Below are 288,358 nucleotides of genomic sequence, written 5' to 3'. Positions count from 1 at the left end.
GAGGATGGATACTGTGTGGCCATCACATTCAAAAGGACTGAGCGGGTAGAGCAACGAATCTGCATCAATTTTTTTGTTAAGCTTGAACATTCCTCTGCAGAAACTATTCAGATGATTTAAAAGGCCAGAGCTATGGGCAACTGGTGACTGGCAGCTTCGTCATGACGATGTACTGTCCGTCATGCAGAGATTTTTGACAAAACATCAAATCACCCAGCTGGTTCAGCCACCTACTGCCCAGATTTGGCACCCTGTGACTTCTGGCTTTTCCCCAAACTAAAATCACCTTTGAAATTGCAGACCATCGATGAGATTCAGGAATATACGACGGGGCAGCTGACGGTGATTAGAAGAACCATGTGAGGTCCCCAGGTGCCTACTTTGAAGGGGACTGAGATGTCATCCTATGTATAATGTTTCTTGTATCTCATTTTCTTCAATAAATGTCTCTTTTTCATATTACACAGCAGGATAATTTCTGGACAGACCTAGTATATAGAAGCCATAGTTATATACAAATCTACTATTTGGTTTACCAGAATTTATCCATTTTACCATTGATGGACATTAGGGTTGCTTCCAGCTTGGACCACTGTGACCCATGCCACTGGGAAGAGTTTCCATACATGTCTTTGGTGCCCATGTGTACAAATTACTGTTGGGGGTAAATTGCTAAGGCATAAAATATATGTGTTTACTTGAGTGGATACGTCAAGCTGTTTTCCAAAGGAATGGAAACAACTTACACTGTATCAGCAGGATCTGAGAGTCTCTGTTGTTCACATCCAGCCATCATTTTGATTTTCACTAAATGGTAAGTTGATCACGCCATATCCTAATAATACATGAAATTACTAATTGTATAATATTTACTTTTTGACAGTATCTATTACTCAACTGGTATGAAACTAGTTCCTATTATAATAGCCAACAGAACCACATTAATGCAAAGTTGCTGACTATCCGCCTTGCCTTCCACTACAAAGCTTTTGAATGATTTTCAAACACGCCTCATGTTTTAACTCCCAACAAATTTCAGTGTTTCTCGCAGTTGCATCAGCATCCTGGTCACAGAGAACTTTGAATCCTTTCCTCCTGTACCTCCTGCCACATTCGTTCCACATGCCTTTGGCTGTCTGTCTCTATGTTGCATTTGTCATTGCCCAGCACTCCTCATTAAAGGCGCCTCTACCACCTGTATTTCAAAGGTGGTGTCCCAAACCCCCTGAACCACAACTGATCACCTGTCACTCACATTATTCCTTTGTTCCGACCATAGTTATTTGTGTAACATTTACTGTGTGCTTTTCACTGGGCTAACACTAGGGGCAAAAGGTAAACAACACAGGGAGCTTACAGCCCAGTAGGGAAAAACCATATATAAATAAACAAGTGTGATAGGAGTTATAATAAGCATAGCCGGGAAGTAGACAACTGTATGGATATAGCACAGTCATTTTAAAAAAGGATTGGTTTGCCTGAAAAGACAATGGAGGAAACTTTGAGCAGAATCTTGAAAGCTGACTAGGACTACCCCGAGAAAATGGGTAGGGAACACGCAGTGATGGGGGGAGGGGCCAAGCGTGGAAACTGCCCACTGCCCTGGGCCAGCTTAAAGTAGATCAGCATAGCTGGGCCTTAGACAAGAGCCGGATGGTCCAAAGAGAATCACAGGCCCAACCCATAACCACAGAGCCTTCCATCTCCACTCCTACCAAGACATCCCCCTCCCCAAGCCGCCCTTCCTTCTCCAATGCCCCTTTATCCCTGCCATTGCATTTGGGACAGTCTCTTGGCTGAGTTCACGATGGCTGCCTGGTTTTGAAACTGGTTCTGTCTGGATCTTTACAACAGTCTTCCTTTCCCCCCTCCAGCTCTATTCTACTGGCAAAGGGTTAACAGTCACTAAGAGTGAATTTCCAAAAAATTTATTTAACCTTGCCTACATTTCTCTGTTCAGTCACTGCCCCAAAGCTTGAACAACTAAGTGCTCTCTTAATTCAAAAGCTTCTGAAAAATAGAAAAAGGCTTCTAGTCTCCTGAACCTTCCACATACTGAATTATTTAAAAAATTAATCCATCCATAATGCATATATTTGAGAGTCTTATGCACAGGCCTGCAGACTGCTAGGGGTGCATTTTGTGGGGTACACCTGGAGTCGTATGCAGTAGTGAGAGAATGTCACATCGTCAACCCTGCAAATGGTCCCAGATTTCACTAGCCTGCAGTCTGACTGGGGAAATGGACCTGAATCAGAGTTTCAGAAATGGACACCAAATTACAGCCAGTTTAAATGCTACAAAGGTGCTTACATATGTCATGGGGAATAACCCAGAGGGTAGAAAGAGAGCCCTTTCCAAGGGAGCCCTGACTTCCCTAAAGAAAGAGCTTCCATCTTCAACAATGGGGGGGGGAGGCGAGGAGTGGGAGGGAGCTCGCAGGTCTAGGGGTAGGATGGCAAAGAAAGCATGAATATCAAGACGGCAGAAGAAGGGTGCACCTTTGAGAAAATGGAAATAGGTGGTGCAGCTGAAATGAAGAGTGATTGGAGGAACATTTCTGGGATGAATATGGAGGCGCACATACAAGACAGGTTGTGCGGAAGCTGGGAGGCCAAATGGAGAGTTTCAGACTTGAGTTGGCCCTTCTGATCATGCCTCAGCAGCTCCTATGGGACCAACCGTCCTTCGAACTATAAAACACGCCTTTAAGCTATAGGAAAAAACTACAAATTCAGGACAGGATATAAGTGCCTGAAGGTGCTACAATAGGCAAATACTGGAGGGGGTTGATATTTGGAAAAGGGGAAGAAACTGGACGAGTCTCCTGCTTTTTCTCCTTCTCTGAGGGCAGCCCTCACCATGCAGAGATGAAATGCTGAAGTACTCGTGGATTGCAGATAGGGGTGCAGAGACAGGGCAACCCCAGCAGCTAGGAAACAAGTGGGGATATCCAGTAGGGAGAAGGAGAACCCCAGTTCTGGGCATGAGCTCTATCCACATCTCTGGCTGACCCGGTACCACATATCCAGGTGGGGAGATACCCAGCATTCCGGCTGCAGCTCAACAAACCAAACACAGTTTGAATCCCATGCTCCACCAGGGGAGCCGGGCTTCCATCTTGAGGTAAGCCACTGAGCTTACAGTTTTAAATCATTACAGTGTGAGTGTGTGGAGGGGCGGGGGATGGGAGATGTTTGTTAGGAGGTGAGATTGCCTAACCAGATTTATAGTTTTGCATTTTCAAGTGGTGATTCTGACTGTATTGTGTGGAGCACATTGGTTTGGAGCAACAGTGGATGCAAAGAGATGTCAGAGGGCAGCTGCCAAAGTCTTGCAAGAGACGGTGACAACTTGGGTGGACCTGAGTCAGGGGCGAAGCCTAGGAAGTGAATGTGGAGTCATCAAAACTGGGGTGGGGTGAGCGGATTAAACAGGGCTGAGCACACAGGAGAGCCAGCAAGGCCCCTGTGCTGACTAGAAATCTGAATGGCCAGTGGTGATGTTCATGGCCATGTACAAGACAGGAAGATGACCAGGCATGGTGGCAGGGCATGTTTCAGCTTTCAGACGAGTAGAATATAAGGTATATGTGAGATATCTCAGTACAAATGTCAGGGAAGCCATTTAATATAGGAGTCAGAGAAAAGTCAGAGCTAAAGAAAAAAATTTTGTTAGACAACTGGGTCTAAGGGGTAATGAAGCTATAGGTACAGCAGAGATCCCTTAAGGATAAAAATGTAGGGTGGGAAGGAAAAGGGACCCAGGGTCCAACTTCTAGAAATCCCACAAGTTCACAGCCAACTTGAGTCGGATGTGCCTGCAGAGGAAACAGAGATGCAAAGGTAAACACACACCAGAAGGCCTTCCCACAAAAGGCAGCTGCATGGTGGTGAAGGGCATGAGGCTCCTAATGTGCTATAACCCCCAGTTCGGGTACTTTGTCAGTGTGTTTACCCGTAACCTCAACCTTGCCTCTCAAATTCATCCTAAAACCTAATCTACTTAGCTCATAAGGAACCCTCCTCCACACCAGTATCTAAAAACCCAAGCAACTTCATCAGACCCCTACACGTTCTCACTTTTAAATCCATTCTTACCTATTACCTGCTCAGCAGTGCATCCATCCTCCTTCCCCAGCTTCCAAACCCCATTACTTGGATCATTCCAGGGCTCACGCTGCCATTCCAAAGGCGTAAAGCACATCACATGGTCTACCTAAATGCCTAATTTGAGAATCTCATCCATTCTCTTATAAGTGACATACAGAAGAAAAAAACCTTTTTAAGCAAGAACAACACAGAGCCTATTAAAAACTAACATTTTAAACGTATAAAAGAATGCTCTTTTCTTGGCCTTATATCATTGTTTTGTTTGGATCGTTTCTTGTTTTCCATTTAACAAGTCACAATTTTAAATTACTGACATGATGAAATTGCCTGGCCCTGGTTCAGAGGGCCCTGTGACCTGCTTATAGGACCACATATCAGCTTCAGCAGAGACTATGAAAACAAGAAATGTGCAGGTGAAATCATAAGCGAAATTTGATTATACAAGGTTTGCTTGAAATCCACTCTTCCAAGTGGATGTCCCCTTTCAAGGGGCTCTTTTTCTGCTGCCTCAACAATCCTCAGAGTGCCCCCTGGGGACCCCTTAGGGTCCTGTGACCATTTGTTTCAAGGGCCCACAAAGTCAAAGCTATTTCTGTAACAATATTAAGTCACTATTTGGCTTTTAAAATCTCATTCTCTCACTAGTCTATGGTGGAATTCTGATGCAATATCAAAGAAGAATATCTGCAATTATCTGGGGAAAAAAAACATTAAATCCTCCCTTTTACAGCCACATACCTGGAAGACAACAAATCTCAAGGATGAGAAGAGAAGTAGACGAGAGACTGCAGCCACCTCCCAGATACACAGAAAGGAAGGCAAAGCAATGCCAGTCTCTCACCAGACAGGTTTTGTTTTGGAAAGTATCACTATTTTTTCATAGGAACATGTTATTTACATTACCATGTAATATTTATTGCTGTCTTTAAGGAATCATTGAATATATATTAAAAATTAACTTGCAGCCCTGGCTGGGTATCCCAGTGGGTTAGAGCGTTGTCACCATCCACCCAGGCTGCCGGTTCTGGCCCCAGTCGGGGCACATACAAGAATCAGTCAATGAATGCATAATAAGTGGGACACAAATTAATGTTTCTCCCTCTCTCCCTTCCTCTTTGTTTTCTAAAATCAATAAATAAAATCACATAATTCCTAATAGAGTAAATCCTTCTCGTTACAACCCACATGAACAGAGCTCTGGGCCAGGAGCCCCTGAACACTCAGGGTCCCACCCATGAGTTCTGAGTGTGGAAGGTGGCCGGAGAGGGCTCGGCTGTGGCTCTGCCTTCACTGAGCCATGCTGAGCCACCGGGAGGACTTCACTTCGTGTGAATGTTGTGCTTCCCAGAACCAAATGGGGAGCAAAAGTCCCGAGCCCGCCGCGTCCCTCTGGATCATCTAGTATGCCAGCACGCACCCCTTTCTCAGCAGATAGAAGCCCAGGGAACAGCTACTAGACCAGGGCTTACATGTCAGCCAGCACGCACCAGGCCAGTGGGACCAGTTGTTAGAATATTAGAGAATGTGTGGACCCTGAGCTTCCAGTAACAGGGGTAAAGCTTGGTGGTCTGACCCCAGAGCATTTCGCCTCACCCCTTCCAGCTCCCCCAGGACCCTGTGGGCTGCCTACCCTCACCGTTCACTCCAGGTTCTGCACTGGCTGTTACATATCGGGAGTGCCACCCCCCCCACCCCCACCCCCGCCCAGAATCCACACAGGATTAATGCCTCTCCCTACAATCCCTCTCTTAATCCCTCTCCCTACAATCTTCTGACCCAGAAGGGTCAGACTTCAGAATATTTCTTCTTTCATTTCATTTTTTTCTTCCTACTCCTGGGCAGCCAGCCCCTTGGCCTAGATTTCAAAGCAGAAGAGCCAGGCTTACACGCAGGCATGAGAAACATCCTGACCTGAGTGCACCCGCTCCATCTCTGAAACACTAAATGACTCTGAATGTGCTGCAGGTGCTAATGGACTCTTCACACACCGTGGCCCGACAACCTTCGTACTTGTTTCTCAGGCTTTAGAGAACTCTTCCCTGTGACGGGTCCCAGACATTGTCGTATTTTTCTTCCCGTTCCTTCCTCTCCAGTTGCATCATTGGTAAGTCAGCGGTTCCTACACTTTGCCACATATGGGAATATCTCAGGGGAACTTCAGAAAATACTGGTGGGCAGCATGAGCCCTGTGTTATACATGCCAACCTCGAGGAGACCCCCAGTATCAGTTGTGTTTAAAGCTTCCCAAAACCCAAATGAGACTGAGGACCAGTGATGTTCACTGCATGTCTCCTCCTTGATGCCCTGCCCTTGCACCCAACCACTCAGTCTAGAACTGTCTGGGAAAAGGGACTTCTCTACCCATTCTCTCCATTAGAACCTCCTCCTGGCTCCCTGAGCTGTGGAAGCAGCTTTGGTTACAAGAGTTTACACTCAAGAAGACAGCCTTTCTCCAGAAGACGCTATTTGCCCACGCTATTTGCTTATCTCTTCGCTGATAAAGAATGACCTGGTCGAGGAGCCCTGCATTCATTCGTCCTGTGGTCATTCCCAGCAGTGTGCAGGACAGACCTGACCACTGACTGTGTACCAGCCAAGGCCATGTGCCCTGCATCAGAGTCACTTGGGCAGCTTTTATAAACTGCTGAAGCCTGCATCTCTACTGGAACAAGGCCATCGGGATCCCTGGAAAAGGGAGCAGCATTGTTAATGTTCCCCAGATAATTCTCATGTGCAGCCACGTCAAGGACCACCACGTCTAGTGGCTCAAGAAATCTTGGCAGGTCCTGCCTCCTCCCTTCCTCTACAAATACAGGGTGGAGCAAAAGTAGGTTTACAGTTGTTCCTATGGAAAATAATACAATAGTTAATAAATCACAATGTAAGAATAAACTGTGCTTTATGTACTCACACTGTAAACCTACTTTTGCCCCACACCGTATCCTGGGTGATGCCTTGGCTGGCCCGGATTTCCATTTCATGCTCCCCCATCCATCACCTCATAGGCCACTTGAACCACCTGTGCTTCTCTCTGGGACTCTGTCCGTATCATCTGCATCACCCCGGAGCCGAGCCGAGACCCCATCGCCAAGTCCCTTAGCTCAGGTGGGTGTTGGTCTTAAACTATAAGCTCCTCTAGCTCAGAGTTCTTCAACCTTAGTTTTTCCATTGAAATGGTCAAGAGATCCACCAGAGAAAATGTTTTTATTTTTAATTTAATAAATACTAAAAATCATGCACATAATAAATCCAAACAGTTTCGAAGTCTCCACCCACTGTAGTTCCCCAGTCCCCTTCCCAGATGGAAAGACCCATTTGCATACACCCATCCCCTGAGGGGTTTTCTGTTTTTGTAAAACCAATATGGACTCCTAAGACTGTCTACTGCGCAGGACCCTGGACGGGAGGGGAAGGAGGGTCCCATGTGTACCTGTAAGAACTGCCCCGAGGCCAAAGACCAGCTGGGTTTAAGACCTACCCTGACACATAGCACCTAACAGCCTATAGGAGCTCCGGGAAGTTTGAAGTGTGACGACTCCTGACAGGTGGGAGGGAGTGGGGTTCGTCATTATTAATATCGGTACTAAAGTAAGTATTAGGGACTGAACTGTGTTCTCCAAACATTCCTACGTTGAAGTCCTAACCTCTAATACCTCAGAATGTGACGGTATTTGGAGATTAGGTCTTTAAAGAGGTAACTAAGATAAAACGAGACTTTAGCATGGGCCCTAATACAATCTGATTGGTGTTCTAAGAAGAGGAGAAACTACGGTCCTGGCTGGGTGGCTCTGTTGGTTGGAACATTGTCCTGTACACCGAATGGGTTGTGGGTTCTCTCCCCAGTCAGGGCACGTATCTAGGCTGCATGTTCCTTACCTGGCTGGACTCATACAGGAGGCAACCGATTAATGTTTCCTTCTCCCCCTCTCCTCTTTCTCTAAAATCATATCCTCGGGTAAGGATTAAAAAAAGAAGAGGAAATATAACACAAAGAGACACCAGGGATATACACACAGAGAAAGGGCCACATGACACTACAGGGACAAAGCAGGCATCTGCATTCCAAGGAGAGGGGCCTCAGAGGAAAATAAACCTGCACCTTGATCTTGGACTCCAGCCTCCAGAACTGTGAAGAAATAAGTTGCTATTGTTTAAGCCACCTCATCTGTGATACCTTGTTACAGCAGCCCTAGCAAACTATATAAATTAACTTAATCCCACTTTGGTCACCTAGAGCATTAAGGCAGGTTAGAAACAGAGTTACTAGACACTGGAGACTCCTAAGCAATGCCGTCAGCCTCTGTGCCAGGAGGCCCCCTTGTAAACGAAGCCACAGCACAGCAGGTTTCTGTGTGGGTTCAGTTAGTAAATTTCTGGCCAAGATCCAAAGCAAAATTGTCTTACACTAACTTCCACCCAAAAGCATGAGAATGAGGCTTTCAGGCTTGCTGTGCTTAAGATTCAACATTTTTCTAAAATTTAAAACATGACTGCCAAAAAGTGGTCCACATAAGCAGCTACTATAATTAGAGAAAACCACATAATGATAGGTTATTTCTCGATGAGCAGAAGTATGACTAAGATTGACAAAGAGCATTCTGAGTTGCCCAGGGCAAGGAATTCGGCTCCCCCTGTCCCTTTAGACCAAAGCCCTTTGCTCTCTTGTGTCTAAGCGTGATTGAGTGTGTGTGTGCGGGGCGGGGGAGCAGGCAAGGGGGCAGGCATACGTGCACAATGGCTCATGCGGTAGAGCTGGGTCAGCCACACAGTGCCTTCCGATGAAAAACACACAAGGAAGAGGCACATGGTTCCCTCCCTGCTTTGAAAGTGGACCTGGCTTTGATCAATAAGCTATTACAAATATGATGCACAGTCGTGAGGGAAAATAACTTCTGTTTCAGAGGAAATGGCACAGATGAAGGCGTCGCCATAGCCTTTGAAAGTCAATACCCCCTGCAGTGCTTCATCGCGGGTGAGCAGGACAGCGCGCAGTCTGGCTGATCACTGGAACAGGGCTGCCTCGAAGAGCCGGTAGAGAAGGCAAGATTTTCTTCAGAATCAGTGCACTAGTCAACTTGACTGCTTTTTCCCCAAAGTTTTGGAGGCAAGCAATAACTGTTACAGATCTATTCCCTCGAAAATCCAATATATGCAGTCTGCCCTTCTGGGCACTCCGTAACAAATCTGCCCCAGCCCACCAACCTTTATTACACTGTCTGGAATGCTCCTAAAATCATTTCATCAGAGACTGAGTGATACTGTGTATGTGCCTGTTCATTTCAGCAACAACGGTAGAGGTGTCAGCCACCCTAATGAAAAATGGAGCGGTGTCCAGCGGTGGTCTGATGGCCCGAGAAGCCAGCACTCCAGCAGGACGGCTAGGCGAGGGCCTGTTCCCTGGACCTCAGCCACCGGCCTGCGCCGTGCATATCAGCAAACTCAGAGTCCAGGGTGGCTCTTTATTGGTAAAAAAAAAAAGTGGCCTCTAAAACCTCCATGACAAATGTCAGAAATCAGTTCTGTCAAAACTAAAGGTCTTCAACACACCTGCACTGGCAAAAATATTCAGAAATACCGCCACTCCTGTACAGGGAATATGAATCCAGAGAAGTCCGTGGTCACCACCTCGGGACAGAGTGAGGGCCAGGTCCCTCGCATCCTGGGGCTAAGCAGAGGCTATTGCAAAGATGGGGCCTGCCTCGAAAAGGCTGTTATAGCTTTACCAAGTTACACGGGAACGCCTACAGCACGAAGAACTGGGACTTCATCAGTGTTACAGGTTGGATCTCCCGTGTCTTTTGTGAATAGGCATTTGTTTGGTAGATAACACACAAAAGATATATATATGTGTGTGTGTGTGTGTATGTGTGTGTGTATATGTATGTATGTATATATACGTATATATATTGTAATATATGTATAAAAAACCTGGCCTGAGATCTGCATTCATTAGAAACTGGCATTAAGGTTATGAGAGAAAAACTAACCTTTAGCCACCTCGGTTATCTACCCCAAAAAGAACCTAATTGGCTGAGGTCGGTTTATACAACTTTCGCTCCAACACTCTGCAAGCCGGTTCGACCTCTGCAGGCCGGTTCGACCTCTGCAGGCCCTGTCCTTGTTACTTGCCCTCCCTTCTCTCACCAGCGGTTCAGATCTGGCCGTCCTTTCAGCAGCCTCCTCCTTCTACAGAAAGTCCTCCGCACATAAGGTCTTACTTTGTACCCAGAACACAAGGGCTAAAAAAATTATGTGACTCTGTTCGTCTTACCACAACCTTTTTAACAATGTTTTCTGGGTCTACGTACTTTAAGCCAATACTCTAAGCACCTTACTCTTAGTGACCACCTCGCTTTCTACATTCGCTGGTTATTGTGTGTCTCCTCAAGCAGTGAGCGCAATCCTGGGAACACAGAAGTGCTTGCTAACGCCTCCACCATCCTGTGCCTGTGTGCGTGATCACTCCGAGGCTCGGGAGAGAGACTGTAGCAGGGCTCTGATCCCCGAGAAATGCTCTGGGAAAGGAGCGTGGACACTGATGATTCAAGAGGCAGGTCTCCTGACAGTCCTGCGCTTTACAGCGAACACGCCGGCACGGTTGAAGGTTTGGAACAGTGGGAACGGCGGCTGCTTCCCCCAAGGCTAAGCACGGTCTCAGTTTTTTCCTTCAGCTAATTATTCTTCACAGGGAGGTAGCGTGGTGCTTTCCAAAGAAAACTGGAGTTGTAATTGGTGGGTTCAGGTGGATCGTCCACCACTATGTATGCAACCTTTAGGCAAATTGTTTGGTTTCTCTGAGCCTCCAGACACTCGCATACAAAGTGGAAACTCTGTTTGTCCAACAGCATCACTGTGGTGAGAATGGAGTAAGTAAAGGGCTCTGCACATTCTAAAATGCCACGCAGGTGTACGGCTTTGCTGTTTTCAGATATGCACTTCCTTTGTCACCAAGATAACCTTGAAAATATTTCAGTAAGAATGGTCTACTGAACTTTCCCAAATAACCTATTAGAACCCTTAAAGAAAAGACTTTATATTTAAAAACAAACAAAAAAAACCCTCCTTCTTGAACTCAAAATGCTGCATTTTGGAACAAGTTTTGGTTTGTTTGTTGAAACAAATAGCGAGTACAGGATTTCTCACAGGCTTGCTGTCTTCTACCTGGGACTTTTTTATTTCTAGTCTGTTCTCTGTACGGGAGTCACACATTAGAAGCCCCACGCAGTTTGTTTCGGATGGCAGGCCAGGCAATTCTGGGAGTACAGTGTGAACTTCTAAAGCAGAAGTATTGACCCCAGCTACCTTCTTCACCTTTGAGGTCCACCTGCACTCACTTCGTCAGAACGCAAACTGCACTTGAGTTCCCAGAACTCAGAGCGGCACTTGCTGTTTTTGCCTGCAATAATGTTCCATTCTTGGAATGACAAAGTGGGCATGTATTATAACTTTGCCTAAAGACAAGTTTTATGCGATCATATATTCCCATTCTTAGGAGGATTCATTTTTTACTGAAGTAACATTAGAAAGATGTCATTTGGCTTTATTAAGCATGTTTCTCCCACTTTAGTACACTAAACTGTTCAAAATGTGCCAGCAAGATGATGAAAGTAACTAAACAATTTATCTAAAGGGAAAGAAAGACAAAATTGCTAGGAGCCTGCAGATTAAGGAACACATTTTCTGTTTTAGATTGATATATAATAAACACAACACTTGGAGACAAAACATGGGCGAAGGACATATCTTCAATGTATTTCATCCAATTTTAACTTTAATTAATTCTCTGAATTTTATAACAATGTATTTTCTAATTACACAGAGGCTTGCTTCGGAATTCTAAGTAGGACTGTTACCATTCACAAGTTGTCCTTGTGTTTTTAATGACTGAGTTTGAAGCTATTAATACATATCTCCTCTCAGGTTAATTAATAAGCCAATTTTCCTTGCCTAACAATTGTTCATAATAGACTGATTATTTTTTAACTCCAAAATAACCATCTCTGAAAAAATATACATCCTCCACTTAAGTATCTGTATTAGCGTTATCCAAGGAGACAGCACCAATAACACACACAGGGTGGGGCAAAAGCGGCTCGACAGTTGTTTGTGAGGGAAATAATACAATTAAGTAATAATGCAAGAATAAACTTTGTGTTTTGTGTTTTCACTGTCAAGCTGCTTTCCCCCACCCCATATAAGAGAAGATCTGTGGTAGGAATGGGCTCATGTGCTTATGGAGACTACGTAGCCCAGCAATCTGCCATCTGCAAAATGGACAACCTGAAAGGCAGGTGGTGTGTTCAGCCTAAGAACGAGGGCCTGAAAACTGGGGAGCTCCTGGTGTTAAATCCTGGAGTCTGAAAGCCTGAGAACCAGGAAGCCCAATGTCCAAGGGCAAGAGGAGAAGGACAGCTCAGCTCAAAAACAGAGAGAGAATTCACCCTCCTTCTGCCTCTTTGTTCTGTTCAGGCTTTCAAGAGAGTGGATGGTGCCCACCAGCAGGGGTTCTTTACTAGGTCTATTCATTCAAATGCTAATCTCTTCTGATGCAGCATCACAGACACACCCAGAAATGATGTTTTACCAGCTACCCAGGCATCACAGTAACCTATTTTAACAATGGAAAAACATGACCATAAATTACTAAGAGGATTGTAACTCTCAGACAGAGGCCTGGTCCATGTCCTCAGCTCTCAGCTCTGGGATCAGAGGGAATTCTTTAAGTGGAAGGAGCAAGGTAGAAACTGTACACATGTGTGGTCTTGAGAAGCTTCCTAACCTGAGCTTGCTCTTGTCATTAGATGTGGGTGGCCTCTGGAGATGAACAAGAGCAAAAGGGTCCCATCCACATGGCCTTGCCACCACCAGATGGCACATCACCATGAAAGCAGTTTTCACACACAATTCTGCCACACAAATCAATGTTTCCTGGCAAGAAGGCATGAAACAGTCTGTTCCCAGAAGCTCTGTGGAGTGTCTCAGCCAATGAGGCCATCCTCAAGGACCTTGCATGATCCAGACACAGAATTCTCAATTAAGAGGCGGGATGAAAAATGCAGCAGATGGCCAAGGGCAATCCTCCCAAGGAGCACACACAGCCTGCCAGACACCCCTGTCCCTGGGAAGTCAGAGGAGCAGGGCTTTAACCAGCCCACACATTACGATGATCATGAGCACCACTCAGTTCCCACAGTAAGAGTTATCTCTAATCATCCTCACACTAACAAATCTCTAGTGCAGACATTTACAGACAAAGATGGTTGAAGATCTGGGACAAAGGATGCTAAACTGCAAACTCTTCCTTAGCATCCTTACGATGCTAACTAACTCTGCCTGCCTGCCCTTGGAGTATGCCTTCCTCTTCGTGACACTGTAAACATAAACTAACCACTCCTAGGACAGAGAATAAAGTGGCCCACACATATAAATATTTTGCACTGTCTATGCTAAAATATCTTAGAGGAAAATTACAGGATGCATGATCAGTGGCACTCAGGGTATACAACCAAGAGAAGAGTTCAAAGGGACAGGTGTGACCACTCTTAATTTCTCTATTTCATGCCCTTTTACACAGCCCACGTGTTCTGAACTAGGGCACCAGGAGGGAGTTTTCCCCTCCCAGTTTGAACATAAGGCAGAAAAATAGCTAGAGATGAAAATTTTAAATAAGCAGTCTCCCTCATAAAAGGTGGAAACTGGAGTCTAAGTAAATAGTTATGAAAACAATGTGTACTATAAGTGCTTTTTTCTCCTAAATGTTCTAGGAGAAAAACGCATAATTGCTTTATATTCTTAAGGGGCAGCAATAAAAGTTGAGATGAGCCCAATGAGCCCAGGGGGTCAGTACATCATGGGGAGGTGTCTCCCGCCCAGAGTCCAGTCACCCAATAGATCAGTGGTTTCCACTGTTTTACTATCAGATGCAACAGCACACGCAAGAGCACGAACACGTGACATGCCCCAGGGGAAGAATGCATTTGATTTATACAAGACTAAGATGCACTTCCATTCAGTATATGTTAACCCTCTGTATTTTAAGACACGCTTGCTCAAAGGGATTTGACTTGTGTTGGAAAGAACAGTTCTGGTTGCATTTGGTGTCGCCAGAACTGTTTGCTGGTGACAGACCTGCTGGAGGAGCAAGTCTCTGTTTGAAACTCCATTTTCCCCTTGGAGGGCACCCTGCCTTGACTCCCATTCACCACTGCTTTGCTTCGCACCATTTACTCATTCGTCAAATGTTTACCCAGCGCCCCTCACAGGCAGCATGGGACAGACCCTGGGAAGACTGCAGAGGAGGAGGGGACATGGTTCCAGCTCTCCAGGAGCTTTGATTCTGAACTTGATGGGAAATCAGAACAAATGGCTTTGAAAGGTGGTGCATGACTCGGTACAAATGAATGTCACAGTCCAGAAATGATGCAGAGGCTGGAAAACAAGCCTGAGAATAACACTCCCGAGTTTCTTCTTCACTCTAAACGACTACCACACCTCACTTCTGACACCAGACATGTGGGTTTTCCACATATCAAACAATTCTCGGATTCCAGAGAAGTGTCCTTCCACTCTCTTCAATTCTGACACTAACTGGAGTGTCATCACAGGCCCCCACAGGTGAAGGGCACAGTCCCACAAGTTAAAAAGCTGAACAAATTGCAACATTAACCATATTCGGGGCCATTACACATACCTTAACAAATTTAAAAGAGTAGAAATTATCCACTGCCTGCACTCAGATCACACAGAAGCCTGGACTTCAAAGGAAATTCACGACGGAATTAAACTAGAAATCAGTAATAGAGATACCCGGAAAATTTCCAAAGACTTCAAGATTAAACAATATACACATCTAAATATCACATGGTCTAAAGAAGAAATTCCAAAGCATTTTGAACTAAATGAAAATAAAAGTGCAATTCACCAAAGTCTGTGGGATGGCAGGTAAGCAGTGCCTAGAGGAAAATTTGTAGCATTCAAAGAACACATTAGCGCCCTGGCTGATGTGACTCAGTAAACTGAGCACCAGCCTGCAAAAGGAAAGGTCACAGGTTCAATTCCCAGTCAGGACACACGCCTGGGTTGCAAACCACGTCCCCAGTTGGAGGTGTGCAGGAGGCAACCGATCATGTGTCTCCCACACCCTGGTGTTTCTTCTGTTCTTACCCTCTAAAGGTAAATAAATACTTTTTAGAATTTTTTTAAAGAAAGACTATACTAGAAAAGAGGAGATTTAAAATCAATAGTCTAAGCTTCTGCCTTAAAGAAAAATCAGAAAAAGAGCAAACTGAATCCAAAATAAGCAAAAGAAAAAAAATAATAAAATTAGAGCAGAAGTCGATAAGATTGAGAACAGCATGTCAATAGAGAAAAATCAATGAAACCAAAAGCTACTTCTTTGGAAAGATCAATAAAATTGGTAAGCCTTTAGCCAGGATAACTAAAAATAAGTAAATAATAGGGAAGACATAAATGAATAATATCAGAAATGAACAAAGAGACATAAATACAGACATATGGACACTAAAAGGGTAATAAAGGAATACTATGAACAACTCTATGCCTATAAATTTGGTAACATATGAAATGGACCAATTTCTTGAAAGAATCTGTCAAAACTCACACAAGAAATAGACGATCTGAATAGACCTATATCTATTACAGAAATTGAATCAGTAATGAAATACATTTCAAACAGAAAGCACCAGGCCCAGATAGGTTCATTGGTGAATTCTACCAAACATTTAAGGAAGAAATTTTCTACAATCTCTAAGAAGACAACAGAGGCCCTGGCTGGCGTGGCTCAGAGGATTGAGTGCCAGCCTATGAACCAAAGGGTCACCAGTTCAATTCCCAGTCGGGACACATGCCTGGATTGTGGGCCAGGTCCCTAGAATGGGATGTGCAAGAGCCAACCACACATGATGTTTCTCTCCCTCTCCTTCTCTCCCCCTTCTCCTTTAAAATAAATAATTTTTTTAAAAAATGAGGAAATACTTCCTAACTCATTCTATGAGGGCAGCATTACCCTAATACCAAAATCAAAGACATTATAAGAAAGGAAAACAAAAGGTAATATCTCTCATGAATATAGATATAAAAATCCTCAACAAAATATTCACAAATTGAATCCAACAAAGTATAAAAAGAATTATACTCCATGACAATAGAGTATTATTTGGCACTAAAAAGTCATGAGCTAATAAGCCATGAAAAGACACAGAGAAACCTTAAATGCATATGACTAAGTGAAAAAAGCCATTGGCAAAGGCTACATACATAGTGTGTGATTCCAATTCTGTGGTGTTCTGGAAAAGGCAAAACTATGGAGAGTGTAGAAAAATCAGTGTTTTCTGGGGGTTAGAGAGGGAGAGAAGCAGAAACACAGAGGATTTTTAGGACAGTGAAAGTACTCTGTATGATACTGTAATGGTAAACACAGCTCACTATACATTTGTCAAAGCCCCTAGAACGTACATCACCAAGACTGAACTTTAATAGAAACTGGACTAGGGGTACCAGAAGGAGAAGAGGAACAGCCATGAGCAGAAAACTTATTTGAACAAATAATAAAGGAGAACTTCCCCAAGCTGGCAAAGGGAATAGACTTCCAGGAAGTCCAGGAAGCTCAGAGTCCCAAAGAAGTTGGACCCAAGAAGGAACACACCAAGGCACATCGTAATTACATTAGCCAAGATTAAAATGAAGGAGAGAATCCTAGAAGCAGCAAGAGAGAAGGGGACAGTCACCTACAAAGGAGTTCCCATCAGACTGTCAGTGGATTTCTCAAAAGAGACCTTACAGGCAAGAAGGGGCTGGAAAGAGGTATTCCAAGTCATGAAATCCAAAGACCTACATCCAAGATTGCTCTACCCAGCAAAGCTTTCATTTAGAATAAACGGGCAGATAAAGTGCTTCTCAGATAAGGTCAAATTCAAGGAGTTCATCATCACCAAGCTATTATATGAAATGTTAAAGGTACTTAACTAAGAAAAAGAAGATAAAAAAGATGAACAGTGAAAGGACAGCAAACTCACAGTTATTAACCATACCTAAAACAAAAGCAAACTGAGAGGACAGCTAGATCAGGAGCAGAACCATAGAAATGAAGATCACATGGAGGGTTAGCAATAGGGGAGTGGGAGGAGGAGAAGGGGGGAGAAGGTACAGAAAATAAGTAACATAGACGGTAGGTAGAAAATAGATGGGGGGAAGGCAAGGATAGTAGGGGAAATATAGAATGTAAAGAACTTGAGACACGTGGTCATAAACTAAAGGGGGGAATGGTGGGGGAGGGGTGTGCAGGGTGGAGGGGAATGAAGGGGGAAATAGAACTGTAATCGCATAATTAATAAAATATATTTAAAAGAAGAAAAGAAACTGGACTCTGGGTAATATGATGGGTCCATGTAAGTTCATCAGTTGTAACAAATGAACTACTCTAGTGGGGGATATTGATGGTATGGGAAGCTGTACATTTGTGGGGGTAGGGGTACAGGGGAACTCTGCTCCATTTCTGAGTCCCCAGTTTCCTCTCCAGGCTCAGCCAGTCCCAGGAGTTTTTAGTCCCTGGGTTTCATGAGATTTTTTTCCCTGAGGCTTTCAATAAAGCAAAAATCCAATGCCATTCTTTCCAACACACAAGGGTAGATTTCTGCTTCTTACGATCCGAAGATTAAATTATTAATTTTTTGGTAAAACTTGCCTGGTCTCTTTAGATTTTGACCAGTTTCTCATATGAGAGTTACCATAGACAAATGGTTTGGAAGGCACACAGACTTACTTTTGAATCCTGACGTCGCAACTTTGAAATGATGTGAACTTGAGCCCTTCTTGCAGGGTAAGTGCAGGGTGAGGGTGGGGAATGTAAAATTATTAGAATTAAATGCCTGTCTTCCAGTAGATATTTTATCAAATGATATGTGCTATAACGTTTATTTTATTCTGTTCTTTTTTCCTTCGTTTTTTTCTTACTGTCTGCCTTCCTTCCTCCCCACATAACATTGTATCAGTTTCCTAGGGCCGCCGCAACAGTACTGCAGACCCAGTGACTCACACAAGAGAAACTTACCATCTCCGTGATCTGGAGGCCGGAGTGTCCGCAGAGCTGGTTCCTCCCCAGGCCTCCTCCCTCACGTTCATGTCGCGTTCTCCCTGTATGTGTCTCAGTGTCCAAACTTCACTTTTTATAAGGACACTGGTCATATCAGATCAGGGCCCAGCCTAATGACCTCTTCTTAACCTATTACACTGTCAATGACCTAATTTCCAAATAAAGTCATGTTCTAGGGTACTGGACATTAGAAGGTCACCGTATGCATTTTCCGATTTCAGGACAATCTTGACACCATTCAGCCCATAACAAACATATCAAACACAGGCTGTGAGACCATTCTCCCAATTCATGTACTCAATTCTGCAAATATGAATGCCTTACCTCTAAGTCTAAACACGCAACTATATTAGACAGCTTCCCAGAGGTGAAGCAGGTAGTAGCTAACATGTGCTGCCGCTTGCCATGTGTCCAGCACCGTGGAAGGAATTCACTCATTTAAGCCTGGCAGCAACTCTAAATGGTATCTACTCTTAGCATCTCCATTCTCCAAGTGACACTACTAAGAAGAGAGCGCTGTAAGACACTCCCTCAAGGAAGGAAGTGTAGGAGGTCTGGAAGGCAGGCGGAACAGATACAGAAGTGTGTGGAGCTATTTACCCAGTCACTTTTGGTTTTTACCACCCAGCAGTAAATGACAGCATCTCTGACAGCGTGTCTGAGGACTCTTGTAGCTGCACATGGAAGGCTCTACAGTATCAGACACTATTCTCCCAAATACTGAGCCCCACTGGAGGGGACTTGGGGATGCTGACTGGGCGGACAAGGAACTGCTGTCTCCTGTCAGGTGATGGTCCTCCAACCCTAAATGGGCCCCGATTCTGGTTTGGGCTCAGGAGCAGGGTTGGGGCCTTCTGACGCCGCTCTCCTTGCTGTCCCATCCTCTGCTCAAAGATCAGAAACATAGCACAGGATAACAGTTAATACGGAGGGACTCAGGGACTGTGGGAAGGCCTGGAAGAAGACCATTCCTGAGGAGGAGCAACAGGGCAGAGTCAGGGTCCCCTGGGCCAAACCACAAGAGACGTATCCCCAGGACAGGGAAGGCTCATTCATGGTCTCCATCCATGACTGCTGCTACTTGTTTTGTGTTTTAGAAATTTATCCTTTAGTTTTGATGAAGTGGTCTGGGCTGAGACTGTATTGTGATTTCCCTTCTCCAGCATAATTCTGTTTCCTTATCTCAGTTGGAAAATCAAATAGCATATTAATATCATATGTTATACTAGATTTCACTTAGAGCATGCAGTAAAAGCTATTCCCCAACCTTTTCAGCCTGAGCTCAAAGTTAATCTAATTTAACATGTCATTAATAAAAGTTGGTGTATGGACCGATCATTATTTGGGGATGGGGGGGAAGTTTGAAGGATAATTTAAAGGTCAGTTTGATTTAAGACAACTTCAAGCTTAGCAAGGCAATTTCACTGCATTTATGATCCATCTCTGTGATGAATGCAGGGCAGGAAAACCAACCTTTATATTTTTATCTATAATCAATAGGTGGCTTCTTGCAGGGCTGCAGAGAGGAGAGAATTGTGATCACAGAAGACCAGCTCACTTGAGCGGTGTCCAAGCTTCCAGAGGCCAATTGAAACTAGCCCGGGTGTCACTTATGTATCATGAGGTTCTATAGTCTCTTTTCCTTTCGTAGTCATAAGGTGAAACTTTATTAGGATGGAGACAGAAGGGGCCAATAATAAGATGATCATAAGAGCCCATTGTAGGTCATGAATGCCACCACTCATGGTACCAGAGGAAGTGTTGAGTGTGGGGGATGCCCAGACCCCCACGACCTTTTCTGACCCCCAGAGCAGGACCTCCCCCAACAATCTCTGCCCAAATACCAAGTCCACCCAAATGTAACAGCCACAGTGGAAAATTCAAGGAGCTTAGCCACACTGACAGAATCTGGTCCTGCCTCCCATTAAACAAAGCTCTGTATCTGGGGGCTGCTGACTGCCAGCCCTCTCCCTCCTCCCTGATCACTTGAGAATGACCTCAAAAAGAGCTAAGGGATATATGAGTCCATCCACGCTTCATGCCAAGCTGCTTGGGAAGTGGGAGGTCACCTGTACTGCCGCGAGTCTCCCATCCCCACCCACGAAACCTTTCTTCCTGAATCCAACTAACCTGGAGACAATGCCTAGCCTCCTGGCAAAAACAGTCCTGCTGCTACCCCTCCATCCACTGACAAGGACCTCCTTTCTTGGAAAGCACAGATTGCCTGGGACCACAGCCCTACCTGACAGGACTGCCCACCACACTGACTTTGCTAACGGCCCTGCGCTGCATGCCCGAATGGATGCCACTGCCCCCTGTGACTCCCATCCCAGGGCAAAGATGTGTCCTCCCCCATTCCTGGTCTCTGCCTCACACTGGATGTCACACAGTCTGTTTAACCCCATCCTTTAATAAAAGAATCCAAACAAAACAGTTTATTTTATTAAGGATATGTTGTTTTCAGCACCTTGGTCAGTGTTTGTTAACCCTGATACACACCTGAAATTGTTTTTTAAATGCTGATGCCTGGGCCTCGCCTCCAGGAAATTATAATATAAATGGTCTTGCTGGGGCCCATGCATTGGCCCTTTTGCTATGAAGTGCAGCCAATGGTGAAAACAAGTGAGTAATGAGTTAACAAGTTCAATTCCAAACACTCTGGTCAACACACAGCTCCCACGTTGGTGCATAGCTCCCATAGCACCACAAGGGCCCCTTTCAGCACCTCTCTGGTCTGTGTTCACCAGCTCTTTGCTCTTAAATGATGAGCTTATGTGCTAACCGCGCATCCCCCCTATTCCCCACACCTGCTCCTCAAAGTGAAGCCACATGGTTGTGGGGACAAAAAGAATACAAAGAATGCAACGATGACAGTGCTACTTATTGAAATGCCTGCCCAGATTACTAGAGCAATCAAAATGGCCAAACTTAATGTTTCAGGTCATGCCTTATGCTAGGAAAATTTCAGTGAGAAATTCATGAAGCTTGAAAGGGGTCTTGAGAGGCCCTTCTGTCCATGGCCATTCTGCACAAATGAAGGGAAATTTAACTTCCAAAGAAAGGTTCCGCAAAATAAAATTGATCTAACTGGTTCTAAGCTATAGCTTTGTCACTGCTCCAACAATTCCTTTACTTGAGTCCCTCGCCAGGGAGTGTGGAGAAAAAGAGGAGCCCTAAAGTCCAGTCGCTTCACAGCTAACAGCAGTATACCTTCAGTTAGAGAAATGGGCTGGTTTCTTTACAATAATAAAAATATTTATGCATTAAAAAGTTTGTCCCACTACGATGCAGCATTTCAAAGCTTTATGTTAGAAAATGACATGGGCCAATACAATAGCTGATATTATAAGTAACATCTAGAAACAAGTAGGAAAAAATGATAGTCCAGCCCAAGATTCCAGACCTCTAACACACTGATCCTTTCTTTTCCACTAGTGACATCCATCTCAAGGCAAAGATTTGTTCACAGGATGAGGGAATAAAATGATGAAGACACAGATATGCCACCTGTAATCAATGTTATGGATATTGTATTACTGGTATAACCACTTAATGATCAATAAATTATGCATCCCTCTCTTCCTTGAATAGTCGGTAGTAAATGACTAGTAGTAATTGTACTCATCACTACTGTAGTCATTGTAGAGTAGCAATTATAGTACTAGTGGTTATAGCTGTAATAGTAACAGCAGCAGCAATAGTAGTAATTGTAGTAGAGGAAGTTGTAGAAATCAGTATGGTAGTAGTACTAACAATAGAAGTAGTAGTAGTGATTGCAGTTATCACGGTAGCAATTGTAATAGAGTTGCAATTGTAGTGGTGATTGTAGCTGTTATTACAGTAATTATAGCAGCAATGATATTTATAATACCAGTTATATAATTATATAGTAGTAATATAATACAGCAATCTAATTCTATAATGGTAATTATAATACCAGTAGTAACTGTAGAAATGGTTGTAGAAGCAATCGCAGGGCTAGACAGAGAATACTGGCATTCTACCATCACTGGGGCAGTGAACAAGAAGCCATGTTAAGGAGGAAGGGAAATACTCACTTAAAGTTGAATCTCTGTAAGACCTGTCTGTTATATTTCCTGAGAGAAGCAAGAAGCTTCCCAAAACAATTTCTTTCCAAACTACATATTTCTTACCTCATTTCTCAGGAATGCAATCTTCAATCTGAAAGCATATGAAGAGCTCAATGCATATAAAATAGTTCATTGTTCATTAAATCTACAGAATGTTTAGTAAAGAATATGGAATTTGTTTATTTAATTTACAAATTAATTCCTCAGCCTTGTATCCATTGCCTCACGCTATGTAAGGTATGTGAGTTCCTCTAGTATTTGGAAAGCCCCAGAGTTTCTGGGACTTAGCTTTCTCCTTACAGGCCCAGCTTGAAAATAAATAATTACTCTGGCAAATTCAAGCCCAAACAGAATTTAAAGTTTTTTACTTGTGAAGGGTCTCCCACTGTCCATCCAACTGAGAGATGGGGCTGGAGATGGGTATTGCTAAGACTCTGGAGGTAGGTGCTTAGGTGATAAAGCAACCACCGCACACCAGATGCCCCTCGAGGTGCAGAGGACTCAACAATGAACAAGAACACTCGTGGTCTTTTCTGTTCTCAAGAAAGAATGGCAATGAGCACAAAACTCAAGGTGTTTTCAAGCAGGGTCAAAAACAATGAAGAAAATACCAAGGGATGTGATAGTGATACAGGGTGCAGCCAGGGGGCCCCCCCCAAAAAAAAGATTTGGAATGGTGTCCAGAATTCAAAGTGTATAGGAATATTGGAGAGATATGTAAGATGTCCTCACCACCCCCAGGGGGAAGGGACCAATAGAGCCAGGCCATTGAGAGCTGTTTTGCATAGCAACAGTTCTGCAACTAACCTTTGGAATGGTTATTTAACATATCTATAACCCTTAACTGGTTTCATAGATATGTTAAATAGCTGTGGCCAAGTTTTGAGCCAGGGAGAAGGGAGGGGACTGGGACTCAGGATATAATGAGGGGCTGTGCTCCTGAGGGAGAAGCGCCTGCGAGAGAGATTGGAAAAGATGGGCTCCAGGACATGAGGGGATAACTGCCCAGGTGAGGAGAGGGCCACGCCGTGTGGGGCAGAATGGGGACCCCTGCAGCCAGATGAGGAGAGAGCCATGCAGTTTCAGCAGAGTGAGGACCCCCTCTTGGTGAGGTGAAAGAGGGAGCCATGTGGTTTTGGCAAAGTGTGGACCCCCTCTTTCCCAGGTGAAAGGGAAAAATCACGCAGCTTTGCCAGAATGGAGGTCCCTGCAGCCAGGTGAAGAAGAAAGACAACGCGCTTTTGGTGGAGTGTGAACCCCTGCAACTTTGGTAGAAGAGGCCCACGTGGCTTTGGGGTGTCCCCTTCGGCCGCATGGCCTGGAAAGCAAGAGAGACTTCGACTGGAACTGGGTACAAAGAACTCTTGCCAGTGGACCATGAGAGGGTACCACAGTACTTTGGATTAACTAGAGATCCTGCCTGACACAGCTGACAATACCAGTGGCCTGCAACACAGATGTATGCTCTTTTCCTGATTTACGGTTCCCAGAGTTGGGACAGTGGGAGAAGGGAGAGCTATGTGGGTGTAGGTATATACCCTAAAGGACTTTGCTATTTTAGTGGTGGTGTTAGGCCTGAATAGCATTAAATAAACATTTTGTTTCCTTTTCACAAATCTCTGGCATTGAGAGATGTCTTTCCAATTGGCGGCAGACAGAAGAACCTAGTAGATTTTAGTATTCCGTCCTTGGGAGGGGCCCCTGTTGTTCTGTAGCAGTTTCTGGCATCCCTAGGTGGGCCAAATATTGCCCCCTCCCTCGGACCTCTTGTTCTGTAACAATAAAGGACAGTGGTTTGCAGGGGCCCTGGGTCAGTGAAGGTTCCCATGCAAGGGGACATTGAGCTGAGACCCTAGAAACAAGCAGGGAGGGGCTACGGGGACGAGGTCCCCATGAGAGAGCAGTCAAAGACCCTAAAGTAAAAAAATTATTTTGGTCTTTTGTGCCAAAAAGATGTGTCTTGGAGGACAATAGTAGATGAACTCAGAAAGGAAGGTCAGGGTGGAAACTAATCAACAAAATAGACAAGTGAGCAAGATGGAACCAGAGACATGGAAATAAAGAACAAACTGATAGTGACCAGAGGGGTGGGGGAGGGGATAACAGGGAAAGAAGGGGAAAGGTCAAGGAAAGTGTATAAAGGACCCACAGACAAAGACGATGGGGAAGAGGGGGACTGAATGTAGGAGGTGGGTGGGTGAGCAGGGCAGGGGAGAATAATGAGGGAAAATGAGAACACCTGTGATTGAAAAACAAAAAGAAAAGGTCAGGGCCAGGTTAGTGAATCCGGATGGCTTAGGCGTGGGGGTGCAGGAAGGAGGTTGCAGTGAGAGCTGCTGGTAGATAGATTTCTACTGTGACATAAATGGAAGAGGAGACCACCCGCTGGGGCTGCGGAGGCCAGCCCTGGATCCAGTGCAGGGCCTGTGAAGTACACGGTGCTGCTGAGGCACACTTGGGAACTCTGGCTTGTGAGCCAGGGAAGTGCAGGGTCCCAACTGCCCAGTCCCCACTTTGCAGTGGCTCCCCTTCAGCCTGGCCACCTGCCCCAGGCAGGCTCCTCCACTGCCAGGGCCCATAGACCCCTCTCCAGCCACCGCTCTGCTCCTTCTCCCCAGAGCCAGGGACTCCCATGTGTGAGTCTTCGATGCTTTTCTCCGTACCTGAACCCATTCCTATTGCCGCTGTAACAAACTACCACAAACTACCACAAACACAATGGCTTAAGACAACACAAATTCATTTTTTTCATAGTTCTGCACATCGCAAGTCCAAAATGCACCACGCTGGGCTAAAATCATGGCAACGGCCGGACTGCCTTCCTTCTGAAGAACACATTTCCTTGCCTTTCCCATCTTCTAGAGGCTGCCCACGTTCCCGCTTAGTGTTGGCTCCCACTCGGTGAAAGACCAGGAGCTGGGCACCAAAACAGAGCCACTACATACCATTGTTCCCTGGGCATCTGGGCGTGGCTCCTGCCCAGGAACCACTCACTTAAGAATAAAAGTAACCGCAGGGCCTACCTGGACTGCCCCGGCCTGGTAGAACCGAGCTGCGGTGGTGGGCACACTCTCCTGGGAATTCTCAGACAGACCTGTATCATCACCTCCACCTGGGGAGCCGTGCCTTCAGCGTAGACTCTGCCTCCTCTTCTACCTCATTAGCTCCACGTACCCACCACCTTTCACACAGGTGAGCTCCCTGGGGAAAAGGAAGATGTGAGGCTAAGAGGTAAACCATTCAGTTCAGCACCGCCAGCCCAAACACACCCCCGACACTATGGGGCATGCTAACCAGCTCCCCTGCATCCCTCAATCCCCACAACCACTGTTGCTGGTCTCCCATGCTCTCTCTTCTCACACCTTCTACCCACAACACCCCCACCTATTCAGGTTATGATAAATGACTTTTTAATCATAATGCATTTCAAGCATAAGCAAAATAGCTTTAGACAATTCCCAGGGAGAGTGAGTGAATGAGGGAGAAACATATTCTTGCAATTCAGATTACCTATTTTTTTCAAGAAGGTTGTCAATGAGAAAACGGGACTTCTTTTGAACCACTTAATTGTTAACATCTGTGCCTATGTAAAAGGAGACAGATTCTTAATCTTGCTCCCCTCACATCTGTAAAGCGCTTTTGAGTCTAAAGAGTGTATTATGAGTCTGAGCACCACCCATGGGGACAGAACCAGGGCTTAACCCTAGAAGGTGCTCTGTGCAGCCACTGAGTCAGGAAGATCCTGAGTGCCTGGAACCTGGTAGGGCGGCATGCTGTCTCAGGAACGCTGTCACATGTGTCACCAAGCTTTCCTGGCAAGGTGTGCAGGAATCACCTGCAAGGACGGGCAGCTGAGTCTTTATCAGGCTATGCTGTATGAACTGCTCTTGACTGCTTTCTGTGGATGGCAAACTTGGTTTGAGACTTGCTTTCACTCCAAACTAGTAGAGGCTTTCACTCCAAACTAGTAGAGGTTCAGGGAGCATAACTAACCTTCATCCCCCTCTTACTGTTGACCAGATAGTATTAGCTGGCAAAGAACACTTCAGAGCTAATGCAGCAAGCTCAGGGCCATTTTGTGAGTGTCCACTGTGGGCCAAGCCAGAGGTACAAGGATAGACTGCAGAACCAACCTCGCCTTTCAGAGTGGTACCCCTGTCCTGTAATTCAGTGATAGCATCGCCTGCCAAACTGGGCAGGACCAGCAGCCTGGCCTAGAGAGGCACCAATGCCATTTTCCAAGAGAAGCCAGTGAAGATCTATCTGCATCAACACACCACTGAAAGCCCCGATGAGAAGCACACTGCCTCTGGAGGAGGGAGCCCTGTCTCCCAGGCCCTGGGCTATCCCACCCGGGTGAAAGCCCCAACTGAAGACCACTGTAAAAGCAGGGCCACTCCCTGCAAGCCTTGACGCCCCAACTGCCAAGGGTATAAGGCTCCAAAGTTTACAACATAAGGATGTACACAGGCCTGTAGGAGGAAAATGCCCCAAACTCACAAGAGTATATGGGCGTAAAATGAGAGAGAACATGTGAATGCACAGGGAAAGGTTGGGGCGTACCCACAAGATTACAAATGATTACAAACAAAGGCTGTAAAAAAGCTTTACCTGGAGAGACTGCACCGAGGCCAACAAGAGTGTGGATGTGGGTTCAACGTGAAGAACTGTACCTGGTTCACGTGGGGGGACGCACGGACTTATGGCGGAAAACTGCACCTGGTTCACGTGGGGGGGACGCAGAGGACTCACGTGGGGGACGCACGGACTTACGGCAGAAAACTGCACCTGGTTCACGTGGGGACTCAGAGGACTCACGTGGGGAGACGCACGGACTTACGGCAGAAAACTGCACCTGGTTCACGTGGGGACTCAGAGGACTCACGTGGGGAGACGCACGGACTTACGGCAGAAAACTGCACCTGGTTCACGTGGGGGGACACACGGACTTACGGCAGAAAACTGCACCTGGTTCACGTGGGGAGAGGCAGAGGACTCATGTGGGGAGACGCACGGACTTATGGCGGAAAACTGCACCTGGTTCACGTGGGGGGACGCAGAGGACTCACGTGGGGAGACGCACGGACTTATGGCGGAAAACTGCACCTGGTTCACGTGGGGGGACGCAGAGGACTCACGTGGGGAGATGCACGGACTTATGGCGGAAAACTGCACCTGGTTCACGTGGGGGACGCAGAGGACTCACGTGGGGAGATGCACGGGCTTACGGCGGAAAACTGCACCTGGTCCACGTGGGGGGACGCAGATAAATTCGTGGTGGAAAACTGCACCTGATTCCCATGGAGACATGCACACGGACTTACAGTGAAAATCTGCATCTGTATCAGGTGGACAGACACAAACAAACTCAGGTGGAGAAACTCATGCAACTCTTAGGAACCTAAAACCCCTCTCAGCCCACTCCTTCTTTTATAGGGAATAAAAATGGCCCAGGGAGGTTCGAGACTTGCCCCAGCCCACCCTGCCAGTTCAGGTCTCATCTGGGACTGGAAATCAGGACCCATGTGACACAATGGGATTTCTTATTTGTTCTCTTTAATTTTAAAAGCAGCTAAGACAAAATTTCCCTTAAGATGATTTCAGCTCTGTACAAGCAGAAAATGAGGAGCACTGAACTCAAATTCTATAGCTTTGGGGACATTTCTCCATGACGTGAGGGAGGAGTGGCAGTTTGTGGGTTGGCCAAAGAGTTCAGTTGGCTTTTGTCTCTAAGATGGCTCTGGTAGCACTTACTTGACTTCAATTTCATTCAAAATTATTTTGTTAGATTTTATTGCTGTCATATCAAGGTGTGTTTAAAAAACTTATCAAAACGTGAATTTTTGTGTAGCCATTTAAAATTGAAGATGGCAGAAAATATGCAATGCTTTTAGCATATCATGCTTTATTATTTCAAGAAGGGTAAAAACACAACTGAAATGCAAAAAGATGTGTGCAGTGTATGGAGAAGGTGTTAGGACTAATCGAACATGTCAAAAGTGCTTTGTGAAATTTCTTGGTACTATTAACATTTTGGCCAAATTATTCTTTGTTGTGGTGCTGTCTTACGCACTGGAAGATGTTTAGCAGCACCCCCAGCCTCTACCTGCTAGAAGCCAACAGCTAGAGATAGCCAATATACTCAACATATCCAAATCAATGAAGTTGTTGGTAAAAATTAAAAGTGTGTCTTTTATTTTATGGTAAAAACCATACAAGCTTGTTGGCCAACCCGATATTTATAACAGATGGTGATTTTAGGTTAATTCACTCAGAAGCCAAGCCTGTGCCTACCTCCAGGCCTGGGCACCTTCACTGGGTACCACCACGCAGGTCCTGCGCACAGCTTTCTTGGGGTGCCTGTCCACAGGAGGGCCCCCTCACTCTCAACTCTCTTCCCGTGGTTTTTTCCTTGGTAGGTTTGTTAAGGGTTTATTGTCTTGTTTCTTTACTGTCTGCCTCCTCTCGAGAATGTTACCTGGGCAAGGGTAGTGTCTGACTCTGTTAGTTCGAGGCTCTGTTCTCAGTGCCTGGGTCAGAGTCTCGCGCGTAGTAGACACTCAATTAACATAGCATGAATAAACTAAGGACAAACACTACGTGAAAGTACGTATCATCCTGTTTCCAAACAGCTGTGTTGGAGGATATGTGATGTTACTTTTAAAATTTTTTTCTGGGGAGTTCTCAGAAAACAAGGATCTTGTGTCCCTATAATTCACTTCAGAGGTGATGGGAAGTGACGCTACACCACAGGTTTTATAACCTGTTATAAAAGTAAATCATTAGGATGGCCTTTGAGACCACTCCAAGCTTGGATAGTTGTGTCAACACCAGAGCAATCTGGGATCTATCACTAATGTAGGTAATTCCATGGAGACTGCTTTTATTTGAATCTATGGTACCATATTCTGGGTCCTCAGTAAGTGTTCACTGGGCTGCATGCAGGGATTCGCCTAGTAGTGTCCACACAGGCCATAAACACACTAAGGACAGGTCACCACCAGTGGACCCTCAAAGAACACCCTTGACAAGCACTTCGTTCATGTCGGCCTGAGTGAAAGTCTGAAATCGGTTATCTGGGCAGGTCTCATAACCCACAATGTAAAATACATGTTTAACACAGCCCATTTTGTCAAATTGGTCACTATGGCCACCTGAAAACTGTTACCCTTGAACAGTCAGTAAGCAGTACGATCATTTTGATGAGTTTTAAAGCATGTTGCAGGATAATAGACAAATATCCAAATAGCCAACATTTATAAAAGCAGAATTTCTGTCATGTCTTCATTAGACCTAGACGTTGAAAGAGCAAGTTCTAAATCTCAGGGACTTTCTACAGTGGTCAGCTTTTGTGTCTGAGCCTGTTGTGTCCTTCTGTACCTCCTTCCCACTCCTCACCCCCCACCCCTACCCAACACACATAAAAAGCCTCTACCGACAAAGTCTCTTTAATAACGCAACGAGAAGGAGAGGGCTACTCATGATTATCTTGTTATTCTGCCCGAGCCTGAATGACAGGTGAAAGCAGTTCCCAGTCCTCACTTCCCTGAGATGCTAAAACCTGATTTGCAATTAGTTTGGTGCCGATGGAACAGCATTGTGGTAAGACCAATGATGCCACTGTCAAAACCATAAAGAGTGCACTTATTTAAGACTATTTAAATGCAGAACAAAAGGTACATTGGAATTAACTGGCCAGCCAACAAAACTACATTCCTGAGTGACTAGGCCTGAATTTAATGAGGTGATGGAAACTGTATGCTTGTTGCATCTAAAGGGTTTGGAACGTACTCCCTAATTCACTTTGGAATACTTAGGTTGGCGTTACTAATTAATACGAGTTTCCGGTGAAGTGTGTGTGGGCGGGGAGGGTGAGACGGTAACAAATGCCTACGGTGCCAGAGTGTCCAACCTTTTGGCATCTCTGGGCCTCACTGGAAGAAGAGTTGTCTTAGGCAACACGTTAAACACATAAACACATTAAAAACACAAAAATCCCCATAATGTTTCAAGTAAATTTACAATTTTGCATTGGGCCACATTTGTAGCCATCCTGGGCCACAGGTGGCCCTCAGGCCGTGGGTTGGACACCGTGGAAACATGCAATGGCAGAAACTGCATTTCTCTGGTAAGGAGTACCATTTATTTGTAGCACCCAGAATGTAGAATTTGGATGTGGGCACCTGAATTAGGAAGCTGCCTGAGAGTTAATACAGTCACAATTCTGTAATGATTACTTCCTTTCTACCTCTGCCAGCCCCTGCAAGCAGAGTTATCTAATGGGGGTCCACAGAGAGTACTCTGGAAGCCAGTGGCCACAGGGACCTTCAGCACACAAGTAAGTGCAAAAAGAAAATTTAATCACCTTTCAATGGGTTATGAAGCCAGTTAGGCATACTAAGAAAATTCATACAAACCTATCACTGGCTATCTTTGCTCATGGAATCTTAATTCCAAGTGGTATTAAAGGGCACTCTCTCCATACCCTTTAAAACACGCAGATTCCTGACACACAAGAATCACTACACCATTCTTATGTGAGGCTGGAGAAAACTTCAGAGAAGATAGAGTTAACACACTAAGAGAAATGACAGCTTAAATTTGGATTTGTAGAGCACCTTGTAAATTGTTTGCACAGATGTGACATTATTTACACGATAATTTCATGCTTCTCAGCACACAGAGGAAAATAAAACTTGTTAGATGACATAATGGGACCATTAATTCTATTAATGGATCAAAGGTTTTATCTAGAACTTTTCTGTTGCTTCATCATCTTGATATAATTGAAAATATTGTTACATTTGCATTTCATCACCTAGTAGGAAAGACAAGTCAGGGGACAAAGTTTGCTATTTCGCCTAGACAATGTTCACTAGTGTCAAAAATGTTTCAGGCTCTTAAGTTCCTTTATCTGGACTGATCCCTTAGCCAAAGTATTAAAAAATGTTTTAGGACTAAACAGTTTTCCGCTTACTTAAAAAAAAATAGAATGAAAAGCTTTGTCCACAATACTTGTTTCAGAAAGCAACCAAGAAACAAGCATGCATCAGCCACAGAGCCACTGAGCTTTTGACTCGATGCTGCTACTGTTTCCCCAAACTCAGCTGAATCAGCTCCATTTCGGTGGCAATGCACAGCTAGAAGGAAAAAAAAAAAGATAGATTACACTCGTGGCCAGCTCCATTTCGAAAGCACAGGAGGAATTCTCTTCCCTGTGCACTCCCATTTCATCACTTACTTGCAATTTGTGTAGAGTACTCTCCAAACTGGGAAAGACAAGGAGGACATGGGATAGATTCAGATCCAAGAGATTTGAGACTCACCCTTTACCCTGAAAAATATTCCATGTTGTCAGTCTGTAAATAGAATTATAGCTCCACCAACAGCAAGCCCTGATGCAAAAGTGCCTAAGTGAACTAAAATTAAATGTCTGTGAAAAATGGCTCCCTGCACATCAACCTCTATCTGTTCTGGCCTTCTTTGCCTTTCCCATTTGTCTTGATTTTCATTTCGAGCCGTGCACTATGCTGCCTTTCACTCCAGGCATACACTTCCTCACAGTCGTGGGTGGATGTGTTTCATCCTTGTTACCCATGGAGCTACATGGGGGAAAGAAATTACTTATTGATTTTCCTTTCTGTGGAATGGTGTCTTTGCGATGGTTTCTTGCACCAGGTCAGCAATGCATACAGCTCCAGCTGCAGGAACTTAGTATGCCAAGCCAGGCTGTCCTGTGCACCCATCAGCACTTCTAGGCAGCTGCACCTCCCAAGGTCACCAGCCCTTAGCTCTCTGGGTAAGACAAATTAAAAAGTATGCACTTCAGAAGGTAACACGAATGAACAAAATATGGTACTTTCCCATCTGAGCAGTTGAAATAGCATGATGTAAGTTTTGTTTTGGGGGTGGCTCATCTACAAAAGGTGGGTGCAGCTTGGCCATGCAGAGGGAGCAGAAATGGAGAAAGGGATAAAGCTGGGTCAGGATGCAGCACAGGCAGTGAGCATGCCCTGCTGCCCCAGGAGGATGTGGCACTGCGCAGGTGGTTGGGAACTAGAAGAGAGTCCTTCGTGGGGCTGAGGAATGTGTGCTTTATCTGGGGCAAGCTGGGGCCCAAATCTGGCCCACTGCCTGTTTTTTGCTAATACACTTTACATTGGATCAGAGCTCTCCACCTGAGACCAAGGTGGCCCAGGTAGTGAACCAGGTATATCTGTGTCTATAGGGATGAAAGTTCTATATCTGGGGGACACTGAGTCAGACAACAGCTCATGTGCAGCCAGTCCCAGAGGAATTGATTGGTCCATCTGTTCCCAGTCCCTCCTGGATTTTTCCATCCTGATGATTTTGTTCATGCAACACCTCCAGAATGCTTCACGCCAAAAGTCTGACCCAACTAACTATTTTGTGTACTTCAAGATTCAATTCAAAGCCCACCTGCTTCATAATATCTTCCTTTCTCTCCAAATCTCAAGCCAATTCTCCTTCGATCAGTTTGGCAAAAATGAAAAGGACATCCCTGTCTATAGTAGTTACCGCCACTTCCTTCCACTTATATAATATTGCACCATTCGCTTCCTTCATCCCGCCTATGACAAGCTGTGTTTACCTTGCCAAGCTATGTGTTTGTCTGTCTCCTGGTGTCTCTCCCAGTAGAATGGATGCCCCCTGAGGGCAGGGACCTTGCCTGTTCTGCTCACGCACTACTACATATCTAACTCCTTGAAGTGTCTAGAACGTGACAAATGCTGAATAAATATCTGAATGAATAGACATTTAGTGTCAGTCACGCTCTCCTGCACTTCCTGGTGAGATTGTACAAATTATGTAGAGCACAATCCAGTAACATGAATCAAACCTCATCACTCAAATATACATAAATATAAAGGAATAACTCAAGTGTTTGTCAAGAGAATGAAACAAAGCATGTGTATTACAATGGAAATCTATTCCACAGTAAAAAAGAAAATTTTACCTTTTGCAACAGGATGGTGGACATGGAGAATGTTATGCTAAGTGAAATAAGCCAGTCAGAGAAAGAGAAATACCATATGATTTGACATATAAATGTAATCTAATGAACAAAATTAATGAGCAAACAGACTCATAGATGGAGAACAGATGGCAGCTAGTGAGGGTGGGAGAGGTTATGGGATAGAGGGATTGAGCAAAAAGGAAAAAGGGCTCATGGACGCAGACAACAGTGAGGTGATTCCTGGGGGGAGGAGGTATAAGGGAACTAAATGGTAATGGAAAAATATAATAAAGAAAATAACTTTTAGTTAAAAATTAAAAACAAAGTATATGCATTATATAATAATATGCTATGCAGCCATTAAAAATGATACTGTTCATCCATATTTACTGACAGAAAAAATGCTCATGACATATTGAAACTAAAAAACAACAGGACTCACAGAAGCATGTATGGTGGCAATTCTATGTGTCAACATGACAGGGTCACAGGATGTCTAGATATTTGGTCAGATGTTATTCTGTGTCCCTGCAGGGGGTGTTTTGGTTTTCAGATGAGAGTAACATCTGAATCTATGGGCTGAATAAAGCAGACTGTACTCCCTAATGTGGGTGGGCCTCCAATCAGTTGAAGACCTGAACAGCACAAAAAGGCTGGTCCTCCCCTAGAATGAGAGAATTCTTTTGCCTGACTGCCTTGGAACTAAGACTTTGACTTTTTTGCAGCCTTGAGACTCAAACTGAAACATCAGCTCTTCCTGGGTCTTGAGGCTGCCAGCCTTCAGCCTGAACCTACAGCATCAGCTCTCCAGATTCTCAGGCACTTGGACTCACATCGGAACTGAACCATCAGCTCTCCTGAGTCTCCAGGAGAAATCAACTAGAGAGACCAGCTTGCCAACTCAACTTACCTTGCAGATCTTAGGATGTACCAAACTCCATAATTTCATGAGCCAATTGCTGATAATAAATCTATTGATAGCTAAATATACATCCTATTATTTCCCTTTCTCTAGAGAACACGGACTAGCACAGCATATATCACAGGATCTCACTTGGTTAAGATGTTACAAATATGTAGATTTAGTTGTGGTGGCTTGATTATAGCATGTACCCAATTTGTTCCCGCCTCCCTGCATCCATGCCCTTGGATAGTCCCCTCCACAATGACTCTAGACTTACCTACTTAACTTGATTTTTACTAGTGAGACCAAAGCAAATACGATGTATTGGAGCTTGTCTTTCTGCTGCTCTTGAAATCTGAGACCACCATGTGAATCAGCCCAAGGTAGTCTATTGGAATAAGGAGAAGCCACAGAGAAATGGCTCCAGATGTCCCACCTGTTTCAGTCAAGGGCAATCCACCAGCTGGCTGAGGAGAACAACAAGCCAAACAAGTTCCAACATTTGGCTTCACTTCATCTAACTTCCTGGAATTTAACTTTTAGACAATATGGCTTAAGAGGCCAACATTTATCCAAGTTAGTAAAGAAATATGAAGAAAGCAGGCATCATACAGTCTTCTTCAATTTTCCAAAAAGACTCCATTTAAAGTTTTAAGAGAGAGATGAGACAGAATAAAATAGTAGATGATAAAACAAGGCAAATACTAGATTAGAAACTGAAGCGAGAACACCACTGCCTTAAACTTCAAGAGGGTCAGCGGTCTACTGTGAGGAGTGCTGTCATGCTTCATAAAGTTAAGGGGCTCTGACAAGGGTTTGAACACAGGGGCCCTAAAATCTGCCAACAGCAGTAAGATGGGAATTGGAGGAAGAGTGAGGAGCTTTGTGACCAGGTTTAATGGAATTTGGATCGTTTAGGTAATTGGACCAGCAGATGGCAAATGCAGTTCATTCTGGAAGACTGTGAAATAATTAGCCCAGGAGAGAGAAGCTAATCTAGTACTAAAAATGGTCTTCTGTCTATGTAGCATTATTTTTTACCAAGGACCTTTCACCAAGAGGTTCCCATAATGCCTCTGTGCTGGTCCTGCACCGTTATGCTAAGATGTTAGCAGCACAGAAGGAACCCTCTTGGGGGAGAAGTGTAAGCCACGTGATGGGGGCCAGATGAGAAGGCAGTGCTCTGAGGAGAAGCAGGGGAACCCCCAGGCAATTCCCCAAGTAGAAATATTGTTTCAATGCTCATTTGGGAGAACTTAAACCAGCAGAATATTTGCTCAATTTGAATAATGATCCATGAAGGTTTAGAGTGTTATTTCCTTGGGTTAAGATGAAATATATAAATATACCAGATTTTGAGCTTTTTCTCAAAACAAAGGTTTAAAGAGCTTAGCTTTATCTTCCTAAAATGATGAACACACACACACACACACACACACACACACACACACACACCTTTCAATTGCCCTAATGGAGCTTTTCAAAGTTTTGTAAATAATTCCTAAGACTGAACAGGTGTTTTAGTGAGTGGTGGTCACAGGGAGATGGGGAGAATGTTGTACTTTAACTGGCCACACTCCTTTTTCTCCTTCAGAAGTTATGTCTCTAAACAAACAAACAAAAAAAAACAAGCAAAATATAACCAAAGCCACTGAAACAGAGAACAGGCTGACAGTGACCAGAGGAGAGAAGAGAGGGAATTTCAGGGGAAAGGGGGAAGGGTTTACAGGGACAAGTATAAAGGACATATGGACAACAACTACAGGGGGTGGAAATGGGAGGAAGGTGGAGTGGGCTGGGATGGGTGTAAAAGGCAGAAAACTGTACTTGAACAACCATTAAAATTTTTTAAAATGTTGTTAGAAAAGGTGAGAAAAAAAGAAATTAATGTCTCTCTTCATCTCCTGTCTTCCTAGCCCTTAATCAAGCAAAGGATGTTGGATGCAATTGTGATGGGACATGGTTAGACTTCGATGCGATAAAGAGTTGGCTATCTGTTCTCCCCCTGACCTCTCCAGCGAGCCACCTCAAGTAATCAAGCATGAGCCCCTGGAACATTTTGAGAGATTGACTTTCCTAGTCTCCTAAAACACACTGATATCACCTACAGAGCAACTGTGGATAACTCAGCATGAGTCAGGAGTGGATAGGTGCTTACATGGGATGGTCAAACAAGCAGAAGCCCAGAGAACAGAGAAGATGGTACTTGCCTTACACGGCTCTGGAGACTCTTGAATTCTAAATTCCAGCAGCTTGGCTGTTAAATGTTCAGCAGGTGTTGTTTATATAATTAGGGCAATTTTTTACACTAAGCATCTCTCCCAAGGGAGCAGGTGGGACAGAGTCCAATAGAGTCTACAAGTCATGTTAGGTATGATAGGTAGCTTATTAAGGCAGGGAGGAGAGGGACATGTCTCACCCATTGACTCAGCAGTCTTCAGCCTCGTCCCATAAGATTGCTGGGCTTTCCAAACATCACAGGCAGGGATAGTGCAGAAGGAGGGGAGTCCTTGAGACTCTGCTGGGAAAGGGAGCCTCTGTAGCAATTTCTAACTAAGACAAAAAAAAGTCTTTACTAGCTGGGAAAGAAAGCCTTTGTCCATGTACGTTATTCCCAAGGTTTAGAAGGGGAACCTAGAAGTTGACTAAGGTATCTAATCCCTAAACCCCAATGGCTGGCGCACTCAGATAAGCTGAGTGCCCACTGGTAGCCAGGTGCTCGAGTGTATAGAACAAATTTACTAATAACCTTACTAACAACTTCATCTCCTCTATATGTAGGGCATTCAGACTATCTGGTTGTCTGCCTGTAGTTTCATGCTTGTGTGTGTTTCATAAATAAACTTGCTATCTTATTTCCACTATGCATGTTGTCTCCCCCTTGAATTCACCTCAAGAGAGCAAGACAAGAACCAGGGCAGGAAGCCCCCTGACTAGGGTCTTCCCAGTAACTGTCAGATGCTGTAATAATAGAGAAAGGCCTAGGTGGTCTGGTACACGGAAGAAGATATGAGTAATGAAGGCTTGGAGGACTGTGATTCTTGCTTTCATTTATATGGGGCTTCTGAGTACTAGAGGGTCAGATCCAGCTCAAACTTGAGCCCACCTCACAGTGAAGTTACCCTAAAAAGACTGTCAACCGTTGGTGCAAGACAAGCCTATCTGTATCGTGTAAACCCAGGACCTTGTACTATCTGCTCCCCCTCAGGCTTTTCTCAACTACATTCAGGCACTGCAGCATTTCATTCCAGGCGCCATATTTCAAGGGAGACATTGACAAATGGCTGTTTGATTGGTGGGGCGACCTACTTGCTGAGCCCTCTAGAACCAGGTCACTTAAAGAGTAATTCCTGGAACTAGAGATAATTGTTTTAAAAACTGGGGAACTTAAAATGTTTTAAAGTGTAATCATACATAAGAGGTTCAACTTAATCTTTTTATAAAACTCTGGAACAGCACTGTCCAATAGAACTATAATGTAAAGCACATATATAGCTTTAAGTTTTCTACTACTTTTTTAGTTTAAAAATTAAAAGGAACTGGCAAATTAATTTTAATAACAAAATACGTTATTAACCCAATATATCTAAAATATTATCATTATAACATGTAATCAACAGTTGAAGAAATTACTGAGATAGTTAATATTCTTTTTTTAATTAAGTCTCTGCAGTCCGTGTGTATTTGCCACAGTTCACAGCAGCCACATTCCAAGTGCTTGCTGGCCACTCGTAGCCCATGGCCACCATATTGACCGGAGCAGCTTTGTCACGATGTCCTAGAAGGAAATATCAGGGGGTCTATCTTCCAAGTCTTGTGTAACCTGAAGCCCCTTCTTCTCCAAATCATTATGTTTCCTGCTGATGGTAATTTCTCAATTGGAAGAACATTTCTTTACATCTCTGGCTTCTTTTCAACTAATGCTCGCCAAGAACCACCTTTCCCCCGGTCCCTCTGTCTCTGTCGTGAGCCACACCTTCCTTCCCACTTGTGGCAAAAACCTTGCATCTCCTCCTCTGCCCTGCCATTTTCCACATCCCTCTCACATTCTGGCTGGGCACCCCGCCTCCGGGTGCATGTCACACCTAGCTCTCGCTGCTGAACACCCACACGCTGCATCCTGGCCGCACACTACTGCAAACCGCAGGCCACTTCCCCACACCACTCAACAGCTGCTTGTCTGCGGGTCCAAGCAGGGCAGTTCTCCTAAGCACAGGGTTCCCAGGACACATTCCCACCCTCTGAGTTTCTCCTGGGTCTCGCATTTGTAGTTTTAACAAACACAGCTGCTTATCTTTATCTAGTTCCAGGGGACTAAAAAATTGCCTTAGCATAAATTTTGCTTCTGAAGTGCCTCAGAGTGTGTTACCCAAGGAGTACTCTACCAGAAAGAATCCTAAACTGGTTGTGCTTGGAAAAATCAGCACCCACAGTTGACACAGATACCTTGGAGCAGTTTGGGAATGGCAGACACTTGGTTTGCTACCCCTCCACACACCTCTCAGCAATGGCAGTGTTACAGTGTTTTATGCTATAATGAGAAGCTAATAAATGAGGGCACTTACCTCTCTCCTCATCTGACACCAGAAGAAAGTAACCCAAGTCTGTTTAGTAGCATCCTCTCGCTGTTCTTGGCACCAGAGGATGCCAGCAAGTAAAAGTTGCTAAGTGTTGCTTTTAGAGACAAAATAAGGTGCATACTTAGATCTCAGCATGATTTAAGCAAAATGCCAAGTTCGGTACTTTTAAAATATACTCACTATAGGGATGGGAGGAAAGGAAGTGTCAGAATAATCTGTGAACCTAAAAGTTTTCTAATTATGATGTTGACTATAGGTTTCATCTGCTGGTTTTACTAAACCTCTACACACTAAAAAAAGAATATGCATGCTAGCAGATATGACCCCTCCTAGCAGTCTCCACAAGCCCTGGGATTCGGGGACTGAGGCGAGCAAATTCTTTTAAGACATTATTTAAGGTTCTCCTCAACTGTCCACACCGCACATTGATTTTCCGTCACAGCTTTGTGTCTGGGGGGCTGAAACTCTTCATTGATCCACAGAGAGCATTTTTAGTGCATCAAAGAGGTACAGGAGGTGAGACTCAGAGGGAATGATGAAAACCACGCTTTTAGGCTTGGCCATGCCTCAGCAGTGTAAAAGTCACATCAAATATTAAACTCAGCTTGAGGTTTTTTTTTGTAATGTTCCAAAATCTGTTGGCATATGCAACTCAATGGGACACAAAAAAAACAGTAAGGATGATTACCACTTCTAATGGAAAAGTTTTCCCTGATGGAATGGAAGCAAGCTGTAGCACCTGATAACCCGAATCCTGCATTTATCTTTCCATGGAAGACTTTAATTGTAAATCACAAGAGTCTAGGCTTTGAAGTTCAATCAGTCAAGATGTAATATTAATAGGTCAAGGTCATGAGTCAATCCAAGGACAAGCTGGTTAGCTTTGCCCCATTGTCAAAAGCTATTCCAGGAACATTAATGATGGAATCCATGTTGTTATCAGAAACAAGAAGTGGCTGACTTCGGGGATTTTATTACACCAACGGGCAAAATCCCACTGGAGACGGAGCTGTCCACCTCACAGGTCAGAATACAAGCCACTCGTGGAGATCCGACATGCACAAACAGGCCGGACTTGAGCTCTCGATATTCATCTGCCTGGGCCGCCATAACAAAATATGACAGACTGAGTACCTTACACAACAGAAATGTATTGCTCACAGTTCTGGAGGCTGGAATTCCGAGAGCAGGATGCCAGCCTGATCAGGTTCCAGTAAGAGCTCTCTTCCTGGCTTGGAGATGGCCATCTTCTCACTGAGTGTTCACTTTTCCTTGGAGTGTACACACGGAGAAGGGGGTGCAGGGGAGAGAGAAATCTAGTGTCTCTTCTTCTTCTTCTAAAACCACCACAAATCCTATCAGATTCAGACCCCACCTTTGACCTCATTTAACTTTAATTATATCCTAAAACCCCTATCTCTACTTACAGTCATGTTAGGGGTTCCAACCTACAAACTGGGTTGTGGCAGGGGTGGGGAGGACACGCAGTTCGGTCCATAGCACTTACCTGCCTCATGCAGCCAGCCTTCTTATACCTCCCTAAGAAGATGAAGTCTTCACTTAAAAAATAAAACTGAAGGAGTGAAAGAGGATAGCTTGTCTCCTTTGAGCAAGACAGTTTAGACACTCTGTACCCAAACATTTTTCTGGTTACTAAGAGTTGAACAAGTCAATAAGTAAGGAAAAGATAACCTATTTATACCCAAGTAGATAACTACTCCACTCACAAAGTCTATGAAGACATAAATAAAGCAAGGTCAAAGGAAGACATTTATGAATCTGCAAAAGCAACCTTCCATCCTGGTGACTTGCACAGTCACTGGTACCAAATAGGCCCTTGATGTTGAATGAATGAATATTTTTCTAATAATGAAAAGAGACTAATATGAATTAAAATCAAAGCCTCATTCGCAAATGCTTATTCAAGGCTAAAGTTCACCTAAAATGATTTCCCTTTTAAAAATCAGGATTTCAGAATATATAACTGTAGCATTTCAAACAGATAATTATATTTCTTATCAAATGCATTGGTTCTTATAAAATAATTCAGTTTAATATATATTCCATTTAATTAAAATTTATAAGTGGTTATGGGCTAAACCAAGTGTATCTTAATTAAATCTGAACATAGTTCACAGATGTTAAGGTCGACCCCACTTTTAATAAAGGGAAAGGAAATACAATCATTAGAGATTTGGCTGAGTAGCTTTGGTCAGGTGGAAAGCAAGATGAATGAGAAGCCAAGACAGTCCCTCCTACTCAAGGCTGGGAAGTAAATGGCCCGCTAGCCAGAACATACAGAAAGATGAGGTGATCTGCCCGGCAAACCATTGAAATGGAAATAGGGAATTAATGGATGAGCATGCCTGTCAGTCATCAAGTAACAAACTTACACCAGATAAGGAAGCCTACTCTGACAGCCCACACGTCTTGGAAGGTCCCAGTCAGTTTGGCTACTTCTCAAATGAATCATAAGTGGACATGGAGCAATCTTAGCATTGCCACCTGAATAAGGTTCCCAGATAAAATACAGAGCACCCAGTTAAAGCAAAATTTCATTCTTTGCTCTATGTCCCTATCATGAAATACACATCATGTGCATTTCTTTTTCTCAACTTGGCAACCCTCCACGTGAACAGTCTTGGGCCTGCAACAAAAGCCTTGTCGAGGAGCTTCCTATAATCACAATACAAACCGCAGTATTTGTTGAGCAGTCATCATTAAGGACTGACGGAAGTCCGAAATGGTACCTGCACACCTGAATTATGCCTGTACCAGCCCTTAGAGGGGGAGGGGAAAGACAACTTGTGTTTTAACATTGGGGTCTTTCCTATCCACCTGGCTGGTGGTCCTTTTTAATGCTTCCCCCTCAGAGTAGACCAGAACTGGAGGAATGTGTCAGTCAGAGGGAACTACGATGGCTAGAAAATCAATCTAGATACATTTATTTCAAGTCTTTTCTGTAAATAGAACTGCTCTGTGGGCCACATAGCAAAGGAGGCCCCACAGCGCCTCTGCACCCCAGGAGACACCTGCAATGATAAAGACACTAAGGCCCCACAGCGAGAAATGTCTTTCCCACGGCTCAGCTGGGTCTTACTAGCAGAGCTAAGACTAGCACTCTGCAATTGTAAATTATCTTTCCATAAGTTTTCAGTAAATATAAGAAAGTTTATAAGAGCTACTGATGCTAAAAAAAAGTTAATCTCTTCCAATTTGAAGGCTCAGGAAACATTTATATATGTCAAAACTATGCAATATGAAATATAAATGTATTCATTCATTCATTCAATAATATTTATTCATTATCAATCCTGCACTGTTGTACAGGCCAGGTCCACAGACGCAATGTCTGTGTGCCAGGAGACTGACCAGATGCCCACCACACCCCTTCTCTCCTTTTCTGGGCACAACCAGACTACCTTTCCCAGCCTGCCTTGTAGATATGTGGTCATGTGACTGAGCACTAGCCAATGGAATGTGGGGAGGAGTGCCGCTAGATGTTCCCAGCCTGGGTTCACTGAAAACCTCCATGTGAGGAATTCCATGTGAAATCCTCCATCTCTCTCTGTCTGTCTGTCTCTCTGTCTGTCTCTCTCTCTCCTCCTGCCAGCTGGAGACAAAGGATCCAGCAGGGGAGTCCCAGCAGAGGGGCCACAAAATGGGAATCTGGGAGGCTTGTGCACCAAACTTCCACATGGAACTGTCATTTAAAGAAAATAATCCTCTACTGCATGAAATCACTGCAGAGTAGAAGTCATTTGCTACAGCAGTTAGAGTACCCGATAGACAGACAGCCTTGGTGGAATTTATAAGGGAAGTCAGGTAACAGGCAAAAAAACAAACAAAGATGGCTATGATTAGAAAATTAATTACAGTGTGTACGTGTCCTACAGAAACGACCAGAGTGCAACCATCCAGAGTAACTGAGATGCAGAGGCCTCCTTTGATATGCTTGGCCTCAGTTAATAATGAGCCAATTATAGTAAGGATGGTGAGGAGAACAGCTTATAGGACAGGCCTCTTACGGTAGCCTTGAGATAAATACCTAAACTCATTTACTCTCCCAACAACCCCGAAGGTGGGGATTATCCTTATCTGCATTTTACAGGTGAAGATAAGGATGATTGGAGCTGCACATATTCTGATTAGTCAAAGCCTGCACTAAACCTGTTGTTAAGTCTTTTTCCTGCTGCCCCAGGTTGGGGGATGAGTGGTGGGGATAAATCAAGTAGAGCAGTCAGAGGTGATTTTGCCACCCCAGAGACCTTTGATGATGTCTGCGGACAGTTTTAGTTATCACAATGTGGTGTGGGTGGATGCTACTGACATCTACTCAGTAGGCGCCAGGAACATCACCGAACACTCTATAACACATAGAATAGCCCCCCACAATGGGAGTCGTCAGCCCCAAATGCCAACAGTGCTGAAGCTGAGAAACCCTGGGGGAGGAGAAAAAGTGTGTGCAGTGCCCCCAGGGTGGGAGAGCCCTGGCGCAGTCAGCAGAGAGTGTGCATCAGAATAGAGCAGGTTAGCACAGTAGGCAGGGACATATGAGAGCACCCTCGTGAGCTACAGTACCAGTTGGGATTTTACTTTACATGTAAAGGAGAATAAAATGGGCTGTTGATGACTGCTATAGAAAACAAAATCAAAGGGCTCAAGAGTTGTAAAGCTGCTACTGTGGACCAGGTAGGATGTCAAGAAGGTTGGGATAAGGAGTGATGGTGGAGGCAGAGAAAGGAAATGGATTAGAACTATACCTCGGAGCTGGAAATGGCAGGATTTATTGATGGGGGTGAGGTAAAGAAGCAGCAGGAGTCAAGGATGATGTTCAAGGCTGTGACCTGGGTAGGTGGCTAGCTAGGTGGGGGCGTCATTTGCTGATTGTGGAAAGGGGGAGAAAACTGAGAGGAGCACATGGCAAATCTGAGATGTCAGTGAGCCAGCAAACCAGATATACCAAGGAGATGGTTGCATGTGGGAGTCTCAGGATCCAATAAAATATTTTATGTGTGAAAAACTTAGAAACCAATCAGAATCCTCAGGGCTAGAGAGAGAAGGGGGACAAAAAGTAAGCCCCGGGGCCTCAACTATTTGGCAGTCAGGGAGAAGAGGTGGACCAATTAATGAAAAAGAGGAAGAGGCCTGATAAGAAGAAACCTGTAGTATGATATTCTGGAAGAGAGAATGCCTTCCAGAATAAGAGTCATCATCTGTCTTCCTAAAAGTGAGAAGGTAAAAATGAAATAGAAGGTGGTGACCTTGAACAGAGCAGTTCAAAACCAAGATGGGAATAAAACTCAGGTTAGAAGGGACTAAACACTTAAACAAATGGAGACAGGATGCACAGACAATTCTCATGAGAACTAAGAATTTCTGCTGTGAAATGGAGCAGAATGATAAGGTACTAACCAGAGCAGAGGGCATCAAGGAAGATGTAAGGGGATCAGAAAGACCACTGCCTGTTTGTATGTAAAGAAAAAATGATCTAGCAGAGAGAAATTGATGGTGGAAGAGGAAGGGGAAGCACCGTGGGGTCAAATTCTTGAGAAGACATAGGGGTGGTAGGCTCCAGACTGGCCTGGGGATGGAGGAAGAAGTGCTTTCAGTGCAGGTAGGTTTCCAGATTTGATAGGGCTAAATAAAGGTGTTTTCATCTAGTTCCTCCTATTTGCACAGTTAATATCTACCTGATGGCCTTGTCATGGAAAGGATTAAAAGGAAGAAGAGCTTGGAGATTAAAGGAGAAAAATGGAGGCATGACTTAGTTATCCCAAAGAAGGGGGAGCAAATTACCTAGGGGAAAAATCAATGTGGTGGGCAATGTTGAGAACTTTCCAGAAGTTTAAGACCATGAGTTTGAAGTGAATTGAATCAGCCAAGTTGCCCGAAATTCTACAGCAACACCTGACAGCTCAGATGCAGACAGACCTAACCAAAGCACAGGCTATATGTTTCTGAGATTGGAGTGTGCTCATCCTGGTGGGTCCTCAGGTGCACACCCAGATCCCCCCTCAGGACCAGGCTCTCACTCTCCCAGCTGACCGGAGCATTGTGCTGAGAGCTCACAGCTGAATACCCCTGGGGACCTGCCTGCGACTGAAGGGGGACACTGCACTCATGGCCACAACTGATCAACAGGGGACAAAGTCCTTCTTACCTCCATGAAGAGACACATGGGGGAACGACGTGGGTCAGGTTGTACCCATCAGTGCAAAGAGGGTCACATTTTCTCATAGAAGGGAAAGGGGACAAGTTGGCTATTGTTCATAGAAGGCTTTACTTTTTTAGAGCAGCTCTAAGCTAACAGCAAAATTGAACAGAAAATACAGAGATTTTCCATTTGCCCCCTATATCCCCCCCCCACACATCCTCCCCCACTATCAACGTCCTCCACCAGTGGGGTACATTTGTTATAACCTATATCAACACATCACTCACTCAAAGTCCATAGTTTACATTAGGGTTCACTCTGGTGTTATACAGTCTATGGTTTTTGACAATTGTACAATGATATTTATCTACCATTAAAATATCACATAGATTGATTCACTGCCCTAAAAATCTTCCATGATGTCACCATTTTGAAGGGATTGCTATATTTATTTTCTAGGCTGTCATAGCAAATTACCACAAATTTGGTGGCTTAAAACAATAGAATTTCTTCCCCCACAGTTCCAGAGGCCAGAAGTCCAAAATCAAGGTACTGGTAGGGCATTATCCCTGGGAAAGAAACTATTTCTGCTTCTTCAAGTGTCTGGTGGCTATTAGAATTTCTTAGCACACTTTTGCCTGTAGACACAACCTCTACCTGAATCTTCACATCACCCTCTCATTTGTGTGTCCCTAACAAGGACACTAGTGACTGGATTTAGGACCCGCAGAGATATCCAGATAAATTACCTGAAGATTCTTTACATCTATTCACCTGCAAAGACCCTTTTTCCAAATAAGATTATATTCACCAGACTCCAAGGATTAGAATATGGACGTAACTTTTTGGAGACCACCATTCAACCTCTACCATAAGAACTACAGTTACAGATGACTTCCTCTGAGTGGAGACAGAGCTGGACAGAAATATGTCTGGCCTTCTTCTCCAAGCAGAAAAGGGGTGAGGATACTGGACACTGAGGATGGGTGAGACTGGAGGCTCTACTGAGTTCCATCAATAGGATGGAGCTGGTGGGGTGGGCAGAGGTGGCTCAAAGGCGTCTAATTCTAAGTTAATACTCAAGAACTAAGATCAGCTCCTTCATAATCATCCTTGAATGTCATTCTCAATGACATGTGCTAACCCTCATTGCCCTAAAATAAATGAGTGACAACCAAACCCCAGGTAGATGCAGCTGTTTCAGTAATTATGTGTCTAGCAATGTGGCTGCACCAGAGCAGAGACAATGAGAGGAAAAGAAGGGATTTTCATTGTGGCATGTAAACTGTCAGCAGGCAGGACTCCTGCTATGCAGCAAAATGTCAGAATATTTTAAAACAGTGTATGTCGATATCTACTCCCACCCCAGGGCCAACATGCTCAGGTATATTTTTCTTAACTTAATAAAATGGTGAATTAATTTTCCCTTGAAAATTCTTCTCAAAAGGTTATTGCTTCTAAAAGCATGGAATTACAATCAGCTCCCACCACCCAGACAATCTTCAATCACATTCTTCTCCAAAGCACCACTGGGAATGGATTTGTGGACTCGGGGTGCCTTATCCCAGAGGCCAACACTATAAGCAGAGCTGGTTCCCCAGGTCAGCCCTCAAATCCATTATGTAAAGTCTCATTGGAAATATTTAGAGATATGGCAACTGAGCAATTAAAAAAAGGACAGAATGCAGTTCCAGTAGGGTTATTAAAGCATCAGAAGTATTGTAAGAAAAGAATGTTTTGCTGAGTCTCCTGAGTAAGACTGAAGAACGCCTGTCTTGAGGAGGCTGAGAGGGAAGGAATCTGTGAGATTCTACAGGGGATGTCCAGGCTCTCCCAAGACCCCAGCAGGAGGCCCTGCCTCTTCATTTCGTCTCCAGGTGCAACTGAGGAAAGGCTTGGGTCACCCCCAGCACAGCGTGTCAACCAACCTGCTCGACACCCTTTCTCAGCAAATAGTTCCAATGGGTTTGCTTGTCTTGTCTTTGTTGGGTTGGGGGTCTGCTTTTTGCTTTGGCTTGCCAAAAGAATAAAGTAAGAGAAAAGGAAATATTCTCGGTGATACTGGCAAAATTATAGATTAATAAATAGGAGGAAGATAAAGAAGGTAAATGTGTGGATCTGAGAGATGTGAATCTGGAAAGTGGAAATTGGTGAGGTGCCACAGGGCCACAGGGAGTTAGGAGACATGCTCTGCAGATTACCAAGCCTTCCACCTGTATTTCGGGTCACCACACTCCAATCTCCCATCCCTCCAGCCTTGGACAGGTGTCCACACCTGACAGCCACTAGGGAGAACAAGGGACTGGGTAAAGTGGCAGTCTGGTATATATAGGCAGAGGGTACCTCTGGAATTGCTGGAAAGGATCATGTATCAGGGAGGTGGCTGGTGCCATGGGTTGCTACCTGAATATGATGCAGAAACTCTCTCTACGTTTCCTAGAGCAACCATCCTCTGGGCTCCACATTCTGTTTGGAGGATGAAGGCGCTTGTGAGCATCCTGGTCCATTGAAAAGGGAGGCTGAGCACACAGGACAATGCACCCAGGATGAAGCAAATCCAGAGGCTCGGGCTGACTTCATTTTACAGCTCCCTGCAGTGTCCACATGTGGGAAAGTCGGAGTAGTCTTGTTCATCAAACACCTGGCTCTCAGTGATTCAGGAAGAACTCACTAAACTTTACTAACTCATGTCTCTCCTATCCATGTCCCTCTGACCCAGTCCCTTGCTTCCTGGACCACAGACCCCTCTTCCTGCCCCCATCCTCCCCAGTCCCCAGCCTGCACCCCAACAAAGCAGTAAATCTTTACCAGGCAGGTGACAAAGTAGTCTGGTGCTTTCTCCATTTCCTGCAAATCCATTTATATTGTATAAACATTATACATTTATGCACAGGGACTCGTTTAGCTTTTGATGCTCAAAGACAAGTCACTGAATCTCAAACACCCTTTTCTCTTGCAAAACGCCCAACCCTTGCAAATCAATAGCCCTGAATCTCAAGACTGTTGTCTCTTCATTAACTCTAAAAATCATCTAAGAAACTCTAGTACTAAGTGCGATTTCTCCATTATCTGTCCTGTTTACTGTTTAAGGCTTTTGTGAGAGAAGAACATCATGGAAGCCTGAGAGCAAAGAAAAGTGGGTGTGAAAAGCACCAACATATGTGTATCAGTTAGAAGATATATCATACTGGTTGGGAGGTCAAACTGTTTTCCCACACAGAGGTTGGATAATTACTGGAAAAAATGATCTTATATGCTCACATAAGATATATGACTGGGACTGATATATAGCAATCAGTCCCAGTTATGTATGGATGTGCATTTGCCTGGAAAACAAGGGGAGCTGCCTTTGAATAGCAGATAACTGGGTAGCAGGATTCTGATTAACTTACAGATTTCTGAATTATTGAAATCTCTTTTCCTTAGAATGTATTGTGATTATTGTTAGAAATAAGTAATGAAAGAATGAACAAGAAAATAAAATCATTAAAAGAAAGACTTCACATCTATTGGGTGCTTTTGAATTACACTTCTGTTGCAGGCAAAGAGACTGCTGCTGAGGGACTTGCCTGCAAGTGTATAGGGTCGAGGACAAGCCAGGTCTTCACCCCTCTTGTCCTGTAGTGTTCAGGGGTCAGAACATATGGCAGGGAACACCTAGTGCTTCTGGATCACTCTGGATCTTTCCAGGCAAAGAGGTGGTTCCTGAAGGCATTCACCAGCCCAGAGCTTTGCACCCTCTTCTCTTCCATGCTCCAGTTCTAGATGAAGAAAAGTTTCCAGAATCAAGACAGAGAATCCTACTGCATTGTCAGAAGCCCAGAGTTTCATCCTACATCTAGGTGTGAACAGAAGATTCCGGAAAACCTGTTTGACTCACTCACCCTCCAGAGAATATAGGGGCCACTTTCAGCCATGGTCAAGTCTTGGGGCTGAATTCATCCTGAACTCCACCCAAATGGTCTGAGAACCGCTTGGTGTGGTAGCTAAATCTCTGTGTGCCCCCAAGATGTCCATGTACCCGTCCCCAAACCATGTGAACAGGTTGCCTTATACATCAAAAGAACACTGCAGTTGTGACTGAAAATCTTGAGACTGTCTGGATCACCCAAGTGGGCCCAAGTCTGTAAGCAGATTGGACAGAGCCAACAAGTTCCAGCCTTAGAAGCTGAAAGAACTAAGGAACAGGTTCTCCACTGGAGCCCCAAGAGGAACCAGCACCAATGACACCTTAATTTTAGCCTGGTATAACCCAGTTCAGATGTCTGTAACCCCCAGTTCAGATGTCTGTAACCTCCAAATAAACTCGTGTAGTTTTAGACCACTACATTTGTAGTAATTTGCTATAGCATTCAAAGGGAACTACCTGGTTTAAAGCCAGAGGGAGGCCCCTCCCTTCCATGTCCCCTTGCCCTAATGGGCTAATGGATAGCCTTCCAGGAGCTTCTGCTTGCCACAGCCACAGCACTACAGGGCTGCCCAGGGTTTATGGCCCTGGTCATTCAAGCTGCACAGTCAGCACATGCACCCACAGGGATCAACGGAGGGGACTGAGCAAGGAGCACAGACCCCGTCTGCCTTTGATTTCACTTGCTTCTGGGACAGGAATTTCAATGCTGAAATCCTACCTTCATTATAAAGAAGTCAAGTGAGAGTTCTGTTGGCGATAAGAATTAGCAGTTCCTGGCTGCTACCTTCTGAATCAGAGGCAGCCGACCAAAATTCAAAAGGCAGCTGGGCAAAAAGGCGTCCTGGAAGCCTGGCAACTCTGGGCTTGGAGGTCACCAGCTTCAGTGCCAGCCCTGGCTGTCCTAATGACCCGTCCAGTGTCATGCAGGGTGTCCTTTAAGTTTGTGTTTTTAGTTTAGCATTTTATCTGTAAGACCAAGATTAATTATGCCTTCTCTCCAGGGATGCTGTAAAAGCTATTAAATTAAGTCTGTGCTAATTTTCACAGTTATTAGCCAAGGACTGGAGCACAGCCTGATAGATGAGGGGTTCAAGCACTTTGATCCAGGAGATAGAGCAGTACCATCATTACATATTTATTAAAATGCATGACTGGCCCTGGCTGGTGTAGCTCAGTGGATTGAGCACGGGCCTGTGAACCAAACAGTCATGGTTTGATTCCCAGTCAGGGCATATGCCTGGGTTGCAGGCCAGGTCCCAGTGGGGGACAGAGGAGAAGCAACCGTACATTGATATTTCTTTCTCCTTCCCTTCCTATCTAAAGATAAATAAATAAAATATTTAAAAAAAATAAAAATAAAATGCATGACTGGTCACATAGCCACGGGGAGGGTCAGAAGGCAGGGAAGCAAGACTGCTCTGGAGAAGAGAGAACCTATAGTCGCTGGCTAGGTAACGGACTCCCCAGAATCCCTGGGTGCAACGTGTTCAAAGTGTTCAACTAAAAGAAAATTTCTTCCCGAGCAAAATGTAGGAGAAGTCCAACACGTAAAACTGATAAGTGTAATGTTATTGGGTTGACATCAAGGAACAGATCTCAATGCCTGGCCAGGCCCCCAGAACCGTCCCAGGCTCTCCGGAAAAGCTTCGGATGGCTCAGGGGGCCCATTTCCCAGACTCCCGCTCCAATCCGTCCTCATGGATGGAAGAGTCAGTGGTCCCATCAGCTCTAGAATGTTTTTAATGAAAACTGAGACCTTTCACATGAAAAAACAGAGACCCAGAATTATTGTCTCATCGGGCAAATGTCAGAGTCGTACCAGAGCGTGAATTATGGAGCAGAGGGGAACTCCAGAGACCCTATAAATCGGCGCCTTGTTTCACCGGCCCCGTCGCCTGACACTCAGCCCTGTGCTATTTCTATTAAGCCACATGGCCTCTCACACCTCCTCGCACTGTCATGTTTTCCTCTCTCCGCATCTTTGATTCGCCCCATTAGAGATTAACCCCTTCTGGCCTCCCCTCTAGTCTTCTTTCTTAAGGAGCTTCATACAGACATATATGCCCCAAATAATCTCTCATTCCTTCCTACATATGCCTTCTTGAGTTTTCCATAATTACAGGCTAGTGGAAAATAAATGTTGGTATATTCAAATGCAACCCCAGTAAGGAAAGGCTAGAGAAAGAGAAAAAGAAGTTTAAACTATCAGGTTGACCAAAAAGTTTATTTTTTTCTGTAAGATGACTCTGGTAGCACTTAGCTGTCTTTAACTTTATTTGAAAAAATTTTGTCAGATTGTCTTGTGCCAGCTGTCATATAAGCATGCATTTTAAAAAACTTATCCAAATTGATAAACTTTGTGTAGCCATTTTAATATTGAAGATGGAAGAAAATAAGCAACATTTTCTGCATATTATGCTTTATTATTTCAAGAAAGGTAAAAATACAACTGAAACACACACACATGAAAGATTTGTTCAGTGTGTGGAGAAGGCGCTGTGACCGATCAAACATGTCAAAAGTGGTTTGTGAAGTTTCGTGCTGGAGCTTTCTCACTGGATGATGTTCCACTGCTGGTTAGACAAGTTGAAGTTGATAACAATCACATCAAGACATTAATTGAGAACAATCGATGTTATACCATGCAGGAGACAGCCAGTATAGTCAAAATATCCAAATCAACAGAGTTATGTGTGAAAATTAAAATTGTGTCTTTTATTTTATGGAGAAAACCACATGGACTTTTTGGCCAACCCAATATAACAATTTATAAGATGGCTAGGTTGAACCTAAAAATATCTTTAAATTTGTGCAGATTTCAAGAATGGGGTTTTGAATGGTGTTTGTGGTTTGTCCTGACAGCTCATCATAGGTCCTGTTATTTCTATGCCCTGGTGGCCCTGCGCCACTTGGCTGTTTGCTTATTATGCCTCCCAGTCCTGCCCTCAACAGTCACCTTGTTCTACCACTGTAACAAGGCTCCTCCTTGGCAGCAGCCAGACACTAAGGCGTGGAAGGGGATCTTAAAGACAGAATAGCCCCTAAAACAACATTTGCCTGATATAGTCAGAAGAACAGCAAAAGCATGTAGAAATAAATGAGAAAAGTAAAAACTAGCTACTCAGAACTTGCTATAGCAAAGGGAGTAGGCCACCATCACTCGTGTTTTGGCAATGACTCAAAGGAAGGCAGAGGAGTGGGGAAGCTTCAAAGGGAAGACGGGGACAATTCAGGGGTGTCCTCATAGGCAGCTGTTGGCCAAGGGAAGCTGGAAGAAGGCTAACTAGGGGGGTCCAATGTGACTGGTTAGGGGAATGCATTTGGCTCTCTCTGGTTGGCCCCAAGTTGGAAACAGGGGGAAAAAATTAGAGAAGTTGTCAGTTATTAATCAAGTCCTGGCCATTTGGGGCCAACTATTACAGAAGTTATTGTTTAGCTTCTTGGATTGTCACTAGAGATAGTGTTCTGACTTTCTACAAGTCTGACTTAGAACAGGTTGGCTTCTGGAGCTGGTTGTAGAAATAATAGTTTGGCTTCTTGGGCTGGTTGCTGCTGCTGGTGGGTTGGAGTTCTATTTTCATACATATATAGCCTGGCCATTTTCCACTTGTATATTCAGAGTGTAGAGGAAGCCTGTACACTCTCTTCACATCAGCCTACAGTGGACAGGGAAGTATAGAGGGTTGGATGGTAGACCCCAAACAGATATGCCCACATCCTATTCCCCATTACTTGTGGTGTGACCTCACCTGGAAAAACGGTCTTTGCAGGTGCGATTAAGTTAAGGATCTGAAGAAGACACGGTCATGGATTACCCAGGTGTGCTCTTAATTTAATGACGGTGTCTATAGAGGAGACAGAAGAGGATACCAGGGGAGCAGGAAAAGGCCGTGAAGACGGAGGTAGATACTGCAGTGATGCAGCCACAGCCGAGGGACGTGTGCAGCCACCAGAAGCTGGAAGAGGCAGGAAGGATCCCACCCCAGAGCCTTCAGAGGGCACCGCCCCTACTGACGTTGATTTTGGACTTCTTGCCTCCAGGACTGTGAGAGAATACATTTATATTGTTTTAAGCTACCAAGTTGGCGGTAACTTGTTACAGCAGCCTACCACAGGGGTTCTGTATGTACCTCTTCCTCCAGTACTGCTTTGCCTAAGGGAGACACATAGGAAAAAAATTGTGTCTTGTACATGGTTCAAATAATAAAAATATGTAGAAGAAAACTGGAAAATTCAAAATGTAAATACTCCGAAGTAACTTTCCATTCTGTAACATGAAGATAAATATACAGATTTATTTCCATTTCCTTCCAGGTATTTGGCCGTTATAGATTTTTTTTGTATGTAATCAACAGTCTCTTGAGGGTGTATCTGTGGCTATTCAAGTAAATATGCACAGCAGCTAATATCGCTGATGTGTAGGTGATTAATTTAGAGAAGGACTTGTTCAGAGCACCAGGATAATAAGCATGATGACCACACATAGGCTTCTTACCTGAGGAATGGCAGCTGATTTTAGCACATTTAGGGTTTGGCAAATTATCATCTTCACATATTCTCCCACCCCTGGAGTTTCCCTTTCTGCTCCTCCTTATTTCTTGTCCTCTTTAACAAAGTGGGTTCTAATAAATACTGAGTTAACCCTATTTATAAATATTTTAGGAGCAAAGACAGGTGTCTATAATGCATTTCTTTCTAAATTAAAACACTCAGCTGTTCAAATTTTAATTTATTACCAACCACTTTGCCCAATGCAATTTTCTTGTCATATCCTTTGTCCCTGATTAACCTAGTAGTGTCATTATTTTCAAATAATAGACTCTAGAGATATAATTAATATGCATAACAAATGCCCTTGGAAGTTCACACAGAGCTTTCCCAACCTTACCAACAACTGTCATCACTGTGTACCCATAGCAGAGCACAGAGTCCCAAACATATCCCCAGCCACAGGTGGGCAAATTCCGGTCCACATAGAGGCAAATGTTTTCATTTATTTATGTGTGGGTGACTCCTGGGTTCAATTTTGTTCACAGGGCTTCGTCACAGGATTTTGGCTTCTGCTGCCTAGGAGGCCTTCTCCAGACAAGAGTCTGCCTGCTGGCTGTCCATCAGGCCCCTCCCTGCTCTATTGCAGTATCTCCCTTTTTACTCTTCTTTATAGATAGAGGACAGAAGGAAGAAGAAAGGACTGGGCCGAAGCATGAAGGGATGTCCGCTTTCAGCAAATCTAGCTTCCTAAATAGAAGTGCGGGGCTGATGAAGTCACCTGGTCAACAACACATTTACATGGAAAGTCTTCACCTCCCAAAATCAAATGTCAGATGTGTGTCACAAACCTTTAAAATGTGTATTTCCTGGAACTGCAATCAATCCCAAGGAAATATCAGAAAAGTGCAAAAGGACATATGTCAGGGATATTAATCGTGGTGGTGTTTACTACAGCAAAAAGAAAAAAAGATCTGAAAACAACCTAAATGTCCAGCCATAGGAGATCAGTAAATAAATTATGATACAGCTTTATATTGGAAAGCCATTGGCACCATTAAAAACAAGGCTAAAGGAGTACATCTATGGACAGGGAAAATATTATTACATGTTTTAAGTGAAAGTTTGTTTTAGCTTTCTATTCCTGCTGTAACAAGTTACTGCAGACTTAGTGGCTTAAAACAGCACAAATGCATTAGCTTGTAGTTCTGGAGGTCAGAAGTTAAAATGAGTCTCCCTGGGCTCAAATCAACGTAGTAGCAGGGCTTTCTTCCTTCTGGAAGCTCTAGGGTAGTCTGTTCATTTTGCCACCTTGCCCAGCTTAGAACTCACCAGCATTCCTTGGCTCATGGTCCTTTTCTCCATCTTCAAAGCCAGGAGAGTAGCATCTTCAAATATCTCTGTGACTTTGACCCCTTATCATCACCTCTCCTCTGACTCTGACCTTTCTGCCTCCCTCTTATAAGGCCCCTTGGGGTAACATTGGGCCCACCTGGATAATCCAGACTCATCTTCCATGTCAAGATCCTTAACCTAATCATGACTGTGAAGTCTCTTTCACCATATAAGCTAACATATTCACACGTTCCAGGGATCAGGGTGTGGACATCTTTAGAAGACCATTATTTGGCCTGCCATAAAAAATCAAATTATAAGATAATAATACATAGGTAAGTATGGTTTCATTTTTCTGGTTTTTTTATAACAAAAATTACATAAATATTAGCCATTGAGGAATTTTAACAAAAGAATGATGAGATTTAGGGTTTGTGTCTGTATATGTACACACACAACCAAACACAGGAGCACACCACTTAGCTGTTACATTGCAAGTTCCCTGGAGCCCACCTGCCCCTTCCAATTGCCTGAAGCCCTTCTGATCCAACCAGTCACCTCCCTTGCACCCTGGCTCTTCCTGCCTCCTCTGTGCCCTTTCGGCAGCTCCATTTTCCCAGGCTGCCTCTGCCCACACCAAAACCTGAGAAACTCCATCAGAGCCCCAGGGAACAGCGGCTCTTCTCCGGGGTCTTGCTATCTGAGACACAGGCTGCTCTCCCCTCATATCCCACAAAACCATCTGAGGCTTCTTTCAATGGCACCTGCCTTTGGAGGGCCAAGACCTGGCTTCCCTTCTCAGGGGACCACCAGCATGTGTGCACCCACAGCTTCCCCAGGGCAGTTGTTCTGGCCTTAAAGGAAGGGAACTCTAGTGGGATTTGGTTGGTGCCCTGAATCTTCTCCCTCATTATCCTGATACCAACTCTCTGACAGGTGTCCCGTGATTCCATTCATTTCTGACACCTGCTCCCCAGTGTGGAGACAGACCCCATAGGTTAAAGTCCAAGTCCTTCACAAGACCACTTCCACTTCAGAAAGCAGCAGCAAGTCTTGGAGGGGCCAACAGCACTTCTGACAAATTGGCTATAAATTTGGAGGTTCCTAGGAACCCCTCAAGTTTGATACTTCGCTAGAATTAATCAAGGAACTCACTGAAAACTGCACTTTCTTTACAGTTTTGTTATACAGGATGTAACTCAGGAACAGCCAAATGTCAGGGATGTGCAGGACTGGCTCTAAGAGAACCCCAGACCCAGAGCTCCCACCCCCTCTCCCCATGGAATCAGGGCACATCACCTCACTGTGTTCACCAAACAGGAAGCTCTTCCAACTTGGAATCTTCAGGGTTTTATTGGAGTTTCATGACTTCACTGTTTTATCTTCAGACCATCTCCCGTCCCAGACCCCTAGTCTTTCTGGCACGGCCAGCCCCTCTCTGACGTCTCAACGCCAACCTGGAGTCACCACATTAGCATAAACTCAGGTGTGGTTGAAAAGGGCTCATTATAAAGAACAAAAGACATTCCTACCACTTAGGGAATCCCAGGGGTTTTGAAGTCCTGTGCTAAGAACTGAAAGCAAGCACCAAGTATTTTCTTTGTTATTCCACATTCAGTTTTTACAGCTCACAAGTCGGACACCCACCCGCCTTCCTCTCTCTACTCAGTGCTCTCAGCACGCACTTTGAAGGCAACGACTACAAGGTAGCATAGATGTTCCAAAGGAGGATGGATAATGGAGGAGAAGAAACACATATGGTTCATATTTACTCACATTATGCTCCCACCCAAGCATAAACTACCTACACATTCTTGGTTCCTGACCAGTCAAGGTCATAATGAAAGCTACCCCTGACATGGTGACCACACATCTCAGACTTTTATTTATTTTTCTATTTGACAAATAAGCAGTGAGTTCCTGCAATATGGTAGGGTAGGCACTCGGCGAGCCTCACGTATAGAGGACAGAGCAGACGCAGTGCCTGGACCTGGGGAGTTTACAGTTTACCAGGTGAGAATGACACCAAGCAACTAAACAGTTACTTATGTGAACTCGGTCAGCAGTGCAAGAAAAGAGGACTGGATGTTGTGTGAGCAGATGGCTGGGAGACCCCACCCAGACTGAGGGTCGAGAAAGGCTGGCCCAGACAGCTAACTATAGTCATCTCCCACATCCCTCTCACTTTCAGAACAGGCACTCCAGCCCAGAGCAATTCTCACACCTAAGATTTTACTACTGAACGAATTGTGGTGGCAATGACTGCAAACCACAGGCAGCTTTACAGCATCACTCAACAGCTGCACGTCTGCCAATCCCAGCAGGGGAATTCTCACAGTGAGAGCTGAAGCATGAGTAGGTGTCAGCGAGGTAAGAGTTTGAGTCACAGGGGTGTCTCACCCAGGGCCCCTGGGCTGCACAGGGCCCAGGACGGCTATCAGCGCAGCCCAACCCCAAATCAGAAATTTACTGAAAACTTTTTTGCTCATCAGTTTTTGTTAGTGTTTGTGTATTTAATGTGTGGCCCAAGACAACTCTTCTTCCAGTGTGGCCCAGAGATGCCAAAAGGTTAGACACCCCTAAGTAGGAGGTAAAATGGTAGGAGCAGGATCCAAGCAGAGGAAATATTCCATAAACTCTGATTAATCTTGGTTCAAGGAACAGAATGAGGGATTGTATGGAGCACAGTGAATGAGAAAGGAGGAGGAAGCTACAGGAGGAAACTGGGACCAGTAATGGGGACCCTGTGGGTCAAGATTTTGGAGTTTATGTTAAAAAAAAATTGGGGGTTGGGGCATTAAGGGATTTAATCATGGGGACCACGTGATACAATTTATGTTTTAAAAACATAACTCTGTTGCAGTTGAGAATGGATTGAATGGGGCTAAGAGGAATTTGGGGAGGCAAATTTGATTTCTGTTTTGTGACTATGGCTTCCCCCAAGATAGTCACGTAAAAGTGGAGAGAGGTGAATTCCTACTAGGAAGTATAATCAATAGGTCTAAGTAGATGATTGGACAGAAAAACTCTGCCTGATTTTCTGGCTTGAGCTACTGATGGTACTTTGAACTAGTAGATAATAGTGGAGGATCCAATTAGGGGGCAAGAGGGTTGGAGAAACCTCAGGGTAGAGCATGAATTTACTTTCCCTAATATAGCCCTAATTTCAGGTATTCTAGTCTCTTGTCTTCATAAACTCTCACCATCTCTCAGAAAATCTGCCATCTTGCTAAAGCAAACCACATTTCCAGATTTCCTTTGATACAAAAGTATCCCCAAGTTTTCTTTTAACAAACCAAGGACCTTTGGGATCCAAAAATATGGTTACCAAATCTGTAAGATACTCCCCTTCTGTTTGAGAAGTGATGTTAACTAACAAATTTCCCAAAGTTTACATCCATTGTAAAACTTAGCACAGTGGCCATAATAAACACAAATAAGCTGTTTTATTTTAGGGAGGAAAAAGTTGGAAATCTGAACCTGGAGACTTAATTCCATCCTGGCAAAGACTAGATCCCTGGGAGACAATTATTACCACCCCTATCCCATTCTATTTTCCGTGTGCAGCCTTGATTATATAATGGGAAACACTTGGCTATAATGAGTCTCCTGCAATTGTCAACAGCCAAAGAACTCTACCCCTAGGTCCCTCCTGCAACATGGCGGTTTGCCCTGGTACACAGTGATTAATTCAGGGATACAGAGTTAATCTACAATCAAGTTCCAACGGACACATTTTAGTACTGCTTGTCATAACCAGAAAAGGATGGAGCATACTGAAATAGTTACTAAACAATTTTCATAATCAGAAAGCAGAATACTATATTGGCCAAAACATTAGTCATGGGATTAGAATCCACCCTCCCTTGAATAGTCTAATCCTCTTAAAATAGTTCAAAGTAAGCTGGTTAGACTCACTGTAAATTTTCCTAAGCCCATCACTCTTATAAAGGAGTTTCAGAAAAGGAAAGATCAAACAGTTTCTAAAGTCCTTGATGCTGATGAAACATGGGACAAAATAAATGTCTTACAAAGTACTGACATAATTGATTTAAGCTAAAATATCCTAATAGAGATACATTTGCCATCACAAATGGATTTGTACTCGAAAGCCTTCCACTGTGAAAACAAATTCTGGGTGCTGGTTGTCTACATAATGTGACAGTAACACAAAAGAGCATGGGGAAATCTCCAAGAACCTTACCTTCTAGCAATTTAAAATGGAAGCTCTTTTAGCGATGCTATTTAAATAAATGATGACTAAAGAGAGGGGCTGGTTGTTTTGAGACTTTTCAGTGAGCATAGGACCCTCTCTCAGTAGATAATGACGTCTTCATGAGAAAACTCAGCTCAAGGTTTTCAATGCATCCCATTTGTTTTGGTAAATTCATCAAACCCACTCTTTCCTCCAGTCTCCTATGTCTCTTTTTGTGCAAAGCACATTACCAAGGCCCAACACCACCTTGCTGTTGTGTGCAGAAGTGCTTAAAAGGCAAACATAAGGTTACAAAGGCACACCTATTTCACTTAAATTTAGTGTTTTTTTTAATCTTTCTACATCATCCTGGAGCCTTAGTTTATGACCTTACTAGCCACAATCCAATCCAGATTCATAACATCAAAAAATTATAATAATCACCCCTGACTATCTTTATTCAGGTCACTGGTAAAAATGTTGAAGGTATACTTTCTGGAACAATGTCCTTTTTCAAGTTCAAATTGACATACAGTGGCATTGTTACCCAACTGGTTATTCTTCAATACGTGTCCTTGTATCAAACCCAGTTTCGTAAAGTCTTACTTATGAAACTGAACATATACACAAATACAACAATGTATGGCTCATGAACTTATACTGGATGCAGGTGCTCTCAGAGTTCTAAGATTCAAAATCCTCCACTGGCTACCAGCTCCCCCAATTCCACCCCACCCAAACATGGGTTCCTATGACTGCCCCTTCTTTGCTGTGCATGCAGAAGTCAGTCATCCTCTCAAAAGTGAAAGCTACTTCCAACATAATCCCAATCAAAACTCTTTCACACTTTTTTCACAGAGTATTGGTGGGATGGTTAGTCTTATGTCAACTTGGCTGGGCTATGGTACTCGAATATGTGGTTAAATATCATTCTGAATATTTCTGTGATGGCATTTTTTAGATGAGATTTACATTTAAATTGGTAAACTTTAAATAAAGTAGATTGCCCTCTGTAATGTGGGTAGCCCTCATCACACCAGTTGAAGATCTTAACAGAATAAAAAATTGACCTCCCAGAACAAGACAAATTCTGCCGTAGATGGCCTTCAGACTTGAACTGAAATAACAGCTCTTCCCCAGCAGCATGAAAGTTTTTGGACTTGAACTGCAATGTTGGCTCTTTCCTGGGTCTCCAGCCTAATGGTCTTCAGACCCAAACTATAGATTTTAGACTTGCCAGTACAAGTGCACACACACATACATATCCTGTAGAAACCTCATATAATCAAAAGTATTTTAATATAAGCATAAACATTTCCTGATACATTGCACAAAACAAACTTATACCCATAGTTCTTCAGATTGATCATAAATGATATCCTAACAGCTTTTTTATTCTCTTTAAGTGGCTCACCTCTACTCTTCTTTGGACTTCTCCTTTCAGGATCTATTCACCTTCCTATACATCCTTGAAATCTTGGGTGAAGAAAATTATATAAATATTTCACCTCAGCAATCCCAGTTTTCCATTTTTCAGAAGATATGGGCAAAATCATGATGCATGCACTGGCCTGCAGTGTCCATGGCGTTATGGATGGAGAATCAAGACAAATTCACACGGACTACCAAGTCCTGTGGAGGAAAAGGGACTGCACGGCTACTCCCTAAAGGGGGGAGTGCCTCAGAACGGCCTGGCAACTCTCTCAAGGGGAGAGCACGCTGACCCTTGCCTAGATAGGCTTTTATTGGGGTTTTTTGCGCAGGAGTTCAGGTACAACTTATTAATCATTGTCAGGCAGTAAAGAGTAGATAGCATACAAAGAACTATTAGGGCTTCTCCTAAGTCAGGGTCTATCAGCTAAAAGGCTACAAAACTTTGGGAAAACAAACTCATTTTCTGCCTCGGCCTTCATTATTTAGCTAAGAGCATCCTTGGCAAAGCAGGCTTCACAGGATTTTACATATCCTTTCTCAGGCCTGATCACTGGGGGAACCCCCCATTCCCAGCACAGGGCTGCACCACCCTCAGTCATTCTTTTCAGGCTTAAGTCAGGCAGAGTAGGCAGACAGCCAAATAATCCTCAGAGACTTCTTGCAGACAGACTGAGGACTCAGGCTTCATCAAAGCTGGGGAGTGAGGGTCCATCACCCCCTTTCTTCATAGCCCCCCAAGTCCTTCCCTGGGGCCTCCATATGATCATGCCTGTCTTAGGTGGTTCCCACCTTGGGGAATCTTACCCATCAATGGCTAACTGATCAAGCACTGGGGGCCAGTTATGGAAAAAGGAGCAGAAGCAACGCTCCTGCCAGGGAGATAAGCTTTGTCTCCTTAGTGGCTTAAGGTCCAAAGGTTACTCACTCAGCCTTAGCCATGGAGGGTTTACAGCTCCTGAAACCAGGCAGGGTGTTTCCCAGAAAAATCATAGGTCAGACATACAGCCACCCTCTAGTGCAGAAGTCTTAAGAATATTACTAACTCATAGTAGATTTATGAATCAGGCTTATTGAACAAAAAAATATATATCAGGCACAAAAGAAAGGGAAGCTTGATTGAGAGTGATAGGAACTGGACTTGTTCAGGGCAAAAGACTCCTGTGCTCGACATCGTGGGGGAGGGACCATGCTGCACGCAGACACTTTCAGCAAAAGCCACTCTCCACTCACACACTGCGGCTATAACAGTGGTTTTTCCTTATGACAAATGATTTCTTAGGAAAGGCCTTGGTCTAATGAGATGCCACCATAAAGTAGCAAAACCACAAAAGATCAGTGAAATACAGAATGATAGATAATGCTACATAACACTGCCAGGTTGTCTCACATTTCAATTACTTGGGGCAATAGGAGACAGACAGAATACAGGTAATAAAAAGCCAACGGCAATCCAGAAATCTAATTTTAGCAAATAGTTCAAAGTATTCCCACAATAGCCTTTATGAGAAGGATTGACAAGCGTTGCATTTGCAGTGAAGAGAGCTGCAGAAGCTGCCTGAGAAAACCAGTTTGAACCCAGGCTCCCAGGAGAGTAGGGCCAGGGAATTGACTTGGTCCTCAGCTGTGCCAGCTCCCCAGAGGTCTCCCAGGGACTGGCTCCATCTGTCCTTGAGAGGCTGACATATAAATGAGCACGATGGTTTCTTAATTCACAACAGAACATCCTTTACTCATTGTGATACTTGCCTCTCTGGTCAGCACATTCTCTCCTCTTTGAAAACTTCAACGTGGACAGTCAACCATGAACAGCAGGTGGTTTGGTGAGCATATAGCGAAGACAGGAGAAGATTACAGGGAAAGTTAATAGATAGTGTCATCAAATAGTAAGGATAGAGAGAAACCTTTCAAAGAGACCAAAACACGTGTCTGCTACTCAGGGCATCTCGTCTCACAAACAGTGAAGCTCACACAGCACAATCATCCTGCTCTCCAACTCCCCTTTTCTGGCTTCATGTGAATAATCTCCACACCCTGAAAGACAAAGCACACTGCCTGTACAATAAGCCCCAACTCCTTGACAGAGCATGCAAAACCCCTCACAAACTGACCCTAGTTTATCGTTCCAGCCTCAACTCCATTTTCTCTCTACTTTCGAATCTCCTCATAGCAGTCAAACAGTTTCTTCTCATATACTTCCAGGTCTTTGCTTGCAGTCTTCATGTTTAGAAAGTCTTTCTCTCCCCATCTGCCCCCTCATTTTGAAAATGAAAGAAAATGTGACTTCAATTTGCACCTGCAAGCTGATAAGAACTGGACCCCTATAACCATCTGAAAGCAGCTCTCTTTTTATGAAGATGCTTTGTTCTTTTCCACTCAAGAGGACGAACTCCAGACACCAGGCTACAGAAAAGCATAGTCATGATTTCTTAGTTCCAAGTTCTCTGGGTTGTGCAACACATTCTTCTTCTCAGGAGGAGGATCTGGGGAGTGTGGTGCACACTGAACTTGAGCCAATTGCGCAGACTGTAATTGTCTCTTGGCTTTCCCCAACCTTCCCATTCAGGAGCGTAAAGTGTGTGTTCGCAGTGTATACTGAAAGGCATGCTAGGGTAAAAATGTATTGTGTTAGAGAACCACAACGTTTTGTTGGCAGTTTCATATAGCCAATGAAAAGTTACTTCTTTAAAAATTTTAAAGCCTTAATTTAATTGACAAAAATTAACAAACACATGTGAGAACAGCACAAACACTTGGAATTATTACCCAGGACAACCTGTACTTACTGATTTGTGCAGAAAGACCAGTTCCCTCAGAAATGCTCATTAAAGTTGAGAACTGGACCTTTGGCCATAATTATCTCTGGAAGACCAATGCTAGATGTTACTGACTAATTGGGCTAATTGGAAGAGAAAAATTGTACAAAGTGTTCCTTCAACATATACATTAATTTGCTTTTATTTTCGGCTAAGGCTTCTTCACCTAATTGTATTGATTTGTAGTTCCAAACAAATGAAAAATCACAAGGGAAAAACATTTATACAGGGAAACTCTAAAAGAAAATAAAGATAATGAAGAACCAGAAGGTCAAAAGTGCCATAAAACCTAAAATATTATTCTTTGGAAAAACCTGTTTTAAGATACCATAATCACGCTAAACTCACTACAAATGTCATCTTGAACACTCTTTGGAACTGACAACTGTGTGTCCCAAGTAATTGTCAACATGACACAGAGCTTTAGCTTTGCTGGAAGATACTTCCCAACTGACAAATGGATTTTGCTCAGAAAGTTCTTTTGAAGCTAATTGTTCAGAACTCAGGCAGCTCACAAAAGGAAGTTAACCCCGAATCTTCCTGTTTTCATTTCTTTGGGCTACCCTACTGCGAGACAATAAATATAAAAATTTATCATCTCCTACTTCAGGAGGCTGGGAGCCCAAGGTCAAGGTGTTGGCAGGGTTAGTTCTATTGAGGGTTGGGAGGGAGCATTTGTCCAGACCTTTCTCCTCATTTCTGGCAGTTTGCTGGCGATCTTTGGCATTCACCCTGGGTGTCCAAATTTCCCTTTTTATAGAACAGTCATACTGGATGAGGGGCCCACCCTGATGCAGTGTGACCTCCTCTTAACTAATTACATTTTCCACCTCATCTCCAGATAAGGTCAGGGTCTGAGGTACTAGTTGACCCTGTGCATTTGGAAGGGTCACAGTTCACCCCACCACACTCCCCAAGTGCCATTTGAGTAGCATTGCCATTAGCACTGCTTCTTTCTGAGTTCAAAGCACCCATGTCCCCCTCAGTGGGTGTCCACAGAAGTCAGGTGGTGGTCAGAAAAGTCTTGCCCACTGAGGTTCTCCAACACTTTGTTGCACCTGACCTTTCTCTCTTGCTCTGGTTCAGACAAGCCCTGGGGAGTAAGATGAGGTGGCAATGCCCACTAGTTTTCCCACTCCATTTCCTCCAGGCAGCATGGCACACACAGGATAAATAGATGTCATAGTGGAGCTGGTTGGAGCAAACAGACTGCTGCCCTCTTTCACCCTGGGCACATTGACTGTCTTCTGCTGGCCCTCCAGTCCACATAAACAGACCTGGTGAGCCCTGACTGCAGCTGTTGGGTCTAAACTGATCTCCAGGGAAGGAGGGAAGAAAACAAGATCAAAGACCATTGTCTGACACAAACTACCTCCTGTGTAGGTCAACATTCCAAGTGAAGAATTTGCAATATAGAAGTTTCAAGAGAATGGTTTTTTCTTCTCCTCTACAACTGAGTTCTAATAGCTGTTTTGCTTGCACATGATTTTCCCGAGTAATTAAAAATTATGGCACTGTATGTAAATGGCCTAAAAGCTCAGTGACAGAGAGGGTATTTGTGTCTCCTGCTTAGTAAATGCTATCAGAGCTTCCTGGCACTGAAGAAACTCAATTTACTAAAACCAGCAGAAAGTGCTTATGTGATAAACCTACTGTACCATTTTCCTTTGGAAACATTTGTAATCTACTCTATCAGGGATGGAGAATTTCCATTAAAAATATATCAACACCCTCATAAAGGCTATTTTCCCCCTTGCAATTTATTCTGAGTATCATCTAAGCTGCAAAATTTGTTGACAATCAATTTTTGCTTCTCCTTGCAGTTCAGTTGAAGAGTATCTGTTTCTTAACAACAGAAGACCTCAAACACAAAATAACATTCCATTACCAGGTGCGACAACACTGCAGACCCTTCAGCGCCTCCTCTCATGGTGACGTATAGCCCCATATCAGCCACTAGACCTAACTGGGGCCATAGCAGGGCTCACTGTCCTAGTTGCATTACACTTACCACATGGGTTTAACTGACTTCAAATATGAGTAATATAAATATTGAACCTCATGAGAAATGTCTCCTGGGCATAAATGTGTGAAAGAGTCACTCAGATGCTGACAAGGGCACTCTCTTGACCATGTTTTATCATCAGAGAAAATACTGAAAGTCATGAGACCAGTGAGTTTGGTGGCTTGAAGTAAAGAAAGTCAATGATTTAGATACCTGAGGCTGTCTCCTGCTTCGTTCCAGAAGGTTGGTGGGGTGGGCTATTGTAATGATAGTTTTTAATCCTCCCACTTTCCCTTCCCTCCAATTTCTTCCAAGAACATAACCCCTTACAGGGAACTGTTTCCAATAGATAAATTTGAGGCTTACCCCTTCCCTTGCGATAGGGGATGAGACATGACTCAGGCTTGGTCCATCTGAGAAACACAAGCCCCTGGCCGCAGTGATTGCTTCAGGGACAGATACCCACCTAAGCCCAGGAAGGCAGGCCCCTACCCCACAGGGACTTGGCTGGAATCATGTGAAAGGAGACACTCTCCATGGATTGCTCACTTCATCGCCAGTAGGATGGCAGCCCAGGTACACCAGCAGCCATCCCTGCCACCATCTGGAGAACCTGCCTGAGAAAGAGGCGACTCAGGGAGGAAGCAGATTCAGAAGGTAAAGAATCAAGATCCTGATGTCACTACCTTTGCCCTCAAACCTACACACCTCTGGATTTCTCTAATATAGAAAATATATGTTAAATTCATTTGAGTTGCATATTTGTCACTGACAGTCAAAAAATATCCTAATATAAACTCTGGAAAAACGCATAACCTGTATCTGGGCTAAAAGAAAACTCTCGTTTCCTCTTCTCACGACACTTCTGACACCAAATATCTGAGTTTTTCATAGCAAGCAACTCTGATACTAATCACCAGGAGTTACCACAGACCCCACAGGCTGAGGGCTCAGTCCCACATGACTGTCCCCACTTCAGACAGCAATCGGGGCTTCTGGTACTTCTGACCAACTGGCTGGCTATACATAAAGGCATCCCATGACCCCTTCTGGGATTCAGTAATTTGCTAGAACAGATTACAGAACACAATAGATCACTTTACTTACAAAGGGCACAGCTCAGGAACAGCCAAATGGAAGAGATGTACAGGGGGAGGTATGAGGGGAGGGGGGAAAGAGACTCCCATATGCCCCCACCAGGTCTACCACCCTCCCAGCACCTCCACAAGTTCACCAACCCAGAAGCTTTCAGTACCTATTGTTTAGGGGGCTTCCATCACATAGGCGCAGTTGAGCAAATCATTCCATAGAGGGGAGGGCCAGGAGTCCTGACCCTCTAATCACATGGTTGGTTCTACCCTCTTGGGTCACTTCATGAGCATAGGCTCAAGAGTGGATGAAGGGCTTTATTATAAGTAATGAAAGATACTCCTCTCACCCCTATTGGGAAATCCCACAGGTTTTAAAGCTTCTGTGCCAGGAACCGAGGACAAAGACCAAATACATATCTCTTATTATGTCACAATATCACATAGGCAAATCTTGTTTTATTTTATAAAGATGTTGCCTTTTAGAGCTGTGGTTGTCAGCTAAACTTTAATGCATGTGATGAATAAAACAAAGAATATAGCCCTGGCTGGTATGGCTCAGTGGATTGAGTGCTGGCCTGCAGACCAGAGGGTCACTGGTTTGATTCACAGTCAGGACACATGCTGGGTTTACAGGCCAAGTCCCCAGTTGGGGATGCATGAGAGGCAACCGCACATCGATGTTACTCTCCCTCTTACTCCCTCCCTTCCCTTCTGTCTAGAAATAAATAAATAAAATATTTTTTAAAAAAGAATATATTGTTTTCATTTTTTGTTTACTTTTCTTTTTATCTTGTTTTACTGATGGTCTAAGAATGTTAAGATGCACTAGGGCAAGGAACAATTGAACATAAATTGTTTTAAAAGGCATTTTGTGACCAAGTGTTAAAGGAGGCAAGAGTTTCCAGGTGCTGGGTCCTCACCAGGATCTGTCCTGCCCAGACTAGGGACATGGCTGCCCAACAGAATAGCAGTTCCTGACACATGAACCGTCGCTTGTCCGTTCTCCAAGAATTATGTTTCTCTAGGCCATGCACTTAATTTCAGCTAAGGTAAGTAAAAAGAAGATAAATTTCTATTGTAAGCACCTGTAGAGCAGGGTCTCTACCAGGCCTTGCAGGACATACAACAGTATTTGTCTATTACATTTAACATAATGTGATTGTGAGGTCAAGAAGCTTTGCTAGAGTGTCTATAATTAAAGCATCTGACGTGTGCCTTACCTGATACATTTCATCGTTTTTCAAGTTAGCAGTGCGCTTTTCTCTCTGAGTGGCTTCAGATCATGTCTTTAGGATCCAATCTTTCTCCTTTAAATAATTAAGCTTCATTTCTGGGTCTCGTGGAATTCACACTGAGTATCTGAAATACATGGCAGATAGGAGTTTACTTTCTCTGGGAAATGTTGAAGAAGTCTTAATGAATGGCAGTCAACTGGAACTATTACTTGATTGATCAATTACAGTGATAAACAGGAATAAAGCCAAGAATATAACACAAAAGTCCATGCCAAGAAGAAACCTAACACTATTGACAAAACAGATAGGAAATTTAAAACATTTTCAATCAATACTGATTTGAACATATGAATAAATGTTTGGCTAATGCATTTTACCAGTTGTAATTTCATTATGAACTGCCATAACATGTCATAAGACCATGGAGAGGAAATTGGGGGGGAAAGCCTAAGTAAAAAAAATCATTTTTATGGTGTTTGCTCTGGAATTATTTCTAGAATAATGCAGTTTCACAGCTATAATTCAAACTAGGTTTTAGTCTATTGGTTTAACTGCAGCATATCTAAAATTTAGAAGTTTTTATGGCCCTCAATCCCACATAATGGTGGTTAAAAACTTTAGAGAAAATTCAATTATTGTTGAGAAGAGTTTTGTTCCTTTTTCCCCATAACATGGACTTCATATGGAGACCTGCTAAATAAATAGCAGTTTTCAGGTTTCTAAGCCAATGTCTATAAAAATGGAGTAGTTTCTAATCTAGACGCACTATAGAGGGACATACAGGTTATTAAATATGGCATAGAAATGTAAAAAAGAATTTAATTCTCCAAAAGAACAACTTTTGCTCAGGTAAAATATATCCTGATGCTGGCATGACTTAAAATATATCACATGACAAAGCAATTGCATGAATTTCTATAAATGCACATGGCATCAGAAAAAATCCAGAAAGGCCCCCATAAAGCTGAGGGGTAGAGGTCCCACATTTTATGTTAAAGAAACTAGAAAAGGGAAGATGCACTGGGTCTCCAGGATGCCAGGTGTGGCACTGTCCTTGCAAAGCAGCACCTGCTGCCCTATATGAGCAACTAGCTGCAGAGATGGTTTAGTGCCTTTTGTCTCCTCTATATCACTGACTTAGTTAGAGGCTTTCCTCCAAGCTATAACTTTCTGTTGAAGAGGGGCAGGGTAGGAAGTGGGGTTGGTGGTGAGGTAGACAGTGGGGCTCTGAGGAAGGAATTAGAGAATTGTTTAGCCTTCAAATTTAGAGAATATTTAATCCAAAGCTCTCAGTTTGGTCTGAAAATGAGGTCCAAAGAAATTAAGTGGCTTGCTCAAGATTGGAGAGTTAACTCTTGGTGACCTGTCTAGAACCAAGCCTCCTGATCCCAGCCTGTGGCACCTTCTCCTACACCAGGGACCTTCTGTCCTAGGATTGATGTCCCCTTATCACGACCTTCTCACCTTAAGGTTGTAGATGTCTTCAACTGGCCAAACTGGCAGGAGTCACAGCAGGCCTGGCCATCCTATCTGATGGGTGACCATGAGCTCCCGGACTGGATTTGCACTCATCTGTGAACATCTTTATTTGCAGGATTCTGCTGAGAAGCAAGTTCAAGTATGTTACATTTATTAATGTCTGGGGGCCTCTGCACACAGAGCTTTATCAACATATATGCATTATGCATCACACCTGGTTTGTGACCTGAAGCGTTGAGAAGAACCAAGGGCTCAGGCAGCTCAGGAGGTAGTTGCAGTCACCGCGAGTCCCCAGGCAATGACCTGCAGCCTTCAACTAGAGTTGTGTCATTCCTATAGGGAGACAGTACTAAATGGATTGTTCCAAAACCAAATATTTAAGAAAGGATATAGAAATATAAAATATACAACAGATTTGTTTAACCTATTAACAAAGTCAACTTTCCTTCTTAGAGTTAGGGTTTAGGGCAGGGTGGGGGCTCTGTATGCATAGCATTCAGGCATATAAGCAGTGCACCAAGAGCCTTGATTGGTTTCAAAACCATGAAAATTCCATTACTTTTGGCAAATTTTAGAAATTGTCTTTAAGGAAATCACTTGTTTGCTATTCTATGTAAATGATGCTGTGTATTGTGTGTGTGTTACTTCAGTTTTACAGCTTCTCATGCCCACTAACTATTTCTAATAGTTTAGTTTCATATGTTTTTAAAGAGGTTTGTAAAGTAAAATCCATTTTTTTATTTTTAAGGATGCTTTGTTTTTTTTCAGAATCAAGTGTATTCTTAAACAAATTATTAAAATTTACACAAGAAATTTTGTTACCAGGGTAAAGGGGAGAGTAATTATAACAGAAATTTGTTTGCATTCCATTAAAGTCACTGTGTGAAATGAACTATATCCCACCAACTATTTCTAGCAGGATCCTATGGGATGGCGCAGTAGGAGAGAGCTACCTGTGGTCCTGTGAGACTTCCACTGGCTTTCTCATCATCCCCATACACTGCCAGTTTCCTTTCAGATTCTAAGAGCTGCCTCATGGCATGGACATGGTGACCTCTCGAAGCAGATCCAGTTGCTATTTCAGTGGGCCTCACTTCTCTATGACAGACAGCATTCTTTCTCCTTGGTCAGAAAGTTTTGTCTGTGATGGGTCAGAGTCTCAAATGCATGGATCTGAAAAGGATAAATACGTTTTTGAGTACCTTGCTTCTTTGGTTCTGCATGTCCGACCCTCCCCTTCTTATACCTTTGATTATCTCTGAATCCTAGATACCAGGTTCAAGGAGCCGAAGAATTAACTTTATCAAATTTCTGGTGCTACAAAATGTATGGATATCTGGCAATGGTGGGAGCCCAAAGACTATCCCATCCGGCTCGTCATTCCAGGATAGAGTTTCATAGAGACAATATTATGCACCCAATTTTTTTTACTCCTAATCAGAAAAGGCTAAGACTTTGTCCAATGGACACAGTCCATGATGATTAAAGCTGTGTATTTTTTAAATTATCTGCGGAGTGCTACTCTTCTCCAGAAGCCCGACCTAGGGTTATGAAGAATAATGTACACTGCCATGAAAGAGCACTGATGTCTGCTGCGTATTTGTTTAGAACAATCTTCATCCTTTATGACGAAGGCCCATGTGTGCCTTTAGGAGTCTTTTCTAGGAAAAACATTTTCTCATTCTTAAGTGGCTGCCAGCACCCCAGCCTTTTTTCTCATCCGCCCTGTCCGCGGTTTTAGGAGGGAGAGAACAATACGTCCACATCCTTGACAAACACAGTTCTGAGTGTTCACTGAGATGGGTTGTAATCTCATACCATTGCTAAGGAGCTGCTGAGCAAATACCACAAACAGAAAGGGGAAAACATTCATTTCACCTCCAGCAAAGGGAAACAAAAAGTTAGCTCCTTGGATATGAGGAATAAAGGAAAGGGGAGAGTTATCCTCTCCATGCTTGTTTCCTAAATAGGGTTTGAGTCTCATTTGCATTTTTTTGGTTTGGTAGGTTGGGTTGGGTTAGGTTTGGCTTCTGGTGAGAAAACTGGACGTCTGGTTAAGAGGAAAAGCAAGGAGCACACCACATCCTCTCCTTTTTTTGATAATGGTTGGGGCGGCCGTGGACCCTCTCAGAGAGTGGGCGGGGGCTGTGATGTCCTGATGCTCATGCAAAACCAGCGCAAAGAACCCTCTGGGATTTTATAGTGAGGAAAAAAATCAGGGTTCTCTCCGAACAATACTACACAGTGAAAGAGTCTCCACATGTCTGAGCTCCTACCTGTGAAGACACACAGATGTAAAAGATCTGGCCCTAAACTGTAGGAATTTATCATCTACTCTGGTCCATACTTGTGATTCCCCACAGGAAGGCCAGGTAGTGACAAAGGCGAAGGTGCCAAATTTGCCATGAGGGGTTCCTATAGCAAGCAGTATGGGATGATTGTCTCCCTCATGTCCTTGGCTGTAATTTAGGTTTCCTAAATTTACCCTCATACTCTACCTCTTCAGGGAGCTCTTGATGTGTGTGTTTGACTATCTGAATGAATAGGGATATGAAACTTTTCCCCTAGACCTGCTCACCCTCCAGTCCTCCCCATCTAAGCAATGGTTCTTCCCTTTACTTAGTATCTCAAATCAAAAGCCTTAGAACCACTTCAATGTCTCCGTTTCCCTCACACCCACATCAAACCCTGCTGGTTCCACCTCCAGAACTTAACCTGCATTCGTCCGCATTTTGCCGCAGCCACCCCACCCTCTGTGGCCTCCATTACTGCCATGGCACCCACTCACTCCTGTCCCTCTGTGGTCTGTTCTTCATCACGGAGCCCAAGGTCATTTTCCCTCCCCACAAGGGCGTTTGCAGGAATACTTCCTGGCAATAAATGCACTTCTCCTAGCCCGGCCCCTGCTGGCACAATTCTGGTCCTTTCCATCCTGACCTCTTGACCTGAAGAAGTACTTGATCTCCCTTTGTTTCTATACCCAGCTTTACCACAAAACTTCATTATAATCTGCTGTTTTTATTTATTTATGAGCGACTGCCTGGCTTCCCCTCAAGAATTAAGCTCCAGAGAGGGGAAACTGTCTCTTTCTGGTTTGTTATTATGTATCCAACACCCAAAATAATGTTTGGCACACAGTAGGTACTTAATAAATGCCAATTGAATGAGTCACCAAAGATATGAATAAATGTTCCAACCCTCTGTGTTGAAGTCAACCAACACAACAGCATGGAAGAAGTGAAACCCCCAAAGGTGTCTGTAGTGAAGACATGCCTTGCCTTCTCACGAGTTTATGTCTGTTCCCTGATCATAGGCTCCATCTCTCATTTACGATCCTGCTCCGGCCCTTTGGGTTGGTATGGTCATGAGGCCCCGCTAACTCAGGCCTCCCCACTTAATTCTTGAGCAGCTGGGGAGCCCTCCCCAGGGACAACCATGGTGTGTCCTGTAGGGGGTGAGCCACTCTGGAGCCCACAGCCCACCCCACAGCCCCACACTCTAACTGCCTTCTCTAATCTCCCTCAGGGGGCCTCAGCCAAATTCAGAGGGTATCACAACAGATTGCAGAAAAAAGGAAACTTTCTAGAGAACTGTGAATGTGAGGCTGCCCTCAAAGCTTGGTGAATAAATGACCTCACTTTAAGAATATCAGTGTTTCTCAAGCTTTTTTCATCATCACCTCTCCCCTACAAGGAGCTTTATTGGCCTTTTCCTAATCATCCTCTTTTCATGGAACAAATATGCTGTGAATCTGTTTATGAACTACGGCCCTTAACAGGTCCACAAACCATTGCCTTACCAGTGCCTCCCCTCTCTGGAGCTTAATTCTTGAGGGGAAGCCAGGCAAACCAATGCTTGCCTCCTTGAGGGAAATACCACTCTGTAGAATGCAGCTCATGTGTGTTTCTTTGGTATAAAAATGATGTTCTTCTGAGCTCTTATCCTACTACCTACTGTTATTAGATACAGTTTCCCTTAAGAAACATCTTTGCCAGTGCGCGATTCATAAGAGAATGTTAAAATCCTCTCAGAGGAAAAAAAATGGACCCCTCCAAAAAATGAGCTAGGAACTGGCAGAAGAGGACACATTTCATCTTCTCTGTGATTTTGCTCTTTGGCTCTGGACTTCAAGGAGTCCAGACATCTTCATAGGGGGAGAGGTGGCCCCTGAATCAGAGGAGAAGGTAGACATTGAGAAGGTGCCATTCTTGAAGCAGACATGACCTAGAGATGAGTAACAATGGTTAGTGAGCTAGTTTATTATTTCACATCACTCTGCATTTATATATTTGCTATCTCTGTGAATTCATGAATCAGCAAGAGTAGGAAAGATTGGTGAGGAAATAAATCAGGAGAGTGGGCATTCAATGGCACATTCAGTGGGATCGGTGAGGACCACCAAACCTTTCACTGAAGGTGTAAGGACAGCTTCATAGAAGAGATGAAAATCAAATATTGCCTACGTCTAAATTTTACTTAGAACTATTGTAGCAAGTGCTTACACACTTGACCTTAACTGAACCAAACTGGCCTGTCTCCTTCCTTACTTCACTCATTCCTTCAACAAATATTTCAGGGTCAAGTATTTGTGAATTCATAAAAATGCAAATGTCAAAACAGATTTATTTTGCTCTCCAAAGAGCCTGCAGCCCACTGGGAAAACACATAGCTGATCAGGTTAGTAGAACTGGTGAGTGGAATGTGTATAAGGTTCCACCCCTCCCTATTGTGTTTCACTGAGATACACTCACTGTTGTTGTTTTTCAAGGAAGAGCTCACCTTTGAGGGAACCTAATCTCATTCGTACTTCCAAATTCATTGTTTTTAAGGAGCATAATTGAGTGGCATAATGTCATGCTGCTACCTAAATTAAGGTCTCTTGTCTCATTTCACTCTCCCCACAAAATCAGTAATTACAATCAAAGAAACAATTACCTTTGCTTAGCAAGATCTACTTTTAATTAACTTATGTTTGCTCTTCATTGATAATGCCTCTACTAAGTGCACCCTTAATGAGTCCCTCTGCTCTGGTACCTGAAGAATAGGCAGGAAACAAGTGAATGGCCTAATGGCCCCATATTTCCTTCATTCTCAAGACCTTAAGTAACAAGAAAATCAAGTCTATCCATGGGATCCCGGGACTGAGGCTTGCTCCAGGCAGCTTTCCAGGACAGGGGGCTGTCCAAAGTAAAAGAGAGGTGGACAGCCCCAAAAGATGGAAGAGGCTCTATGAGAAGGAATGAGACATTTTTCCTGGTTACTTCTTAAAGGTGTTATTATGTCAGCTTCCCAAGGTGCTGCAATGGCAATCTCTTGACCTGTTAGCCTTTTCACATCATTGGATCGACCCTGGGTCCACAGATATCCTTGAGTGCCACCCAGCCACCATGCAGGAGCCTGCTAATTCTTCTCCTGTTTAGAAGTTGCAGAGGCCAATACAGCAGCTGGCCTGCTGAACGATCCCTCAAGAAACCCAATTCTGAAAGTGTATGTCTTATCCTGCCTGAGCTTACCTGCTGAGCACTCCTCACTGTCAACTCCTCCCTCCAGCAGGAGGCCTGAGCTCTATCTTACAGGTTGTCCCAATGCTCACACTTCACAGCCTCCTCTGCATGGTCATTGCTCAGTCACAGTTCCCTCGTGTAGAATTCTCACAAAAGTCCTCATCAGTAGAATAACGGAAAGGAGTAGAGCAGGGAGGCTTTGGGCTGCAAGCTTGTTTCAGTAGTATGGTTCTCACATTTGAGATCTCTGTGCTTCCACGGTGCAGGCACTAGCTGCAGAAATTTAGCTTAAAGGTAAACCATAACTGTTGCTTATCCTTAAGTGATCTAATACTGTTTACCCAGCTGGCCTCTAACACTGGAGATCAAATTAATATCCAAGCTCAGAGAGGAAAATTCCTTTTCAGTAATCTGGGTTCTTACCTTGAGCTTCCCAGGTCAGATGCCAAGTTTCAGAAGAACTGGGGGATTTGGAGGTATTTCCAAGTCTTCAAAGCCCTTCTGGCAACTGGCCATCCCCCTGCTGGCTGCTCGATGCTTTTCTCCACCACACTCACAAACAGGACACTCCCATAGTAGACAAAACCACTAATTGAAAGGATATCTTTCATTTTCCCCTTAGGAAAGCTCCAGAAATCCATAAGACCCCCAAATTCCATTAGAGATATATATGCATATATCAACATAAATGAATCACCTCATAAAAACATCATACAGATCAATTATATTTCTCTGATAAATTTCTCCATTGTCTTATACTTTTTCAAAGGTGAGCAAAAAGCCATCATTAAGTTTCTTCCCTTGTTTTATTTAATTTGACCTCAAATTTTAGTGCCTTGGTTTCCTTAGAAACCATTGCTGCCTGAAACTTTTATGGCCAGTTTCTAGCCACGAACTTTAAGCTTATCTATGAACATAGTTTTAAAATAATATTGAAATAGAACTTAGAAACTGAGATTCTAGTGTTTTTATAATAAGGGCTTTTAAGTAAAGAAATAAAAAGGATAAGAAAATAAAGTTTCGAATGTGAAACTGAATATGCTGTTTCATATAAACCATACCTCTGAAATGGGTTATGTAAGTAGCTGAGCATGCTGGTGTCTCTTGAAATTTGCTGAGAATAAATTTGAAATCACATTTCCATGGAAATAATTGCCTATCCTCTAGAGCAATGGTTTCTAGCTTTTTCAAGGATCCCCTTTGAATACCAAGAAATTTAGCGAGAACTACATAATTGGAAAAATGCAGAATATATGCAGAGAGAGAAACTCACAGGTTCTTGTATCAATTCCACAGTCCCTCAGGAGTCGGTCCCACCAGCTGGCTTCCAGTGAGGCTGTGTCGTGAAGCCACAAAATTACCCAGAAATGATTGCCGCATGCAACCCCCCAGACATGCTTGCTGCTCACATACACACTGCAGACATCACTGTCCAGAGCAAATTTGCTTCTATCAGAGAACAAGTATCCTCCATTTTTTCTTTTAATTTTAATACGTGGTTCTATTGATGTTTTACACCTCCTAAATTTACCTTTCTAGTACTCTCTAATTAAGCCAAAAAACTGTTCACCTCATCTCAAGCATAGGGTGGGATTGTGAGAACCCAAAGAATTCATGAGAGAGCTTTCGATGTACAATAATAAATGTGATAATTTATCATTATCACCATCAAATGATTATCCACATAAATCTTAAATGTGCCATTGAGAGCTGCGTTAAATCATTCCCCTGGTCCATTGCATTGTGGGTGATAAGCCAGGACCTGACATATTTAACCCAATGCACTTTCATAGAAAACTCACACCCCATCTGTCTGCAAGAATCTCTGAGAGAAGTCCAGGCCCGAAACGAGCCACACCAAAGTTCACCTTGCTCGTGGACATACAAGCGATGTCATGCTGCTTCCCAATGTCACAAAAGTTGCCTCTGCAGCGAATGTGTGCCCTTTCGAGAGAAACTTCCTCATTTTCACACTCTCTGGGAGACCTTCCCACTGACAGATAAAGAATACCGCGGGCTCTTGTTTAGAAAGTCACCTTTCCTGGCCTCTGGCCTGCCTCACGCCTATTACATGTGTACCTTCACGTCACAGAATCTTAGACATTATTTGGGCACTATAATTAAGGGGATTCATGAACTTAGATGGGAGAAAAAATACATCTTTGTTTTCCCTAACCTCTAATGGAAATTTAGCATTTCCTTCGAATGTGAGAACAGGCAGCAAACCAGTGGTCTCGGAGACTTCATGACTAAGAGAAATCACAGGTACTTTCATCTCACAGTACAGTTGTGCAGATATCTCAAAATATTTACTCTCATCACTATTTCAAAATTCAGGGAGCTGTTAGACTGCCGTGAGAGCTTGGGCTTGCTTTTAATATGGTAATAAAAAAGCCCGCATATCACTAAATCCCCAATTTAATACATATATATATTTGGTAATTATATTTAACAAAATTGATTTTCTTTCTAATCCTATGTATTTTTTTATGAGCTAAGCAAAAAAGGAAAAAGGACTCATGGACCTGGGCCACAGTGTGGTGATTGCTGGGGGTATAAGGGAAATGGTAATGAAAAAAATACAATAAAGATTTTTTAAAATATTTTAAGACTCTAAAAAATGTTATTTGAAGAAATGGTTCTCTTTCATATACCACACACGGACAAATAACAACTAACATTTATAAGGCACTCATTACAGAAGAACCAGGCACTGTTTTAAGTGCTTTCCATAAGTTAATTAATCATCACAATGACCCTGTTAGGTAAATTCTGAATACCCTCATTTTACAGATGGGGAAACTGAGGCTGAGAGTGGGTAAGGGATTTATTAGGTAACACAACCAGTAGATGATGGAGCCAAGATTCAAATAAGGCAGGCAGACCCCTCTCAGCCCCTTGACTAACCTACCTGTCCAGCCAGCTACCACCAAGCAGTGTGGAAGCTGATGAGAAAACTCCACATCTAACTTAGCATAGATAATTTCACTAAGCTTCAGTTTCCTCATCTTGTAAAAACAAGGATAGAAAAGACCTACTTTGCAGAGCTGAAAATTAAATAAAACATATATCAAGTACTAAGTACATCCACTGCATAAATTCCTAAAAATGGTAGTTATTCTCATTTCTGCTGTTATTTTTATAAGGTACACAATCTTTTGTCCCAAAGGTTGTGGACAAAGATGAAGCAGATGGTGAAAATCAAACTTTTGGGAGTCAGGGAATGAGCACAAAACCGTGGACCACATGCAATAGAGGTCAAGCAATCCAACTAACATTTGTAGTGACTTACTGGACAACTCCAAACCCATAAGATTTAAAACTTTATTGACTCACTTTCCTCAACATTTATCCTTGCTTGTATATTCCCTTACATCCCAATATACATCCCCTTGTATATTCCCATAGCACAAGTTGCCACATTCTACTTCTTGCACCTTCTTTCTTGCCCCACTTATCTCATCCCACCAACAAACCTCACCAACCTACCCCAGAAATACTCGTATCTCCTACATTTCCAAATATGACTCAAGCACTGAACTTAATTTCTCCTCAAAATTAGCACCAGATGACAAAAGAAAATCTGTATCAATTCAGGAAAGGTTGAAAAATGACATTTAAATGATATTCAAGGATTTTTAATACACTATAGTGAAGTAAGACAGGCCAAAGAATAGGACACCCTGGCCCTCAATGGCCAAATGCAAGGGAAGACCCACCAGAGAACAAGAAGGAACAGGGGCAGGGAGGCCCAGCTAAGCTCCACCAGCGGCTCCTGGCTCAGAGAGCACGATGTATGTTTTGCCTACCTCACTCTGTTTTGGGGGGGAACTCTACCTCCCTCAGTGGAACCTCTGAACCTAGAACCTGCTAGCTACTACCTAGCCACAGAGTTGAGTGTGTCACCAAACTTGATCAAATAAACTTTCTCTCCTGAGAATTCAACCCTTAGGAGACATGCAGGAAACAAGAGTTGGAGTCGTATCTTTGAATTCCCAGTCACACCCCAGAGAGGTATTCCAGAGTCCTTATTTATAAGATCTCCTAAACTAAAACATGCCCTGTCTTGCCTTGGCTCAATGGCTCTATCTTCCTTTGATTCTATAAAATATTCGTGTTTCTTGTATTACTATGCTTCCTAACAGAACATATCCTACATATGTCTTTCTACATGGACCAATATTTCATAATCAAGGTTAATGAATAAAACAGCAAAAACAAAAGATAATCTCTTTTTAAAAGTTTGCTTCAAGGTAGTAGGATGAGACTCATTGCAGACTCAAATGAGAGGGAAGGATTATGTGCTAATTCTACTAAGGACAATGGAAACCATTAAAAATGACTAAAGAGAGCTAAAGAGATGTAAAATCTAACAAAAGAAGGAAGCACAATCTCAGTGAAGCTGAGGTTTTTGCTCAACTTGCAGTTACTTTAATAATTGGTGAGAGTTAATTTGAACCATTAGAACATGATCTGTAAGATAACCCTGTTTGAAGAATGCCATCTATAGGAGTCCCAAAAGTCCCTTAGTGGATGACTATATAGGTTTCATATGTCCATCTGAAGCACAAGAAGACCTAGGCACCAGGGCATGGATCCCATGCAAAATTTCCTCAAAGAAAAGCAACATCTTTCTGTTTTGGGTGGGGTCCCCACTATACCTGGAACGGTCTATCACTCAGCTCAGACTATCATAACAAAATTCTACAGACTGGGTAGCTTCAACAACAGAAATTCATTTCTCATAGATCTGAGGGGTGAAAGTCTAAGGTTAAGGTGCCAACAATGGTCTGATCCTGGTGAAGACACTCTTCTTGGCTTGCAGACAGTGTCTTCTCACTGTGTACTCATGTGGAAAGAAAGAGGGAGGAAGCTCTCTGCTGTCTTTTCTTATGAGGGCACTAATACCATTATCGAGCCACCACACTTGTGACCCCATCTAAACATAGTCATGTCTCAAAGACTTCACCTCCTAATACAGTCATACTTCAATAAAACTTAAGAATTTGTGGAGGTGGTGGTGGGCACAGTTCAGTCCATCAGAAAATGCTAAAACTACTTTTGGGTATCATTTACCCCTTGGAAGGTGTTAACATGTAATAATCTATATTAAATTACTTTCACATAAACATGCAATGTTATGATATGTTGGTTTAAGTGACACCTTAGGCACAGTCAGTGGCCTCATGGAGAACCCCAGCCTCGGGTCAGCATTCTCACCAGTAAACTCACACACCAAGATGGGTACAGCAAGAGCTTCAGCCACTCTAATCTCCATTGATAGCCAATGATTTTCTGATTAATATAGACAGGGTCAGAAAAAGGATTTTGTCAGTGAGCTTTGTGGTAATCAAGGTATGTAACTGAATAAAATGCATTACTAACAGTCCTTACAGCTCAAAAATGTGGAGAGAAGAGGAACCCAGTAGGTAGTGCCAACAATATTTAATATCTTATGACTCCTGTGCCCTGGTGTGGCTCAGTGGGCCGGGCATCACCCTGCAAAGCAAAAGGTCGCAGTTTTGATTACCAGTCAGGGCACATCCTGGGTTGCAGGTCAGGTCCCCAATTGTGAGAGGCAGCCAATCAAAGTTTATCTCCCACATTGATGTTTCTCTCCCTCTCTTTGTCCCTTCCCCTCTCTCTAAAAATAAATGAATTAAATCTTTAATTTTTTTCTTAAAAGAAAAGGATTCCTGCACCCAGCCACTGAGTTGGGAGAAGTCTGGCCTGTGGATAATGTCCTATCTTCCTCAATGAACCTCCTGTGCAGTGTGGTCAGATCACCCACAAGACGGAGAACTGAATGTCACTGAGCTCACGGACTCGATAATAAGAGTTTGCTTAATAACATCCATGTAGAGGGCAGAGTTTGTTTTGAGATCTGCTTTCCCTATAATGTTCTAGAGTCATCACCATCTACTAAAAGAATCTAAGAGTTTCCAACCATTGAATAGGCCAGTTCCCAGCAAAAGGTTAGAATATTGATGCTTGTATGTTACGCTGAGGAGCAACCTGTGTGTTTGGTGTTTACAATGTTTTTGGATAACTTGGTCTTTCAGAATGAGCAGATTGCCTTGGTGATTTCATTAAAATGTGAGATTTATTTTAGTCTTGAGATGTTAAGCTGAAAGGTTTAAGAGAATTTGGTTAGGTTTGTAAACAGCTTTGGGATGCTTAAGAGAACTTGAGATTTACTATATCCCATAAGTTTATTTTATTGCATTGACTACAGAGGAGAAATCAAATACATTATATTTATAAATCCAGTGAAAATGTTTAAGGAATCTAATTAACCAAGTTGTAAATGGGGCTGATTATTTCATGTAGTTTTTGTATGTTTAACTGGAACACTAACAAAAGCACCCCTGAGTTGGATTGTTAAAGTTCACTGGATTTATAAAAAGAACAATAAGATTTATAAGTGGGACTTCTAAGCTTAACAGATACAAGACTTTGTACATGTTTTAATTGAATAAATTGAGTATTAATCTAAAACCCCAAATAAAATTAAGTCATTATTTTTAGGAAGAAAAAAAAAGCCACCTTTAAAGACCAATAAGCTTAGACCAACTACTCAGAATGTATGATGCATTGTTAATTGAGATGTTGTCCATACCTTCCCACAGAGGGAATCAGTTTCCTAGGACCATTGCCCAATTCTTTGAGTACACACGCCAAATAGTAAAACAACTCCTGAGAATGTATTTTTAAAGTACACATACATACATACATACATACATACCGCCACACCACGGAGGGGACTGCAAGGCACTGCCTGGAGCCCCTTCGGTGAAGAGCAGGTTGCCCAGTAGCTCAGAGCGCTGTGGCAGTCAGCTCTCGGTGGTCGGTCTCGTCAGGGCAGACTGAGCTGTACATACACAGCTGCCTGGCTGACTGTACACCCCTCCCCAGAGCTGCGCCATCCAGTTCTGGACTACTCTCAGGGGTCACGCTAGCCCCCGAGCTCCAGCCGAGGCTGTCACCCAGCCTGTATCACAGCTCGACCTGTCCCTCTACTATATCCTGCCTCCTCTCTCAGAAGTCTATGCCCCGGACTCACCCAAATAAACGTCCTGCAGGCTCCGCTCCTCCGCAGAGCCTGCTTCTAGGAAACGCAAACTGTGTCCACAAACCTCTCAGTTGCTTTGCTAAATGTTAGCCAAATTTAATATCCTTGTGACTTTAATGCCTTCAGACTAGGAAACAGAAGTGAGGAGAACAGAATACTGGTGAGCTGTAAAGTGTGGATAATTGAAAGATTACCTGCTAGATGGTCTATAACTTACGGGGAGACACTTTGTTAGAGGGCAGAGAATATATTGTGTTTCGTTCTAAGACTTTTTTTTTTTTTTCACATATACCATCTCTGACTTTGGTCCTGACCAGGCAGCTGTCCTTTTGTCATTGTCGTTGCCTGTATATGAGCTGACATTGAAACTACTAGCATCAAAAACTACAGGGTAGACTTTTGGCTGCCAATAAGGAAATACATGTACTTTTCCCAATTCCTTCCAAGTACAATGAAAAATCCTAGACATTTATTTAAAACAAATATAAAAGACCCTGAATGGTGGGGAGACGATGGCAGACAAATTACACAAATCTCCAGAGAACTATGCCAAGCAGGGGGAAAAAAACTCACCTCAAAAAGTTACATGCTGTATGGCCCATTTATATAACATTCTGAAAATGACCAAGGTTTAGAAATGGAGAATGGATAGTGGTTGCCACGGACTAAGGAGAGATGGGATGGGAGGAGAAGTACGGCTATAAAGGGCAATGGGAGGGTCCTGATGGTGGTGGGGACTGTCTGTCCAGACTATCTCAACATCTATACCTTGTGACACAGTTGTGATCTGTAGTGTCGTTCTGGAAGGCCCCACCATCGGGGGAAACAGTGAAACATGCATGGGGTCTTTCTCTATTATTTTCTACAACAGCATGTGAATCCATAGTTATCTCAAAATAAAATGTTTAACTTGAAAAAATTTTTTCATTTCAGGTTAGATGTTAGCAATTTAGAAGAAAATCCTGCGGTGAAGTAGAATACTTTTTAATCTCTGGAAGCCAAAGGGAGGAGTTGGAGTGTGGTGAATCGGGTGTGTTTCAGAATTTTCCCATAGTTGGCATCAGAAGTTAGTTCTTACTTGGGATGGACTTACCATGAAACTAATAAAACTTAAGCTTTGGGACCCCTCACTTGGAAGGGACATACCAAGGCCCTGAGATGCCTCCCAGTGCTCCGGCCCGCGGAGCAATCAACCGGGGCTCAACCACCTACCTAGAACAAATGAGTTGGGGGGACAAGAGGCGCGAAGAATGGCAGCAAGACAAAAGATTCTGATCAAGCTGCAAACTTTATTTTTCCGAACTGGGTATATATATAGGGGGGAGGGAGAGGAAGGAGATTAGGTTGCTTGCTATTGGCTAGCTTGAGACAAAGAAGGGCCCGCTTATTGATTACTTGGGTGCAACTGGTACTCGTGGACACCTCATGTGCCTGTAGCTGATTGGCTTGGGGAGCGCGTGCACACCTCATGTGCCTGTAGCCGATTGGCTTGGGGAGCGCGTGCACACCTCATGCACCTGTAGCCGATTGGCTCTGTGGAGCGCACAGGTTCCTGTAATCAATGCAATGTTTTTAGCTAGAAGCCAGGTGTAAGGTTCCCAACATCCCAGAAATGTACTTGGATAAGTAAAACTTGCAAAGGTAAAATACTTAACCAATCCTGGTGAAGACGAGCATGTCCTTGTCCTCTGAGGTGTCCCCACCTTCTTTCTCTTCATGTCTTGTAGTGGTGAGGTGGCTGTGGCTTCTCAGAGCCCTTTTTAGGGGGAAGTTAATCAGGAGAAACAGGGCATTTTGTTGGTAGTTAAGGTTTGATGATGTTTTCATAGCTCAAAGTTGCTTAGAAGTTTAACAAAGTCATCCCTAGCCATCTCATTATGGGAATGATGTTTTCTAGGCATTCCCCAGCATGCACTGCATCACCTTATCCCAAGTGGCATTAAGGTGAAGGGCTGGAGGTCATACTCCAACCCAAACATATCTGTGGCCCCTGTAATGAACTGAATGTGTCCCATGCAAATTCCCAAGCTGAAGCCATAGCCCCCAATGCAACTATACTTAGAGACAGAGCCTTTAAGGAGGTAGTGAAGGTTAAATGAGGTCATAAGAGTGGGACCATAATCTAGAAGGACTAGTGTCCATTACAGAAAAAGGAAGAGGTGCCAACAATAAATATGCACAGAGAAAAGGCTGTGTGAGGATCAGCAAGAAGATAGTCATCTACAATCCAAGAACAGAGGCTTCAGGAGAAACCAACCCTGGTGACACTTTGACCTTGCCCATTCAAACTCAATGAATGTGAGGAATAAATCTCCTGTTTCAGTGGCCCTGTCTGTGGGGTTTTGTTATGGCAGCTGATGCAGACTCATACAGCTCCAACATCTCAAACAGAGGAGTGCTGGAGGAAAAGCAAGGCTGGAGATGTACAGAGCCAAGAGCTAGTCTATACAAATTTCCTCCAGCCAACAAAGATGCAAAATTGTTGTCATCAGTCCAAAAGCAAATGGAAGTGCTCGTCTCTGGAGAAACTCAAAAATAAAATGAAATTCTAGTTACCAACTAGAAACAAACCATACCTTTTTATGAAAATCACACACCTTATTAGAATTCCTCTGTTTTAAGAGGACAAACATGTACCAGCGCTTTAAAATACAAGTACTACAAACCTATCTGTGGGTGGAGTTTTACATATCCCAACACATAAGAGGGCTTTTTCTTATTCCAAATAATCATGATTATGCCTAATTTTGTGTTTGCAATTTTATGTTCTTTTTTTAAAGCATCCTTCCCCATTTTTAAACTTTAGGGCCCTAACGACCTGGATTCACCCCTGTGGGGTCTGCATTATGACAGAGCTGAGTAAGAGCCAGCACCAATGGCTTTTAGTTACTCTAAGAAAAGGTACAGCATCGCTGTCCTTAATGACACAAAGAACTGCACTGAGTTAAGGGGAAAATAAGACTTTTTAAGTCAAGATAGTGATTGAAAAAAGTCAAGTTTTGAATACGAAGGATTTTTGTTTGTTAGGAAAACTGGAAGCAATTCTTCACCTATATTTTTTTCTTCTTAGTCTATGAACATGCTCAACATATAGTGAAAATCTAAGTCTAATCTAAAAAGACTCTTTCGATAAGTAAAAAACAATAATTTAAAGTGATGAGCACTGTGAGTTCTACTGGAAGGACTTCTTTCTTGGGGATACATAAAACATGGTGCGTCTCACAGGTGATGGGACCTAAGATTAGGTAAAATACACACGTGTGCATGAAGCAGGCTTAATCTACAACCAGGGAGTGGGTCTCTCACATTGTAAATGCCCCGGTCGGGAATGTGCTCCCTGGGACAGTCCCTTCATATCTGAGAGACCCTTTTCAGAGGCCCGCAGTGCAGAGCCTTCAACCGTCACAGGCTGACTGTATCAGAGGGTTTAGTAATGAGCACAGATGGTGCTAGAAATAATTTTTTGTTGGCGTAGTGAACAGTTTCAAGTTCTGTGAATTGGTGAGAAATATGTCCTGGGCACCGCTCCCCAAGCATGAGCAGAGTACAGGAGTCTGGATACCATGCTTACGACCCCATTAGGTCTTGGATTCCACAAAATTGCTAAAGATTCTGATAGGTGGTCTTGGCCTTCAGAGACTGCAATGACAGACAGCTGAGCCTTCCCTGAGCTTCCAAGGACAGGTTTTGTACTCCTTGCTAAACAAAGCTTGTTCGCTGGCTGAATTCATTCTGAGTCTTGCTTTCATTGTCAACACTTGATAATGAGGTTGGAGGACAGTAACAAGAACCTTCACCCACCTTTGCTTTTAGGAGGAAACCTACATCCACAGAAAACAACAGACAACTGTGAAGGCCCCACCAACCATATGAAGCCGGGAACCCATCCAGTCCCTGACCTCCCTTCACCATCATCTTGCTCCCCAGTTAAAGCCATTTCTAGCCACCCAGCGGGCACTGATTCAAGAACCACAACCCAAGTCACAAGTCCTCATAACTGTAAAAATCTCTCTCCTTGGCACAAATATATCAATAAAATGATACCAGCACAGGTTCCACTTTTGGAAATTTGTTAAATTTGGCCCCAGGTAATCAGTTTATCTGCACTTTGAAAGTGGCCCCAAAACTTACACATTTGGAGTCTCTATTACTAACATATAATATTTGCTAAGCAACACCATGCATTGTTATTCCTTCCTCATTTAAAATTCTCAGTTAGTAGTAAAGGTCTTCAGAGAGAAGTTATTGTTCAGGGTGGACCAAATACCATTTTTCACTGTAGCCCATTCAATTTATAAAAGAAATTACAGTGTACTGTTTAATCAACATGAAATAATTTATACAAAACATTGAACATCTTCTTGCAATGTAGCTGTCTTCTTTTACTAATCAGATCTACTTAATTTATTTTAAACTTTCCCAAGAAGATTTCCTTTCTCCTTCCATCCTTGCTCCTGGTTTCATTCCCTCAACTTTCAAGACAATTTATAGATACTGTTTAGCATGTGAACTGGAGGAACTGGAAAAAAGGACTTGAACATATGAAATACACTCTTATCATCCTACAATTAGTCATGGAAATGGAGCCTCAAATAATGTCACTATTCTAATGAGTGACTTACCCAAAATTCCAACTTCATTAAAAAGGAGATACATGAAAAAAAAAGGAGATACATGTAACATAAAAGTTTTCTGATATGAATGCTGCAAAACTAGTCGATTATTTGCTCTAGTAATAGTCTGGCTTAGCTTCAAGTATTTGAGGAGAGTGCTGCTGAGGCGCCCTCCCAAAGGACAACATGCCACATTGTTTCGATTGCCCAGCCATATTTCTTGATGTTAAGATTAACTTCTTGGCAAAACTCATTGGAAAGGATGTACATTTTCACAAAACAGGTAAAGACATTTCTGCATGGTGACCCTCTTGTTGCATGTTGAGTGTATTCAAACACCAAGGGAATCAAAACGGATTACAATAAACTCTTGCTTATCACAATTGCTTAGAATCTGGAGCAATCTAGAATAAAATCTCACACATTTAGATTAATGAAAAAAAGAACCATAAAAGCAAATAAATGGGCAAAAATAGGTGAAATATTTTAAAGGAAATCTAATTTTGTTACTATAATGATATAGAGAAAATTTGATTCTCATAACAGTAAACACTTCTGGGACAGAAGAGATTGATTTTTGTTGGCTTAAAACCTTATTAAGCCTCTTGGTTTGTGTGTGCGAGTGGTGAGAGAAAACTCCCCAGAGGGTATGCTCAAATTATGAAAGAATATAGTCAATAAGTCACTAGGGTGAGGGTCAGCATATTCTTGGCTTTAGGGATTTGTTTTCATAATGGAGGTTGTGATGTTAGGGGCAAAGAATACAGGCGACCTAGCAACGCCACAGGAAAAACGTCAGAGGAAGAGTCCAGCCACCTAACGAAGGCATTTTACTACACCTGGCTGCAGGTGTGGGGTCAGCATTCTATCCCTAGAGAGAAAGTGTGGGTTCCAGTTAAGTGCCTATATTGGAAACAAGAATACCTGCATCCCAAAGTCAGCTGTGCTGCGTCTTAACCCTGTGACCTTAGACTGATCGCACTTATCCTTCTGTAAGAACCTCGGCATTCCCATCTGTAAAAAGGGGATAGTAATACCTCAAAATATTACTCTGAGCATTAAAAAGTTTATCTACAACAAGCTTCATGGGCTTGTTACCTGGGCAGTCACAAGGCCCCATGCTTAGAAGGCCCCATGCTTGGTTTAATGCACTGTGGTCATTACCTGAAATTCCTAGTCATTTTTAAACAAGGGGTGCAGGATTTTCATTTTGATTTGGGCCCCACAAATTCTATAACTTTGGCCCATCATCAGTGTCAGCTGTTATCTTTATTGCCCTTCTCCTACCATGAAATTTTGGGAGAATTCTCAGGACTCAGACATGATAGTGAAGCTGATGCTTGGGGAGGTGGGGAGAAGAAGGAATGGGGAGTTGAGAGAGGAGTCAGCCTGGTGCACAAAGTCTTAGTTTCTAAAACATCCTGCCAACAGGACAGGGTGAGAACACAGGCTGCCAAAGAGGATCTAGACTGTTTTATTTGGAGCTATTCCATTTTCAAGTTTAGATAGAAACTATTCAAGCTGATATATCATGTTCAGCAAAATAAGCCAGACAGAAAATTTAAGAACCATATGATTTCACTGACATGTGGGCTATAAAACTGAAAGCAACAAGTAAACAAACAAGAAAAACAAACAAAAACTCATAGACACAGACAACAACATGGTGGTTACCAGAGGGAAGGGGGTAAAGGGGTAGTAAAGGGTAAAGGGGGTCAAATATATGGTGCAGAAGATAATTGAACTTTAATTAGTGTGCATACAATGTAATATACATATGATGAATTATAGAATTATACACTTGAAACTTATATAATCTTATTAACCAATGTCACCCCAATAAATTTTAAGAAGAAACTACCAGGAAAAAGTCCAAACATTGTTAATATCACGAGAATGGTTTGCATGACATTGATGTAACCTGGCAGCCAAGGAGAGTGCACTGGAATGCTCATGTGTGAACAATGATGACCTCACTGTACTATTCAGTGAGGTGGTAGATGCTATTGAGTGAGCAAGTACACTGCATGACCATTGCATTCAAAATGACTAAGTGAGCAGAGCAACAAACCTGCATTAAGTTTTGCATGAAGCCGGAACATTCCTCCATGGAAACTATTCAGATGATTCAGGAGACCATAGCTACGGGCAGCTGGTCATTGGCAGCTTCCTCACCACAATGCACCTGCTCATGTGTCATGTCTCATGCAATTTTTTGGCAAAACATCAAATCAGCCAGGTGACTCAGCCTCCCTAGACCCCAGATTTGCTACCCTATGACTTCTGACTTTTCCCAAAACCAAAATCACCTTTGAAAGGGAAGAGATTTCAGACTGTCTATGAGATTCAGGAAGATACCATGGCAGCTGGTAGTGATTGGGAGAACTGTGTGAAGTCCCAAGGTGCCTAGTTTGAAGGGGACTGAGGTGTCATTGTCCTGTGTACAATGTGCCTTGTATCTTGGAGCTTCAATAAATGTCTCTATTTTCCATAGTAGATGGCTGGATTCTTTCTGGACAGACCTCGTATAGGCTGAAAAACATACATTGATAGAGAGGACTTTAAGAATCAAATTTAGTCACTAGCTGACAATACATGTGATAAATGCATCAACTATTTACATGCAAAGAAGTACTTAAAGAGTGTAAGAGGTCATCTGAAGCGCCTTTACCTCTTTAAGCATTTTGAATCAGAGGCCCACCCCCATCATTCTCAGGGCCCAAGACAAGAGTACAGTGGAGGCTCGAGAGCTTTGTGTCTAAATAGATACAAGTTATTCATCAAACCAACAAATTTTTAATAAATTATTTTCTATTCTACTACCATCTCAATTTCACCTTCAAATAACCTGAAAGGCCAACTTGAACTTTAAAATTTCTTTAATTTCTCAAAGTTGCTCATGTATATGTTTGGATATCCCCGCTCTCACATCTACGCTCCAACTACACCTTATTCTTTTAACCAGAAAAACCTCAGCCACCATGGGGCCTGGTGACAAATGCCCCAGTGGGGTGGGTCACTCTCCAAGGGACAAACCTAAGGAAGACAGACACCAGTACAGGCCTGGAAAGCTGGATCAGGGCTGTTTGGACAAGGAATTCTAGGGCCTTGATACCCAGTACAAGGTCTACAAAGTAAGCTAAGGGCTAAAGGTGGTCACTGCTTTTTTGCCCACATACTCCCCCCTTGGTGGGGAGGAAAATTGCTGGAAAGGGGTTCAAGTAGGGTCTCCCTAAGCATGGGTTAAATATCACCGCTAAAATCTTAGTTACCCTTTGAGTCTGTGCTCTCAAGAGCCAACTCAAATAAAATTGCAGTATATATTCCTCTCACCACCCAGTCACAGTCTGAATTATTACGGCCTTCTGTACAGAGAAATCCAAATCAAACTCATACTCCCAGTGCCCTTCTCTAATGCAGTCCCAGTCCCAACTGCCCCGGCCAACAATCTCCAACCTTCCCCCAACCTTGCCCACCAACTGTTTCCCTCAGACTCCCCCAGATAATTCAGATGAGCTGGGCACTTACTCCCCATGATAAAATCTTGGCATCTTGTCTGGGAAAAAAATGAGTGAGTTCATATTGTTGTGCTACTAAGATAAAAATATTGGAAACATATCTATTATAAATATAAAGGTCACCATATGAGAGAGAGAGAGAGAGAGAGAGAGATGCCATCGTAGCAAATGGAGCCCATGAGTATTCTAAATATAGCCTTCATCAGGACTTGTACTGAGAGTCCAGGGACCTTTTGGAAAATTATTTTTCTCATGTTGCCCTTTATACCTGACAAATATTGATTTGAGTTGTGTTTTGAATAACAATGAAATTAACGCCTCAGTTAGAAGTCAAGTCTTTAAAAGTTAAACTAGTTAACCCCTTAGAATGTTGCAAGCACACTGAATTTACAATTCTGAGGTGGGGGCCTACTTTTTTAGTAGCTTGTAAGTCTGGGGCAAACTCCCCAACCTCTCTTTCTCTTTCCCACATTGTAAAGAATCACAGAAACTTGGAAATAAGAGGTTTGGACACTTCTTAGGTAATCAAGACCAACCCCCAAATTTCACACTTTGGAAAGCTGAAACCCTGCGGCTGTCACACACCATACTCACAGTCATACAGATCACTGCAGAGGTTTGGTGCAAACCCTGTGAGCGGTGTGGGTGGGGTCACCTCTGGGGCCCTTCTTGAATATCAAGTCATTTTGCACAATCATAGTTCTCACTAACCAAATTTTTCCCTTACCAAAAAAAAATGTTCTGTGGGAAAAAAATCATCTTTTCCATTAATTGGAAAGTTAACAGAATAATAATTAGAATAATAATAAGAAAAATACTGAGAGACAACCAAAGAGGGAGTATGGAGAATTGGGTTCCAAGCTTTGTTCTGGAAAACTTCATGTGGGCCGGTTCTCCTACAAGGACATGAGTCCAGGGAGTGGGACTGACAGGGGACTCTGTCTCATAAAAGCACTTAGGCTTTCTGGTGTGTGGTACTGAGAATCGGAAACTTGGATCTGCCTAGCAGGTGCCCAGACCCACAGCTAATGACAGCCTCTGTGTCATCCAGTTATAATTATGACAAAGAGCATGTGATTGGGGTATTGGGTCACTGAATTAAAAAATTTTTTAAAGACCACCTAGGCACAGGTGGAGGGAAGTTTCTGTGGAGGGAAGTTTCCAGACAAGGTACCATGGGCTCATTTGGTACTCCAAACATGTCTGGCAAATACATATCCAAAACTGGGTAGTTCCCTGGGCAGGGTTCTCTGGCAAACCAGTGATACTGTGGAAAACTAGTCAGAACTGCAGTGAGGAGGGAGGGTTCCTTAAACACTAAACAGTGCCGAAATGTAAGGATCACTGATACTCTCTCTACACCAGTCCCTGGTGGACATTACTAACCATCACAATATCCCATTCTCCTCCCACTCTGGCCAATGGAAGACTGCACATCTCAGGCCCTTGCATTTGAGGGCCAAAGAACCATGAGACTAGCTTCTGGCCAATGAGTTGACTAAGGTAGCAAAGAGCCTCAGCCTCTCTTCCCCTGCTGACCACCTATAAGGCCATGTGGCATCACCAAAAGATGGTGTAGCCTATATCATCCTGCACCCCTGATGACTGTGTGGGTGCAGCATCTACTTACCATGTTGGATATGAAGTATGAGTAAGAGAGAATAAGTCTGCAGTTAAGTCACTTAGATGCGAAGGTTATTTCTTACTGCAGCAAAACCCAGCCTATCCCAACAAATACACTGAGTTTTAATTAAGTTCTGGGTGCATCAAACTCAGACCTAAAGCCAACAAAAAAGGCTGCAGACAGCCTTCGATAGATAGAGCCACCTTTCAGAATTAACAAGATTTCTGGTTCTTTCCTAAGTGGGAAGGAGAAAGTACCATGAATTTAAGGATTATGGAAACTTAATTCAAAGAGAGCTGAATGTACAAAACACTTGAGACTCTGCCAATTAATTTGGGACTGAAGGAACAAACCATGACCAATCGACCCAGAGCGTGCAAGACCACTGCCTTGAATCTTCGTGAGAAATATCATTGCAGATCAATAATCCGTGCAGCCCAGTAATTTGTCTCAGACAATGACATAAAATCGTGCCCCCACTTTTCTGCCCTAAACTGCATATTGTTGTAACTAATTTCCTACAATTTTGTTTCCTGTCACTTTTTACCCTCAAACAACCTTATAATTATGATAATTAAGAGCATTAGAGCAGACAGAAGTTTGTAAGGGGAAATTAGATCTGTTCAGGGTATTGCCCTACCCATTTAAAGTAATTATCTTGAAATTCAAATGCTACAACCAGAATTCAGGGCAGCCTACTCACAGCCAAGTCGTTGTCCATTGTGTTACCCATTACTAATAATTGTCACTACAGAAACAAACAAGCTGCCTCACCAGGCAAAACAGGACAAAAAGGACAGGCTCTTTAATCCAAGTCCACACGTACCTTAGAACAGTTTCACTGCTATCCTTGACTTTGGAGACTCTCCTTGAAATGCTCTATCCCCTTGTCCCAGTAACAGCACTGGTTCATGGTTTTCCTCCCACCCCTTCTTGGTATGCTTAGTGGACCCAGACTCCTCTATTATCTCCTTAATTGTTGACATTCCTTGAGGGTCCACTATCAGCCCACCACTTTTCTTGTTATACATGCTGTCCTTGAACGATCGTACCTACCCTCAGCTACCAAACATGGTCAATGATACCCAAATCCCCTTCTCTGAGCTCCCAACTCATAGACCGTTTGCACTCTCCATCTGGATATTCCACAGACACTGCTGCATTTGCTAATTAAGCTTGTCACATCCTCCTGGACTCCTTCCTCATTGGTATTCTCTATTTTGTTCAGATAATGCAATGGTTGAATGGTATAACCCCAAATATATGTCCATCTAGAACATCAGAAGGTAACATTATTTGGAATAAGGTCTTGACAGAAGTAGTTAAATTAAAGACCTCAAGATGACATCATCCTGATTTCCCAGATAACCCCCATCCTCTCCCCAACACTGACAAGCAACCTCAATTCCACCTGTAACTATCATTCCCCTTTTCCATGTAGCCTGACATGTGTACAGGTTTCGGGGATTAGGACATGGGCATCTTGGGGGAAAATAGTATTATTTTGCCCACCACATGTGATCTGGAGAAGGCAATAATGGCAGGTTGGAGGGGGAAATCAGGCAGAGCCAGGGAAGAGGGGCTATTGGTAGCAAATCTTCAAATACCAAGGGGGAGTTTAAGAATCTAGAAAAGTATTCCAAAGACAAAGCAGGGAGGCAGGCTGGGAGACCTGGATTAACAGGTGCACTGTCGTAGCAAAAATGAAAGCCCAGCGACAAAACAGAGGTCTCATCAGTGAGACTGGGTACGAGTGGGAACTTGGCCTGAAGAACAATGTAAAAGGACATTTCCAGTGACTGGGGCAGGATCAGAGCAGGACTGCCAACAAAGATGACAAAATGTGTTGGCCCTCAAGGCCCCCAACTTTGTAGCAAGGCAGATCACATCCTAAAGTTGGAAGATGAGAGTTTTTTAGGAAGCAGCCAAGGCATTCTGGTTATAAGCCCCATATCCAAAAAGGCAGAATACAGTTGGAGTGTGAAACCCAACCAGCAAGACGACAAGAGGAGTGCAATTCAGGACACAGACTGAGCCAGATGAGAAGAACCAGCCAGTACCCAAGGGGTGCAGGGAGGAGCCGTGAACAGATGGGAGCCGTTCAGCTGCCTGCTGCAGCTTTGCTGAGTGAGCCTGTTACCGAACAACAAGAGGTCCGAGGGAGGGGCAATACAATATTTGGCCCACCTAGGGATGCCCAAAACTGCTATACAACAGGGGCCCCTCCCAAAAACAAAATACTAAAATCTACTGGGCCCTTCTGTCCGCCGCCAATTGGAAAGACATCTCTTAATGCCAGAGATTTGTGAAAAGGAAACAAAATGTTTATTTAATGTTATTCAGGCCTAATGCCACCACTAAAATATCAAAGTCCTTTAGGGTATACACCTACACCCACACAGCGCTCCCTTCTCCCACTGTCCCAACTTCGGGTACCGTAAATCAGGAAAAGAGCACACGTCTGTGTTGCAGGCCGCTGGCACCGTCAGCTATGTCACCGTGCAGGCAGGATCTCGAGTTAATCCAAAGTACTGTGGTACCCTCTCATGGTCCACTGGCAAGAGTTCTTTGTACCCAGTTCCAGTCAAAGTCTCTCTTGCTTTTCAGGCTCCGTGGCCAAAGGGGGCACCCCAAAGCTGCGTGGGCCTCTTCTACCAAAGCTGCAGGAGTCCGCACTCCACCAAAAGCATGTGGCTTTCTTCTTCACCTGGCTGCAGGGATCTCCATTCTGGAAAAGCTGCCTGGTTTTCCCTTTCACCTGGGCAGTTATCCCCTCATGTCCTGGAGCCCATCTTTTCCAAGCTCTCACCTAGGCGCTCTCACTCTGGAGCGGAGCCCCTCATTACCTCCTGAGTCCAAGCCCTTCTCACTCAGGAGTCCAGACCTTAGTTACATCCTCCTGAGTCCCAGTCTTTCTCACTCAGGAGAGCAGCCCTTAGTTACATTCTGAGTCCAAGCTCTTCTCACTCAGGAGAGCAGCCCCTAGTTCCCATCTTGAGTCCCTGCCACAACCTTCTCCCTCGCTCCAAACCTGGCCACAGCTATTTAACATATCTATGAAACCAGTTAAAGGTTATAGATATGTTAAATAATCATTCCAGAGGTTAGCTGCAAAACTGTTGCTATGCAAAACAGCTCTCAATGGCCTGGCTCCATTCATCCCTTCCCCCCGGGGGGGGGGGGGCGGTGAGGACATCTTATATGTCTCTCCAATATTTCTATACACTTTGAATTCTGGACACCTTTCTAAATCTTTTTTTTGGGGGGCCCCCTGGCTGCACCCTGTATCAAGCCTGCAGGCTGCTAGCCAAATCAGAGGGGTTCCAGAAAATAGAGGGAAACTGCAGAGGGCATGTTGGGAGCAGCTTGCAGAGAAGAACATGGACAGGGACCACAGTGTCCAATGGGGATCTAATTGCATTTCTGCTGTGTACACAGTGAGATGGATGTTCTCCACTATCTCCTCAAGAAAACCTGCAGCCAAATATGCCTTTCTAGTTAATGCATGCTCAAACCAATCTGTAAGGAGGGAACCCCAAGAAACATCAAGTCCTGCTTCAGGGTGGGCTTAAGCAAGAACTCAATCACCCCACAAGTCCCATGTCTTTGAGAAAGCCAATAGTAAGGAAAACATCGGTCTTGGCATCATCAGAAGTCTCACCTGCAGAAGTGAGATCAGCCTGGGACCAGAAAAGGAGCTCTTCCCAGGTTGAGTCTTTGTTCTTAGATTCTATTTGATTTCCTAGGAGACCCAAGGCATTGCTTTGTTTAAGATGCTGAAAGCCCAGCAAGCCTGTGTTGTAATTACTTTTAGCCATCAGCAGAAAAGCACCTTTGTCTTGTTTCTCAAAAGTCAAAGACAATCAATACACCCTACACTTTTCGACCTCCCCTGGCTGATCAAGTCAACTGGCAAGAAACTCACCACCCTGGGGATGGTGGAAATCCTCCGGACTACAAAAAGAGCAAATCCCATGCTGCCTCCCCTGCCTTCCTCTGAGAAGTTATGAAAGGTGAACCCAAGGGCACTGCCCAAGCCTGGCATCAATGTTCCAGGTTAACCTGGAAGCGCAGGAGGTAGGACCCAGACGGACCCACACACACCTTTCTGAGTTAATGCTTTTTTCCTAGCCTGGGGCCCCACTATTAAAAGTGAATATATTAATTGGATCACAGCCAGACCTTTTAACCAAGAGTTTCCTATTTGCACTTTAATAAACTCCTGCCGCGGTGACTAGTTAATGAAAACTAGAGCATTAAGACCCCTCTCTAACACCCCCTGCCAGCCTCCCAGGGCTGGTTATTGACGGCCAATTTTACCCGTCAGTCAAGACTTTCATTTCAGAAAGCACATGGTTTGCCACACAAGAATTACTACTGCAAAATGATTTTAAGTCTGCTTAAAAGTTATGGCCCTCATGAAGTCCAAAATGGAATACTATTTTCATATGACTGCTTCCAGAGGGAAGTCACAGCGTCCAGGAATACCCATCAACTACAATAGTGGCCCAGCACGGAGTGATTGGAAGTGAAGCAGGTCATTGAGTGGCTTTCAGGAATTTGTGAAGAAACTCTTTCTGTCATTTTTGGGCAATCGCCAAGTTTCTTTTTTTCTAATGGTAGATGAGGGAGCAGAAGCAGGTCACACCTGGGCATTAATTTGGAGAAATCGAACACAGTCTTTAGTCTCGACTCAGTTGCCAGCCATCCTAGTTGGAGGGAAAAACATCAAGGTCAGGAATAACCAGGAGCCCACAGTGTTCCCAGGCAAGTCCTCAAGGCTCAGGGCTGTTTGCTGGGAAATACACCCCTGTGGGACCCCTACCCACCTGATATTGCCTGGGCAGTATCGTCTTCATCTCCAGCCCTTACTCCCCAACAAGGATAAAGCAAGATGGACACACCTCCTACAGTGTGCTTGGGATCGCAGTAAATTTAGGCCGACAGACTCAGCCCGCAGGAATCTGTGCTAAAAGTTTTCAGGTGACTGACTATGGTAAGGCTGACGCAGCTTAATAGGGCTGATAAATTACTGCCTTCCACCTTGACCAAAAGACCTTCACCTGACTGCATGCTCTGGCTCAGGCCTCCCTAGCTAGCTTTATTTTTAGTAAACACCGATCTTGTAGCTGTCCTCCCACAAACCTCCTCTCCTTCCACCCACCCCTGCCCTCTGCTCCCCTTTTCTAGAAGCCCATCCCTCATCATTCACATGGTCAAGGTCAAACTGTCTCAGCTTCGCCCACCACGGGTCTCAGGGTTCCCAGGACTGAGGCCTGGGAGCTGTGTTTCACAGGCTCTTCATCAGGAGACAGACCTCAAGGCTCCAAATCAACTACCCTCCTGCAAGCAGGCCCCTCACTGTCCACATCCGAGTGTCCCCAGCTACACGATGTGGCCCATGAGGGCAAGGGTCAAAACCAACTTAAGGAGTCAAGAGTGAGAAGAGTATTTTTAATCACTTAGAATGGAAAGCAGCAGAAATCATTGCAGGATCCCTGGCAAACACCTTTTCTTCAAGCTTTTACCCCCACCAGTGTGGGTGGATACAACAGCCACCCACACACTTGCAGGATCACATTGTAAAATACAGACCTTTGGGCTGGTTGCTGTTACAAAGAATTGAAATACAATGATCTAACCCAATAGTCTCCTATAACTTTTCATCTCATGCTCCACTCTTTTTAAGAATTATTAAAAATGGAGTTCTCAATATACGGAGTATATGTACAAATATATAACTACACTTATATATTTATTAACTATATACATGTACTACCACACTGTATATGACATACCTTATAAGCATACCCAGAAATAGTAATATAAGGTTTCTGGGAAAAATAAACAAGGGTTATTTCTCATGCTTTCTGCCTGTGTCCATTTCGATAGCCCCGGGTGAAAAGAACCTGCCCCCTTGGGCAGACGTGAGGGGGCCTCACCACGCCCTCACCTCTCAGAATTCCTCTTGTTCTCCACTGTCACCAAATCCAGCACTTAGAAGACACTGTTCCTGCCTACACCTCCCTCGAAACCTGGTGAGGAAAGTGACCAGGTGCTACAGAGGTGTGACACAGGATGAAAGAGCTGGCATCAGAGGAGACAGCCAAGGAAGACCAGCAAGGCAACCATGAGTGGGCTGGCGGGAAGGCAGCGCAGGGAACGCCAGGCTTCAAGGAGGCAGAATGACTCTCTTCCACAGGTGGCAAACACAAGGCCCAGAGGGCCAAATCCAGCCCTCCACCTTGTTTTATCCGGCCTGGCACCTTGTTTCTACCCTGCGGCAGTGCCCAGCTCCTTGCCCCTAGTTAAGGAGTAGTTGCATTTATACAGACCTAAAACTGCATTTGGCCCTTTCAAGGCAGCCATGAGGCTGATGCGGCCCCAGTCAAAATGAGTTTGACACCCCTGTAGACAATAGAAGATAACCTTAGTGGATCTTCCCACCCTTCACCATCACCTGGCATTTCTTTTAAACTCCCTGAATCCTCCTCCCGGAATCTGACTCAAAAAACCTGGGGCTGGGAGGACCCATCTTTTACACAACATCCCCAACCCCTTCCTTCTGCACCCCTGCAACAGGAGGGCAACAGAGCAGGGAGAGCCTTCCGTGGAGCTGCAGCACCAGTTACAAGTGGATTTCAAACTCTATGCTCTTCAGTGCACGGAATAGCATAAGTACAGGAGCCAGCAAGTCAGTCATGCAAAAAAAAAAAACCTTTTTACACTGATACAGTTCAGCCTTTCACTGCTTACACTCCAGTGGGAAAAGGCTTCATAACCCAGAAGGCACTCAGCAGGATACCCTGTGTAGAAAATGTTTGTTAATTGTTTCTCCGTCTACCAAACATGCCTCCTTTTTCCTCCTTTTGGGAAAACTCTCACACCTTCTGGGGTTCTCACACTGGCTCCAGGGTGGAGGATGGGATCCAAGTCTATGGTAATCTTCAGCCTATTACAGCCCTCAAGTGGCAGCAATGCTGTGGGTGGGAATCTGCACAGAACATCAGAGCTAGGGTGAACAAGGTCACTCCAACTGGAATGGCTCATGGGGGAGGGCCATCTGTTTCCTTCCCCATCCCCTGCCCCATCCTGGGATGAGGGGAGACTCAGTCTGGGAAGCTTCCCACCCCCCGGGGTGGGGGAGGGGCCTTTCTGGGACAGAAGTCACAACAGGAGGGAAAGTGGAGAGAGCAGCCAGGCCAGTGTAACAATGTGGGACTCGGGGAGCTCAGTCCACTTTTTCTGTTATACAAACAAAGAGCCTCCAATTTAGGCAGTTAGCGTAGCACATTTTGTTACTTGCAACTACAAGGTTCCAACCCACAACCTCTTCTACACCCTAGACTCACTGTAAGGTAATTGCAGGCTCCTAATGTAAGAGCGTACAGCCGACAGGGGGGCGCCAAATAGGGATTTGGAATGGGGTCCAGGATTCAGGGTATCTAGGAAATATTAGAAAGACATACAAGATGTCCTCACCCCTTCACCCGCCCCCAACAGGAGTGAGTTGGGAGAAGGGACAAATGGAGCAGGGCCATTGAGAGCTGTTTTGTACAGCCACAGCTTTGCACAGCCACAGCTTTACAGCTAACCTCTGGCATGGTCATTTAAAATATCTGTAACCTTTAACTGGTTGCATAGAAATGTTAAATAGCTGTGGCCATGCTTTGAGCCAGGAAGTTGGAAAGGGACTTCTCCCCCCTCCCCCTGACCAAGATGTAACTGGGGGCAGGTCCCCCAGGTGACAGCACCTGCATGAGAGCTTGGAGAAGACTCCACAACATGGGGCCACACCTGCCCAGACTCACCACGGCAGCCCAGTAAAGCTGGAAGGATACAGGAATGCTGGCAGGTGTAACGGATTGTGGGAAGAGTGGGAAATGGGGCTGTAGGGGAAGACTGACACAGGGATTTAAACCCAGACTGCAGCCATTGAGGAGAGAGCCATGTGCTTTTGGCCAGAGTGGGGACCTCCACAGGTTGGGTGGAGAGAATCACCGCACAGCTTTAGCAGAGAACCACCACTCGGCTTTGGCAGAGTAGTGACCCCCGGCCTTCCTGCAGCTTTGGTGGAGAGAAGAGGACCACACGGCTTTGGGGTGCTCCCTTTGGCCGTGTGGCCTGGGAAGCAGGAGAGACTTTGCCCGGAAGAAGGGTGAAAGAACTCTTTGCCAGTAAGCCGTGAGAGGGTGCCACATAGTTTTGGACTAATTAGAGATCCTGCCTGGATGGCAATACAGCTGATGGTGCCAGTGGCCTGAAACATGGACGTGTGTTTTTTTTCCAGAGTTATGGTACCCTGAATTAGGGCAGGGCGAGAAGGAAGTACTGTGGGCATCTGTGGGTATCAGAAAGGACTTTGATATTTTAATGGGGACATTGGGTCACTACTTTAAGCCTGTATAGCTTTAAATAAACCTTTCCTTTCCTTTTCACAAATCTCTGGCATTGAGAGACATCTTTCCTAAGGTGGCGGACAAACAAACCTGTGTGTGTGCGTGTGTGCGTGTGTGTGTGTGTGTGTGTGTGTGTGTGGTAACAGTTTTTGGTGTCCCTGGGTGGGCCAATAATTGCCCCCCTTGGTCCCTTGTTGGGTAACTCTAACATCTATGTGCAGGGTAGGCACCTGGACAACTTTTGTTGACTAAGTGGACAGACAGCTCTTTTCCAGAGCAGAAAGATACAAGTTATAAGAGAAAGTTTTATTTTTCCAAAGAACACCTGTGGACAGATCTTATACACCCTACACGACCCTAGGTCCAAATAAAGCCTCTTTCTTAAACACCAAAAGTAAGAATTATAAAACGTAAATGACCAACATGTATTTGCGCTATAACACAATATGCATGGTACACTGTGGTTACAAGATGGTCCCCTGCTCCTTAATCATCTGGTTATAGAATTTTCTAAGATTCTCTTCCAAAACCCAACTGTGACATTAAGACTATGGGATCATGATGATTGAGTTAAGGTCAGTTAAACACGCATCCATTCAACAGAAGTCAGTAACAGGGGCAGCGCCTCGACGGGCCACGCCCCACATCAGGCCCTCGGTCCACCAGACGTGAGAGGCCTGACAAGCCATGAAGATCCATGACCAGTGAAAGGAGTAGAAGAGTGAAGTTCAGTCCTCACCTAACATCGCTGAAAGGTTCTTGGAAACTGTGACTTTAAGCAAAGCTACATACAATGTAACCAGTTTTACCATACATTACTTAATATAAACAAAAGGTAAGTTCCTATGGCATGTTTCCGTGGTCACAAACATACCACCAAAACTTCTAAATAAAGACCCCAAATATTTCTAATATTAAACACTGAAATAAATGTGAGCTATGCATATATTTAAGTAAGATTTTTAAAGAAATATTGATAAAAAGAAGAAAGAAGATGCTTTTCCAACCTGCTGATTCCAGTTCAGAGGCGCAGGCGGCCAGAGCTCAGGGTGCGCCCCACCCTGCACAGGACGCCTCCCACAGCAGGGCCACCCACAGCCCACACTCGGTCCTTCTGGGACGACGGAGACGTGCCAGGTCACCCATGTGCGCATCTTTGGGATGCGGGGCTCCTGGAGAAACCCCCGCAGACTTGAAGGTCTTCTTCCTTCTTCAAGGAAGAACTTGAAAACTCCACACGGACAGTGGCCCTGGCCAGGAATCCTTTTTTTTTCTTATCAATTTTATAATGAAATTGCATGGAACGGAACAAAACAATGGTATTTGAGGCCCTGCTGTATACCAAACTGTTCCAGGTGTTTTGTAGAAAGGAATTCTGCCCTGTCTGTGAAAATTAGCCTTCAAGTCCTCTCACATTCTTCCTGATCTATATTTCAATTGCTATTAAAAATGCTTCTACTTCTTGTTTTGTAAGTTTTATAAAACTAAGGAAAACTATGACAAAAAAGATTAAAAGTCAGAAACTCCTGGTCTTATCTAGGGACAAATTTTAAATTGGGATTCTTTGGCTGCAATGGACAGAAACCAAATTAGAAAAGTCTGGAGGACTGAAACACCACGCCCAAAGAACCTCTGCACCCGACGTTCATAGCAGCACAATTTACAACAGCCAAGTGCTGGAGGAAACCTAAGCACCCATCAGTAAATGAGTGAATCAAAAAACTATGGTACATTTACATGATGGAATACTATGCAGCAGCAGAAAGAAGGAACTCCTACCCTTTGCAACAGCATGGATGGAACTGGAAAGTATTACATTAAGTGAAATAAACCAGGCAATGAGGGGAAAATACTGTATGATCTCACCTTTAAGTGGAGCCTAATCAACAAAACAAACAAGCAAGCAAAATATAACCAGAGACATTGAAATGAAGAACAAATTGACAGTAACCAGAGGGGAGGTAGGAGGGGATAATGAGGGGAAAAGAGAGGAGTGGTTTTCAGGAACATCTATAAAGGACACGTGGACAAAACCAAAGGGGGGTAGGATCAAGGGTGGGAAGTAGGGGTGGCTGGGGTGGGCAGGGTGGTGGGGGGAAGATGGAGATAACTGTACTTGAACAATAACAAAAAAGGGGGGGAGTAAAAATAAGTCTGGATGGAAGGGAGAGGCTCATAGGCTCACACAGCACATCGTCCTTGCCAAAGGTGGGGAGAGATGGAACCAGGAACTCAAACGATTGAGGACTCGCTTTCTCTCTTATTCTCCACAGTGGACTTTACTCTCTCAGAGGAGCTGGGCTGTGAGGTCGGAAGCAGAGCTGCCAGCTACTTTGGACTTACATCTTTACAGTTTTGTGGCAAGAAATGTTAAGACTCCATTTTCAGTCCAAATCTCCTAGGGAAGAACTCTGGCCAGCTTTGGTTAAATATTGGATGACCAAACACCCCAGTTAGCCTAGGACTGAGAAAGTTCCCTGGGATGTGGGACTTTCCATTTTGAAGCTGGAAAAGTCTGAGCAAACCAGAACAGGTGTAACCCCAGTTCAATGCCACTCCCCACCAATTACTGGAGCTAATGAGGTGAGTTACTAAAACTCATTTAACTCAAGCACCTACACTTCAATGGATCACAGTTGCAGAGAGTTGGGACCCACACTGGACTTGATGGAGAGCTGACATGAAAGAAGTGACTTCCATCAAGAAGGGATAGCTTAAAGTCAGTGAAAGACAAATACATGATCTCACTTATAAGAGGAATCTAATGAACAAAATTAAGTAACAAGCAAAATGTGGAGCAGACTAAGAAACATGGAAGACACTGACAGCTGTCAGAGGGGAGGGGAGAGTTGGGGACTGGTTAGAAGAAGATGAAGGGATTAGACAAAGAACATATATGCATGACCATGGACTTGGAGAACGGTGGGGATTGCCTGAGGGAATATGGGGGGCTTGGCACTAGGTGGAGAGGATCAAAGGGGGGAAAACTGGGACAACTGTAATAACATAAACAATAAAATATTTTTTAAAGGCATGGCTTAGAAATGAACACCACAATGTTACTCTAAGTTCAGCAGCTGCCCCAATCTGTTTCTATTACAGATATCTAATAATTTGGTTAAGTGACCCTGAAACCATTCTAGTCAAATAGACCTACCTTGGCATTTTAATTCTCTAAACCCACTAAAATGAGTCTTATTCCATTATTGCTTCAGTGTAACAAATGCTACCCTAGTGAACTGAAATAGTTAATACTCAGCTTAAACCACATCCAGATTCAAGAAATCTAATTCATTTCTTAGAAACTATCCCGGTAAGTACTACATTAATCAATTGTCATGTCTTCCAAACTACTATACTGTGTCAAAACATTTCCTACAGTTTGATGTTAAGCAGTCTGAAGCATTTATGACAATGTAATGTGTGCATGCTGTCAAATTGCATATTTCACCTTCTAGCAATTTTCTTTTCTTGAGAACTTGGTTTCCCCTCCATATGCTTTAGAATTGCTTGAATTCTTTAGCTCATTCTTTCAGGAAATGGAATTAATTTTTAAAAGCAATAATGATGTAATTTCAAGGATGTCTCATTTATAACCAGAGTTCCCAAAACATAAGTTACCCTCTTCTTGTGGTAGTCTGATTTTCTTTACAAAGTCACACAATCTAGAAGGTTGATTTATATTAAATCTCCCAAGAAGACAGGTTTGTTGAACTTAGATGCAAAGTCAACAGCTGCAAACACACATGGACATTTCTAGGTTGCCTTCCATTGCCTGTGCTTCTAAGGAAATAGATTCAGTAGCATGAGTACAAAATAGTATAGTATAAAGAAATATCCTGGGTTACGAAGGCACAACTCTTCCACCCCCCAGACTTTCTGCTCACTATCCTTGTCTCAGTTGCACAAAATACTTGCATTTTCCAGCTTGGAGGTGGTCACTTTGGGACTATGTATGGTTTCAAGGGACATCCTGAGCTCTCTAGCATGATGCAGATCTCCTTTATTCTTAATTCAGCTAATTCAAGTTTGATATTTCTCCAAAAATATTTAGCAGAAAAAATAAGAACAAATAATGCAGTAGAAAATACAAAAGAATAGACATAGATATGTTTGCAGAGCAAAGATGCTTTGTTCTGAGGTTACTGGAATACGACAGGTCATACTCCCTCCCGGGCAAAAGCAGGGCCTTCTTGTCCTCAGCCCTAGATAACTTGGAAGTGAAGAAACTCCTCAGACCCTAGGAAGAACCCCAGGTCCCTCGTGTTCCCTGACCCCATCTTATCAGGCTCTGAGTATCTTTGCAAAAATTGCACATCAGCAAGTTTAGTAGAAGCTGGAAGAGAGATTTGGGGAAAGTACATTTTGAAGCATGGACAGGAAGGTTTAGAAGACGTGTAACATCCTACAAAGGAAGGAAAAGGGAGAGATAGGTGATGCTCAGCAGAAAGGAAAGTAGAACAATGATATCTTGTCTTTCCCTTCCTCTCTCTCTCAAATCGATAAATATATCTTTGGGTGAGGCTTTAAAAAATGAAGTTCAAATTATCAATATAAGCTCATGAATTTTTAAAATAAAATATATTAAATCTAAGATTCACTTTTTTGTTACATTTTAACATCTCTAAAATCAGAATTGATCTTGTAATTAATGGCAATTCATATGTAAATTAGTTGTGGTTTATTTTTTCAGTGAAGCATAAAATGATGCATCACACAATGAACGATTACCTTAGTTTTAATAAAATGTAAAACACTCTTTCTAGTGTTGAGCTCTGGCATGCCTAGAAGACCCCAATGTCCAAACCATGACAATCTGAGCAACAAAAAAGGATACTGAACACAGTGGACTGAAACATAATGAATCAGTAAAAACAGATCAGTCCATAACAATACCACAAAAGAGAAACATTCCTTGCTTCACAATCTGCTGTAACTTACTTTGAAAATTTGTCATTAAAATGAAAGAAGTCAGCCTTTATCAAGCCTTCCCAGTAAAAATAGTATTTCAGAGAAGTCACTCATCTGGTTGATGAAGGAAAGCTTTGCTTTATAGGAGAGTGTCAGATGATATGAGAAGAAATAAAAGAATTGGAGAGTCAGCATTTGCAAGTCCCTGTGAAACTGCTGGCCCAAGGTAGGATGTTCAAATGATGTTAAACCACTGAGTATATAGTTGATGGAAATTAGCTAGTCATATAATGCCCAAGTAGCACCACACAGACTGCCTGCTAATGTCAGAGACAAACATTAGTAATTTTGCCATGGAGGAATCAAGTGGTTATATCATGACCTAGTAGCCAAACTCACTGATGGTGTTATGAGATATTATGTGTCTGAATGCAATGTGAGGTATTTAACATCACCCATGATAATTTCTAATTTCAAATATCTGTTAATTCTATAGAATAAACTTCTATTTAATAGGAAATTGAGGTGGGGGGAGAATCAAGTTAAATGACACCTTGAGAGACAAATCTGACAAATCCAAAAAGTAGACATCTTACGGGAAAGCTGGCCTGGTCAGCTCAAAATGTCTAGACCGTGAAAACAAACACAGGACTGTGCCTGAGGCTCAGGGGTTCAATAGCCAGGTTTGGTGGGTGGTCCTGAGTTGGGGTCAGACTTGAGCAAACCAACTATACTGGCCATTTGAGAGACAATCAGAGAAACTGGAAAAGGGAAAGTCCCTAACAGGGACTGTGTAGAAGATAAAATACAAATAAATGTATGGCCGTGGAAAGGTGGCGATCACTAACTGATAAAAGCACCTTACTACCAGCAGGAGTGATCATGATCTCATTTTGGCTTTAAAATGTGTCTGTAGGTATAGCATATGTCACACACACGTGGGCATGTGCACACACACAGAAATGGAACAATAAACCCTAAGGCACTGAATAAAGGGGATCATCTCTGAATGATAGGAATAACATGTTTTTATTTTCTTATATGTATTTTCTAACTTCCTAGGGTGTTTATTTACTGCATTTGTAATAAAATAAAAATTATACTTTAAATTAGAAAACAAAATCCATGCAAGGCTTTTATTTTGGCTGATATCAAAGACTAGACTACGTACCCTGGCCAACTCTCCCACGGCACAACTAAAAATGCTGGATAAACATAAAAACATCTTTTAAACATATTAATGAAATCACATAAAAAAGTAAAGCCTTCTCTAAAGGCCAAAAAAAGGGGGGGGAAAGAAAAAGAAAGAGCCAGAGAATTAACTTTAATGTGCGTGTTAAAATGTCAAAAGTACACACTAAAGGAATTAAAAACGAATGTAAACTAGTAGTGTTACCGAACAAGAGGAGGAGGTCCGAGGGAGGGGCAGACAATATTTGGCCCACTTAGGGATGCCCAAAACTGCTATACAACAGGGGCCCCTCCCGAAAACAAAATACTAAAATCTACTGGGCCCTTCTGTCCGCCGCCAATTGGAAACACATCTCTTAATGCCAGAGATTTGTGAAAAGGAAACAAAATGTTTATTTAATGCTATTCAGGCCTAACGCCACCACTAAAATATCAAAGTCCTTTAGGGTATACACCTACACCCACACAGCGCTCCCTTCCCTCTGTCCCAACTCCGGGTACCGTAAATCAGGAAAAGAGCACACGTCTGTGTTGCAGGCCGCCGGCACCGTCAGCTGTGTCGCTGTGCAGGATCTCGAGTTAATCCAAAGTACTGTGGTACCCTCTCATGGTCCACTGGCAAGAGTCCTTTGTATCCAGTTCCAGTCAAAGTCTCTGTTGCTTTTCAGGCCCCGCGGCCAAAGGGGGCACCCCAAAGCCGCGTGGGCCTCTTCTACCAAAGCTGCAGGAGTCCGCACTCCACCAAAAGCATGTGGCTTTCTTCTTCACCTGGCTGCAGGGATCTCCATTCTGGCCAAGCTGCGTGGTTTTTCCCTTTCACCTAGGAAAGAGGGGGGTCCACACTCCGCCAAAACCACGTGGCTCCCTCTTTCACCCCACCAACAGGGGGTCCTCACTCTGCTGAAACCGCGTGGCTCTCCTCATCTGGCCAAGCGGGGACCCTTCATGTCTTGGAGCCAGTCTTTTCCAAGCTCCCACACAGCAGCACCCTCCCTCAGGGGCGCAGCCCTCATTACCTCCTGAGCTCCCTTCTCACTCAGGTGTGCAGCTCCTTAGTTACATTCTGAGTTTCTGCTAGTTCCTTCTCCCTCAGGAGAACAGCTCATAGATCCCATCTTGAGTCCCAGCTACTCACTTCTCCCTTCTGCCTGGCTCCAAACTTGGCCACTGCTATTTAACATATCTATGAAACCAGTTAAAGGTTATAGATATGTTAAATAACCATTCCTCCGGAGGTTAGCTCCAAAACTGTTGCTATGCAAAATAGCTCTCAATGGCCTGGCTCCATTCTTTCTTCCCCCCTGTGGGGGGGGGGGGGGGGGGGGGTGAGGACATCTTATATGTCTCTCCAATATTCCTATACACTTTGAATTCTGGACACTTTTCTAAATCTTTTTGGGGGGCCCCTCTGTCTGCACCCTGTATCAATTCCCTCCTTTCAGATATACACGTTCTTTATAATCATATAAAGGAAAATGGACGCAGATCTCATCTTCTTGTAACTGCTTCGAGCTGAAAATGGACGCTGTCCTATGTACTCCGAGGTCAGGGGTGCCCTGAAAGGGGAGGGGAGTGCAGCACAGAGGGAGTCCTTCCTGCAAGGGGAAAGACTTTACAGGGTCCTGGTCAGTTGGCTGTCACCTGGACGTCGCAGGCTTGGTGTCCAAAGGCTGGCATTACTGGACTGTTGGCATTCTGGTCAGGTCATATTCTGGAGGTGACAGATTAGGCAAGAAATTGGAAGCACAATTAAATCATAACCATTAATTGACAAAGGCAGACACTCCAGTAAAGAATGGCTTATCCAGTGGAAGGTGTACAAGGCATGCTACACCTATCTAAAAACTCTTGCGCTCTACTATACTTCACTCAGGCTGAGGGGAATACATTAAGATTTCCCTCCTTTCAGATTTCTGCGCCCTTTCTGCCCAAGCCATCGAGACAGAAAAGGGAAAATCAGTTTCAAGTGAGGCCACAGACCGCCCCAGCCCTTCACCAACCCAACTACTTAGTTCAGCCAAACCGTTGAGTCTCAGGGGGTGATGACAAAGATGGGCTCCTTAAGTGAGGCCTATATTGCAACCAATCACTCACAGGCATAGGCAGGTCATAGGCATACACTCTATGAAAACAGAGAACACACAGGTTAATTCACACAACAATTCCCAAACCAGTCTCTGCGCTGTGAGACTGTCTTTTGGGAAAACATTCCATTGCAAGATCCTTTGCACCGGTAAATTGTACATTTTCGGTAATATCACAAACCTGGTTTCAACTTTCAAATGAAAACAAACTTTCAAGACAATTAGCTTCGCCATTCTGATGTCCAATACTGAGCATTGTGATTTTCCTTGAATTATAATTTTTCTCCTTAAGATCACCCTCACTGTTATTACAGAGACTACTTTGGTCCCGCTTTTGATTTTGACTGTTCGTTTGCATAAACACACCAAGAGCAGCCTGGATCACTGATGATCCCTAAGTCTACTTTGCTGGAACTGACACAGGGAACCTTCGGATTGACCTCTTAGTTCGCCCCTCAGGGCACAAAAGCAGAGCCACACACCTGCCATCTGGCTTTGCCTGTACCAGTTGTTTCGCTCACGTCCTTGAGCCTCCATTGTGCCTACAGGTTCCTTTTTAGCCATCTTTCAGGAAAGCAACCTTCGTTCCTTCCCTAGAAATACTGGCACGAACCGCACAATCAACTAAAGTACCAGGCTTTTCTTGTGGGCTTTCGCTAGCTTCCTAGGTCAATCCCAGTTCCTCTGAGCTTTCTGGTAACGACCAGAACACATACATGCCTCCTTCAGGCGTGACATTCCATCCAAAGTCTTGGTTAACAAAACCACTATTAAAGACTGGTCTTACTGGTTTTATGCAAAGAAACCTTATGTCATCACTCATTCCTTTAAAATGCCAAATTTCTGGAGAGATCAGGTAGGGAGAAAAATATAAATCATAATGGAAAATCCTTTTCCTTGCTCACTTTCCTACAGAGTATGAAGTTTTAATCTTTCTTGGAATCCTCAATTTCCTTTTCAGAGCAGATACAGAGCAAAATCTGAAACACAGTGTTCCGAAACAATACAGGTAGAGACATTCTCTCGCACCAATGCATCCATTGGTGCCTCACAGAGACATGCTCCTTCAGGCCCGGTCTCTTGGCGGAGACATGCTGCTTTGCCTCAGGCTGAAACACTCATCAGCCTCAATTGACCCTTCCTGGGTCCCAGGTGGCAAAAGCATTCTCCCCAACCAGCTACAGTGACCACTAGGTCTTATAATACAGGTATGGAGACGTGCTCCTTCAGGCCTGGTCTCTTGGCGGAGACATGCTCTTTGCCTCAGGCTGATACACTCATCAGCCCTAACTGACCCTTCCTGGGTCCCAGGTGGCAAAAGCACTCTCCCCAACCAGCTACAGTTGACCTTTCCTAGGTCTTACAATACACAGGGTTTCTGATCAGATGCAAAACCAATGGCAGAGACTTGCTCTCTTCCAATCCGGTCTCATGGTAGAGACATGCTCTTTGCCTCAGGCTGAAACACTCATCAGCCCCAAACGACCCTTCCTGGGTCCCGGGTGGCAAAGGCATTCTCCCCAACCGGCTACAGTGACCTTCAATAGGTCTTACAATACAGGTATGGAGACATGCTCCTTCAGGCCCGGTCTCTTGGTGGAGACATGCTACTTTGCCTCAGGCTGAAACACTCATCAGCCACAATTGACCCTTCCTGGGTCCCGGGTGGCAAAAGCATTCTCCCCAACCGGTTACAGTGACCTTGACTAGGTCTTCAGATACAGGTTTGGAGACATGCTCCTTCAGGCCCGGTCTCTTGGTGGAGACATGCTGCTTTGCCTCGGGATGAAACACTCGTCATCCCCAAATGACCCTTCCTAGGTCCCGGGTGTCAAAGGCATTCTCCCCAACCGGCTACAGGTGACCTTAAACAGGTCTTCAGGTACGGAGACATGCTCCTTCAGGCCCGGTCTCATGGTGGAGACACGCTGCTTTGCCTCAGGCTGATACACTCATCAGCCACAATTGACCCTTCCTGGGTTCCAGGTGGCAAAAGCACTCTCCCCAACCGGTTACAGTGACCTTCACTAGGTCTTCAATACAGGTTTCTGATCAGAAACAGAACCACATTTGAGAAATTTGCTTTTCCCATGAAATTAGAAAACAAGTAGTTGAGGTTTCCTTTACTCCAGGTTTAAAACTTTCATATCCTTTATACATATTTCTACCTATCTAGATTTAACCATCACTCTCTTTTAATCTTGGTCCCTTTCCCACACTGGGAAGGACTCTACTTAAACTCAGTATGTGGCAGCTAAAAGTCCCTAGCACTACAGGTACCTTCCACTAAAAGTCCTTAGATTCACAGGGACATTTTACAACTTTCTGAAGCTTAGACCTTGCAAATACCCTATAAATCAGATGCTCACTCTTGGACCTCAGTTCATGACCTTCAAAACCAGAACCATTACTATCAGAACCAGTTACGCAGAGAACCTGACTGCTGCAGTGCCCACACAGCAGCAGCACACAGCCCGTAAATCAGAAGAGAAGCCTTATCCAGGTCCAAGATGGCGGTGCCCATGCACGTGGGGTCATCCAACATGGCGGCACCCATGCATGCAGGGTCATCCAAGATGGCGATGCCCTTGCATGCTCTGTCCTCCATGGTGGGGCACTCACGTGGCTCATCCATTTTACCCAAAATGGCAGCACCCCGACTCTGGTTCCACCCACCTGGGAAGGTTCCAGGACTCCGGTTTTAGGAGCCCTGGAAGCCCCCAAGGCCCCTTCCACCAGCGGGCAAGGGGACACCACAAAGCCACTCTCTACCCAGTGGGGGTGGTACACTGAGGCTGCAGTCACCAATGCAGGTGGAGAGCAGGCTCCACCCACTTGTGAAGGTGGGGGCTCTGCAGCTCTGATTTCGGGAGCCAAAGAGGCTCCTGGCAACCCCTGCTGCAGTGGGTGAGCAGAGCCCTCTTGCAGAGGCTGCAAATCCGTGGTGGAGACTTCTCCCACTTGCAGGGCAGGAGAAGCCACAGTGGGCCTCACCTCCCCAGAAAGCAGTGTCACTACAGGAGTTACCGCTGTCTGGGGTCCCCCATTCCCTGGGTTCAGGACATTGATGAGGTTTCTTTCCTCATCATCTCTCTCCTCCTGTGATCTACTATCAGGGAGGGGTTCTAAGACCCCTTTCTCCTTCTGAACCATTACACGCTTCTCTGTAGAGCTACTCACACAGTTCCAACAAAGAAAACAAAGGCTCAGAGCAAAAAGAATACAGGTGGCGTAAAGACCAGGTATTTCCCCTGCTACCACCCACAATTCCAGCTCCATTATTGCAAAAGAGCAGTCAGAAACCAAGTTTTCAACCCAAAACACTTTCACGTCTCTGCTCCCTTCCCTCTTTGTTTCCTTTTCACCTTTCCAGGCGTGATTAGGCGGCCGATGCCCTCAAGAGTGCAGAGAAATGATCAGAGACTGGGAAAATTCCAAAGCCTCACTCTCTCGCACCTGAGGGGGTCGGTCTGCCACGGACAATTATCGTCCCACCAGAGTCGCCAAAAACTGTTACCGAACGAGAGGAGGAGGTCCGAGGGAGGGGCAGACAATATTTGGCCCACTTAGGGATGCCCAAAACTGCTATACAACAGGGGCCCCTCCCGAAAACAAAATACTAAAATCTACTGGGCCCTTCTGTCCGCCGCCAATTGGAAACACATCTCTTAATGCCAGAGATTTGTGAAAAGGAAACAAAATGTTTATTTAATGCTATTCAGGCCTAACGCCACCACTAAAATATCAAAGTCCTTTAGGGTATACACCTACACCCACACAGCGCTCCCTTCCCTCTGTCCCAACTCCGGGTACCGTAAATCAGGAAAAGAGCACACGTCTGTGTTGCAGGCCGCCGGCACCGTCAGCTGTGTCGCTGTGCAGGATCTCGAGTTAATCCAAAGTACTGTGGTACCCTCTCATGGTCCACTGGCAAGAGTCCTTTGTATCCAGTTCCAGTCAAAGTCTCTGTTGCTTTTCAGGCCCCGCGGCCAAAGGGGGCACCCCAAAGCCGCGTGGGCCTCTTCTACCAAAGCTGCAGGAGTCCGCACTCCACCAAAAGCATGTGGCTTTCTTCTTCACCTGGCTGCAGGGATCTCCATTCTGGCCAAGCTGCGTGGTTTTTCCCTTTCACCTAGGAAAGAGGGGGTCCACACTCCGCCAAAACCACGTGGCTCCCTCTTTCACCCCACCAACAGGGGGTCCTCACTCTGCTGAAACCGCGTGGCTCTCCTCATCTGGCCAAGCGGGGACCCTTCATGTCTTGGAGCCAGTCTTTTCCAAGCTCCCACACAGCAGCACCCTCCCTCAGGGGCGCAGCCCCTCATTACCTCCTGAGCTCCCTTCTCACTCAGGTGTGCAGCTCCTTAGTTACATTCTGAGTTTCTGCTAGTTCCTTCTCCCTCAGGAGAACAGCTCATAGATCCCATCTTGAGTCCCAGCTACTCACTTCTCCCTTCTGCCTGGCTCCAAACTTGGCCACTGCTATTTAACATATCTATGAAACCAGTTAAAGGTTATAGATATGTTAAATAACCATTCCTCCGGAGGTTAGCTCCAAAACTGTTGCTATGCAAAATAGCTCTCAATGGCCTGGCTCCATTCTTTCTTCCCCCCTGTGGGGGGGGGGGGGGGGGGTGAGGACATCTTATATGTCTCTCCAATATTCCTATACACTTTGAATTCTGGACACTTTTCTAAATCTTTTTGGGGGGCCCCTCTGTCTGCACCCTGTATCAGTAGTGAAGGAAAGTGGAATGAGGAGGAGAAGAGCAGGGGGAAAGGGAGAAACAAAAACCAAGAACAAAAGTATGTGGTAGATATTAACCCAAGTATACGTTATACCAATAACGTGAATGGACTGACTGACAGTTCCAGTTGAAGCACAAAGATGGTCAAATTGGATTAAAGCATCCGGCTGCATATAGTTTACAGGAGGCAACCATGTAATGAAAAGATACAGGAGGGTTCCAAGAAAAAAGATAGCACACAGAAAAATAGTAAGAAAAGATAGCTGGTGTCACTCTGTTAGGCACTTTATACAATAAATTAGGTGGAAAATATAGAAAGAGATAAATAGAATAGAATAGATAAATGAAATGATGGACAGGTAGTAGATACAGGTGTGGACACACACATATGTGAATTTATATATTAGACATGTAAAGCTTCAGGTAAAAAGCCTTGTTAAACATGGAGTTAAAATAATAGTTTTCACTTACCAGAAATATATAGTAATCTAAAACTTGTATATAACTCATAAGAGACTCAAACTAGACAAAACCAAAATGACAGGACTACAGGAGAAGAATTCACATCAGCAATTATATGCCCCTTTTAACAACTGATGGATCAAATCCATATACATAATTAACACTATAACCTATAAGATTTATTTAAGGTACCCATTTAATTTAAGGCACTGCACCCCCCAAATGGGAAATACATGTTCTTCTGAAGCATACACAAAAACATTTACAAAATGGACAATAGACTGGGTCACAAAGCAAATGTGAACATATTTTACAGGATTTGGGTTGTACAGACTGCTATGCAATTGTTAGGAATCAACAACAGAGAGAAAAAATATTTGTATAACCATAGAGTTATAATAAATTTAGTTATACCAATGTATATAAAGAAGGATTCTAACAGATGAATATGAGTGAAAGACCACCGGTCCAGTGATAAAATAAACATTTGCATCTGTGTGTAAGGGGTTAGTTGGACTTCACTGGGTCCTTTCTCTTCTGGAACATGGGAAATCATTTGCTCCTAAGCAATTCACAGGGTTTTCTGGTTCAGCCCTTGTGCTTTTCCAAGCCAAAATGTTCCTTCCCACGGTCAAGCAAGATAAAGTACTTAGGACAGCTGGATTTTAAAAACACCCTTGTGAGTTGTATTAGGACAAGCAAAAAAAAAAAAATCACTAAATTCAAGTCTTTCACATTTTATATACTCGGGATAAACTCTAAGTACTTGCACCAGAAAACACACATTGGGCACACAGGCCTTGCTTGTCCAAACTATGCTAAAGGGAGGGAATTTGTAGCCAAGCTCCAATGGAACTTACTTGTAAAGGCTAACGAACTGCTCTGTGGTGATTTTATGTTTGACATGACATTTAGTTCTTTCTGCTTTTATCTGAAAGATATTCTGGAGCTCAGAAAAATGAGTGTGAATTTAATTGGCAGTAATCAGGAAAGCACCATTGGAATCATTTACTCCTGGAACCCTGTGGTCTGAAGACCCTTCAGGTTGTAACCAGAACCATGAATCATCATTCTGGACACACTGAGGTTTTTAGGTCTGTTTCCATTGATTTATACAACAGCATAGGAAAAATCATGAACTCAGAGATCTCACCTACCTTCGCCAGTTTCATCTCCTGGTGAAAGCAGAGATCAGACTCCCAGGCAATTGTTAAAAGACTTTATGGGAGAATGTTGAAGAAAAGAAAGATACATATCAAAGAAGTGACAAGATGACAGAAAAGGAATGGAAGGGGAGAGTGAATTTCAAAGTGATTTCAAGTGAAACTATATGTGGCTCATTGCTAGAACTAGACCACAAGTTACTCAGTGAATAATTAGGACTGAAAAGTCTTTTGATTTCTGGTCTTATCTGAGCTACTTAGTTTCGTGAGCAAAAGCAAAGGTGTGGTACACAGAGGATGATCATTCTTTTTCGGCACATCCTGGGAGGCTGCTGACCACCCAGACCAGCCTGGGCCGGCCCTCCAGAGAGGCCCTGCCCCACCCCACGTACATTACGAGGAGATCAATATTGAAGCCACACATTGAGAAGTTTGACCTTAGGGCCCCAAATGTATAGCTGCTTCATTGGTGTCTTGAACTCAACATCCAAAACCCAATTCCTCATCTTCCTTCCAAGATCTGCTTCTCCTACAGATTTCCTTCTCAGTACATGGCAACTCCATTCTTTTGGTTGATGGAAACAGAAGTCTTCAATTAAACCTTAACTCATCTCATTTCCTCACACCCTATTATGGACTGAATTGCCCTTCCCCTCTCCCGCCCTCCCCCAAAAGATATGTTGAAGCACTAACCCCCGTCTCCCAGAATTCGATCTGATTTAGAAACAGGATCATTGCAGATGTAATGAGTTCAGATGAGGTCATCCCAAATGACGTGGGGTGGGCTCCAAATCCAATATGTCCCTGTAAGTGGGGAAAACTTGAACACAGGCACACAGGGAGAAAACTACATGAGGATAAAGTCATAGACCGGAGTGATGCTTTGGCCAAGGAATTCCAATGATCATCAACAAATTACAAGAATCCAGGAGAGAAGCATGGAACAAATTCTCTCTCACAGCCCTCAGAAGGAACTAACACTGCCAACACCTTGATTTTGGGCTTGTGGCCCCCAGAACTGTGAGACAATACATTAACCCACTCTGTGATTCTTTGCTACAGCTACCCTAGCAAACTAATGCACATACCTCATTCAATCCAACAGCAAATCTCCGGGTACTACCAAGCAGACTCCAGCACTTCCCACACACTCCTCGCTTTATCCTGCTCCCTGCCTCCACCACTCCTTCCCAGCATTAGTGCAGTAGCCTCCTAACCGGTCATCCTGCTTCCACCCTTGCCCTGTCTCTTCCTCCACAGTCTAATCTCAGCATAGTAGTCTAACCCATCCCTTTAAAAACAAGTGAAATCACATCACCCTTTTTGCTTATCTTCCAGTGATGTGCCACCTCACCCATGCAGTGGCCAGCAGGGTCCCCCACAGGCTGGCTCCCTGGTATCACCTGACCACACAGGCCCCTACTCCCATCACTTACTCCCTAACCCTCCCTGGCTGTGCCCTGCAGGCGCTGCACTCCGAGCTTTGGTGCCTGCTGCCCTCTCTCCCTTGAACATCCTTTCCCCAGTTATCCACATGGCTCCTCCCTCATTCCCCTCAGGTCCCATCCTCTGATGGAGACCTTCCCTGACCATTTCACATAAAGGCACAACACTCCTCCCAGCCCTGCACTGTCCCCCAAGCCTTCTCCAGAGCACACAGCCTCTTCTGACGCCTACACCTTTTGAGTTCTGTTTGCTGGGTGACTTCTCACACTGGGGGGTGACAATTATGAAGACAGGGATTTTATCTGCTTTGTTCACATGCATATTCACAGCACTTAGAATGGGGCTTGAGCAGGCAGTACCTCAGTTAACATTTCCTAAATGAGTGAAGGAATTAAGGCTTCTCAGCACCCATGAGCTCCCGCTCACAGCAAAGGAACAAGTCCAACCATATGTGATGCCTGACCCTCCCGCGTGGGGGCTCCCTGAGAGGGGAGGTACCCAGATTTGGGCCTGGGAAGAGAACTGTTGACTGTTCTGATCTGTAAAATGCCAGGATGGTGTGATTTTAGTGGGAAGTATTGAACAGTTTGACAAGATGGCGAAGAAAAAAGGAAAAGAGAATCCCTTGTGAAAGAGAAAAATAGGATTGAGGAGAAACCTGTACATAAAAGAATGAGTTGGAATAGCATGGGGCTGAGGCAACATGTTCTGGACCCAGAATTTTATAATAAGCTATGCCAATACTGTTATAACTTCCAAAAGAAGTATGATGTTTTCATCATTTATACTATTATGATATCATATTGAGGGAGATGGAGTGAATGAGGGAACTTGCAATACACATTAACAGGCAATTCAAAAAGAAACAGTAAAAAGCCAATGCAATAAGCATATAAAAATGTGTTTAACCTCATGAGGCATCAAGGAAACATATCACAAGAAGAACAAAACAATTTTCCTATATGATGGGTGGGATTATTTAAATGATAACATCCAGTGAATTTCAGAACGAGCGTGGTGGCAGTGTAAAATTGGTATAACCTTTCAGAAGAAAAGTTGACATTCTACACCCAAAGTTTTTAAAATTCATTTTCTATGGTTTGATGATAGCGCTTATTGTTTACTCCAGCTCTTCCACATGCACTTTGAATATAACGCATAATTGTTCCTGGTAAGTGCCAGAGCTGGGGTTGGAACTCAGGTCTCTCAGATGCCAAGATCAGGGACCTACCAGGCTCTCAGCCTCCCACAGAAGAAAAGTGGGTCCATAGAACCGTTGCAGACTTCAGACGTGAAACATTCAGTCTGTGAGCAAATGGGATGGAGAACACTTTCATGGTAACTAGTAAAAGTCATGCTTTATCTGCAGGCCACTTGAACCCACATCATTCCCAGCCAGTGAGGTGGTACACTGAGCATGGAATAACCCAAGCACTCATGACTTCCAACTATAGGAACTATTACTGATTAACATCACAATGGTGTACTTAGAAAAGAACCCAGATCTATTCCCCTATGTCATTTCTTTTGATGATCTTACAGAGAACAGGAATGATACCGAGGTACCGAGGACATCAGCTCCTATCAAGCTCAGAGCCTGAATCTGCCCTGCTCATTTTCAGACCTGAAGTGTGTCCTTAATTCTCTTCTCCTTCCTGGAGCACAGTTCCTCAGGATGATGCAGTGCCCACCCCAACCACAGGAACACATGGCTAATTAATGTCCCAGTGATATACGACAGTGATCAATGATCACAATGATGTACTATATTAACTTTATTTTTTATTGTATTGAATTTATTGTGGTGACATTGGTTACTAAAATTATGTAGGTTTCAGGTGTACAGTTCTATGATACATCATCTGTATATTGCATTGTGTGTTCATCACCCCAAGTCAGGTCTCCTTCCATCACCATTTATCCCTCCTTTACCCTGTTCTATCTCCCTCCACTCCCCTTTCCCTCAGGTAACTACCATACTCTTGTCTGAGTCTGTGAGGTTTTTCGTTTCTTTGTTTGCTCAATCTCTTCACCATTTCACCCATCCCCCCAACTCCCCTCCCCCAACAACTGTCAGTCTATTCTCTGTATCTGTGAGTCTGTTTCTATTCTGTCGGTTTACTTTGTTCATTAGATTTCACATATAAGTGAAATCATATGGTACTTGTCCTTCTCTGACTGGCTTATTTCCCTTAGCATAATGCTCCAGGAAGATTATCTTAACAAGAAATTTCCTGACACTCACATGAATAAATGCATGTACACAGCCAGATAGATTTTAGGATGCTCACTCTACATCTCTTTGCTAAAAAGAGCTTTAACTTGAGACACAAAACACCAATTACTTTGCAGACTCAAGCTTAAGCAATTTAGTATTATTTTGAAAGCCGTTGTCAGGAACCCAAACAAAAACCAAGCCGGGCTTTGCAGCGTCTCAGCCTCCCCCTGCAGTCGGCCCACTGCTGTGGGATTTTACAAGGTGAGTTGCAAACATGGACAAGGCAACTCCAATGCAAGCTGTTGCCTCAGAATAAATACATTTTGAAGTCAAGAGCCAGGCAAGTGGCAATGCTAATCAAGCAAGTGACAGCATTAATCTCCTTTGGCTCAGCTCAAAACAGGATATGCCACAGGTGACCCTGAGTCCTTCGCTCCCCTTCTCAAGCCATTAGCCAAACATCATATTTCTTTCTGCTGCCAACTCCGGCGCCACCAGCAGCACAATTCAAATGGGGGAGAAGAACACACATGATGAGAACAGCTTATTAACTCCCTCGGTGCTCACCTATAGCTGGTTCTAAGGCAGCCTCCTAATTTGCCAAAAGTCATGAGAACATAGCCCACACCCAATTATTCTACATACATTATAGGAGGCCAACCATTACAAACATTAGGATTTACATTTAAATTGTGTGTTACAATACCGAAGAGAGGCTTATGCCAAGGGAAGTTTCAGGAAGTGATTTAAATATGAGTGAGATGTCAGAAAAACGTAGGAGTTCCTCCTCTGTTGCAGTATCGCAACCATGACAAGGTGCCACAAGTGAACTAGAACTGAAGTGTGACAAGGTATCAGGTCTCTTGAAATGTGGACAAGCTCTGTCCTGATGAAATGATTTAAAGAACAAACCAGATATGAATGTAAAAATAATTCTCCATAAACAAGCATTCTATAGAGATCTAGCAAACCCAAATCGGTCTGTCATCCATAAAAATGGAAAAATGTTCCTCATCTCTACTGTCCATCTCTTTGAGTTTCAAGTGCCCCTTAACTTAAAGGCCAAAAGGCTAGCAATCTCCCTTTTTAAAGTTCTTCAATGTTTCATGCATCCACCCCTGTGCCCTTTGATCCACTTTATAAGATCCCATAGTTCTTTCCCTGTGGCGTTTCTTTTGATGATCTTACAGAGAACAGAAATGATGGTATGGAGGACATCAGCTCCTGTCAAGCTCAGAGCCTGAATCTGCCCTGCTCATTTTCCAGCACTGAAGAGCACCCTTAATTCTCTTCTCCTTCCTGGAGCACATGTTTTTCAGGATGATACGGTGCCTACACCTTCTGAATTGCAGATTCTAGCAAAGTCTCTTGATTGATTCCCTTTGGAGAAGGAAGTTAGGAAGGATATTACCTTAAATGTACTCTCCCACATTCTCCACTGTGAATAACTACATCAGGTCAGTGACCACCTGGCCCAAGGTCAGACAGCCAATTAGCTGGCTGGTAAGTGACCTGAGACAGAATCTCAGCCACACAAGACTTAAGCGGGATGTATAGTTCAGAAAACAAGAGTAGATGCAATTTAGAGTTGGAAGTGTGTGGCTAAGAATGCAACACCTGCCGTTTTTACAGTACTCACTATAGAATGTAATGTTTGACAAGATTCTCCAGGGCTGTGGTGATGCACAGGAGCTGTGATGTAAGATACCAAAGGATAAATGTGAAGTAACCCTCCACGTGAGAATAAGATTGGCCTAATAAGTGGAAGATGGAGAAGGACTAGCGTGCCTCCTGTCAGGGTGGGGGCGGCCTTTCCTAGGCTCCTGTGTATGTGTGTCCTTCAAGAAAACCCTAAATACTTAAAGTAACACAGTAAGTCACTCCTCTTAAAACCAATGGGCTAGCACAGGAGGATGGGGGGACTGGAAGAGATTAGCCAAAGTCCGTATATGCATATATACAAAGTCCACGGGCACAGACAACAATCAGGAGGGGAAGGGGAAGGAATGGAGGACATCTGTAATAGTATCAACAGTAAAAACAAAAACTAAAAAACCAACAGGCTGAGAACGTTAATTAAATGGCATTTAAATTAATATCTAAGAATAAAAGCAGTTTTGAAATTAATTCATGACTGAATTATCATTATATTACTTGTATATTATCAACTTAAACTACTTCCCCTTGAATTTTTTTATTTCTAAGAATTATACTATATATATATATATATATATATATATATTTCTTTAACATTATGCATTTCCAGGGATAGGACTAGCTTCACTATTAAAGAGAAAACAGATTAGGTCCTGTGTGTGAAGTTCTGTGGGTTGTATTTTACTCTAGGTATATTTAATATGGTCTGATGAGAAAAGGAAGAATAATAAGGTTTAACTGTATGTTAATAAAGTTAGTTTGCATGACTAGTGCTAATGATTACTTTTCAGAGACTGAACATATAAACGTACAATGACCAAATCATATACAAGTGGGGGGAAAAGTAGGTTTACAATTGTTAGTACACAAAACAGTTTATTCTTGTATATTATTTATTGATTATATTATTTTCCATACAAACAACTGTAAACCTGTTTGTCCCACCCTATGTATGAAACTAGAACTCTGACCCACAACCTGCAACCCATTTTCTCCATCACCAGCCCTGGAAGCCAGCCTGCTCTCTGTAAGTTAGACTTCTGGGAATTCACACCACTATCTCTAGTGACGATCCAGGAAGCTAAACAATAAGTTCTATAACAATCGAACCAACAATGTCCAGGACTGGAATGGTGGCTTGAGAGCATTCCTAGTTTTGCCCCACTTCCAACGTGGGGCCAACCAGAGAAAGATAAATGCACTCCCCTAACCAATCACACAGGAGGCCCCACTTCTACTGAGCCGCCCTCCAGCTTCCCCAGGCCAGCAGCCTGCCATCAGGACAGCACTGAGCCTTCCCTGTTCTCGGTTAGGAAGTTCCCCACTCCTCTGCCTGCTGTGAGTGTCTGCCAAACACAAGTGAGGGTGGCCGACTCCCCTTGTTATAGCAAGTAAACAGTAAACAGCCTGTGCTCATTCTCATTTGGATGCTCTTCATTTATTTGCACACTTTTATGGACACTTCTGAAAAGAATTCTTATAAAAACAAGCACAACAGTAAAGCAAGGAAGGTGAAGGTGAGGTGACATGTCACCAGAGTGCCTGGATATAAGAATCTCACGTGCTGTCTTTTCTGTCACCTTGTCTGAAAGGACTTGAGTCTAAATCCATCCTGCACATGTTCCTTTCATGCATCATTTTGTGAAGCATTATTTCCACAGTATATAGATCTCATGGTCGAAACAAGAGTGCTTTTCAGCACGCTTCCAAATGATACATGAAAGGTTCATAAAAGAAAGCTGGGCCAACATAGACCTCCTGAAGTCATCACAGAAATTAGGAAGTAGAAGAGTAGAGAAGATGTCCTTACTCTATTTAGCTTATGGATTTCTTGTAAAGAACCTATTAAGAAAAGTGAAAGCAATCATCTGGTGAAAGAGGGAAAAAGAAAAACCAGAAGCCAGATGTCAACAACTGTACTTCTACTGAATCTCAAGGCACGTGTCTTCAGGGGTTTTGATCTGTGCCCAGTGGACACTCGGAGGTGACAGCAGCCCCTAGAATGGGGCAGTCACAGAACAACAGAGCAAAAGTGCTGAAGAAACCAAAATGACTTTTCTCCCATCCAGTTTCCCCCTTACCAGTGGAAGGCAGGGTTCTATGCATTTGAGTACAGGGAAACTCGGAGTCAGAAACTAGTGAAACAAAAAGAAACCCCACAAAGGGGAAATTACGAAGAAGCGAGCGCACTGCAGACCTTTGTGTCCCGTAAATTAGTTCTCGCAAGAATGCAAATGGTTGAAAGCCAACACACTTCCTGACAATATTCTGTGGGATCCAGTTCTACTGAGAAACGTGCTTTTCACAGTGTGCTTCAGACCTGTCTGCATTGATTACCTGAGAAGCAGAAAGGTCGAATTTTAAATTTTAGTGACGTATTAATGAACAAAGTAATTCTCTGGACAGATACAGAAGAAAATTCACCACCTGAAGCCAAGACAGAGCTCCACAGATCAAAGCAGGAGCCATGTAATGGAACTAGGCAGGCCTGTCATGTGTCAGGGCTGTACCTGAGATGGCTGTATCCCTGCAGACCCTCACAGACACCGTCATGTTTACTGTCCCCAGCAGACACTTGGAAGACTTTTCATCTCAGGAGAGTCAAGCCTTTGTCTGGGAGTCCAGAGATATGAGGGTCCCTTCTTTGCAATACCAGTTATAACAAAGTCTACCTTTTTAAAGAAATGCCTCCTTCAAGCTCAGTAATTGATCTTCCAGTTTGAGATGGAATAATCTCAAAGTTCAACAACTCAAAGGACAAAGCTAGAACATGAAGGGAACTGGGTTTCCCATGTAGTGGGATATTTATGGCTGTGACCATGTCCCCAGACGTGTTCTATGGCAATCTTTGGCTGATCACCAGACTGAGAGGAGAGGTGGGTGCCAGAGCCCCTGGGTGTCTCTCCCGAGGCCCCTGCAGGCCCCTCATAGTGGGCGGGTCTCCTGCAGGCCAATGGCTTGAGCAGTAACTAAGCTCAGGGTCTTTATTAGGGGTTGAATTATGCTCCTCAAAAATGTATATGTTGAGGTCCCAGTGCCTCACGATGTGACCTTATTTGGGTCACAGTAAATAGTCAAGATGATGTCACTAGGGTAGGCCCTAATCCAATATGACTGGTGTGCTCGTCACACGGGGAAATGGACACAGAGACTTGCTCCCAGAAAGAACACATGTGAAGATGAATTCAGCAGAGAAAGACAAATTCTGAATGGAATCACTTATCTGCCAAATTTTTTTAGAAAGTCAAATTAAGAAACAGAGTAGAAAAGCAGTTGCCAGGACTGAGGTGTGGAGGCAACAGGGACAGGCTGGTTAAAAGCTGCAAACTTTCAGTTATAAGTGAATAAAGTCTGAGGATCTAATGTGTAACTGTCACTGTAGTTGGTATACTGTATTGTATAATGAAAATTTGCTAAGAACTTAAACATTCTCACACACAACAAGTGGGGTAAGTGTGTTAATGAACTCAATGGGGGGATTCTTTCACAGGGAATATCAAATCAACACATTGTACACTTTAAATATTTCACAACTTTATTAGCCAATTATACCTCAGTAAAGCTGCAAAAAGGACAGTTAAAATTTTTTAAAGAAAAAATGAAGGCAGCGGATGCTTCTAGTAGCCAAGGAACACGGAAGATTGCCAGCCACCCCCAGCAGCTGGGGGGGGGCCCTGGGACAGACTCTCCCTCACAGCCTCGGAAGGCACCGCTCTGCTTACACTGACCTTGAACTTCTAGTCTCCAGAACTGTAAGACACTAAATTCCTGTTCTGTTGTTTAAACCATTCAGTGTGCAGTACTTTGTTATAGCAGCTCCAGGAACAGGTACAGTCACCCTCTGTCATTCTTGCAAACATTACGTCAACTCCCAATAACCAGCCACATCACCAGCAGCACAAACCCTTGACCTGGAGTGAAACTGGGACTTTCCATGAATTTCCAGAACATTCTTCTTTGGTCTACTGCTCCGACCCGCGGAGCAATCAACTGGGGCTCGACCACCTACCTAGAACAAATGAGTTGGGGGGACAAGAGGCGCGAAGAATGGCAGCAAGACAAAAGATTCTGATCAAGCTGCAAACTTTATTTTTCCGAACTGGGTATATATATAGGGGGGGAGGGAGAGGAAGGAGATTAGGTTGCTTGCTATTGGCTAGCGTGAGACAAAGAAGGGCCCGCTTATTGATTACTTGGGTGCAACTGGTACTCGTGGACACCTCATGTGCCTGTAGCTGATTGGCTTGTGGAGCGCATGCACACCTCATGTACCTGTAGCCGACTGGCTTGTGGAGTGCACAGGTTCCTGTAATCAATGCAATGTTTTTAGCTAGAAGCCAGGTGTAAGGTTCCCAACAGTCTACTGTGGCAACTTATCAGCTCTTCTTATATTCTGAAATCACTCATTTCATATTCTAAAACATTAACTTATAGTTCAGCTGAAGTTCTATGTAGTCACTGGAATGTCAAAAAAACAAGTGATCCTGGACTATATTTTCTTGACTTAATGTCATAAGTTTGCAAAACATTCTAATTAAGAAATCAAAAGGAAGAGCTACAGAGAACAAGGAAGTAAAAAAAGTGTAAGAGAATTCTAACTAGTAGCTCTCTCTACCCACTGGATGCTCATTAAAATGGAAAAGTAAGCTGCCACCTATTGATGATTGCTCTAAAATCCAAGACGGTGGTTCTCAAAGGGTGGTCCCCACCCAGCGGCACCCACCTAGTAAATCAGAGGGGCTGGGGCCCAGTTTCTGTAGTGGAATAAGGCCTCCAGGTGCTTCTGGGCCCCTATAGTGTGAGAACCACTCTTATACTCAAAGTCAGGAGGTCAGTTGGTCCCACCTAAGAGCAAATTCAGTTGGGAGTGACTGTCCAAGGGCTCAGTGTTAAAAAGGGTTCCAAGGCAGACTCTGAGCTCTGATTTGAAAATAGGAAATCTCTTGGGCAAGAAAGAGAAAGGACGGTTGCTTCCAAGGCACCCAAGGGCCACCCAACAGCCACCCCATGAGTCTCAGGCTCATAAGCCATCACCACTACATCCTTCTTCACATTCATGACTCCGAATAGAAAATGTCCCAGATTTCGAAGGTGACCTGGACCCTAAATAGATGGATATAAAAATGAAAAAAAGAAATACAAGGCCTGTTTTCAGTTACATGACAAAACTCAAAACAAGTATGTGGCAGCACTGCTCTTTCTTCTACTAAACACTTACGTTCCCCTTTCCTTTCCACACCTGGCTTCTCTTCCAGGACGGCATTATTTTGGTGATGGAATAAAAAAAGTGAAGTTGTGCTTCACCTAATTCAGGGAAACAAGTGATATTCAAAATCTAAACTTCTAAGGTAATTAAATTTGAAAGTTATTGTCTGCACCGCATTTACATGGTAAAGAATTCTCTTCATTTTGAAAAGAATTTACAAAAGAGTTCTTTAGAAGATTGGATTTCTCTAAGGAATTTCATATCTGATTTGATTTATTTTAAAAACCACCTACTGCTTCCTGCTGCCTCCCAGCCTGGCCGCCTGGGGATCCAGGGCTTCAGCCTGAGTCCAACCCCCATCTAACCTCTTCCCTCCCTGCCCCCAGAGGCTCATGCCTGGGTCAGACAGAGCCACTCATCCAGCTACTGTCTCCCTGAGTGCCTTTCCTTCTTTTACCTCCTCTCCTGTTGCCATGGATACCGTGCCCTCCTCCACACCCTGGTTACATCCTGGCTTCCTTTGAGCCCCCGCTGTGCACCTTTGCCTCCCAGCAGCCTTTCCTGTCCAACCTCTTCTCTGAACATCAGCTTCCCTTGTCTGCCCTGCCCTGAAGTTGCACACTTTGTTCTATGGTTCTAGTATATTCCATCCTTCCCCAGCCACTCCCCAAGAAAAACCATTTCTATCAGCTGCCCTCCCCACAGCAGCATTACAATGTTCTGTAGATTCATTGCATGAATAGATTTCTTGCTGGGAGACTGTAAGAAGTCAGTTTCTCTGCTATTGCTTCCGGTAGCATTGCGTGCATAGCACAGCCTCCAGTTAGAGTGACTGAACTTCTTACCTCCTAAGGGTAATTCTCAGCCTCAGGGAAGCACTCAGAGTGATCTGGCTACCAGATAATCCACATGAACAGTTGGGAAAGTTGTAGGACGTGTATAGACTGGAAAAGTAGGAAATTTGGATTCTGTCACTCAGCAGCTCTTAATGAAGTGTGTGGCCTGGGGCACTGTGTTTCTGGCCTGCACTTGGCCATTGGATGTCTGTTTTCCATTCTGAAGAGTAATTCACCTAAGGATCAGATAACAGATCAGAGCATCAGCCAGCCTCAGCATCATCTGAAGAGTATTATTGATCCTTTGCCCTGTCCTCCAAAGGTGTTCCTCTGATTCTTATATTTTCTAGTACAAATGATGGGATGCATCTTTATCTTATTTATAGCTCTCAATAAATTGGCATGAGCATCAACCAAACGTATTAATTTTATTCCCCAAGAAATACACCCCCAGAAAATGTCACAGAAATGATCTTTGAAAAATGCGCATCCAAATGCAATATAAAATATTTAAGGGAATGATTATTCTACAGGCTCTTGTAAAAGTCAAGTCAGTGCTTTTAAAAGCACTGAAAAGTGGACATGAGTCAAGAACAACCTTCAAATCCCCAAGGTTCTTCCTGGTTTCTCTTTTACTTTCGGTATTGGGCCTTGAACAAATGACCTCTAATAACTTAGACATTCAAAAGTTGGTGAGCAGTACTTTGCAAAAAGTAAAACTCAGATAAAGATGGTAAGAACTAAGCCAATCACCAATGGCTTGAAAATTCATGGCTGCATTTGGGGTTTCCTGCTGAGGCATAGCTTCAGGCCAATTTCAAGGGTTCTTCCCATCCACTCACCTTCCCCAAATCCTCCACAACTTAAGGAAGAGTGCCCATATTAGCCTGTGGTGTCAAACTAGCAAATCATGTGGTCAGCAAGAAGAACTTCAGAACAGAAGAGCTCACCATCAATTCATTCTGCTGAGTCGGCTGGGAAGAAAATACACAGGTGAACTGATTTAATACCCCAACAACCCTGTGAGGCAAGTACAACAGTATCCTAAGATAAAGAAGTGGCAGCACAGAGAAGTCAAATAACTTGCTCAACAGCCACACAGCCAGAAAGTGGCCAAGAGAGAGTTGGACCATGAGCCTGGGCACTCAGCTGCCATGTTCCACTGCCCAACTAATGGGATCATGCCACATGTGCTGGCACTAGACTCATAAATGATGAGCTAAGTGAAATTTTTCAGTGAACAGAAGTTCATCGAATATATTGCTACAAATGATTATTACCCAGAGAAGAAAGGTGAAGCTCATAAAAAATGAAGACTTTCTCAGGACCTCTAAGAGTGACACAAAGAGAACAGAGTCCTTGGAGGACATGCCAAGACCACATCCTGTGATCTGGTAGGCCACAGCTGGACTTCACCTTTGAAATGAGCTCTCCATGGTGATATTAAAGATGTTCAGGGTATATGGATGGGCTAAAATATTTAAGAAATTGTCCATATCCTTGCAGGAAGAAGGTACAAGAAATCTCTGGACTCTTTCTCTGAAGGAAAATATGTGGTAACAGGCCTAGGCCCTCCTTGGAGCCTTGAACTTAGAGGATTTTGTTTGCCTGATGCTGGCTATCAGGGTGATAGCATTTGTGTCCAGAGCCTTAGCATTTGCCTTGGGGCTCTTTTTGTCTAGCAAGAGTCTGAGCACTTAAGGGAAAGGAGCTGGGACTTCATTACGGTCACAGAATAGATTGATAGGTACTTTGAGGGCTGCTGGCATATCAATGCCTCTTTATTAAGAACATTGTGTGTGGCCAAAGCTGTTTTGAGAGTTACTGTCACAAAAACCAAGCTGCAGAACGTCAAGGGACAAGTTGGTCTTCATCTGCTTCAAACTTCTTTCACTGCTAGTCAAATCAACCAAAAGAACTCAGGAGATGTGTGTGACCAAATCAGCACAGGTCCATTTACAGCAGAAAACTTTCACTGTGCCTGGGCCCATGCCTGTAAGCTTCTCAGGGAGAAATATAGGGCAAGTATCTCAGCTCTTGAGAAGCCACGCAATCTATAGACAGCAGCAGCCACCCCATGGAGTCATCAGGAGAAACCCACCAAAGCCAAGAGATCATGTTCAAGGTCATATCACAAGGAGATGGACTGGACAAGAAAACAGTTTCAGTAAGAAAGTGCTTCTCCCTGGTCATTCCTCTGTGTTAAGCAGCCAACCCCAAATACAAAGCTGTTTGACTCTCCCCAATGCTGCATCTAATCTAAAATCCCCTTTAGAGGCAAATAGGACTCTGAATTCTGGGTCTCTAAATCAGGGAAGGAGAGGTGTGGGTGGGGATAAAGTCCAGCTCCAGGATTTTCTGGACTTTCAGATGTTCACTTAAAATAAGTCCCCAGGGCAGCCTCTTTACATTGGAGAAACTGCCTTAGGCTCCATCCTGACCTGCTTTCATTAAACTGGGAAATGTGTATATAAACATAGCATTTCATGAAAAAGGCAAATGGCACAAGTAACCAAATGAGTGTCCCAGAGAGCTGGTATGTGGCCCCCAAAGAACATCAGCCTGAGCCACACTGGCCATTGTCTGCTGGAACCCTAAAATAGAGAGCTTGCAGGAGGCACAAACATCCCTCGGTTCAGCTTTGATAAAGTTCTCAGGACTGCCTCAGGCTACTGACAGCTCAACAGACTCAGAAGCCCATGCCACAGTGGGACACAGGCAAGGACGTCACCATCACACATGCAGATTTCCAAATCCCAAATTCTGAGCAGCAGTACAGACCTGAAAGTGTGTATCAGTCTATCCCTAGGAAAATGCACTTCCCCTGTGTAGATTGCTCTGAAAAAGACCTTGAAAAAGAGCTTAGTTAGAGTTAAATGCTGCTTGATGCCACACCAGAAAACCCAGAATTACCAGTGTGGCGAAGGTCTTAAAGGTTTTCCCGTTCATGGGGTCTGGTGTGGGTCAGCGGTGCTTCCCCATCTTGTACCTATATGTGCCCTCCAGAACACATCTGGCAAGGTGGCCACAGCCAGGGAAGAGAAGATGAGACACTGGCATGGGATGGTTTTATCCCATGGCCCATCTGCCTGCAAGGAAGTAATTGGGGAGCAGTCTCTGTCCTGGAGAGTAAGCAGCTCTGGATGTGACATGTGTACATGATACCGCCCAGGGACTGGGCCCAGAGCTGGTCTGCCTTGGGACCACCGGTACTGTGTGGGTTCTTCACTTTGGATGGGAAAGATTTCGCAACACGAGTCCTGGTGATTTTAAGAGTATGTTTATTAAAGCTAGGGACCGTGAAACAAAGGACTTAAAGTAAAAGAAGCAACAGGAGAGGAAATCAAAGAAAAAGGGGGCCTTGGTAACAGGTTCAGGGGGTAAGCCCAGGATGAGCTGCCACTGCCTGGTGCTCCATTGGTGGCAAATCTCATGGGACCCTTAGAGGTTAGGATGAAAAGAGCAGATACAAGGGTCAGGCATCCTCTAGCAAGAGCATGCCATGAATTCTTTGTCCTGAGGCTTTTTATCTTTCTTTGGCAGGCTGGAATCCTAGGGAAGGTCTCAAGGGATGGTCTTAACAGAATACCGTATTTTGCTGTGTATAATACGCACTTTTTGCCCAAAATTTTTAGGGAAAAATAAGGATGCACATTATATATGGGTAGTACTAATTCTGTATCTATATAAATATTTTTAAGTCTTTTATTTATGCTTATGTGTTAAAAGTATAACTCTAGAAAGCCGTAATGATATCGGTATGCTAAATCATAACCTGGAATACAACCACTGGTTTTGTTTCTAAACATAAATAATTGAATTTAAAAATTAAAAGACTTTTTTCCTGGAAGTTTGGGCCAAAAATGTATGTGTGCATTATACACAGAGGGCATTATACACGGCAAAATGTGGTATTCATTAGCTTTTCATGTGTATCCTTTATTATGTTGACTCATCAAAATGTGTGTGTAGAGGGATCAGGGTTAGTTTTATTTTTAAAGAATATTATTAAAGAGGGATCGTGACCGAGGCCAGTCTGCACCAGGATAGTCTGAAATATGTAAACCATTTGCCCCTACATGTACTTGGTTAGGGAAGAGAAAACCTTGTGATTCACTAGCTGTCTGTATGTTGCTCAGTTGTTTGACCTTGTTTAGTTATTTTGTCTCAGTTTCCCCGATTCCACTTGTCAAGGAATTTCCCTAGCTTCTTATGATCCTGACACATGTGGGCCCATCACAAAGCCCATGCCTCCAGCCCAGCCCACCCCTCCACTACCCATCCCCATATCAGACCAGAACCCCCCAGGGACCCCTTCTTTGTAAGATGTTACAGATGGTTTGGAATTTGTCGCTCCCTCTAGACTACGCACACTACCTGGAAGGGACGAAACGTGTTTTTATCATAAATACCATTTCAAGGTACTGATAGGTGAGAAGCAATTATGAAAACCTAGAAATCGTTCCTGGCCCAGGGCAGGGTTTAGGAGTCATAGGCAGATAATAAAAGCCAAGAAGAGGCAGAATGAGAACAAAAAATGAATATGAGCTCACATCAGAGTCAAGAGAGAAGGCAAGAGTCCTTACGAGTGCAGGCAGGTCCAGCCGAGGCAGGGAAGACACATGAAGGCACCACAGGCACAGGGAAGGAGGGGGTTGCCCACTCTGAGCTGAGGCCTTGGGCCTCACTACTGAGGACACAACGCAGGGAGGAGAGGGTGTTCCTCGAGTCCTTAACTAGAAATCCAAGGATCTCAGTTATGCAGGTTCAGCCGTAACCCTCACCTCCAGCGAGGTGGCTGCCAGCCAGACCCACTCTTGTGCCTGCCCAAACCTCTCTGCCTAAACTGGCCTCCATGAATTTGGCCCTTTGCAAGCCCAAAAGGAAAAAAATAATCTGCCAGAACCCTTCCTCTTAGCTGGTTCCCGGGTTCCTGGTTCTGTCCTTGTCACCCGGTTCCAGTGTCATCCACAACCTGACATGAGAGGAAGTTTATCTTTTCCTTTCTCTTTTTTTAATTGCCTAAAGTATAGTTCTTAAACTTGAGCCTTCACAAGAGTTCCTTTCTTCAGTCTGTGATCTTGAATTTTTCTTAAACCTCTTCAGGAAAGCGGTCTGCTTTCTGTTCTTCCCACCTTACTGTAGATATTGAATAAAGACCCGATTCTCAGCATGAGAACGTTTACCCCAACAGATCACTTTTGAAAAAGGTTATAGCAATTGAAAGAAACCTTTTCCTTAATATCAAAGCTATAGACTTAGAGGCTTTTTAAGCCAAAAGAAACCCACCGTATAAAAAAGAAAAAAGGCATTTCCTAAGAAGAAAAATGCCTGCTGCTTTTTGTGGCCCAGAAAATTATTGGTTCACCAGGTGAATCTTCCCATGAATAAACTCAATATGAAAGAGGAAATAAATCATTTGACTGTCTATATTTTTCCTTTGTGACAGTCATCTTGTTGAAAAAGAACATTATTTTTTGTGCTAATGGAAGAGTCTTGCTAGATAAGACTTACACATTATCCAAAATGTACAGAAAGCTTCATCTCTTCAGTGCATTTTATTCTCTTTAGCCAATAAATTTCTGCAGAAGTGCTACACAAATAGGTTACAGGAATAAATATCTGCCTTCAGAGGTGTGACTGTTGAGAAACCTTAGTTGAGTTCACCTTCAAATGAACCTGACATCATCTTGGACTTTCACTCCTTCATACACTATACCAAGTGAACCAATGAACTGCCATCTGTCCAGGAATGGGCCAGGACTTAACAACCACATGTCCCAGGTATATCATCTTTTTTTCCAGACTATATGTTCCAAACAAGATACCCTACCTTTTTATTTGGAAAATATGTCCATCAGACCTACATCCAGGTGTGGTATCAGTCGGAATGTTTCCACAAGACACCAGCCTGCAGCCATTTTGATGGATCAGTGCCCATGCCATACCAGTCGTTGGGCCCTGGCTGGTGTGGCTCAGTGGATGGAGCACCAGCCTGCAAACTGAAAGGTCACCAGTTCGATTACTGGCCAGGGCACATGCCTGTGTTGTGGGCTGGGTCCCCAGTTGGGAGTGTGTGGGAGGCAACCAATCAATGTATCTCTCACACATTGATGTTTCTCTCCCTGTCTTTCTCCTTCCCTTCCCCCTCTCTAAAAGTAAATAAGCAAAATCTTTTTTAAAACTTGCTTGAGTAATCCCCTACTATAGCTCATCTACCATCCATTTCCATAGATCCTCTCTGCTCCCCTCCTCTCTTTACTCGATTCCATTCTGATTTCCATCTGCAATGCCCCATTTGGATTACATTTTTAAGATCACCAGGACCTCCATATTCCCAAGTCTGAGTCACTATTAATGGGACAGCATACACTATTCTCTTTTTCTCCGGGTTATTCTTTCTTATTTTCTCCATCACCACACTCCTCTGGCTTGGCTTCCACCCTGTGGTTCTTCCTTTGGAAGCCTTTGCAAGCTCCTTACCTGCCACTTCTCCTTAACATTGCCATCTCGTAGCATATTTTCCCCTGTCCTCACTCTACACGGCCTCATCAATCATATGTCTCCGGGCCAATTGGCATATCTAACTAAGTCTCTCTCAGGAAGCACAAACTTTATGTATCCAAAAGTGAATTCAGGGACTTCCGCCAAGATGGAGGTTTAGCTGGATGTGCCTGCCTCCTCACACAACCAAGTTTAGGGACAACTAAATATTAGCATCAGAAAACACAACCAGAACACGGAAAACTGAACTTTTCGGAAGTCCGCTAACAACAAATTCTTCAGCCCGACCGGTAAGGGGCGAAACCGGCGTCCGGTGAGGACTTACAAAGGAGGGCTCGGTCGGACCGGGCGCGGAATCCAGACGCGCGAATCCAGTCGCGCGGGTTCCAAACCCAGGATTGGACCTAGTGAGCCACCGAGCAGCCCACCGGGGGAGCGACTACAGAGGACACAGTGGGGAGGTGGTGGCAGCGAGTTGACTGTGGTTGCCTGGTTGCGCGCGAGTGAGGGAGTGAGCGGTTGGACCGCCCGGCGGCGGCGGGCCATTTCCCGCTCTGACCACGCCCCCACATACAGCGTCACAACCCAGCGACCTGGGACTCCAAGGCGCCGCTTGTCCCACTTAAAGGGCCAGAACAGACCAAAAATGTTGCAGGCAGAACTCAAAGCCCCAGAGATAAATCTAAATGACGAAGAAATAGCAAAACTCTCAGACGCACAGTTTAAAACACTGGTCATCACCTTCCTCACAGATCTGGTGGATTACAGCCACAAATTAGAGAAACATATGGAGGCTAAATTAAGGGAAATGAATGGAATTCCACAGGAATCCCATAGAGATGAAAAGGAAACTGGGACTCAAATCAATGCAGTGGACCAGAAGAAAGCAAATAATGGACAAACAGAAAAGAGTCAAGGAGCAAGAATTCAAAGAAATGAGGAGAGTCTTAGGAACCTCCAGGACATCTTTAAACGCTCCAATATCCGAATTATAGGGGTACCAGAAGGGGGAAAGATACAACCACCAGTGGAAAAACTATTTGAACAAATAATAAAAGAAAATTTCCCCAATCTGGCAAAGGAAATAGACTTCCAAGAAATCCAAGAAGCCCAGAGAGTACCAAAAAAGTTGGACTCAAGAAGAAACACACCAAGGCATATCATAATTACATTAGCCAAAATTAAAATGAAGGAAAGAATCCTGGAAGCAGCAAGAGCTAAGGGGACAATCACCTACAAAGGAGTCCCCATCAGGCTGTCAGCAGATTTCTCAAAAGAGACCTTACAGGCAAGAAGGGGCTGGAAAGAAATATTCCAAGTCATGAAATCTAAAGACCTACAACCAAGATTGCTCTACCCAGCAAAACTTTCATTTAGAACGGAAGGACAGATAAGGTGCTTCTCAGATAAGACCAAATTCAAGGAGTTCATCATCACCAAGCCCTTATTATATGAAATGTTAAAGGGACTTATCGAAGAAAAAGAAGTTAAAGAAACATGAACAGTGAAAGGACAACAAACTCACAGTTATTAACAACCACACCTAAAACGAAAGCAAACTAAAAGGACAGCTAGAGCAGGAGTGGAAATATAGAAATGAAGATCTCAAGGAGGGTTAGCAACAGGGGAGTGGGAGGAGGAGATGGGGGGAGAAGGTACAGAAAACAAGTAGCATAGACAGTAGATAGAAAATAGATGGGGGGGGGGGCCAGAATAGTTTGGGAAATATAGAACCTAAAGGACTTGAGACACATGGACATAAACTAAAGGGGGGTAATGGTGGGGTTGGGGGGGCAGGGTGGAGGGGAATGGAGGGGGGAATAGAACAACTGTAACAGCATAATCAATTCAAAAAAATAAATAAATTTAATTAAAAAAAAGTGAATTCAACATGATTCCATGTTATAATTCACATTATTTCAGCTATTACCAAAGGGAGTGCACCCTGGAAATGTCACCCCAAATACCTGCCTGTTTTGGTCAGAAACATAGACCTCTCCCATGGTTTCTTCCTCTCACTTTCCATCAGGTGCCCTTTATTCTACCTCCTCAATGGTTCTCAAGTCTGTCTTCTTCTGTCATTCCTATTATCACCATCCTATGGTCCAACATCCCCTCTTGCCCCTCCCAGCCCATCGATCTTGATGGTGCCCTTGCACCGTGTTGTTTTCCTCCACTCTCACCTTCACACTGCAGTGGGAGAGAACTCTCCAAACCTTCAGTCTGATGCCACTGCTTTAAGGCATTAAAAGTCTTAAATGTTTTCCATTGTCTTTAAGATGAAGCCTGAACCCTGGGCTCAACCCAAGGTGCTCCTAGACACAGGTTCTGCTATGTCTCTAGCCGCACTTTCTGCTCTCCTCTTTGCATCCTCTACATGCAGGACCATTAATGTGCTACCCTCTCACTTACCTCCAAACATGTGCACAAGCTGTTCCACCTGCCTCACACAGCTCCTCCTCCCTGCTCTCCAACTCCCATACATACCTGCTCACACCTTATTCGGAGGACCAGCTCCCGCTTACCCTTTCAGTTGCATTTTAAAGGGAGAATTTTTCTGACCCCTTGGCTAAATGGATACCTTTGTGTTGTGTTTCCTTGGCAGCCTATATTCCCCATCAAAATAATCATCATAGTTTAGTTTTTCCTAATTCTTTCCCTTTAAACTCTAAGACCCATAACCACTGCACTATTTTGGTTATTCATGACTGTACCCCTAAGACAAAACTGATATTGGAGAATAGTAGGCACTAATATAAGAATGAATGAATAAGTGGAAAAGTAGATTCAATCTCACCTTGTCCATAAAGCCAACACCAGGGTTTCTCCAACTTAGCGGAGACAATTTTGAGTCAGACAATTTTGTTACAGAGATGCACTGTAGAGTGTTTAACAGCATCCTTAAATACCAGTTCATTAAACTCTCATTTTCTAAAAATTCAACAAAGTCAACTGAACCACAAGTGTCTTGCTACAGGTTCAGTGGTCACACCCTTGGAATGCTACCTTCTCTGATACCTCAGGTCTACAGGCCTCCTGGCACATTCAGCACATAATCAGAGCACAAGGAGCCAACTTGCCCTTGACCCTCAATAATGACACTTGACTTCTCTTAAATCTTACATGTCTGTATGCTCTTTAAATAAATGATGATGATAATTAATATCAGCACAAAATCGATAGTCGAAAAGTAACCATTGATATTATATATTTAGCAAAGGTTATGTACTAAGTGTAACTTTATTATTATAGCAGTTCTGCTTAAAAATGAACAAAATATGCCACTTCCTATGATTAGAAACCCACTACTCTATTAGAAAAGCCATCCCAGTTAATACGTGTACATGCAGTCAAAACAGAGAGTAAAAACTTCATCTTCCCCTTATGTGTGTGCTTGTGCTCAGACATACAGTAAATAGGTAGGTCATGCAGAAGCCTTGTCTATGTCCCAGCCACGTGGTGTGGGGGGAGGAGCACCCCATGAGCTGAGTCTAGTTCTGCCAATAGTCACTCTGTGAACTTGGTATTATTTTTCTATGCATCCCTCTGCCCCTTGGTTTACTCATCTTTAAAATGAGGAGAGAGTTCTACATGATGGTCAACATCCCTTCTAGAGCTAAAATTTCAGTTTTTAGGATATCCTAGGACATTTCTTTAATCTAAAAGTGATTTCCCTGATCCTTTTTTAATTGAAAAGTGGCTAGACTAAAATGGGCAAAGTAGCATTTATACTGCCCTGGAATGAAATGGCAAAAGAGGGAAATACATGATTTTGGCATAGCGACAATTTTATTGTAAACTGGGAAGTAAGAATGAGGAGTTTATGTAGAAGTATTCATGTGGCAGACCTCCAGATTAACTGACTTAAAAAAAATACATAGCCCTGGCTGGTGTGGCTCAGGGAATTGAGCACTGGTCTGTGGACCAGCAGGTTGCTGGTTCCATTCCTGATCTGGGCACATGCCTGGATTGCTGACTGGGTCCCAGCTGGGGGCATACAAAAGGCAACCAATTAATGTGTCTTTCACACATCAATGTTTCTCTCCCTTTGCCCATTTCCTCTCTCTCTCTAAGAATGAATAAATAAAATATTTTTTTAAAAAATATGTAGATATTTTGGAATAAAAATGGCAATAGAGAGAAGGGGAAATTTCAAGATAGAAGGAATCAGTGACCATGAGATGCAGAGAAAATACCCAAAGAAAGGACCCAGCCCAATATCTGCCATTCTCTCTGATATGTTCCTTCCAAATTCAGATCACATTGGTAAAATTTCTCTTCCTGGGTTTCGTCTGGTTCTTGCCTCTCTCCAATGAGCTTGGCAGATGACCACAGACCAATTTTAGCTATACGTAGAAGCAAAAATTATAAAATTTGCTAATCAGCCAACAAAAAATCAACTACAGATTCCTACCACTGTTAGACTGGAATACCAGGCAGGGATCATTTACAGCCAACAGAAATCATTCTGGCTATTTTAAGCAAAATGCAACTTAATATTGGTAACTAGGTACCAATAAAATTGTCAGAAGGCCTGGGAGATGGATCTGGGACTGCAGGAATCACTCTCAGAATGAGATGCCAAACTGGCCTTCACGGGAGCCACTACCCCTGCTGCAGTTAGAGATGTGGATTTGAAAATCCACCCAGCGTGCATCACTACAGAGAGTACTGTCTCCTCTTCCTCCAGCCAAGGAACATGCATGCAATGTCAAGTTGCCCCACCTTCAAAATGAGTGAAACTGGGATGCTGAGCTGGCTGCCAACCTTGCAGTGGTGTTCACACCTTCCCCTCCTGCTGCAAAGCCTCATCCTTGTCATGACCCTTCTTGACAGCAGCGACAGCCAAAGCTGCAAAAAGAGGGGCCCTCTGCACCTGGCACTTTCAGATCTCAGTGGCCAGCCTCTGAGGGCAGGAATCCAACTCATATTCACAACCAGAGCTACAAGGGAAGTGGGTGATGTGGCTTTTGGCCTTCTGGACTCTGCAGCACAGGAAGGCTAGCACATTCCAGAAAGAAGTTGGGACAGATGTTGAGTGCCAGTCCACCACATTCCCTTCGGTGGGATGGAAGACACTAGTAAAATCCTCTCTAGGACCCTAAAGACAGCAATAAAGCATACTGTCTAACAAGTCACACATGAATTATAATACATGACCCCTGCAATCTGATTTCTTATCACATGTTTATCTAGATAAAGACATAATATTTGGGGGATCAAGATTTTATAGATTTGTATAGATAAGATATTGTAAAATCTTAGGTCTTACACACTACTTGTAAACATTTTTAAACATAAGTGGAAGAAGTAACAACATAGAATGAAGTCTGTGGCTTCATTCTTTAAGTATTTAGCAGGCTGCCACTAGGTATCCGGCACTGGGCAAGCTATAAATTCGCCATGAGAAAGGGAAGCAGAAGTCAAGGTGTTAAGATCATGGCTTTAGCGTGAGGCAATTCCAGCTTGCGTCCCATCTCTGAACTTGGTCAAGCTCCTTACATTTTCTGTGACTCACTTTATTCCCTTAACAAAAGGGAATAATAACACCCACCTCAAGAGCTTGTCGTGAGGGGTTAATGAGACAATGCACATACGGTACAGTGCTTGGTCCATGTATTACACAGGCTTCTCAAGGGAAGCATAAGCAACAGTATGTGTATATAGGAGACATAGAAAGAGGGAAGCAGACAGAAATTTATTTCAAGGAATTGGCTCACAGGATTGTGGGGGTCAGGATGGAGCCCCAGAGAAGCAATGATATCACAGCCTCCGTCCCAAGGCACTCTGGAGGCACAATTCCCTCCTCCTCGGAGATGGTCAGTCTTTTTGCTCTTAATGCCTCTAACTGATTAGATGGGAGTATTACAGAGACTAACATGCTTTACTCATTTAAATGGTTTACTCATCTACTGATTTAAATTTTCATGTTATCTAAAAAATATCTCTCCAGCAACATTCAGACATGTTTAACCAACTATCTGGGGATCATATATGCATGAGCCATGGACAGGGACAATTCTGTGAGGATTGTCTGGGGAAGTGGGGTGGGGGGCGTGGGGTGGAAGGGGACAAAGGAGGAAAATTGGGACAACTGTAATAGTATAAACAATAAAACATAATTTAACAAAATCTGGGTATCCTGGACTAGCCAAGTTGATACATAAAATTAACCATCACAGTTTATTAAAAGCATTTGGTAAATAACAGCTTTAACCACTGACTTGAAGGAGATTATAACTGGTGGTAAACACACACAATTGCAATGCAGTGTGGTAAGTCCCATGGAACAGATGCTCAGGTGACCATGAGCGCAGACTATGGGGCGTGTATGCAAACAAAGATGCAAAAGAGGTTCTGTCAGCTGAGAAAAATGCTGGGGTTACAGGTCTGGACTAGAATGCTTTCTGGACACAGGAAAGATCGGAGATGTCCAATTGCCCCTCACCATACCTGAACACATTAGGGTCTAGTGAGAATATTTTCCTTGGGTCAGGAGGGTCCCCTGCTGGTCAGGTAGGTTTGGGTGCCCAAGGCAGCCAAAGGCAGCAGAGATAAGGATGAATGGTCAGAGTCATTGTCAGAAGTCAAGGTCATGGTCAGAAAATGGACCAAGCATTAAGCCCAAGAGAAATTATAGAGACAAGAAAGCTCCCTTGTCGGCCAGCAGAAGGGTAGAAGTGGAAAAGAATAAAGAATGGGGACAAGATAAGAAAAACTCAGAACTCAGGAGGCAGATGGCAAATTTGTGCTACAAAACATTCCCACCCCCATTTCCTACAATTCTATCCATGGTAAGCATTACTAGAGTAACAGTTCTGATATAAAGCCCTTGTAGAAATGAACAAATAGAATCACAGATCCCTAGAACCCAATGATGATGGTTGGCCATGGTTGAAACTAAAAACTTTGACCAGTAAAAGAACTCACAACTCCAATGTGACATGGAAGCCCACAAGTCCAGAAGCCAACAAATTCCCATTGCTGCCCAGGGATCACCCTGTGTAAAACAGCACCCCCCTCCAAGCACCTCCACCCAAAACACCTGAGTGTCACAGATGTCGTTATTCCATTCTCCCCACCTGGTCCATCCCCAATAAGGTTCACTTTTAAGTCAAAATTTTCAAATGTTTTTTTCTTATGTCTGTTAGCTATAAATGGAAAGCTTGCCTCAGGTAAGATCTTGTGTGTTCAGGATGTTCTAGTGCCAAAGATTTGACCCAAATCCCCAAAGACATTCCTCTATAGTAGAGATCCTAATAGGTTTTGAGTGAGTGAAAAACATTTGACAACAACCTGAAACTTGCCCATATCAATATCTCCATCGCTGACAGTGAGAGACACACAGAAAGACAAGCAGGATTCATCCTGAGTGACATATGGTGAAGACAGTGCATGGTCGGAAATTTCTCCTAGAGCCAGAGTGCTATATAAATTGTGAAGGGGGAAGAATGACAAGTAGCCAAAGCCCTTTGGGCTTGTTTTTCAAAACAAACAGATAAAAGACCCAATGGGCATTGATGTTAGAAAACACTGAAGATAATTAAACCTAAAAAAGAGTCTGACGCAGCCTATTTTATCTAAAATCTCCTATTTTTTTACCCTTCTATAAATTGTAGGTAGGTATGTGAATCATTTAAAGTCATGTCTGTCTTTTCTCTCTAAAATTCCAATTACACCACCCACAGCACCAAATAGAGAGGAAATTTTAATCAATTTCTTAAATAAATTCATGTAAAATAAATTTAGACCCAAAGGATCCGAACAACAAAGCCATTTCATTCAACCAAGAAACAGATTTTGACAGCCACTGCTTTTTTAAAAACTGAATCTATTTTCCAGACAATTTATCCAAGTGCTCACTGCCTCCAGGCATTGTAACAGAACTATAACGAAAGCACATTCCCACGTGGGTAATATTTGTAACTTAAGAACACATTAAACAGATGAGTGACACCAGTTTTTATCGCAGCTTGACCACCAAGGAGCTGCAGACCTTGAGGAAGTCACTTCATCTCTAAGCCCTTGTTTCCATACTTATAAAATCAGGTGGTATTCATGCACTAATGACCCCAGTTCTTCACCCCTCTTGTAGCCTCACCTTTTGCCAAGTAACTTGGTAATCCTCTCCCACTCTGACATGTGACTTTGGTCAACAGGAATAAGAGTGCATAGGTTCCAAATCTAGGCCAAGGGGCCTGGTCCACTAGCGCTTGCTTTCATGAGCTCTGCCATCACCATGGGAGGCACATGCCCGGGCAAGGCCCCAGACGAAGATGAGAAGCATGTGACCATAGCCAAGCATCCCAGTGAAGTCTCTCCAACCAAGTCAAACCAACTTCCATGCACATGAGAAAATGCAGCTGAGGTGAGCAAAGCCACCCAGCTGAACCATCTATGAGAATCAGTAACTCAGACTGGACTGGTACACAGCAAAAGCTAACTAGTACAGGTGTAACAGGGTGCAGCCAAGAGGGGGGGATCCAAAAAGGGATTTGGAATGGGGTCCAGAATTCAGGGTGTCCAGGAAATATTCGAAAGACATATAAGATATCCTCACCCCTTCCCCCACACAGGTGTGAGTTGGGGAAGTGGAGCAGGGCCATTGAGAGCTGTTTTGTACAACAAAGGCTTTGCAGCTAACCTCTGGCATGGTCATTTAACATATCTATAACCTTTAACTGGCTGCATAGATATGTTAAATATCTGTGGCCCTGCTCAGAGCCAGGGGGATGGAAGTGACTTCCACCCAAGACTTAACTGGGGGCAGGTCCCCTGAGTTACAGCGCCTGTGTGAGAGCTTGGAGTTGACTGGCTCCACGCCAGGGAGCCACGCCTGCCCAGACTCACAATGGCAGCCCAGTAAACTTGGAATAATACAGAAATGCTGGCAGGTGTAGCTGATTGTAGGAGGAGTCGGAAATGGGGCTGCAAAGGAGGACTAGCTCAATTACTTAAAACCCAGACACAGCATCCATTGGAAGAGTACCACACAGCTTTGCCAGAGTGGGGACCCCTGCAGCCAGTTGAAGAACGCTTTTGGTGGAGTGCAGACCCCTGCAGCTTTGGTAGAGGAGGCCCACTCAGCTTTGGGGTGCTCCCTTTGGCCATGTGGCCTGGGAAGCAGGAGCAACTTTGCCTGGAAAAATGGGTACAAAGAACTCTTGCCAGTGGACCGTGAGAAGGTGCCACATGACTTTGGTTTAATTAGAGATCCTGCTTGGATGGTGACATAGCTGATGGTGCCACCAGCCTGAAACACTGAAGTTTGCTTCTTTTCCTGAGTTATGGTACCCTGAATTAGGGCAGGGGGAGAAGGAAGGACTGTGGGCACCTGTGGTTATCCTAAAGGACTCTGATATTTTAATGGGGACATTGGGTCACTACTTTAAGTCTGTATAGCTTTAAATAAACCTTTCCTTTCCTTTTCACAAGTCTCTGGCATTGAGAGACATCTTTCCCCTGATAGCGGACAGACCAGCCCAGTAGATGGTCTGGATGGTATTAGTAAACTGTCCTTGGGGAGGGCCCCTGTTGTTCTGTAACACAGGGACAATATCGCCTGCCCCAGCTACATTACTAGGGTATTGGAAAGGTCAATTAAAATCATACAAATAAAAGCACTTAGACAGTAAATCTACATCCCAACCACGGGTAAGACCACATGCTCTATAAGCCATTATGTTCTCTCCCTGCATCTTGGGATGTCTGTCCAGGTGGATCCTCCATTGTGAACCTGGCTTTCCTATCCTAGTGACCTAATTTCTGGCACATGCCTCAAACCAACAAGAAGTAGGTGATATGAAAACTCTGTATAAGCTCAGAAAGAACGACACACCTTAAAATTATTCAATCATTTTGTATAGAGCAAGAGCAGACCTTTTGGACACCTTTGACAATCCAACAGGGAGTCACCATCAGCCATGATGGTGACTGATATCACTTACGTCCAGTGCTGCATTAACACTGAGCTAATAGGGTGTTATGGGAATGCTCTTAAGAAGGTCCTGGAACACCCAAAACTACAAGTCTGGGCACTTGGATAAGGACTCCATCTGGACACCAGTGTGAGTGGGACCACTGTCCTTTGTGGGCTATAAGGACTCAGAGCTCCGACCACCCCATGCTCAAGCTTGGGTGTACTGTACCATGGGTCACGCTCAGAGCCCAGTGAACTTCTGCTCCAGCAGAACTGTGCTGCCACTGCAGCTGCCTGGTTTGAAACTGACATCTGCCTCTAACCACCTGCAGATGCCACCGGTGACTGGGACTTAGTGACAGATGCTTGTTCTACTCACTTCTATCATGAAGCTCCCCATCCCTGTGTGTAGCCTGCATGTGACCCTCTTGGCTTATTGGGAGGTCTCCCCTAAAACATCTGGCATTGTAAAAAACACAAACTTGTGTGAGTGAATCCTTTCACGGACGTCCCCTAGCTCACAACACATTTCAAACTATTGCTTGAGGCTGGTTGGTAGCCTTTGTGTTATCAGAACTCTCATCCACCTCAAACAGAAAATTTCTCAAAATATATTTCTATTTTAGTAAGTTATGAACAATAGGTGAGACCTGAGCAGACTGGTGTTTTTCTGCCTTTCTATGAGTCACTGTATGCAAGTGCGAATTAAACCAAATGATACAGGTTTATAACGGATGAAGAATTGGATCCTATATAAGGAGTCAGCTTAGCTGCTGTGACAAAATACCACAGCCTGGGAGGCTTAAACAATAGAAATTCCTTTTCTCACAGTTCTGGAGGCCAGAAACCCAAGAACGAGGTGTCATCAGGGTTTCTGGTATGAGCTTTCTTCCTTGCTTGTAGACAGCCACCTTCTCACTTCATCCTCACGTGGTCTCGTCTCTACACAAGCATGGTCAGAAAGATCTCTTGTCTTCTTTTTATAAGGACACCAGCCCTATTGGATTAGGGCCCTACCCTGGCAACCCCATTTAATCTTCATTAACTCCTCAAACACCACATCTTTAAATATACTCTACTGGGGATTAAGGCTTCAAAGTATGAATTAGAAGAGTGGGGAGAAGGAACACAACTCAGTCCAAAGCAATAGTCCAAAGGAATACTCAGATAATACAACATACCCTGGCAAAGCCACATCTTCTGCTCTAGAGGAGGCAAGTCATTAGGTTTAAATGCATTTTTTTAAACATGCATTTACTCACCGAACACATACTAAGTGTGCTAAACACTGTACATGGTTCAGGGGAGTCAGTAGTGAGCAAACCAGACATAGTCTCACCCTCTTGATTTTACAGTCTGCTGGAATGGGATTCTCCTCATCACCCAGCTACTGGAGAGAAAGGAGGGAGGACTGGAAAGATGATATGATGATCATCCCAGAAAGTTAGATCTTTCAAATCCAGAATGCAGTTATCGTTTCACTCAGTCTATGCCATTTCACAGATTCCTCCCAAGTTACTCTCCAGAGCAGCTGCTCCAATCTGCACTCTCACCCATAGGACACGAGTTCCCCACATTTAAGTCAATACTGGATTCATTTCCGACTCCATAGTTTTTGACAGATGGGCAGATCTTGACTTAATGCCTTTCTCTGATTACTAATGAGATTGAGCATCTTTCCATACGCTCACAAGCATTTAGCTTTCCCCTCTGTGAATTGCACTTTGCCATATTTCTTTTAGTTTTCTGACTTTTTTCTTACTGACTTACAGGTGCCCCTTAAATAGTTAAGAATTAATCATTCATTGGTTCTTTGTCTTACAAGTACCTTCTCCCAGTCTGTTAATACTGGCTATGATGTCCATGGTATATACTTGTTGCTATCTCAAACCCCTACCCAGAGAGAGTATTGCACATGCCTGATCCATTGATAACAAGCTTGGCCACATGACTTCTTTTGGCCAATAAAATGTGAGCACACATAATGTGTGACCTTTTCAAGCAGAGTTTTAAGATTCGTTGCTGCAACCGCCATGTACATTTAGGCAACTAAGTTAGGGGCTGCCCTTTTGGCCTGGACCCTGGAATTGAAGAACCATGGACCAGACCCACAGCCAGCCCCGTCACCTCAGCAGAAATAAACCCTAGTTAGCATGAGCCACAAGCTTGGTTGTCTGATTTTGGTGTTGCTTTTCATGGCAGAAGCACTGAACAATGCAAAGATTGACACAAGAAGTGAGATCCACCGTAATAAACCACAAAATATGTGCAGGGGCCTTAGGGCAGAGTGGTACGTGGTGAGAAAACTAACATTAAATGTATTTTATGCAACGTGGAGCACTTGATAAAACTGTCACTTGTGATTACTTAGAAGGCAGAGTGTAACTAATGAAGTTCTAGTTTTAGCAAAGTGGGGGAGCAGAATGTTGGAAACATTGGGTGTTTGGTAATGGCTGTTTTTGACAAGGCACAATAAGAAAGAAATAAGCTCACAGGAAAAATGGTCATTTTGCAAACAGAATTGAAAGAGAACATGGAGAGGCCATAAATTCAGGATTTGCTGGTTAGAAAATAAAACTGTTTCTCATTGCCAACCAGTAAAAGATAAAACTGAGAAGGCCTTGCACTACAAAGCTCAGTTAAGACTCACGCTTGGGGCAAACATGAAATCAAGTAGCCTGGTCAGCCCACTGCTAAAATTCCAATGGAGTAGAAATAGGGAGAGATCAAGCATGGTAAGTGAACTCACTCTCCACCCATCAAAGAAGGAAGCAAGTAGGATGCCTAAAATCAATAATTCCACAAATGGCAACATAAGCACCTTATTTAGAAATACGGAGGCACAATTACTTTCTATTACTGTGTAACAAATACCACAGACTTAGAGCCTAAAACAACTCCCTTACTATCCCACAATCTCCAAGGGTCAGGTATGCCAGCATGGGTTAGCTAGGCGCCCTCATCATGGTCATATCAGGCTAAACCAAGGGGTCAGCCAGGACTGAGATTTCATCCGAGGCTTGGAATCTTCTTGCAAACTCACTGGTTATTGTTAGAATTCAGTTACTTGTGGTTGTAGAACTGAGACCTTCAGCTCCCAGACACAGTGTAGATTTCAAGCGCACTAATCACACACATAAAAAATGGATAACTACATGGAGATGATATGTTCATTAGTTTGACTGTAGTAAATCATTTCACCATGTGTATGAATATCAACATGCACACCTTATATAGACCCCTAAATATATCAATTTAAAGGACAAAACAGTAGGGTTAAAATGATACGTGGTAAAGTTTTTTCATTAGACAAAGAGATGTGGTTTATACTGATGAAAGGCAAAGTTGACAGAGAATATGTTGGTCTTTGAAATGTAGCCAGGCATGTAGAACTTAGTAGCCTGAAGCAACAACCATTTATCTAACTCACTATTCTATTGGGTTGGACTCAGCTGGGCAGTTCTTCTAATGGTCTCAGCTGGGCTCACTGTACATTTGGGATCAGCTGCCACGGCCTACAACTGGGGTTGGCTGACTGTCAGCAGGGCCAACAGGAAGAATCAAGCCATGCGAACCTCCTCGTCCAGCAGTCAGCCAGGCTTGTCTGTGTGGCAGTGGTGGCAGGAGCCCCCAAGAGCAGCCAAAGAACAAGCCCCAGTGAACAGGAGTTTCCAGTTCTGTTCTTCTGCCACATTTGCACTGTGGATGCTTTTAAGTAACTTAGCATCAAAATAAACCATACTAGAGCTGTAGGAAACATAAGAATAAACAAAAACCACAGTCAGCTTTATCTTGAGCTCTCAATCTTTAAACAGACCATGAGCAAATAAAGAATTAGGATTCAAATAATATAATGAATAAGATCAATAATACCAAATTGTTTTTCCATACAGAATACACATCATTCTTCAATGTCTTTGAAACATTTACAGAAACTGGTCATACATTTAGGCAGTAAAATAGAAACTCAATAAATCTTTTTTAAAAGAAAAGAAAAAGAAGTTATATAGACAAACATTCTCTAGCCAAATGCAATAAAACTGGAAATTAACAAAGCTATAAACAAAATTTAAACCACCTGGAAATTAAGATACTTTCCCAGACAACTTTTGGGAACTATAATTAGATTATTTACTGCGAGATACACAGAAGAAGAAAACCGGACACTCACGCAACCTCCCGGCCCCGCCAAAAGAACCCCGGAGAGAGCACAAAGGAGAACTCGTCCGCTCGACCCGGGCGCGGGGCGCGGATCCCAGACGAGCGACTTTTCGGAAGTCCGCAAACAGCGAATTCTCCGGCCCGGCCGGTAAGAGGCAAAACCGGCGGCGGCGGGTTGAGGAGTTACAAAGGCGGGAGAACTTGAACGACCCGGGCGCGGGCGCGGAATCCAGTCGCACGGGTTCCAAACCCAGGATTGGACCTAGTGAGCAGCCCACCGGGTGAGTGACTACGAGTTGACTGTGGGTGCCCGGTTACGCGTGGGGAGGGAGTGAGCGGGGGGACCGGCGGCGGTGCCATTTTCCCCCGCTCTGACCACGCCCCCACATACAGCGTCACAACCCAGCGACCTGGGACTCCAAGGCGCCGCTTCTCTCACTTAAAGGGCCAGAACAGACCAAAAATGTCGCAGGGGGACCTCAAAGTCCCGGAGATAAATCTAAGTGACGAAGAAATAGCAAATCTCTCAGACGCACAGTTTAAGACACTTGTCGTCAGCTTCCTCACAGATCTGGTGGACTATAGCCATAAATTAGAGAAACATATGAAGGCTAAATTAAGGGAAATGAATGGAATTCCACAGGAAACCCATAGAGATGAAAAAAAACTGGGACTCAACTCAATGGAGTAAACCAGAAGGGAAGAAAAAAATGATCAATCAGAAAGGAATGAAGAAATAAGAATTCAGAAAAAATGAGGAGAAGCTTAGGAACTTCCAGGACATCTATAAGCGCTCCAATATCCGAATTATAGGGGTACCAGAGGGGGGAAAGACACAACCACCAGTGGAAAAACTATTTGAACAAATAATAAAAGAAAATTTCCCCAATCTGGCAAAGGAAACAGACTTCCAAGAAATCCAAGAAGCCCAGAGAGTACCAAAAAGTTGGACTCAAGAAGGAACACACCAAGGCATATCATAATTACATTAGCCAAAATTAAAACGAAGGAGAGAATCCTGGAAGCAGCAAGAGCTAAGGGGACAATCACCTACAAAGGAGTCCCCATCAGGCTGTCAGCAGACTTCTCAAAAGAGACCTTACAGGCAAGAAGGGGCTGGAAAGAAATATTCCAAGTCATGAATTCTAAGGACCTACAACCAAGATTGCTTTACCCAGCAAAACTTTCATTTAGAATGGAAGGACAGATAAGGTGCTTCTCAGATAAGACCAAACTCAAGGAGTTCATCATCACCAAGCCCTTATTATATGAAATGTTAAAGGGACTTATCTAAGAAAAAGAAGATAAAGAAACATGAACAGTGAAAGGACAACAAATCCACAGTTATTAACAACCACACCTAAAACGAAAGCAAACCAAAGGACAGCTAGAGCAGGAGTGGAAACATAGAAATGAAGATCTCAAGGAGGGTTAGCAACAGGGGAATGGGAGGAGGAGATGGGGGGAGAAGGTACAGAAAACAGGTAGCATAGACAGTAGATAGAAAATAGATGGGGGGCGAGAATAGTTTGGGAAATTTAGAACCTAAAGGACTTGAGACACATGGACATAAACTAAAGGGGGTAATGGTGGCAGGGTGGGGGGGGGGAATAAGGCTTAAAGAAAAAAAAAAAAAAAAAAAATAATTAAATGAAAAAAAAAAAAAAAAAAAAAAAAAAAAAAAAAAAAAAAAAAAAAAGAATAAAATTAATGACAAAATTATATCTCAAAAGCCACAGAATGCTTTATATCAAAAGAAAGCAAACTTTTTTCTGTTAGGGGCTATATACTAAATACTTTAGGTTTTGTGGGTGATATGTCCTGTTGTGACTGAGCTCTGCCATGTGATGACAGCCATATACATATGAATGACACATAAGTGAGTGAACATAGATTGTGTTCCAGCAAAACTGTATTTATCAAAACAGGAAATAGGCTGCTTTGGCTCATAACCTTAGTTTGTTGAACCCTACTTCATATTAATCAAATGTAATGTGCTGAGAGAGAAATTTTTAACTTTACATGTTTTTATTGCTAAACAAGGAGAAATTGGCAAAATAAGCAATGCACTCTAGAAGCTAGAAAAACATCAACAATAGCCAAACAGAGAAAGCAGGAATTTAAAAAATGACACTAAAAACAAGAAAATTAATGAAATAAAAGAAAAACAACAGCATTCATAAATAAATCCAATATTTGAAAAAAACAGCAAAATAAACAAACCTCAGATAAAACTAATCGAGAAAAATTAGGAGAAAAAGCCCACAAATACACATTATAAAGAATTAGAAAGGAAATACAACCACAGACGCTTTTAAAAATCATAAACAAACACCAAAAATGATGGTATGGTATCAAGTGTTCAATTCCCAGTGAAAAGGTTAATTGTCTAGACATATTTTATTCAGTAAAATTGACTCCTGAAAAGGATGCAAATCTGAAGAGATTGAGAGTAAGCAAATGGCTAGCATTTATCCAGCATTTTCTAGTATCAGGTACTCTCAGCAACCTTATGATGCAGGCCCCCTCCCTGCTCCTGTGTGCTCACACGGTGTCTGAGAAGTTCAGAACGGCTCAGCACCTTCACCACTCCAGCACCGGGACTGGCCCACTTTGACCGAAGGCTGGCACACTGCAGAGCAGCCCCCAAGGAGATGGGGCAGCGTGAGTTCCCCAGAAAGCTACTTTGAACTCATGAGCAGCTGATAGTTTCTATCAAATTAAACTGTTTAAGAAAAGAAAGAAGAAAGTGTTCTATTTTACTCTAAGAAGCTTGAACCACCTAAAACACGACGTGATAAAGATAATTGCAAACTAATTGCACAAATACAGATGCAAAAATCCTAGTATATCAAGTCTAGAAATATATCAAAATAATAACATGTCCTAAACACATACAATTTGTAATAGGAATGTATAGGTGCCTCATTGTGAGAATTAAATTCTGAACATAAGTTCATTATATTAGCAAGTCAAGAGAGGAAAATGATTCTTCTCAATAGATGCTAAATGTAATCTCTTTTCTTATTTTTTAAAAAAAATTAGAAAAATAGGAATACACCAACTTCTTTTAACATTTTAGATGTCAGCATGATGTTTACTGTGAAAATACTAGCACGTTGTTTCTCAAACTGTGCTTTATAAAATATCAGCCTCATAAAAGAAAATTTCTTTCTCTACTATTGAAGGAATTCCATATTTCAACAAACACAGAAAATAATGCATGTCATATCCCCACTTGGGAGATTCAAAATATACCTTACTGGATTAAATTTAGAAGAATAGTAGAAATAGTAGATAAATTCTGAAAAAGTAGATATAAAAAGCAGATTATAAATATTCAGTGTTAAAATATTGTGGTAACAGCAACTGGGGAACAGAGATAATAAAGCATTCCCCCAAAAAGAGCAAATAAAAGATTGAAACATATGATAAATATGCTATTTCAAAACAAGTAACAAATAAAAAATCAGATTATTCAATGAAAGATATTGAGAAAACTAAAAAAGTATCTATCAGACCTCAACCTCATCTTTTACAAAAAAAAGTAAAGCCTGAGGGCTTTGTTTTATGTCAAAAATGAAATCATAAAGGTTGTTTAAGAAAATATAGACAGCCTTCTAGTGTGAACATGTAAGTCTACATCCCTTGTCTTCTCCTAGAAATCATAAAAGTAACAAGAAACTGCATTCTCAATGAAATTTTGAGAAAAGTGTAATCTACAGACTTTGAAATTCACCTAAGGACAGTCAAATGCAGCTAAAACTGAGCAAAAGCCACATGGTAAGAAGTTAAAAAAAAAAACAAACCACATGATGGTGGAGAGAAGATGCTGTGTTGCCAGAACTTAGAAAATGCCACCAGGATGTCCCTCCTATGCCAGGAGGGTCCCTGAGAATAGCAGTAGCTGTGAGGGGTGGGAGAGTGAGTAGCAAAGCCAGTGGCAAAAGCCTTCCTTGATGGTCTTTGGTTGAAAAAGCAGCAAAGGTTTGACATTACAAATTACACAAAGAGCCGTATTTGCAAGAAGCAGTCTGTCTCTGAAAAGCTACCTTTGCCCCAAATTACCCTTGTTCCAGACAGGAACCACCTACCAGCTGGTGAAGGAGAATGTGACCATTCAATGATGAAGAATGAAAAAGAAATTAGCACAGCATTGCTACGAAGATGACCTAAGAGACAGTGGGAGAAAAGAGGGACACCATACATCATGATGAAGAATGTTCACCAGGTAAAAAAATTTAACTAAATATTTTGCCATGAATTTCAGAATATTCAGTGTGGCCATAATCTGTATAAAGGAAGATCAGAAACACAGGAACCTAGGAAAGATATGATCTTTCAATAGGAAAAAATAACACATGAGCTGGTCTAGGAGTAAATGAATAAATATTGAAAGGAGCAGAAAATGAGTCTAGATACTCTGGAAACTCACTCAGAAATATAAAGAATAATAATGAGAAAAATAAACATTATAAAATAAAAGTAAAGAAAGTTTTTTTTTTAATTAGAAAATGATAGATCTGCCCTGGATGGTGAAGCTCAGTGGATTGATCATGGGCTTGTGAACCAGAGGATCATGGTTCAATTCCCAGTCAGGGCACATCCTGGGTTGCAGTCCAGTACCCCGAAGGGAACACACGAGAGGCAACTATACATTGATGTTTCTCTTCCTCTCTCCTTCCCTTCCCCTCTAAAGATAAATAAATAAAATATTTTTTAAAAAAAGAAAATGATAGATCTGGAAGACAGACAAAGGAGGTTCAATATATATGTAATTGGAATCCCTGAAGAAATCCAAAGCAATGTAATGAAGTAAATATTTAATGATATAACTCATAAAATTTTTCATGGAATTTAAAAAACAGAAAAAGGTAATCTGCGCAACTGAAAAGGCCCACTGTGCACCAGGGGAAAATGTTGCCCTGGAATGGTTGACATCGAGACTTGATCATAGTAAAGTCCCTGGACTTTGAAAAAAAAATTCCACACAAAGAAATCAATCTGGCTTCAAATGCATCCACCATTAAACACCAAAGATAATGGAACAGCATTTATGAAGTTCTCATGGCAAAAGTATGACCTGTCCTTCAAGTAGAAAGGGTGCATTTGTGTTCAATGGCAAGAAATTAGGGCACATTATTACCACAAGTCATTCTTGAGAAAGCTAGTAAAGGGCAAGCTTCAGCCAGCCAAAAGATAATTAGGAAAACCACATGGCAAAGAACCTAAAGGTGAGAATCAGATCCATTTAATGTAAAAGAGGACCAAGACAAATGTATGGACTAGTCACACAGCAGAAATAAATGGCATATGCCACGAGAATTCAGAAATGATATAAAAACAAAACTCAGCAGAAGAAAGGGATGAGAAGGGGAAGGCAGAGTAAGTTTGCCAATTGCCTTGATTATAGGAACCAGAAGACACCCTGGCTGGCATAGCTCAGTGGATTGAGTGCGGGCCTGAGAACCAAAGGATTGTAGTATGATTCCCAGTCAGGGCACATGCCTGGGTTGCAGGCCAGTTCCCAACAGGGGATGCATGAGAGGCAACCATACATTGATATTTCTCTCCTTCTCTCCTCCCCTTCCCCTCTAAAGATAAATAAATAAAATCTAAAAAAAAAAAAAAAAAAGAACCAGAAGACAATAAAGGTCACTGCAGCTGACAAACAGAGCAGAAGATGTGTAAACATTTCTACCTTTTAAGGACAAATACTAAGATGGTTATTATTGACTGAAACTGGGTATTGGGGAGGGGAAAAGAAGCACACACTGGCTTTATCATTACTTTATTGAGAGGGACAAATGTATAGTGTGTTATAGGGAGCCAAGGGTGTTAATTTCATAAAAGTACCCTTAGAATAAAAATACAAACTTGCCTAAACTTCAGGAAGATTTTCAAAGAAGCAGACCACCTGGTGAATGACTTAATATAAATACATAAAATTTAAAATAGATGTAAAATAATATGAAAAAGTAAGATGAAACCAATCTACCAGTAATATAAGTAAATTAGCTTAACTGATCTATGACGGAAGGAAGGAGGGGAGGAAAGGAAGAAGGAAAGGAAGGGGGGAAGGAAGGAGGGCAGGAAGGAGGGAGGGAGAGATGAGGGAGAGTTGGTTGATACCAAAGCAAAATCCAACTCTAAGCTGCACACAAGAGTCTTTGCAAAAAACAAAATATTTCATAAAGACTTTTCAGTCTTTATGAATAAAAAGTTTTAAAACTTAAGTACAATCAAAAAAGGGCAGGGGTTGTGATCTGAAAGTCACTCAAGAATACAGACTGCAAAGCATTTTTTTAAAGACAAAAATGGGCCCTTTATTAAGTTAAATGGTAAAATTTCACAATAAAGATATAATAGCTCTGAATCTCTGTGCACCTCCTTCAGTCCCTGATACATAAAGTGGGCCAAAAGTAAATTCCAGAAGACCTAAATAGCATAATTAATAAAGTAGGTCTGGTTTATATATACACAAATACACATATGCCTACATTTACACACACACCCTGAGAGAAAATGCCTTCTCTTCAAGTGCTCATGTAAGTGTCATAAAAATCGAACACTGTGAGGTCAAAAAGAAAATCTCCAGAAAGTAAAACAGGGCAGAAAACTTTCCATGATAGCACTGCAATAAAACTAGAAACTGAAAATGAAATCAAAACACAAAAAGACCTGGGAGAGGAAAAGTACCCTTAAATTATCCTTGAGTCAAGGAGAATAAACAAAGAGAAATGCATAATGTCTAGAAAACAATAATGAAATGGTCATAAGCAAGAATCCACAGGAGAAAGCTGAGCAAAGCTCAGCAGAAAATGCTTCAATCTATTGATTAAAAAGAGAAGAAAAACAAAGAATAAATGGAAATAAATGAATCAAGCACCCAACGCAAAAAAACTGAGCAAACACAAAGTAAACTCAAGGAAAGCTATATGAAGAATTATAAGAAAAAAGCCAAATTTAATAAGTTCAAACACAGAAAAACTGTGGAAAAAATAAATCTGAATGTTGGCTTTGCTTAGAGAAGGATTTCTTTTGGCTGAGTAACTTTTGATGGTAGGGGCTGGATTTAAATGTCTGCACAATTTTAAACGGCCACACAGTGCAGCAGGGGAAGAGAATTTCAAACACATGGACTTAACTTTATAAAAATAAAAGAGAATTTCCCAAGGAAGAATGAGTGTGGGCTAGGTGGGTAAAGAGAGGAATGATTTGCTTTGGATAACACAGTCAAGGGGCTTTGCAGAGACTCTGAAATAAGGGGTTAGGGTTCTGAAGAAGAAAGCAGGAAACAAGAGAAGTGGGGGGAGAGAAATGGAGACAGAAAAAGAAAGGCAGAGCCAGAACGAGACAGAGAGAAAAGACAGAGAAAGAGGCAGCATCAGGAAGACATGGCGACAAAGAGCAATAACAACGTAACACAGGACTGAGCAAGGTTAAGGCTCTGGGTGCTGCACTGCCACCTACACTTTTCATCCACTTTGTTGCCTGCTTGCTCCTTACTCTCGGAGCGCATCCTTTTTTTTAAAATTTTTTATTTAGTTATTTTTCAAGTACAGTTTTCTGTTTATTTCTCCCATCCCAGCCCACCCCTCCCCCATACACCCCACCTCTCTCCCATTTTCACCGCCATTAGTTATTTTCCCTGTGTCCTTTATACTTGTTCCTCTAAATCCCTCCCATTTTTTCCCCCTCTCCCTTCTGGTCTCTGTCACCTTGTTCTCTATTTCAGTGTATTTGTTTTTATTTTGCTTGCTTGTCTGTTTTGTTGTTTAGCTTCCTGTTAAAGGTGAGATCATATGGTATTTGTCTTTCAACCCCTGGCTTACTTCACTCAGCATAATGCTTTCCAGTTCCATCCACGTCATTGCAAAGGGTAGTAGTTCCTTCTTTCTCTCTGCTGCATAGAATTCCATATGTACCACAATTTTTGGATCCATTCATTTACTGATGGGCACCTAGGTTGCTTCCAGCTCTTGGCTATTGTAAATTGTGCTGCTATGAACATTGTGGTGCATAGGTTCTTTTAAATTGATGTTTTGGGGTTCTTAGGATATAATCCTAGCAGTGGAATTGCTGGGTCAAAAGGCAGGTCCATTTTTATTTTTCTGAGAAAATTCCATACTGTTTTCCATAATGGTTGTACCAGTCTGCAATCCCACCAACAGTGAACTAAGGTCCCCTTTTCCCCACAACCTCTCCAACATTTGTGTTGGTTGCTTTGTTTATGATAGCCATTCTGACTGGCGTAAAGTGGTATCTCATTGTGGTTTTAATTTGCATCTGATAACTAGTGATATTGAGCATTTCTTCACGTGTCTCTGGATCTTCTGTATGTCCTCCTTGGGGAAGTGTCTATTCAAGTCCTTTTCCCATTTTTTAATTGGGTTGGTTGTCTTCTTAGAGTGGAGTCGTGTAAGTTCTTTGTATATTTTGGAGATTAAACCTTTGTCTGAGGAATCATTGGCAAATATGTTTTCCCATACAGTTGGTTGTCTTTTTAATTTAATACTGTTTTCTTTAGCGATGCAGAAACTTTTTATTTTGATGAAATCCCATTTGTTTATTCTTTCCTTTATATTCCTTGCTCTAGGGGACATATCAGTAAAAATGTTGCTGCGTGGAATATCTGAGATGTTCTTGCCAATGTTCTCCTCTAGGACTTTAATGGTTTCAAGGCTTATATTTAAGTCTTTTATCCACCTTGAATTTATTTTGGTATATGGTGTAAGTTGGTGCTCAAGTTTCATTTTTTTGCACGTAGCTGTCCAGTTCTCCCAACACCATTTGTTGAAGAGGCTATCTTTACTTCATTTTATGTTATTGCCCTCTTTGTCGAATATTAATTGACTGTAGAGAGTTGGGTTTATTTCTGGGCTCTCCGTTCTGTTCCATTGGTCTATGTGCCTGTTTTTATGCCAGTACCAGGCTGTCTTGATTACAGTGGCCTTGTAATACAGTTTGATATCAGGTATTGTGGTCCCTCCTACTTTGTCCTTCTTTCTCACCCTTTAGTAACTCCCTAACATAGAAAAGTAAATTGTGTTCTTGCATGTCTGCAAATGTCTCTAAGTTTTCCTCAACCTTGATGGGTATTTTCAGCATAGAGTTCTAGTGTAATTCTTGTGTGAAGTCACTTCCCCCGCCCCCAGGATTTTCAAGGTATACTGCCCTATTTGTCTTTATAACCATGCTGAGCAGCTAAAAAAAAAAAAAAAAGCAGTGGGTCACTGTGTACTAAAATGGCTCTCCAACGCACAATGCTGAATGAAAACTACAAGTCTCAGAGTAATTTATAAGGTGTGATACCTGTTATAGCAAAAGAATCTGGAAGGGGATCTACCAGTGGCTCCCCTAGGGGCAAGGGAGGGGGGCACTGGAATTTGAGGGACCTGGCCTGTGTAGTGCCTGTGTATTTTTCAATTTTTCTTATAATTTTCTCACTAATCCAAAAAAAGTTTGAACAAAAATATTTTCCCACCAGGAACTCAGTAAGTACACACACAATTCTATTTTCCTACAGCTCACCACTTTTCTCACTTTTTCATTTAACTTTTTAATACAACTGGACTTTATTTACTTGTATCGTATGACCTGACATCCCACAATGACATTTTTTCCTATTACTGTACCAATTGTTTCCACACCATTCACTGAATATTCTATCCCTTCTCTACCAATTTAAAGTGCTTCACGGAGGCATATATCCCTTCTAGAACTATGTAGCAGAGAACTACATCATTCCAGTCTGGTGATCATTCCACTACATCATCAAGCAGTGTTTAAATTACTTTTGTTTTACACATTATCTTTTTCTCAATTTTAAAGTGTTTCACATTTCTAACATTCTATTTTGTTCTCAAATTTGACTCTAGTTAGATGGTATTCTCTGCTGTGGGAGATGTTTTCCCAGGACATGGACAAGGGGTAGAGAGGAACACTCAGGTTCATTCACCTATGTATTCAGCAAGTATTTCTTGAGCCCTCACTATGCTCCAGCTACTCTTCTTAAGACTGGGGACATTATCAGATGAGGGTAAGGAGTTTCCTCTTACTTTTAAGTTTTTATTTCAAGCTTTGTAGCCTTTCCCCAAGTGTTCATAATGTATTCACTCCATTCACCCTGTGGCTACCATTCCATTGACTAGCAGCTGACAATTCCTGCTTTTTGGTTTGGGACGATCAGCAGTGTTGATACTTAGTGATTTTTCACTGGTTCCTCCATTGCCGTGAAAAGCTACTTTCACCCAGAACTTGCAAAGACCAAAGCCTACCCTGCTCCCATAATAGCAACAGATTTCACTCTGCAGACATGGGGGTACAAGATGCTAGCACCTGAACATTCCTCCTTTTTACCTCTACCTCCACTAAAACAAAAGGGATCACCTACAAGATCTCTTGTGTAGTTTGCAAAGGAGCGTTCTCTGAAGCATCGACAACAGTCCAGGGGGCACTTTGAAACCCTTTCCAGCTAGTTCTGATTTGCTGTAAAACTCCAGGCCTCCCGTACCACGTGGTTTCACGGAACTCTCTGTGGTGTTCTGGATCTATAAACCAATGAATAGATATTGCATCTAACCACAGGGATCATCTGCTCATCAGTGGTGGGCATAACACGGGCAACATTCTTCATTTAATGAGCCATTTAGATGCAGTAAGTGGCAGAAGTAAGGAAGAGGCACCCTGCATTGTAGTTTAACTTTTGCTGAGATGAAGGAGACTTAATGGAAATTAAAGCGCTAGGGTGTGTGTGTTGGGATCCATGATGAATCTAAAATTTTAACGTGAAGAGTTGTATGTAGTCATCACACTTCTCTGTGAAGCTGCTCATCATTTTCCTTATGACTCTGACTGCATACATTACTGCCTTGCTTATCATACTTATCATACATTTTCTGCCTTATGTATCATTCTTATCATGCCTTTTCCTTACTTATCATTTTCCTGACGACTTTGACTACATACATCACTGCCTTACTAATAGATAGTGTTTGATACCGGGGTGCAGATTTTATTAGTGAAGATAATGGTTTTGAATGTAAAACAGGCCTTGAGCAGAGAGCTTCCCAAGCAGGGTGCCAGCCTAGTGGCATTTGGCGAATGGGTGACAGATGGTTGTGTGTTTCATTTCCTCAGCCCCAGAACATCCAGAGCCCAGACTCCTCACACCCCGGCTGTGGGCAGCACCTCCATTTACCTCAGTGTCTGAACCAATGCAGCCCTTTCCTGCACCTGCCAGGAGGCAGTAAAGATTCTGAAGCACTGCTACAGTGTAACTTAAGCCAAGGAAATTACTGTGTCAATTTTATAGAAAACAGAAATACCGTTATGTGCTTTGCCAAAGCTTGGGACACTCCCAACTGTGCAGTCAGCTCTGCTCCTCTCCCCCTATAGCAGTGCGCTAAGAAAACTCCCTGGCCTGTCCAGGAGACTGTCCAGGGCCTGGAGCTACAGTCAGACACACACGCCATCTGATAGATGCTCTTCCCATCACTCCTTCCTGCTCCCACTGAGAAAGTTCTTCTGTGATTCCAGAAACTGTTTGTCCCCCACTCCAACCACGTGTTTTCAAGGGGAATGTCAATTGCCTAGAGACCTCACCTCCTTTCTACGGTGAATGATGCGCAGTGGGCACCTAACCCAAGACAGGCAAATCTGACACCTCCCTGGCAAATGTCCCAGAGGGGCATGAACAGGTAAGTCAGACACATAATAAGGTGCCACACTGGGCTCCTTATTGTGTGGCATTATCGACGTGAGAGTTGGAAGTCAGGGAAGCTGAAAGAAGCAAAGAGAAAGTTAAAAAGACCATCACGCCTCGAGTCCTCGCTGCATCTGCTCTACTCACAGTGCTGTGAGGTTGCCAATGATTTGCTTTCTTGTTTTCTAGGGCTTTGCTGTTCAAAGGGTGGTCATCAAAGATACAATGGCTGCATCTCCTGGGAGCTTGTTAGAAATACAGAATCCACAGTAACCAGAGGGGAGATGGGAGGGGATAATGGCAGGGAAAGAGTGAAGGGTTTTCAGGAGCATCTATAAAGGACACATGGACAAAAACAAGGGGAGTGGGATCAGGAGACGGAGGTGGGGGTGGCTGGGGTTGGGGGGAGAGATGGGGGGAAAAGGCAGAAAACTGTACTTGAACAAGAATAAAATTTCTTGCCCTGGCTGGCGTAGCTCAGTGGATTGAGCGCGGGCCTGCAAACCAGAGTATCGCGGTTTGATTCCCAGTCAGGGCACATGCCTGGGTTGCAGGCCAGTTCCCAGCAGGGGATGCATGAGAGGCAACCATACATTGATATTTCTCTCCCACTCTTTCTCTTTCCCTTCCCCTCTCAAAAATTAAATTTAAAAAAAGAATAAAATTTCTTAAAAAAGAAATGCAGAATCTCAGCCTGACCCAATGTCTGTGTCCTTAACCTCAGGCCTTGCTCCTGCTACCAGAGACCTCACCTTGAGCAAAGGGAATACCCCTCACATGACCCAGCCCCAACAGGAAAGATAACAGGTGGCATATGCCAACACAGCCCCCAGGGGGAACGACACAGGGTCCCCCAGGGGGCCCCAATGGGACCAGCTCCATCCGCTCATGGGGTGACCTGCTCACTACCTGGCTTCCCCAATTCCCACCTCCCTTCCTTATCCCTCACTGTCTCCGGGACGACCTGCAAATGGACCGCTGCACCCAAGCCCTGGTCTGACCTTTTGCAGAAACTTCAATGATATGGGAGCCAGAGCTTGAATCAACTTCTGTGGCTCCTGCCTCCAGGAAACATGAGTATTCAAAGACCAGAGCAGCCTTCAGAGGTGGAGAGAAATTGATTCCCATGTTAGAACTGTGTAGCCAAACACTGGTATAAAGACAAAATTGCACATCTCTTTGACATGCAGAATGCGGTAGGCAGAATAATGTCCCCTGAAGATGTCCACACTCCGATTCTTGGAACCTGTGCACATATACCTCGCATGGCAAAAGGGACTTTGCTGATATGGCTAAGGTCGGAGGACTTGAAGCTGATTTCCCAGGTGGGCCCAGTCTGATCACACAGGCCCTTAAAAGCAGAGGACTTTCTTGAGTGAGAAGACAGAAGGGAGTCAGAGAGATTCGAAGTATGAGACAGACTCAACCCGCCCCTGCTGGCCTTGGAAACAGGACCAGGATCCTGGGACCGAGGGTCAGGATCAGAAAATGTGGGTGGCTTCGAGAAGTTCATGGAGACCCAGCCGAATCAAGCAGGAACCTCATCCCACATTGAGTCGGGCTAGGTGACCTTGGACCGGTCACTTACTCTGAGCTTTCATGTTTTCCATTGGAAGTAGGAAATTCTATTTTATCTCCTGGTAGGGGTTGAGAAAGATCCCCCAGTCCGAAGCCACCAAGGACACAGGTACCTCAGTCCTGCACCCTCATTGAACTAAATTCTGCCAACAACTGGAATGAGCCCAGAAGAGGGTTCATCCCAGAACCTCCAGTAGGGAAGCAGCCCTTTCGACACCTTGATTTCGGACTAACCTCCAGAACTGTGAGACAATAAATGGATGTGGTTTTAAATTGCGGAGTTTGTGGTAATCTATTATGGTGGCAAAAGAAAACAAATGACAAAATTTCTCTCCTATGCACTCTTTCTTAGAAAATTGCCCAAGGATGTGCTGTAGCAAAAGGAGAGAACAAATAAAGACAAGGAGAAGATGCAGGGACTAGGAAACAGTCTGCCACCAAGGACCATGGAGGGGCACAAGCCCTGGTGACAGCTGGGTGGCGCACCGGGAGAGTAAGCGCAGGTGGCTCGCAGGGGTCAGATGGACCACTCTGGGAGTCACAGGCACGGGGCACCCCCGCAGCTGGAGAGGGCCCACTGAAAAGGAGCCCGCCTATTCAGCAGGCCCCAAAAATATGAAGCTGGAAAGAAACCCCAGGAAATCAGAGACTGCCTGGCATCTGGCAGCCGGTGGCCCCTCCATCATAACTGTTAGCTGGAAGCGTGACAACTCAGAACAGCCCTCACAGAGGAGTCTGCGTAAACTGTTTCAATCTTCCTTTTGAATCCAGATAATGAAACATCTGTGGTGAGAAAGAGAAAGAAAGGGAGGGAGACAAAGTGTGTGGGTTTCTCCAGCTGATGTAACAAGAGCTGGATATTTAAATGTATTATTTAGAGTCCCACAGTTAAACAAAAGCAGAACTAAATGAGGGATGTAGTGAAGAGGAGGAGGGCAAGGGCGTGGATCTGAATCCTTGTCTCTCTCAGCTAGAAGCCAATAGGTGGTGTTGTGAGTTGATAAATCAAGACAGAGCCCAGCAAGTGCTTTGTTTAGGGATTCAGCCCTGAGCGTCAAAAGATTGAAACACAGAAACACCTCGAAGCAGTTTCGTTTGAAGAACTGAACTGGGGTGAGTAGGGCAGAGCAAGAGCTGTTACTTTTCACTACCTGCCCTTTGGTATTGTTTGGTTTTCTAATCTATGCATGAAATCCTTACTTAATATACAAACAGAGAGAGAGAGATGTAAGGAGGGAGGAATGAAAGAAAGGAAGGGAGGTAGGAGTGGGGGGAAAGGAGGGAGGCAGAAGAGGACATAGACCTCTTGACAGAAGAGCCTGTTTGATGGGAGATGTTACGGGGACCCATCTTTGAAAATACAGTGTGTCATGAGACCTCATCACGCATCCCATATCCTCTCCTCCATCCTCACAGATTCAGAAACCTCAAAACCCTTATGATTTGATTACACAAAGTAGTTCACTGCTCCCCTAGCCTCTCCTGGTCATGAGCTGCGAAACCTCCCCCTTCACACCAGAGCACTTTCCTTAGTAGCCAGCCCTGTTTAACAGCCTGCAGGTGCTCAAATCGAGCTATTACCGAGAAGTACCTAGTCAAAAGGGTATCGCCCGTAAGAGCAATTATGTGCCACTCCAGCACAAGTAATTTTTTTCACTGTAATTTATGAAAGCCAGACTTGCAAATCCATATTAATACTTTACCCATAGTAGGAGGGCAAAAATGTTTTGTGAGTAAATGGATAAATAAATGAATCAATCAAATACGGACTATCAGCCAAAACAGGGAAATAACCTCATTACTAAGAACTGAGTGTTTTAATGTTATTCATTAAAATAGATTCTGTCTGTATTTGTGATATATATGTGCTTAAAATTCATGCAGAAAATGAGCATTTTAATTACAAAATGCTGAAATCATTAATAATTTAAAGATCATCACTCGGCATCCCTATCTAAGTAACCAAAGTCTGCTAAGTCCTTCTAGAATAAATCAGACAAGTTCAAGGGCACAGCCAAAAGGCAGGTGCAAGGGGAAGGAGGAAGTGACTTCGGTTCAACTGACCAGAATGTATGAGGCCCAAGGACCCTGTGGGAGAAGAGGAAGCGCCAGGCGTCTCATGGGGACTATGACCCCTCAGGTGACCCCAGCCTATGCTGAAGGACCACGATCTTTCCCAACCCTGAAACCACCTCCAATCCAGACAGCCTCCTCCAGTGTCAAGGGCAGCCAAACTCCCCACCTTGATTCCTTCACAGACTCTGCCTCCACCACCAGGAAGGCACTTCTCAATTCCCATCCACTAAACCAAACCCACCCTTTAGAACCCAGTCAAATGCCACATTCCCCAAGGAGCAAAAGGGCCCCCATCACCCAGCCCAGTGTTGATTTTGCTGCCTCTGTGCTCCCCTGCTGTCTCTCCTACTGTTATTATATTCTCTTGTCTCCAAGCAATCATGAAAGCCCAGCATTCAGGATGCCTTGGGTCCTTACTGGCTCTACTTCATCTACTCAGCAGCCCCATGAGACACTGTGACAGTGACTGTCCCCATTTCACAGAACCGAGGCCAGAGAAAGTGAGTGACTTGCTCAAGGCCACACAACCAATGTCTGAAATACAGATGAATGCTGGGGAACCCACCGGTCCACGTGGTGACCAATCACTAGGTCGCCTGGAGTGAGGGGCAGTGGCCTCAATAGGGAGGTGACGGTGGTGCCCCCACGTCAGGACGGGTGGTGTACTGCAGTTACACCTGCCCAGTTACCGAGATGTGCAGATTATATTCCTTCACATAGCAGAACATGATATGAAACAAGGAGCCACAGACACCTTGTGTTACCTCACAGAGATCTGTTAGTGAAGGCAAGATACTTATAACCGCTGTCAAATATAAAGAGGTTAGTTATACTTTACTTGCCCCAAAACAATGTTTTCCAAATTGGCTTGACTTTTTTTAAGATAAGTAGTGAGTTATCACACAGATACGTTTGAAAAAAACAGGCACACTCCATCTGTCCCTTCAAAGTAAAAGTAACATTTTAATATGAGTATAAAAGAGAGTTATGTTAGGCAGAGAGCTTCTGAATACAGATATATGGAAATGTTTTCATTATTACATGACTTTGGTGCCCAAAACAAGCTAAGATGTTATCTACTAAACTCCCATATCTGTGCACTTAAAACAGAATTTTCTAATCAGTCTAAAAGATCTTTAAATGAATATTTTCAATGGATTTTTATTCCATATATTTTAAATTGTATAACTGGTAGATGAAATTTTAAAAATGAGTTATATCAAAGACATAAACTTAGTTTCTGGAATTTATCATAAAACGGGATTTTTATGAATCTTTGCTAAATCTCTATTAACATCTGAAACACAACTTTTCCTCCTTCGGATGATGAAATGATGAAAGGAGTTCTTCACCTACAGACAAAAACAGATCAACAAAGCTGGCTACATTATGGATGGGAAATAAATATGCCAAGATACAAATTTTTTAAAGTCATCGACAAATGTGCAGAAGTTAGGCTTAAGGACAGAAATTCTAATGTTAATATTTTCCACTACAAAAAAAAAACAAAACCCTAGCATGTACATATAAACTTTTTCCTAGAAATGTATTAGTGGAATTTTTAAGTACAAGTCCAGTTTTTTCATGTTTACTGTAATTTTTCATGTTTAAAAGACACCGTACTGAAATGGTTATATAGACAAATCAATAAAATGTGCACTGTCGTGCGGTAAAGGCAGTGGGGAGGGGTGAGTAGAAGTGGAAGAGGGTATAGGACGAATAAACGGTCATTAAAAAGTACGATAAGACAAAGTAGATTTTAAAAATTCACGGTAAAAAAAATGAGTTTCATGGTTTAGGAAGTGCAGCCACTTGGATGTGCGTACACGTGTGAAATCTCACTCTCAGCTAAGACCCGTGTTGAAATAAGTAACCTTAGAATCGAGATTTCAGGTAACCGTATCACAATAGAGTAATGAGATTTTTTAGTAAAACATGTCGGATCACATTGATATTATTAAGATTTCTTTATATACTTTAATGACAACAGAAATAAATGGTATAGAAAAGTTTAGTACCAGTACCATTATAAACAGAAATAAGTTATTTTTTAAATATTGAATATTTTTTATCTATAGCTCATTTTTAGTTTCTGTTTTCATACATTTTACCTATGTGTATTGTCAATGCCCCCAGCCAATGGCCACCAGAAATACCCTTGTATCTGGACAAGCTTTGTTTATTACTCTTTGTGGTAAAGGGGACCACACACAATGGCCAAGTAAAAGGGGGTGTGTCCATAAGAGGGATGTTCTGCCCATCTCTTTGTTGGAAGGCACTATTTTTACTGCACTGCACCCAAAGAGTAAGAACTCAATGACTTCGACTTAGCAAAACTACAAATATTTCTTTGTTGTCTGGGACATGCTTAATTTTTATACATTTTCTTATATGTTTAAAAAGATTGACTATATTCTGTTGGATTTAGTTACCCTCTTCAAATCTTTGATGTTTTTATTATTCTTTCACTTGATCTGTCCTTTTTGAGACCTGTATTAATTTCCTGTGGCTGTCATAACAAATCACCACAAACTTAGTGGCTTAAAACAAGTTATTCTCTCACAGTTCTGGGGGCCAACAGTCAAAATTGAAGTGTCTGCAGGTCCACACCGCTTCCCGAGACCCCAGGAGAGATGCCCCTTCTAGCTCCTGCTGGCTGCCCCTTTCCTTGGCTTGGGACCGTATCACTCCAATCTCTCTCCATCTTCCCATCACCCTCTGCTGTGTGTGTGCCTCCTCTACTTCCCTTTCATAAGGACACTTGTGATGGTATTTAGGGCCCACCTGGAGAATCCAGGATGATCTCATCCCCAGATTCCTAACTTAATTACATCTTTTTCCAGAAAGAATCGGGACGTGAACACATCCTTAGGGCCACCATTCAGCCCACTACAGCTAGTGTGTGTAAAAATCGCTCCAGTTCTGGGTTTGTCCATTTCTCCTTATAATTCAAGGAAATTCTGCTGTAAAGATTTCACAGATGTGGTATTAGGTGCACCCATTTTCAAAGCTGCATCTCCTTAGTGCATTGTCACTTTTACTAACATGAAATGTCTGTCTCTGCCCCTCTTAACACTTTCCATCTTGAGTTCTAATTTATCTGCATGAATATTGCTACATTATCTTTTTAAATTAATTTTTAAACTTTCAGAGTTATTTGGTTTCGGTCTGATTTTATTTCATTTTTATATCATCACAACTGAAACGTGTGGGCTTATCTCGGTCATCACAACGTAGTCTCTCTCTTCACCCTGCTTTCTCTGCTTTCCTCTTGACCCTACATGCCCAGAAGTTGACTTCTACTTACTCCTCTGCACAGCTGAAACCACAGCCTCAGGTGTTTTCAAGTTCAATGACAATTTCCAGGGTAGATTGAGGTTATACAAAAAATTCCATAACTCTCCCTAAAGGGCACATATCATGTTTCTCTCCAGTGTGAGTTCTGAGAGCTGTGTGAGTGACCAATTACCTTGTAATTTTGCCAGAACCACCATTACTTCTGGCCCAACAACAGAACTTCTTACTCGATAAGGTAGTTCAAGTGAACTCACTATTTTAAAATTCATCTGGGCATGCTGTTCTCTTGCTGAAGAATAATAGTAAGTTTAAAAGCAACCTGAAGACACAGCCAAAGAACATACCATGAGGGTGAACTGTGTAAGGTGCTCAGTTTTAAGGGCAGCAAATGAAAGCGGAACAAACCCTGTCATTTGAAATTGTTTTGTCATCCACTGCCTTTTTTTTAAACCAAGCTGTGGCAGAGTCGATTCTGAAAAGGACAGAGTTACATAAGGGGTCCAGTGTCCTTGGAGAGAGCAGGACCACAGAGGCAAAGCTTGCATGTTTCTTTGTTACTCAGAGCAAATATTCTTGGCTCAGTTCAGCTGCAGCTGCTGAGCTAGTAAAATCTGAGAAAAGAAGGGACACAGTGAATAAAGAAGACAGAAATGAAAGAAGAAAGCTGGGCCAAAAGGATCTCCAGATAAGGCAGGGGCATTAGAGAGAAAAGGAATTTATAACCCGGAGAATACACTTAACTGGGCTTTCTCACATGTCTACTATCTGAGTTAAGATCATCTGGGTTCAAATAAAAGAATTCTCTGTCCCAGTCATTATTCATGTTTTTTTTAAAGGCACAAATTCCAGCATAGGCAATTTCGGGGGGGAACTGAACTATTTATTTACCAGAGTTTTGCTTATGACTGTTATATCCAGGCAAGCAGAAGATCCAGCACACTCAGAAAGCAGGGCTGCCCCCTCTTTCTGCGATGACTTGAAGGGCATTCTGCCTGCCCCAAAAGGAGTGCTGGTTATAAAATCTCAGCAAGGCCAAGGGCAGAGGCGGTGCTGCTGGGTAAGGGAAGCCATAAACCAGACAGAAAGACATCCTCACCCAACTCTTTCCCAGAACATGCCCTCAGGCCTGGGGTTTAAATCACATTATAAACCAGTTTCCGTGTCTGTAAATAGGTCACTGGGTGTCCATAAATCCAGAATTGCTGGGAGGAAAAACCTGTAAGGTGATTTTTAAAAATAGTCACAAGAAGTGTCAGGATGGGATAGAGTATCCCTCACCCAGGGACTGGGCACACCCAAGCCTCTGCTGTTGGGGTATGCGAGTGATTCAGGGTGGCAGAGAAGAGGCCTCTTAGGCAACTCAGAATTTGTCAAGGTTCCCAGTTATCTGAGAATACTTAATGAACTGTCTGTGGGGTCACTCAAGAAGGCTGTCTACAAACCTACAAATGGACATTTTTACAGAAGGAACAGTAAATACCGTAGAAACAGCCTACAGTTGTGTTCTCCTGGGTCAGACTTAAGCCCCGCAGGATGAGGAATGGATACTCCCTGCACCAGCTGGCCACTGTTCTCACCCCAGCCCTGGATGGTGCTGCACCAGGGTGTGATCCGCGCGGAGAAAGTTCATAGCCTCAGAGCGTGGTGATGAGGATCTACACAGTTCAAGACGTGATTGGAAAATGTGCTTTTCTACCTGTATGCTGCAAAAGCACGACATTCGACATGACCATTCACATTTTACTGCTTTCTCTGGATCAGACTTGCATTTGTGTTCATTAATTAGGAAGCATAGTAACCACCTTTGAGAGAGACCCTGGAAACCAGTGTGGGTGGATGGATGGATGGATGGATGGTACACGGTCATGAGTAATAGTGTAACCAGTCTTCAGTAAACAGACTGGGGGACTGCAGAGGCAAGATGAGCTGTGTTGTTTCAGTACGAACAGGCTCTAAAAAGCTATGGTGTTATGAATGACAAGGTGGGAAGTGTGGAATTATTGGGGAATGGTGCCTTTGGCAACAAAGATGATGAAGAGATGGTTCCTAACCTGAACAGGAAGAGATGGTACCCGGAAAGAAAGAAGAACCTCAATTGCGTTAATTGGAGAATAAGGATATAAGTATCTTTTCAGCACCCATTATTCTAAATCTTCATTGATAAATCAGTATGCCTCAATGGGCCCACATATTTTATAACAATTTGTCAATCTAATTGTTAATATGGGTGGAGCCTCACAAAAGAATATTCACCCACAGTCCTGCACAACCTAGGGGAGGCCCTGGTAGGTATCCTCGTAAATATCGCTTGAGGAGGAAAAGAAATTGGTGTGCTAAAACATAAGAGGTGGGAGAAGCCAAGGGTGTACACCAGAAGGAAAGGGGTGAATGAAAAAATGGGAATGAGATGGTTAAAACAATAAAGAATTGATGGTATGCTTTGCATTTCAGAATAGTCATGTTGAACCTATGTCTCATATACTTGATAGGAAAGAAGAAAATAAGTTCTACCCTTGTCAGAAAATAAATACATTGAGATTCAGAAAGTACACACATGGCTGGAACATGTTCTTTTCCAATAATATACCACTAACTTAGCTAACATAACCGATAGAGACATTAATATAGTTTTAAACAAGTATATCGCCTAGGCAGATCCTTAAATTTCTTTAATTTTACATTACAATATAAAATCCCTCATTCTAATGGGTTAGTAAATGCATAGTTCTTCAGAAGCCCCATTGACAAAAATACAGCATAGGCAGAGGGAAATATACTGCTATTTCTGCTCTAGATGTTTTTCCATTTCCTAATAACAATAATGAACTTGAAGCATCATATTTGCATACAGATAGGTCTAGATTCCTGTTTTGCTGCAGCTCTACAGTTAAGCATGTCACTGATGTGCAATGCACTTCCCAACCTCCAAACAAAATTTAAAGACCACTTAATGGAGAGTCGAATTACAGTAATGTGCTTAAGCATTAAGGCTGTGGCTTTTCCAAAAACTGTTGGCAACAGGGAAAAGTTCTATGGCACATAAGTCAATCACAAAGTTCTGAGCTGTTACAGCTCATTGACTGTGCTTGTTCCTTAAGTTTCTTAATGGCTGTGTGCATGCAGTACTGCCATCCATTCGCTTTCCCAAGCCTCAACTCTGTCCCTCCTTCCATCCCACTCCTCGCTCTCATGTTCATAAATCATTGCAGGGCCGTGCGCAGGGCCGAGAACCAGTGCAAACACAGGCGTGCACAGGCTCTGCACTCCAGTAGCTCAGGTCTCTGCAGGCCGACAGGAAGACAGACAAGCACAACACAACGTGAATATTGGTGTCTTCCAATCACCATGAAAACACAGAGCCCATTCAGACAAAGCCTTTGTGAATATGAGTTCAACAAGCAAAGAAATGGCATCCTCAAAGGTATAAAGGCACAGAGGTACATTAAAAAACAAAACAAACACCCAAATGCACAACTTTCTCAGGCCTTTTAACCCAGACCTGAGCCTGGAGTTCACACTGTCTGAGATTCTGCCTTCCCAGAGCGCTTATGTAGTCTGCACTGCAGATGTTCTTTAAGCAATATCTAAAGAGTTTACATTTGTGCTTTGAGAAAACATGGATTAGAATCATGAAAGCAAGACCTTAAAATAAAACTTTATTATTATAAAAATCAGACTTTCTCCTTTCTAGTAAAGTATCTTCAGTATTGCTTTGCCTGATTTTAAAACCCTTACTTAATTTATTCTATGCCCATCTCCATGGAGGTGTAAGATCGAGTTTTTCAAACATTCTGTCATTCAGGCTGCTCCTCCCCATGTCCCCCAATTAGTCTGAATTGTGAGGTTTCACTCCGAAGCAACCTTCGGCTGCCACACAGCAGGGTATAAGAACGAAGTGTCTCCACTCCAGAGTTTGCCTTCTTCAGTGTATAGGGAGGCTCGACCGTGAAATCTCTGGGTGATTTTAGGCAAATTAACTAACCTCTCTGACCCATGTTCTGCACTTATCGAAGGTGGAGGATCCTTATGGACCAACCACCCTTGGTCAGGGAGGTTCGCAGATGACCAGAGTATGGAAGGGCACAGAGCAGACACTCAGTATCAGCCATTGTTGTCCTGTGCTTTTTCTAAAGACATCCTTAGAACATTTTATTTATATTTCAAATGGAATGTAAAGTTGCCTTTGCTCAATTTTAGTCAAGAAATTCTTGCAAAAATTGTTTAAGAGGAGTAAAGTAAAGTAAAAGCACATGTTGCTTGGACACGTGGCCCACTTTCTGTTTCCTCTTTTGCGTCTCTCTGGGAAGAAGGGGTCCATTGTGCACCCACGCCACAATCGGCAGCACCGACTCACTGCTAAAAGAGAAGAAAGCTCGGAACTCTCAATTTTGAATCCTTCCAACAGACCTACCATTTTCCAAACATTGCACCAGCATCATGAAATACTTTAAAATCAATAGAAATGGACCTGGTAGCAGAAGGCGATCATTTATATGTTACCTGAAAACAATAAGGTAAAATATACGTTCCATCCATCTTTCAGGATTCTATATATTACAGGTGAGTATTTATTTTTAGCTGACTTGCCCCCCTTCTCTCGTTTTGCTCCAGTTGTTAGTTGCAGAGGGTCAGAGAGAGTTCAGTTGTACAGAGAAGGTACTAACTGCTGAATGGCTCTGTCAGGTTCCCGTATTTAAGGAGACAGAATTGCATATTACAAGAAAATGATTGTTCAGCTACCTTTTCATTAACAATTTGTCTAAAAAGAGACAGACTTAACTGCTTCTATTGAAGTTGGGAAGCAACAAATTGAATGTGTTCCATAAGGATTATGTCATACTTCAAGCATATGGTGAGCTACAGACACCAAGATACCACATTCGGAAATGGCGGTGGGTTCCCTGTCATTTGGTGGCTGTTTAATTGAATAGCCATAAATACTACTAAAAAAAATGCAATCCATCATTATCTGAACAATAATCTCAAGTGAAATACTGCAGTGGGTTTTTATATATGTATTTGGTCCCTGACACATTAAAGAAATATTTGTTCAGGGGACCTATACCGAAGATTATCAAGAAAACATCAGCTACAAAATGCACACAGGTCAGTTCTGGTACTCGGTTTCCACATGAGAGCACTGAGAAAACATCCAAAAGCGAGGTGGGGCAACTTCGGAACGAGCCCAGGGTTAAGGCTTCACCACCGGATGCACCTCAGGACTGAGGTCCTGGGGCAAACAGGTCAACCAGGCTTGTTCGTACACCTGTCAACAGAATGTTCCATCACTTCTCCTCATCCCATAATGTTCTATCTTTTATGGCACCAAATAATGGCATTAGCTCACATTGTCATAACCCATTTGGCCAACAAGTCCACACCAGGTAAAAGCCCCCAAATTCCAACCACCTCTGCCTATATAGCCAAAGGGACTGAAAGCGGGGTCTCTAAGAGATACCTGTACACCCACGTTCATTACAGTACTATTTACAATAGCCAACAAGTGGAGACAACCCAAGTGCCCACCGACAGATAAACAAGTGCGGTCTCTACATACAGTGGAATATTATTCTACCTGAAGGGGGAGGACATGCTGTCACATGCTGCAACTTGGATAACCCTTAAAGACATTATGATAAGTGAAACAAGGCATTCACAAAAACCCAAATTCTGTTCAATTCCACTTGAATGAGATATGTAAGATGGTTGAATTCATAGAAACGAAAAGTGGGATGGTGGTGGCCAGGGACGGAGGTAAGGTAGGGACGGGGAGCTGTGGAATGGACGCAGAGTGTGAGAATGGTGAGGTGGCAAAGTTCTGGAGATCTGTTTTGCTACAGTGTGAATTGGTACTGAACGCTATTTATCGTGTACTTTCAAATGGTTAAGATGGTGAAAAGAAAAAAGATATATATGTATCTCCTAACACGAACATAATTTAAAAAACAATCCACACAATGCAATGCCCTAACTACAGTAAAAGGGGGGAAATAAATTACTAGTAAAACATGCGTATAGGAGAGCGGGACCCAAAACACTGGTATTTATAAAAAACTGTGTATCTATTCTTGCATATTTAAATTTCAGTCACCTTCAAAGTATTTTCCACTTCATGCAATACACCTACAAAGACATTTTTTCCACTGCTCAAAACAGTTTTTGAACTTGTTGATTTTGCTGCCTCTTAGTATGTCTGCTGTTTTTTGTTTCACCTCTTCCACATCAGAAAAACATTTCCCTTTGAGCACTTTTTTCATCTGGGTAAACAAAGGATAAAAGTCACTCAGGGTGAGATATGGTGAATAGGGAGGGCGGGACACAAGGGCCACGCCCTTTTTTGGTCAACTAGTGCTGAACACTCAGCACAGTGTGGGCAGGTATGTACATAAATGAGCCATCATGAAATAGGCAAACGCATTGAAAGAGTCTTCAAAAAAAATTCACTGAAGCTGACCGCAGCCTCTCACAACAACGCCAGCCAGTACACTGATACAGGTGGGTTCCTAGAACACTCACCTAGCAGGGGAAGCCTGTACTACAAGGGGCCTGCCCTCCAGAAGATAACCCCAGTTTTGAGGGGTCCCCTCATATTTCCACATAGAAATGCTCAGAGAACGCAACACTAGAGGATGTAACGCTGTAGGCTGATGCCTACTGCTGCCCCTGGGACACAACAGCCACTGCGGCAGATGAGCAGAAGTGGCCTACATGGGTAAGTCAACCACCATAAGTGGCTTTCCAATTGTTGGTAAAGTTGCAAGCAAAATGATTCACCTGGTGGTTGCCTTCCTGGAAAATTTAGGGTGCACCATATCTGTGCACATGGAAAACAGAGTATTTTCACCCATGTGAAACGTCCACTTGGGACATTTAAAAGGTTGACCGGACACAGAGCAGTTCTTCGATGGACAGCGCCACCCCAGAGAGTGCTCCTTGGCCGTGCTCATTAAATGCTAGCAGAGCCCCCAGCCATTGTCATAGCAAAACATGTTCCCTCCGGTTTCCAGTTTCCATTGTGTAGCCCCCCGGGAACACCACCCCTGGTGGAAGTAGTGAGAGTTGCCCAACTAAATCATGGGGCTCAAAGAGAACATTAAAGGGTGAGGCCTCTTATTTGGGCTTCTGTCCTTTGCCAGTCACATAGCTCAGTCCCCACCCCACCCTGCCCCCAGGCTCTTGCCTCAAGTCTACAAACAAAAAAATACACATATAGTCTTCTTGGTAAAGCCACCTTAGAACAAAATTCAGGTTTTGTATTTTTTAAGTGGATCTAAGAAAGAGAGAAACGTTGATTTATTGTTCCTGACCAGGGACAGAACCCACAGCCCTGGCACGTCAGCACAATGCTCTAACCAACTGAGCCACCAGGCCAGGGCTCAGCTGACACTCAGTTTATGCCCTCCCCACACACATCCCTGAAATGGAGTTTCATTTTACTTAGGACCTTTGAAAACAAAAGGCTTCAGCCTCAATGGAATGAAGTACTGTAAACAGATACGCTGTTGGACCAGCGAGAGAACCGCCTTTGGTCTTCCTCATGATCCCCAAATAATCCCTTGCCAGGAGCTACCCATTCTGCCAACAGTTGGTATTGATCCTGGATTAAATGCTAATGTCCATGCATTTTCACTGTGTGATTGGCATCTTTATCCTTGCTTTGCTGAATTGTGCAGCTGCCTGGAGGCTGAAGAAAAGTGCCACAGCTACAGTGGCACCACCAGCCTCCCCCAGCTCCTATGGCACATGACACTCACTGGTGTTTAGAGGAAACAAAGGGCCTAATAAGGAGTCACATCAAGGAGAAAATCATCATCAAACACCAACAGACATCAGTTAACATCTTAACCACATGCCGTACACATAAGGAGAGGAACAATGGCCCCCCTTCAGAGCTACGACCACATAAGAAGGCTCTTTAGAAGTTTCCATCTCAGCTGGTTCTCCCTGCACTCCTGCATTTAACATACATTTACTGAGCACCAATGATGTGCTGCTACTAACGCTAAACACTTATTACCAAGAGGAGAACCAGTCCCTATACCCAAGCTGTTCCAAATCAGGGTGCCGACTGCTGAAAGAGAGGTAAATGCCTCGTTGCTGAGAGTAGGACACAGAGAGGAGCTGACAGCAGACAGTGAAAACTTCCCCCAAACAAAATGCCTGAGATCCTGAAATGATTGGGCCGAACGAGTTTCATATGCCTGAATGACCAAGGACATTAAAAACTGGGCAAGTCTTGCGTCTAAACAGAGCTGACTCTAGGAACTGTCAACTGATATGCAATTTTCTACTTAGCAGAGCAGGTACACAGAATTCAATTTGGAGGTGATCTGTATTCTATTCAGTTTCCACAACAGCATTCAAATGTAGGCAGGGACAGGGGAATTTATCTTCCTGTTAATTCACTCCCTAGGGGTCCGCTGGCTCACAGCAGGTTTCAGTGCTGGCTAGTGGGCGGCAGAACAGACAACAGCAAGAAAGTACAGCCACGAATCACCCTGCATGAGCTGCTGGCTTCTGCCTGCTTCTGTAATTGCAGACCCAAAACCACTGCCGGCAAAATGATAGCCAACCTGGGGGTGGAGGGCAATGCTCTTCCAGCTGCCCAAGGAGCTGGTCTTGCTCTAGTCTAAAGCAGAAAATCGTTTGTAATATGTATCCTTCAGCTAAAGCACTTTACCATTTCATCACATTTTATCATTTCTAAAACTGGAAATGTGTGTTGCAGTTAAATTGCACATTTCAGATGGTAGGACTTTGCTTTCCTCCCCACACACAAAAATACTGTTATTAAATTGAGAATGTATTTTACAGTTAGTGATATCTTTCTATCCACGATTTAAAACATATTCTATAGGACAACCAGAAACAACACTGAGAGGCTAAGCATTGCTTCACACACACACACACACACACACACACACACACCTATATCATCAAATACCTTTTGTTCAAATCTCAGCAAACCTGCAGTTCAACTTTCAGAATCCCTGGGGCCATAGTGGTCTTGAGAGACCTACTACACACTAAGCCCCTGCAATGTAAGTCCCCTGGCCAAGCTCTCCACAGGCAAGAACAGCCAGCCTGTCATTAGTCTTGGAGAACACTCAAGACCAAGTTGAGACAGAGGGGTGGGTGGACTCGAACCTCTGAGCTCAGCCAGTGTCCAAGAAAGGCATGGCCCTAGGCTGCCTCTGACTTTTGCCTCTGATGTGGGTGGAAGGGTTGGGACTGAGTTAGATCAGTGGAGGCTAGTGTGCATCCCAGCATCCCTCCAGTGCTGCAGAAAGCTTAGCAGCCAAGGTTCATGAACATCCAGGGAAAATAGCATGTTTCTTGAAAGCAGGGACTGGCACCTGGAGGGAAGTATGATGATAGCTGGTCCTGAGACAGAGCCACGTGGTGGGGAACCACTCGTGACATGGCGACTACCTTTAACCTTTCAGCCTCTTGTTCTCTCATCCGTCATGTCTGTTTAATCTTGAGCCCCAAAGTGGGTCACTAAGAAATAAGTGATAACAGTAAATTATAGACATTTCTTTTCAAAGTCTTGACCCTAGGACTAAGTAGAATTTTTTTAACCAATCTAGGATCCCCTTGATAAGCACCTGAATGTGGAACAAGGTTCATAAAGCTTTAGAAAGTGCTAGAAATATCAGCACCACAGCTGACAAACTTGAAAAGGCCAGGGGTGACTTGAGAGCTGAATCTTGGCGAACCCATTTAAGGAACCATTAGCAGCCTGCACAGTAACAAGGGAGAGCAGAGATGCATCCAGGCTCCGCGGAAGCTGGGCTGAGCCAGGCAACTGTCAAACACCGACAGACGTGAACTCTCGAGGTGGAAACAAGAAGGGGAGTGGTGCTTAAACATAGACACTGCCGGGGAATGCCTTTGTACTGGAAAAACGCTAAAGAGAAATACAAAGCTAACAGGTGACAATCTGAAAATGCTTTGCTTCTCTGTTACTTTTTGAAGTAAAATTAAGAAACAGAGATTCCTGACATTACGTTTTACAAACTTTGCTTTCGAAATGCAGTTAATAGCATAGCACCATATCACAGTACCAAGGCAATATGAAAATATAAAAATCACCACATGTGAGCACATCTGTGCATATTCATAGGAAAAGGTGGGATTCCAGAATAACGACAAGGCATGAGCTTAGGTAGAAGCCAAGTAGTTACTCCAAGGTCCTAGAGACCAGCAGATCCACAAGATGGAAGGACCCTGGGGACACAAGTCGCCCACCACCTTGGAACCCCAAGTTGGGCTACCCCATGAGTCAGAAACTAAAGTCTGTGTTCAGCCCTGACACTTACAAGTGTACTCATTCAGCCACTAGTGTGACCCTAGCGAACACGCAGCTCTGTCTCTATTAACACACGAACTTAATGACATTTTCTGAGTTCTCTGAGCCTCCACATCTGCATCTGTAAAGTGAAACTAATAATCCCTCTTTACAGCTGTGTTGTAATTACATTGGCAAGGGGATGGAAATATAAACCCGGCACATTATACACCTTCAATAAATGTGTGTATTTATTTGTTTTTCTCCAAGGAATAGATTGGGAATGACCAGGAACTGCAATGAGGTCAATAAAATTTAATAGCATCACTAATAACAAGAAATTGCTTACTAGAAACAGATATAATAGGGAAATAAATTTTTTTAAATATGTCTGGCTGGTGTGGCTCAGTGGATTGAGCACCAGCCCGCAAACCAAAGGGTCATCAGTTTGGTTCTCAGTCACAGCTGATACCTGGGTTGCAGGCCAGGTCCCCAGTAGGGGGCAAGTGAGAGGCAACTACATACTGATGTTTCTCTCCCTCCCTCCCCCTCTGTCTAAAAATAAATAGATAAAAAATCTTGAGAAAGAAAGTTTAAATATGCTCTTTCTCCACACAACAGGAGGCATTGTGTTTCCAGCTTAGAGCTCTTTTCCCATGAGCAGTTCACAGTGTCAGGCAATTTGGAATTGTACAGTACAGGATGTGAGGCAGAAAAACTATTGCTTATGACCTATTCCTCCTCTCTGGTTCACGTGCTGATCTTTCCCAGTCTAACTGAGCGCATCCTGAGAGTGCAGACAGGAACTTTGGAAGGAAGAAAGGTAAGCAGAAGCAATGAGTGTCACTTCCAGGCCTGGCCCCTGGAACCTTGCATGCCCCTCCCATATTCATTCCCCCTTTTCCACTGTCTTGAGTGCCAAGATTAGGGTGGCTTTGAAAGCCATATGTTGGGAACTGCAGTCACTGTCAGCCCAAGTCCATGAATGACCACACAGAGCAGAGCCACTAAATAACCTGAAAAGCTTCCCTGAGAAAGAAATGAAACAAAAACTTTGACATGTGAAGCTTCTCTAGTCTGAGGTCTTTTTGTTATAGCAGCTTGTGTTACCATGACTAATACAGAGTTGCCCATATTTGTATCCCCGGTGCCTACAACAAAGTGTAGTTATGTTATTAATTGAATAACTCAAATGCAACATCTACAACTGTGAAACAGAGCTATCAGAATTCTACCAGTTCTAAGAAAAACAAAATGAAATATATACTTGTTATTGTAACTGGAAAAGACTCCGGAGTTTGGGCTGCCTGTCAGTACCAAACCCAATAAGCAGTGACAGGGATTGTATCTTTATGCGTGCTTTATTCAGATGGCCAGCAATCCGAGAATATGGCAGCTTCATACCCTAACAGACCATCTTTTCTTCTCTTTCCTGGCCAGATCTTTTATAAGGGAGGTGGGAGATGACCAACAAGGTGTGGTGAGGGCTTTGAGATTCAGAAGCTGCAACATTCCCATCCTCAGCAGTTAGCTGTTCCCAAGCAAGGGGAGGGGAAGGGGTTATTCATCTCCTCTCCCGGAACACAAAGGCCCGGATGCCTCTAACTTGTCCCCAGGCAGTAATCTCTAGCCAGTGCCCCAGGAGGCTGGCTGTTTTTCCCAGGAGCCAGGATAGGCCTTATATGTAGTTTCTGAAACAAAAGCTTTAACATACACATTACTTGCTAGACTTGTAACTTTTTACCTTAAGCTAAAAATTTTCAAGTCTTGAGTCCCCTATAATTATTACAAAGAAAAAAATCACTAACAAATGAAAACACTGAAGTCTGCAAGTATCTGGTTCAGCCATCTGTAGGTTACATACAATCTAGAAAATACCCACAAAGTAGATACCCCTGATTTCTTCCCTCAGCATTATTTCCCTATATTCAAGGTATAAAATCCCAAAAGTCTTTACAAACCTCCCCTCCACCACTCAGCTCTGCTCCATCCCCATTCAAGGTCTGTGCCTGACTGACCAAAGTCAAATAGATTATTCCATCCCCCCTAGTCATGGAGATTGATTTGGGCATGGTCTTGGGAGCTAAGCCAGACCACAAAGTCTAGTCAGTGTATTAAGACTGACTAGAATTGAAAGCATTAATTCAGTCCACTTCAGTATACTACTGAGACAGCAAACCGTGCAAAAGATATTCCTGAGATTAGGTTATATGCAGGAGAGCAAGACACCCTGTTCTTTCCTGATGTCCCATCCTACTGGGATGTCAAAGTGGGGGATAATCTGGCCCTTTTGGCGTCCTCCACCATCATCATCTTCCCTAGTGAGGTCTCCACTGAGCTGACCCATCAGAGATGGGGAAAAGATGGCTACAAGGTCCGGCAAGCTGTCTGACCCCTCCAATGAGTGCACAGTTTAAATGATGCCCTGGGGTGCAGAGTGGGTGAGGCCTTCTGCACAGTACCTCTTACAGAATGCTGCCATGATCAGACTTAACTCCCGACATGCCCTGAGCTACTCAAGCAGTGAAACTGGGGCAGGGGGAGCAGGGAGGCAGGAATGCTTATGCTGAAACACTCCGCAGGGGATTCTGACAGCAATCTACCCCTCCGTGAGCTCTAGGGAGGAAAAGCAAAATCTTACTTCCTGAATCTATACTTTATATTTTGGGTTTTTTTCTGATAATAGGAAAGATACATGTTCATTATAAATTTTAAAAATTAAATAAAATGTGGGTGAAGTAGAAAGTGAAAAGCCTCCAAAATCTGCCCCCACCAAAAAAAAAACCCTTCAAGTAATAGATGGATGTATATTTTATACAGCTTTCTGTACCTATATAAATATGTGACTTTTCTAATCAACCACTTAGCCAAGCTATCATTGTGCCTTAATGTTCCAGCAGTAATGAGGGCTTACCATCCATTGAAAATGCAAATTAATTATTACCATACATTTAAGGATGGGTCAATTTTTTAAATACTAATGTTCTGGCTTCTGTTATTTCCCTTTTTTTCCCCCTTTTCTACCTACCTCCCCCTGCAGCAAAATTCTCGCTGCTCTACACATAGTTTCCTAACTTCCCTTGGGTCCAAGTGTGCTCGGAGAATCGCCGAGGGCAGAGGGGCCGAAATGACGAAACCACGCTCCGCAGGAGGACATCCGGTCTAACGCACACACCCAACACAACAAGCTCCACCGCTCTCATCTCTCATCTGTGTGGTTGGTGTTTATTTTTCTACTTCAGGGCATTTGTCTGAATATATTTTCCTTTTCATTTCCAGTCAGCATATGAAAGATGGTTTTGGCTTCATAATTTAAAGTGTTTGAAATTTTGGTATAACTGTATTAGCCATGATATTCTTGTGTTGAATCTGTCCCATAGCAATAAATCTATTTTTTAAAAAAGTAGAATGATGCAGTACAGCATTTCTGATTCCATACTATTCCTGGTTTAACATACGACTTTTATGTCTTTAACATTTTTATCTAGCATTGTGCAAATAGATGGAAAAATATCTAATGTGGTACAAAATGAAACTGTGAAATAAAAGCTCTAGGTAAAGACATAAAGGGGAATAATCAGCGACAAAAATACCTCTCAAGTTGAATAAAATAGTTAAAGTTTTAGCTGAACTATCAATTTTGAATACAATTACAGCCCAGTAGTTAGCAGCTCCCCAGAAATGCATATTTTACTGCTCTGCTTCTCGCATTACAGTGTGGAACTCGCAGCGGTGAAGGGCAGTTTGTAGAAGTGAAAGTCACAAACGGGACGTGTGACACATCTAGCATGAACATGGGGGGCGGGGGGATGTGGAGTTTTAAGTGCGACTGCTGTCCCTGTAAAATACTAGGAATGGCAACACTGCAGAGCTGAACGTCTCAAGACAGTGAACCATAGGGAGAGCTGGATGAGTTGAGTTTTTTAAAAAAATAGAGCAAGTACTCTGAAATAAATACTGAGGAAACAATTACAGACAATGTCTGCTAAAATTAAAATCAGGACTGTTAAATGGAAATTATCAATAGCCAACTGCTTTGACAACAGCAATTTAAGAATTATTCACACTACCACAAAAAGTGATTAAATATTTAAGAAAGGTTCATAGAGTGATTATTACTTAAGTTTGGTAAACTTCTCATGTCAATGGTGATGCCTATGTTCCAAGCCAAAAAAGGCAAAGCTGGACTCAAAACATCTCCCACCACAAATGATGGAGTGGGGGGAGGGGCGCCTCAATGCACAGAGGACAGCGAAAGACCCTGAGGGAGACACGATCCTGACTCCCAGGGTGCTAAACAAACCTAAGGCCCAGAGACACCATCTCCATCAATCACCACCTCCATCACCCCTCAAGGCTCTTTGCTCTACAAACATCCTTAAAAAGACAGCCCAGAACAATGTCTATTGGTGCCTCCTTTGCAAGACATTCAGAGACATGAATGATAATTACAGTGACACAGACTCCTTTTCGACAGCATCAGATGTCAGAAGACAGAGGGATAATATCATTTGAGTGGTGAACAAAATAATAATAGCCTAGAATTTTGTCAGCTCAAATAAAAATAATCTCAGGTAAACATAACCCCTATGATGAACTAACCAAAATCTAGAATATAATCATAAAGCTAATGAAATTTATTAACTTTCATTTTCATCTCATTTTTGCTTTAAAACTGCTAGTGGACAAGTTCCTCTTCTACTACTGGATAAAGCTCAGTGCCATAAATGCCCTGGTCACAGTTAGATCTAAAAACTTACAAAGGCCTAAATCACACACAAAACAATCAATTCTGCATTTTAAATATCCATTCCCGTGGAAGCATCAAAATTCGAACCTTGATTCCAAGTTGAGGTTTCTCTAATTCCCCAGGTTGGGCTGTTGCAGGTAGATACGAGCAGTTAGGAGAGGAACTGCCATAGCTGCTTCTCTCTTCCCCAGCTTGTGCTTCTACTCCTGCTTATAAAACATAGTTTCTGACCCCTCCAGGTCCAACAGGAAGGAAGAAGAGGAAAGAAGAGCAGGAAAGCTCTTACTGACTAGTGTGGGAGGTAAGTTAGCATCTGTGCTCCTTGGGTTCAAAAGTGTTTATAACTCACGGTGTTTATGAACTGAGTGTTACCCCCCAAAATCATATGTTGACATCACAACCCCCAATGCAATAGTAGTAGAATGTGAGGCCTTGGGGAAGGGATTTGGTCATGACGGATTGGTGCCATGGGGGAACATAGTGAGAAGACACGCAGATCGCTGAAAGCAAAGTCCATCAACTCCAGTAAAAAGACAGGGGCATGCCAGGAAAAGTGCCATCACAATGGTAGCATCTGCCAACGCTGACATGTGAAGGCTCTCGGTGACATGGCCACATTCCTTCACACTCACCAATCAACAGACAAGCCCCATGGATGCAGGGCCCTGATCACTGGTTCAGTGCTCTGCCCTTAACAATGAACCACCAGTCAAGGATCTCTAGACATATAAGGAAAGCCTCTCTCATATGTATACAACCAATAACCATAAAATCTGAAGAGTGAAAATTAGGCAAGAAAAAGAAATAAAAGTCATCCAAATAAGAAAGGAAGAAGTCATCTGTCTCTGTTTGCAGATGATACAATCTTACATATAGATAATTCTAAAACTCCACCAGAATATATTTAGTATTAATGAATAAATTCAGTAAAGTTGCAAGACGCAACATCAACTTACACAAATCAGTTGTATCTCTATACATTACCAACAAAATATATGAAAAAGAATAAACAAAACAATCTCACAATAGCATCAAAAGCAATAGAATACCTAGGAATAAACTTAAGTGAAAATTGTATGCTGAAAACCATAAAATTTTCATGAAAATGAAGACATAAGTAAATTGGAAGATATCCCATGTTAATGGATTGAAAGTTAAAATATCCATACTACCCAAAGTGATCCACAAATTCAATACAATCCCTATCAAAATTCCAATGGCATTTTTTACAGAAATATAAGAAAAACAAACATAAAATTTGTCTGGAACCACAAAAGACTCAAAATAGAAAAGCAGTCTTGAGAAAGAACAAAGTCAGAGACATCACACCTCCTAATTTCAAACTTTATTACAAAGCCAGAGCTAACAAAACTGCACTGTACTGGCAAAAAATACATACACACAGATCACTGGAACAGAATCAATAGCCCAGAAATAAACCTACACATACACAGTGAACTCATGTGACAAGGAAGCCAATAATACTCAATAAGGAAAGAATAGTCTCTTCAATAAATACTGTTGAGAAAACAGGATAATCCCATGCAGAAGAATAAAATTGGGCACTTACCTTACATCACTCACAAAAATTAACTCAGAATGGATTGAAAATTTAAACCTAAGAACTGAAAATGTAAAACTCCTAGAAGAAAACATAGGAGGGAAAAAACTCTGTGATATTGGTCTTGGCAACAATTTTTCATGTGACAGGAACATCACAAGCAACAAAAGCAAAAATAAACAAGTGGGACTACATCAAACTAAAAAGCTTCTGAACAACAAAAGAAACAATTACTATAATGCAAAGCCAACCTATAGAGTGGGAGAAAAAGTTTGCAAACCATCTAGCTGGTAAGAGGTTAAATCCAAGATATATAAGGAACTCATAAAATTCCATAGCAAAAAAAATGCACAAATAATTCAATTTAAAAATGAGCTGAGGACCTGAATAGATATATTTCCAAAGAAGACATAAAAATGGCCAGCAGATACATGAAAAGATGCTCAACATCATTAATCATCAGGGAAATGAAAATCAAAACCACAATAATATCACCTCACACCTGTTAGGAATGGCTATGATCAAAAAGACAAGAGGAAAGTATTGGCGAGGCTGTGGAGAAAATGGGAAGCCTTGAGCACTGTTGGTCAGAATATAAATTGGTGTAGCCATTATGCAAAACAGTATGGATGTTCCTCGAAACATTAAAAATAGAACTCCCATATGATTCGAGGATCCCACTTCTGGGTAAACGCCCAAAGGAAGTGGAATTAGCATCTTGAAGGGAGGTCGCACTCCCGTCTTTACTGCAGCAGTGTTTACAACCGACAAAGGATGGACACAACCTACACAAACACACATTTTTACGGTTAGTAGAGGCTTCAAAGTGCTTTCCTTGCTATATTGGTTAATATAAAATATACACTTTGTATATAATGGAATGTTATTCATCCATTAAAAAAAGGAAATCCTGCCATTTCCAGCAACACGGTAGATGGGAGGATGGACAGACCTTGAAGGCATTGTGCTAAGGGAAGTAAGTCAAACAGAGAAGGATATACGATCTCACTTATATGTGGAATGTCAAGAAGCCCAAGTCACAGAAACAGAGAATACAATGGTGGCTGCCATCTGGGGGCAGGGGAACTGGGGAGATGTTGATTGAAGGACACAAAATTCCAGTTATAAGATGAATGAGTTCTGGGGATCTAATACACAGCATGGTGACTATAATCCACTGTGGCTGATATTATATACTTCAAAGTTGATAAAAGAATAAAATCTTAAATATCCTCACCCCAAAAAAGGTAATTATGTGAGGAGATGGGGGTGCTAATTAACCCTGTGCTGGTAATCATTATCCAACATGTAAGATACTGTACACCTTAAACTTATGCACTGTTTCATGTCAATCATATCTCAATAAAGGTTGGAAAAAACCTGAAAATTTTCAGTCATTTACCGAAGTGAACATCTGAGAGGTTTGACCTTGTAGAAAGTTGAAATAAAAGTTGGAAAACAAAGAACTGGTTGAGAGTTTGGAAAGGTAACGTCAGAGAGGTAAAGAAAGACAGAAAGGGGAGAAGAAAAAGTAATTTCTAACAGAAGGAACAAAAAATGCACTGAGTAGTGCCTCTGAACTGCACAATATTCTGCAGTACCTTTGTCCATACAGAATTTTTCACACTCTTGTGATTTCTGCAATTGCTCTGAGATGAAATGCTTCAGATTTAGTAAGCTTTGATTTTGACGAACCAGGAGAACCACACATGGATCTCAGCCAGTTTTTAAACTTTGCTCTATGGAACCCTGGGAGGAGGAAGGAGGATGGGGAGAAGGAAAGGCAGTACAGCAGTTGAGGCATCTCTGCTTCCACAGGTGTGAGTTTATTTTATATTTTATCTCCTGGACTTCTGCAAATGATTTAATATGAACCAAGTTCAAAACCCACACACCCAAGTGCTATGTCAGTGCCAGGCTGGCAGGAGAAACAGGATCCACTTGGGAACGCCGCCAATGTTCATGAGCAGGTGTGATACATTACAAGATACCAAGACCTCAAGGAGACAGGCTCGCAGATTCTCAGAGGAAAAGCAACTGCACGTTTAGAGCAAAGGTCCCCGTTGCAAGCTTGGCTCCTTCATTTCTCTCAATAACAGCTCTGCCACTTTAATTGCAGGTTGTGGATGGGTATAGCAAGGAAGAGAGCACAAAGGTTAGAGAGCTGCCTGTAGAGAGATGGAGGGTGGCAACCTATACAAAACCTTATCCAAATTTGTTCCTCACACCTGGGCTTCCGATATTTCATCACTGACCCTTAAGATGCAAGCACAGAACTGGAGAACAACGAAGTATTCTATCCTAAGTCTCTACAAGTATATCCCTTGCCACATTATTTCGGGCATGAACTACTTAATTTGGGGGCCCAGTGCAAAATGAAAATGCAAGTTTCCTTGTTCGAAAACTATAAAGAATTTTAAGATAGTGAGAGCAGAGCATTATTCAAGCACAGCACCCTTTGAATCACAGGACCCTGCACCACGGTCCAGGTGGTGTGGCCCTACAACCAGCCTTCACTCCAGACCACAGAAGACCACTGCTAGTGAAGGAGAGAGTACGAGTCTGCTAGGAAGGTGCCTAGAGACTGAGGTCCCTCCCTTTTGTAATAAATATGGTCAATTCTAGAACTTTGGTTTTCTTATCAAATAATTGCACAGAAATAGTGATTAATATGAAGGATAAACATTACTAAAGTAGCCACTTTTTCTCTTCCCATATTCCAGAAAAATAACCACATCTCTGCTTCGTGTGCCCTGCAGAGAATGTGCAAGGCAAAAAGGAACAAACCATAGCCCCAGCTTTAAACCTTCTCTCTCGTGAAAGCTGTTGTCTCTTTTTAAAGGAAGGCAGGCACCATGTAAGCAGTCACCTACTTAGACAGGAATGAAGGTCAGTAAACCACAATTACTTCTTTGTATATCCCAATGGCTAGGTACATTTTCAACTTAAAATGGCATAAGGTATATACGAACATAGATATTTGCCCTTTGGTCATAACCAGTAGCAGAGAAAACCTCTTGTTGGTGCTGAGTCACAGAGATATAACTTGGAAGTGGCTAATAGCTCCAGTTCTGGAGTCAGAAAGACTCTTCTTCAGCCCAGTTCTGCCGTTTTCAATACCTGTGACCTGAGTGAGCTGGTGGATTCCGTTAAGCCTCAGTTTCCTAGTCTATGAAATGGGAATGATAGCAGGTGAGTATTAAATGAGGTGGAACATTTAAAACTCACTCACAGATTGGCACATTGTAAACAACCCATAAGGATATACTTTCTGATGTCAAGTTCTCAAGGATCAATTCAGAAGCAGAAGCAAACAAACACCATGTTTCCGGGTACCCGGGGATGCTCCATCCCGGCTCCAGGGATATTACTGAGAGTCCTGCCCTGAAACTGGCCCCTGGTCCTCAGCCTCCCGCTCAGCCCTAAAATAACACTGGGCTCAGCCTGTGGCTATGACAGCCATTTCCACACAGGCTCTCCTGATCTTTCATGTGTCCTTTCCAGTCCTCTCCCAGGCCAAACTTTCCAAATCACGAAGACTGAAGATTTCTTTTCACAGGCCTGTTCCTGATTGCCTTGGTCTGGTATGGAGGGGTTTCCATAGCATGACTGCTCCCTGACCGGCCAACCTTATTTCTTCTCCCATTCTAGTCCCTGCTGTGAACACACCAAGCTCACTCTTGCCTCCAGCATTGCCCCTACTGGGAAAGTCCTACCCAGCCCTCTGCCTGCCCATCTGGACAAGGGGCTGCTACAATCCGTGGGTGGGACATTTGGAAATTGTAACTTCTAGAAATCACTGGAAAGAACGTAATTTCACCTAGAGCCCTCTGCATCTCTTTAATTCATATGGAAAATATTAAGTTGGATACCTAACACACTCAACATACAAAATAAATTACAAGTATGTCAAAGATTTAAACTTCTAAAAATCTAAAAATATTGTAGAAGAAAACATGGGCAAATTCCTTATGTTCTCAAAGTAAGGAAGGCCTTATTATGCGTGACACAAAATTCAAAAGCTATAAATAAAAAGATTTTTTTCTATCTGAGTAAAGAGTATTAAAATGTTCTGCATGGCGAAAAAGTAGCAGTACTGGTGATATACGCTTGCAGCACTATGACAAAGGGCTCCTATAAATCAGTTAGAAAAGCACAGCCACATAATATAAAATAGGCAAAGGACATAAACAGATAGGTCATGGGGGGGCGGCTTTTAAAACTATAAAAAATACGTAATCTCATCACATAAAAATATAAATTACAAACTACAATTGAATATTATTTTCCATTATTAATTTAGCAAAGATAAAACTTTTTATGTAATCCATTGTGTTGGCAAGAGTAGGAGGAAAGAGGCATCCTCACCCTTTATCCTCTTGGCTGGGAGGTGTAAATTGGTACAACCTCTTTGAATAGCGATTAGCCATCAGTCAATTAAAATTTAAAGTCCACATACCCACTGACCCAGCACTTCTCTGCATGTTGTCTGCATTGAATTGTCTGTTGTCAACTCTTCATCACCACCACCCCCTTCTAAAGTCTCTGCATCACAGAAGAAAAGCAAGTACATCCATTCCCCAGAAGCCACATCCCAACTGACTGAGTTACTCCTCCAAAGAGGAGTCCTCGCAAGCAAGGTGCAGAGAGAGGCCTCCATTATTTTCCAGACACAGGTGGAGCCAGACACACTGGAAGATGAGAGACAGGTTGATGGCCCTGGCAAGCTCTTGAGAGCCACCCACAGTGCCCTGCACATCAAGCCTTGGTGAGAGCTTTAAGAGTTCTGGAAACTACAGTGGTTTCCTAGTGAGTAGGCTGGTAAGAATCACTCACTCAGGTGCTTCTGGCTGAGACTCCATTTACTTCTTCCCTGATCTTTGCTGCCCCAGATCTGCCAAGGATGGTTAAGCCCTCACTCCCTTTATTAAACCTTTAACACCAGAACCACATAGACTGTCTTCAGTTTTCCTACCAACCTGTCTGACATCTATATCCTTAAGGAATTTATCCTATGGACACTCACATATGTATGAAATCATATATATATATCACCCCCCCCCAGAAAGCTCATTGTTTCTAATAGCAAAAATTGAAAACAATCTAAAAGTAAATCCACGGTGGACGATTAAAACCGACATGATACATTCATATGGTAGAAGTCCACTTCCCATTAAAAAAGCACAGTTCTTCACGGATTCACATGGACCAGAAAATTCAAATTGGTTTGTATTGTATGCTACCACTTGAATAATGAAGAAATGCACAGACTATCATCAGGCCTGCATATGAAACCCAGTGACGATGGGTGCTCCTGAGGAAAAATCAGTGAATTCAGAAAGGAAGATAGAGCTACATTACCCCAAGTACCCTTTTTATTCTTGAATATTCTATCATATGCATATATATTTTTTAAACTATTAGTAAAATACCACAAACAAGACACTGTGCTTTCTTTTATTCTTTCTGTTTGTTTATTTCTTCTGAAATTTAAAACAAATTAGAAATAAGGATCTTGTAATATACAATTGTACACCTGAAAGCTATATAATTGTATTAACAAATGTCACCAAAAAAATTTAACTTAAAAAAGAGAGAGGGGGAACCACTACCCTCATTTCCAGGGTGGGAACCAATAGCAACAACAAAAGATTATTATTTGGTATAGTTTATCAATTATTTGGTACTGGTTATGGATTATTTTGTCTTTTCCCCTTTATTTTGTCTCTTTGTTATTGAAAACATCCATGTTACTTGTAAAAATATTGTAAAGTATGAAAAATATAAAGAAATAGGAAAATTATTTACATTCTAAATAAATAAATAAAAAGAAATAGAGAACTTGACTTTTCTGTTAGCATATTTTAGAATAATGTCTATTTTGCCTCTTTGGAAATTAATTTCCTACATCCATCTATACCCATTTAGATTCTAAAGCTCTCTCCTTACACCCCAAAAGATGAGGTAGAAATGTATTGAGATTCAAAAGTTTCTCTGTGTTATTCTAAACACGGAGAATAGATTACTTAATTCATTACTTCTCGATTACTTAAACTTGAAAACCATGTGCTTCATATATTGAGCTGAAGTGGCTACTGTCTTTTGGTTGATAAATTCTAGAGACTGATTCCACTGTCCTCTGAACTTTGCTCTAGTTAAAAAAGAATAAATAAAAGGGGGTCCCTTGACTACTTGAGAATAAAGTCTACATTCTTTACATTTGCCACCATTCTCACCCTTGTCTAGAAATAGGAAGTGTGAGAAAGGGGTGCCCTCCGTTGAATGGTGAATACTTGAATTCCAGTAACACTACTGAAACTGGGGTTCAATATAATTAGCCCCCAAAATTCCAGCTTCAAGTCACAATTCACCAAATACAGCTGCTACTTTAACTCCTCCATGAAAACTTTACTAACTATTCCAGCAAAAATTCATTTTTCTTTCATTAGACCCCTGCAGTTCAGGGTGGGGTAAAAGTAGCTTTACTGTTGTGCGTGCATAAACAGTTTATTCTTGTATTATTGACTATTGGTTTATTTTCCGTATGAACAACTGTACACCTACTTTTGCCCCACCCTGTATTATATATAATTTCAGTGATTATTTCAGTGTCATATCAGTATAAAAATTGGCCATTCACCAATATGTTCAAATATACCCTTTTTTAAAAGGGTGCCCCTTTTTAAAATATGATTACTGCTATCATTAATTTCTAGACAATGATAAAGAGAAATTTCCTGGTACTTCCTGATAGGCCCACATAAAGACCAATGGCTGTATTTTATTCTGCTTTATATATAATGTGTCTGATCTTCCCAGTGAGACGTCAGTAATTCCACCTCTCTTTCTTTGACTTAAGCCACTTTGTGTTGGATTTCTGTGCCTTCCAAAGCTTTGCAAGAGTCCCAACAGTGCTAATCACACCTTACTGTGGAGCAAATAGTGTGGGCACCTGCACTTACCTCTCCTTTGAACCATTCTGGTAACTCAGATCCTGAACAAGTATTTCTTCTGACACTGAATAACCCTTCTATAACTCACTTCAGTGCCCCTTCCCTCCTCCTCACTCCACCTTCAGACCTTCAAGTTCTGCGTTAGGAATCTTCCCTGATTATCCAAGTGAAATTGCAAGAGAGAAATTACTTCCAAGAAGCTTAAGGAAAAAAATATAGCACAAGGTATTACAGGTTAAATTCTCTCCCTAGCACCTGTGACTGTGACCTTATTTGGAAACATGGTCTTTGCAGATGTGATCAAGTTAAGATGATGTCATTAGGGGATCCCCAAACCCCTGTGGCTGATGTCATGATAAGAGAACAGACAGAGAAGAAGAAACCCACAGCGACATGACAATGTGAAGAGGCAGGGGAGAATGCCATGTGATCCCAGAGACAGAAATCGGGAGTTATGTATCTCCAAGTCAAGGAATTGCCACCATCCCCAGAAGCAAAAAGAGGAGCATGAAACAGAGTCCCTCTCTCAGAGCCCTCAGAGGGACTCAGTCCTGACAACATCTAGACTTGATCTTGAACTTCTGTCCTCCAGAACTTTAAGGGAATAAATTTCTGTTCTTCTAGGCCACACAGACTGTGGCTCTTTGCTATGGCATCCACAGGACACTAACACACAAAGATACTGGGTTGTCTTCAGCTCCTCAAGGACAGGACCATGTGAAGCTAGGCCACTGAACACTACCAAGGCTCTTTGTTTGTGTCCATCTTTTCCCTCTACACTCTGCTTTATTCTTCCTTCTCTCACCACAGATGGACCAGAGGGACAGGACAACTCTGTCAGCAACTCTAAGCTTTGTCTCTTACAAAGAGACATTGACTTCTGACACCTAAGACTGGCTCAATTTCCTAGGCCCTCAGTCAGAAACCCTGGGGAAGGGCCCAGTTTGGGTCAAGATCCCTCTTGCATCAATCAGTTGTGGGCAGAGGTGGAAGGATCACACCACAGAAAATGACTGATTAAGAAAATGTGGCAGGAGACAGCTTCCAGAAGAAAGGGACAATGCAATTCCTTCCAAGAGTTCAAGATCTCTCTCTCTCTCTCCCCCTCTCTCTTCCTCTCTCTCTCTGACATGCGCACACACATTCGAGAATATGCTTTCTGAAGTATTGTTAGAGAACAAACACCTAACCATACAACAATCATACAACGATTCATTCTATTTTATAGGACATTTTAAGCTAGTGTGAACTTCCTTTTATAATAATGCACCCAACAACATTCTTAGAGTTTATCAATGAGTTATTGGAACTGCATGTGGTAAAAGTTCCTTGGAAATTTCATCATACACAAAGTCATACAACAGGAATTCCTCAATCCACTATGCAGCTGGCCCTTGAATAACATTGCTTCATTCAACATCATCTTGATATAACATTGATAAGATGCCATGGGAACTTAACTCTTGTTTATGGCAATTAACCTATGGTAAAACTGGTTTAATATACATTATTTCACTGCAGTTCCAACAGTCTATTGATGACATTAGGTGAGGACTTATTATATCTGGTTTATGATCTGTGGGTTGCCTGTCCCTGTCCCTGGTTTGTGGTGCATTTTTAAGCTAAACATGACCTGAAGATTCATCGATGATTCTGCCTTCTTGCAGTCAACTGTTCAGGCCTACTTGCTGCAGCACCAAGTGAACAGAACTGATGTGGGCTCGAGGCCCAGGCTTGTTCTAATCGATGAGTACGCGTAACCCTTGCCTTCCTGGAGACAGCTGAGCGGAGAGACATGCATGGTTTTAAGAGAATACATTAGCACTGCTGACAAATTTACTTAAAACATATTCTTCTCACAGTGATTCAGTAGCATCACCTTTGAATACAAAGGACAGCTCAGTGATTAATGGGCATCTTCTGATGTCGGCCCTGCTTCTTCATCTAATGAAGGACAAACTGTAATATATTGAATTGATTGATATTATACAATCAAATTCTATGAGAGTTTTGGAAGTTTTGCCTATTTTTATCACTGATTAGATCAATTGATATAAACTAGACTATGCTACAATAATAAACAGTCCCAAATATCTCAATGGCTAAAAACATTATGTCTCACCCATGCTCATGATTGGTTGGGACCCTGCTCCATGTCATTTGCATTCAGGGACACCATTTGACAGACACTCATCCCATCCGAAACATCACAGATGCTATGGCAACAGGAAGGGGAGATGGCCAACTGTGCATTAGTTCTAAGGAATTCTGCCTAAAAGAAATACCTGACACTTCCACTGACATTTCATTGGTCAAGTGAGTCACATGGCCATGCCTATCTTCAAGGGTCATAGATGTACAATCCTTCCATGCTAGAATGCTGGTGAATAGCTAAAGAGTCCTAACAATAAACGGAATCCCACTCTCCCTAGTTGCCTTAGTTACTTAAATAAGAGAGACCCAAAAGACACAAAAGTGCCATCCAGTCATAGATCAAGTACCTCTGGGTGAGGCAGAATAGTCTCTTCATCAGGAGCTGCATTAATCTGCTTGGGCTGGCACAAAAAACTGATACAGACTGAGTGGCTTAAATAACAAATTTATTTCACACAGTTCTGGAGGCTGGGCATCCAACATCAAGGTGTTGGCAAAACTGACGTCTCCTGAGGCCTCTCTGCTTGGCTTATAGATGCCACCTCCTCGTGATAGTCTCACGTGGACTTTTCTCTGTGCATTCCTGGTGTCTCTTCCTCTCCCTATAAGACCAGTCCTGTTGACAGGGCCCCACCCTTTTGACCTCATTTAGCCTTAACTACCTTTTTAAAGGCCCTATCTCCAAATATAGTCTCATTGGAAGTTAAGGCTTCAACATTTGAATTTGGGGGAACACAATTTGTCCATAATGGTAGGTGACACATAGTGACTAAATGGGGTTTGGATGTTGCTACTCTTACTCTGGAAATTTATAAACTAATAAGAAAAGTTATCTACCCCACAAATACCCAGTTTACAAGGATGAAGGAAAATGGGAGATATACAGGGCACAATGGTCTTTGCAATTCTGAAATCCCCTGGACAAAAACCATGAGGTTTATCCTGGGTGTGGGGGACATTATTTCCTAAATATGCTCCATAGTCTTCCAAGGCCCCTGGCTTCTTTTTACATTATGCTCTTTGACATTCTGATGTAAGGAATATGCTTTGCTTGTAGGGCTGCCTAGCTTCCTGCCCCAAATCTTTGGGGACCAAGGATCATTTTATGTCCTTAATAGTTACAGTCTCTTTTAGTTCAGCCTACTGATTCTTTTGGATGTGCATCTCTCGCAACAGCTTAACCTCTTATCTATTTGATTCTACCTGCCACAGTCACACACACCTTCAAGACATCTCATTTGGAACTTTACTCTGATACACCTTAGTTCTTGCAGAGGGTAGTAAGGGTGTGAGAGCCAAGGAAATATAATCAGTTGAATGGTTTTTAACAGTAGTCAGAGAGGTCCTGTCCTTCACTGCAAGACTCAGATTTAACATTTTTTATTACCCGAAGGCTCTCTTGAACTTATTTTCTGTTGTTTAGAACCTAAAGTCAGTCAGCCTTTCCAAAATTTCAAAGCCTCAAATCTCCCCTCAGCTCCTACTTGGAGTCCAGCTAATTCCTTCTGATTTTGTCTCATATAAACCTCATCAAATGTGGCCAGCAGAAATCAACATACATTACTAAGATTTTGTTCTCCTGTCTCTTTCACTAGAGGTAAAAATTCATTAGGCCTTCTAAGTTACTGTGGGCAACAGTTTAACCAAATTTGTTGCCACTGCCTAACGTGAGTTGTCAGCTTGCCAGACTTTATATCAATTTTTTCACTGCCTACAACTTGTTCTTCATGCCAATAACAAATTATAATTTTCTTGCTATGTTAGTACCCTGCTCCTGGTAGCAAATTCTCTATCAGTCAAAATAAGCTCAATTACACCACAGTAATAAACAACCCCACGATTTCATGATTAGACAAAAATAAATAACTGTTTCTCTCTTCTGTGTATGTCCATTATGCATCACCTGGTGCTCCGCAAAGGAGCTCTGTTCCATGACACCGTCACTGCAGAAGAGTCTGACAAAGACTCTACCAGCTGAACTGTTAAGGCAGGAAGAAGTGAACAGAGTAACTGATGCACTAGATTTCGGGGACATCTGCCCACATTTTATCGACCAAATCAACTCACATGGCCAACCTAACTTCAAGGGTTTAGGGAAGTCTAATCCTACCTTGTGCCTGGAGAGAAGAACACCAAAATAATAGTAAACAGTCCTTATGATCATCACACTCACTCATTTTTTTTAGATCAAGATACCTAAGAATAAGCTCCAATAAACTTTCCAAAATACCACACCCTAAAAGAAGACACCAATTTTTGTGTGCTTCTATATATATATGAGGGAACACCTTAGGAACTCTCCCAGAGTGATCTTCTAAACGCAAGTTCCACTGGATTTTTTTCTTTCATCCTCACTCAAGAACGTTTTTTCTCATTGCTTTTATTTTATTTTTTAATTTTAAATTTATTTATTTTAATTGTTGTTCAAAAAGCATTTGATAAGGTACAGCACCCATTTATGATTAAAAAAAACACTCAGCAAAGTGGGAATAGAGGGAGCATTATTCTCATTGCTTTTAAAAAGAGAGGAAGGGAAAGAGAGAAAAACATCCAGTGAGAGAGAAGTATCAAGGCGTTGCCTCCCGCACATACCTGGACAGGGGATCAGCACCTGGACTGGAGATCGTATGTGTCCCAACCCAGGGTTGCCAGTGCTTGCACCCAGACGGGGGATCAAACCTGCATCCTAGGTATGTGCCCTGACTGGAGACTGATTCCACAAACTTTCAGTTACAGGACGGTGCTCCAACCAACTGAGCCACACCAGCCACGGCTCCACTGTATCTTAAGAGATACTATATGGAGAAAAAAAAAAAACTGTGTGCTCCAATAAAGTTGAAAAAAGATAGATAAAAAGGTTAACAGGTTTCTTCACTGAAGAACTTCTCAGGAGTATCTCATGGAACTCATGTAGCTTGATAGACACTTTAAGGGTAAGTAAGTTTTATTTCTAAAAGTATATTGGGTTGGCCAAAAAGTTCATTTAGTTTTTTTCATACGATGGCTTAGTTGTTTTTAACTTCATTCAAAACAATTATATTAGATTGCATTGTGAGAGCTGTCATACCAGTGTGCATTTTTTAAAAACTTATGAAAATTAGTGAATTTTTGTGCAGCCATTTTAATATTGAAGATGGAAGAAAATATGCAATATTTCCTGTGTATTATGCTTTCTTATTTCAAGAAAGGTAAAAATGCAACTGAAACACACACACAAAAAGATGTGTGCAGTGTATGGAGAAAGTGCTGAGACTGATTGAACATGTCAAAAGTGGTTTGCGAAGTTTCTTGGTACTATGGACATTCTGGCCAAACAATTCTTTGCTGTGAGGCTGTCTCGTGCATTGGAAGATGTTTAGCAGCACCCCTGGCCTCTACCCACTAGAAGCCAATAGTGGGAGGTAGCTGACATACTCAAAATATCCAAATCAATAAAGCTACTGGTGAAAGTGAAAAATGTGTCTTTTACTTTATGGAAAAAACTAAATGGGCTTTTTGGCCAACCCAATAATTCAGTAAGTGGATTTATTCTGTGTTATGTCTAAGTTTACATTGGTAGGTGAATTAACTCCAGGCTTGGTTATTTTAGAGAATATGAGCCATGGAGTCCAAAGAATCACCTCTAATTAGACAAGATACCTAACATATCTCTAGGTTAGGTACCCAGTTCTAGCACTCCAGAGTTCATATTCTGCATTTCCATGGCTTAGGGAGACATCTCACAGCTCATTTTGGAAAGACTCGATATTTCATATAGACAATTCTCCTATCACTGATTCTCTCCACTCTCAACTTCTGACCATTGACCAGGCAAAGCCGTGAAGTTGTTCCTCTGCTCTTCTGCACAACACGCAGTTTTCCCTTTCAGGGGTTCCTTTCCTATAAACATGATCTTGTCATTCCTATTAATTCAACTGGACTCATTTAACAATAGAATAAAGCTACATCTAGATTCCATAACCTCCATGGGCCTGACTCAAACTTCCCTGTGCATCCTCATTGATTCTGACTGATTCCACTATCTATCCAACTACTACTGGAGATTTCTTTACCTTCAGCCACAGTCTAACCCATGCCCTGGTTTTCTCCGTGGAGTACAAGGAGGCTCCACACCCACTTATATCTAGTCACCGTTATGTTTATAACTTTAGAAATGCAAGACTGATTTATCTCCTGACACTAAACTGCATTATGAACAATTCAATTTTTGATACATTCTCAAGAATGAGTGTCCTCCCTTCCTGCTCTCTCGCCTTATTTACTTCCAGAACACTGGAAGCCTACTCAAGGAAGATAACGCTCCACGGTTATGTCTTCTCTGGGAGTTGCAAACAAGACTTCCTCAGCTTGCCAAGCATATGCACAAGTATTCCAATGTGAAACAGAACCTTCACTGATCAGTGAACAGAACAAACCACAGCTGCTAGTTTAGTTCTGGCTGGGATCAGAAGCTGTGACTTATGCCATCTCCAAGGGCTGGTTAAAGCTCTGATTTATGCATGAGCTACCCAGTCCATATGGGGTAGGCAACTCAGCCTGAGCTGAAACTTTCTATTAGAGTTTTATAGAGCTCAGGAAAACTGTGCTTCTGACACCAATCCATTGTCATTTCTGATCATTGCTTGAATAGCATCATTTAAAGCCATACACTTTTAATCTCTGAAGACACAATCTGACTTGCTGTTAAGTAAAATTTGTGGAAAATTGCTAAGAGTTATCCTCCCCACCAAACTGCCATCTCCATCTCTTTAAAAAAAAAAAAGGATTTTATTTATTAATTCCTGCAGGGAAATGGAAGGAGAAAGAGAGGGAGAGAAACATCAATGTTTGGTTACCTCTCAAGTGCCCCCAACTGGGGACCTGGCCCACAACCCAGGCATGTGCCCTGGCTAGGAATCAAACTGGCGACCCTTTGGTTCACAGGCCCATACTCAGTCCACTGAGCTACACTAGCCAGGTCTCCATCTCCTTAAATGAAGGCATTAGTTTCGGGAAGTCCCCATCCTAGCATTAATACGCCCTCAGGAATAACTCATTAAATCTGTGCTTCTCAAACTTCCTCACTAACAGAAGACAATCAAGATATCCAGAAGGAAATACAGAAGGAATTTCTGAAGAAAAGTGAAATTTCTTTGAAGAAGTCCCTGCTTCATCTTTTAAATGTCAATAAATATTGTGTTCCACTCCAGAGATTTTTATAATTATTTTAAAAGAACAGTAAATACTGATTGAAGTACTTGTATTCGTCAGCGTCTGAAAAATCAGGCCAATTATTTAAACAGAAAATTTAATATAAAAAGTTGATAACCAAGCATTGGTGACCTAAAAAATGCAAATTGGCATCACTGAGGTTCACAGAGATGGTAAAGAAGAAAACAACATATCACAAATGGGGGACAAAGGGAAGAGGCTGGGATTGTTAAACCCTAAAAGCAGAGGAAAGAGGTCCCTGAGGAGGGGACATGAACTACCAGTGTGTCCACGGCTGAAGGGACCAGTGAGACTGGTTCTGAACACGTGGAAAAAACTGCAACTGAAAGCAATTGTCACTACTGGGACGTCTGATGCCCCAAGACAAGAACCCGTCATGAGTAGTCAGTGATAGGAAACAGATGGAAGAGGCAGGGCCCTCCTTCCTCCCCCCTCTAGCGTTACCTCTTGGCAGCGCCTACAAGGGAGCAACTGACAAAGCAGCCCCAACGCTACCACACTGAACATGGAAGGGTCAAGGGAGCTGAGAAACAATAGCTTAATCAGCACAGTACTTATTTTCCAATAACAATTGTAGTCGAATTAATGCTCTAAGAAGATGTGCCATATTAATTCAACCAATGGCTTTCTATACTCCTGCAAAACACTTTAGAGACTTGACACGTTCCAGGACTGGCTTCCAGCAGCCTAGTGTGAATTAACTCACCAAGGAATTAGCAAGGTCCAAGACACCTGCACTCCCACTCCTGTCCAGACACTTTCTCTACGGCCTGGGGCACATCACTTCTCAGTTACCTCTCATCTAACATGAAGGAGTTGGATTAAATTTCCTTAAAGCCCATTCCAATTTTATAATTACTGGAGATTAGTATGAGAAAGCTCATCTTTTATAAGCATGGTTTTTGCAGAAAGAGGAATCCGAAACAGTGAGATTTCTAAGATGTTGGTGGGTGTCCAGAAGTCACTTGAGGGCACGGGTGGGGGGGGGGGGCCTGGAGAAAGGAGATGAGGGAGGAGGAAACGAACCAGGAATGGAAGAGTGCTGAGGAGGTATCCGTGAGAGATGATAAGTGAGAACAGACATGCCAAGGAAAAGAGAGCACCTGGCACTTCTGTGATTCTCATTACTTGAATTTTTCTCAATAGTTCATCTTATGCTTTCTAGTGGTTGTGATATGTAAGCTTTGTGTGTTCTATAATCCTGTGTGGAAACAAAATAGAATGGGCACAAGTCCACGCAGGGGAATTAGAGTCCAAGGTTGAACACTAAATCTTTTCCCTTCAGGACTGTAAAAATGGAGGGTAGGAGATCTGTACATATTGCCACCTGGCACAAAACATTTCTTGACATCAAACTGCCTTCATATAGATGAAATACTCTGTGCTGCTTGGCAGAATGTTGGTGTTATTTCAATGCAATGTACATCCAAGTCACTTCCTTACAGAGAAAAGAATTGCTTGTAACTGAATCACAGAAAAGCCAGGTGAGTACCAAAGGATAGACAATGTATGTGGCTAGCCTTTGTGTATGTAGTGTTGATGTCTAATGCTTACAATTCCTCTATAACTCTCCCATGAATCTGGTTACAAATCACCCAGTAATTAAATACACTCTTTCAGATATCATGGCTAGTTTAATGAGGGCCAAACCCATCACAGCAGATTTTTTACACCACCCTGACTGGTATGGCTCAGTGGGTTGGATGTCATCTCACAAATCTAAAGGCCGCTGGTTCAATTCCCAGTGAGGACATATGCCTGGGTTGCAGGTCAGGTCCCTGGTTGGAGGCATGCAAGAGGCAACCTACTGATGTTTCTCTCCCTCCCTTCCCCTCGATTTTTATTACAGAAAGATACTTGGTAATATTCTTTATTAGGCTGATGAGTTTTGAATTGCTTTCCATTTTATTATCACATTAGTTCCTTCTTAATGGTTCTAGTAGAATTCCAATGTCTCCCGAGTTTTAATAACTTTTTTTCAGTGCTCACAGTCATGAAATTAATTGTACAAAGTCATGATATTTCACTGAATGTGTCATCAGGCCAAAGCATGATCCTTCACTGAATGTGTCACCAGGAGGACAAATTTTGTAGAAAGAATTAGACCTTGAAAAGTGATTGAAAATTCATCTTGCTACAGATTTTTCACTATAGGATTTTCATTTGCTTCTCAGTAGCACAATTTCCTTTCTTTCCACCTCTAAGAATATCCTTGGATTAAGGAATACTTTGCAATTCTCTGAACCTGGATTGTTAAAATTAAACTTTTTAGAGATCAGTTGACTTTTTAAAGTCTATGAAACACAATTTTATTCACTTAAAAATACTCTGTTTATAGTTAGCTTTGTTTAAAGGAGAGACAGTGATAAAGTGAACTATAAGAATTATCAAATTAGCAGTTAGAAAGTATCCTTAATCTTATTTTCATATTTATCTTCCTTGATCCATGGTGGTAGCAATTAAATGTCTTAAAAATAAATGTCTTCTGATTAAAGCCCTGAGGTCAACTCACCTTTGTTAAATCATAATTAATTACCTAAAGAACAAAATGTCAGATATAACAGGCTCAGAAAGAACAGAAATTCTAAATAATCTTTTATCATATATTTTGCTAAATAATGAGACTATCAAGTAGAAATCAGTGGCCAGGTTTTCAAAAACAAAAAAAATAATCAAATACCCAATAATGAGATAAAGTGTAGGGTAAATTAAAGTCATAATTTTGAAAAATTCATTATCAAATGAAGAATTATTTGGGGTGATCAAGAACTTCCACTTTTACCAGTGTACCATTAATTAGATCTAAATTCTCTCCAGCAGCAGCAAATTAGAACATTATCCTCATGTCAAAAGTTCTCTTCTAAATCTAACACATAATAGATGTGCAATAAATGTCTACTGAATGAATGGGTTTGTTCAATTGATGGTTTTAATCAGTTGGAAGAGAACCAAGTCTATCAAACATGACTCCTTGGTCTGACTAAATTTTGTCCTCAGTGAATTACTGGTGGGTCTGATTTTTTTTTAACAATTCATTTGGGAGATGAATTATTTCTAAAGATATTTAAATAAGCAAACTATTAAGGTGATAACCAAACTATTCCACAAACTATTAATATGTTAAACCTTGATATATGTAACAGTAAATGCAAATTTTTTTTCAAAAGCACTGGGTGACCAAATGGCTTCACTGGTGAAGTCCACCAAATGTTTAAAAAAAATTAACATCAATCCTTCACAAACTCTAACAAAAATTAGAAGAGGAAACATTTTCCAAACTCAGTCTATGAATACAGTTTTACTCTGATAACAAAACCAGACGAAGCCATTATAAGATTAAAGAAACTACAGACAAATATTCTTTAGGACTGTAAGCACAAAAATCCTCAGCAAAATACTACCAAACTGAATACTGTAACATAAAAAAATCATCCCAGGAAGGCAGCTTGATTCAATATATGAAAATAAATCATTGTAAAACAACATAATAATAGAACGAGAAACAAAGACAATGTGATCATCTCAATAGATATTCAGAAAGCTGACAAAGTCTAACTCTCTTTCATCATAACAATGCAATAAACTCAGAATAGAAGGCAGCTTTCCCATTCTGACAAAAGTCATCTATAAGAATCCCACAGAAAGCATTATAGTAAATGCTAAAAGACTGGAAGTTTTCTCCCTAAGACCAGGAATAAGACAAGGACGGCCAATCCAACCATTTCTATTCAAAATTGTACTTAAGGTTCTAGCTAAGGCAATTAGACAAGAAGAAGAAATAAGTGTATCCAGGTTAGATGATAGGATCTTGTGCATAGAAAATCCTAAGAGATCCATTAATACACTGTTAGAGCTAATAGACAAGTTTGAAAAGGTTTCAAGGTACAAAGTCAATAGACAAGAATCAATTGCTTTTCTGTTTACTAGCAATGGATAACCTGAAAAGAAAATTAAAATAGCAATTCTATTTCCAATAGCATAGAAAAAAATAAAATATTTTCCAGTCAAGATGATGGCATAGGTAAACATGGCTTGCTTCCTTGCACAAGCATGTCAAAATTACAGCTAAATGACAGAACAACCATCACTCAGAAACCATTAGAAATTGAGTTGAATGGAAGTCTGACAACTAGGGAATTAAAGAAACTACTTCCATCCAGACTGGTAGGAGGGGTGGAGACACAGAACAAGTTTGTCCCACAATGACAGGTGGTGGATAAAAATTCAGAAGGGATATCTTGGGAGCAAGGAGTCTCAGCCCCATACCAGGGCCCTAGCCCAGGGTTCCAGTGCCAGGAAGATAAGCCTCCATCACTTGTGGCTGCAAAAACCAACAAGGATTAAGGCAATAAAAGAAACTTCTGGAGTTCCAAGAAGTTCCTCTTAAAGAACCCACACATGAACTTACTCAGACTCACTCCTCTGAGCCCCAGCACTGGGGTAGCAGCTTAAAGGGCACCAGTGGCATACGGGGAGGAACTGAAGTGTCTGGAATCAAGGCAAGAGCTGGGGGACAACTTTCTCTCAGACACAAAGGCAGGCAGAGGCCACTGTCACTTTTCTGAACCCTCCTCCCACAGACCACAGAACCAGCAGATGGTACCATATCAGAGAATCAAATCAATGATTTGGAACATAAGGAAGAATAAAACAACGAATCAGAACAATGGGAAGAAAAAAGAATCCAAAAAAAGTGAGAGAAATGTAAGGAGCCTCTAGGACAACTTCCAACATACCAACATTCATATCACAGGGGTGCCAGAAGGAGAAGAGAAAGAGCAAGAAACTTGAAACTATTTTTTAAAATAATGAAAGAAAGCTTCCCTAATTTAGTGAAGGAAATTGACATGCAAGTCCAGGAAGCACAGAGTCCCAAATAAGATGGATGCCAAGAGGCCCACTCCAAGACACATCATAATTAAAACGCCAAGGGTTAAAGATAGAGAGAGAATCCTAAACGCAGCAAGAGAAAAGAAGTTGGTTACCTGCAGGGGAGTTCCCAACAGACTGTCAACTGATTTTTCAAGAGGAACTTTGAAGGTTAGAAGAGATTGGTAAGAAATACTCAAGTCATGAAAAGCAGGGACCAATAGCCAAGACTGCTCTCCTCCGCAAAGCTATCATTTAGAATTGAAGGGCAGATAAAGAACTTCCCAGACAAGAAAAAACTAAAGGAGTTCATCATCACCAAGCCATTATTACATGAAATGTTAAAGGGACTTATTTAAGAAAAAGAAGATCAAAACTATGATCAATAAAATGTCAAAAAATACAAATCTATCAGCAACCGAATCTAAAAAACAAACTAAGCAAACAGGAACAGAATCACAATCATGGATACAGAGAGTATTTTGACAGTTGCCATATGAGAAGGAATATAAGGAAATCAGTGAAGAGATGAGGGGATTAATACAAATAGGCAGTTACAGAATAGCCATGGGAATGTCAAGCACAGTACAGGAAATGGAGTAGCCAAAGAAAGTATTTGCATGACCTATCAGTATGAACAATGGTGTGGGGATTGCCTGAGGGGGTGGGAGGTGCTGGGTGGCGGTGGGCTAAGAGGGAAAAATTAGGACAACTGTAATAACATAATTAATAAAATATCATTTTTTAAATTTTAAAATAAAACAGGAATACACTTAACAAAAAATACAAGATTTGAATGTAGAAAACTCAAAACACTATTGAAAGAAATTAAAGATCTAAATAAATGGAACAAGATCCCATTTTCAGAGAACAAAAGACTTAACTTTTTTTTAAGTAATGATAATTTTATTTATTTATTTATAATTTTTTGAAATTTAATTATTTTTCAACTACAGTATTCTTTTACTCCCATCCCAGCCCACCCCCCGTGTCCCCCACCTCCCTCCCATTTCCTCCCCCCTTAGTTGTTGTCCATGTGTCCTTTATACTAGTTCCTGTAAATCCTTCCCCTTTTTCCCCTGAAATTCGCTCCCCTCTCCATTTTTAAGATGGTAATATTATACAAACCAGTCTTCAAATTCAATATAGTATATCTTTTGTTGATACTTAACATTTTACAATCTTGGTCTTCAGTTTTAAATGGTATCCTTTGACTCTCTCCTATTACCTACACAGCAATCGATCTGATACCATTTCCCTCTTTCTCTCCTTTCTTTCCTATGTGTTCGTAACATTTCACTTCAACTTTGTGAGGAGATAAGACTTTTACATATTTTTCTGCACACATTTCCACTCTTGATTTTGTCTAGGTCTACAATTTTGAAATTTATCACATTGCCTTCATCAGTCCTTTTGCCAAACGTTTCCAGTTTCTTGTCAGTTTGATGAAGCCCCTCCTCCAGGAGCAGCTCAGGAAAGGCTCCTGAGCAGAATCCCTCCAGTCTCCTCACAGTTTCACAACAGTTGTTATGCACCCTTGACTCTTAAAGAGCAGCTCGACTTGGGGTACGGTGTTTGGCTTGCACTTTCTTTCTCTGAGTTTCTTAAAAACAACCCTTCCCTGTTAATTCTGTTTTGTATGTGGCTCTTGCAAAGTCTAACGCCAGCCTAATTTTGTTACTCTTACTAGTCAAAGTAATATTGTCTTTTTTGCACAAAGACCCTGAGGAATTTTTTTGTTTCTAAAACCAGCTAGTTTTACTAGCATATTACAGTTGATTGTTACAATTGATTGTCCCAGACATATTATGGACCATTCCAGTGTTTAGATTTAAATTTACTCTTATTTCCAGAAAGTTGGTATTGACCAGCTTTAACAAAAATTTATATTCACAAAAGAAAGCCTGTATACAAATGTCTGTAGTGACTTTATTCATAATCATCATCAGAAACTGGGAAAATCCAAATGGTTTCCTACTAATGATAAAGGCAGGTACATTCATACAGCCTTACTCAGCAATGAACATACGACAAGTAGGATGAATCTCAAATGACAGGAAGGGAGAGAAGCTGACTCAAAGGGTTACACTCTGTATGATTCCATCTCTATGACACTCTTGGAAGGGTAAAACTATAGGAAAAATGAACAGAGCAGTGGTTGCCAGGGAGTGGGGTGGGAAGAGGAGCTGACCAAGAGGGAATTTTGTGGGTAACGGGATTATTTCATATATTGATTGTGTGGTTGATATGGGGCTGAATGCATTGTCAAAACAGCACTATAAACTAAAAAGAGGAATTTTTATGTATGTAAATTATACCTCAAATTTTGCAAAGCATATAGCTTTCACAGTCTACCATTAACACCTTAAAATATTACATTAAAATATTGCTGCATAGTACTTCCATATGTTATCATTATCAGCCTACACTTGAAAGACATTTCTTTCCTTAGGCAAGAATATTGGTTTTTCTGAACAGAAGAAAGAAAACTGAAAGAAAAATGTATCAAGCCCACTTTGAAACTTTCTGCTAGTATGGGTGGAAAATGTAAACAGTAAATCACTAACCTTCATCATTTTCCTCCACGTACAAACTGAACTGAAAATTCTCTTTCTCATCTTAATTCCAGCACTAATTCATTTGCTTCTGGGAAAGATTTCATCACGATTGTCTGAGTTATTTTCATGTTTGCTAGCAGTTTGCAGGATTGGACCAAGTCATATGGATAATTTGAAATTTTGTTTGTTCATATCAGTCTAAACATAAACCATTGTGTTCTGTAGCAACATAATTCCTTATGCCTGAAAAAAAATCAGAGCCTTGTTTTAATGGAAATTCTCTTTATATAGGATCAAAATTCATATCTTAAAAAAACATTGAGTAAAATCCTGACCAAATAATCACCAAACTACTGAAGATACAAAATGTTGACATGTGAACCAAACCATGAAGCAGAGTGAAATGTAAATCCATCATATACTTATCTCAGAGAATTGCTGAGCACTCAAGCTTTTTTCCTTCCCTCTGCCTAACTACTAAGTGGGTGGAAATGTTTTCCTTTCATTTACTGGAAACAAAAGTGATGCTGCATCAGCAGATGGCTTACAAAATAAAACATTAAAAAAAAAGATGACGCCCACTTAAATGTGAACAAAACAAAATGACAAGAGGCTTTATTAGGGCATGAATTTTGCAACCGGAAATTATATTCGATAAAATTAAATTGTGGAAGGAAAGGGCCAAAGACCCCATCAAAGGCAGAAAGAGCACGTGGCACGAGACAGAACCCACAGGGCCCAGGGCTCAAGGGAGTCAGGATGGCAAACGCACGAAGGTGCGTGTCAGGGGGACAGGAGAGAGGCGAGCCCCACGGATCTGATGGATGGGGAATTAAATACTTAAATGGGGAGCCATTTGATAGTGATAAATGTGTAATTCATTGTTCTATATTTGAAATTCACCATTCCCCAAAAAACTTAGTCTTTAATTGACATTACAAATGTGAAATTATTAGTAGGGAGAAATGTCCTCTCAATGAGTGGTTATGCTAAGAGAAAACTTTTTCATTAAAAATTACAAACTTAAGCTCATTTACCCAGGAAGAAACCAGCACTGTGAGAATTTCATAGGCATTAAAACCAAAAGAAGTTTAAAAAAAGAACAGAACAGATAGCAATATATATTCCAACTGGGTTTTTTTTTTAATCCACTGAGCAACAGCTATGTCAGTTAACTGCTCTAAATGAATCCAGTTCCAGGCATCTTAGGACAAAATATTGCCCAGATAACCAAAAGACTAACAGGAGACAGCCAAATTTTTACTGGGGGATATTGGAGACATTGTGTAGAGTAGGAGAAGGAGCCAGGGACCTACAGTGGCATGCAAACATTAGTGTGAGCTTTGAAAAGGGGAGGACAATCAATTCTGAAAACTACCCACCAGAGAGTTTGACGTTACCTCGGGAGACAGACTGGCCTGGGAGGTGACTGCAAGCCTGCAACAAGGAAGCAGAGCCTCCAGCAGTTTATGACTGCCTGGGCGAACTGGGAGAACACTACGCTACGTGAAGTGTGCTAGTCACAGATGACAAACGCACGACCTCACTTACACGAGGAATCTGAAACAATCAGAGTCATAGAAACACAGAATAGAATGGTGGTTGACAGGGGCTGGGAGAGAAGAAATAAAAAGGAAGTTTCTCTTCAGTAAGTATGAAGTTTCAGTTATGCAGGATAAGTTCTAGATATCTGCTGAACAATATAGCACCTAGAGTTAACAATTCAGTATTGTACACTTCAAAATTTGTGTAGAGGGTGGATCTTATGTTGTGTTCTTTCCAACAACAACAAACAAAAGGGTAGGAGGAAAATCTGGAGGTGATGGATATGTGTATGACCTTGATGGGGTGATGGCTTCACAGAGGTGTGCCAGGTTCCAATTTACCAAAGTGTATGTAGGTGTGGTTTGTAGGGTGAGGAGGTATCAGAGCTCTGTCTTGTTTAAAGTTTGTGTCTATTTTTCTCAAACAACATGGATGAGGACACCAGTAACATGGTTATAAAAGTTGTATGTAGCATTGAGTCCACAGGGACCACCCATTAGGATACCAGAGTCCCATAAACACCCATAGCAGTAGAGCAAATCTAACATGACAAAATTTATAAAGGAATACATTTAAGGTTGCCAGATAGATGCTCCTTAACTCTTGAAATAAATAACTACACTGATTCTGCAACCATGCACTTCATTAAGCATATGCGTACTGGCTTAAGTGCAGAAAAAGCAGTGTCAGTTCCAGGCATCTGTAGGACAAAATATCTGCCCAGATAACCACAGAAGATTGTAACTTATGTAGGAGACAGCAACCAAATTTTTACTGGGGGATATTGGAGACATTGTGTAGAGTAGGAGAAGGAGCCAGGGACCTACAGTGGCATGCAAACATGCCACTAATCCTACTAATAATCCTACTAATAATTTCACATTTGTAATGTCAATTAAAGACTAAGTTTTTTGGGGAATGGTGAATTTCAAATATAGAACAATGAATTACACATTTATCACTATAAATATAAAAGCAGACAATATAAAAGCAGAAGAGAGCCTGACCGGTGTGGCTCAGTTGGTTGGGCATCGTCCAAGCACAAGGCTGCCAATTTGATTTCTGGTCAGGGCACATGCCTGGGTTGCGGGTTCGGTCCCCAATCATTCGAGAGGCAACTGATCAATCAATGTTTCTCTCTTGCATCAATGTTTGTCTCCCTCTCTTCCCCTCTCTCTAAAAATAAAATAAAATCTTTTATATATAAAAATACATATTACATATGAATGTTATATAATATTTAATGTATCTACACACTTTGATGTAATATATTTATATATTTATAAAGTCTATATTTATATATAACACATTATAAATATATAAGTATATTATATATGTAATATATACCATATATATGGCAAAAGAGAAAGCACTGTGGCTTTTAACTTGCTGTTAAAATTGAGTATTGGTCATAACCAGTCCTTCTCTGAGAATTTGGTGGCAAACTCTCAGAGAAGGCAAGACAGGACAATGAGGAAGACGACCAGTGGGAGGGACAGAGATGACTTGCCCCAGAGCAGGCAGGGAAGAGAAGGATGGAGGGGGAGGTGTGGCCAGGGAGGAGGCGCCTCCCAGGGCTGCTCCTCTCGCCCTCCACACCAAGTCCACACCATGGCCCACCCACCGCCTCCTGTCTGAGTGCCTTTCTAACTCTGGGTTCTTTAAGCTGCTGACCTAAATCTTACGAATCATGTGCTTCTCTCTTCCCATTTATGATAAAGACATACATGGTTGGGGGAAGACTTGGAGGTAGAAAGAAAGATCAGGAACTAACAATATTTAACCAAGACAAGTCATTGACATTCAGTTCTCCATCTTCATAAAAGCTCTGGGCGCTGGTGTTATTTGTTCTGAAATGCCCCAGGTCTCTGATCTTCCAGAGTCTTATTTACCAGTGTCCTCAGTCACAGCAGCTCAGCATACCTCAATCCCACATCATCACTGAGTAGTTCTCCTGTACATTCTCTAAAAACTGGCATCTCATATGTGAATTGAAGCTAAACTTCTATCTGTATATCTGACCTGTAAAATACTGACTTTGCCTTGAACAATCATATATATAGTAAAAAGCGCAAGAAATATTCTCAAATGTATAATGAAAGGTGTCTTCCTCTCACCTCACATCCCAATCCTCACCCCCTCTCCTTACAGGAAAAAGCTGTTACCAGTTTCTCATATGTTCACAAGTTATTTCTGGCAGGATGTGCTCACATGCGCCTTGCACAGTCCTGGGCTTGTGACAGAGTGGAAGGCCTGTGTTCATCTGCATTCTGTCCATCCCCCAAACCAGACTTCCCACGCTATTTTATTTTATTATTATCCCCTTGGGCAGTCTGCAGCACCACAGAGCTGCCTGTCTGCATTGTCCAAGTAATCTCCGGGTACCAATGACTGTTCCCACTAATGCTGTGGTTTCAAGGCTGCGCTGTTTCTGAGTGGCCTCTTATTGACCCTCCTTTTTCTGTTAAGCCAGTTATGCTTAATGTGCATGGTTGCAGAATGTGTTGTTACAGGAGAGGAGCATCTATCTGGCAATCACAGGTGCACTGGCACAAGTCACTCTGCAGTCTTTTTCATAGCTATTCCACACAGACCCACCAAAATGTGCTTAACTAGTCTCAACTGATCCCCTGAGGCTGAGTCCAGTCCTTAGGGACTGAATAGTCCTCCCACAGTTTGCATGTTGAAGCCCTGATCCCTGGTACCTCAGAATGTAACTTTAGGTAGAGACAAGGCCTTTAAAAAGGTGATTAAGGTTTAATGAGGTCATATAAGTGGATCCTAATCCAATAGGACTTGTATCCTTATAAGAGATTAGGACACAGATACACACAGAGGAAAGGTCATGTGAAGACAGAAGGACAAGGCAGCCATCTGCAAGCCCAGGAGAGAGGCCTGAGGAGAAACCAGACCTGCTGACACCCTGATCTTGGACTTCCAGCCTCCAGACTATGAGACATAAGTTTCTGTTGTTTAAGCCATATGATCTGCAGTATTTTTTCCTATGGGGAACTGAGCAAACTAATACAAATGTATACTTTCACAAACTGCTTATTTTCCAGCATAGATGTTATAGTTGCACTAACCTACCCTCACATGGGTAGACCTAAAAGGCAGGTGGTAATTCAGGTCTGCTTGTTAGGAGATACTATTTATCTATTTACTTCTGAGTGGGTTGAACAAAACTCTGGATAATCTGCTGCTTTACCCTTCTTTCAGGTTGATGTGTCTAACTGAAGGACCACCCTGTGCCTATGAAGGAAGTTATTCTGATTCAAAGAGGCATGGGACCCAAGCTTCAAGTTATTCAGATGCTGCTAATGTCTAACTGAATAGATGGGATCAATTCCAGAGCAGAGGAGCTTTCCCCACAAATATCATTATCTCCAATGCAGAGCTAATATAAGCATTAAAAACAATGTATGTAAAAGACCTTCAACATGATAGACAGTCAATACATGAGAGCTGGCCTCGTTACTGTAGTTTCTGGGCTATGAATATCCGTTCATAATTAACACTTACAGATCAAGAGAAACTATGGTAACCACAATTTGCCTTTCTGAAGAGCCAGGTAGAAACAAGCAATCTTACATTTCTCCATTACAAACCCATCTCTTTCAGTCTCATGAAAATTCAAATTCATATTAAAGTGCTTCTTAACAAAATGCAAATGCCCTTGAAAATGGCAAAAACATAATGTAACCCTTAAATCAAAGATGAGTGGACATGTGGGGAAAAGGACAGGTGATCAAATGACTGAGGGGAATTGCCTTGGGACAGGTAGGTGCGGGGGGAGGTAGGGGAGCAAAGAGAGAAGATGGCCAGAACTATGGTCCCTTTTCACTTGCCTTACAGCTTTGCCGACTGCCGGCTATGCCGTACCAGCACTCAGCCTAATTAGTGCCTTACGGCAGGAGTCCCGCTGTAAGTTGTCACGTTCCCCAGGAATAACACTGCAAAGCTATCTTCACAGCAAACCCTGTGAGACCTTCCCACTTGAATGTACCCACCAGGTGTGGGACATACATACCCTCACAAAGTTTTAAATTATTCTGACAATAGAATTTATGCTTACAAAAAATAACTTCATGGCCCCATTTTTCATCCTACAATACTGCAGAGAAGAAAACGAACTTGATTGCTCCCTCCCATCCTTGAATTAAACCTAATGACCGAGATATTGTTTTATCAATCCTTCTTGGATACTGTTCACATTATAATATTAAATTAGAAAACGTAAGACATCAAATTTCCCTAACCTATAAAAGTTATGTGGTTTTGTTCATGTTCAATTTGCACCAGTCCATTAAGTCACAAGTGTGCCCCTTCACACATGATTATGTCATTACAGGAACACTTTAAAGGAAGAGTTCTGCCTAACAGAATCTCGGATGTCTGAAGTTTTGTGAGCACAGAAACTTTGCTGTTTAGATGGAGATTTCCCTACATTAATACAAATATTTGTTTTTCCATTTAACTATACTGGCCCATACCATCTTTGGGGATCGTAAGTTCCTTGTGTTTAATACCTGTTGTGACAATACTATTTTCATTCATCATAGAATAACCTATTTCCTAAACGGAGTTCTTCAAGGAACACGACACACAGCCGAACACAATGGGGAGGTAGGCTGAGACGTTCTAGGGACAGTGGACAGCCCTGCCCCTGCTGCCCTGGCCCTTTGGCCCCACTGACAACGGGTGGGGAAGGGCCCGTGGCAAGCCCCTACCCTTCCTGACCGGCCTGCTCTCTGGACTGAGCCCTTGACCCAGAGAGAAGCCTGTTATTCTCTTGTCTCACAGCTCTCCAAGTGGCTCCGATCTCAGCTTCCTGACCTTAACTTCCACCCAGATGTCCCCAATCTTTCTGTTTCCCAATTTAAATTCTCAACAGGAACTCTTCATCTCCGTGGCCTGCCTTTGGCTCACATGCCCTTTTCTTGGTCCCGTCAAGAAAGAGGAAACAGGGAGCTCTGGATCCTCATAATAAAGCTGCTCCCTTGGCAAAGTCGTGGGTGGGGCAGTGTCACTTAGAAGGGGACAAGGCACTATTTCGGACATGTTTCTCCCAGGGCTTCAAGAACTGTCCCTGATTCTAATCAGTACTAAGGACACAGCTCTTCTCTCTGGCAAAGCCCTCTGGGGCTTTATACATTCCAACTTTCTTCTCTGATCATTCCGCCTTCTTCACTGGAGTTTAGACACAGCTTGTCTTCATTCATCAGCCTCTCCAATATTTTGACTACAGGCATGTCTCAGAAACGTGGGATCGGTTCCACCCCACCACAATAAAGTGTCACAATAAAATGAGTCACGATCTTCTTGCTGGTGGAGGGTGTTGCCTTCAAATTGTAAAAACACATCTGTGAAGCATAATAAATTGAAGTGCAATTAAACAAGGTATGCCTGTACTTTGTTTTGCAATATCAGAGTCAAAAGTTGCTACAGCCTCCTCATGCTCAGGGGATGCTAAGTTCTGTTGGAGATGAACACTTTACTGCTCAGGACAACTTTGATGGCTCACAAACCCACGGAGGTTGGCTAAAAGGGTACAGGAAGGCGGCCCTGCGAAGGTTGGAAAGCTCACTGTCATTTCAGGTCACTTTAGGACTCTGCACCTGCCTGCAGATGGATCCCTTCTACAACATCCCCACCAAGTGGCTGCCCTGCCTCTGCTCCAGTAACATGAGTGACAAGGAGCTAACCCTATTCAAAGGCAATGCATTCTAACTTTAAATGTCTAATTAAAACTGCATTTCAGACTGAGCTTAAAGTTCATGTCCCTTTAGGACCCACCCAATGACAGATTCACAGTCAGAGCTGGTCAGAGCACATATAATTACAAGAAGTGAGTGTAGGAAGACCCTGTGCTCCTGTGTTGATGTGACTGAGCAAAGTGACAACTCTCCTTGGTTCAAAAAATAATAATAAAGACAGCACCTCCTCCCTTAGGATGGCAACAGGGGCACACAGTCAAGTTCCTTTCTTCTGCTGCTTGGCAACCCTTCAACTATTAGAAAACATCTGTCCTGACTTCTCCAAACATTCTTTCTCTCCTCCAGGCACACATACACCACCTCTTTAACTGGGCCTCTTCAGGTATGTTTTCAAACCTTTTACCACCTAGAATTCATTTCAGTTTTTCATTGTGACTTTGTCCATTCCTTTATTCTGTTTTATACCATCCATGTTAGTTTAGGGACAGACCATGCCAGAAGCATCTCCTTATGAGCCAGGAAGGGGTGGCTCAAAGGAGATCCCTGCCAGGAAGGCCTTCTCAGTGAGCATGGCACCAACTGCACCCCAACCCAGCCAACCAGCCCCCACCATCACATCAGGGGGGCGGTGCCCGCCCTGCCCAGCCGTGAATCCTCGTGAAGCTTGGTTCCCCTCCCACTGCCTTTCCTCATGCCAGCTAAGGAAGCACTGGCTGGGTCCCCAACAAGTCTGGGTAGTACTGGCGGTGGTTCTTCTAAGATTCCAGCTTGTCTTTGTCAGCTCAACTGCTATAGCAGACCAGACCAGGACTCTTAAACAAGCATTTATTTCTCACAGTACAGGGATAAGAAGTCCAAGATCAAGGTACCAGCAGATTCAGTGTCTGGTGAGAACCTGCTCCCTGGTTCATAAATGGCTGGCTTCTCCCTGTGTCCTCCCTAAGGTGGAAAGGCTGAGGGGGAGCCCTGGGGTCTCTATAAGGGCACTAATCCCACTGATGAGGGATCTCCCCTTATGACCTAATCACCCAAAAGCCCCCACTTCCTCATGCCGTCACACTGGAGGTTGTGGTGCACAGACTTTTTAGGACATGAACACGCAGTCCACAGCACAGCTTCCCTACTTGGCAGCCGGACCTGCCAAGGACTGTCTGAAGGTACCTTCTTTCCTGCCTTTTCCTAATTCCTTACTGATCCTGGGAACTCCTCTCTCCCTCATAAACCCTCCAGATGCAGGGAATGAGCTGCAGCTCTGCCGTTCCTCACCCCTGCCCCCGTCTTCACGAAGAGGATGTCTGCTGAGATGTCAGCTCTGAAGGCCGGGTCCGAGCTCACAGCCCTCCGGACTTGGTACAATGTCCCAGGCGGTGGCACTCTGGAAGCTCCTCTGGGAGTAGTCTCCCCACCCCAGAGCTCTCTGGCCCCTCTCGCACACTTCGGATGCCCCTTCTGACCTGGCCAACAAGTGCCATATCCTCTGGAGCAGGCAGGGAAGGTGGGCTCACAGGTGACTGCTTCACCCACTGCTGGGCTCCCCTCACCCCAGGTCAGCCTTACACCCTCCTATCCTTGTCAGGTTACTGCATGGGGCAAATAACACAACACCAAGTCAAAGCAGCTTAAAAACAACACTTGTTTATTACTTCACTTAACAAGGTGTCTTCAAGTCGGAGGCTCCAGGTCAGTTCAGCAACTCAGTGACATCATCAAAGACCAGAGTCTTGCCTTCTTTTTGCCCCATCGGTTTCTGCACCTTGGCTTTCATCTTTACTTTCCTCCAGTGGTTGCAAGTGGCTGCTAAAACCTTAGTTGTTAACTATCCTATGCAGGTGTTACTATCCTATGCAGAAAGATACTCTCTCCTCAAGCACCTCCTATCAGCAACAAAACTGTTCCCAAAGCTCCCAGCAGAAGTCCTGCAAACCTCACTGGCAGAAACTGGATCACATGCCCACCACCCACTGTGATGCCCGAGAGATGGGACCAAACAATTGGCAGGGCCTGTCATCCCTGAGGACATCGATGCCTCACACCTGAAAAACTGGGGATTCTATTACTAAGGAAGAAGAACAATGAGTGTTGGGTAGGAGGGAGCAGTGTCTGTGCACCTCTGGCTGGCCTGCTGACGTCGCCTGCTCTGAGACAGGTGGCCTGAGTCAGAGGACATGTCTTAATGAAGAGCTGGACACATTGTGGCGCCAACAGTTGAAAGACACACCACACAACTAAGTTATGTGCTTGTTTGTCTGTTGAGACTTAAGTATATACACTGCAATGACCTGGAAGTCTTCCCTGGAATGCACTAAGCCAGACCTATGCTAGGAAATTCAGGTTATAAGTCCAGAAGACTCCTGAACTTGAGAACATTTACTTCTTTACAGCAGGTCTTTCACACACTTGGCCCTTAGCGAAAGTACTTTGGCAGAGAGGTAGTACTGGGATTTGTGGTTTAAATGTCAAGAATTCTGCATTTTTTCTACTCTCTTTGGTTGTAACTTGTCGTGGTGTACACCAGTAACCCAGCAATGGTACACACGGTGTGTGCAGAAGAGAATCTCATCTCTTAAACCTTCTCAACTTGCTTTCACATTTCTGCAGGAAATCTGAGAGCCAGCCTGCCTGAGGGTCTAATGAGGCCCACCTGGCAAACCTAGTTGCAATCCTGGAACCATGCTTTTGGGGAACATGTTCAGGTGGGAATAAGCTCAAATCATTGACCTCAGTGTCAAGGGACCCTGCAGGTCTCTGTTCAGAATGGCTTCTGTTAGGCTGCATCAGCCCTAAGCTGTATTGCTATTTTTGTGTTTTATTTTAAACTTTAAATTTTACTTATCTCAGATTTCAATCTGCACAGTCATTTTTAAGCCTATTTTATAATCTTTTTAAATTTTATTTATTTATTTTTAGGGAGAAAGAGAGAGAAACATCAATGTGTGGTTGCCTCTCACACGCGCACCACTGGGGACCTGGCCTGCAACCCAGGCATGTGCCCTGACTGGGAATCGAACTGGCAACCCTTCGGTTTGCAGCCCACACTCAATCCACTGAACTACACCAGCCAGGTTAAACCTATTTTTGACATCAAACATAGTAGCTGTCATTCCCTACCTTGTGTCACATGCAAATTTAATCAATGTCTTTAACCTAGTAACTGATCAAAAAGTAGCCAATCAGGGAAGCCTCAATAACCTCCACTGGAAAAATCTTATTGAACAGTTTTTACTTAAAGACACAATTTTAAGAAGCAATTAAAACTCTTGTAGGTTCTGTGAATCACAATACTTCTATGAAATGGTCTGTTTTACTCTGAGGTTGCAAGATCAAGCATCATCTGATTCTTGGGAAGCTAAAGGAGAGACTCCACAAGTGGCAACTATCTGTGACTCTGCATATAACCAATGCCTCTACAAATCGGCCAGGGATACAACTGCCTCTGTCCACCACACTGTCCTGGCAATGAGCTACAATGGGTCCCTCTCCAAGCAAGCCCAGCCAAGTAATAGGGCTGGCCACAGCGGAGGTGACAGTGAGGGGCAGACACCAAAGTTGCACGCCATGGCAGACAATCTGTTCTTCATTAGGAAATCAGGGCTGAGTGGGAAGGGGAAAGATGGTGGCAGCCAACACCCTGACAAATGTCCACACCACCCCATCCCCTCACCCATAACACACACAGCTGCTCCTTGTACTATCACACTTATTTCTTTCCAAGAACTTCACACACAGTAACATTCACTCACCTTATCTCTGTCTCTACTTCCAGAACATAAATTCTTCATGATTAGGGGCTTTGCCTGTCCATTCACCATTGAACTGGAAAAGCTCTTTGCAGAGCAGACACTCAGTATTTGCTGAATGAATTAATGAGTCCCCAGTTGATTCTCATTTAAATAAAAATTATCAAATTGATCACATTTTTATAAGGTTAGTAAAAGACACAAATCACCTTATTTTATCAGATCTCTAAGACAGTTTGGTATTTAGGTTATAAGGGGTATGGCTGGGAGTTCAATTCTTTTCTGTGATAAGCAGGGATTAGTAGAGCTACCACTCAATATTAATTTTTCAGATATATGAAACCTGCCTACTCAAATTTGAAGGTTTTCCTTAACTTGTCTTTATCTAAATCAGTCATCTCTTCTCATAAATGAGAAATATTCAATAAATGGCTGCTTTCATAAAATAAAGAAGTGACTAGGAGAAATAATCTACTAACTTCTGTGAATCGGCTTTTCATTAGCACCTGAAGTAGTAAGAAATACTATTTACAGACCAAAGATAACACACTGAGTTTTACAAATCTGTCTCCCTGTTGAGTACATCATGCCAATGACAAGGACACTCAGGAAACCAAGGCTCTGAGAGTGTCCAAGGCCTCCTGCTGCGGACCAGCAGGGACCTGAACCCAGGGCAGCTAACTCCAAAGCTCACATCCATTTCTATTACTGTTAAATCATTGCCAATCACTCCACTCTTCATTTATCTTCTCTGAAAACCCTATTTAATCAAACCCAAGGTTCTAGCACTGGTAACTGATTATGCACAACACTGCCCAATACAGCTATAAAAAACATCATTTGTTTTATATGAACAATTTCAAAAATGTTAAAATACTTAACATTTGCACACACACATACACCTCTTAGATTCAATACAATATGGTAATCTAGCCTAGGAACAAGTTATTCCTAATAAATGCTATAAAATCTAAATGCCTCTCTAAATCCCTTAGAAAATTAATGCTGCCATGAACATATAGAGAAGAGATAAATCTTAAGTATGAATAAAGTTATAGGAAACAGCAAACATTTATTAATAGACATCTTTTTTAAATTGTTTCTTCTCATCTGTGGCATTAAATCATATTCTTCAAAATGTGAAGAGCTGTCAACCTCTTTCCCACCCACATCCATCACTTATTCATATTTTCATATATCCAAGGGCATAAAAGCTATAAGCACATTTTGTAGAATATACCGTGAAAGGGGACTTTAAATCTACGAACTGTTTAGAACTTGTTTGTTTCCTCCAACGATTAAGGAAAGTAACAGTAATTTCTCATGCCATGCCAAACAAATGTATACTCTTTGCTAAACACACGGCTGTTACCTCCCTGTAAAATGTCTCCGTAAAATCAAAGACCACCAACACTCAAGAAAAAGACTCTCAATAAGTTATATATTCGAATGAGCAACTGAAAGTGCATTGACCTTCACGGCCTCTGTTCAGTCCCTCTGAAGGTGCTCATGTCATACACCCACACAGTGTCTATCCCCTCTCCAGTGACCTGGTCTGGGGTCCAGTGTGGGAAAGGAAACCGGCAAGCGATGACTCTAGCATCATCCTGAAGCTCCAGCCCAAGTTTCTTCTCCAACTGCGGCATCTGTGGAGAATGACAGTCACTATTATAAGCAGTGAGTCACAGGAAATGATTCCTAAATGTCCCTCTGTATTTGACACCCTAAAAATACCCATGTAAACCTTGCTAATTGTAAAAAAGACCACTTCAGGGCAGATACGTTACCAAACAATCCATCAAAATACAGGAGTCACTCTGACAACAATTGTAAGGACTTCTAGTATCAACTGTGAACTATGCCGTTTTTATCACAGATTTTTGGTTTTCTAACTAAAATTATGATGTCACAACAATTAAAATGAGAAGCAGGTTTCAATTACTTACCTACCTAAACATTTCACTCTATTCTATCTTAACTATTTAACATATTTTTCCACATTTCAACATCTCTGAAATCTTACTACTGACATTGTCTTAGAATTATAATTGGCAATATTTTCTTCTTCAATAGCAAAAGTGTACCTTAAAATTAATAACACCTAGATTCAATAAAATATAAAATAAGGCTTAAAATTATACACATTCAACCAACTTAAAATGTAAAATATTTCATACTTTTTAAATATATATATCAATAATATACTAATAATTGACTCCTTGATAGTCAACATATAAACAGTAAAATCCTTTTATTACTTTTGTATCATCTTACTACCTATCTACCTGTGGAGAAATTATCTTATTCTTTGCTGAAAGTACTGACATTGTAATTATATCAGCAAATTAATAATCACTTAAAATTTATCTTCATATCCTAAAAATATATTATCATCTTCACCTCCCAAGAATATTTTTTCCACTCTCTCCATTTTGAAACAATTTCAAACTTACAGAAAAGTTGCAAGAAAAGTTTGTCGTGTTTGCTTTATCCAATATTTCCTCTTCTCTCTATGAACATTTCTTCTAATTGAAGAATAAGTTGCACGCAACATGCTCCTTTATTCTTTCATACGTCAGTGTTTTCTAAGAAAATACTTTCTAAGAAATAGCCCCAGTACAGTTATTGCATTCAGCAGATTTAGCATTATGCTCCAATAAAATAATTCCAACAGTAATATTCCAATTTTGTCAAGTGTTTCAATACTAAATGTCCTTTACAAGGCTTTCCCCCAGTCTAGGATTCCATATTGCATTTAGCTGTAATGTTTCCTCTTTTAATCGAGAATAGTTCCTTCACATCTTTGCCTCTCATGACAATAACATCCTTTACTATATGGGCCAGTTAGTTTTCCAAACAGCCCTCACTGGGGTCCCTCTGTCCCTCTGGTGTTTGCTCATGATGACTCAGTGGGTGAGTCTTTTGGCAATGACCCGTTAGTGGGGCTGTGAACATCTCAGGACCCACCCCCGTCAGATGCCCAGGAGGTCCTGCTGCTTTGAGGGTGATGACCACCACTCAGTTGAGGTGGTGTCGGGTGTCTCCACAGTGTGATCGCTATTTTTCCTTTATAATGGGGGACACACCTTGAGAGAGAGGACATGCATACCCAGCTATTCATCAAGCTGTCCCCCCACTAGCTGTGGCTCTCACTGATGATTCTGGCCTGAGTCCATTTTTGCTGCAATGGTTGCCAAGTGTGGATCTGCTAACCCCACTATTCCTTCTGGATGAAATTCTACTTTCTACTGCAGACACAGCTTTCCCTTCTCTCTATCTACCTAGCTAGCTATCACTGTAGGATGGACCATTAGGTTACTTCACTCAGTAAGTGGCAATCCACTACTGTTCCATTTATTCTAATGCACAAACTGTCCCAGTTTGGCTCCTGGGAGCTCTTCAAGCAGGCTTCTCTTTCCTTCGGACCTGCTCCTATAAGTATTTTGGGCACCTTCTTATATTCGGGCTCAAAAAAGGGTGGCAGGTTTTTGGATCTTTCCTTCCTCAGCATGGAATCAACCATTTCTCACACATTCCAAGCTCCTCTGGGCAGGAAATGGTATTTAGAAACCTAGATCCAAGCAAAAACTACTTCCCTTACAGGCACTAAAGTAAATCAAGACAAATCGACAGTACTTCTACAGAAATTTTATACTTTTAAAATTGGCTTGGAAAAGCTTCTCTACATCACTGATGGCTAAAGTGAGCCACAATTCTGATTCTTCATTAGCATCAATACCAAGATAACAAAGAATAAATTCCATTAAGGATGGAATATTTCTATTTTTTTTAACAGCCAGATAAAGATGACTAAAAAAAGTTTATTCCTTGAGGGAAAAATTAAATAAGCAAGGAATGAGACAATACATATTTTTCCAAAATATCAGGGGTTTCTTATGGTAATTTTGCTCATAAAAAGGATAATTGTAAATGTATTCATATTACCATTATTCTTTTCTCATTTACAGTCTCTTATTTCCAAATGACTGTCATATGCTAAGTTAAGATAAAACTAAAAGTGAAAGGAGCTATTTCAATCATAAGAAATTAACTGACTAAATTGCACATAAATATGCAACAAATTTGGGTCCGGATATCATACACAAAGAGAAGCAGTGATATGTCATGTACGTCTAATGGAATTCAAACTTACTCATACAATCACAGGCCTCAAAGTAACACAAACTCAACATATTCTAATTACCTCTTCAGAATCCTAAAGCTCAGCTGAAACCAGCTCAGAGGCATACACAATAAATTAGACATGGCCGTGCGCAGCTTTGAGCCCCTTCATCACGCCTCATCCCTGAGGTGGTGGCTTCACTTCGCTTCTCCATAACACACCCCCACACACAACCCCAGCCCCACTGTCATCCTCCCCAGCTCCTCCTCTCCAGTCCTTGGCTGAGTGCCCCTCATCTATCAGAGGTCAGGGCTCAGGCCTTGGGTGGCTCTGCTCCCTCACTGAGTGATGTCAGCCAGGCCTCTGCTTCAACGTCCTCTGGGCCCCGATGCCTACAAACCTGATCTGCAGCCCTCTCCCCTGAGCCTCAGAGCCCTCCATCCACCACTACCAACCTCACATTCCCCACCCACATCTCAAACAGCACCAGCCCCAGAATTCCTGATCTTCTCAAGTCGCTCCACCTGCACCTTTCCCAGCTCATTAACAACTCCAAACCTCCAGTTGCTCAGGACAAAAGCCTGGGAGTTGCCCTTGACTCCTCTCTTTCTCTCGCCCCAGGGCAGCCAGTGATCCTTTTCAGCCCCAGTCCGTTCCTCCACTCCTCTGTTCAAACCCGCACTGGCTCCCACCTTAGGAGGGTCCAGAGTCCTTCACATCCCAGCCCCATCTTCTCTCTGACCTCACCTCTCCCTGGCTCCTCTCACTCACCCTGCCCCTGCCACCCCACCTCCCTGCAGTTCTGGAACCCAACAGGCACGCACACCGCAGTGCCTTCCAAGTGGCTATTCTGCTGCATGGAACGCTGCTCCCCTCTTCTGGACACAGACACACAGCTCCCTCCCGCACCACCACATGTCCCTTTTTCAGGGACACTGTCTCTGCCCCATCCCTCTCTTGCTTTAGTTTGCCCTAGAGCACTTACCCTGTTCTTTGGCTTGATATATTTTACATAGGCATCTCACTTCACATCTCCCCACTAGCATATCAACACCCAGGACAGGGAGGTTTTTCTCTTTTATTCACTAAAGTGTTCCAAGTGGGCCCTGAATGAATACTGGTCAAATGAATGATGAAGGATAATTCAATCATGAATGGCTTTTCTTTATCAGAACATGCTGATAATATTTTCACTCATTATTTCAAAACAAGATTCACAACTCAAATTAGTCATTCTTGGAAGTTACAAAAGTTAATAGCCCACTGGGAAAAGTATACTTAATGGGCATGTATGTTTATACCATTTTTATTCATTCATTTAGCAAACATGCCCTGAGTGATTACTTTCTGCCGGGGCTGCCATGCTGGAGGTCTGAGCACCTAGAAGACAGGCCAGCCTTCACGCTCAGGCGTGCAGTGCAGGGCCGTAGCAACACTGCCAAAGCGGCCACACAAGGAAATGTGCAACGACTCCTGTGAGGTAACAGCAGCAGGCACTGTGCGAGTGAAAAACAAGGAGCACTGGAGCTCGTCCCACTGGGGAAGGACCGTTCTCAGAGGAAAAGACACTGGAACACAAGTGGTCAACGGGTGTTCACTATGTAGGCCCAGAGCTGGGAGACTGAAGTCAGAGGAAGGACACAGCCCCACACACAGTGGCATCGAGGGATCGAGAAAAAAACAGGGCTGGTGGACAGGCAGCTGAGAGAAGTAGGGGCCACTCCTCGCCAAGCTTCACGGCCATGCCGAGGGGTCAGGCCTTATCCTCACTGCTTTGAAGTAGCAAGAAGCCATAGAAGGGTTTTAAACAAGGATACAAACGATCTGTTCCACATTTTCAAAAGATGATCTCGGTGGATAAGCTAGTCTTTCAGTGTGACGGAAGATGCCCAGCCAAATTAGCCCTAACCAACCACATTGGCCTGGGCACTAGATAAGCTAGTCTTAAATGTGGGTATTTACAGTCCTACTACAGGATTTACCAGGTCCAGTGGGATTCCTCATTCCTATATGTTAAAGACACACCAGGGTTGAAATGTTAGGCCACCTCTATGTTTGAGCTATGACTGCAAAGAGCTGTTAGGAATAATTAGCCTGCTATCAGAAGCAGGGTGAGGATTTATAACACCAGGGTTTCTACCTCTGAAGTTCCCTAAAGGTCCTCCTGGCTCTCCATGACCTACAGGTGCCTCAGCTGCCCAGGAAACATTTCACGCCACACTGGCTCTGCTGAACTGCCTAGGCATGACCAGAATACTGACAAGTGCTCAGGGAAGTGAAATGCATTTTCATAGAAGAGTGAATGATGGGGCCCAGAGATAAAAGGACTTTCAGGGCTCACACAACTCACCTCTCTGACGGCAGACCTTGCCCCTGGCTCCGCAGACAGTGCTCTCCCTCCCGCTCATATCCTCCACATAGGCAAAGCTTGATGAAGGCAGAATAATTTCATGTGTGGGCCCTCCACACATGAAACTGGGCCTCCTAACCCAACAGAAGCCACCTGGGCCCCCTGTACTTATGATTAATCCACCTGCGTGGAAAACCGCAAGGTGGCTGAATCCCTGCCATCCCAAAGAATGTAGGTGCTTCCTACATGTCAGCTGCTCCCCTCTTTCTTGGTAATAAAATACTATAAGTTCTTTATTTAAGAAGTTTTCTATGTTCATTTAAGAAGAATGGACAATAAATGCAAAAGCATTCATGAAGATAATAGGACTCTCTCCCCTGAGTGAACAGCTCCAAAAACTGCCCCTACCTCAGCCATGATAAGAGAAGCACAATGAGTTGGAGGCACAGGTTACGGTGTGACCGTGACTACCAAAGGCCACTGCTGCCCCCCACTGGGACACAGCTGCCGTGGCTTCGTAAGTCCACATCTCAGACCAGCATTTAACCTCTCAACACTGCATGGAAGTCCCCCCCAAAATCAAGTTCCTATTTTTAGAAAGCGTGGATTTCAAATTAGTCATATTCCCCAACGCTCGTTATTCTGAACGAATGCCCAAACATCATAACTAGTAAAATAACCATCAAATTCCATAGTAAGTCTATGATCCCGAATAGTTTTGTTTTTAATGGCCAACGATCATGCCCTTCTGCCTCTTTTCATTTCTACAACAGAAGTGTAGACACCCAGGTTTCATCTTAATTTCAGGCTTAATGAAAATTACAAACATACAGAATCCTGTCACTTTCAAAAATATGTAACACAACACTTCTAAATCGACTTCAAAAATAAAAGAAAATGGCATTGCACTGAAGGGTCTAGTGATATGAATAAATTTCTCAAGCATTAAAACTTCTTGAACAAAAATTAAGATATGAATAAGAAAACAAAAAGTAAATTTCTTTTTTTAAAACTGAAAACCACATCAGTTTTATAGTGGCACTTCAACAAACAGCCAATTTCACCAAGATTATTATGGCTACAATTACCGACTTTGAAAAGTGAAACAGGACTTCTTTCCATGGTCTGTAAAGCAACAATTACAACAAAAGCATCCCATCCTGGTTGTCTTCCTAAAGGCTAAACTTAGGACCATTTTCAGTGCAATGCTGAAGCTCTTTCACTTTTGAAAGTACACAATCAAAGTTCAGTACACATCAGTCATCTGAGGTCAACTGAAACTAGTCAGTGCTCATCTGCCCTGAGAATTACCTTACTGCAAAATCAGAGGAACGATCAATTCAAAGGGAGCATTCCCACTACCTTTCCCAAGGGATTTCAGCTGGACAGAAGGGAGCGACCATGAAAACCTCCAACTACTTCCGACACTGGGAGCTCATGAAGTCTCCAGAGTTTTTAGTGCTTTAGAGAACTGAGATTTTTATCTGCAGCAACAGTTTAAAAATAAGACTGGATAATTTATGATTAACCTTGTAAGACCCTGAAGTATTGTTTAACCAATACACTGAAATCCAGTCCCCCTCCGGATATCTGGGAGGCCCCCGTTTTGCACGAGATGAAGCTGGAAGGGCCTTCAGGACCTGCAACCAAACAGACGGGGCACAAGCATGCACACTCACCATCTGAGGCACCCCAAAGATAACAACGTTTGAGTACTGCGAAAAAGTAACCTAAAGAGAAGGAAATCATTCATAGGTGAATTTTTAAAAACCAAATATCCTGCTTAATTTTTATTTCAAAATGAGTAGTAATTTTCCATTTCACCAAATAGTAGCTTGTCACAGAGTAGCCTCCTTTCAGATTTCATAAGACAAAAGTACATGCTCACTTTCATTCACGTTAGTTCAATCCATCAGTTTTCCAAATGCTTCCCCATAAGTCATCTCATCCATCCTCACAGCGACTCTACGCCAGGCCCGCCCCAGGGGTCATCTATCAGGTGGCCGATGACTCAACCAATGACCAGCTGGTGGCCAAGACAGTTGGCCCTGGGCCACTTGTACCAGGTCCACACTTTCCTGCTCTATACCAGATCGCTTTTCAAGAAATCAAGGGATCTCAGACCACTGGTTTTTTATGTTGAGCTATCCTTAAAATTCCCATCTCTCTCCTTGTCTCTGAAACAGTAAGTAAGAAATGCAATAAAATGGTCTTTAGTTGAAAAACTGGGGGAGGGGAAGTGCTTTGCCAGTCAAAATTCTCATTGCCCAATAAAAGTCATCTTTCAGAGAGATCGTTTATGTATATATGGTATTAAAAAAACTGCAAGCAAAACACAAGTAAATTGTTATAAGCTACTGATGACACCATCACAATGGTAAATTCTTATTTAAGAAAGCTATTTCATGGAGCATTCCTAAAGCAAAATTACAAAGCTTTTTTTAAGAGTACTAATAAACTTGGAAGTGTCCTACACTTTATGAAGATCAGAAGAAACCACAGCAAGCATGGCTGGTGGACTCTTTCTTTTCTTTGCCCCATCTCTGCCTCTCTCTAAATATACACACATGTGAACACACACACAGAAAAGTCTACTATTTACCAAGAACATTAGTAAGTTAATACCTATATGACAATTTATAGGATTTCCAAATGAGATCAAAATTTTGAAAGCAATAGAAATGAGAACTTTTTAGTTGGGCAAATTCTTGGGATTCACACGCTCAATATGTTGTAAACCTTAAGCTTATACTATGAAGTAGTCAATATGCAAAGCTCTCCATTTAAAAGGTGTTCAGCCCTGGCTGGCATAGCTCAGTGGATTGAGTGCAGGCCTGCAAACCAAAGGATCACGGTTCGATTCCCAGTCAGGGCACATGCCTGGGTTGCAGGCCAGTTCCCAGCAGGGGATGCACAAGAGGCAACCATACATTGATATTTCTCTTCCTCTCTCCTTCCCTTCCCCTCTAAAATAAATAAAATCCTTAAAAATAAATAAATAAATGTGTTCGCATTTCATTACACTAAAATATACACTTGTATTTTAATTATTTTTCTACATTTTTCAGTTTGCAATCATATTAATGATGAAGTTTAAAGTTTCGGACGGAGTGTCCTAGGACTGTTCTCTGCCTTACATACCTTCCACAAATCTGAAATATAAAATTTGGCCAAGTGCTGTACCCCTTCTCGCCAAGCACGGTATCTGGAGTACCAAACTAGCCATGGGTTCAATTCATAACCAACAGCTGTGAATCCTTCCTTTGCAGCTGCTATCACCTGCAGAAAGAGGTATTTATTCAAGATAAAAAGATAAACATCAACTTAACCGAAAAATGATATATTTCCTATTTATGGACTACGATCACAAAACATCCAATCAAAAGTCACCTCCTTTGTTCAAGATAGCATTTAAAGATAGATCTCTAAAATTATGCAGATTTGTGGACAAGATAATGCCAGCCAATTTTAATTCCAATTCCGTGTTTTGTCAAAGATTTCACCTCAAGCATCAGAGCAAATCGTCAGGTTTGCCTCAGATAACTATGTCATTAATTCTGGACTGGCCGACCTCTGGGTCAGCCTGACAGAGGTTGCTGAAAACCCAGCCTCTCTCCATCAGTGGTATCACACCAGCAGGCAAGATGAATGTATTGTGAACTAGCTGGAATATGCAATAAAAATAACCTGTCCATAAAGAACTTGCAATTTATTACACATTTCCTTACTATTTAAGATTCTCACTCAAAATGGAAAACAGGTTAAAGTAAAATGGAACAAATCAGAATAAAGTCAACTGCCAATGCCACCACCTAGGTAAGGGGACAGGGAGAGTGGGCTGGTCTCTCGGCTCATCTGGTCCTGCCGCCGCTCTCCACGGGAGCATCCCTGAAGGAGCCATCCCACCTACAGTAATTTCCGGAGTAACTACAGTGTCGCCCCTTAAGAAGAAACCATGTTCACAGAAATCATAAAGACACTATTCAAACATGTAAAGCATTCAAATCGGGATTTTAAAACTTCCTCCTGATTAATACATACATCTTCTGATTTCTTAAAAACAGAGGGCACTTTTTAACCTCTTCCTGATTATTCTTGGGTCACCATGGTGAAAATGCAGGGCCCATGTGGGCAGAGGCTGCTGAAAGGCATCGTGGAGGCCTGCTGGTCTCCACACGAGAGGTTTCCAGAATACTGGCCTTGACTACTGCTACCCTCACCGTTCAGCTCATTGAATGGAGGCCTAAATCCTTAGGTGTCACCTTATGCATGAAGAAACATGCTCCGAGACACCCGTTTGCTAGTCACTGACCTTGAGTAAGTAACACGGCTTCCCAGCGGTGGGTTGTGGGGGGTGGGTTAAAGTGAGCTCAAGTCACTAAAATCTGACCTTTCAAAAAGTAGGGGTTAATGCTCTTCCCTACTTTACTGTTACCCCATAGGAATTACACATGTGTAAGTATAGGTAAATGTAGGAGCAAACATATATGGTGAAAATGTAAAACAGTGGAACTCCATGATTTAATGTTTCTTCTAGCTATACCACCTGTATTAGCCCAAATTCCTTAATGGGCAATTTCACAATTACCAATTAATTGTACCTTTTTACCTCACATACCTACAGAGAAATTTTTCCTTTAAGCAAAAAATTAAATCTGAGGAAAATACATTCCGAATTCACCTTGGAAGTTGTGACAGTTCAGCCAAACACAAAATGAAATGACTACTTTATATTAAACTGTCAGGTTTAGCAAGTCTTTGCATAAACCTCATATGAAACATGAGAGATTTTAACAATTCTGGCACTAAACCTTAAAATGCGTTATCGCCACTCACAATCCGACCGTCGCCACTACCAATGTCCACCAGGGGTCCTCTTCCACTTCGCAGCATTTTCACGACATTTTCGACCTGCTTCGTAGTTGCAGGCACAAAAGGCAGGCAAATTTTTCGGAGGGCAGGTGTTATAAACGGAGTGGCCACGGCGTACACAGCCACCAGTGTCCCGCCAACAAGCCCAGTAAAGAAGAAGCCCCAGCTGCTCTTCTTCACACTGCTGCCTTTAAGACTCGCAGGTAGAACACACCCTGACTGACTTTCTTCTGGAAGTGTTTCTGGGGGGGCACCTAGATTGAGAGCAAGCAGAAAATACATAGGTAGCTCCAAACCTGAAATTTAAGGTAGTATTTTTCTACATTCTTATTAAGACATAAATGCATGCTTTTTAAACAAAGATAATTGAACTGAATACAATTTAAATTACTAGTGTGGGATTCCATAATGAGTTCTAAATTCCATGAACTAAATTAAGGTGTTTTAGAGAAAATTATTTGATACTAATGGAAGACTAAACTCTTTTCTTTCCAACATTTTATTTTTTTGTCTCTAAGAGTCAACTTTAGGAAACAATGTATTTATACCTATTTGGTATTTTAGGAATTCAATATCCATTAATACAAATGTTAACCAAGAACTCCATATTTTATGGTTCAGAACAAAGCCTCATAAACAAATAAGCATGAAAATATCTAATTATTACCCTGTTTCATATAGGATGAAAGGATTTCATATCAAAATTGGTCAGGCATCGCTAGTCTAGTTAGAAACAGACAATTTGAAGTAATAAGAGACAAGACTCAGGTTTCACTAAAAATCTTAAAGAACTATGGTAATAATGAGATTTTTAAAGCAGATCTAAAAAGAACAAAAAGTAAAATTATCATTTCAATGCCATCACAAGTAATAAAAAGTAATAAAGCAAAAAAATTCCCATCACTAATCACGGTGAAATGGTATCTTATATATCCTCCTCTTGAGTTTTATCCTTTAAAATGCATTCTTAATAAGATCTCAGATATTTTAGATTGAAAGTGCTTTGAAATTAATTTTGAAATTGATTAATGAGGCACACAGCATTCAGGTAAGCGCAGGGGCCTGAGAGCCTGGGTATTTAAGACCCCAGGCACATACTTTGCCAATGGTGTGATTTCCCCTCTCTGAACCTCAGTCTCCTCATCTGCAAAGTGGGGATCACAAGGTCATTGTGAGGATGAAATGGCTGGGAGCCTGTAAAGCACTCAGAACAGTGCCTGGCACTTGAACCCCACAGGGAACAAGATCATCCTGCCCTGAAGAAGTGAACCATCTAGCTGAGGAGCTAAGATTAAAAACACAGGAAGCCACAGGAAAAGGCGAGAAGAGGAAAGGGGGGAGGACAACAGATTCTTCTCAGTTTCAGTAATTAGCAAGCCATTCAAAAGCCCAGTGGATTAGATTCCTATTGCCACAAATTTAGTGGGTTGAAACAATACCCATTTATTATCCCACAGTTCTGAGAGGTCAACTGTCTGAAATGGGTTAACTTGCTTCTTCTTGCTTCCAAAGGCTGAACAATCACATTCCTTGGCCAGTGGTCCACAACATTCCAACTTCTACTATCATCATAACATTTTCTCTGACCCTCTGGCCTCTCTTTCCTTTATAGAGACCCCAGTAATTACATTAGTCCCACCCTGCTAATGCAGGATAATCTCCCCATCTCAAATTCCTTAACTTAATCCCATCTGCAAAAACCTCTCCTGTAACGCATTCAGTTCCTAGAATTAGGACACGGGCCTATTTGGGAGTGGGGGTCATTGTTCCACATTCCACACCCATGACAAGTGGTGTTATAATTTGGGGAGGTACAAATTTGAACACAAGACACACTAAAAGTTGGTTCACAGTAGTGAGTCTATGCTCCAGGGCCGGTGACCAACCAACAGTACCTCTCACACAACGGAGCTTTGCTCTTCCTGACGTCTAAGTTTCTCTAAAGTGAATTCTAAAGCTGGATCGTGGCAGAAACCAACTCAGAAACAAAAACAACAAAACTCTACTGCTGGTGCTAGTAATGGAGGTAAAATAAAAGTAAAGTTTAGGAAGATGCTGGTGTTTGATAGAAAGCAAGAGTTTTCTACACATTCATAGTTAGACTTAGCAGCATTGTATGGAGGACCCCACACACCATAGTAGTCATGCGTTTGATTATTTTTTAAATAGTCAAAGCACATCTACCATGCTTTGTATAAAATTATCCTGTGGGCATCCCAATTGTACAGCACTGCAGTTAAAAGGATTCCAGTCACACCGTTCCGGAGTCTCAGAACTTTACTAGTTGTGTGCTGTTAGGTAAGCTGTTGCTCAGGCTGGGTTTCCTCTCCTGTAAGATTTGGAAATAATACTATCTTCATAGGGTTATTGAATCAGTTAAATAAATAATGTATATAAAGCCCTTAGCACAGGCCTGGAAGAGTGATGACTGTTAGCTGCCATGATTATTCTCAATATTATCATGGGGTAGGGTGGGGGGAATGAATAATTTTTAACAACTTTTTTGAGATGTAATTCATATAAAACTTAATATGCAGAATTTAAAATTTTTATTATGTCACAAATTTAGAACATTTTCACTACCTCAAGCAGAAACCCCTTAATGACCACCCCCCCCCCGTCCTCCCCCTCACTCCCTAGCCCTAAGAACCACCAGTCTACTTTCTGTCTCTATATAGAGTTCCTATTCTGGACTTGCACAGGAGTGACATCATATGGTACGTGGTTTTTGTGACTGTCCTCTTTCATTTAGCATAGTTTTTAAGGTTCATCCATGTTGTACCATGTATCCATACTTTATTCCTTTTTATAGCCAAATATGACGATTCTGTTGTATGGATATACCACATTTTTGTTTATCCATTTGTCCATTAATAGAGTTTCTCTAGTCAGCATAAGCCAGCAGACAACCCAAACTCTATTTCACCTGTGTAGACTTATATCCTTCAATTCAACCAGCAAAAGATATAAAAAAGAGCTCCTGTCTTCAGGGCCTCCCATCTAACCTGTGTGCATGGTAGGGTCCCAGTGAGACATACACAACACAGGTTGTAAGAAATGCTATGAGGTGTTCAAAATGCTGTGGAAACAAAGGGGGAGGTGGAAGAAAGACGGATCCCAACGATGGAACCACGAAGATGTTAACACACAGAATTTGATCTGTGCATGAGGGTGATGGGGAAAAGGGCCTTAGCAAAAGAAGCAAGCTTTGGACCTCAGGCACTAAAGGTGGGGAAACCATTTGCTGAGCAGAGTGGTAGATAGCACAGGAAGGCAAGTGTGAGACCGTGATGCCAGGCTAAGTGTCTATTTTACTCTTTCGCACTGGGATGAAATTTTTTGAGCTAAGTCACTACAGCATTTGTGTTTTTAAGAAACGCAATACCTGCAGCAGTGTATCCCTTAATTATATCACTGAATTTTCTCTCACAAGGTTTTACACCTGCAAGTCTATTAACGTCACAGAAATTTGTATGAGCTCTTTTAAAGTTACTGTGTAAATCTAATGTATGACTACACCATTACCTCCATTCAATTAAAAAATGTTTAGATTTTTATCAGTAAAAACCAGTCCCTGAAGATTCAAAACTAAAATCAAGACTTTCTACAAATTTCTCACCCTTTTTTAAAAGATTTTTCTATTATTACTGTTTTTTTAGAGAGAGGGGAAGGGATAGAAAACAAGGAGAGAAACATGGATCTGAGGGAGAAACATCAATAGGCTGCCTCTTGCAGGCCCCCACCTGGGGACCTGGCCAACAACCCAGGCAATTGTTTACTATGATATAAATAAGTTACAAAGACTTCTGTCACATGTGCTCTTTGGAACACTGAACCATTCCATTAACTGAGAGCTGTGGTGGCCACTGGCTGTTTTCATGGAGCATTTGGGAGGCAGTCAGTCCTTGAAAGTAAAGGACTCAAAAAGGTGAACTTCTGTGGTCCCCACACTTGCCTAGTTACTGACTTCTGTTAATTGTTGAAAATTTCAATTTTCAGGGACAGATCTGGATCACCTAAAGCTAGATGCAATGACTAAGATGCACAAAAATGTACACAGAGTTCTCATCTAAGTTCAAGCAAAATGAAGAAGGCTATGAAAAAAAAGAGCAAGCCTGTTTGGAATTGTAACCTACCACACTGTGTTTTAAAACTGGCTTTATATTTTAATGTCACAGTATTTAAAAGCTATTGTGTACTTGTGTTCACATACCAGTTGAAAAACTAAAGCATATATTTATGTCCCTTTAACATATTTTTACTCCTTTAAGAAGACTTTCTTGTACTGTTTTAATGTCATTTGTGTGCTTTTGGCATACAGCACCTAATGATACTAGGAAAAACCTTTCTTCCCTTATGTTTTACAGGAAATAAAATTGAACTGTATGGAGAACATCTTTAGACATTTCCTATACTTCACAACAATCTAATGAGCCAAAGAAATTGCAGAATTCACCATTTGAAATGAGAAAATGCTGAACCAGCAAAGTTGAAGTGAATTGAGACTTGCCTCCAAAATCTAAAATGTCCTTGGACCATCATCGTCTTGAGAACTTGAGAATTAGTGAGGTTAAGTGATCACCAACCCTCCTGTGACAAAGCCAGTTCTTGACTTTCAGGCCAGGTTTAACCATGATGTAATGCATACATTCATTTCAACATTTGAGTATCTAATAAAGACTAGGAATAAACAGGAGTAAGTCTGTGTTCTTTGGCAGTTGGAGTACAGGAAGGATGAAAACTCATAAGCAATATACACAAAATATTTGGTCATGATCAGTGTTCTAAAGAAAAAGCAGCCCTGGCTGGTGTGGCTTAGGGGTTGAGAGCCGGCCTGGGACTCTAAGTGTTGCCAGTTCTATTCCCAGTCTAGGGTATATGCCTAGGTTGCGGGCCAGGTCCCCAGTGGGGGGTGCGCCAGGGGCAACCACACACTGATGCTTCTCTTCCTTTCTTCCCCTCTCTAAAAATAATAAATAAAATCTATTGAAAAAGAAAAGAAAGCAGTGTAAGTGACTTAAGGGACCGAGTACTATTCGTTTAGCGTTGCCAGGAAAGAGCTTTCCGAGGCAGAACAACGCAGGGCTTCACAGTGGGACCCTTAGCCCGAGGCTGTGCAATTTTGCTTCTTACTAACCAGCTGTATAACGGGCAAGTTACTGGACCGTATGCGCAAAATGGGCATTTCTTAACACTTAAACAGCTTGCTAAGAGCCAGGCACTGTTCTCCCTGAATGCATATAGCACCTTCGTAAGACAGATCCTACAATATTATTGATACCATTGCAGACAAGAAAACTGAGGCACAGAGATGATTATGCACTAACCCAAAGTCATAGCTAGTAAAATACCAGAGATGTGATTCCCACCCAGGCGGTGGGACTGCAGTGCCCATATCACATTAAGAGCCTGCCAAGCACTGTGTGACCCATTCGCCCTGAACAGGTTGTGGCAACTAGATACCAGTACAAGCAAACGCACTCGCAACCCACGACTCAGACGGGGAAGTCCCGCAAGCCCCGAAAAGAGAAGGGGCGAGGCGGGCAAGAGCACCACGCACCCAACGCCAGACACAGAGTTAGTGAAGAACAGCGCCAGAGGCTCCCACTCCCACCCCACAGGGACGGACTCCAGGAAAGCGACCCCGGGCGACAGCATGCCCCAAGGCGAATCTATACCCAGGACTGCATCCAAGGATCGCGCCATGCCCTGTCAATCTCACCGCCTCCTCCTTCCATCGCGAGATTTCCGGCAATCAAACGGTGGGGGGGGGGGGAAACCCGGAACTGGGTTATACCATCTTTTTGGAATAGGGGTAGAAAGGAGGGAGAAAAGAATGCTCTAAGTAAATGAGTTCCTTGTTGGGATTCAATATCCAAATACTTACAATTATAAAACTTCACGAAATAACTAAGTTCTATCTCCTCTTGTCTTGTGTTTCTAAAGTTCCCGTCCGTGACTTCAAACTTCCACACCCCTCCACAGCTTTCTGGATGATAGAAGTTTCCCAAAGCCGCCGCTTCGAGAAAGTACTGTCTGGCGTTAAACTAGTCTCCAGTGAAAAATAAGTCTCACTCACATTGCACTGCGCGTGCGCGAGCTGTGATCCGCCCTTGGGCGGAAGGTGTGTTCTTGGTTCCGGAGTGGTCTCGGCCGGTTGCGGAAAAGTAACCTGTGGTGCTGCACCATGGCGTCCGTCGGGACTCTCGCCTTCGATGAATATGGGCGCCCTTTCCTCATTATTAAGGATCAGGACCGCAAGACTCGTCTTATGGGACTGGAGGCTCTCAAGGTAACGGGACCGGATCCCACTGGCGGTGGGATGCGAAGAAACGGCGGAAACCCGTGGCTCTGCGCCTGCGCAAGCCTGGCGTTGGTTCTGCCATGTGCTTTGGGTAAAAGCTTAGGGAATTCCTCTTGTGTGCGGCTCCACACCCCGCTCCTAGAGTTTGGGACGGGCCAGCCTGTAAACCTTTAGGGGTTGGGGAGAGTCTCACGCGCCTTTCGCAGTTGGTTGGGGCAGTTTTTAAGTCACAAGCCGTGAACCCGCGTCTCGTTCGTTTCTCCAGTCTGGCAGCTTTGCGGTTCAGTGTTTTTGTCCGTAAAAATGCAGACATAGTATTCTCAAGTCACCGGGACGTTTAAGACTTTGATGCTTAATCTTCTGCTAGTGTATTTGCCACAACCTTAGAAGAAATGGAAGTTCATTTTGTCATTTCCCAAAGGCTTAGTCATTTACAGAGTATTTTATTTTTTAGTATCTTTTGTGTATGGCGTTTTCTTGGGTGCAGTGTTGTAAAAGTTTTTAATGGTAGGTAGACCCTTAAGGAAGGAAATACAACCTTCCTTAACAGTAGCGGTGAGAAATGGATACCAGTAAACAAAATATAAGGCAGTGTGTGACTAGTATCACCAGTAATCAGAGGGGATGCAGATAAAAGAGATGTCCTTCAGACCTCTGATAAAGGTGGCTTTTGATAAGGGTAGAGTCATGTTTTGAATGAGATTGAGCCAACCTGCTGGAAAAGGGAAACTTTCAGTAAAAGCAAAGACCTGGGAAGGAAATAGCATAGCACGTTATAGAGGGAAAGTGCATCCTTGTTTGGATGGAGGAATCTACCCAAAGTTATGCTAGTTTTCCAAAGACGGAAGTCCTTGAATGCCCCACAGTCCAGATGCTATCCTGTGGGAAGGAGGGGGCTTTGAGCAGAGTCAAAAGGTACATAGAACTGTACCTTTGAGTTTGGGCTGGAGTGAAGGGAACAAGGAAGAGCAGGGGAGTCAAATACACCATTGTGGGAGTCCTGGTAAGGGCTGGTCATCTGAGCACAGACACTAACAAAGTAGAGGAAGCACAGGAGGGTACTGGCTTTAGAGTCTGTTATAGAGGGAAGCGATCCACTAATTAGTATGTATAGACTTTGTCACCAGGTCTGAGGGGTCCCTGTTCACTTCATGTCTTGGGGTTTTACTTAAATAGTGCAGTTCTTCCACAGACTGACTTAGGACAAGTTGTGCAACCTCTGAACCTCTTCTCAGTGAGGGTAGTGCCTCTGTCAAGCTGAAAATGAGTGTTAAGTGGGGTAACCTGAGGAGTGACCATACAGTGTTTGATTCATGGTCAGTACTCAGGCCACTTGTATTACATATTCAATAATGTAATACATAATACAGTCCGAGACCTAGTTTCTTGTGGAGGACTTTGTGCAGCTTTTAGACTTTCTTGAGACACTGGGCAGGGAGAGGGAGCCAGTGACATTTTGGGACTGAAGTGACAGAAAAATGGGTGGCTTAGGTGAATGTAGGATGAATCTGAAGGAAAGGAGGTAAGATAAGAGACCCTGGATTTCTGCAGGGTCCTGCAGATCTGGTTAGGTTATGACAGGAAGAACAGAAAGAAAGCGAGACATGGAGCAAAAATGGACCTAATTATGTGCAGAAACAGGAACAAGTGGCTTCAAGCTTCCATTTCTTTCAGTATTGATACCCTTGGCAGGTGACAAGCAAGGATGAGTTTTTGTGTTCAGGTTATGTATTGGCTGTACCTTTTGAGAGAAGAGCGTGTTTCTGTGGTAAACCATTGTGTGACCTGTGTTTACAGCTGGGCTCTCACCTGGAGTTAGCATTGCAAAGTGGTCTTAAAATCAAACATCAGCTGTATGCTTTGAACTATTAAGCTTATATGTAATTTGAATATTTGCTTTTTCTGTTTCATTTAGTCTCATATAATGGCAGCGAAGGCTGTAGCAAATACAATGAGAACATCACTTGGGCCAAATGGTAAGAGACTAACATTCTGAGGGTTTTTTCTTGGGGGGGGGGGTTGTTTGTTTGTTTGTTTGTTTTTGACAAAAGTTTTAAAATCAGAGACTAGTCAATAAAACCTCTTTACAGAAGAGCGTATCCATTCCTCTTCTGTAGTAGGGAGGCCGTCCTACTCTGCTACTACATCCAAACTTTTGGTGTATTTCATACTCAAAAATTGGTTATGGTCATAATGTGTGTACAGTTTTAGGTCAGATTTTTTTATTCCCACGTAACATCATTTCATTTCCAAATCTCGTGTATGTGTTACATGCCAACAAGTCAGTTCTGGCTCCTGGCGACAGAGTGATAGGGTCCACAATGTTCTGTCCTTACCTACTCTGCTCCTGTGGATTCATGCCTATGGCTTCTTTCATAGAATCAGTCCATCTCATATTTGGCCTTTTTTTTCCTTTTTGCCTTCTGTTTTACCCAGTGTTACTGTCTTTTCCAAAGAAATCTGCCTTCTAGTGACATGCCCAAGATAGGGGCAACTTTGCCATTTTTGCCTCCAGTGGTAAATTTTAGGCCTCATGTCCTCTAGAACCCACTTATTCATCATCCTGGCTGCCAGAGGTATCTGTACCTCCTCCAGTGTCATAATTCAGATGATTTCAGTATTTTCCTATCAGCCGTCTTTTCTGCCCAACCTTCACATTCATATGTAGTCATTGGAAATGCAGGCATTTAGCTGTCCTTAACTGTGGTCTCTAATGACACATCTTTGCTCTTAGGGATCTTTCCTAATTCTTCATTGCTTCCCTTCTGAGTCTCAGCCTTGTCTTGACTTCTTGGCTGAGTCTGCATTTGAATTGATGACTGGGCCAAGGTAAGCAAAACCTTTAACAACTTCAGCATCTTCGACGTCTGTGTGAAACTTGTGTTTCTTCTGCAGTCAAGACTTTTGTCTTTGTGTTCAGATGCAGCCCTGTTTCCGCACTTCTTACACTTTCATCAGAGGTCTTTTCAAGTCATTGATACTTTCTGCCAGTAAAATGATGTCTTCTGCATATCTTAAGTTATTAATATTTTTTCTATCAATTTTCACTTTTTCCTCTTAATCTGGCCCAGTTCTGTGGGCAGAATAAACAAATAGGGAGATAAAATGCACTCTTGCATGACACCTTTGCTGATAGGAAACCATTCTGATTCCATATTCTGTCCTCACTGCAGCTTCCTGCTCACAGTGCAGGGTGTGTGTCAGGAGGGAGTCCTGGGGCATCCCTGTTTCAGAACAGTTCATAGCTTTTCATGATTGACACAGTCAAGGGCTTTTCTGTAGTCTATAAAACAGAGTAACTGAAATTCTTTGGAGCACTCCAGTATCCAGCAAATGCTTGCAGCTGGATGGGAAACTACAGCAGTGGTCTTACATAGTTACTGCACTTCTCGGCATCTCCTTTCTTGACGACTGGGATGTGTACTGAATGTTTCCAGGCTGTAGGCCATTGGTCTTGCTTTCCATGTTGACCTCGTCTCGTTAGTGTTTTGACAGATTATCTACCCCTGGTGATTAGTTTCTTCCCAACACTTCCGGGGCAGCTTTCACTTTGCTGTGTAGAATTCTTCCTCATAGGGCTCTTCAGAAGGGCCTGTTATTTTTTTTTCACCTTTTCCGTGTAGGTTTTCAGTATGCTGCCTCCACCTTGTCATTATTTTCTCCTCACCAGATAATGTGCTTCTGTAAAGTCGTGCAGCATTCCTAATCAGGATTTGGATTTCTCTCTCTTATTTCTTGAATCTTCTGGTAAAGATCTCTTGTTTTTACTTTCTTGTTCTCTTCTATCCCTTACATTGACTGTTTTGATGCTGTAATCATTTTCTTTATCTCTGCATGATAGTCATTGAAAACTGCATTCAGAAAAGTCTAACCCTGCTTTTGTCATTTTTGCCTCTCTCCTGTCTCAAAAAATTTTCAGAGGTTTTTTTCTGTCATCCATCTCAAGGGGTTTTTTTTTTTTTTTCCTTTTTTATTTCCAGCACTGTCTTTTCGCATTCTCTCCATAAAAATATTTCTTGCTTCAGTTCACAGTTCTGGCTCTCGGGCATTTAAGTCTAACAGTGCAGCTCTGATCTTTATGTTGACTTTAATCCATCACGAATGTTACTTACCTTGTATTTTGGCACTACAATCTCTCAATGTTTTCCCGCTTTACCCTAATGTTCAATATTAACAGTCCATGGTTAGCACAACAGTCTGCTTTGGTTTTGTTTGGGCAGAGAGGACACAGCTCCTCCAATCTCCTGTTACTGCTTATTACATAGTCTGTCATTTCTGTGTTGACCATCTCTGAGGTCCAGGTGCCAACAGTTGAGAGGTCCGCCTTTCAACTGTTGGAAGCACGTGCTTGTGATGGACAAGTTTTTCGTTTTGCAGAAGTCCACAAGCCAATGTCTTGCTTCATTTCTGGCCCCTGGTCTGAATTTGTTCAACATTTGATTCTGCTTTTATAAGGATGTCTTGTTTTCATGTGTGATCAGTTTGTTCTTGAATACTTGTATGAAAGTTCTCAATGTCATCTTTAGGCTCTGTAATTGGAGCATAGGCTTGAGTAGTTGTTAAGTTCGTAGGTTTTCCTAGAAGTCTGATTGATATTATTCTGTCAGACCTTGCAGAGTAGCCCCTAACTGCCTATGCTACATCTTAACCTAAGTATTAAAGCCTCTCTTCTTCTGAGCTTGTCGTTACCAAAGCAGAACACTGCTGAAAATGTCCCATTCCAGTCCATTATAGTTTGCTGACACCTAGTACTGCAATGTTGAGGTGTCCGTATTTCTCGTTTACTTTGGTGAGCGCTTCTTGACGTTCCATGTTCCTGTTTTATCTGTTGTGCAGCATCGTCGATTCTTTCTGCCTTTGTGCACATCAGCCCTTTCAGCTTTGGTGTTTAATTGCATCAGCAACAGCAGTGCTATTTGTAATTGTTCTCTGCTCTTCCCCATTGAGTGTCTGAAGACTTTTCATCCTGGAAGTCTCATTTTTCACCACTGCCTTACATTTCATTTTGGAATGTCTCATCTTAGGGTTTTTAACGTAAAATGAAAGACTTCTTTTTCTTTTCTTTTCTTTTCTTTTTTTTTTACGAGAAAATAAAAGCCAGGGGTACGCTGTTGACCTCTGCTGCACGGTGTGTGGTCCACATCACAGGTGCTGGGGTCCTTGGTTTTGTGCTTTCCGAATGCCTATGAAATGTAAGCATCCCTACAGGATTACAACTCAGAACTGTCCTCTGGTGGTACTCCATTTAGTGGTGCTCCATAATTTTTCTGCCACTTATCATGTTTTAGCCAATTTTAGGTGGTAATGTTCTGTTTATGATAAATTCCTAGATAGGACCTGGGTCACTTAGCACTTTCTTTATAGATTTTTGTATAGGTCGCCTCTTCGCCCACCCCCAAAGCCAGTCTGACCATTCCTGTCTTTTTAGGGCTTGATAAAATGATGGTGGATAAGGATGGCGACGTGACTGTAACCAATGATGGTGCCACCATTTTGAGCATGATGGATGTTGACCATCAGATTGCCAAGCTGATGGTTGAACTGTCCAAATCACAGGATGATGAAATCGGAGATGGAACCACAGGAGTGGTTGGTAAGAAAGGGCAAAATGTCTTTTCTCGTTTAAGAGATGTTATTTAAAATCACAGAGCTAACATGCCTACCCAGAATCAAATTATGAGGCAACAGACACGTCTAAGTTGAAGGATACCCTACAAAATAAGTAGCCCAGACCCTTCAAAGCTGTCGGTATCATGAAAGAACTAGAGGGGGAGGTGGTTAGAGTAAAGGAGCTGAAGAGAAATGCCAACCGACTCTAATGCATAAAACGTTATCAGATGCCAAATTTTATTGTGAGCTGTGAGGGGTATGTGGGACATTTAGAGGAATTTGATTGTCCAGTGTCACCACATAGGGATTTTTTCAGTGTTAAGTTTCCTGAGTGACAGGCACAATACATCGTGTTGATGTAGAAAATGCCCTGGTTTCTGCAACAGTTCTCAAAGAGTTGAACAGGAAACAAGTGCATATACAGAGAAAGCGTGCGACAAAATGTTATTGATGAGTAGTGTTCATTTTACTGTTTGCACATCTTTTCTGAGTTTCTGAAACATTAAGAGGTTGAGGAAGGTTAAAGAACTGAATTGTTTATAATTTTTCTGCAGGTGGAATTTTAATTCATTTATTCAAAACTAAATTGGGCACCAAACACTGTTCTAGATGTGTCAGAGTGCAGCAGTATTAAATAAAACATCTTTGTGGGACTGAAGGGAATGGGAGTAGGAGAATAAATAAAAAATTTTTATCTTAAGTGTGAATGTCCAGAAACAAATCCCTGGCCTAGGAAACTTGAGTTTTTTTCCCTTGTGATGTTTTCATGTTACGTTCTTTAGTTTACATCACTGACAGTTGAATATCTGTCTATAATGGGAGACCCATTAGAATTTTTCCAGAACTGAAACAAGAGGTTCTCCTTTTACAAAATAGAGAGATGGTCTCAGCCTCTAAGACACCTCCAGCTTAATTGTGGAACCTTCAGGTTTCCAGAGCAGCATCTGCTTTGTATTGATTACACAAGCGTTAACGTTTTCCTGAACCAGCTGTGTACTGTCTTGTCTGCAGTCCTGGCTGGCGCCTTGTTGGAAGAAGCCGAGCAGTTGCTGGACCGCGGCATCCACCCGATCAGGATCGCTGATGGCTACGAGCAAGCCGCCCGCATTGCTATCAATCACCTGGACAAAATCAGTGACATTGTCCTTGTTGACGTAAAGGACACTGAGCCTCTGATTCAGACGGCAAAAACCACACTGGGCTCCAAAGTGTACGTTTCCGGTGTCGTAGGTGGCAGAGTTTGTTTGCTTGTTCTTAAAGGCAACAAGAAATGACCCCAGTGGCTTCATATTGGTTTGATGAATTTATCTTTCTATTATTTTGTTTTGCTTTCCTTCGAATGTATGTATAGACATAATCAACGTAAAGTAGAATATTGTAAATCACCTATTTATGATACCAACTTCGCCATATTTTAATATTTTGGTTTTTTAAGATTTCATTTATTTTTAGAGATAGGGGAAGGGGGGAGAAAGAGAGGGAGAGAAATATCAACGTGTGGTTGCCTCTTGCATGCCCTCCCCTGGGGACCTGGCCCACAACCCAGGCATGTGCCCTGACTGGGAATCAAACTGGTGACCCTGTGGTTCTCTCGCAGTCTGTGCTCAATCCGCTGAGCTGCACCAGCCAGGGCAAACACCAGCAACATTTTTAGTTTCTTGGTTATCTTCCTCAATGATGTAAGATTTCAGACAGCATTTCAGATACTAGATTTCCCTTGTGGTTTTTCCAGAATCAAAAGTAAATTTATTGAGCAGTCAATTCAAATGTTTCAAAGCTTTCCAAAAAAGATAACCTGCCCCCCCCAACTCTTGTTGCATTGGAAATGTTTGCAAAGGTAACACACCGTACCAACTCTCACTTCTCAATCAGAACAACACCTGCTTCAGATAATTGACTTTACCTGAGGGATTTCTTTCCCATTCTCTTTTGGACTTTTAAAATATTAATAGTATTCTTAAATAGTAGCAGAATCTTGGAACAGTCTTTGTTATTGCCATACTTCAGGAGTCTCTTGTGGACCTCCACATGGAAGGAAATATTAAATTTAGAGTTAGTGAAAATAAAGATGTAGGTTTTTTTCCATCCAAGTTTCCGGTTCCTGTTGGGTTCCAGGTTAAGGTTCTATGTCCCAGGCTGTTTACAGTGTGGGTTGCGGTGGCATTCCTTTTTGAGACAAAACACCTTCCAGTTACAATGTATTTGTATTTGTGTTCCCACCTTACATTGTATGGTCTACTTTGGTGTAGTGAGTGAATGTGAACGATGTGTTTTGCGTATTTCCGTCAGAGTTAACAGCTGTCACCGGCAGATGGCCGAGATTGCCGTGAACGCTGTCCTCACGGTGGCCGACATGCAGCGCAGAGACGTCGACTTCGAGCTCATTAAAGTGGAAGGCAAAGTGGGCGGGAGGTTGGAGGACACTAAACTTATTAAGGGCGTGATCGTGGACAAGGACTTCAGTCATCCACAGATGCCAAAAGTAAGTCATTGCCTTTCACAGATCCAGGCTTTTTTTTAACTATTAAAGACACCAATTCAAATGTTTTTATGTTTCCCCATAGCAAGTAGAAGATGCTAAGATTGCGATTCTCACGTGTCCATTTGAACCACCAAAACCAAAGACAAAGCATAAGCTGGATGTGACCTCTGTGGAAGACTATAAAGCCCTTCAGAAATACGAAAAGGAGAAGTTTGAAGAGATGATCCAGCAAGTGAGTCTTTCCATAATTCATTAGTGACATTTAAGCTCCTACGGGATGCAGTTAGGCAGCTGTAGGTAATACATGTATATGATGCTAATCTGTACTGTTTTGATACTGCATTATGTGGCTTTAAACAACATTAACAGTATAGACTTGCTTTCTTCACTTTTAAATTATAAAAGGAGTTGATGTTCACAATGAGAGCACATCAGATGGCACAGAGAGGCATAAGGACAAAGGAAGTCTGATTTTGTCTCAAAATGGCGATGTGTCTGGGGTACCTGAAAGAGTAGACTCGGTTACCTTCAGCTGTGCTTTCGATTTTCGTACTTGATTTCCTGAACACGTCTACACTAGTAACTTGAGGGTTTGGAAAATTTTAATATGGCTTATGACATATTTGAGACATCTAAATAGAACTCTTAGACAAAAAAGTAGGGTTCCTGGATACCTAGAATTAAACCAGAATGCAATCATAGAAATCCCAGTTCTTTGCTCATAAGAGTCAGTATTATTTTATAAATACTTTTCCTCTTCCCCCCCTGGCCGTTACTGTTTTACGTGTGTGCTCTGTGGTGTAGTGGTTCTTCTTTGGCACACTGCCCTTGGGACTTTAAAACAGCAAAATTCAGAGATACGTGAACATGGACATACTCATAGCAAGCACAGTAGAGGATAGTTTCATACTTGTTTTTTGGAGGAGTATTGAATTCACGTATTCTTTCATGGTATATTTCTCTGTGCCTGCTTTATATCAAGCACTGTTGTAGGCACTGAGGTGCAGCAGTGAACAGAGTGGGGCTCTTGCTCTGTCACAGGCACTGGTCAGACAAGGCCCGTAAGAAGGGATCGTGTGGACAGGGACGTGGGTGAAGTGAGAGCAGCGTATCTGAGTGAGGAGCTTTCCAGGCTGTGGCAGGGTGGGCGTGGGCAGCAAGGAGAAGGCCCCAAGGCGGCACTGTGGTTGGCACGTGTAGAGAACGACAGGGCTGAAGGGTTGGAGCATGCTAGCAGGAATTTGTAAATAAAGGTCCATTACGGGGTTGGGGGGGAGGGGACCATGAGAATGCCGGCCAGGCCGGCAGGGAGCAAAAGTAGTGGGAACTGAGAGGCCAAGGGAGGGAAGGAGAGGGAGTGACCCAAGAGAAACATAGAAGGTGGCTGTGAGGAGAAAGGGCCCCTTTCCAATTTTGAGCACATGGAAGACAAACACAGCCATTCGAGGAGCGCAGGGGACACCAGGGTCTGTTCCCAGCACTGATGTAATGGGAACATCGCAAGAAGGAATTTTCAGTTAATGGACTGAGTTCTGGTGAGTTGGGGGAGGAAGGAGAGAAGGCCAGGTGTGGGAGATTGCCTGAGAGTCTTGGGTGAGGGCGGAAGTGAAATGGTGGCTGGGGCTGTTTCACCGTTGTTGCAGGTGAGCCCCAAAGGAGGGGTGGCCCCGAGCGGTGCCACCTCCGGACGAGGCGTGAGCCATTTGCAAGGGGTGGAAGAGTGCTGCTTCGCAGAAGCAGGTGTCCCCATTCTTGGTCTTTAAATAAGTCTGTATCTGGGTGCACAGAGGATAGCCCACTTAGGCGAGGAAAGCAAGTTGCACAGCAATGTATATTGTACTTTTTTTTTTTAAACTCAAGTTAGTGAAGCTGCTTCTTAGGTGTTTGTGACAGGACAGAGCTGTTGACCTTGATTTCCTGGGAGCTAGCAGGGTGCTTCGCTTTGTTGACTCTGTTGCTTTGATTCATAATAACAATTGAGTTCCATATGCAGTACTGATTTTTTTTTTTTAAGATTTTACTTATTTATTTTTAGAGAGGGGAAGGGAGGGAGAAAGAGGGAGAGAAACGTCAATGTGTGGTTGCCTGTCACACATTCCCCTATTGGGAACCTGGCCTGCAACCCAGGCATGTGTTCTGACTGGGAATAGAACTGGCAACCCTTTGGTTCCCAGGCTGGCACTCAATCCACTGAGCCACAACAGCCAGGGATGGATTACTGATTTTTTAAAGACTAGTTTGAAAATGAGGTGATTCCCGTTGATACCTGTTCCTTACTTAGAACATGGAACTGACAGAAAGTAGGCCGTTGTGTTCTCCTTTTCTGTACTTCTGTTCAATGCAGCCACCTTACCATCTATGCCTGTCACCTTTTTTCAAAACTTTTTTCAGACATAGAGCAGAAAGAATACTTGCTTGTTCTTAATATGACTGCAACCTTTCTTTTCCCAGATTAAAGAAACTGGTGCTAACCTAGCTATTTGCCAGTGGGGCTTTGATGATGAAGCAAATCATTTACTTCTTCAGAACAATTTGCCTGCAGTTCGTTGGGTAGGAGGACCTGAAATTGAGGTAGGAACCTGTGGAAAGAGACTTCTGAACTTACAGGTGCTTACAATGCGCTTGTGTATCTTGGAGCTGCTTTGGTAGCACTTGTCTTAAATGACCATGTTATGCTAAGGCTTTATAGGTGAGAGGATGGTGAGCTGGGAGAGAGAAATGGGAGAATCTCATTCCTAACAGTGCTGTTTCCAGTGTTCTGTAGCATGTGCTTTCCGTATGTTATCTCAGTTGGCCTCTACTTAGCTCTCAAAGGCGGCCTCACCGACTTTTGTGTCAGCCTCCTAGACATTGTCTGAACCTGGACACGGGGCCTTGTTGGTCCGCACTGTAGCCCTGTTTGCAGAGGGACGGCTGTGCAGGGCTCTGAATCGGGCACAGTCAGGAGATGAGGTTGGGAACTATGAGGACCTGTGCAGGATGTGTCAGGCAGCACCAGAGCCAGACCACGACACTCAGCTCTTCAGAGCTTTGTTCTTCATTTGAGACTGTTCTGGTTGAACCTGAATTTTTTTGGCCAAAGTGGGGCAGCAGTTCTAGTGAACAGGGTGGTCAAGTTCAGCTCATTTGTGATCGTGTTGTGAAAACATTGTCTTCTCTGCCCTCTCAACCCCAATTAGTTGATTGCCATCGCGACAGGAGGGCGGATCGTCCCACGCTTCTCGGAGCTCACAGCTGAGAAGCTGGGCTTTGCTGGGCTTGTAAAAGAGATCTCATTTGGGACGACCAAGGACAAGATGCTGGTCATCGAGCAGTGCAAGAACTCCAGAGCTGTAACCATTTTCATCAGGGGAGGAAATAAGATGGTGAGAATTGGATTATTTGTCCTGTATTTTTTCCAGTTGTCAATATGATATAGACACTTTAACCATGACTAAAACCGGGTTATTTTCCTCAAAGGAAGTGAGGTATTGTGGTATAAAATCGCTGAAGACCATGTTGTGTGGTCGGTTTTACAGGGCACGTTGCCTGTCTTCTGTCCCTTAGGTGACAATAGGAAGCCTGAGTAAATGACTCATTGTGAGGCTTTTCTTTTCAGTTTGGTTTTGTGTGACCCCTCTTCTTGGTTGTGTGTTCTGGAATGAGTCACTGGCTGCCTGTTCCGTGCTTTTTGACTACGTTATAGAAGAAGAGCTAAAGATAGAAACCATCTAATAACAAATATGACAGGCTGTTTTCATTTGTTGGAACCAAGCTGATTTTAAAAATGGGCGGAAGTTAGGAACATTTTTAGCATGCACTTTGATTAAGCCAGAGGTGCCATGTATTTGGCTCTAAGATTTATAAGCTGTGAGCACATTAATTTAGGCAGAACTGTTTCCTAGATCATCGAGGAAGCAAAGCGATCCCTTCACGATGCCTTGTGCGTCATCCGGAACCTCATCCGTGATAACCGCGTGGTGTATGGCGGAGGCGCTGCTGAAGTCTCTTGTGCTTTGGCAGTTAGCCAGGCTGCAGATAAGGTAAAATGCACATGGGACTCACTGCAGATAAGGTAAAATGCACATGGGACTCACAGAGGACTAAGACGGTTCTGGACTGTACGTGAGGTGGCAGTGCTACAGACAGACCAGGTACTGGGATCAAGGTGACCCCGAACATGGGGAGGTCAGCAGGTGTTCCATGTGAGTCCATTCTCACGTCCACGCAGTCAAAGTCCTGGGACTGTACATTGATTTCTCAGCTTCATTCAGTCATTTGTAGCCCTTACAGTTACTGTTTTGTGTAAATCTTGACACTTAATGTTATCTGACATTCAGAATTAATTAAACATTACAATAGAAGCAAGTCACGTAAGGCAGGTTCTCAGGCTTCTCTCATATGTGCACCTGCACCATCCATACTCTGCAGTGACATTTTAATATTCTAGGGCATTAAAAATAATCCACATAGCCTTCACGAGTTCTCGGAATTCTTCACAAGTTTTGGGGGGTTTCTTTTTTCCCCTAAGTATGTAATTTAACTAGGTTTCTCGATTGCTCCTGGGGGGTTTGCCCAGCACACTTACCACAGCCCTGTGCCCCCCAGTGCCCAACCCTGGAGCAGTACGCCATGCGAGCGTTCGCCGACGCCCTGGAGGTCATCCCCATGGCCCTTGCTGAGAACAGTGGCATGAACCCCATCCAGACGATGACCGAGGTCCGAGCCAGACAAGTGAAGGAGACGAACCCTGCTCTTGGGATCGACTGCTTGCACAAGGGTACAAACGGTGAGGAGCTGCTGGGACAGGGGCGGGGGGACTGTGGTTTGACTTTAATTGAGTAGCTATGTCCTGCGTGGCTGTGTTGTATGTAGTGCTTACCGAGAGGTTACCGTCTTTTTCAACACTAAACACACTTGAGATACTCAGGCCCTGAATTTCAGATCTTTGATTTGATTGCAACTGCAGTGTGGTATGTATTCCAAAGATGGCTTCCATTTTCATCTTTGGTTTTAGAAAATAATTCTTGTCTTTTTTTTTACACAAGTGTTCTAAGTGGTTTGGTTCTGGGTCTCCTGAAAGAGCCTTGAAACTCACTTTCCGTTCACAGCTTATTCTGTGTTTTTAACCAATAAATTACCGGGTGTTTTGTAATTGTGATGTACTGTAATCTCTGTGGCCATGGGAATGGTTGACCTGCTGAAAGGTCGTACAGCATTAGCTTGTCGAAACGGTGGTCCAGAACACCGTATCCGGACTTGCACAGTGGGTCCTGGCCACAGGAGCGCTTGTTTGTTTTTAACTTAGAAGCACAGTATGTTCTGTTCTTTGTGTCAAAGTCCAAGGATGTTTTAACAGCAGATGTTTAAATTTTAAATTTGTCAGTTTAAATTTTAATGCATGATTGTGCCCAAATGTGCCATGTTTAGGTGTGTCTTGGAATTTTCTTGCACTCGAAGTACATTCCGATTTTGTTTATTTTATATGGTGGTAGACACTTTGTGGGGAGAGGTTCCCCCACACACACACCCCAGCTTCCTGGTAGTAACCATGTTCAAATTCCAGAACATCCTTGGGAGTAATGAAATGTATTCCTCTGAGCATTTAACTGGCTTCCGAATTTGAAATTACTAAGTTTTCAGTATGATTCCAGTAGTCAAAACAAGTGTTCAATGTTAAGTGCATGCTATTGTAGGATAATCGATTTATTTGTATTTTTCAGATATGAAGCAACAACATGTCATAGAAACCTTGATTGGCAAAAAGCAACAGATCTCTCTAGCAACACAGATGGTTAGAATGATTTTGAAGATTGACGATATCCGCAAGCCTGGAGAGTCTGAAGAATAAAGAAAAAATTCAGAATAAAATGTAGTAGTAAGATTCACTACTGTGACTAAATAAAAGGGTGTCGTATGGTGCATCTACGGTTATTTATTACTGTGTTCTTTTTCAGACACTGTAGATGCTGTAATAAAAATAGTGGTTTGGTAGTCATAGTTTCACTTGTTCAAAGACGTAATTGTAGGGATGCTGTCTCACAATCTTCTGTATTTGTTATATTAAAAGGATCTCTTTTAAAACCACTTTTATCTTGCTCTTTAATAAGCATTCACTGTAATCAAGTGCTGCCTTCATTCAAGGAGTTTGTTGTTTTTAAAAAGCTCTAGGAACTGTTTTAACAGCTTAACCATTGATGTTGTTCTTGAGATTGATTTTAACATTGAGGTGAGTATGGGCTTGACCCTACTAAGTATATTTGCACGCACCTATCTAAATGGGTGGATCTTTTGATTACAGAGACCTGTCATAGGTGAGAGTTTCTATCTCGTAATTATGGTGTGTCTCAGGTGCCATTAGGTACAGTTACACCAACATAACCTTGGACGTTACCACAGTGCTGCTAAAACTGGCGTTGAAAATTTATAGTCCCTGTTGCTTTATTCCAGACCTGGTCCCACCCTGAACGCAAGCCAGCTTGTGTGTGGAGAAGGCCCAGGCTCCCACAGCACCCGCAGGTGCTCAGAAGCACAAGCCAGAACCAGTGGAGGCTTTCTTAATCAGAGGGAAAGAACAAGTGGAGGTTGGAGTGCAAGGAAATGTCTTGGAATTGCCACGTGTAACTAAACTGCTACTGAGTATTTAGTAAAATAACTGACCAACGGTGGCTGTCGTTACCACCAGCTAGGTCTTGTTTTGAAGAGTACTTCAGTTTACTCTCATCCTATGAAGGAGATCCATTTCTTTTTATTCACATTTCATCAGTGAGATTTGATCATTTGCCAGACAGTGTCATGGCTGGTAAGTTGCAGAGCCAGGTCAAACCTTGCCAGCCTGACTCCATCTAGTTCCGCGCTCATCCCCTGTACTGCCTTGCTTGTACGGTTCTCTGGGTTTTCTGAAAGAATGCTGCCTACGGGGAATCATCATGATAAAAGTTCACCTACATGTCACCAGGGGATTTGCTTGTAAGACGAGTCTGATTTCCTAAAATCAGGAAATGGTGATTCTTCCTGACCAAAGTGTCAGGGTTACCCTCCTGTGAACCTGGGTGCTGACCAGTCTTCAAATCTTGGGTCTGTGTTTTCTCTACATGAATGCAGTGGTTGGTTTGCTAAACAAGTACACTGAGGATTTGGGAGTAAGTGCTAGTATCACTTTTCCTAACCTTAGAATGTTTATAGAACTAGACAATTGAATATGGAAAGCTTAAACCTATTGGACATACACACTAGTGTGTATTTCATCATATAATGAATGGTAAAGTCACATCACTGTAATTTGTGCTCCTACCTCCTCAACGCTGCATCAGGATGCACCTATTTTAAGAGCAGGTTCTCGTTAGACCTGCTTAGATCATTGATGCGGCAGGGTGAGTTGATTTATGAGGACTGATGCCAGCCGGCAGAGAAGGTAGAGCACCTGGCTTTGGACCAGTCTCTTGGCTGAAGGGGTTTGTGGTTGTGTGAGAAAAGCCACTGACCCACACTTCCCTTCCAAAAGCCTCACAAATGTTCCTGGCACTTACTTACATGGTTGAGAAAAAAAACTACGTGGCCTATGAACAGGGAACCGAATAGAGATGTTTCATAGCTGTTGATTTTAATTCATGAAAAAGACCTCTTGAAGGCACCATTCCTGTTATCTTCAGATTCCAGATCACTTGGCAAGCATCTCACCCCTTGTACGTTAGACCCCACCCCAGTCTCATCTTGTGTGTGGCAAGAGCAACTAAAGGTACTCACGTGCCTGAGGTCAGTTCCCACAGGACCACCCTTTCCCTTTTGGTTCCCAGTGCCTATGCTGGCTGGGCTGGGTTGGTGTTTTAAAGAGCCTGATCGTTGTAAATAGGACTGAAAAGTGCAAATGTGTCTGGAAGGACCAAGAGGTTAGTCTGTTACACGTGACTGACGTCCTTTTATCTTTTTGCCTTGTTCTGTTCTTGTGAACAGGGGTTGGGCATTTTGGGATGGGAATGGCACTAATTAAACAGTAAACTCATAGATTATTTGTAAGCATGGAGAAGTGTTTCTCCATCTTGGGTGATCTTGCAGGCAGCCTTGCAAGATGGGGATCATCTAAATCACCAGAAAAAGGGGTACCAAAGGCAACTGGCTGCTTAAAAAATGGCCAGTATAGTGAGGCTGTCTCTTCAGTAGAACAGCTGTCTTAGTTCAGGCTCCTGGAAGAAAAATGGCAGACTGAATGACTTAAACAGTAAACATTTCTCACAGTTCTGGAGGCTGGACGTCCACCATCAAGGAGCTGGCTGGTCCAGGGTGTGGCGAGGACCCACTTACCAGCGCACAGACAGCCACCTACCTACTTGTAGTATCTTTGCATGGCCCAGAGAGAGGAGAGATCTCTATCTCCCAGCGATGTTCTTCCCAACCCCCACCCCGTTTTTTTAAACTTTTTGAAACTCCATGATTTTCATGTGAGTTCTAGTCCTCGTGCATCTCCGGCTGGGATGGCGGCATCTCGCTACTCTGAAGATATATAGTCCCCACCACAACCCAAGTACTTCCCACACTGATGATACTTCCCACAGGAGACCATTCGCCCAACAACCCCGCCCACAAAGTGATATCATTCTTTGCATTTTATAGATTTTACATGGAGAAAAACAATTAGGTACGCACTAGGGCCCGGGCACTGTGAGCTCTTGCACTCTACGCCCATCCTGCCTCCCCCTCCTTCCCTCTGCCCATATCTGGCAGGTGGTCCACGTGAAGCTGCCTCTGCTGCCCAGCCCACAGGCCTCCACACCCCCTTTCTTCTCTGTGCTCAGTCTGGGGACCCAACCAGTCCAGGCCGAGGACTCACCCAACTTCAGCTCACACTCACTCCCAGCCTCTTTGATGACATATACGGGAAACCAGCTGGAGGATTTCGGGAAAGAGTTCCCTCCCTAACAAAAAACGGATGCAAAAAGAGAGCCCTTCCCACTCTTCCTGCTTGGCTGGTGTTTTGTGAGGCAGAGACCCAGGGCCATGCTGGCGAGCAGGGCCTGGAATGGCAGGCACCTAACCGTGCTTTGACGCCAGTAAAGCCTTGAGCCACTCAAATCCGTTTTGAGGTGGTGCAGGGCAGACTTCAGTGTTATTCTCTTAGCTACGGCTAGTTGAGCCACTGTTGGTCAGCCTTTCCATTATGGGCAGCCCAAGAAAGCCTAACTGATACTCTGGAACGAACCAAAAGGCAAACTTTCCTCCACAGTCATGCTTCTCTTCTGGCACTCCTTGCCCTGGATTATCTTTAAGATGACCTCGGATACTTAGTGCCCTGCGTCAGACGGCTTCCACTTACGTCACAAAATAAGTCAGAAAGCAAGTGGAATCAGGCCACTCACCCTCCCTCATCCCTCCCTCTCCAGAGGGCCCATCTGTCACTCCACTGCTCTCACAGAAGGAGCTAAAACCACCAGCAAGCTGGGACCCTGCAGCCCCACCCAGCAGTGAAAGAGGAATGGGTATGGCCCCTGAGTCTCCAGGGCTCCTTCCTGCCCCACATCTTCCATGATTTGCCCTCCAGGAGCCCCAGGACTAACAAGGAATGGCCCCACACTGGACGTGGCACACGGGGATGAAAGCCCCGCCCTCCACCCAGGACCCAAGCAAACCCCCTCCCCATTCTCCCACACAGTGGAGGGAGGCTACTGAGAGCACAGGCCCGCATGGGCTGGACACTAAGCAGCCCTTCTGGTGTCTGCGGATGTGAGAGGGTCTAGTGGGAGGGACTGTCTAGGCTTGGTCAGTCTCCCAATAAGCATTCTCAGCAGGACCCTGAGGGAGACCAACCGTGGTGCTGTCACACGCGGGACAACAGAATTAACAGAAAGTCAACAGGAGCAGCTAGAGGTTTCGAAGCACCTTCACTAGGGTGGGTGAGCACGGCCCAGTACTGTTCCCAGGGCCCACACACGGGGGCTGCTGAGCGACCAACATGTGGCAGGGCTACTCAGGAGCTGAATTTTGTATTTGACTTCATTCTAACTAATTCTGATTGCATGCAAGAGTGATTTTTGATGCAGCCCTGCCCCCCTGAGACCCAAAAATGCCTAGGAGGAAGCTTTTATAAAAAGCCACAAATTCAAAAAGTTTATTAGCTTGATATAATTAGGCCCATGGAACCATATTTTCATCTTTATTTTTTGTAGCCCCATATATGAACATGAAATTTATTTGTATTAAGACAATGATAAATGTCTAATGAAGCTGGGCTTTCATTCGATCTGAGTTTACAGATCATGTCACCTTGGCTTTGCAACATGAGTCATTGGAAAGGTCGTCCTCCATTACGGCCCAGGAAGGCCACACCTGAACCGTCAGCTGGCCCGAAACAGCCCCGGGGGTTTCATTAACAGGATGTGACTCTAGCAATCAAATTCTTCAGGGACTAACCTACTTTTACAATTTTTATTTCTTACGGAATTTGTTTCAGATGAAATCATGAATTTCAGGATTCTTTGATTTATTTTCTACAAAGTAGAAATGATATAAGTATTCCCAAGCCCATTTCTGAACAAAAGCCATCCTGAGAAAAGTTTGCACTGGCCACTGCTAAACATACTTGTTCAGCCATTCGAGTAAATTCCGTCTTGCCTCGTCAACGTAGGGCTTGTCTTCAGATGAACAATCTTCTCTCTTTCGATGCACGAACCCATGGGTTTGCCCAGAAAATGTTTTAATTTGATATTCCACTTTGCAATGTTCTTTTAACTTCTGGGTCAGCGAAGAGACCTGGTATGCAAAGATTTTCATGATGAAATGATTCTAACCCTCTAGTAATATTTTCCAATCTCTCAATCTTCTGTGAATGCTCATAAAAGAGATTTAACATCAGTGCTTTAAATTGAGTTCCACAGCCATAATGAATTTTTTACTTTTAATGTTATAACTAACACAGCCCTTACCTCTGGGAAAGGAGAGAATTCAGGGCAATATAAAAATGACATGACATCGACTCTTTGAAATTGTGTTAATATATACCTTTTTTTATCCTGACCTGAAGACATTTTTTTCATTACTTTTAGAGAGAGAGGAAGGGATAGAGGGATGGAGAGAGAGAAACATCAATTCGAGAGAAAAGCATGGATTGGTTGCCTTCCACACGCACCTGCCCAGGGAATCATACATGCCTAACTGGGGATGGAACCTGTAACCTTTTGGTTATGGGACAACACTCCAAACAACAAAGCTACACCAGCCAGAGCTGTATTAATATATCTTACGTAACATATTCTATATAATACAATATTCAGAACATAATTTCATTTACTCAAGTGTATAATAGTGAATATATTGAATATAAAATGTAATATACGCAAGCATAAAATATTCGAAATGTGTATGAACATGGGTTATGAATACCAACACTAATTTTCCAGACGACTGCTTTTGGACCAGTTTTCTTCTGCACGCTTCTGGGCAACTTGAGGACTGAACAGGTGAGGACAGGAGGCGGGGCCTCAGCTATGCCCAGTAACTGGATCACACCAAGAGCATTGGGGGCGGGGGGGAATACAATCCCACTCCAAGTCCCCAGTGAAGTCCAGCTTTAAAACTTAATGGTGCCCCTGGCCAGGTGGCCGTTGGTTGGAGCGTTGCCCATTTGTTCACCAAAAGGTTACAGGTTCGATTCCTAGTCAGGGAGCAAATGGGAGGCAACCAATCCATGTTTCTTTCTCTCTCTTGTCTCTCTCTCTTCCTCTCTCTCCACAAATCAATAAACATATCCTCGGGTGAGGATTAAAATATTTTTTTAGCCCTGGCTGGTGTGGTTCAGTGGATCGACCCCTGGCCTATCAACCAAAAAGTTGCCAGTTTGATTCCTGGTCAGGACACACGCCTGGGTTGTGGGCCAGGTCCCCAGCTTGGGGCGTGAGAGAGGCAGCCAATTGCTGTTTGTCTTGCACATCGATGTTTCTCTCCCTCTCTTTTTCCCTCCCTTTTCCTTTCTCTAAAAATAAATGAATAAAATCTTAAATTTTTTTGTTAAAAATAAAAAATGCAGAAAAATATTTGAAGCAACCAGTGAACCTTTTAGTTGTGTTTCCCCCAAAATGTCAACTCATGTTATTAAATACAGGAATGCAACAGGAAAGATGCCAACTTACTTGCTCGAGAGGAATCACAGCATCGTTCTCAGCAAAAATGAACAACGTGGGGTTCTTCAAACTGTACACGTCTTCAGAATCCTTGACGATGCCTACAGGATGGGGACAGGGACACAAGGCATGAGTGCCATCCATGCACACGTCACAGAAAACTGCCGAATTCTGTCGTGTGTCATGCACTCCCATGTGTACTGCACACCCGCATTTTGGCCCAAACTTTCAGGAAAAATAATCTTCCATTTCAGCTGTTCAATTCAATTATTTATTTATGTATGTATATTTAGAAATGAAACCGGTTTTCATATCATAGGGTACTATTTTGCATACAGGTATCCTTATTGCTTTCTAGAGTTACACTTTCAATACATAAACATAAATAAAAAATTTAAAACATTTATATATATTATATATATATATATATATATATATATATATATATATATAACTAGTACTATCCATGTAAAATGCACATCCTTATATTTCCCTCAAAAATTTGGACAAAAAAACATAAGCATTATACACAGCAAAATACAGTATGTGGCTTTCCTTCAATTTTTCAAAGTAAAATATGTGCTTTTGGGGGTTTACTTTCTTTTTAAAAGCAATTTCATAGACGTGGGCTGCCCTGTAAAATTAGTCTCAAAGAGAAGCCTGTCCAGTAGGGATCTGTGCACAAGGAGCAGGGTGGGGGGCAGAGGGTGGATAGAAAACTACGAGGAAACATGGGGGTAGGGGAGGTTCCTGCTGAAGGCAGGCCAGGTGACGAGGTACAGACAACAGGGGATGAGGATCTGATTAGATATCAAAGGTGAGGGATTCTCACTGCACTGACCCAGGAAGCCAAGGGCCGGGTCCAAGGACAGAGCCCACACAGAGAGAGGACTCACAGGAGTCTGATTCAAGTGTGGTCAGTAGGTGTGAGAAAATAATGGGTGGCTTTTTTTCCCCCTCATTTCCTGTTGGCAGCATAGCGAAACTAAGTAACCTAGAGAGCCTCTCCTCACCTATAAATTCTTTCCAGAAGGCAGGAAGCCACGGGAAAGATGACCATGCTCCCTACCCCCTACAAAGCTGTAGTGATTTGATTCCCCTAGGCCTCGAGTCCTGCTACGCTCTGCACCTTGTGTATTGCACAAGAGTCGCCAGAAGGGGGCGCCAGAGAGCCATCCAAGCAGAGCACCTTTTGCTAATTCACAGAGACTACGGGTTCTAGCAAACCCGATGACAACTGGAAATTTATTTCTTCCGTGTAAGTAAATACTTAAAGGGATATTTTAATGCTGAAAGTAAGCGAAAATACCACAGTGCAGAATCATTAAGCCATATTTTATGAAAGAAGGCCAAATATCTTTTTTTAACTTTCTTTTTTTGTATGTGTGGCTGAATGTTTCTTTGAGGAGGGCATCAATAAACCCATAATTTATGTATAAACAGTGTGTATTTACTCTTACATGTTTAAACTTCAGTCACCTTCAAAGTACTCTCCATTTGATGCAATACACCTATCGAGACTCTTTTTCCACTGCTCAAAACGGTTTTTTAATTTGTCAACTTTGACACTTTTTAGTGCCTCTGCTGTTTTTTGTTTCACCTCTCACACACTGGCAAAAAGTTTCCCTTTGAGGACTCTATTCATCCAGGGGAACAAAAAAAATCGCCCTGGAGAGATTGGGTGAATAAGGAGTGTGGGTCACAGGGGTTGTGCTGTTTGGGGTTAAAAACTGCTGAACACTCAGTGCGGAGTGGGCAGGTGCGTCCTAAATCACCCATCGTGAAATGGGCAAATGTGTTGCAAGTCTCCAAAAAAAATCACTGAAGCCAAACTCGGCCTCTCACAGCATCACTTGGTCCACTGATACGGGTAGGTCCCCAAAACACTCAGGTATCGAGGAAGCCTGTGGAACAAGGGGCCTGCCCCCCAGGAGATAATCTGGGATTTACTCAGGTCACCCCTCAGATATCATGAATTTAATACACCATTCCACACACAGATACAATGTTCCTATCAGTGCCGTGATACCTGTGGATTGCTTGGGCTGACATGTTTATGTTGCTATTTACATTTTAGAGTTGGTTTTTCTTTTCTTCCCTCCTTTACAGAGCGTGCTCCTGTGTGTGTGTATGTGTGCATGTGCACATGTATACACATGCATGCAGTTGAGAATTTGTGTCTTGGAAAAGTCTCTGCGTAGATATTCCTCATGAAAATATTGCTTGGTATTGACTGCTGCCACAGAAATAAATGTTATCCCCTTCATCCTCAGTGAAGAAACTGAGACGTCAGCTTAAGTGGCTTTCCCAGAGTAACAGCACTGTTGGGACCCAGGTCTCCCCACTCCCCATCTCGACTTTCAGATTTTTACAGCCACTTTCATGACTATTGGGTTTATGTCACACCTGGGACCCTTAGCTTGGCCATGGTTCTGGTCACCCACAAATCCTGCTGTTATCACTCTGTAAACCCGCACAAGGCATGTTTACCGTAGACGGACACCCCTGCCCTGAACTCTGCGTATTTCATCATCACATGATGGACAGCAACTCCTCCCCAGCAGAATCCCACGACGCCGATCTTCTGGGCATGACACTGCTGTTTCAGATACCTCAAGACAGCATCGACCTCTCTAGAACAGAAAGAACAGTTATTCGAGAATCCAGAGGTCTTGTGTGAGGCCTTGGGAAGGGCACCAGGCAGCTAACGGGGCTCTGTCAGCAGCTGTTCCTTGAGGTTCTGAGAGTCTGACTTTTGGAGCCCTCCTCACCACCCCCTGCCCATGTGACGAGTGACGTCCACCTCTCCTGGGAAGTCTCCCTGCCAAACCCAGCTCCTCAACCACCTGACAGGGCTGCAGGAGGGCTCTTTCCAAAAGGCCAGGAAATCTGACCAGCTCACTTCCCAGCTGAAAGCTGAGTGACAGCCTCCCCAGCCTCAGCGTACAGGACAAAGGCCACAGCATGGCTCTAAGACCGGACCCCAAGATCTACCCCTGCCTGGCACCCCACTCTCCTCTGAACAGGCACCAGCCACAACTGGGCAGCTCCCCCAATGGTCTGACTTGGCACATTTGCTCCTCCTCACACCCCACTCTGCATCACATGTCTCCTGTATCAAAGAGCAAAGCAAGATCTGGAAAGCCACCAGGACTGTGTAAGCCGTGAAGGGACCAAGGACAACGGCCCTCGTCTTGCAAATGGTTCATTTGCAGATTGGCCATTTGGAACCACTCAGAAGACATTTTCAGCTAGAAGCAATGATCTTAATCCAAGGGTCGTGGTTATCCGAGTCCTACTTAAAGGAAGGGTAGGTGTCTGGACAGTGCAGCCTGGCTCACTTTTCCCTCCGAACTCCAGACTCTGCTCTCGCTGGTGCCCTAGGGGCACCACAAACAGCCCTCCAAAACTTACTTATCGATATTCCTGGCATTTCGTGTTTTCAACCACTCCGGAAAGGTAGACCAGTCCCCAGAGGGGTGCCAAGGCTCTTGCCCTACAAAGAAGTCTGGAACGATGGTTCTGCAAATTGGGAACATTAACTGATATTAGTTTCATTGTTGTTAGGACTCGTTATTTGCTTATATTCATTAAAAAAACTTGCTGTGTTGGTGATTCATGCTCCCAGGAAAAGTCACGGCCCCAAGGGCCAACTTTGATCACAGCAAAGAAGCCAATGGCACTAGGCCAGACCATATCAGATGTCACAACCAAAGGTGCATGACCTCTGGCAGGCTGCTTGTAGCCCAGTCCATCTAAAATGACAAGGCTATTCAGCAGGGCACATACCCCACGAGACAAGGGGACCCACTAGTGAGGGCCTGGAGCAAGGTGGCTACCAGAGTCCCTCCTGTCCCCAAAACTCTCAGCTGGCCTTTCACATTAGCCTCAGGTCAGAATGACACACCTGGTTAGCAAGTCCAGTCACTATGAACAAGCAATTTCCCCCGGCTCCGCCCAGTAGGCCAACCAGGCACAACTCCTGCTGAGCAAGGAGGAGGGTTGAATGAGGGTTCTAGGAAAGGCTGCGGTGGGGGAACAGCCATCCTGCCTGAGCCCGTGGCCGGTGTAGGGGTGGAAAAAACTTCCTTCCTTTCTAGGTTCTTTGGGTGGCCTAGTAATTAAAGCGACACAAGGCAATGAACAGGCAAAAACAAATTCAATTTTGTGGATGAGAAAAGGAGTTCTATGGGAAGTAATTCCACAGGGTGATCTGATCATAAGTTCCTAACTGGACAGGTAGGTCGTGGTGGGTAGTCACAGCCCAGGCACTTAACATTTTAGTAAAAGGTTTACCTTTGCCTGAAGCAAGTCCTGGCCTTTGTTTCTGTGCATCTAGGTTAACAGATCTTCGAAATACGCACCACCACCCTCAAGAGAGCACATCACGTAATCTCCCTCTCGTTCTTGTCATTCTGTTCCTACCTTCGTGGAATTCCTTACATTCCCTTCTTAATTCCAAATGCCTAAACGAAGCTGCGGGAGTGTTATTCTCGGAAGCATTTAGAGCTTGCTTCCCAGTACATCTTCAGTTTGGCTCAAATAAACTCACAAAAATTATCTGCAGGTCTGAACATTTCTTACATCAACAATTTCACACTCAGGAGAGCCCCCAGAAAAATAGGACACCCAAAGGCAGTGAGGAAATTGAGACTTATATTGCCATCCTGAGCTAAGGACCAGATTATGGGTTTGGGGCTTCAAAGGAAAGAGTAAGTCACAGGACAATAAGAAGAGCAGATGTATGGTAATTACATGTTTGTCCTGCCACGCAGGTAGGTCATTCAGGTACAAGTTATCTTTGGTCATAGGTCTCTCTCTGGATCAGGCTGCCTACTAAACTTTTTTAGGTAGTTAAGGGAGGGGTAAAAGTGTTTCCTGAGTCTGCTGGATCGCGACTGCCTTCAGCTTAAAACAATCCCCACACCCAAGTGGCGTAACCGGGGGCAGCCGATTCTGCTCCCCTTCACAATCTCCCATGCCGGTCAACCTAGGAGGATGAGGCCAACGCTGATCTGGCCAGAGACCTGTTTCCTAAAATAAGGGGGCATCGCCCACCACAGATAAGGGGACACAGGTCCTTCTGCAGGGGTGGAGAGAACACTGAAATCTGGGTCAGAAGAATGTAAATTCCAGCACCAGCCCTGCATCAGCTGCCCCATATTCTTAAGTCATTTGACCACTTTCAGCCTCATTTTCTCCTGACAGAGACTGCACGCAGCACCGCCCAACCTCAGAGAGTTATTCTGAGGGCAAAACGACTCTACGAGTACAAAAGGGCTTTGTAAATCCCAGGCGACCTTACTGACCTGACGTCAGCTAAAGGAACTACCTGAAACAGCAGAGGCCGCGATCCCGTTCCATCTGCCGGTGGCTTCCGAACGACTGAGGCAAACAGGCCTCTCTCAACGCGCCTTGGTTTTCCAATCAGCAAAACCATGACAGTGCCTCCCCGGAGGGGTCACTGGGGGGACTGCGGACAACAGCCTCGTAACTGCCTTAGCGCAGGGCCCGACTCAGCTGGAGACAGTCTCGGGGCTGGTTCTCTTTTCTGCTGTTGTTTTATTTTGTGTTTGCGTTGTTTATGTTTGTGTTTGTTTTGTTACTGGGCTTGCCCCTGAGAAGTTAAGTTACCTCATCCTTAGAAAGAAATTGGGGGCATGAAAACGTGAAAAATCAAGGGAAAGTCCTCTTTTTGGTAAACACTAAATTTGCATCCCACGGCAGGGGGTCTGCTCCCTTTAAATCGGGTCTCCTTCTTAGGAAACCAAGGAAGGCGCGCCCTTTGATCTCCAGCTTCTCTTTCAGAGAAAACAAAGGAGGCTGGAGTGCTCCAAACTCAGGGCTTGCTGGGGTCTGTGCTTTTGAAGCTGGAGGGGAAGGAGCAGTCCCTCTATTCTGAGTTTTACTGAAACTGTTACCAGGGTGGTGAAAAGCAAACAGGGAACAGCTTTAGCCCCTCGAATGGACAAAGGAGTAACCTTTGGGAGAGGAGGGAGTGCTCACTGTGCCGTTCTGGAATCCAGCTGAGCTCAGACAAGACCCTGCCAGTTCAGGTGGAGACCAAGGTAGCTGCGGGTGCCCTGCCTGTGAAGTCTGACTCGAGGCCGACGTGCTTCAAGGGCCAGTGGGTTCACTTCAGAGCTGGTGACATCTGCCCAAGGGCACGTGTCCTGTACCTGCTCTGGCAGGGCCCCACAATGAGGTCACTCTTAGGAAGGTCTGAAGCCCAGGGATTAGGTTGGGGAGCAGGTAGCTTCCGTTGGACAGGTGAGTGTTTAATTTTCATATGACATTCCCCATTCAGCTGCACCCCAGAGACATAAGGAAGTAGATAATGTAAATTAGAATACAGCCAGGCCCTTTTGATTTGGGTTTTGTTTTCCTCCAAGGGAACAAAATATAGATCACAGAAATTTACATGGATTTAAGCAAAGAAACAACTTTATACGCACGTGTATCCATTTCCAGCAATCATGTCAGCCATATATCTGGTATTGGGCAACTGCCAGCCAAATATGTCTTGAATGACAATCACGGCTTTGCCAGCGTCAACAGGGCATCTGGTGACATAAGCCTTGATGTGCTCAACTTGAACTTCATGCCCCATCCCTCCATACTCTATCTTATGGCCAATGTCACAGGGACAAGGATGCGCTTCGTTAGCCATTGGAGATAGTTAAGTTGGGCTATAGAGAGAGAAACATGCCTTATCTTCTGAATGGTGCAAATCTGAAGATTATGAACAGTAAATAAACTAAAATCAAGATTACAGAAAAAATATTAATTTTTACTCCTAGCATACTCATGGAAGAAATCAATGATGATATTTGGTCCATCTGAAGACGTTAAAGGAAACAACTTTATATTAGCTTAACGTGTTCTCACATATCTTTAATATGTGTAATATCTACGAGGTGCACTTTTATGTATTTTCTGGAAAGGGAAAAAAAAGAAATCAATGATCACCGCTCGTTTTGACCACAACATGGATTGGAGCTAATAAGGCTCCATCCCAAATGCAAAACACTGGAAATACCAGAGTGAATGTAACCATTGAATAAAAACAAACAAACAAAAAAAAATGGTGGAGCTCATAGGAAAAGGGAACGGCAGCGGAGCTAGAACAGGAGAGCAAACTGAAACCAGGGTCAAAACGGTGGGAGCAGATGCCGGTAGAGCCATAGAGCCAGGCAAAGCTGGAGACAGGCCAGACACAGGAGCAGCATAACACGGCCTGGATTCTGAGTCCAGCGAGGCCTTGGGGCCCCGTGAGATGGGATTTGCAGCTGAAACCTCTCCAAAAACTGTCAGCGCCCTCAAAGGTTCAGAGTTAGTGGGGAAAATAAAAAAATAAACAAACAACAACAAAAAGGGCAAACTGCCAACCGGGATAGGAATACGGTAAGGAAGCCCAGGAAGAGGAAAAAACGAAACCATCCCCCCAATTTACAAGGTCCTTTCCAAGTAGCAAGCAAAACCTGGGCTGAGACATTAACATGACAATTGGCCCCGGGCACCCCACAGAAGCAAAGGCAAATCCCCTTTACAAGGAGACTTTCACAGTCCAGACCAAAAACACTCCCCATGAGAAGGAACTCACTACAAAGCAAACGGTGATCGGGAGAAATTACAGTGACAACAGTGTGGGGAGAAATGAGGAAGGGACCTAACGAGTTTGACCCAACGAACAGAGAGCAGGAAAGGAGAAGAAAGGAACCTGTCAGAAAGGAACCTGTCAAGCACAGAGGGAGAAAGGCTGGCATAGATCCAAATAAATATACACAGATGAAATCCACGATTTGAGACAGATTCTCAAATTGAAGTTTTAAATGTCAAGGCAACATTGGAAAGGAGAACCTGAGAAACGGAACCCAAAATGTCCATAAACAGAAACTGACCAGACGTCTGGGGTTTGCGCTCAAGGAGCCCAGGGGGTGATGAAGGTGGGAGAGTTCCCGTGTCAGTGTCGGATCTGGGTGGTGAGTTCAAGAGCGTCTTTTGTACCAGTTTCTCGACTTTTATTCTTTTTTATTATTAAAACTCTTTTTCTTTCATTGATTCCAGAGAAAAGGGAAGGGAGGGAGAAAGAAAGGGAGAGAAACGTCAATGTGAGAGAGAAATTTCTATGGAAGCTGCCTCTTGCGTGCACCCCAACTGGGGACTGAACCCACAACCCAGGTATGTGCCCTGACCGGGAATCGAACCCTGGACTTCTAGATTTGCTGGATGGTACCCAACCAAATAAGCCACATTGTCCAGGGCTCTGTACTGTTACATATGCTTAAGATTTTCCTCAACAAAAAATATTTAATTTCTTCAAAATTTAAAAATAATACAATAAAAGCCTCCAAAAACAAAGCAGGAAAGGACACAGCCCTGATTGGTGTGGCTCAGTGGGTTGGGTGCCGTCCCACAAACCGAGGGGCCTGGTGTTCTCATCAGAAGAGGGAAATTTGGATACAGAGACAGACACACTGGGGAGAAGACAGAGGCAGGGGTTGGGGTGATGCACCTCTAAACCGAGGAACACTAAGGATGGCCGGCAACTGCCAGAAACTAAAACAGAGGCCGGGAGGGCTTCTCCTTCAAAGGTCTGAGGAAGAGCGTGGTCCTACCAACCCCTTCATGTAGGACTTCAGGCCTCCAAAATGGAATAAAATGTTTTTAAATCCTCACCCCAAAATATGCTTATGGATTGCAGAAAGAGAAGAGAGGAGAAAGGGAGGAAGGATAGGTGGAGCATAGAAAGGGAGAGAAACGGAGACATCAACGTGGAGAGAAGCATTGATCAGCTGCCCCTCCCAGGTTCTCTGGACCGGGATGCAGCCCACAACCTCTCCATGTGCAGGACGACGCTGCAACCGACTGGGCCGCCCGACCAAGATCGAAATGGAGTAAGTTCTTGAGAGAACAGATTTCTGTTGTCTTAAGTCACTCGGTTTGTGATAACTGGTTATGGCAACCTTAGGACACGCACACACAAAAACATGAAAAGAGTATTCTATAGCAGTTCAATGAACAAACTATAGATCGATATGACAAATCTCAAAAACATAATGCTATAAAAAACATCATAGCTTTTTTGAGGCTAAGTAAATACTAAAACCCCCAAACAACACTTATTTTATTTTTTAAATATTTTATTCACTTATTTTCAGAGAGAGGGCAAGGGAAGAAGAAAGGGAGAGAAACATCAATGTGTAGTTGCCTCTCATGTGTCCCCCACTGGGAACTGGCCCGCAACCCAAGCATGTGCCCCGACTGGGAACCAAACCAACATCATATGGTTCGCAGGCCCGCGCTCAATCCACTGAGCCACACCAGCCAGGGCAACACTTATTTTATTAATAAATATAGGACTTTAAAAATCTAACTCAAGAGAATAAAACACACTGTCATTATTAGACAGTGGTTATTGGTGAAGGAAGGAGATGGTTGGTTTTAATTGTATTTGTTATATTTTATTTCCTTAAAAAGTTTTGATCTAAAGTACAAAGGAAAAAATTAAAAATTTTATTTTTTAAAAAAGATTTTATGTACTTATTTTCAGAGACAGGGAAAGGGAAAGAAGAGAGAGAAATGTGTGAGAAAAACATCAGTTGGTTGCCTCTCACATGCCCCCAATGGGGAACCTGGCCCATAACCCAGGCATGTGCCCTGATAGGAGATCGAACCAGTGACCTCTTGGTTTGAAGGCTGGCACTTGCTCCACCAAGCCACACCAGCCAGCCAGGACTGAAAAATTTTTTCAAATCTAGTTCATGTGAAAATGGGTGGCAGCTATATTTCATTGTTTACTTTCAGGAACGTTCTAAATGTGCATAACTAGAAATGACATAACTAAATTTTAAGGAGAAAGAAATTAAGAGCTAGCCACTTGACCAAAGGAAACTTGACTGCATTTTCCATTGATTTGTGTTCATCAACTACCGATAGAACTATCACTAGTAAAAGAAGTCAGAACAGTCCAATATCAGTAGTATTGACTTTTATGTCCATTGCCTCCTTGCTGAGAACTGATTCCTGGGGCTGATTTCTTACCTGGGCCGTCCTGAGGATTCAGAGACCACAGAAAATCCTGGTCACTCCAGATGAGCCCTGAATCTGAATCTGGACCTTTTAACTTTATCTTTAATTGATACCCACATTCCAAAAAGAGTGTTTACAACCAGGAGACCCCCCTCCGAACTGATCCTACAAAGGCATTCTCCTGCAGAAAGGGTGGTGGCCAGGAGAGGCCTGGGGATGCTGTATGTAGAAGGCTGGGCTCCTGCCAGACCCTTCACATGGCACAGCCTGCTGGGTGACCAGGGCCAAGGTCACGGTGGACAGGGCAGTTTCTTTGGACTGTACTCCGTTGTGGGGTGAGAGCCGCAGGGAACATACCCTTGACACCTTACTGATGGACTACACTATGCAGAAATTTTCTACATGCAAAATATGCCTTTCAGCATTTTGGCTCTTTCCACATAAATGGCCCATTTGTTAAAAGATAACTTATAGGAAAAAGTAAAACCATGACCCTGACATAGATATAAATATGAATATAGTAGGGATTTTATTTTACACACACAACAGGAAAAAATGAGACAGATGTTATAACTGTACAAAGGAAAAAAAGAAAAGAGCACAAGTTTATGTAAGGTCAAGGAACATTGAGATGAATGTCAAATTGAGACAGGACAGAATTTACAAGTCCATCAGTTACCCATGATTTTCAAAGAATTGCAAAACTGTTCAAATACAATGAAAGCAGAAGGGTGTGCAGTGGACGATGGAACTGTTGAGCCATTTCATTGAAAGTGTTTTCTCCAACTTCCGGCCAAGATGCAGGTGTAAGTGTAAACATTGTGCCTCCTTGCACAACCAAAATTAAGGACAACAAAGATTTAGAAGCAAAAACACAACCAGAACAGACACAAAATTGAACTGTATGGAAGTCCAACAACCATTCAACCAGACTGGTAAGAGGGGTGAGGTCAGCAGCCGGCAGAGAGGGGTCATGGCAGGAAAAAGTGGTGGCTGGCAGACCCGGGCATGGGGAGGAAATGAGCAGACCCAGTGAGGTGCGCAAGGCAGTTGGCTGACTGGGGACACACATTCTCGCGCAGGTAAACAAGGCAAAAACAAGCAGCAAGACAGATTGCACAACCCAGGGCCCCAGTGATGGGAAATAAAGCCTAAAAGCACTGATTGAAAACACTTGTGGGGGCAGAGGTGCTGGAAGAGACTCTCAGCCTCACAGGAGAGTTCGTTGGAGAGACCCACAGGGTCCTAGAAGGTGCACAAGCCCACCCACCTGGGAACCAGCACCAGAAGGGCCCAATTTGCTTGTGGGAAGGGACTGAGATACAGGTGGAACAAGCACCATTGTTCCTTCTTTGACCTGCCCCCACATACAGTGTCACAACCCAGCAACCTGGGTTGCCTCGCCCTGATGAACACCTAAGTCTCCACTACTCATATGCACAGGTGAGACCTGACCAAAAAATTATGACTCAAACAGAAGAACAAATCAAAGCCCCAGAGCCAATACTTTTAAGCAACCAAGAGATAGCCAACCTATCAGATGTACAGTTCAAAACACTGGTGATCACGATGCTCACAGAACTGGTCGATTTTAGTCACAAATTAGAGGAACAAATGAAGGCTAAACTAAGTGAAATGAAGGGAAATGCACAGGAAAGCAATAGTGATGGAAAGGAAACTGGGACTCAAATCAATGGAGTGGACCAGAAGGAAGAAAAAAATGACCAAACAGAAAAGAATGAAGAAAAAAGAATTCAAAAAAATGAGAGAGGCTTAGGAACCTCCAGGACATCTTTAAACGTTCCAACATCCGAATTATAGGGGTACCAGAAGGGGAAGAGGAACAGCCATGAGTGGAAACCTTATTCGAACAAATAATAAAGGAGAACTTCCCCAATCTGGCAAAGGTAACAGACTTCCAGGAAATCCAGGAAGCTCAGAGAGTCCCAAAGAAGTTGGATCCAAGAAGGAACACACCAAGGCACATTATCATTACATTAGCCAAGATTAAAATGAAGGAGAGAATTCTAGAAGCAGCAAGAGCTAAGGGGACAGTCACCTGCAAAGGAGTTCCCATCAGACTGTCAGCGGATTTCTCAAAAGAGACCTTACAGGTGAGAAGGGGCTGAAAAGAAATATTCCAAGTCATGAAAGGCAAGGACCTACAACCAAGATTGCTCTATCCAGCAAACCTTTCATTTAGAATGGAAGGACAGATAAAGCACTTCTCAATTAAGGTCAAGTTCAAGGAGTTCATCATCACCAAGCCCTTATTATATGAAATGTTAAAGGGACTTATCTAAGAAAAAGAAGATGAAAAAGATGAACAGTGAAAGGACAGCAAACTCACAGTTATTAGCAACAACACCTAAAACAAAAACAAACTAAGTGGTCAGCCAGAACAGGAGTGGAACCATAGAAATGGAGATCACATGGAGGGTTAGCAACAGAGGAGTGGGAGGAGGAGACAGGGTGGGGAGGAGAAGGTATGGAGAATAAGTAGCACAGACGGTGGGGAGAATATAGACGGGGAGGCAAGAGTAGTGTAAGAAATGTAGAAGCTAAAGAACTTATGACACATGGACATGAACTAAGGGGCGGAATGTGGGTGGGAGGGGGTATACAGGATGGAGGGGATTAAGGGGGGAATAGGACAACTGTAATGGCATAATTAATAAAATATATTACTAAAATTTTTTTAAAAAAGAAGAAAGTTTTCTCTGTATGTCCTTTCTAGAGTCATTCATTGCGAGTGGGAAGGTTTCTGTTTCCTCCCAGTAGGGGATGGGACTGTGGTCCTGACGTGAGGTGAGGCCCTCATAGAATGTGCGTGAAGAATGGCTTTTCTGTATCATGGCAGATGGGTTTGGCAGCACACGCTGGTCACCCTGAGGTCAAACCTTTAGTCCCCACAGGTGAAGGCCTCATGGTGGCACCAGGGTTGGCCGACATATGCTTCTGCAGAGGACACCCTAGTGGGTACCTTCTTTGTCAATGCCACACTAAATTCACCACTAATGCCTGTGATTACCCATAACATTCATGCAAGCTGCCACATAGGTGTGAACGACTACAAAGCCCCCTCCCCTACAGACTGATGGTCCTTGACAAAAGTTTCTCTCCTTGACCCAAACTCCTCTGAACCCCCTTCTCAACTGGGCTCTGACTTTTGGGCTTCCAAGTTCATCTCTGCATTGTCAGTTTTAGTAAGAACCTGCTAAGTCAGTTTAGCAGAATCCTCCCACTGTCCATATCTGATCCATATCCTCACCCTCCACCATCCATGATCAGACACACCATGATGTCTGATCACCTTGGCTTTGTCTTCTGCCACAATCCTGTCAAGTCAATTTGGCTGGATTCCCTTAACCCTGATGTTTCCTTAGTAATTTTCCATCCACTGACCCCTACTCTGCTCTTTGGCTATAAAGCTCCAATTTTTCTCATATTCAGAGTTGAGCCCATTCTCTTTTCTATGGCAAAATCCCATTGCGGCGGTCCCTACACCTATTATGATAGTCCTCGATAAGGTCTGCCCTGCCGTTCTTTAACAAGTGTCTTGAATGAATAATTTTTTCCTGCACATCCTCCAGCCCTGGCTTCACACAGCAGGTGCCTCCCCAGAGTCACAAGTCAAGCCCCATGGGGATCACCGGTGCACGTTTGGTCTGCAAATCCAAGGAGTGGCCAGTCCTGGCTCCTCTCCTGAGGTATACTTTGCTGAGGCCGTCCTTACTCTATATAAATTTGTGCTTCTTGACTTCTTTTTTGAAACAGTTATAACAGCTGCCTGATTCCCTCTTTAAGGAATAAAACAGAACCTTTAACAGTGCTCATTTTAATCTCTGTATAAGAGTCATGATTTTTTACCTTACACTGAAAAATATCTTCTAATAATATAATTGAACAATAGTCCCTTTTTCTCACCAGAAGTCAGAAAGGCAAAAAATGTGTGGTAAAGCATGACAAGCAAGTGTGGTATTCCTACTTTCGCACCCCCAAGAATTTAAATAACTCGGAAGTCATACTTCCCAACGCAGTAACAATCTCCACAGGAAATGTAGAGAACAGATTTTGACCAGCGAAGAGGATGGGCAGAGACGGGGCTGTAAAAAGAAAGAAGTCTGGGGATAAATTTCTGGAAGCTTCGGAGATTTAGAAATAGAAACCACCTGCAAGCGCCACAAAATCAACACTGAAAGCTAATACACGAAGGGCGTTGGCTACTGGGAAGGCTCAGGTTATTTCCTTGACCGGGTAAACACTGGAGGAACGTGCCTGGGAACTGATTTTCAGTCTTGCAGGAGAAGACTGGGCCCTCCTTCTCCTTAGATGATTATGTGAATGTCAACTCGCCCAATTATTTATTTTTCAGCCATCATGTTTGCATTTTCCATAAGGTACAAGGTCCAGGCAGTATTAAAGTAGAAAGCCAGAGGTGATGAGCACAATGCTGACCTGGGAACGCGCCAATCACTTGGCTGCCTTTGACCTTCCCTTGGGCTGCTTCAGGCCTAGATAGGATTTCCCCAGATGCACGCAGGGCTCACTTCTGACCACCTTACTTTAAATGGGCTTTGAAGGTGTCAGGTGGCATTTTCCATCAGCAAGAAACCTAAATGGCAGTACCCTATGTTAGCAAGGCCTGGGCAAGGCGACACTCCTGCCTCACGACCCATGCGGCCATGGGTGTGGACTGTGCAGTCTTTCTGGGCAGCACGTACCCAGCAGCCAGGACGTCTTGCTCCTACACCCAATACCTCCTCTCTTAATATCCACCCTTAAAAAACGCTGCCAAATGATCTTGACACAAATATGGTCATGTTTCCCCGTACCTTTACATCAGTAGCAAAAAGGATGCAACCAAAATGTTTAACTGTAGGAAAATAGTTATAAAGCGTACTCGATGGCAGGAAGGAAAGCTTTTGACCAGCCTCTGGGAAAACGAACACAGGTTTATATACAGTATGATTTCAACTATTTCTAAAATGTATGGTTAAACAGTACAGGAAAATTTACCCAGGTGGAATGGCGGGGGTTGCTTTTCTGCATTGACAAGGTACTGCTTTGATAAAAGCCAGGTTTTGAAAACGGACTTCGACAGGCTTATCACCCGCGCGCATGGCAAAGACCCTCCTTGCCTCCTGCAAACACCCGATCGATTAAGAGCGGAGGGGAGCTCCCAGCGCGGCTCCCTCTCGGGAAGCGCACGTACCTCTTCCGCCGGCTGGAAACTGCCTACTGCGCAGAGGGGGCAACACCGGGAAAGGGCAGCGCCGCAGACCCACGGATCCCCGAGCCACGGTCAGGGGCGAGCCGAGTAGGAGGCGCCTCCTTCCCGGGCGGAAGTGGACGCGGTGACCGAGGGCGGCGGGCTCTCTGCGGGCCAGTGGCAGTCCCGGACTCCCTGCACCCGGGGAAGGCGGGGCGCCTGGCGCGGGCAGGGGAGGGGCGCCCCGTTAGGAGAGGCGCGGGAGGTGGACGGGAGGAGGGAGGGAGGGGAGGGAGGGAGGAAAGCTTGGAGAAGGAAGAGTGTGCCTGGTTCCTAAAACCTGTAACTTCTGTGTTGTAAATCAAAATTAGGGTATTCTTAAAAATAGATTATCACATATTCTCACTTGCCTTCTCCCACCCCCACTCCATATTTTTTCTGGTCATCTAACTAAGGTTGTGATAACTGTCTTTGTAAGAAACCTAAAAGACAGAAAACTGTAATCGAACAATTAAAATAAAAATAAAAAAAAGAAACTTATAAATCTATCTGTACAGAATTTTTATGAGTTTGATCCAAACTGAGGACGATTATTGAAAAACAAAATTTCAAGGGTATTGAGAAAATGCTCTGGAGAAGGGCAGTTTTGCAATGTACTTTGTACATTAGAATAAAAGGAGACGTAAGGAGGGTGACCTGAAATCCACCTGTGATAGATTGAGGGGGTAGGAGAAAAGCAAAGTGGGCAAATGTGTGGGATTGGACAAAAGACAAAATGGAGAGACACATACTTCTGTTACTTTGGTGGGTACAGGATTGGTCCATAGCACTGATAGCACACAGAGATGGTATAAGGGCAGCATACTAACCATGCGGGGTTCGGGGCCTCCTGCTCTGGTGCTGGCGGTTGTGCCTTCAAGGGCTCTGTAAAAGATTGCTCTGATGTTTCGAGGTATTTTATCTTAGGTGCATAAAGACAATAGACAGGCTAGCTTAAGGTAGCAACTGATGTTCGTCAAGGAAGCCATAGACCTAGGATACGGGTACCTACCACGAGCTGCTTTTAGTTAGGAATTTAAGATCAGACCATCCTATGTGGTTCCTTTCAGTCTCTGGGTGTTTGAGGCCTGCCCCAGGTCTATAACTTCAGTGAAAGTTCTTTGTTTGTTTGAGGGAGGGAGGGAAACATCTTTGCTAGGGAGAAACATCAATCCATTGCTTGCCCCTTGTGCGTGCCCCCAACCCAGGCATGTACACGCTGCCAGGAAAATTGAAATGGGAACCTTACACTTTGTGGGATAACGCCCGCCCGCACCAGCCGGGGCTAGTGGAAGGTCTTAGGTTAGCTTTGACTCTTGTTCTCGTGCATCCGGGTTAATGCTCCTTTGAAATGCCAGAAGTAACACTGCTCAAAAGGGGCATTAGCCCTCAAAAGAGGACCTGATCTTGTTAACTCCCCTGTAATCCGATCCCCGCCTTGCTTTTTCCTCCCTCCAAGTAATCTTCCCCACATTCCCTCCTTAATTTCCGGTGCATAAAAGAAGCTGCAAAACTGTTATTCTCTGGAGCGTTTGAGATTTTTCTCTCTGGAATATGTCATCAGTTTGCCTAAAATAAGCTCATAAAAATTCTCTGTAGGTTTGGACATGCTTACGTTGACAGGATCACATGTCATCTTCTAGTTGATGAGCCTTGTTTTCACATAGAATCTGAGGTTTCTGAAAACAAAAGCTGTAAGCATTCTCCCTTTTCACACCAGAGCCCAATGAGTGGACAGCTTCTAGCCGCATCAATTTTTGTTAACTCCAAGACATGTCCCTTCTGTTTGGATTCAGTTTCCTCAACCATAAAATGAGAGATTCAACAGGATTCGGTTCTCAGACTTTAACCTGCATCGGAGGGAGTCCCCTGGAGGTCTTGTTAAACCACAAGGCGCTGGGCTCCTACCACGGAGCCTTGGTTCAGGACGCCTAGGGTGGAGCCCAGGAATCTGCACGTCCAATAAGATTCCAGGTGATGATGCTGATGCTTCTGGTCCAAGGACCATACTTTGAGAGCTACTAGACCAGAATCACAGTGATTAGCAGACTCGCTTGATCATCAAAACCACCCAGGGAACTTGTGAAATTCAGATGTCCTGGGCTCAGACTCACTGATCCACAACTTTCAGGGGTGGCACTGGGGAATCTGTATTGATGGACCGGGTTTAACCAATTGAACTAGAAAATTTGGACACGGCATGTCACTGTCAACCTGACATGATTTAATGTTGTAGGTTCAGCCGAAGGACGGCAAATACAACTCTCAGGATGGAACACTCCTTGTAGCTTGCTCTGACCGGAAATATACAAGAAAAAGGAATTCTGGGAAAAATAGCTCAACCTAGCCAAGTGGGCGCGTTAGCAAACCATCACACCATGGTGGGAACTCTCCAGTCCTGCCCACTGCAAAAGTGTTATCTTGCTGGAGATACGGAGATGGACTCCTTTCACACCCCATTGGGAAACATCCAATGACAAACTATTTTACTGCCTTCAGATTTTTCCAGAATAATTGGTGTTTTATTTTTACATCTGAATAATTAAAAGAAGTCACCAGAGCATTATCCCCCAGAGCAAACTGAGGCCCAAGAACAAATCCTTATTTCCACCCTAAAATGCACAACACTGTTTGCAACACCTAAAATGACCGTTTTTCAGCTTCACCGATTTTAGTTCCAAACTCCGCTGGAAAATTTGTCACACAAGTTAATATTTAAACCAGGGTAAAAAAAAAATTAAAAGTTACATTCTAAAAAAAAAGTTACCTTCTTATCGAACTTGGTGTAAGTGAACACTAGGGTTTCGTGAAATTCCACAGTACATTAAAGAGCTCTGACTCAGCGGTCACAGCTGGTTCTCCCTCCGCCATTGTTTTATTTTTCATTTTGAAATAAGGGACTAAATTCCAGAAACTGAACAAGCCCAAGCTGAGTTAACAAACAGAGCAAAGGCAAAGTTAAACAAAACTGCCGACTCTGCTACAACCTTGTGATTGACACTGGTCTTGAGGGTAAGGTCAGGAAAAGTATTTCATGGAGCTGCTCCTCTAAAGAGTTTTGGATCAAAATCAGAAAAAGTGCTGGTGTGTTTCAGAACATCTCAAAATACCTGAGGGACAGCCTATTCCAGTTCATCTGTTACCATTTATGGGGCGCTGGTGCTGACTCAGCCCCCCACCCTGAACGTAGCTGTGTGGGCCCAGCAGGAAAGCACTGAGTGTTGTGTGGGGGCAGGCGGTACTGCTGAAAGCAGGTCAGAGGCTGGATAGGAAAGAAGGTAGCTGGTTTCTAGAAGATTCTTGAGCCCATAAGCCATCATCTCCAGAGAGACAGAAAGCTTACATTCTCTTTTCTTCTTTTTATTATGAAAATTTACAAATGCAGCGACACCTTGCTACTCGATGATTTGTTCTGGAACTCCTGACGATTTCTGAGTGCCGAAACCCAGAACCCAGGAGGACCAAACAATGAGGCACTTTCCTTTTCAGGGCAATGTTGTGACTCATACAAACCCTAGCAAGTGCCACAAGTCCTGAGCAAGCGCCAAGTGCTTTGAAGAGAAACATTTTTTTCCTCTTCAAAAAGAGACAAGTACAGGGTTTGACAAGCTCTGAAGCCGACAAGAACCAAGGTATGACTCTATGTAGTAAAGTAGTTTGCTACATTTGCTTCATCAGTTTCCTTTTTTTTATTTTATTTTGCTGAAGCATGTAAATTATAGAGAACATAACATTTCACCCCTAAACAGTTTTACAGTAGTCAGCATTCAAGATGACTCACAACACCTCTTGCCTCTGGGAGCCCACACCCTTCCCAGGTTTTACAAGGGCTAGTCGGTGTGGCCAGTAGAATCCAGAACTAGAGAGGGTATGTCTTTTCTAGTATTAGGTTATAAAAGACACTGTGGCTTCCACCGTACATTCTCATTCCCAATCTCTCTCTCTCTCTCTCTCTCTCTCTCTCTCTCTCTCTCTCTCTCTCTCGTCACTTCCTCTGGGGGACGTCAGCTGCCCTGTCATGACTACTAACTACCATGAAAGTCCATGTGGCAAAGAAAGCCTCTGACAGCAGCCCTGTGCCTGGGCTGTCACGGTCAGGGATCCTCCAGCCCCAGTCACGTTTCACAAGACAGCAACCCCAGCCAACTGGAACGTAAACTTGATAGTAACCTCCTTAGGGTCTCTGGGCCCGAACCACCTGGCTGAGTCACTGCCTGTATCCTGACCCTCAGAAACAGAGCAAGATAATAATTTTTATTGTTTTAAGCTGCTAAATTTTGGGCTACATTGTTACACAAGAGATAGTTAATACGCATTTTGATACCTGCAAGGGGGATGCTACCTGCCAAAAACTTTAAGATGTGGGAATGGCTTTGAAACTGGGCAAGGGGCTCCGTGGAGAGTGTGAGTAAAAGCCTGAAGTGCCTTGAAGAAAACACGAACAACAGAGTCAGTTTCTTTAAAGAGTCAGGTCAGAGCTTTTTAGGAAAGTGAGGCGAATGCTATTAAGAACTAAAGGAAGGGGCCCTGGCTGGTGTGGCTCAGTGGTAGAGTGCCAATCTGCAAACCAGAGGGTTGCTGGTTTGATTCCCAGTCAGGGCACATGCCTGGGTACGGGCCAGGTCCCCAGTTGGGGGAACATGAGAAGCGACCACACATTGATGTTTCTTTCTCTCCTTCTCTTTCTCCCTCCCTTCCCATCTCTTTAAAAATAAAATCTAAAAAAAAAAATTACCTAAAGGAAGGGGATCCTGGTAATGCTGTTTCCTGCCGTTCTGTGGACAGAATAAAAACACATCTAATGAACCTGTGATCTGGTTAAGGAGCTTTGAACCCTAGAGTCGAAAATGCTGCCTAACTTCTAATTGCTAGAGGAGACAGATAAAGGAAAGAGATGGGTATTAAGCAGAAAGGAGCTACAACTGGATGGGTTTAAAAATTCTCAGCCTTTCCAGATGGCAAATTATGCAAGAATTAAAGAATGGCTTCCAAGCAGAGATCAAATTCAGGGCTCTGCCAGAAAAACTGTGAACCAGAGATAAACCCTAGTGTGCCTAAAAAATCATTTTTAAAACATTCAGAAAGATATAGGCAGTATTCCAGAGTACTATTCAGTCAGACAAAAAGGGCCTCTAATGAGATCAGAGACATGTCTCACTGCCGTGGTCTAAATTATTGTGTTCTCCCAACTCCATGTGCTGGAATCCTAATCCTCAGCGTGATGGTTTTAGGAGCTGGGGACTTTGGGAGGTGCATAAGTCATAAGGATGGAGCCCCTCTGAATGGGTTGAATATTCTTATAAAAGAGACCCTAGCGAGCTAGCTCCCCCTTCCACCATGTGAAGATACAAGAAGTCTGCAACCCAAAGGGGGCCCTCGCCCAGCCATGCTGGCACCCTGATCTCAGACTTCTAGCCTCCAGCCAGAACTATGAGAAATAAATTTCTATTGTTTATAAACTGCCCAGTCTGTGGCATTTTGTTACAGCAGCCCAAATGAACTAAGACCCCCCCCATGGACCCTCTCAACCAAAGGTAGTGCTCTTGGTAAGCAGCTTTATTATCCCTCAGTCTGCAGAAGCCCTACATGGAGAAGAGCTCATCGCTGTCCGAAAGAACTGTGGTTGTTGCCTTTGGCTAATGCAGTGCATCCAAATGAGATTCACGGAAAATTCATAAAGACTTATATGTACAGAAAATTCATAAAGAATTACATGTACAGAATCACCACCAGCTTTGAATAAAAGGCACAGTGACAGTACCAAATAAAAAGAGGCCTTTGGACCCTCAGAATTCTACTGACAGGAAGCAGATTGAGGATACTGCTCAGAGACAGTCACGTGATACCCTCTATACAAAAGGACCGATGACTCATAGGGAAGAACCAAGAGCCCTAAAATCAGAGTCTGGAGCCTGGGAGTGTAGTGCCCAAGCCTTGAGACGGAATTAAGGAATTCACGTTTACCCAGCCAGAATCCAGAATCTATAGGGACCAACGACTTCCTTATGAATCTCATGGCCTCCCTTTTCGAGCAGGAGGGTCTACAGTGGTTATTCTACATCCGTCCCATTATGTGTTCAGCGGGGGAGGGTGTAATGTACTGAAAATTCTTAAGTGGAAGCCCTACCCCCTGATGTAATGGTATTTGGAGATGGAGCCTTTAGAGGTAATTAGGTTTTAGATGAGACCGTGCAGGTTAGGTCTTCTCAGTGAGATCAGTACCCTTATGAGGAAATACCAGAGAGCTAACTATCTCTGCTATGTCAAAATACCAAATAGGCAGCCTCAAACAAAAGGGGAGTTGTCACCAGAACTGGACCATGCCGGTACCCTGATCTTGGAATTCCAGCCTCCAGCACTGTGAGAAGCAAGTGTCTGTTGTTTGAGCCCTCAAGTCTATGGTATTTTATTACAGCAGCTCAAGCTGACTACTACAAAGGAGGTGGTGGGGGGCAGGTAACTTGTCAAGAAGAACTATACTGAAGGAACTGTATTTAAAGAATACAGAATAATAAGACCTGGACCTGATTTGGATGATGAGATTCTGGACATTGAGCAGATGCTACAATAGGGTGAGACATCTGGAAGAGTCTGTATTTCACATGTGGGAAGTCCCTGGTGGTCTGGGTAGTCTGCAAGCAGGCTCACGTTGACTCCCACCTCCTGGTAGTCACATTCTGTATATTCCTTTCCCACAATTACACCACAGTTAGTCTGTGAGACCAGGAGCACACAGAGGAAGTGGTGGTGTTAGCTCCTGATATTAATTTATTTTTATAAGTGTGGCTTACTTCTCTCTTATTGTCAGATCACTTACTTTGGGAGAAGCCAGCAGCCCTATGAAGACACCCATGCGGCTAAAGTCAGCGAAGAATGGAGGCTTCTTTCCAACAGCCCTGTACCCGGGCCACCTTGGCCACAGAGCTTCTAGCCCTGGTCAAAGTTCAGGTGATGGCAACTTTGGCCACATCGGGACAGTAATCTCCTGAGAGATCCTGAGCCAGAACCACCCAACTGAGCCTCCCCCAGATTACTGACTATCAGAAAGTGTATATAATACCAAAAAGTTTTCAAGTCACTATGTGTACCAACCATGTGATTCTGATGCTTTGACATTTGGGGCCTTGCTGACCCTGAAGGGACTGTCCCGCCCAGGGCTAGCCAATTCCAGAGATACCACAAGCTTTCCTAGGCAAACCCACTAATCCAGAGCCCACTCCCCAGCCATCCTCTGTATGTGACTCTCACAGAACTGTCACACTCTGGGCCACTGTCTCCCTGCAGTAACCACCCCCAGAGCGCAGTAGCAGACAACCAGAGACAGTCCCTGTGCCCCAGAGACACTGAAATTATTCAGATTAGCCAATCCCAAACCTGCCTGCCCTGCCTCACGGGTTCCTCCCTGTGGCAACCACATTAGAGGCTCTTGCCCACATTTTCCCCTGACTCTTTCTGCCTCTGAACTGACCCTGGCCTCTCATGCAACCTACCCATAGCACGGTGTGCCCCCTTCTCTTGCGATGTGTGAGTATAATAATAAACTGTCTTTTTTAAAGTATTTTTCTCTTTATTCTTTTTAAAAAAGATTTTATTTATTTATCTTTAGAGGGGAAGGGAAGGAGAGAGGGAGAGAAATATCAATGTATGGTTGCCTCTCATGTGTCCCCTGCTGGGAACTGGCCTGCGACCCAGGCATGTGCCCTGACTGGGAATTGAACTGTGATCCTCTGGTTCTCAGGCCTGCACTCAATCCACTGAGCTACACCAGCCAGGGCAATAAACTGTCTTTTTGATGGTAGGCATCTCCTGATCTGTTAGATTTGCCACATACCTAAATAATAATGAAGCCTGCGTTTAAAATGCTGCAGTGATTTGGGGAAATTTGTTATATACCACTAGATCAGGGTGTCAAACTCATTTTCACTGGGGGTCACATCTGGTTCACAGTTGCCCTCAAAGGGCCAAATGTCATTTTAGGACTGTATAAATGTAACTACTTCTTCACTAACAGCAAAGAGCTTGGTGTTGCCGCCGGTAGAAAAAAGGTGCTGGGCCAGATGGAACAAGGTGGAGGGCCGGGTTCGGCCCACGGGCCGTGTGTGCGCCGCCTGTGCTCCAGATAACTAACACACATGTGTCTCCTTCACAGCACAGTGCCATCTTCACACCTAACAAACGTTAACAATCATTTCTTAAGAGCATCTACTAACCAGACAACCTTGTAATTATTCACCATCTACCAAAAAAGACCCACATATTGCATTTGATGTTAAGTTTTTCAAGTCTCTTTTCAAGCTAGAATTTTTGAAAAGACAAAACCTGAGTCTCCCATAAACATAAAGGAACTAGGTATCAAATATTTCACTAACTCACAAATGAGGGAAGCAGCAGGCTGGCTGAGATGGTTAAAAGAAGCTTTCTTTAAGAAACTGAGTATACGTAGGTGTTGGGAAATAACTGCTCAGTTAAACACCGGTCCATAACCTCCCGAACAATGAAACTGATGATCATAATGTTTCTGGCTTTTGCTGCCAGACCGACATCATTTGTATCTCTGCCTGACAAAAGGAATCTCAGTTGCTATAAGAATTGTTTGCACCACTGTCGGTGTGGTGCCTGTGACCATCTCACAGAATTGTAAAGTATGCGAATTAACCTTCCACAGTCTGAAGTAAAAGGGCAGCCCCTGGATCGTTAGGGCCCCGGCGCAATGCTGAAGGGACAGGACGTTAGGTCATCAGCTTCTATTTCCAAGTTTTGAGATTTTATTTTCTCTTAACACTCTTTTCATCTGAAAACTGAATCATTATCTTCCAGAAAGTCCCACATTCTGATGTGATTTGCTTGCGTCTCTCTGGTGGACTTTAATTAAATGTGATTTATAAAGCAATATCTAGTTGCTAAAAATAACACCATGTTATTAAATGGATGAAATGGTTTGAGGTCAATAAAATTTATTAAACCCTGATGGGATGTTGAAATGTCTTATTAATTTATGCATTTTCATCATTAACCATAAAATTTAATGCACAGGATTTCCTTTGGGTAATTTCCAGTAGAGGATGTGGGCTTGCTTTTGAAGGCGTAATCCTGAGGCGTTCCTTTGACTGTTCACCTCGGACACAACTCCCCTCTGGTTCCTCCAGAAGACCTTCGCATCTAACAGAAGTTTCCTGGTGCTTTTCTTCGGAGCTCTGGGCTGCACAGTTCAGGGTTCTCCTTGCCCACCTGTAGCTCATTGTTCTTTCCCTTCAGACTTTCACTGACAGTCTTGGAAGTTCTGATTTGTAAAGTGCATTAGCTTTTCTTCTCTGAAAGGTTCAGGCCAGTGTCCCAGCCCTCCGGACTGCTCATGACTCAGTCAGGCCAGTTTTCCAACCCGCTGGACTGCCCATGACTCGGTGTCCTGACTTGCTGGATAGCCTGTGGCTTCGTCGGAACTCTATCCTACTGTGCAGAGTAGATACCCCGTGCCGACCACCTTGGCTGGTGGGCAGACGGACCCTCCTCTACATGGGAACAGCCGGACTTTTACCTGACCTGTTGTCCCAGCTCACATCCTGAAACCCAGGCACCCACCTGGAAGAACAAGAGAATAATCTCTCCCCATCCCCTCACATACCCCCACGCTTTTTCTTTAAAAAAACCCATTCTTGCTTCCCCCAAGGCTGTAATCAGTCCAGACACAGCCCGACTGTAAGCACGGCATCAAATAAAGGCACTTGGATCAGATCATCCAGTTCCTCAGGCCTCTATTTCTTGCGCATTTCTAACATTCTCCACACCAATTTCTGCCTCATTCTGCTTCTCCTCCGTGCCTTTGGTGGCTTCAATATGGCTCTGTCCCCTGATTTAGCAGAGGGCTCCCTGCACACATACCAGGGATGTTTACACACTTCCTGTGTCTCCTTCAGGGACAGAGTTCCATGAAACTAATGTCGTACCCACTTGCCAGGAATATTAGATCAAAGGACATTTACTTAGAAATAGATGTTCTCGTTTTCCTTATGGACAAGCCAAGGATGATAACCTAATTCCTCAGCCTTGAATTTGAGATTTCACCACAAATTATCCTAATACATTTATCTACTTTTTATTTTGAAAGTACAAAGAAGTTAACAGTTAGTGCAATGAACACATTTATAATTCCCACTGAAATTCAAGTGTTGTTATTTTGCCTCATTTGCTTTATCTCCTTTTTTTTCTGACCTGTTTGAAAATAAATTGCAGCCATCACGACATTTTACTGCTGGTTTCACCAGTCTGCACCCTGTAAGAATAAGGCCCTTTTCCAACCTCATCACAATACCACTATCACACCTAACAAAATTGAGGATCTATTCACACATTGCTTTGGTTCCTTATCTCTTTTAACTTGAAATAACCCCATGGTGATTTTGAAATTAAGTCCCCAAGTTCTTTGATTTTATCTATTTAAAAGATGGAACTTCCTCTTGAGGGCAGACTCTACTTAGTTACTCATTTCTAATATACGAACGTGACTGAAGTGAGAGCTTGTACCTTCTGAGACTGGGTTGATAAGGCAGGGGTCTGGTCTGTGGTCCCCTGCTAGGAACCGGGCCGCACAGCAGGAGGTGAGCAGCCAGGGAGTGAAACTTCCTCCTCCCCAAGGTCTGAGCTCCATCCCCAGCTCACCCCCACCCCCATCCCCCCTTCCTGAAACAGGTCCCTGCTGCCAAAAATGTTGATGACCTGATATAAAGCACTGTGGCTTTCTCCTTGCTTTCTTTTGGACCACCCGGTGAGATACTGTGTTCATTGTTGCTTAAGTAGCTGTTTGGGGGCAATTTGTTACTCAGTAGTAGACAAGTAATTGCTCTACCACTCCCCTATTTCCTGCGAACTGGGAGGTAAATTTAAAGGCTTAATGAGGTTCAGGTTGAACATTTTTAGCAAAGTCTTTGTAGGTTAAGAAGTTCATATTCTAGTACATCAGGAGGCACATAATGTTACTATCCCACTATGAGAAATGTTAAGTGTGATTACTTGGTTCCATTACTCAAAATCATTTTCATCATTCTACTAAATGGTAGATTGTTGTTCAAAAATCCCCTCCCATTCACCCAGCCTTCATTACAGGAGTGTATTTCCCCACTCCACTGAGTCTGGGCCCGACCATGTGACTTGCTTTGGCCAATAGGATGTCAGCACACGTGAAGAAAGAAAAGGCCTGAAGCATGCTTGCAAGCTGGGGCCTGCCCTCCTGTACTTCCAGCTTTTATCTTCACCACAAGAAGAGCTTCTCCTGAACGCGAACTTGAGTCCCAGACAGCCATCCACTGAAGCAGGATGGTCCAGCCAAGCCCAGCCTAGATCAATCAGCTGGCCTGTAAGTCTGTGAAAATAAATAACTCTTAAAAAAATTTTAAAAAAATAAGAAAAAAAATAAATAACTCTTGTTTTCAGATACCTCATTTGGGGTTTTCTTTTCTTTTCTTTTTTTAGGCAGCATTTTTATTTGGGGGCAGGGAGCACTAGCTAACTGATACACAAGACTGCTGCTACCCGCAGACATTGTTCAATGCCTGCTTTTCTCGGAGAACCAGCCTCCTGGCCCACAGATGGCACCCACAGTCCTGTTTGGACTGGAAGATCCTGCCCCAGGGCCACGCTGGACCACACCAGGGGGCTCCTAACCCAACCGAACCTTTGATTTAGGGGAGAGCGAAAACTAGCTAATTGCTCTATGTGGCTGGGAACAGTAGCACATAAGTGCAGGTGCTATGGAATAGCAGCAGGTCTAAAGTGAGAAAAACAATGATGCAGACACAAAGATATATAGGGAGGGTCCTGCCAGCATTTCAAGTGCTGGTTCCCATCCCTTTCTGAGGCCCAGATACCTTTTTTAAAAATCCTCACCTGAGGATATGTTTATTGATTTTAGAGAGGGAGGAGAAGGAGGAGGAGAGGAAAAGAGAAGCATCCATATGAGAGGGAAACACTGAATAGATCTTTTGCCTCCCATATGTACCCTGACCAGGGATTGAACCCACAACCTTTTAGTGTACAGGACAATGCTCGCACCAACTGAGCCACCTGGCCAGGGCCAGACTCTTATTTGACTGTCAATTCTAGCAAACTGTATCCTTACAGCAAGTGCTCATTTTATGCATAAGGTAGTATCACTGAGTTCCCATACTTAGAACTCAGGAGACTTAATGTGCCTCACCCAGATCTGCCTCTAAATATGCCTGCGTTAGTTTCCTGGGGCTGCCACATCAAGCACCACAAACCTGGTGGCTTAAAACAGCAGACACGTATTCTTCCACAGTCCTGGAGACCAGAAGTCTGTCAGGGCCATGCTGCCTCTGAGGACCCTAGGGAAGAATCCTTCCTCATCTCTTCCAGCTTCTGGAAGCTGCGGGCACTTCTCCTCTCTGTCCTCAACTTCTCTTCTGTCCCTTATAAGGACACTCATTGGATTTAGGGCCCACCCAGATTATCCAGGGAGAGCCCATCCCAAGATCCTTAACTTAGTTACATGTACAAAGGATTCTTTTTTTCAAATAAGGTCACTGAACACAAGGTCTGAGTATCAGGACCTGGACCTCATACTTCATGCAGGCTTTCTCTGCAGGCTGGTGGAATAACCGCACCACCTGGGACCTGTGTGATATCCGGAATTCAACTGGGTAACATTTTAAATACCCCTAAGAGTTGCACGAGGCCTGGAGAAGTAAGACAAAGCAGATGCCCACAAGTTTCACATTCTTTCATGTTGAAAGAAGTGGGCAGTTACATCTTTCTGGATCCCTGTTGAAGTCAACAGTGTTTGAATTAGCAGCGTGTTTAACTGAAGCATGGGCATATGGGTGACACCAACAGACCTTCTCCAGGTTACGGAGTCACTGACAAAACAGTTGTAGAAAGGGCTGTGTGAGACTGCCCGGCACTGAGAAGAGCCCCTCGAGGTCTCAGGAGCATCAGGACTCAAGTTCATCTGAAGTCTGTGGCCTGAGTAGCCTCAGTTAACTGCAATGGCAAGTATCCCCTCTTGTGAGTGAATGTTTCTTGGGGAAGATTCATAATTATCAAAACCTTTATGAGAATTAACACCATAGTGTTACTATGAAATTTGTTAAGGAGAATATATGCATATTTGGTATTTTATGTTCTTGGAAGGATGAAGAGAATTTGACCTCTTAGAAGGTCATCCATGCAATGCCAATTTAAAATGTGCTACTAACAGACCTGGCCAGGTGGCTTGGCTGGTTGGAGCATTGTCCTCAATTCCCGGTCAGGGCACAGACCTAGGTTGTGGGTCCCACCCCCTGTTGGGTGTGTACGGTGGGCAACTGATTGATGTTTCTCTCTCATATCAATGTCTCTCCCTGCTTTCTCTCTTTCTAAAAGCAATAAAAGCACATCCTTGGGTGAGGATAAAATAAAATTAAAAATAAAATAAAAAGTGCAACTAACAGCTAATTTAGACCTGTGACTTGAGGATGAAGTTTTAATGAGTTTATTTACTATGTTGAAACAATTAAGAGAACTGAAATTTTTGTCCTTTGTATAATTATTTAGTATTCAGGGATGTTTTTTGGTGTTAATTCAGTTGACAAAAACACTTTAAAAAGAAAATTAGTTACATTCCATTTATAAATGCAGTCAAAAGATTCGAAAATGGTCAAGTTAGACCCTGGCTGGTGTGGCTCAGTAGATTGAGCACAGACTGCAAACCAAAGGGTCACTGGTTTGATTCCCAGTCAGGGCACAGGCCTGGGTTGTGGGCCAGGTCCCTAGTAGGGGGCCCGTGAGAGGCAACTACACATTGGGGTTTCTCCCCTCTTTCTCTTTCCTTTCCCCTCTCTCTAAAAAGAAATAAATAAAATAAAATAAACAAATAAATAAATAGCTTGTTACTATTAAAAAAAAGAAAAGAAAATGATTGTTAGTAAATGTGATCAAACATTACCCAAAGACTTCTTAAAACTGATGCCTCAGATGTACTAGATGTTTAATAAGAAAAATGAGATCTGTGATGTCAGTTTTAACAACCAAGAAGAGAATAAGGATTTGGGATTTGTAACTTTCACATATTGAAAATTAAAATGTAAAGCCCCCAAAAACATCTGACAGTTTTTTTCTGTACCCAGAACTACCCCCAAGGATGCCAAGAACCATATCAACAGATCCATGCCATCCTTTGTTCACGTCTGGCTGCCAACATATCAAGTACTTCCTAAGGCCAAGCCAAAAATGTACCAAATCAAAACAGAAATTTAGTTTTATCTTTGTCTTCAGATCATGTGTAAAATTAACCTGCTTCACACTACCATTTTACTATCTTTATATTTATTATATGGATTTGATCTTACTTTTCTAGCCTTGTCACAATTTGTGCGGACATAGTAAGTCACAGTAGTTATTTTATAAAAGATATTTATCTAATAAAAGTGATGATGCAAAGGAAATGGTCATTTAACCCCTCTCCCCCAAAATTAGAATAAACACTTTAAATAAATTCAAAGTATAAAAAACTATAGTTTAATATTTCTCCTGATAAAGTGGTTTTGAAATACACAGCATTACAGTTTTATGAATTAAAATGAGACCTGTATAGCAGTTCTATTCATAACTGCCCTGACCTGGAAAGAACCCAAACATCTTTCAATGTGTGACTGGATAAACAGATGGTGATACATCCATACAATGTAATGCTACTCAGATATAAAGTGGAACGAAGTAGTTATACATCCCAAAACATGGATCGGTGAGTGAAAGAAGCCAGTCTCCAAAAGATACACTCTACATGATTCCATTGGTAGGGTTTTCTGGAAAAACAAACTGTAGGAAAAGAGAACAGACTAGAAGATGCCAGGGGCTGAGGGTGACAGGATTTCACAACACGAGGGCACATGGGGGAGTTGTCGGAGGGAAGGAAAGGTTCTTGAACCTGACTATGGCTGTGGATACACAACCTTGATTTAGGCAGGAGTAGGAAAATCAATTGCAGAGAAGTGAGAACGTAGAGACACCATTTGTTGGGGGGCCGTGGCTGTAACTGCTCCACACTAGCCTTGATGAGGTTTAACGCTCGTGAAAACCTTTAATCAAACTAGCTCTTGGCTCTGAAACTGTAATTTTCATATGTGTTAAAACAGAACTCTGTGCTGAAATAAAAAATTTACAGTATGAAAATTTTAAATATATAAAGAGAAACATATCAAAAGTCTAAACAGTAATTTCTTTTTTTAATGTATTTTTTCTATTACCATTATCTGCTTTATTTCCCCTCTCCCCACAATCCTGAACAGCAATTTCTTAACTGATTCTTTTTCTCTAGACATCTGTTGCCCAGTATTCTTTTATCAACTTCTTAATGTCAAGAGGTCCCATAAAAGGAGTATTGTCCAGTCATGTGTTTCTTTTTCAGTAAAAGAGCAAAGGGGTCATTTCTGAAATCCTGTTGGGAAATAAGTTCTAATTTAAATTCCCACAAGAGAAAGGCCTTGGTGCGGGGTGAGAGCGCGGTGTGTTTCCGTGTGGGGAGAGCAGTGAGAGCGGCTGTGAAGGGAGTGTCAGTCTCCAAAGGCTGCAAAGAGGAAGCTCAGTTTTGTTCATTCAGAGACAAAGGCTCAGACGACAGAAGGACAGATACAGACTTCTTTGAGTTAGAAGAAAGCAAAGCACCAATAAGGTCAAAATGAGAAGCAATCAGTGAACTCATTTATCAACTTCTCCTTTCTCCCTAAGTAGCTCTTAAACTGAGTAATAAAACACGTAAGTTTTTTTTTTTCAATGGATAAACATTATTACACTTTGGCATTCAGATCTAAAATCACAGACTTTTTTGGACAACTCTGCTTTATTTCAAAGGTAAAAACACGCCCCTGGCTGATGTGGCTCAGAGGACTGAGCGTGGGCCTGTGAACCAAAAGATCTTGGTTTGATTCCCAGTCAGGGCACATGCCTGGTTGCAAGCCAGTTCCCCGGGCGGGAGGGGGAGCGGGGGGGGGAGCGGGGTGGGGGGGGGGGGGGGGGGGGGGGTGGGGGGTGGGGGGGGGGGCCCAGGGCCCAGGGGGGGGCCCACACAAGAGGCAACCATACATTGATATTTCTCTCCCTCTCTCCTTCCCTTCTCCTCTAAAGATAAATGAATAAAATCTTTTTTAAAAAAGGTGAAAACACTAACTTACTGTTGTGAAAAATGGGAAAATGTCTCATTTGTTTTTAAAGTTGAGGTCAGTTTTTATAGAAAAAGACTCCATTCTGTCACCATTTACGGTACTATTTGTGTTAACTATCTATTGCTGCGTAACAAATGTCCCTCAAATTTAATGGTTTAAAGCAACAATGTTTTTCTTCTCAAGTTTCTGCCGGTCTCCTTGGGTTCGGAGAGCTGATTTGCCGAGGCTGGAAAGTCTGAGATGGCCTCGTTCACGTCTGGAGCCTGGGTCTGGCTGGCCTCTGGCCTTCTTCCTCCACGTGGTCTCTGGGTATTCCGAGAGGTTACAGATGAAATTTGCAACAGCTTTTAAGGCCTAGGCTCAGAGGTTGCACAATGTCACTTCTACTGCCTTCTATTGGCCAAAGCAAGCTCGGAGTCCAGGAGAAATAGGTTGAACCTCTTGAGTTAGGGAAGAGCAGCAAAATCACCTTTTGAGGAAGTGAAGATGTAGGGACACCATTTATTTGTTGGGGGGCAATATGCCACATTGTTATTAATGACGCTTAATGCTCATGTAAACATTAGTTAAATTAGCTCTTGGCTCTGAAACTGTAAACTAAATGAAATTAGGCTAAAGTTATATTATGGGCCCTGGCCAGGTGGCTCGGTTGGTTGGAACATTGTCCTGTATGTAGACCAAAATCTGCGGGTTTGGTTCCCAGTCAGGGTGCATGTGGGAGGCAACCCACTGATGTCTCTTTCTCACATCAGTGTCTCTCTCTCTCCCTTCCTCTTTCTGTTTAAAAATCAAGGAACATATTCTTGGGTAAGAATTGAAAAAAATTTTTTTTAAATATACAGGGTCCAGCACAAATACACCCTTGTTTCATTACAAAGTTATAAGCATGTAATTCTGTAACATAACAATATCACACTCAAGCACACCATATGACATTTTAGGTGAAATATTCAAATGAAAGCTATAAATTATTACATCCATATTATTACCCTACCAACCACACTCAAGCAGGCATGACTTCTGCTGGACCCTATATTTTGATTCAGAAGTTTGTATTCATTTCAGCTTTGAGGCAGCTAATCTTTATTTTAAAAACTATCAGGAATCTCTTATAGATGAGTAAGAGCAATCTGATCCTGTGGTTTTTATGTGGATTTTAGCCATCCACGAAGAGAAAAGTAACGTGGAATCTATTAGCTATTTTAAAACACACTATTGTTGTCTAATTGTGTGGCAACTCCCTCCAGTTTCTCGATGTCTAAACATTTCACAATGTTGTACAATTATGAAAGGATCCAGTTCCCAAGAGGATGTGGGCAGACCTGAACATAAACACAAACTGGAGCTGGGAGGCTGGCAGGTCCCTGGAGCAGAAGGCACAAAGGCCAGAATAATAACACTTGCGCACGCGGTTCCGACTTGGCCCGCTGCCACTGCCGGCAGCCAAACCTGCGTCACTCTGGTGATGAAGAAGGATGTTCAGATGGGGACATGGACCAGGCAGAACATCTGCAATTAGGCTAATTCCAAGAACTTCCTGAGGAGAAACCGCTTCTAGGTTCAAGTCCAAACTTCCTGGCATGAAAGTCAGGCCTCAGTTTACTCTCCTCGGCCTGTCTCCCCCACTCGCATTCTCTTTTCACCACTGCCAAGTACACCAAGCATTCTCCCACAGCTGGCCTTCACCCCATGCCGGTCCCTGCTCCCTGCTGCAAAGTCTCTTGAAGATGGAGGTAAATATTGTGTCAGCTGTAGAGCTGTGCTCCTCCCCCCACCCTCACCAGAACGCCCACCCCAGCCAGCCAGCCACCACCGGGGACTCCTGCAGACTCCAGACTCCGGCCCTCTATAAAGCCTCTGAAACAGGCCAGATAGCTGGGAGTTAGGATGTCTGTCTGTCATCCTTCTCACCGGTCCTCACTGGATCCAGCCCTCCCTGAGCCCTCCCTATTCCTTTCAATATAGTGAACAATTTCTCTGTAAGTCTGCATATATAGGGCTCTCTGTAGAGAACATTCTTCATCAACACCTGGGTTGCAGATCCACTCAATTGCTTTTTGAACTGCGCCCCCCTTTCCAAAGTATCTAAAATTAGGTCTTTGATGGTTCCTTGAAATGTTAGGCTTCAGGTTTCTATATAACCCAGCAGTTCTACTCCCAGGTATACAGCCAAGAGAATTGAAAACATGTGTCTACACAAATATTTTTACATAAATGTTCATAGTTGAATTATTTACAATAGCCAGAGTGGAAATAACTCGAATGGAGTTATTTCCACTAATGAATGGAGTTATCTCCAACTAATGAATGGAGAAATAAAATGTACTATATCCATACAATGGATTATCATTGCTGATAAAAAAAGGAATAAAGTACTGATATATGCTACAACATAGATGAACTGTGCAAATATTATGTCAGTGAAAGAAGGCAGACACAGAATATCACATATTATGTTTCATAGAGCGGTTGCCAGGGGCTGGCTGGTGGGAGAGGAGGAAATGGGGACTGACTGCTAATGGGTTCGGGTTTGTTTTTACAGAGGGGCAAACGTTCTGAAATTCATCGTGGTGACGGTTGCACACCCCTGTGACTACACATACTAAACCACTGGATTATACACCAAGTGGACCAATGGTTTAGTATGTGACAGCTCAATAAAGAGGTGAAAAATCAATGTCTTTTGAGCACTGTCAAGGGGAAGACAGTCCTTACAGGCTCGTATATTGTATATCATTTCTGTTCTAAGCGCGAAGAAAATCGTCTTGGAAACTGCTCCCAGCACTTGGCCCCTGTTGCCTTTCCTCCAAGCCTCCATTTCCTTTCCTCTTCTTCCCCTTTCAAATGAGTGGGGTGTTTTCAGAGTCTCAGGAGCTGGTGAGGGGCCTCTTGCCACCACACGCAAGGGACGGCTGCTCGCGAGGCCCTGCGCACCGGTCCAGCTCCCAGGGGCTGCAGCCTCGGAAAAGGGTGGCACTTAACACTAACGGAACTGTTCGGGTCAGACGCGCCCCAGCGGCCCAGGGAGATCCCCAAACCGACTACAACCGAACCCCCAGGCCAGAGAGAGCGTTTCAGAGGGCAAGGGTGGCGGCCACCAGCCCGCTCCGCCACTGGGCACCTGACCCCTCGGATTCCGTCCCAAAGGAGTCGCTACCGACCTCAGGCTGCGGGGGAGTTCGGGCCGGGGACCGAGAAAGGAGAACGGCCGCCAAGGAGGGGTCGAGGTGGGGCGAAACGGGAAGTGTTCCTGGGTGGCGCGATGTTCCCCTAGGCCCACCGGAGACTGGGGGTGGGGGAGGACGAAGAAAGAGAAAGGGAGCGACTAACACGAGGTGCTGAGTCAGGGGAACCCGTCCGACTCTCGCAGCCAGACCTGGCTCAGAATCAAAGGGGCGGCAGGGGGCGGGAGGCTCGTAAAATGGCAATATTGTTGTAAGGGAGAAAAGCAAGGAAGTGCCCGAGTAGCAGAGGTACCGGGGCGCGGGGTGCGGGTGGGGGGCTAACAGCCAGTGTGGGAGGCGGGATCACGAGGGACCCCAGCCTCGCGGGGGGGGGGCAACGTGGACAGGGCTGGCGGGGCTGCGCCACGAAGCGGAGGGGGTGCGAAGGGGTGCGGCGTTGTGCACGCTGCTTGCACAACGCGCTCAGACGAGGGTGGAACACCACCACCGCGTGCTCGTAATCCATCGAACGGAAACCGCGTCCCAGGCGCCCCATGGTGTCCCTTCACCTCTAAAAATCGTGCCAGATGCACGAATGGCGGAGGCAGGCAAACGGGAGACATCTTGCCCCCTGCCCTGACCTGAGCCATCCACCTGGGCGGCTTGCCTTCGGGGCTTCCTTGGGCCACCTTGTCACAAGTCGCTCCCTCTGTTGCCTTCTAGTCAAAGTGGGGGGGATGTTTCGAGAGATGGTAGCAGATGCCAGGAAGAGTTGCAGGGGTGAGCAAGAGGGTAGCTGCCCAACTAGTCCTTCTTTCTTATGCCTTTTTAATTGCCAAAATAATTTAAGTTCATTATTTAACAATATACAAAATACATTGTGATAAAATAATGGCCCTCCAAATATATCTGCCTTGTAATCCCAGAAAAAAAAGGCAGGCTTCAAATATTATAAATAGATTATATGGCAAAAATAAAAAGGGGGCGGGCGGGGTAGGCGTGTTGCGTGTGTAGCTGGAGGGAACGATGAGGATCTCAAGGGCTGTAGTGATGAGTGAAATTAGTCAGACACAAAAGGTTCTTCCTCTCTGATTCCATTCCGATGAAGTTCAAAAGCAGAACAAATTGATGGTGATGGAAGTCACATGCATGTCCCTGTCCGCGGGGATTAGGTCTCCAGCGGGAAGGGTAGAAGGAAAATGTGCGTGGTCTTGGGTATCCGCAGGATTTATCAGGATTTATCAGGATGTGCACTCAGGCTTTGTGCACTCTTTACAGTGTGTGTTAATCCTACATTCAAAAAGGTTTAGACCGCCCCACCCCCACCCCCACCCCGGCGCTGCAACACTGAGTTGGCGACCACGTTAACGGGGCTTTCATGCAGATTCAATAGAGATTCGATTTACGTTGTTTGTTGTTTCGTTGCTAAGCAACACACTCTAAACTGCACAACCGAGTGATGCCAACCATTAGCAGCCGACGTGAGGGATGTGCTAAGCCCAGGATCCAAGAGCAGTTGACGTGGACTATCTCCAGCCCCAGCTCCTTTTTGCTCTGCAGGGGTGGGGTGGAGGTAGGAGGAGGTGGGGATGGGGGGGATGAGCAGCCAGCACCGGCGGCAGGCCCGGCCTCTTCCTGACGTGGGCTGGCTGCAGTGAGCCACTCTTCCTCCCCACGCCTGCTTTATCTATCCCTATGGCAACTGCTTCCCAGAATGGGGCTAAAATGAGGCTCTGTGGGTGTCACGGCAGTCATCGGAGATCTCACCTGCCGA

At 43.3% G+C, this 288,358-nt stretch overlaps 3 protein-coding genes across 7 annotated transcripts; 1 reads left to right on the top strand and 2 right to left on the bottom strand.

Moving 5' to 3' along the window:
- Window positions 1-87,457: 87,457 nt before the first annotated feature.
- ATPSCKMT (ATP synthase c subunit lysine N-methyltransferase) lies at window positions 87,458-231,252 on the bottom strand. 4 transcript variants are annotated; one of them, XM_053657273.1, is made up of 6 exons: window positions 231,180-231,252; window positions 225,466-225,755; window positions 223,771-223,908; window positions 222,309-222,359; window positions 215,707-215,802; window positions 87,458-88,638 (listed from the first exon to the last, which is right to left on the bottom strand). In XM_053657273.1, exons 1-6 carry the CDS (start codon window positions 231,205-231,207, stop codon window positions 88,588-88,590), a joined length of 654 nt encoding a protein of 217 aa, XP_053513248.1. In that variant the 5' UTR covers window positions 231,208-231,252; the 3' UTR covers window positions 87,458-88,587. The 4 variants fall into 4 exon arrangements, with proteins under 4 accessions (XP_053513248.1, XP_053513246.1, XP_037021325.2 ...); XM_053657271.1 differs by having other exon boundaries at window positions 87,460-88,638; window positions 215,630-215,802; XM_037165430.2 differs by lacking the exon at window positions 87,458-88,638 and having other exon boundaries at window positions 215,410-215,802.
- A 351-nt stretch (window positions 231,253-231,603) lies between these two features.
- On the top strand, window positions 231,604-245,963 carry CCT5 (chaperonin containing TCP1 subunit 5). The gene is made up of 11 exons (XM_037165434.2): window positions 231,604-231,793; window positions 233,721-233,781; window positions 237,234-237,398; window positions 238,427-238,625; window positions 239,705-239,897; window positions 239,980-240,129; window positions 242,349-242,468; window positions 243,077-243,262; window positions 243,782-243,919; window positions 244,485-244,665; window positions 245,600-245,963. The coding sequence occupies exons 1-11, from the start codon at window positions 231,689-231,691 to the stop codon at window positions 245,725-245,727; spliced, it is 1,626 nt and encodes a 541-aa protein (XP_037021329.1). The 5' UTR covers window positions 231,604-231,688; the 3' UTR covers window positions 245,728-245,963.
- A 4,318-nt stretch (window positions 245,964-250,281) lies between these two features.
- On the bottom strand, window positions 250,282-267,413 carry CMBL (carboxymethylenebutenolidase homolog). Of its 2 annotated transcripts, XM_053657396.1 has the most exons (7): window positions 267,234-267,413; window positions 266,047-266,124; window positions 258,442-258,675; window positions 255,401-255,508; window positions 254,477-254,619; window positions 251,996-252,087; window positions 250,282-250,619 (listed from the first exon to the last, which is right to left on the bottom strand). In XM_053657396.1, the coding sequence occupies exons 3-7, from the start codon at window positions 258,654-258,656 to the stop codon at window positions 250,440-250,442; spliced, it is 738 nt and encodes a 245-aa protein (XP_053513371.1). In that variant the 5' UTR covers window positions 258,657-258,675; window positions 266,047-266,124; window positions 267,234-267,413; the 3' UTR covers window positions 250,282-250,439. The 2 variants fall into 2 exon arrangements, with proteins under 2 accessions (XP_053513371.1, XP_037021326.2); XM_037165431.2 differs by lacking the exon at window positions 266,047-266,124 and having other exon boundaries at window positions 267,234-267,412.
- Between the last annotated feature and the right edge of the window lie 20,945 nt (window positions 267,414-288,358).

This window comes from Artibeus jamaicensis, unplaced genomic scaffold (genome assembly GCF_021234435.1).
Source record: "Artibeus jamaicensis isolate MK-2021 breed Jamaican fruit bat unplaced genomic scaffold, CSHL_Jam_final scaffold_369, whole genome shotgun sequence".
Classification (NCBI taxonomy): Eukaryota; Metazoa; Chordata; class Mammalia; order Chiroptera; family Phyllostomidae; genus Artibeus; species Artibeus jamaicensis.
The sequence above is the reverse complement of the archived record's forward strand: the minus strand, read 5'-3'. Positions and strand labels throughout refer to the sequence as shown.

Excerpts from the sequence above, each read along its gene's own strand:
- ATPSCKMT (XM_053657271.1), bottom strand. The coding sequence starts at position 231,207 with ATGGCGCGATCCTTGGATGCAGTCCTGG. Across the intron at positions 225,756-231,179 it reads ATCCTTGGATGCAGTCCTGG|GTGCCCCCCCAGAAACACTT; the intron begins GTATAGATTCGC and ends CTCTCAATCTAG. Across the intron at positions 223,909-225,465 it reads GTAGTGGCGACGGTCGGATT|GTGATAGCAGCTGCAAAGGA; the intron begins GTGAGTGGCGAT and ends CTCTTTCTGCAG.
- CCT5 (XM_037165434.2), top strand. The coding sequence starts at position 231,689 with ATGGCGTCCGTCGGGACTCTCGCCTTCGATGAATATGGGCGCCCTTTC. Across the intron at positions 231,794-233,720 it reads TGGGACTGGAGGCTCTCAAG|TCTCATATAATGGCAGCGAA; the intron begins GTAACGGGACCG and ends TGTTTCATTTAG. Across the intron at positions 243,920-244,484 it reads TTAGCCAGGCTGCAGATAAG|TGCCCAACCCTGGAGCAGTA; the intron begins GTAAAATGCACA and ends TGTGCCCCCCAG.
- CMBL (XM_053657396.1), bottom strand. The coding sequence starts at position 258,656 with ATGGCTAACGAAGCGCATCCTTGTCCCTGTGACATTGGCCATAAGATA. Across the intron at positions 255,509-258,441 it reads ATTGCTGGAAATGGATACAC|AACCATCGTTCCAGACTTCT; the intron begins GTGCGTATAAAG and ends CCCAATTTGCAG. Across the intron at positions 250,620-251,995 it reads CTGTGATTCCTCTCGAGCAA|GTCTCTTCGCTGACCCAGAA; the intron begins GTAAGTTGGCAT and ends TTTGCATACCAG.